At 38.4% G+C, this 209,148-nt stretch overlaps 2 protein-coding genes and 1 long non-coding RNA gene across 3 annotated transcripts; all 3 read left to right on the forward strand.

Annotated features, from left to right (window-relative positions):
* The first annotated feature begins 5,380 nt into the window (after positions 1-5,380).
* Positions 5,381-12,988, forward strand: LOC127569361 (transgelin-3-like). The gene is made up of 5 exons (XM_052013926.1): positions 5,381-5,632; positions 8,900-9,087; positions 11,100-11,274; positions 12,111-12,213; positions 12,399-12,988. The coding sequence occupies exons 2-5, from the start codon at positions 8,908-8,910 to the stop codon at positions 12,538-12,540; spliced, it is 600 nt and encodes a 199-aa protein (XP_051869886.1). The 5' UTR covers positions 5,381-5,632; positions 8,900-8,907; the 3' UTR covers positions 12,541-12,988.
* An 11,853-nt stretch (positions 12,989-24,841) lies between these two features.
* On the forward strand, positions 24,842-139,016 carry LOC127569668 (uncharacterized). Its single transcript, XM_052014469.1, has 35 exons — positions 24,842-24,929; positions 30,276-30,489; positions 32,093-32,223; positions 35,218-35,285; positions 36,542-36,735; positions 37,942-37,980; positions 40,948-41,176; positions 46,795-46,928; positions 47,961-48,073; positions 56,419-56,525; positions 61,520-61,656; positions 66,306-66,413; positions 74,327-74,437; positions 74,522-74,638; positions 75,192-75,363; positions 79,593-79,861; positions 83,397-83,533; positions 86,040-86,227; positions 88,163-88,265; positions 90,788-90,857; positions 92,628-92,758; positions 98,693-98,760; positions 101,755-101,954; positions 102,069-102,107; positions 107,047-107,266; positions 108,453-108,595; positions 109,000-109,097; positions 110,765-110,877; positions 115,213-115,346; positions 117,592-117,699; positions 119,784-119,903; positions 129,280-129,463; positions 133,715-133,986; positions 136,853-136,989; positions 138,740-139,016. The coding sequence occupies exons 2-35, from the start codon at positions 30,390-30,392 to the stop codon at positions 138,896-138,898; spliced, it is 4,653 nt and encodes a 1,550-aa protein (XP_051870429.1). The 5' UTR covers positions 24,842-24,929; positions 30,276-30,389; the 3' UTR covers positions 138,899-139,016.
* Positions 139,017-194,566: 55,550 nt separating this feature from the next.
* On the forward strand, positions 194,567-197,328 carry LOC127569362 (uncharacterized). The gene is made up of 3 exons (XR_007956188.1): positions 194,567-194,601; positions 195,926-196,042; positions 197,275-197,328. It is a non-coding gene; the product is annotated as an uncharacterized LOC127569362 (long non-coding RNA).
* The last annotated feature ends 11,820 nt before the right edge of the window (positions 197,329-209,148 follow it).

The following is a 209,148-nucleotide window of genomic DNA, read 5'->3' on the forward strand; positions in this document are numbered from 1 at the left end:
ATTCCATACTCTCTAATCCAGGCAGCATCCTGGTAAATCTCCTCTGCACCCTCTCCAATGCCTCCACATCCTTCCTATAATGAGGCAACCAGAACTGAACACAGTACTCTAAGTGTGGCCTAACTAGAGTTAGTAACTAGTGAAATGTACATGTATGCATTATGGCTTGTATGTTGCTGCACAAGAACACCATTCCCAACTCCTGTATCGGTTATCTAGTCTGTTTTGATGAGCTGGTGTCCAGCTGATAATCAAATGGACTTTTTCATTTTGGTCTGCTGTCTTTCATTCTGCATTCTTTAATTACAATTCCCGAAACCTAATTATAATACCAGCTATTTAAATATCCTGATATGATAACAGGATTGAAATCCTGTTGAGAAGACATTTAAATCTTCTAACTATAATTGTATTTTCTATGCCATTTGTATTCACTTGTTTTCTTATCTTCAGATTTCCTTATGACATGAAAGGGGGCCATTTGAGCACCAGGTCTATTCCAGCTCTCAGGGCAATCCCATCAATCCCATTCACCCATTGACTCATATGCTCATCAACTCCACCCTGATTTCCCACCACCCACCTATATTAACAGTAATTAACAGTAGTCATTTAACCTACAAACCAGCATGTCTTTGTGATGATGGAAGAAACCAAAGTCACATGGCCATAGGGAGAAACTCTGCATAGACAGCACTGGAGGTCAGGATTGAACCCAGGTTGTTGCAGTGGCATTACTTGCTCCCTTTTTTGGTTAAACTACTATTGATTATTAAGATAGAAGAAGATAAATATCCTTCTGTACAAAGCTTAAATCTGAATATCTGTGTTTTGACCAATAACAACTGAGTATTTACTCCATAGCAGTAAAACTACTAACATAATGAAGAATACCAGCTTGAAGAGATGGTGGATGCATCAGCCAGTTTTTAAAAACTGGGGTCTAAAGGGGTACACTAAAATGGACGGGGGAAGCAATACAACACCAGATTGAATTTTTATCCTTTAAAATACTTTTATAATTTGCTTTGAAGTGTGACATATTATTATCGTAGTGATAGGACTAATGGAAAACTTGTACAGACCCTCTCCGGGTTAAGAATACTTGACTTCTGGATACCCCCTACATATGAACAAGCTCCCATAATATTATTATATTCAGAAGTCCGACTACATACATATGTTCATTCTTACAAACAGCAGAACTAATTTCCTCTCTCTCTCCACTTTTCATAATTGTTCTTTCCTATCAGTCTTATGTGCTTTTGATGTCATTCATTACAATACCTATTGGTTACACAGAGATGGCTTGTACCGTTATTTATTTATTTAATTTATTACGCTTAATCTGTCTTGCTGAGCTTTCTCAGAATGGGGTTCTTCATTTACCCTCTGACCTTTTCCCTGGGCAAAATGGATGTGGTAAATAGGTTAGATTTTATATTTAGCCTGCCCTCATTATAACTTTCCATAGGGGAGAGCTGATGAAAATCCATTGTAATTGGAACTTAACCATCCAAATTCCCCATACTCCATCAAATTTATTAAAAGGTGGTATTTAAAAGTATGCAACACTTGTAATTTGTAAATAAAATTGTTGTAAACCAGAGGCATTTAGCTTAATCCATTTGAATTCTTTTTTTGTTGCTCAAGCATTTATATTTAGAACCTACGATATTACTAAACAATAATTATATGCAGCTTTTGAAAGTGCCACATTTTTTATTAGCTTGTGTGCATCCTCAAGTTGGTAAACACGGGAATTCTGTGCACTGTATATTATTTGCTCTCAATGAAGAGGAGCATACACTGTAATTGCACTTCAGTACAAGTTATATATAAAAAATATTTCATTCCAAGTAATTTAAATACTAAATGATGCTTTGGAGACAAGCAGCAGAGAGCTTTGGCATTATCTTTGTGCACAATCCATTTAGTAAATCTCGATAAAATTAGCAGAGTCATCCATGAACACTGGCACACACAAGGCACATGGAATGCCTAGTAATTACTGTTAACAATATAATTATTAAGCACAAAAAAAAGAAGAAAAATTGCAAATATCATTCCACAAATCAACAAAGCAAATTCATTCATTGAGACAATTGAATGCCTGGGATCCTGTCCTAAAGGGAAATTGAAATGGGTTTGTTCTAAAAATAGAATTGTGCATGCATAAATTCATCTATTTTATCTTAAATTATGCTATATCCATTTTGAAATATTTTGTAGAAATCTTCTCTGTAATCCTATAGAAAGAAAATAATTTAACAAAAATGTAATTCGGATTTCCAGTCCTGAAAGGAAAAGTTTTTTTCCCCTATTTCATAATTGGTCTAAAAATGAGGTACAACTGATTTTTACAGATTACTGCATGAACTGTTTCAGATTTAAGGAATTAAGAGCCTGCTCACACTCAGTGCTGGAATATTGGCCAAATCAATTATCTCCCAGGAGTTAAACACTGATGGAATCTTGATAATGGTTTATTTCTGTAAAAAAAATGTCCTGGGGTTTTTGGATGATAAATGTTAATAGCTTTCATATTCTAATTGCCTTCACCAGTAAAAATGTTTTTGATAATTTTCTAAGTTACTTATGGCATTAAAATATGGTTCTCCATTAAGATGAATTAGAGCTGATTGGATGCATACCTGAAACATTGCTGCTACCTTTGTCTGGTGACAAACCCTAATGCTAAAATTGGGGAAAAATAAATTCAATGTAAATAATGTATCTTTTACATTCATTTGTGGAATCTGTGTGTCAACAGTAAAACCATATTTATTGCCCATTCCTAATTGCCCTTAAGAAGGTGGTGGGGAGGCCACCTTCTAGAACCACTGCAGTCCTTCTATTCCAAAGAATATACCTCCAGCCTATCCAAACTTTCCTTGTAACTAAAGTTGTTTACTCCTGCCACTATCCTTGTGAATCTCCTCTCCAGTACAATTACATCTTTCTTGTAAAGGAGTGAGCAGAAATATAAGCAATATTCAATCTATGGACAAACAAGCACTGTGTATAATTCTAGCATTAACTCCCCACTCTTATATTTCACACCTTGGCTAATAAAGGAAAGTATCTTGTACAGCTTTTTTAATCACTTGTTCCTACCCGTACTGCTGTCTTTAAGGACTTGTGGATATGTATGTTGACTTCTCAATATCCTCTAATTTATTGTATGTTCCTGTGCTTGTCTGATGTACCCAGATGTATTACCTCACAATTCTCTGCATTAAATTCAATTTGCCATTCAAGGAAATGAGACAACCTAGATCCAGTTATTGAACAATTAATCATATATTTCCAAGTCAGGATAGTAAGTGAGATGTGGTGAGTAACTGCAGTGGGACAAGCTGTCGCCACTGTGGGTTGGCGATGGAAGGAATGAATGTTTAGGATGGTTGATGCTATGCTGCTTTGTCCTAGATAGTGTTGAACTTCTTGAGGGTTGTTGGTGCTGGATCCATCAGGCAGGTGGATAATATTCCATTACACTTCTGATTTGTGTCTTGTTGACAGCAGAAAGGCCTGAGTCCATTGAGTTTCTGATTAATGGTGACCCTCGGTTTATTGATGGTGAGGGACTCATTGATGCTAATGCCATCGAATGTCAAGGGTAGATAATTAGATTCTCACTTGTTGGAGATTATCATAGCCTGGCACTTACGTAATGTGAGAGTTACTTGACATTTATCATAATATGTCTGTTACAGGCTGTGTTCATGTATTTTGCTTAACAAATAATGGAGTCATAGAGTCAAAGAATCATATGGCACAGAAACAGGTCCTTCAGCTCACTGACTCCATGCACCCTTTATACTAATCCCATGTATCTACCCACATTTCTGACTTCCCCCAGATTCTACCACTCAGCTTTCTACCAGGGATAATTAACCTACCAACTTGCATGCCTTTGGGATGTGGGAAAAAAACAAATCTGCTGTCTCACCTACTCTTCACACTGGAAATCACAGAGAAAGCAAATAGTACTAACCACACACTTTCAGATAGGGTAACCAGAATAATGCACAATAAACACATGCATCTCAGTACCAGGGGAAATAACATATTTCTTTAGTGATCTATTTACTTGGAATGCTGCTGAATAAGCTGCAGTAGAGGAATAGATTAACATCTGTACTATTTGACAGAGTGAAAAGCAGTCCTGAGGTATATCTGCCAACTTAATAGGCTACATATTGACTTGGAATAGACACTTAAGTGGAGGTACCATCAATTAAGGTCTATCTGCAGAATATTCCTGTTGACTATACAGTGAACACAGGTGTATTGATGGTAATTTGAATGAGTTATTTAACAAAATAATAGAGAAGATTGACAAAGACAGCATGATTAACAAAGCATTAATGAAATAACTCAATCAAAATTGAAGATTGAAGGTCAGGTTTGCAATGCTGAGTTGAAATTGGCAAGGAACAGCAAGCAAAGTATCCATGAATGGTTATTTTTCAAATCAGAAGAAAACTATAGGGTGATATCACCTTAGGGCCAGTATTAAGAGCCTTGGTCTTTTTGATACATATTAACGATCTGAACTTAGGGAAGCTGTTTTTTTGGTACATTGGCAATTTATATTAATGAAGGTCAAATTGACACAGTTAATGGCTCCAGGCGTAGTTTTTGAAATATTAATGCAGTTCACTGTTAGCTGGAAACTAAGTGAAACACCGCCCCTCAATTTATGGTGTTTTGAATAAATAATTTATCTTTCTTTAATAAACAATGATATTTCCGACAAAATATGATCATTCAGTTTTGCACCATCAGACGGCCCATCGGCTGCTTTTATTGATTTCTACGCATTCTGATGAGGGAAAACGTGGGGATTTGTGATGGTGAAAATTATAGTCAGGATTTCAATTATAGAATCATAGAACAGTATAGCACAATACAGGCCCTTCAGCCCACAATGCTGTGCCAACCTTTAAACCTCGCCTATGACTATCTAACCCCTTCCCCCCACATATCCTTCAATTTTAAATTCCTCCATATGCTTATCTAGCAATCTCTTGAGTTTGACCAATGTACCTGCCTCCACCACTGCCCCAGGCAGTGCATTCCATGCCCCAACCACTCTCTGGGTAAAAACCTCCTTCTTCTCACCCATTACATGATGCCTCTGCATTAAATAAGACAAAGATAATATGAAATGTAGCAAACTAAAAATATATGTAGCACAATAAACAGGACATGTTAGCAAGTGCATCATTTATTACTAATAAATCTCCCTTGGGTCTGTTCAATGAGCTAGATCATACATTATTTTATTGATACTGCAAAATTTTACCAAGAGATATTCTGCTGTAAGGCACTGATGTATCTCTTAAGAATTATCTTGAAAGCAGACGGCAGGAAGACAGCGCCTTGGTCAGTCAGATAACCAGCTACATTCCGCATCTGGAACCGGCTATGTCACGTCGTTAGTATTAAAACGGCAAGCTATCAGTCGGCTAACCTCTGGGGTGTGGTTATTGGAGAGCATAACCGATCCTTGAAATTCTTCGCAGAGCTGGCCTTAGTAGTGCTTTCGCCATCCGACCTAATTCGCGGTGTCTAGTCTGCCCTAGTTTTCGCACTGCGTTTCCCGTGGACGCCTCAATTTCAGGTTGGTTTTGGACACTGTAAATTGAATATAGAAAAACGGAAAGTAACAATCCGCATTTCCTACTGAAAAACCATACGGTGATATTGCTTTTATGTAACAATTTTAGGGAAAGCAGTGATCTTTGTTTTAGCAAGATGAGTAATTAAACAGTTGAGATAGTGCGTAGTATTTATGGTATTACTGTGCTACAAGAACGTTCATCTTCAGCATCTTCATAATTATAATACGCATTTTGTGTTTTTAAAAAGTCAAATCACACGATGATATCCCACTTTTGTTTTTGCCTTCTAGCTTTTATATCCTGTGGACTAATGGTGTTCCCCTCCATTCACTTTAATAAAACTAGAATGTCAACATTTGCTCTAATTTATTTCCGCAGAACATGTTGGTCTTCAATTTTTGCTTAAGGTGGACTGCTACTACAGTGAACACGCTCTTAACTTTTGACCGGATTCGTGAAACTTTTGAAATAGCTTTTGATATTGTTTTCGTAAATAACACCGTATTATCGTCGCTTCTATTATTACTTCACTTTCCCCGTCCACTGATCATCCCTATTCAGTCAGTGGGTGGAAGCAGACTTTTGTAATGGGAGGACAGATGGTAGTGGAGTCATCCGTCGCCTTCAATAGGGAGGGGGAAGGGTAAATGGTTTCCTACCCATTCATCATTATTCTTTCACTAATTTATAGTAGTATCTTAAATGGCTAACAAACTGCATAGAAGGTAACACAAAATTAAAAAAAAACGTGTTGCTATAAGTTGCGTATTTATCGTGCAAACGGGCATTGATTTTTTTCGTTATGGTTAAAATCTAAATATTACCACACTTACAATATTCCATATTGGAGAAGGTTTATCATCAATTGAGCAATTCTCTGAATATTGGATTTCTTCAGATTGTCAGCAGTACTCGTTTTTAAGCACAGTTTGACACCAAATTCACTATATGGATTTCCCATAAAGTTTTAATGTTAACAATTAAAGGGGAACTTTATTAGTTTTTTAATGTGAAGAATGTAAATCCTCAATTGGAGAGAAAAAGATGTCTAACAAACCTGAAACCAAATAAACTCCTTGACTAGAATTTATTGGCTACAGCAAGTGATAGAACTTTCTTTAGATTAGTCTCAAATGATCAAGGGGTTAATCCAATTAAACATAACCAGGCTTGTGGCACTGAATGGCTTTTGCGGTATTACACATGGGTTAGTTGTCTACTGTAAATTACCCCTAGTGTAGGGAGATAGTTGGAAAGAAGGTTATAGGGAACTGTCTGGGGTAAAATGGGATCACTGGGAGCCAGCATTGGCTCCATAGACAAGATGGATGTCGCCTATGTCAAAATGAAAATAGTTTTAAGATTTTATTAAGCTATTGTGACAAACTATTGTCTTCAGTCTTCAAATATTCATTCACATTTTTACCTTGCAATATCAGTACTGCAGCCTCAACACTGAAGGTATTGCAGGAGTCAGTAAAGGGGGTGAGGTGGTTAAAAAAAACTAAATCTGAAATAGGCAGCATCTGTGGAGAGAGGAATGGAGTTAACAACATTTCTGCTGTTCTGACCTGAGTAGTTCCAGCATTTTGTTTTTCTGTCAGATCTTCTAATTCCTGCTCTGAAAATGAACAGTGCAAACTGTTAGTGACTCCAGTATATATTGAACACTTGACAGCATGTACTGAATGCCTAACTCTTAGAGCAAAAATATTGATCTGTCAAATCCCTCTGTTCAAGAGAAGTCTGATTAATTAGTAGGATTCCAATTCTCCAGTGAATCAATGACTCAGCTGTTTTTTAGTATTTGAATAATTGAAGATGGCAATGAGGGCAGCAGAGGTTTCAGCAGTCAGCAACTTGTGAACGCAACACCCAGGTGAAACACTTCAGAAGATAAATGGTTTCTTATGACTGTATTAGTTTCTAGAACACTTAATAATTGGAGCTGATGAGAACTTAGTTCTATGGGCACTTTAAAAATCTTATGCCACTGCTATGGTTAGCCTGCTCTTCTTCCAAAGTTCTATTTGACCCTTGAATTTGTTCTGCTATTAAGTTTAACTTCAATTGATTTGCACCACAGCTTCACTTATTTGCTCTTGATCTAAATCATTTGGGACTGATACTTAGCAAATCTTTGCTTTGATAATTTCCATTGATTGCTAGCCTTTTAGGGAGCAATTTCCAAACTTCCCCCAATTGTTCCTGATCTAAAATCCCAGGAATAATTTCTTATTTTTAAGCTTTTAAAAAGGCACAATAGATAATGTTGGGTAAATGTAACTGCTGTTGTCTTATTGCATACATAATCTGTTTTGACTGTATTTAGTTTGGGAGAAATGCTTAATACACCGCCTGTTTCAGGCAATACTGTTGTAGGAATTCTGAATTCTCCATGACACTGCTTAAAACTTTGCTTTATTTGTATTTATTGAGATTTGCCCAAGGTATGGATGAATACCTACAACATTTTCCTCCCAGTTTATGTGCAGTCTATTCTTAACTGTTGGGTACTGGTCCAAACCCAACAGTTCTTTTTCTACTGACCAGATCCATTCTGAACCTAGATTCTCTACTTGCTGGCTAACTGTGTTCTTACTCCTTCAGCAGCTCCACCTACTGGACTTGGTATTCTTGGCATATCACTGATCAGTTATTGCAGTGGTTTTGTGATAAGAACCAGGTGGAAGATGAGGTTGCAACTATTTTCCCTCTGTAGTTACAAATCCTGCTATTCAACTGACTGGGCAGTACCATGTACAATTTTATTACTTGTGCTATAATATCTTTAACATGAGGGCTAGTGTGAAATGTGTGCAGCTGATCAATTCTTAGTGGAAGATTTGAAATTGATCTATACATATTGCTATACCACTGTTCAAATGTGCCTGGATGAAATTTTTATGGAGATGAATCAATATTAAATCGTAAAAGCTTGTGATTGGATATGTTTTTAAAACTTCAAGGATCATTTGAATGTGGAAAGCATAAATGCCAAGTCATCAAATTAAGGGAAATTGATATTTGTTCAAAATAGGAGCACTTCTCCACTAAATGGAGACTTTTGCATTAACTAAAAACTAACTTGATTGTAAGATAGACTGCTCCTTTGGATTAATGTTGCCTAACTGCAATGATCTATAACACAAGGGAATTAAACCATCTTATTACTGTGCCTCTGTATCATGCAGTACATTATATAATGTATTGAGAATAAGTAGCTTTAACTTTTCTAGATATTAAATGAATAATTGCATTTCTAGCTTTCAAAATGGCTAATAGAGGACCCAGCTATGGTTTGACTAGAGAAGTTGAGCAAAAAATTGAGCAGAAGTATGATCCAGACTTGGAAGAACGATTAGTGGATTGGATCATTGCACAATGTGGTGGGAATATAAGTCGTCCAGATCCTGGAAAAGCCCACTTTCAGAAGTGGCTACTGAATGGTGTGGTAAGCATGTTTTAAACCTTGGTTCCTGATTAATCTTTGAATATTGTGGGAACTAATAGGCATGAAATTTGGGTAAAACTCAAGACCTCAATGATTTAACCAGATTTTGGGAAGCAATGCCAAACATTTACCATAGTTTGAAATGGTCATCTCATGTATAGTGATCTTTAAATGATGTATCTGAATGTATAACTATTGTGAAATGAGCACAATTTCTTCTCTACCTTATGACTTTAATATTAGATATATGTGAGAGATTCTAAAACATGAATACTTGGAACATTCCCCCTGGGAAGGGGGGTGGGCGAAGGAACTGAAGAGGTTGTAGAGAAGTACTTGTTACTGCACTTTTTCCCAAAAATGTTCTTGACTAACTTGACCAAATTGATTCCAAGCACACAGCAATGCGGTCTAAACCAGTGATTTTTGAACTTTTTGTAGGAAGTGTAGCACACAGTTCCTTCACTAAAGCCAAACTCTAAGTTAATATGCACCTCTTAACTGTGGAGTAAAGATGCCTTTTTTTAAATTGACCTGCAGATCTTGGCTAGGAGACGAGGATATATTTGGGCATCATATCCCTGTTAGAATGGAAGGAAGAATTCCACATCTAAAAGTGTTTAAGTGTAGAACTGGGCATAGTTATGAATTCCTTGTGATCACTGCATTAGTCCATTATTGGTAATGAATAATGTTTAATTTTCAATGAATCTTAAACACTAGTACTATCAGATTTGTGTAGATTATCCCATTAGAAATGGTACTTGAAGTGTTTAAACAGTGAAATTAAAGGTAGTGAGGGTGTGATAGTAAAGATTCATTTAAGAATTAAGGAAAAATCCAGCACAGCTTTTTGTTTCCCAGTTGTTGGGTAGTCAGCTTTGACCCCTTGACGATGGGGCAAAGTGCAGTACAGTATTCAGTTACCAGCAGGTGCTTGTCTGCTAGGTTTTCATCATCATTTAAGGGTTACTAGGTTTATTGATTGCTTGTTGCTGATTGAGCTCTCCTTGGATCCTAGTTTAAAACATTATCCAAGTTGATTTTGATGTAACTCCTATCCGAGTAGACAGATGGGCTTTTGCTCCAGGATAATTGAGGACAAATAGTAGCCAAGACTTTTTGCTGTCTTATTTGAGGCTGAGTGCAGTGAACTCTATATGATTGACAAACAGAGCATACAATTAAAAAAAAGTGCACTTGGCTACTGAGCTAACTAGAATATCAGACTCTTGGATTGATTCCATATTTTTTTTCCCCCTAAATGCAGCTTATAGAACAATGTTTCAGTTGCTGCATTGTGAAGCCATTTGAAGTAGCAGCAATATGCCTGCAAAATCATGTAAGGATTAATTTGAACCTGAATTGGGAAATCTTGGTTTTCTTGCCTTTGGTGCCACCAGAATAAAGTTGTGTACAGGTGGAAGCCATTTGGTCTATCTGGTGTTTTTTGTGATGCTCCTTCCCCAAAAAAGTAGTCCAGACCTATTACACCATACATAACTTTTTTTTTGCAGCTTGGGAAAATTGGATAGATAATAGTAATGGCCCTCTAAACAAGGGGATGACTATTCTAGGTTACAGTTTCATGAAGATCTTGTTCCTTTTCCACTTTGGAGCTTAGAATTGCAATAGCTTTTGAAAGTGCAACTGTTAAAAGCATAAATGGATTGTAGTAATGGTTCTGCAAAGATCCTGAGATTGAATTACTTGCAATGTAATGAATTTTGCAGTGCCCTGTTATCAAATGAAATTGGGGATATGATTCATGCTCTTAAATAGTGTCTTATCTATTTTGCCTGTTTTTAAAAGATTCTGTACAGAGGTGTGAATGCCTATCATTGGCTTCATTAGAAGAGTTAAACTTTTTCACACGTGCATACTTGGGAGCTCCTTTCAAATAATCAGTGGAAATTTAAGACTAGGAGAATTTTAATTTATGGGATACATTACTGAGTTCTTAAAGCATCTTAGAATACGTTTACATGAAATGTTAACTGTGTTCTCTTCAGTTATTGTGCAGGCTTATAAATGGACTTTATCCAAAAGGCCAGGAGCCAATTAAAAAAATCCAGGAATCCAAAATGGCCTTCAGACAGATGGAACTAATTTCTCAGTTTCTCAAGGCTGCTGACGATTATGGTGTTGCAGCAATGGATATCTTCCAGACTGTAGATCTGTGGGAAGGTAGTAGGCATTGATGCTTCCCTTTTTGCTTTAAAAAGCAGTTTTTAAAATAGCAGTGAATAACGTGGATTTGGTGGTAGGGAGAAGAAAGCTGAACTTGCCCTTTTTCTGAGAAGGTAAACAAGATGGCTTTCTGCCTAGTCCCTTGTAATCTCATCCCAAAATTTCTCCTGTACACTTGTATACCTAAAGGACAACAAACACTATTTTGGTGTTACACGATTACCCCTTCCAGTATTCTTTTCACTTCTGTTAAAACATTTAGCAGTTTAAACAGCATCTATGGGGCAAGAAATAGTTAATGGTTTGTGGTCAGTGGCTTGTTTGAATCATTGACCAGAAGCACAAACTTATCTCAGCAGATGCTACTTGATTTATTGTTTATTTCCATGTACTTTGCAGATACAATCTGGGAAACTAATATTTTGCTCTTATTGAATAGCTTTACTGACAATTTTACTGACTTTAATTCTGGAAGATCTCCTTTTCTGGGAAGTATCCAGAATTTTGGGAATGAGATTGCTATGATCATGAAACTACTTGAGATTCATACAAGAAGCTTCCATGGCAGTTTGTAATGTTGTAATTTGCTTCATTTTAATGTAAATTGATAATTTAGACCCCTTTAATCCTAAAATTAAATGAAAGAGAACTTGAGCCATTTATTTGTAATGGACAACAATCTTTGCATGGTTAACTGAAATTAAAATAACTTGCTGATCAGTTTGGTACATTCTTATACTAACTTTCATCTAGAGACTTTGACATTTTGCCACCTTGTTACAGTTTGAATTCTTTGGGTTTTCAATACATAAGCTTTTCCTTCCTCCTTGTAGGAAAGGATTTGGCTGCAGTTCAAAGAACCCTAATGGCTTTGGGTAGTGTAGCAGTAACCAAAGATGATGGATATTATCAAGGAGATCCCAACTGGTTCCATAGGTAAAATATTTGTATCACATTTTTAAAAAAAATGTACAAGTACTCTAAAATCAATTTATGCCTAATAAAATCAATTAATGCCTTGCAAAATTGTGGAAAATCTCAATTTAAAAACCTATTCTCATGTAATATTATTGGTAAATGCACTAAAAAATTTTCCCCATATGCATGCCCTACATTCACAGGAAAGCTCAGGGCAACAAGCGTGAATTTTCTGAAGAACAGCTTCGAGAAGGGCAAAGTGTCATTGGCCTACAGATGGGAAGTAATAAAGGAGCCTCTCAGTCTGGCATGACTGGCTACGGCATGCATCGACAGATCATGTAGCACCATCCTTTGGCAAGAAACAATAAACCAGTGGACTGGAGACTCTTATCTTAAACTACCATATTCTGAATTGCTGTTGAAGTAGGCTGCTTCCTTTAACTTGCAGTTTATGGATTTTTATTGCAACTAGTGGCTATGCTGCACCACCATATTAAGAAATATAAAGTTTTTACATTTGCAAAATGTCAGTTGCCATTATCTCTTCTTCCCCACCCCCTCCCAAAAAAACCTGATAATTGACGATTTAATTTCAGGTAACTTGTATTCCAGAAAAGTTGGAAATGAGGATTTTTGGAACTAGTTTATGCTTTGTGCCATGTCTTGCCTGCAAAAATTTCTTGAATTTGTAATACTTCTAAATGCCTTTGGTTTTGCATTAATGGAATGTGATTTAATCAGCCACAATATTAGATTACAAATAAACGTTACAGGTTTCGTGTAGATATAACCTTGGTCTTTGAATTCATCATGTATCCATTCAGTTGTCTTAGGAATTTGCATATTGACTATGGTGGGGAAACTGAATTAGCCAGGTTGAGGTTGCTAAACAGCTGATCAAATGGGATCATTTGCAGCTCCTGCTTACAAAGTTTTTTTTTATAATCCCAAAACTGGGTTTGGTGTTGAAATTCGGTTAATTCTGTTGCCACTGGTAATGTTGTACTGTGATAATGGAATCAAATGACCATCAGTTTGATTTCTGGAACTTGCTGATGTGCATGCTTAATTCCTTCTCATTTGAAATTGTGCAAATTGGCACACCCCCACACAGTTTTAGTCCTGCTCGTGATCTTCTGGTATTGATGTATTTCTCCTGTGCACAAGGATGCTTACTAAATATTCCCTAATTCTGAACTATGTTCTGCATTGTACACTTGAGGTGATCTAAAAGATTTAGAATCCCCCTTTTTGGAGGTAAGGTGGCTATGAATGATTAAATTGGAAGCTACTTGCAATTCAAAATACAGAAGCACTTGATTCTCCAGGAAGTTTGAAGTTTTTGATTTGATCCCTATCCTTTATAAGAAAGATTTTCCTTTGTGAAAAGGAATCTCTTGCAAGATGGAAAACAAAAACTTTGGATCTTATGGAATATCTAGAATGAACTTTGAATTTATTCCGATATGTCTGGTGCTGGCATATATCTGATTAGATCCACTAAAGGACTTTGAAGTGGTACTAATAAGAATTTGAATTTCAAATGCTGAATCATTAGCAATACAATTTGAAAATAAAATTACCAATGGTCTGGTTAGATGTATTAACCTAATTGTTCCATAATGTTTTCAATATTTTAAAATGGGAGACTTTTAAACACTACATGTAATGTTTGATATGCCCAAGAGTTGTTTTACAAATTGTCTCGAGCAAAGTTGTAATGATCACTATGTTGCACAGCACTCTTCTCCCACAAACTATTCCCTCCACTTCAAAAATGAGTCTACAAAGTCTGAACTGTTTACTAGATAATTCGGTGAAACATTACACTTTTGAACTTCTAATTTTCAGTTCTAATCCTCAGCTGTTCTAGAAAACCTCAGTTTATGGTTCACAAAGTCAATATTAAAGGTTTCAATTAAATCTAATGTCTTGACTGTATTGTTTTAACTTTTGGTTTGGGAAGAAAGAATGGTTCAATATAGTGATTTGGAACTAAGTTAAAAGATTTCTTCAATCTTGATTCTTCCCAATACTAATAGTTGACCATAATCTGGAACAAATGGCAGTCTGACAGCAGTGATGAGGAAAGGTGGCCTGTGGAGTAGATAATTTGAAATACTGATTATCAGACTTCAATTCAGGTGGTTTAGTGGGGTTTCTTGCCAGCAGACTGTGCTGGGCATTTTCCAACATCCTTTTTGGTTCTGGTTCTCTAGTGGCTCTAGCCTGCACTTAATATCTGCATATCCTCTTAAGTCAATTACCCTCATTAATCTAGCAACCAGATTGTTTTGCAAACAGCAACTTGCCAGAGCAGCATTGATCACTCATATTCCCTTTTTGTTTTATCCATCCTTCAGCTTAACTCTCTCCAACTTGCCAAAATCTAATGTGCTGAGGTTTTAGCATTTTGTCTTGCTTTACTAGTATTTGCAGTTTTGTTCATTTTATAACAATCCACTTCCTATCATCTCCATCACCAAACTCTAATACATGCTGCTTACTAAATACACTGCTTTTCCTTATTCTCTTGGTTCTTCATCAATTTTGTCCACTGGTTCTTATTACTTTTCCAATGGCCAATTCTCTATCTACTGTCTAGTCTCCACAATTTTGCTACCTCTCACATCCTCAACTACTGTTCTAAGGAGAACAGATCATCTTGTCTATCCCTTGAATTCGGAATCATTCTAGTGAACATGGAACAGTATAGCACAGGACCTTTGACATACCCTGTCTTTGCAGACAATGACTAATTCCATCTGCCAGGACATGCTCCATATCTCCCTGTTCATGTGCCTGTCTAAATGCTGCTTAAATGTTGCTGCAGTATCTGCTTCCACCACTTCCCCTTGCAGCATATTTCCAGGCACCTACCACTTGTTTTAAAAAGCCTCCTCTAAATTTCCCCCACTCACCTTAAAAGCTCTGCCTTCTAGCATTTGACATTTCCACCCTGGGGTGGGGGGAGAAAGAATCTATCAATACCTTAGAAGTATATCAGGTCACCCCTTAGCCTCTGCTCCAGAGAAAAGAATCCAAGTTTGTCCAACCTCTCATTTTAGCTAGTAATCTCTAATCTGGGAAACCTCTTCTGCACCCTCTCCAAAGCCTCCACCCCCTTTCTGCAGTGGGGTGACAAGAACGGCACACAATACTCCAAATGCAGCCTAATGGAAGTTTTATACAGCTGCACCATGCTTCCTGGCTTTTACTCTGCCCCAGCTGCTGAAGGTAAGTGTGCAGTAGGCTGCTTTTACCACCCTATCTGCCTATGTTGCCACTTCTGGGAAGCTATGGACATATCCTCTGAAGGATCCTGCCATTTACTGTTAACTTTGCTCATTTATTTGGCCTCCTAAAGTAAAATGCCTTGCACTTGTCTGGATTATGACAACTTTCCTCTATCGATTATAAGACCTTTCTTTTTCTTGTAACATGGTGCCTGAAACACAGTTGTGGCTGAATTTGGTGCTTTGGGGGTGGTTCCTGATTTCCTTGGTCTTATCCTGCCTTCTATTTATAAAGCTCAGGATCCCATGACCTTTAACTCCTTTTACAATCTGTTCTATCATTTTCAGAAAACATACCCCAGATTGGTTTCTCTACCCTTTTTTGGAATTGTCTTTTATCCTTCACTTAAAATTTAAGTAATTTATTTGTAAGGTAGGTGGATATAATCTATTTGCAATACTTTAATACTGGGGATGGGTATGAGGGTGGATGGAGCATAGAGCTTGATTCTGCAATGGAATGCACTGTAACTTTTGGTATCAATGCACTTGCAATCTAACCAAGGTGTATTCCTGGATGGCCTTGTCCTTCTGTATCCATGTTACTCAGTTTGCAGACATGTAGAGTGCTAGGGGATTATTTATCCATGTAAGAATTACAGTGGACTTGTATCCTAAAATTTAGTTTGAGTATTTGGTTTAAGTCCAAACAAGAAAATGGTTGCTGCTCTAGGTTTTCTACTCCATCTGCAACTTGTAGTGAATTATCTCCCAAATTTAGTCTGGAAGATGTGAGTATGTTTTTGGGTTTAAAGTTTTATTCTGGTAGAAATGAAATTGTTTCTTCAGAAGATTAGTAGAATCTGAGGTAATGACTAGAATATGTCAAACTTTTGGGGAACATTTCTATCTTTTTAAGACCTTTTAATTCCAAGTAATCATTGGTAACACAACAGGGGAAAAAGTCTGAAGGTAGAGCAACTGCTGTCCCTGCCTGCAAAAAAAAACATCCTCTGGCCCACCCCCTCCCCCACCCACAAAAACTTTTTCTATTTCTCTGCCTCCACTGCATCTGCTCCCATGATGAGGCTTTTCACTTCAGGACATAAGATATCCAACTCCTCTAACTCATTCACTCCTCTCCCTTCTCCTTCTCCACTCCACCACCCCCCCCTCCCCCCCCGGAAACTTTCCACTGCCCTTGCTGTAGGTGCAACACCTGCCCCTATACAACCTCCATCCAAGGACCAAAGTCCTTTCAGTGAGACAGATTCACCTGCACCTCCCTTAATATAATCTACTGCATTCAATGCTCCAAGTGTGGCCTCTTCTACCTTGGTAAGACTAGTTGACTGTTTTGCAGAACATCTGCACTCTGTCCATAACTGCGACCTGCATCTTTCCATTGCCAATCACTTCAACTCCCCTTTCCACGCTATCACTGATATGACAGCCCTCTGCCTCCTCCACTGCCAGGAGAATTCCAAGCACAAACTAAAGGAATGGCACCTCACTTTCCATTTTGGAAAGTGAGCCTAACCCTTGCAGCCTAACAGCATGAATATGAATTCTCCCACTTTAAGTAATCCCCATCTCTCCCCCCAACACACAAAAACCATGTGTCTTCTCTTCTTTCCCAGCCTTTTTTCCCCTCTTCTTACTTTTTACCCATCCCCTGGTGGATCTGTTCTGCTCTCCCCTCCCCTGCACCTATCACTATCTCTTACCTGCATCTACCTACCACCATCCTGTGCCTACCCCACCACCCCTCTTGTCCACCTATTACAGTTCTGTTTTTCACTCCTACATATTGGGTTTCCCCTTTTCCTATCTTCAATCCTGAAGAAGGGTCCTGACCTGAAATATTGACTGCCTGCTTTTCTCCACAGATGCTTCCTGGCCTGCTGAGTTCTTCCAGCATCATCGTATTTTTCAACTGCCAAATATATGAAAATGATTAAAAAAATACAAATGATTAAAAAAAATATGAAGATGGTAGGGTTGAAATTTCCAATCCAAAATGATTTAGTAACTTTGCCTTTCAAATCTATAATTTCATTATACCAATATGAAGTTGCTGCAAACATTTCCATGCAGAATACAACTGAACAATAAAGATGCAACATACTGCAAACTGTTCTATTTTAAATTTGAATGTGACAAGACTGCTTGATTGGTCAAGGTTAGTGGTATTATAAACAAAATGGAAACAACTTTGATATTTGAAGTCCAGAACAATGAATTGGTATGGATTTTTGATCCCTTTTCTACTTTCCCCTGCAGGGTTGAACCAAGGTAGATGAATAATGCAGTAAACAAATCTACATTTAATAATATAGTGCAAGGAGGTTTGTCACATCAATATTCAGTTTTGTTCCTGGAGGGAGCATTATGCTCTCAGATGGTCTCACACTCCCATTTTAGTATCAGATGGTCCTTGAGTTAAATTGAAATCCCAAATTGTATAATCAAATGAGGCAGATAATTTAATGGAACAAAAAAACAATCTGCTGGAGGAACTCAGCAGATCGAGCAGCATAGGGGGTGGTGGAGGAATTGCCAATGTTTCAGATCAAGCTGTGTCTCCAAAGAATATAATGAATTGTTCCTATTAAATTCCTGAAGATTTTGGAGAATTCTTTGCAAATGTTAGAAACCAGTTGTTGAATACTTCAATTTGTCCAAATGCTTTCATTTTTAGAAAGTACCAACACAACCGATTATACTTTATTTTCTGTTGATCTTCAATTGAAAGCCCAAGATAAATGGGAATATGTTGACAAACTAGGATGTCACTGATGAAGTTTGGATGCATATCATTTTATTACCCCTGCCTTCTGGTTCTTGGGGCAGTGTGGGAAGGGGAATATCACATTCACGTGATAATGAATTTCCCTCCATGAAACCAGTAAATCAGCTGCTGCTGACTGTAATGCTAAAAAGCCTTTTGCTGATTTGCATGCTCTGAAAACCATCACTTTGGGGTACAGTACATAGATTTCTAGAAGTGTCTCCGAGGCATTATGACATGTTTTATTTCAGAAGTAGCCAGTGTTGAGTGTCCTGATTAGATGGCATTCTGTGGATACGGCTTGGAGATCTAGAGTTCACATATCCTAAAATTCCAAGCATAGTATATTAGGTTAATCCACATTTTATCTAGGTTCCAATGTTATATAAATTAACATTTTTTTAAAGACTTTCACAAGTTATGTTCATCTAGGTCTGTACATTCTCTCATTTAGACATAAGTGGACAATGTAATAATGATTGTTACTGGATTCAAAATTATTTTCATGTGATCCTTATCATCTGCTGCATTCTCTTCAGTAGGTGGCAATGTTGCACCAGACAAACAATCTAAGTGTTTAATTATGAAACACCAAATTTATAGGAATATTAACTTCTCTGCTTAAAAAATGCAGTCATTGCTGAGAATTGTAGCCCTTGTGCTGAAGATCAATTTCTTGGACTATTTAAGAATATTTATAGGTGGTCAAAGCAAGAGTTTTCTAAAATGCAGACTGTTCAGATTTTTGGCAATATTAGTTCCTGTTCAGATTGGGGCCAGCTTGAATAAGTGAGTGCTTTTCACTTTAATGTATTTATGGAATTATGGCGTTGAAGATCAGCAACTGTTGTCATAGAATTTATTTCTCAAATAAATCTGTACAATAATGTACATTTTTAAATATTTAAAACTCATTGGCAGATAGTGATCCTTTAATCCAATTATTGATACAGAGGAAACGTAAACTGGGAACATAACAGGCACTTGGCAGGTGTTTTTATGAATATTAATTTCTAGAACATTTGTTTTGGTGTAAAATGATTTGGATATACGTATGCAAAGAAAATTTTATCTTTCCAGGCACTACTGGTAGATTGGGATCATTCTGGAAACTTTGTACCCCATTGTTTTGCTGAAAATATCCATGAGGAAATGAAAATTGTGTGATTTCAGATTATAAACTGTAACAAATACTTTGCCCTAAATTAGCTGCATCTTATTTCTCTGTCCGTTAGTATATAACCTTATTTCTTTCTAATATCTGATTAGTTTGTCTGTGGCACATTGACCTTTATTGGGCTTCCAATAATTGATTAGTTTCCACCTCATTTTTTTTGACTAATTATTGCTCCTAATTCAGTTTTGGTCAAGAGCTCTTATATGACATATTAGGCAATTAGTAATTAAATCCTGTTTAAGTAAACCCTGAAATGAGAATGCTTTGTTGATGTAGAGAAGCAGGTTTCCTTACATCAGGAATAAATTTTTAAATCAATTTGTTCTTCACAATGCAAATTTTCCATGTTCCAGACTGCAGAATATGAAATGATTCACGAGCAAAGACAGATGGACACTGTTTTCCCCCAGTCTGCTCTCTTAGTTGCTGCTTTCAAAGCTATCCACTTTAGTTATAATTGCCATCTGTGGCCAGGTTTTCTTTTCATTGAAGAATGGCTTCCACCCTGTAGCTGTGTCATTATCAGCCAAGCATTAGCAATGTTTATGCCCATCAGTAAAAACACAGCTGGAACAAATGTTACCAGTTTCTTTTATAATACTCAGTGATGCAGGCAAACTCTTTATACAACAATTATTTCCTTTAATGACTTCCTTATAGTTGCAAGAAAAAATAACTTAGAGCAGGTACTGTTGGTATCAGCCTCTTTATTTGCTCACCCTGGCAACTGGATCATGTTTCACTTCTATGGCTCCTAGTGTTACAGTTTCAGATCTGACATTCCCTACCGCTTCAGCAGTTTACACATGCATTTTCTCCTATGCATTCTACACATGCTAATATTTCTAAATAATTACCTTAGCTATTTACGAGTTGGGCTGAAGGGTCTATTTCTCTGCTGTGTAGCTCTATGATTCATTTCTATTCCTTTTAAAGCACTTTTTTGGTTATTTCTTTTGTACTGTTTCATTTTATTCTTTCTGATCCCTTCTTAAAAATATCCAATTCCCATTTCTTTCTGAATCTGAGAGTTGCTCATTTTCTCTCCAGATGTGTGTGCTACATATTACCAACATTTTCTGTTTTGATTTCAAATTTTAAACCACTGGAAATTCAGCTCTTAAGTTATGAAGGAAATATGATGGAGCAGGGAGAATGCAGTGATCTGTTGGACAACTCAAAATTTATTGACAAACATTGGTGAAAAGTTTAAAGGAGAAAACTTAAGTTTGCACATGGTGAGGATTTCTATTTAAATTGCAAGCGAGGAATTGTAAATCTGTGGTCAAGTTGAAATGTTAACTATCGTAAAAATGGTTGATCTAAATGAATACAAAATATTTTGGCAACCAAGCTTTCAGCCATCTAGGCAATGCATAGTAATTTCTTCCAATAGGACTGTCTGCTGTACCTGAACCCCAAGGCAAGATAACAATACATCTTATTACACATATTAATAAATTACAAAATCAAAAACAAAATCCAACAGGAACCATTGTCCACAGCTCCCTCAGCCTCTGACGTGCATGAGCTATCTCAAAATCTTTGTTTATAATTTTGTTTCATGTGTGGATACAGAATATAATATGCATGGATGCAGAATATAATCTTTCAAACTGATACTTTTATAATCTATAGGAAATGATCAACAATTTACTTAAATACGATACATTTTGTAATGTACTTTGGTAAGTGAGAGGCATTGGTGAGGCCAACATTTATTGCCCTTGAAAGTGATGAGCTGTCACCTTGAATCACCACAGCTTTTCCACTGAAGGTGGTTCAACACTGCTGTGGAGTAGGGGATTTTAGAATTCAGACCTAAGGATACTGAAATAACAGTGATACTTCCAAGGCAGTCTGATATGTGACCTGAATGGAAACCTGTGTGTAAGAGGTAGTGTTCTCCCCTTGGTCACAGAGGTTGCCAATTTGGGAGGTGCTATCAGAATTTCCTAGGTTGTAGAAGCTGGATTCTGTGCACTGGTGGTGGAGGGAATGAAAATTTTGAGTGGCGGATGGTGTCCCAACCTGCCTCCCCAGGAACCAGTCTGATGAACCTTAGTTGAATTCCCTCTGGCAATGTTACCTTGTTTAGTGTTGCAACACTCTAGCCAAGATCCAATATAATTGCCATAAGGCATCTTTACTCCTGTACTCAACTCTTCCCATAAAAAAGGCCAACATACCATTTGCTTTCCTAATTGATATATTTATCTAGATGAATTACACTTTTCAAATGAGTGTTTCTTGCCTAACAAGGGCGATGGTAAGATTTTAATGAAGGAGCACAGGAGAGGTAAAAATCCAACTTCCAGCTTGTGAATAATTCATAATTAATCATGAAATGAATAACTAACATCAGATCCATTTTTCATAATTATGCTTTCATAATATTGCATCAGAGTACTGTTGAGGTCAAATATTTGGCCATAATCAACCTCTCAAAGTACTTCATCACAGTAGATGTGAGTGCTACCAGGTGATAGTCATTGAGGCAGCTCACCTTGCTCTTCTTGGGCACCAGAATGATTGCTGCCCTTTTGAAGCAGGTGGGAATCTCAGACTGCAGCAGTGAGAGGTTCAAGATGTCCTTGAATAGTCCAGCCAGTTGGTCGGCACAGGTTTTCAGTACCCTGCCAGGTACACCATTGGGGCCTGATGCCCTGCGAGGGTTCGCCCTCTAGAAGGATGTTCAGACATTGGCCTCTGAGATGGAGATCACAGGGTTGTCAGATGCTGTGGGGATTCTTCCCCTCTGCCATCAGATTTCTTATTCCTTTTTTTACATTATTTTGTAATTTATAGATTATGTCTTTGCACTGTACTGCTGCTGCAAAACAACAAATTTCACGTCATATGTCAGTAATAATAAATCTGATTTTGATACTGAGATCATCAATCCATCTAACTTCTCTTTCAAACTGTAATTCCACTTAAACAACATTTAAGAGGCACCTAAAATATTAGCCTCTCCTACCCAGATACACTGCTTCCAGAGATTTCATGTTCCCTTGTGCTTCAGTGACAGGAGATGCAAACAATATTAAAGGTGAAGTTTGACAAATTTTGCATAATTTTAGTTTGACATTATGATTCTATTAGTACTTGTATTAATTATAAGAACCCTGAAAGTAGGTTTACTGACCTTAAACTTTTAGCTCAGATTCTGGCCTTTGTGCTAGGATGGTGGCTATGGTCGGTGTAGACTCAGTGGGCCAAGGGGCCTGTTTCCATGCCGTATCTCTCTATGACTCTAAGACTGCAGTTAGGCTATGATGCCCTACATAATATTGAGGTGGATGAGTATTGTAGCAGAAATATACATCTGGGAAAACTTTGACATTCACATTTTAGATGGTGAAAAAAAATAGTTATCAGGATAAGCATCACCCACGGCAGCAGAATAACCAACCACCGTTGTCCTCTTGAAAGCGATTGTTAGGTTCCAGGTCAGTGAGGGGAATTTAGAAATGCTGATGCCATGATAGGGTAGGGTAGCTAACAGGGTTTTTTAATATTTATGATGGTTATCATCTAATATTTATGCAAATGCCACTTACCCATGCATGTAGGTTAGTATGATGTTTCATTTTTAGAGGATTTCTGAATAAAGAAAAATGCAATGGAATGATTGACAAACTGCCCTATCTGACCATAATGGAGTGCAATTCATAAGTGAAGCAATTGTGGATTGTTGCTGCTTCCAAGAGGACATACCCTCCCCCAACCTATATTGACATCCCGAGGCTGTAATTATTGGCCACTGACAACTACAACTAACGTGTTTTATAGCAAGCGTAACTCCAGTCACAAGTCTTTTTAATTTGATTCCTATTGACCTCTGTTTTGTAAGGAGTCATTGGTACTAATTCCTATTATTTATTGAGGCTACTCTCACCTGTCCTGGAAAACAGCTTCTCCCTGCCTCAGAATAGGAAACAAAAAAAAGAGAATCCCATCTGTTTTATAAAATAATTTAGGCATATTTATAATCTAGGTTTTTAAAAAATGCTACTATGAATTATGAAAATTTTGATTTTAATTTTGTGTTTGTTCCATATATAGACACTAAAATTGGAATGCATTCGATAATGAAAGGTGTCATTCTAGCACCAGTATCCATGTTGCCGCAGTTGTTCCTGCTGCCACCATGTGGTACATTGTTGCTCACAAGGTAAAACAATATCTCTTCCAACAGTCAAGCATTACTCGTAGATCTCCATTTGGAAACTATTCATCAAATGATTTAGCAGAAATTAATTATGTGACAGAGTCAGTAGGAGTCAGTGAGCTATAACGTAACTTAAAAAACTGTGGATTCCTTTCTCTTACACCTGTCTCTTCAGGATAAGAAGTTAAGTTTGAAAATTTTATGATGGCAGAAAATAAAAACTGTGAGCAACCTAGTAAACCAGAGGACAATCCAGGTGTATGTGTAAGTGCACTAAATTCTTGTTAAGAACTCCATGTGTTTGGGTTGATATGAAATGCTGTTATTTGGCTAAATCTTTAATAAAGTAATTTTTATTTGTTTGAGTGGCTGATTTAGGAACAAAAACAGTATTAAATATATTACTTGATTCATGATGTTTTGTGCATTGGAATGTAATATTGTTTGAAACAGTGATATTGTTGGCCAGCCTTTTTCTGTGGAGGATAGGGCAGGTAATTAATGAAAGATCATTCAGAATTCTTGCATTATTTCACTGTTATTTTGTTTTGCTTATTTATATTACCAACATTTGGATGCTCTTTTTTAATTGCTATACTTTTTTTTAAAGTAAAAAGTACAAAAAATGGTTATGTTTAGTGGCTTGGAGTTCACAGATTATTTAAGGAGGTAATTGCAGTTATGATGTTTAGCATTATTGCCTTTTGAAGTCAGAGCTGAAGTGCAGCAGATGATAAAGAAGTAGAAACTGTTCAGAATAGTGAACAATCAAATGGGCTGCAAAGTAGAAAGGGCAAGAGGAGCAGGGAGTGGAGAATGGGGGACGGAACTGAACGTGGGGAGTATTGTATAGAGGACAACAAGTGATGAAAAGGTTGAGGCATTTCACTGGGAGGGATGGAGTAGAGTACAAAATTAAATTCTCATCTTCAGGTGTGTTTGACTTGCCTTTTAATAATATGGTGAGCAAGTTTAACTGTGGCAGCCATTGTGAAAGAATTGTTTCCCTAGATCTGAATTTTATCTAGAAAGAATGGAAAGAGAATGCCACTTGGTAGAAAGTTGATTTAAGCTAAAAGTCTTTAAAGTGATCACTACTGAGCTATGTTTTAACTGTAATTCACCAATGTGGAATCCAGAATGTCTCTGGTGAACTCTGGGTGCATGTTAACTGATTTGTTCATTCATCCAAAACCCAGATGCACAATGGAAGCCAGCAAACACAATAGAACACAAACCCTAGTCTCGGAAAGGGACAATAGAAAGGCAATAGTCTGCGGGGAGAACACATTGGATTTGTCTATTGGAAACATAAGAGGATGGCAATTGGTTATCATCTCTCTCTTTTACCAGGTAGAAAATGGGGGGGGGGGGGAGGGTCAATTTCCTAGGGGTATACCTTGCCTATAAAGAATATCTGAAAAATGTTTGAAACCATATGGTCCATGGACATAGTCATAGAACTCAGAAACAGGCACACATTAGGACTGTATCCTTCTATGCCTTATCTATTTAAGTGTCTGTCTAAATGCTTTGTAAGCACGTTTTTTGTATCTGATTCAACCACTTTCTCTGGCAATATGTTCCAGATATCAATCACTATCTGTGGGAAAAAATATCTTATTCCTCAAATCTACTTTAAAACTCCTTCCTCTCATCTTAAACGTATGCCCTTTTGTTTTGATAACCCACATGGGAAAAAGATTTTGACTATCTACCCTATCTATATCTCCCATAATCTTATGTATTTCTATCAGATCACCCCACAGCCGCCTTTGCTCTAGGGAAAACAAACCCAGCCTATCCAATCTCTCCCCATTACTAAAGTCCTCCAATCTAGGCAACATCCCGGTGAATCTCCTTTGCATTCTCTCCAGCACAATCATATCCTTCCTATAGTGCAGTGACCGGAACTGCACACACTATTCTGAGTGCAGCCTAATCAGTGTTTTGTAAAGTTGCAACATAATGTTCTAACTTTTATATTCTAAACCCCAATCTATGAAGGCAAGCATGCCTTCTTCACCACCCTATCAACCTGTGGTGCCACTTTCAGGGAACTATGGACTTGAACCCCTTGGTTTGTTTGCTCATCAACATTCCTTAGTGCTCTGGCATTTACTGTATAAGTCCTACCTCTATTTGACTTCCCAAAAAGCATCGCCTTGCACTTGTTGGGATTAAATTCCATCTGTCAAAGCTCTGCCCAACCTTCCAACTGATTCATATGCTGCTGTAGCCTTATACAACCCTTCTCACTATCCACAACACCACCGATTTTTGTCACCAACAAATTGACTAATCATACCTCCTATATTCATATCCAAGTGGGACAATTTTGGGATATCTGCTTTGGCCATCTAATATAGAACCCTTGCTAATATTTTAGAACCCTTCTGAGAAATTCAGCTGCTGTGAGTAGTAGGTTTGATCCACTCTGGCTTTGGTTGTGAGAATGCAGTCAAACAAGCAGCCAACTCAAAGTTATTAAAATGGAGCCCAGAAAAACATCTGTCTCCTCTCAGCTTTTAAACTCTCCTGCTAGTCATTCATAGGGCTGCTCCTGCCATCCTTTGTTCCCCACCCTAACATGGCCCTCTCCTGAGATTTGGTGAAGTCACTACCGGTAAACTGAGCAGTCCTCACCAAGTTTGAGCTCTCTGTGGAGGTAAAATGGTGCCAGTAGTGTACCATAATGAACTTGGAGATGCAAGAGATTGCAGATTCTGTAACCTGGAGCAAAATGTGAACTTCTGGAGGAACTCAGCAAGTCAGGAAGCATCTGTGGGATGGTTGACATTTTGGGTTGAGGCCCTGCATCAGAACTGAGAGTGTAGAAGGGAGATAGCCAGTATAAAGAAGTGAGAGGGAGGAGTGAGGCAAGGCTGGCAGGTGACAGGTGAAACCAGGTGAGGAGGGTATGATGGGCGGAAGGAGCCAGTTGGGGGAGGGGTAGGGGTGGGGTTATGACCAGCAGTTGGTGGGTGATAGGTAGAAACAGATAAGGGGAGAAAAAAGGGGCAGATGGAGACGGGTTGGCGGGAGGGCGGAGGATAGGGTGGAGGTAGAGACAGGCTGAAAGGTGATAAATGGAGACACAAGGGGCTGTAGATACTGGAATATGATGATAAGTAAGGTGACGTGGAATCAGATAAAGGAGTGATGATGGGCAGATGGAATCAGTTGGGGGGAGGGTTACTGGGGCTGGAAAAAGGTGGGTGAGAGAACCTGGGTGGAACAAAAGGAGAGTGAAATAAACATAGGGGGTGCGGGTTACCTGAAATTGGAAAATTAACTGTTCTACCACAATGATCTTGTTTGGTATTCTGATATTTTCAAGCCTCTGATATCACCAAATCACTGATAGCTAGTGATGAAACTATTACTTTTCAGATGCACTTGCTATACCACCTTAAGCAATTCTCACTCAGAATAGTCATAAATTCCATTAAGATTTTTATCCAAAAGTTTTGATAAATGTCATAAACACAATATAATCTTTGTGGTTCGCGTGTCCACACACTGAACCCACTTCCTGCTACTTATTTATCATATTCATGAATTATCTGACATTCTTCCCCATAAAATAAGTTGACTTCAATGAATGAATACAATATCCAGAAAGGTGCACATAATTCAGAAAATGCTGGAAATACTCAGCAGGTCAGTCCACATCTGTGGGAAGAGAAGCAGACTTTATGTTTCAGGTTGAAGACCATTCATCAGAACTGGGAAGGAGAGAAAAGAGAGGGTGACAGAGGGGGGTATTCTCTGATAGAGTAAATTCAGTGTGACTTTGGGGATAAGCTGTAAACAGGGTCATCTGGTCAAGCAGTGAGAACATAGACAAAAAAATGTAGGGGTTGCGGAATACAGAGCAGGAAGACGTGCCCGGAGGTCAGGGTGTGCATGATCTTCACACCTAGGGGAAAGAAAAAGAAAAAGGGAGGAAAAAACAAACAAGCTGAGCCAGTATCACAGAGTCTAGAAGGATGTAGTGGGCCTAGAAGGAAGATATGGTGCTGTTCCTCAAGCTTGCATTGGCCTTATTGTAACAGTGCAGGAGGCCACAGACCCATAGAGTGGGATGGAGAAGCTCAGGGTCACCCTGGGAACCGAGCATAGGTGCTCCGCAAAGCAGTCATGCAATCTGTGTTTTGTCTCTTCAATGTAGCAGGGACAACATTGTGAACACTGAATGCAATACACTAGATTAGAAAAAATGTAAATGTATCACTGCTTCACCTGGAAAGAGTGTTTGAGTCCCTGGAAGGTGGGAAGGGAAAAGATAAAAGGACAAGTGCTGCATTATCTGAGGTTGCAAGGGAAAATATTCTAAGAAGGGGATTGGTTTGTAAATTGTAATCCTGGGCCATGACAATGTGGGGCATTGTATTTCCTTAATGAATAATACCATCAAGAAAAAATGACATCCTATACTATGCAGAAGAGAGGACGGAGTCACAAAGGGAATGATCCCTGTGAAATGCTGAAAGGGAAAGATGTGGGAGTGGAAGACATGCTTGGCTTGACTTGCAGGGCATGTCTTCCTACTCTGCATTTCAGAATTCCTACATTCTTTTGTCTATGTTCTCACTCTGTAACTACTCCCATTTACTCATTGAGCAGGTGACCTTGTTTACAGCCTATCCCCATGGTCAGCCTGGCTTTACCCTATCAGAGACATCTCCCATGTTGCACCCTCCCTGCAGCTTAATGGGTTTCTTTTCTCTCATTCCCAGTCTTGATGAAGGGTTTTCGACTTGAAATGTTAACTCTATTTCTCTTCCCACAGATGTGACCAGACTTGCTGAGTATTTCCATCATTTTCTGTTTTTATTTTAGATTTCCAGCATTTGCAGTTTTTTTTTATTTTCACATATGATTCTCCTACACTTCAGTGAAGCATTTACACTACAAGACAATGTTGGGAAATCTACTTTTAATTTTCATCCATTTGACGGGACTGATGTGGTCATGCAAGCCAATGTCTACACCAAATCTAAAGTGTTTTGTAGATTTTTTAAAAATCATATTAATAGGTTCAAGTATATTCTGGATTATTGGGAAATATTAATTCTGCAGCTCCACTTTCATTGAAGAATTCAGAGATGTTTTAAAATGTAATCCTGTTCCACTACAATGTGGGGTGTTGTATTTCCTTAATAAATAATACCATCAGGAAAAAAGGTTATCCTATACCATGCATTTACCCGGATAATGTGCTATCCTGTTCTGTTTATTTTAAATGCCAGAATGACACCACATTTATTATTTACGGTATTTACAATGAAATACAAGACTGTCAGCTGTTCACAATGTAGTAAACATTTGAAGATGAGATTATATTAAGATTTATATTTTTCCATAGCTAAATTGCTTGGATTACAATTTAAGGATTTACATTGCTACAAAATGTAAAATATTATGTAAAACAAGAAAATAATCTGATCAGCCAGACTTGTTAAAGTTATAGATATTTATATTAAATCCAGAATGAAAACATTAACTGTGTTCCGAACATAAGATAAATCTTTATTAGTCATGTATACATCGAAATACAAAGTGAAACACATCTTTTGCATAGGGTGTTCTGGGGGCACCTAATACTAAGGTCTTATCATCTAAATTAATTGTACATGGATATTGACTGAGGAAGTCATAATTCTTTGCTTTTGCAGATTGGTGCTAATTCAATTAATATATAGAAATGTGAATAACCTGCTTATTGTTAAGAATATAATACTCTGTATCATTTACTTAAATGTAAATTTGCACCATGAGTGATTAATACTGCAACCTACAAGAACATTTTAACTCCTATTGCAGTTTCTAGTTTAAATGCAAATTGAAAATAGTTATTACAGCATCTGTACCTGAATCACATACTATAGTTTTCTGGTATTCCCCTGACTGATTTGGCTCTTTCACGAAACAAATTTGCTCATTTATCTGATGTATAGTAGACGACTAAAGAAATTGCAAATCATGTCAACCTTGGCTGGGTGGTTTTATTTTTGCTCCTGAATCAGAAAGTTGTAGTTTCAAGCTCCACTCAAGAAATTTGACCATATATTCTAAGTTGATAGTGCAGTACTGAGGGAGTTGGAAAAGTTGCCTTTCTTAGTTGACATAAATTTATATATGTCTCTCAAATGAATGTAAAATATTTAACTGTTTGGCAGAGAACAGGTGGCTTCTCCTGGCCTTCATTGGCATGATCTATTTTAAAATTTCTGGATGTATTGCAAATAAAACTTTATTAACTAACAGTACATTGCCCAAAAAAAAATCTCAAAAAAATCTTGCTATCTATATCCTTTTGGGCATTGCCTTGCTCAACTAACACTGTTCTCCTCTCTGACCTTCATTACATTCAAATTTATGAGCCACAAAACCCTCTCCTAAAGTTCTCTGCTTCTGGCCTCTCATGTATCCCTCCTCATCATCAAGGACCTGCACACTACAATTCCTCACTGAAGCCTCAGTGTTCTATCTTTCTCTTTTTACATAACATCTTCCGTAAAAGTTATCATTTTGATGAACCTCTCTAAATAATTCTTCCTTTGGTTTATTATCCATTTATGAATAATTAAATACCTGTGAAATACATTGTGACTTTTCCATGTTAGAAGTGCTAAATTAATGAACGTAGTGACTATGAATTGCAATTCCGATTTTCTTCTGTTTTACATGCAGGTATCTGAAATATCAGTCTACTTGACCAATGTAGATGGAATAGTTCCTGTGAAGAATAGCCCACAAAAAGCAAATGAGAAGTCCAAACTATCACAGAAATGTCGGTTTGGTGAAATGACTGAGTGTTTCTTTATAAACAAAAAAATTATCCTCCTCACTCTGATGGTTCTTGTTATTGTAATAATAACTTGGACCTTATTGTGGGTCTTTGTTTGTGAGTATTTCACTTATCTATATCCAAAGGACAATAAATTAAATCACTAAATGATAGTGAATTAGCAGGCTATTCAGGTCCAATTCTATATTGACAGCAAATACGCCCAATTAAACCAAGGTTGATCAAAATGTCCATGGTTGACTTTAAGACCCAAGCTAAATTACAAGCATATAATAAATTGAAAGCATTAATTTTGTTCGCAAGCCTAGCTGTTCAATTGAGAACTGGACGTTGGCACAAATATTATGTGGTATAAGTTTGTGATCTTCTGTATTTATCATCTCTGGTTCAGCAATATTATTTGCTCCTATAAATGAATGACTTACTGTTGTAGGAGTTGAATCACATTGTCCTGTTTCTGCTTGCATGGTAAAGTTCTTGAAGGTTCAAAGAGTTAGACCCTCTCGTGAACCAAACTGATCATGTGTCTTCCCTATCGCCGTCTCTTCAATGTTTCTTAGTGCAGATCAAGACAAAGATTACAATCAATTGATTTGTTTTATTCCATAATAAAATAAATATAGAATAATAAAATCATGGAATAGGACTATTAGGAGGGGGCCATTGAGTCTGTGCTGGGTCTTTCGAAGAACCATTGAATTAGTTCCAGTCCCCTGCTCTTTCCCCATATTTCACTTTTTTTTCCTTCAAGTATTTATCTAATTCTCCTATTGAACCTGGATACAATTGAATATGAAGCTCTGGTTATTTTGGAGTACTGCATTCGATTCTGGACACCAAAATTTGAGGGGATGGTAGGCCTTGCAGTGATTGCAGTATATCTTCCCTTGAATGACACCAGGCTAATAGGAATAAATTATGAGGAGAAGTTGCATAGACTAGTCGCATAGACAGTTTGTATTCTCTTAAATACAATAAATCGAGTACTTAAGGTGATTTAAACAAATTGATGGGATTGATGCACAGAAATCATTTCCCCTGGTAGGGCAGTCAGATTAAGGGAGGATGATCTCAGATTGAGCTAGGTCATTTAGGGAGGGACTCCCCCTCAAAAAGTTGTTGAGGATATGTCAATTGAATATTTTAAAATTTATATTATTGTTAGATAACATATGAGGTAAATGGGATTTGCATACAAATCAGCCAAGACCTTTTAACAGCTGAATAGGTTTGTGTGGCTTGATAGCTTGTTTCTGAACCCTCAAGTTTGAAGACAGTTAGATTGAAAGGGGTTGTTCATGGGAGAGGGGGCCTGCCATGGCAAAAACAAGGGTTACTTGTACAGTGTCCCAGGTGAGGAGACCTGCTGTTCCTGGCCTCACTTTTATTTGGCTGGATCACTAGTTGAAACTGGGCTGGGCATGCACAGTGAGCACTTCATCCAATTGAACTTGAGGTCCTGTTGGCCAAACAGGATCTCATTTAAATATTTAAACTAATGTCAGCTAACTTTGGTAACTGCCAGTCCATGTACTAGAAACTTCTCCAAACTCGTAAAACATCAATGGGAATTGAATACTTAATTTGCTAAAAAGGTTTGAATTGTATTTGTAATTGTTGCTTGTGCCAAAGGAGTAATTTTTTTCTTTTATGTTCATTAAAAATGTGTTTAAAATATAATCTTCTTTCCAATGAGCAGTGAGAACTCAAAACAACAATGCTTTATATTTTGCTGGATTATTCCGCATAGCTGATGTTGAATTTATTCCTGAGTATCGGAGAAAGGACTCCCCTGAATTTCTCTACATGGCAGATAAAGTTCAGCAAGTGGTAAGTAATCTTAATGCCACTATACTGACATGTGATCAAATTTAAAATATATTCATGAACATACAGGCTGCCAGTGTGTCAAAAGGCACAAGTTTTAGTTAAAACTAGAACTCCTTTAATATTTAATGATTACAAACTTGTTTACTTGAACACAATTTTACACAAAATACAACTGCTAGATCAAACCTCTGCCATTAAAGCATCTTTATGTTGGTGGATCCAGTGGGTACTCAGTGGTTCTCTGGACTTTCTATCTCTCCTGGCAAAATACTTAAAGAATAAAGATTTACTTTCCGTATTGTCCTAATCCAGAATCAGGATCCTACAGATTCTTATGAGCTGGATCTTAGAGGTACAAAACCCATAGAAGGATATCACACACGTTGGTTAAGGGAGAACCTAGCTCTACTTGTCATTCCTTATCCCTTTGCTTTTTATTTTCAAGTTTTATTGCTTTCTTCAACATGGAAGGATCCTTCATAAAGAAGTTGCCACCAGACTGTTTCCTTCATTGTTCCACCTTGTCAATTTTCAGTGTCAATCAAAATTTCTTCAGAGAAGGTTTGAGGGTGTCTGTGCAACATTCCTTTTGATCTCTAGGCTCTAAGAACTGGGCTCTGTATTAAAGACATTACAATATCTTGAAATAACTCATTACTTAAAATAAATTATGATTTTGAATACAGTAAAAGTCCAATAATCTGACACTCATGGCACTTTGCTAGTGCTGGACTAGCAGATTTTCTGGATGTAACTCCTATTAATATCCAAACACATTTTTATTTCACCTTATTTTACACTACTTTAGTACAACAAATTTTCCAATAAACCCAGTGAGTTTATACAGAGGGGGAAATATACAGGCAGGCACTGAGGACCCTGGCTCCAGCTGCAAACCTATCATGTTCTTGATCCCTATTGTTTCAGACCCCAATCCCGGCTCCAACTGCACATTTGGGACAGTCTGGAGCCTGGCTCCGGACCACTGGCTCTAGCTGCAAAGCCTGTTTACACTCTGGAACCTGGCTCACATTAAACATTGAACATGGAACAGTACAGCACAGGAACTGGGCCCTTTGGCCCACCATATCTGCGCTGACCATGATGCCAATCTAAACTAGTCCCATCTTTCTGCACGGGGTCCATATCCCTCTATTCCCCTGTCTGTCTAAATGCCTCTTAAATGTTGCTATTGTATGTGCTTCTACCATCTTTTCTGGCAGCAAGTACCTGCCACCCACCACTTTGTGTAAATAAACTTGCCTTGCACATCTCTTTTAAACTTTCCCCCTCTCACATTAAACCTCTACCTTCTAGTTTTTCTCACTTCCTTGGGAAAGAGACTCTGACTATCTGCCCTATTTATGACTCTCGTAATTTTATATACTTCTATCAGGTCGCCTCTCAGCCTCTGACACTCTAGAGAAAACAATCCATGTTTGTTCAACCTCTCCTTGTAGCTAATACACTCCAACCCAGACAACATTTGGTGTGTCTAAAAAAAAGTCTGGTGTTACATTTTGGGAGGTCAAGCCAGAATAGGACCTTCATAGTGAATGGTAAGGCCCTGGGAAGTGTTATAGAACAGAAGAACCGAGAAGTACATGTACATAATTCCCTGAAAGTGGTGTCACAGGTGGACAGGGTAGCGAAGAAAGCATTTGGCATACTGGCCTTCATCAATCAGGGAAGTGAGTATAGGATCTGGGACATTATATTGCAGTTGTACAAGACATTGGTGATGCCGCGCCTGGAGTATTGTGTATAGTTTTGATTACCCTGAGATAGGAAAGATGTCATTAAGCTGGAAAGAGTGTAAAGGAGATTTATGAGAATGTTGCTAGGACTCAAGGGCAAGGGTTATAGGGAGAGACTGGGCAGGCTAGGACTTTATTCCTTGGAAGATAGGAGACTGAGGGGTGACCTTATAGAGGTGTATTAAATCATGAGGGGATTAGATAGGATGAATGCAGATAGTCTTTTTCCAAGGGAAAGGGAAGCAAAAACTAGAGGGCAAAGCTTTAAGGTGAGAGGAGAAGGATTTAAAAGGGACCTGAGGGGCAACTTCTTCACGCAGAAGGTAGTGCATACATAGAATGAGCTGCCAGAGAAAGTGGTTGAGGCAGATACAACATTTAAAGGATGTTTATACAGGTATATGGATAGGAAAGGTTGAGAGGGATTTGGGCCAAATGTGGGCGAATGGGACTAGCTTAGATAGGTATCTTGGTTGGCATGGATGATCTGGACTGAAGGGTCTCTTTCCATGCTGTATTACTCTATGACTCTGTTGGCAAACATATGCACTCAGCAGGTTTGAAGAAAATAAGCTTCTTAAAGGATGAAACTTAGCCTCCACCTTTCAGGTATTTTAAAGATGCATACCTTATGAATTTTCTGGCAAGTCTATGTCATGAGTGCTAGGCAGTTAGCCCAAGTTCCGCATCCCTCACTGAACTCCATGAGTAGCACAGCACACTCTCCAGGCTCACCTGCAGCTCCAATCAGTTTTAATGCAATGAGAGTAACATTGTTACTGTGCAAAATCTGAACCTAAGTTATTTTGTGAGGCAAAGTTAATAGGATTAGTGTGCATTACTTGGCATCACTGAACTAGTTTACCAATTAAACCATTTTAATATTTTGAATGACAAAGTGGTACTGTTTTCACGCTTGTACTCATGGCAGTGATGGTAAAAATACAGCAAACTACTTTAAAGAGTACACAGTGACATGAGAGTATTTGAACTTCCAAAAAGTTAGTCTAATATATTCTTTCACAAGTTAATTGGCTTTCTGAAAATAAACCTTTATCCATTTAATATGAAAGTTTTGTGTTTTGGTTGACTTAGGGTCTGACTACACTGTCACAAATTGCTGTGCACAGAGCAACAGCTTCAGTTTAAGGCAATATTTCATCATAAATATCCAATTAACAAATACAACATTTGTTTCTATTTCACATTTAAGCATTGTATTTTCCTCTTCTTCCAGATGAATAATGTTTATCGAAAATCACTTTTCTCCAAGTTATACAAGCAATCGACCATTTCTGACTTGAGGTATTGTATTTCAAAGTGTGTTCTCAGTAAAGATCAAAGGCTGAGTTCCTGGAATTTGCATGTAGTTGCCTAAACATTGTTTTTCAAATAAAAATGGATGAAGCCTGCAGTAACGGTGGTATCTCTGGAAAATGGGAAGGTGATGAACGGAAAGGGAACAGGAAAATGACTTTTTAATGAAAAACAATTGTTGTATCTTGGTTCTCTTTGAGGCTGATTAGAGTTCGCATTGATAGAACATTTCTATCGACAAGGTGGTTTTCTAAAATCATGTTCCTGGTATTCAGAAGTTCAGAGACAGTTTACAATCACCTGTTAAACAATGGCAGAGTATTGGCTGGGCTTTGGGAAGGTTCCAGCTAGCTCCCTGGCACACTAGAACACATTTTTCAGGCCTTTGTTCTTTGTAGTCACTATATATGATAAATTTGTCCTTACAAGTTATTCTACATTTACTTTGTTTATGCTAATTTAAATAATGAATATGGATTTTATGTTTCAACTGTTGTCTGGAGTTAGTTTTATACTGTTGCTATTAATGCCTAATTAATAATAAGGATGGTATTTCAAAAATAATTCACTCAGAAACATTTCAGTGTAGTAAGTTTCCATATAAAAGGAGAAATTATTTAACATGTTGAAAATAAAAAAAATTGCAAATGCTGGGTATCTGAAATAAAAACAGAAAATGCTGAAAATTCTCAGCAAATCAAGTAGCATCTGTAGAAAGGGAAATAGCTTCAGATTTCAGAATAATTTCAGATCAATGACTCCATTAGAACTGGTACATTGCTTAAGTTATGGCTCTTTTGAACAAATGATAAGTTTATTTTGCAAGCAGGGATTGAATCCAACCTCTTCTTCTCCTTTTATCTCTATCAGATTTAAATGTAAGCAAAACCAGGCCTAATCAAATATTATTCCATGACCTCTGACGCAAATAAACAGTATATTTATTGATAACACTATATCAGCCAATGAGTTGGAGGTAGAATGAGGCATATGATTCAGCATACTGTTTACTGCATAGCTAGCATTGTCAGTTTCGTTAGAAAACAGAATCCATATAAATGGCAGAGGAAGCAAAAACTACAGCAACTTCCCCCAAATCACTTACAACACTCTGCTGAGCCATAACTTTATCACAATATGCAGCCATATATAAACAAATTGCCCGAAGGTGGAAATTCTATTACTCCAGTAAAAGGCAAATCCATGTATTTCAAATCATAATCCTACCTGTGTTTCTTCTACAGTGACAACAACAATGGTGGTGTTCTTGTTCATTTCTGGATTGTCTTTGTGGTCCCAAATGTGAAGGCTTTGTTTGTGTGTGAGGATTGTGTCAGTGCTATCTTAAAGGATTCTATCCAGACAAGCCTGGTAAACCGTACATCAGTTGGTTATCTCCTTGGACTTCCCGTGGACATGGACTCGATTGTTGTTAATGGTACTTTTTTGGCATTCTGTATATTGCAGTTATTGAAAACTATATTTTACACAATATATTAATGGCTCAGAATATGCAAAGGTAATAAGGCAAACCCAAGATTGCCAGCACCTGCCTTTATTAATGTGAAAAACTGATGGCAAATTCCTCCTTCAATACATGTGCAGATAACATAGAAATCCAGAAGTTGCTATTAAAGATGCCCACTTCATTAAGTCCCTCTTGTAGGCTTTGCATATGGAATCAAAATAGAAGTCACTTTGACTACTTACTCATTATTCCTGTTGTAATGACCAATGAATAAAAAATTTTCTTATATCATTTAAAGTATCTGATATTTTAAGGATCTGTGTCATACCCCGCAAAGCTCATTTTACATGTGGAGTCTCAGTTCCTCAGTTACAAACTGCAAATTTTTGGACATTATTAAGATTATATTTACAGTTTGAGATCTGATATTTAGGTTTCCCTGTAAATGTGACATATATATATCAATCATTATTTCACTTTATGTACAATGATTTAAAGAAGGACTATATTTCTTGCTGCTTACATGATAATTCAATCTGACTGATCAGTCAGCTTGTAGACTGTCCAGTGGTTGGACATCACGGATGCCTCCTATAACGTACTAAATTGAAGCTGACGTTAGACTAGGGAAAGTCTGTGCTTTACAACTTGCTGAAATTGTGAATAGTTTTTGTTGGTTAATGGAAAGTGCACTTGCTTTGCTAATGACTACAGAATCTAGGCCATCTCTTTCCTGCTGTGGTTAGAGTCAGGTATCTGATTGCCCAAATTAGAGGTCTGTAAAGTGCAAGTTCCAATTCATATGCACACAAATGTACATCAGTGGTCTGAATAAAAGATGCTGTAGGAAAATTGAAGCATTTTCTGAAACTACTTCATTCACTGTTTAGTAAAGCCATCGATCTGTTTAATTGAAACACCTCCATTAAAAGGGGAAAGAAAAAGCTTTAATCAACTTGTGAAACGTTTGTGATACTCAAGTCTTTTGGCATAATTTTGAAGCAATTGTTTTTAATAGGTCTTTAAGAAACCCAGTTTGCTAGGTGTTTTTTATTTGTATTTGTGTGCAAGTTGTATGGATGTTTAGCCAAAGTTTAAGTTCTCTGTCTATTATTTTAATGCACCATACTGCTTTCCCACAGACATGACATAACTTTTTAATTTTTTTGTTAATAGCTGGCCTGCGTTCAGATTATATCGCTACAGCTACAACAAGTAAGAATTTTTAATTAAATTTCACCTTAAGCAAGTGTTGTGCAAATGCACATAAGGATTAATTTTAAAGAAGAAAAACCTTATTTAATGTGCACTTTTCATATCCCCAAGCACCTGAAAGTTAAACATTAGCCAGAGAACTAGGAAAATTACGTATGTCTTTTAATAAAGTAATGAGATCTAGACCCCTGTGTACAATTTATGTGAATTCTCAAGATAAGATAGGATAGTTGTATACTAGTCACATGTACATCGAAACACACAGTGAAATGCGTCTTTTTGTGTTACTGAGAATGTGCTGGGGGGCAGCCTGCAAGTGTTGCCGCTCTTTCGGTGCCAACATAGCATGCCCACAACTCCTAACCTGTGTGTCTTTTTTGGAATGTGGGAAGAAACCGGAGCACCCGGAGGAAACTCATGCAGGCACATGGGGACAATGTACAAACTCCTTATAGACAGCAGTGGGAATTGAACCCAGGTCGCTGGTGCTGTAATAGCGTTACGCAAACCGCTACTCTATGAAGGCAAAATGCTTGTCTGTTATTCTTTGCTATGGCCACTATCAAAGAGCGAACATGATTCTTCAAACTCTGGTGTCATTTTAATCTTGATGAGTTTTGAACCAGACTTCCACATTATAGAAATAAACGTGCTTATAAATATGCTTAAATGTGTTTATAGAAATACATTTGCTTTTCATGCTATTGGTGGACTCCACTGTTGCCTTCACTTATCTGCTCCATCTTTCAAATATGCCTCTGCTACCTCTAGACCAACTATTGCAATCTGTTCCTTCCTGATTTCCCAAGTTCTACTTATCATAAACCTAAGATCATTCAAAAGTCTGCTGCCGATAACCTAACTTGCATCGTCTTATTTAAGTCAAGTTAAGTTTATTGTCATGTGCACAAGTATGGTGAGGTACAGGTACAATGAAAAACTTGCTTGCAGCAACATCACAGGCACATAGGTACAGACGACACACAGAATATAAATTATACATAAATCATACAAGGCAGTGAAGAAAGAGAGAAAAAGACACAATCAGAGTCAAGTCCATGGTAGTGCAAGAGGTGGTCCACAGTGTTCCATTGCTGAGGTAGGGTTGGGGTTGTGAAGGTTGGTTCAAGAACCTAATGGTTGTAGGAAAGTAGTTGTTCCTGAACCTGGTGGTATGGGACTTCAGATTTTGTACCTCCTACCTGACGGTAGCAGCGAGGGCATGACAAGGATGGTGGGGATCCTTGATGATAGATGCCACTTCTTGAGGCAGTGTCTCCTGTAGATATTGTCAATGGTGAGAAGGGCAGTGCCTGTGATGGACTGAGCTGTGTCCATTACTCTCTGCAGCCTCTTGCATTCCCATGCATTGGAATTGCCATACCAGGCCAAGATATGACCAAACAGGATACTTTCAACAGTGCATTCATAGAGGTTTGTTTGAGTATTTGCTGATATTCAAATTTCCTTAAGCTTCTAAGAAAGTAGAGGCAAAGGTGCGCCATCTTTGTGATTGCATCTATGTGCTGGGTCCAAGACAGGTCATCCAAGATGTTAACACCCAGGAATTTGAAGCTGTTTATTCTCTCCACCTCTGACCCCCCCAATGAGAACTGGCATACTTGTGTCTGCTGACCTATATTGGCTCCCAATTAAGCATTAAGTAACTTTTTCAATTTGCTCCAAAGCCTCGACTTTACCTACCTAATATTTTCAATTTTTCTTATGACATGGAAAGAGGTCAGTTTGGCCCATTCAGTCTATACTGGCTCTCAGGGCATTCACATCAGTCCAATAGCCCCATTTATTTCCCTGTAACCTCTTCCCTCTCACATGCCCATCAACTTCCACCAATTCTCCTGCTGTCGCCTACTCTGGGTTAGAGTGGCCAATTAATCCACCAACCAGCACATCTTTGGGATGTGGGAAGAAAGCAGATGCAAGGAAAACATGCAAACACCACAGAACGCACCAGAGATTAGGGTTGATTCTGGTTCATGGAAGCTGTGAGAGAGTTGGAGGAGGAAAAGAACTACATGTAATGCTGCTATGATGTCTGATCTAAAATTGGACTCACCTGGAATTTGAATCTGGAACCTCTTGCATAGCATGAATCATGACCCTAGACCAAAAACTCTTAGGAATATCTGCAGTTCCAAATTTTAACCACAACATCACTGGCAGCCTTGCCTTCATGCACAACCCTAACCCTAAACTCGCTATTTAAAACCAAGCTTTTAGTTATTTGTGCGAATAGCTCTTTTTGTGACATGGTACTCATTTTTAAAAATATTGCTCCTGTGAAGCTTGTGAGGATGATCACCGACAGTAATTTTTTGCAATTTTCTTCCAATGGGTCAGTAGTGCAGAGTAGTAAAAGATTGGTGGTGCCAAACCATTGGGCAAAGTTAATCTTTATTGCACTGGATGTGCAAGCTCAAAGTTGCAGGTATTGCCACAGCTCTGATACAGGTCCAGTTGGCAGAATTCCCAGATGTAGACTACATAGGGACTCCACTGGTGCAGCACTGCAGAAGATATTACTGTTGGTTGGCTTTAGCCCATGCCAGCTAGGCAGGGACCTCCATGGGGAAACATGGGCAAGTCTCAGTACAAGTCCTGACTCCCAAATGGAAGATCTGCTGGAATGCATTTAAAGAAAGCATAGGAAGGTTTCTTCTCTGCTTAAAATGAAATCACATTGAGCAATCTGAAATCAAGAAAGAAATGAGAAAGGAATTCTTGGATTACAAATTCTTATGCAGGTTTGGAGAGTGATGAAATAAGTGCCAGCTATAGAAACCTGTAAGTCATATCAGTTTATGATAGTATTGTGATATTGAAATGCCCCAAAGACAGTATTTCATAGTTGCATAAATTGCATGTTAAAGAAGATAGGGAAATATGAAGAAAAGACATACAATAAAAGATATATTAATGTATATTATCATTTATATCTTTTCCCAGATTCAAAATATGTTATTGATAAGCATGCAGAGCAGGCTGGTATTTCTATTCCTCTTAACTTCTCTGCTGCCTCTGGACGGGTGAACTGCCACTTCAAGTTCACTTCACTGCTAGGACATGTCATTCGCCTCTCTCTCATCACCCTGCAGATTGAACCTGATAACTGTGTTACAGATTCACTCCATATTTATGACTCGCTCATGCCTATCAGAAGTAGGAAATTATACCGGTATGTATCCAATCCCAGCGATTCAAGTCTTTAACAGTCTGTTAGCTAATCTATTTCATATTCCTGCTAATTTTTCATCAAACAAAAATTATAAAATAAGCATCTGAATAATCTTAAATTCTCATTAATATTTGTTACTTGGAGAAAGCAGCTTATATATTTGTATTATATCTGAACATTACTGTGCAAAACACAAATGTAGTGCTAAATGGTTGAATGTTTAATTTATTTGGAATGGGATTCTTTAGTTTTCTATTAACCTAGCTATTTTAAATAGATGAATACATCTGCTAAATTAGCAAAGTAACATGTTATAAAAGTATCAACATATTAATCATTAATATCAGCAGCAGTTATACCTAAACTGCAGACTATCATTAAGGCCATAGAAAGTTTGAGCACATTTGGCTGTTAACAAAAATCTATAAATTGTAAAGCAAAAATGAAATAAATTAAATGTGACAATTGGTTGTAGACATTTTGTAAGTAAAGTGATGGCAAAACCAATAATGAAATTGTAAGCAAATGAGCAAAATTTTGTGGATGATGGAAATCCATAAATAGCTTGATCCATAAATGCTCGTCTGGCCTCACAGAAACTAGACTTAGATTTTGCTGGGATTTGCTGTCAGTTCAGCACAGAATGGCAGACACCTGCCCATATAAATGCCTGTAAATTTTGGAGACTCCCCTGTGAATGCAAAATCTATTTGCATTAAGTGAACATGCATAAACGTAATAAATAGAAACAGGAGCAGGCCATACAGCCACTCAATCCTGCTCTGTTATTCAGTAAGGTTGTGGATGATCCTGGATATCAAGACCATTACATCACCTGATCCCATAAGATTCCCCTAAAATAACCAGGTTATATTTAAAAGATACATTTCAGGCTCCATAAGTTGTCAATTGTAAACTGAATGGATAGCTTTAAGAGTTGCAGAACCACACAATTATATGTGTTTCTTTTCTTAAGTAAAGTCTGAATTGGGACGATGCAGGTCAGGAACTCGACAAGCTAGCCCAGCAAGAATTAACAGAACAGCCAATATGCAATATTCATGGACACCAGGCCATCTGTGCAGTATTCAGACAGAAATGGCACTGACCCTGGAAATTTACCATTTTAAGTAGTCACCTGTTTGTAGGTTATAAGAATATTTAACAATGATATTAGTTCCAATTCATATTTCATACTCATCTGGGTAGCCCATTAATAATATCATAATATATTCAACTTCAAGGAAAAAAGATAAGTCAGAAAAGCTTACTCTTCATATAGTTCCTGTTGTTTACAGTATAGTATTTGAGGGAGCTAAATAACGTAATGAAACTCATTTATAAATTGTCTTCAAAATTAATCACAATTGGTAAATCTTCTCTGAACTGTTTCCATTGAATTTATGTCTCTCTTTAAATAAGGAAAGTAATTCCATACATAGTATCCCTGGTGTGGCCTCATAATGCCACAGATTTTTGAAGAAATGTTATAAGTTCCACATGGAACAGCTGATTATCTCCATAACTGTAAGGAATCTGGAGATTCCTTGACAGGTGTTTGAAAACACAAGTGTATGAAAGTCCCTAATGTTATGCTTCATGGCAATTTTCAAAGTGCATTATAACCTCGTGTCCAAATTGGAGAGCCAGTTACTCAGCAATTATGCTGGGTGATCTGCCTACTGAACATGTGTCAGGTTATACCAGATGTTAGTTCAACGACTCTGTTTGTTTCGCTGGGGGTGGGGTGGAACTGTTGCAAGGGATGGAGGTAAATTTCATGTAATTTATATTTCTTTGCATTAATTGAGTTTATTTTTATTTAATTGTTTGTAAGTTTTTTTCTGGTGATTGTGCCTTAATGCTTTAAATTAATTTTTAATGGTGATTAATCATGAATAGTTTTTTAAAAAGTTACAAATGTCAAAGACATCCATAATGAACATATGTGCAACTCTCTGATATTTATAAATATTCAATCATTTGACAGCTGATTAACCTGCACTGGCTGGCAAACATTTCTGTGGACAGGGCTTGTCAGGCCATGCATGACTGTAAGGCCTTGTGTGTAGTGGGCCACGTTAATCAGATCTGAGCTAGCTTCATGGACAAAGTTACAGTCTGAGGATCAATTGGAGTTTGATGGCACAAAGAAATATTGATAGGTTAAGCGAGTGGGCAAAAATTTGGCAAATGGATTATAAAGTAGAGAGATAAAATTTTAGCACAACAAATAAAAATAAGGATACTATCTAAATGGTGAGAGATTGCAGAGGTGTGAGGTGCATTGGGTTCTGGCTATCCTACTGCACAATTCACAAAGGACTAGAATGCAGGTTCAACAAACATTTAGGAAAGCAAACAGAATAGTATCATTTTTTTTGCTACGGAAACTGAACACAAGTGGGGAAACTATGCTTCAGTAATATAGGCACTGCTAAGGCCCATTACGTATAGTAGTACTCTCCTTATTTAAAGAGGGATGTAAATTCAATGGAAGCAGTTCAGGGAAGATTTACTAAACTGACACCAGGGATTGGCAGGTTGTTTTAGAGGAAAGGTTGGATGGCTAAGCTAGTATCCTGTGGAACTTTGAAGACCGAAAGCAACTTGGTTGAAACCTTTGCGATCCTGAGAGATCTTGACAGGGTGGATGTGGAGAAGATATTTCCTCTTGTGGGAGAATCTAGAACTATGGGTCACTGTTTAAAAATTTGGGGTCATCCATTAAAGACAGATGAGATGATTTCTTTTCTCTCTCAGCCGCGAATCTTCAGAACTCTCTTCTTCATCCTGTAACACCAAAAAGAGTAACTCTTCTGCCCACTTCTTGAGCAGTAACTTTATAGCTGTCCCTGTGAAGTAAATTTTGGGTGAGTAAAACAATAAGATCTTTAGGCTCTGTGTAATCTTGTTGCTTTACTGAAAGGACCCCCATTAAAATGCAGTGGTGGTTTTCCATGAGATTTAAAAAAAAATATTTTGTGGGTATGGATGTTGCTGGCAAAGCCAGTATTTCTTGTCCATTCCTAATTGCCCTTGATAAATTGTGGCTGAGGAGTATTCTTGAACTGCTACAGCCAATCTGGTGGAAGTACTTTCACAGTTCTATTATGTAAGGAAGAGTAGAATTTAAACCCATTGACAACAATGTTTCCCAAGTCAGGGTGGTATGGGGATTGGAGTGGAATCTGTAGGTGGTGATGCTCCCATGCTCCTGCTGACCTTGTCCATCATGGTGGTAGAGCACATATGAAATAGGAGTAGACCACTCAGCCCTTTAAGCCTGTACTGCCATTTAATAAGATATTGTAACCTCAACTTGGCATCTCTTCAACCGCAGTAAACGTTCACCCTCTTGCTTATCAGGTGTCTATCTACCTCTGCCTTAAGTATTTCAAGGCACTGCTTCTACTGTCTTTTGAGGAAGAGGGTTGGAAAGATATATGGCCTTCTGATATGACATGTTTTGCCTCATGTCTGTCTTAAGTAGGTGACTCCTTATTTTTAAACAGTGACCCCTACTTCTAGATTCTCTCACAAAAAGAAACATCCTTTTCATATCCACCATGTCAAGATCTCTCAGGATTTATGTTTTAATCAAGTCCTTGCCAGTCCAACCTTTCTTCATAAGACAATCAGCCTTTTCCAGATATTAGTCTGTAAATCATCTCTGAATGACTTCCAAAATATTAATATCTTCCTTAAGTCAGGAGACCAATACTTATATACAGGACACTAGATGTGATCTCAGTTATCCCCTATATAACTGAACTATAAACTTCTCACTTTTGTATTCAATTCTCCTTGCAATTGATGATAACATCCTCTCTGCTTTCCTAATTACTTGATGCATCTATATACCAGCCTTCTGCATAGCATGCACTCAGACATCAAGATCTCTACATCTCAGAGCTCTGCGATCTCTCACTGTTCAGATAACATGCTTCATTTTTATTTTTCTTGCCAAAATGGAAAATTTCAGTGGTTGTGTGTTGAGGATCTGTAGCTGCACCAGATATTGCACCTCACATTGAGCTAGCTCCCATTAAAAGTTCTAATCCAAAGATGGAGCTTGCCGATAATGCATAATCAATGGCAATTGAAAGAACTGATGGAATCAGCTCTGTTCTCTTTCATGGTATAATAACAACTGTTAGCTAGTTATATATAGTTCATAGTGTGGAACAATGTCCCAAGAAAATGTGCAAATAAGGAAATAGACAATAAACTATTGTGAGAAAACTGACTAATGGCTTGGTCAAGAGGATGGGATTAATGGAAGTTTTAAAGGTGGAGTGAGAGATCTATAGACTTAAGGAAATGAGTGAGGTCATTCCAATAAGTAAGTCAATGTCATGGTGATTGGAGAGAAAAATGCACTGACAAATTCAGGATACTGTTAATCACAGACAGATCATGAGCTTGAAGGTGGTTTCCAAGATTGTGTGGGGCAAATTTATGGCCAAATTTGAAAAGATGATGTGAATTAAAAATTAAGTTTGAAGCAGGAAAATGGTATGGGTCATAAACGTATGAGGTGATGAGTGAATGAAACTTGTATTAGTCAGTCTATGAGTGATGGAATTGAGGGCAACTTAGATTTTATGGATTGCGGAAATCAGAAGGCCAGAGGAGAGTAGTGAACCCGTTTGTGCAAAGTTGGGGTAAGATAGAGGAAGAGATGGGCTGAAGGTTGAGAAGGAAATAAGTAGTGATAAATGTGATGTGAAGTTTGAAGCCAACTGTTGGGTTGAATAGGCCTACCAATGGCTTTCAAAAAGCAAAGCATCAGAGAAAAGACATTCACAACTGATGAACTAGTTACCTAAAGTATGCCCAAAAATTTTGTTTTACTTTCATTACTGTTAAGATGCTAATTATACATTCACAGGAATGGAAAGAAAAATTATCCTTTTGGGATGTTGTCAGTCTCTTTCTTCACCATAGCATTAAATACTTGACCCATACTACAACACCTACACTGAAATTCAGATTCAGTTTTCTTTGTCCTTTGAAAGATCTACAATAATTTTTTTCACCAAAAATACACACAGTGGACTAATTAATTACAGCATGCCAGCTGGTAACACAGTTGCATCTCAGTTAAAGACTACTGACTTTGAATCAAGCTTAGGTACTAGAACACAAACATTTAGGCTCATCCTCCTGTGCTGTATTGCATGACTATTGCACTTCAGATGCAAGTCTAAATCTAGAGACAGGGGAGACTGCAGATGCTGGAACCTGGAGTAAAAATCAAGCTACTAGAAGAACTCAGCAGGTCAGGCAGCATCTGTAGAGGCATAGAGATAGCTGACGTTTTTGATCAAGAACTTGCATCAGTCCTGACCTGCTCAGCTCCTCCACCAGCTTGTTTTTTGCTCGTGAAACTCTGAATCCCATCTCTACACTCAGGTAAGTGCAAAAGATCTGTCATTTTCTTCAAGAAAGAAAGAGCATTACTTTGAGTGCTGAGGCAAATATTTGTCCCTCTATCAATACCTCCAAGATTATCTTTTTTTTAATCCTATTGCTGATTGTTGTGTTCAATCTTGTGTCTTATTAATGGATTAATGTCTAAATTTGTTTCTGTCAGTATTTTCTTTTCATTCCAGAGCCTGTGAACCCTTTGGTTCTTTCCCGGTTTCTTTTGTATCAACTGGCAATGGCATGTTTCTGTCATTCAAATCCCTCAGTGTGCATGGAAAGAAAGAAATAAAGGGATATTTTGAAGCAATTCCCAAGGAAAGTAAGTTGTATGACAGCTTTGCATTGTAACTTTCAACTTTCTTAAAGAACTGAAAGCTGTTAAAACCTCAAAACAGGAGCTCTCCTTTCCTTGTTTACAATGCAATGATCAACAGCATAAAAGTAGCTATAATTTAATACTAATATTCAAAGTGTATTTCTAATGAAACGTGTAATCACAGCAAGCATTTCAAAATTGGGACTGGTCACAGTTCCAAACTGAGTAGTTTTCCTCCTGCTCTGTCAATCATATATGCAGTATGCTTGTGTTAAATCTTTGAGATAAATAGAGTATTAATACACCAATTCCATTTACTGACACAAGCAAAATACTGTGGATGCTGGAAATCTGACATGAAAATACAAGCTGCTGGAAATACTCAGCACCTTGGGCAATGATACTGAAGCTTTATGAAAGTGTTGTGGACTGTAGATATGCAAAAAATACTTATAGGAGCTTTTCCCCCTTTTAAGCTGTTGGTTTGTTGTGCATTTATCATTAGGTTAATATTCACCACAATACCAAAATTGCACTGGATAGGAAATTCTGAATAATTCCTCATATAAATTAAGCTCACAAAGTGGTTTAGATAAGATATCTTTATTAGTCACATGTACATCGAAACAAACAGTGAAATGCATCTTTTTGCGTAGTGTTCTGGGGGCAGCCTGCAAGTGTCGCCACGCATCTGGCGCCAACATAGCATGCCCACGACTTCCCAACCCGTACGTCTTTGGAATGTGGGAGGAAACCGGAGCACCCGGAGGAAATCCACGCAGACACGGGGAGAACGTACAAACTCCTTACAGACAGCAGCCGGAATTGAACCCGGGTCACTGGCACTGTAAAGCGTTACGCTAACTGCTACACTACCGTGCCTGCCGTGCTTGATTTCAGCAAGCTTGGTCTGGAATCAAATTACCTCACTACCAATTTGAAACAAGCCACAAGAACACAAGTAATTGTGGGGAGCAGTCATGTTTCCAAAAGAGTTTAAGCAATAAAATTAATTATTTTATTTGTTTTGCTCAGAATTTGAAAACACTATACTTTCAACAGATGGAACAAAATTGGAGGGAAACATAACCAGTCCATATTATCCAAGTTATTACCCTCTAAAATGTAGCTCTACATGGAAATTTAAGGTAACATTTGATTTTGTTTTTGACATATTCACTATGTTTTTGTGAACTAACTTAAGATTCTTGCAAGTATTCTGCTTAATTTGGCACGCCATTGATTTATCTCTTCAAGCAGGTGAACAAATTGTAGAATTACAATGCTACATTAAAATCTTTTTTTAAACTACTATTTTGAAATGCTTTGAAACTAAAGGAACTGTTTTAAGGCAAGTGCAGAATTCTACCTTAGAACTCTGTTCAAACAGTAATCATACAAGTTCATTATCATGGTCATAAAGAGATCTATAAGTTGTGGTAACGTTCCTTGGCTTTGCTTGTGTCAAATGAGTTTCAGACATATCCTAAGACTGAAACAAGGCCTGTTGCAACAGTAACAAAGCTACTCAAAAGTTAGATTATCCTGTACCACTAAACAAACAAATGAACTGTTTTGTTTTAATTATTCAGGTCCTTTTGATTAAGTTTCATCTATTTCATTTTTATTACTTTTAAGTCTTTATAATGTCATAAGTCTTATCTATTTTTCTATTAATGTCTCTAAACTATATATATTTTCATTCACTTTCCCTTTTCTTTCTGACCACAGAAGAGATTCAGTAAGATATTATAAGATATTGGGAGGCTTTGTGAGGAAATGAGAGAAATTGGGGGTTGTTCCCCACTGGTATAGGAAAAACCAGCAAGAATCTCGATAAAATTTTAATAATGATGGGAAAATTTGATAAAAGGGGAAGACTTGCATTATAAAACAATTTTCATGAGCTCAGTTCCCCAAAGCATGTTTTTACCAGGAGAAACTTTGGAAGTGATGTAAATAAATAATGAAAGATAACATTTCCATTGATTGTTGGATTGCTAATTTGAGGGCATAAAATTCAGACTGTATCATCAGAAGACCTAAGGAAGAGATTTGAAGATTTGCTTTTATACTGTTAGGATATAAAGAGCACAATGTGGAAAAAGTGCTGGAAAGACAATATTTCTTTTCAAAACTGTTGAAAGGTAAATGCACATGCAAAAGAACAAAATTAAAAGGATATCAAGGAAATTGGATCTGAAAAAACAGCTCTTTCAGAAAGTTAACACTGTTCAGTTGTGACGAATGACATCCTTCCCATTGGGACACATATGAAAAGATAGGACTCTTAATAGCTGGAAGCCAGCTTCTGAGGAAAATAGATTTTTAAACTCTGAAAACTGACACAGTTGTAAGCTAATTGTGATCATGTTGTGCAGCAGAGAAAGTGGAAGGAGTGTAGCAGCTTGAAGATGCTTGTTCGAACAGTAACTGCTGAAGATGTTAGCTAGGCATTTTTTTTGTAGTTTGATCTTTCAACTCCCATGTAACTGACCAAAGTTTACTAACTGAGTGCATTGTTGTAGGAACCACTTGCACAGCATTATTTTTAGTCACAGCAAGCTTGGAGGATAAACTGAAGAATCAAAGTTGCTATAAGAGTCCATAAGGACAAGAAACGCTGAGGGATAAGTTTCTACCTTTTCTGGGACACTTACTGTACAAAACATCAAAGTATTTTTTTGTAGTGAAAGAAATGGCTGCACTCATTTTTCATTTTTAAGCAGCTGCCCCCTTGGCTTTATTTGTATTTGTTGAAGTGAGAGCCAACGGAGATGATGCTCTTAGTTTCCTGCAAACAGAATGCTGAACGTGTGGGGAAATGTATGTTCAATTCTTTGAAGTGTAATGGATAGCAGGTCAAAACTGAAATGTTACAGTGACTAACCTGTAATACATGAGGGGTACAATATACTATGTCTGGATCATTTGGTTGACTATTCACTTCACTTCAATGAATGAAGAAGATGAAATATTCCAGCGTGACTGTGATAACAAATGGTGGCTATGTCTTTAAGTAATTTGAAATCCACCATACCCTGAATTCATGGATGCAGAATTAAAATGAAAAGGAAGAATGAAGAAAATAATAAATGAAAAATAATGTGTCAGATCTGTCATTAACCAGCAACAAAAGAAACACACCGAGCATGATTCAGTGTTAAAAACTATTTTATTAATCACTACTTATGATAATACGTAAAATAAAAGTAAAAATGTTAGTATGTTAGAATTCAAGAATGTTAAACCTCGAACGTTAACCCCAAAACTAAACTCGTCGTGTGTGTGTGTGACAAAGTCCAAAACTCCCAGTTCCTGAATGGTTCTTAAAGTTCAGTTCCGCAAGCCATAAGGTGAAACATGAGCAAGGGCTTCTTCAACAACCACCGTTGTCTGAAGATAAGATGTAGATGTAGAAAAACATAGAGAGAGTACATACGAAATCCAAATGTTCCACGATGGAACCCAAACGACACTTCAGTGTTTACTCGGTAGTGACTTCCTCACCCCGAAAAGCATCCGAACCGTGGTCGTCCACACACAAATACCCGTTTCCTTCTACAGGTCAGCAACAAAGTGAACTCCACCGGATTACTTCCAACTTCCATACATGGATTTCAGTGGCAAACACAGTTATTGTTTCTCATCCATCGATAGAGAAAACAAGCAGGCTGGTGTCTCTCTCCCTTCTCTCTCTCTCTTTTTTTTTACTTCTTCAACCACGTCATTACGTCCTTTATCTTCTATTGACGTAAGCACGCCCCACACACACATACACACACACTCTCTATCTTAAAGGGACTTTCACTGAGTCCATAACACCTCCCACCTAAAAAAAAAATTTCCCAAGAAAATTTTAACCGCGCATAGAGTTAGTAATGTTAATAATTATCATGCTACACAACTACAGACTATCAGATTAGTACAGATACATGTTTCCCATTTAACATCGGGAAAGACAATCAGCAATCACATTATCTTTGCCTTTAATGTGAGTTATCATGAGATCAAACTCTTGCAAAATTAAACTCCAGTTTAACAGCCTTCTGTTTTTGTTTTTGACTCGGCTCAGAAACACCAATGGGTTATGATCTGTATACACAGTCAATGGTTTCTGAGCGGTGCAAACATATACACTGAAATGTTGCAAGGCTAAAACAAGCGACAGTAATTCTTTCTCTATGGTGGAATAATTCTTTTGATGCTCATTAAATTTCTTTGAAAAGTAAGCTACAGGATGGTCAATATCATCAAGGTCACCCTTCTGCAACAACACAGCTCCTGCAGCTTCATCACTGGCATCTACTGCTAATGAAAATGGCTTTTCAAAGTCAGGTGTTCTGAGCACAGGATCGTAGCATAAAATGGCTTTCAGCTTCTCAAATGCTTCTTGACAAGAATCTGTCCAAACAAACTTTACTCCCTTCTTCAGAAGATTAGTTAGGGGAAGAGCAATATCAGCAAAATTTTTACAAAATTTTCGATAATATCCAACCATTCCCAAAAATCTTCTAACAGTCCTCGTACCTGTGGGAATAGGGAACTCAGATATTGCTTGAACTTTTGCCTGAACAGGAGCTTGCTTGCCTTGACCTACAACATAACCAAGATACGTTACAGTGGCATGGCCAAATTCACTTTTAGCCAAGTTAACTGTAAGGTTAGCCTTGGAAAGTCTTTCAAACAACATTTCTAACGCAGAGATGTGATCTTCCCAAGTATCATTTCCAGTCACTAAGTCGTCAATGTAGGCATCTGTATGTTTTAACCCATGAATCACTGAATTAATCATTCTTTGAAATGTTGCTGGAGCATTTTTCATTCCAAATGGCAAAACATTGTATTCATACAATCCAGAAGGGGTTACAAAGGCTGAAATCTCCTTTCCTCTATCTGTTAATGGAACACACCAGTACCCTTTTAATAGGTCAATCTTTGTAAGAAATTTTGCCTTTCCCACTCTGTCTATGCAATCATCCACCCTAGGAATAGGGTAAGCATCTGACTTTGTAACAGCATTCACTTTCCTGTAATCTGTGCAAAATCTAACAGTTCCATCAGGTTTAGGTACACTAACACAGGGCGAACTCCAATTTGAAGTAGAATGTCTAATAATATCATTTTCCAACATGTACTTTAGTTCCTGATCAACAAGTTTACTTTTTTCCACATTCATTCGATATGGGTGTTGTTTGATTGGTTTTGCATCCCCAACATCAACATCATGGGTAATTATCGATGTTCTGTTTGGAACATCTGGGAACAGATTTTTAAATTTTAAAATTAATTCTCTCATCTGTTGTTTTTGTGAAACTTGTAAATGGTCCAACTTCGTTTCAAGGTTCTCCATGATATTTTGGTTTTTCAGTTTCGATGGAACAATATTCGGTCTAAATTGGCCTTCCTCAACATCAACATCAGGCATTCTAGAAACAACCTTTTCACCATCCACCAAGGCCACAACTGAATCCTTCTCATAATAAGGTTTTAGCATGTTTACATGACAGAGTTGTGTTTTCTTGCGTCTATCTGGTGTTTTGATTATATATGTTAGATCAGTCACTCGAGATTCAATAACATAGGGTCCAGAAAAACGAGCTTGTAAGGGATTATTTTGGCTAGGGAAAAATACCAACACCTTTTGCCCCACTGCGAATGTCCTAGGCCGAGCACGTCTATCAAAATATGTCTTCATTCTTATCTGGCTTGTTTTCAGATTCTCTCTCGCTAGCTGGCAGACTCTCTCCAACCGAGTTTTAAATTTTTGGACATAGTCCAACAGACTCAAGTGAACTTCCTCATTAACCCATTGCTCTCTCAACAACTCCAAAGGTCCTCTCACCCTATGTCCAAACACAAGCTCAAAAGGACTAAATCCGATTGACTCCTGGATCGATTCTCTAACGGCAAACAAAAGTAAATGGATACCTTCGTCCCAATCCTTGGTGTTTTCAAAGCAATAAGTCTTCAGCATATTTTTGAGAGTAGAATGAAATCTCTCCAGAGCTCCTTGAGATTCTGGGTGATATGCAGATGATACAATCTGCTTTGCTCCCAGCTCATAGACTATTTGTTGAAAAATTTTTGACATAAAATTACTACCTTGATCAGATTGGATTTCTTTTGGCAAACCAAACAAGGTAAAAAATTTTACAAGAGCCTTTGACACCGTCTTGGCCTTAATATTTCTAAGGGGTATTGCCTCTGGAAATCTAGAAGTGGCACACATGATGGTTAACAAATACTGATTTCCAGTCTTAGACTTTGGTAAGGGGCCAACACAGTCCACAATCACCTTCGAAAAGGGTTCACCAAAAGCAGGAATTGGCTTCAAAGGAGCCACAGGGGGTTTTTGATTTGGTTTACCTACCATCTGACATGTGTGGCAGGTTCGACAAAACATCACCACATCTTTTCTCAAACCAGGCCAATAGAATTGTTTCAAGATCTTCCCTACAGTTTTATTCACACCAAAATGACCACCCAAAGGCATACTATGGGCCAGGTTTAAAATCTCATCCCTATAAACTTTTGGAACAACAACCTGATGAATAACTTCCCATTCCTCAGTAACAGGAACATGAGGAGGTCTCCATTTCCTCATTAACACTCCATTTTTGACATAGTATCCAGTTGGCACCTTTTCAATCTCCTCACATGAGAGTGCTTTTTCTTTCAATTCTGTCAACTCAGGGTCCTTTGTCTGTTCCACCATAAAATCCTTCCTTGACAAAGACAAATCTTTAAATTCAGGCTCACTGTAAGGATGTTGATCCCCCAGTGAAGACAGAAAAGTCTCAGATAAGGCATCAAAATTTTCTTCCTGTTTAGGACTGTCACAAGGAACCACATCAGACTGCACCGGACTGTCTGTCTTGGCTAATTCTTTAGCTCTAGCTCGAGTCACCGCACATGATGGGTAAACATCTGAATCATCCTCAGACTCATCAATCCTTGGTTTGGTTGTTAACCGTACCACAGGATCACTTTCTCCATTTGCAAGGTCATTTCCCAATAACAAAGAAACTCCTTCCACTGGCAAACTAGGTCTTATCCCTATCTCGACTGGTCCTTCTACGAACTTTGACTTTAAAATCACCCTGTGAAAAGGGACAGACATGGTCTCACCTGTAACGCCTCGTACTAGATTTACCTCACCAGTGTCACTTTCTTCACCAAAATTTAAAACACTGTCCAGCAAGAGAGATTGACTAGCCCCAGTATCTCTAAGAATTTTCACTGGCACCTGGGGTGACTCATCATTCAGTGAAACAAAACCCTCTGATACATACGAACGGAATTCCTTTCTCACCTCCTCCAACTTTTCCGCTTTTCCCTCTTGCAAGGACTGATCTTTAACAGCATCTCCTAAACCTTTTTGATTTTTAATTGCCTGAAAGCAAGCATTGGGCCCAGCTTCCTTCTTTTTCTTCAAAAGGGCACAATTAGATATCACGTGGCCAGGTTTCCTACAGTAATAACAAGTACGCTCAACAGGTTTCTCCAGCCCTGGCTTCTTTTCATCCTTTCCTTTTTGATTACCTCCTAATTTAATCTCTGGTTTACCTGGATTGTCTTTGTAACTCTTTTGAAAGGTTTTAGGTTGTCCCCATTTGGATTTATGGGTTAAAGCATAATCATCTGCCAACCTAGCAGTTTCTTGTAAAGTTTCCACTGCCTTTTCATTTAAATATGTTGTTAATTCAGCTGGAACACATCTTTTAAAGTCTTCCACCAGTATCAATTCTGTCAATTTATCATAATCCCCATCTACATTTTTAGCCAGGCACCATCGTTCAAAACATATTCTCTTTCCATTGGCAAATTCCATATAAGTCTGATCTGCAGATTTCCTCAAGTCTCTGAATTTTTGTCTATAAGCCTCAGGGACCAATTCATAGGCCTTCAAAATAGCTTGTTTTACCTTGGTATAATCAGCTGCATCCTCAACAGACAAAGCAGAATAAGCTTTTTGAGCTTTACCTTTAATCACACTCTGTACCATAAGAGCCCATCCTTTCCTTGGCCAGTTTGAACTCACAGCAACCTTTTCAAAATGTTGGAAATACTGATCAACCTGATCTTCTTCAAACGGAGGGACTAATCGAACCTCCCTGCTGGCTGAAAAACCATCATCAGAATCAGATTCCGAACTCCTACGCTTCATTTGTAACTCATGCTGCCTCTTTTTCTCCTCGTTATCCAGCTCCATCTGCTTCATTGCTAGATCAGCCTCTATCTTCATCTGAGTTAGCTTTTGTTCGGCCTCTATCTTTAACTGGGTTTGCTCTCGTTCAGCCTCTAATCTCTTTTGCTCTCGTTCAGCTTCTATCTTTGCCAGCTGCACCTGTGCCTCAGAAATTGCTATTTCACTGCCAGGAAACTGTTTTAACACTTCCTTCTCAAACACCTTCTTTTCCACATAATGGCCAGCTATCAATCTCTGAATATCTGCCTTTCTCATAGACTGCTTTACTTCTGTAAGGTTTAGCCTGGTAGCAATCTTTATCAAATCATCCTTTTTCGCCACCTCCAATCCCTTTTGGGTTGGTGACTCCAAAAATGCCTTAATATCCATTGCTGCTGGTTTCCACACACACAAGCCAATTAAAAAGAATTTATCAGACCTCCCTCAAAAATCTTTGGATTGAATCTCGAACAAATCTCGTCAATCTGGGGTACAATCCCAGACGACACTCGTTAACCTTGGGAACTATCCCGGACGAGCCCCCAATTTTGTCATTAACCAGCAACAAAAGAAACACACCGAGCATGATTCAGTGTTAAAAACTATTTTATTAATCACTACTTATGATAATACGTAAAATAAAAGTAAAAATGTTAGTATGTTAGAATTCAAGAATGTTAAACCTCGAACGTTAACCCCAAAACTAAACTCGTCGTGTGTGTGTGTGACAAAGTCCAAAACTCCCAGTTCCTGAATGGTTCTTAAAGTTCAGTTCCGCAAGCCATAAGGTGAAACATGAGCAAGGGCTTCTTCAACAACCACCGTTGTCTGAAGATAAGATGTAGATGTAGAAAAACATAGAGAGAGTACATACGAAATCCAAATGTTCCACGATGGAACCCAAACGACACTTCAGTGTTTACTCGGTAGTGACTTCCTCACCCCGAAAAGCATCCGAACCGTGGTCGTCCACACACAAATACCCGTTTCCTTCTACAGGTCAGCAACAAAGTGAACTCCACCGGATTACTTCCAACTTCCATACATGGATTTCAGTGGCAAACACAGTTATTGTTTCTCATCCATCGATAGAGAAAACAAGCAGGCTGGTGTCTCTCTCCCTTCTCTCTCTCTCTTTTTTTTTACTTCTTCAACCACGTCATTACGTCCTTTATCTTCTATTGACGTAAGCACGCCCCACACACACATACACACACACTCTCTATCTTAAAGGGACTTTCACTGAGTCCATAACAGATCTTAAAAACTGTTTTCATGAATATTGTGTTGTGTGTTTATCAGACTTCTGCACCTTCTTTTGGATTAGCGTTGAAATTTCATAACTACACCTTGAAGGAAAAAGGACTTGAAGGATGTGATCATGGATGGTGGAAAATAAATGAAAAGATGTAAGTATTTTAAATTATTATTTCTATTGTGCTTATGTAAAAAGAGTAAGCAAGTGAACTTTTATTTGCCTTTTCTGTAGTTACTTCAGTGATGACACACTAACATAAAACATTAGAAGTTATAAGAAATATGTTATCATAGAACCATAGCAATTTACAGCATTGAAAGAGGCCACTTGGCCCTTCGTGCCAATATTGGCCAAGGAAGAGCTTTTCAAACTAATCACACATCACCTCTCTCATTTGTAGCCTTGTAGTTTACAGCTATTCAGGTACTTTGAATGAGGAATTCTGCTTGCACTACCCTTTCAGATATTGAGTACAGCATGCCTATTATCCTTTGGGTGAAAGCACTTCCCTTCTGATCCTTCTACCTTAATTCCATGCCCTCTGAGTTACTCATTTCTCTTCCAAGGGAAATAGATCCTTTCTATTCACTCCATCTCAGTCCTTCGTATTTCCTATACATCTGAAAAGAATCTCTCCTCAGACTCCCCTACTATAATGAAAATAATCCTGATCTCAGCCAATCCTCCTCCTTGATTAAAAATATCTAGCCATGACAACATCCCTGTAAACCACCTTCTTTATTTTTTTTATAGCACTATCACATTCTCCCTGCAATGTGGGTGACTAGAGCTGCATGCAGGACCCAGTTGTAGCTTGGTATGTTATACTGTTTTAACATGTTCTTCCTATTCTTGTATAGATTGGCAAAGCCAGTAATGTATTCTGCAAGCTACCTTGACTATCTTATCTAGCTGTCCTACAGCATTCAGGGATCTGTGGACATGTTTTGCAAGGTTACCGTGTTTCTCCACATTTCTGTATTCTACCACACATTGTGTATTCCCTTGCTTAGTTTACTCTCACTGATAAATTACCTTGCACTTCTCCAGACTGAACACAGAACATGGAACAGTACAGCACAGAAACAGGCCCACAATGCTGTGCCAAATTAATTAAGTTAATGACATCTAATTAAACTAATCACTTCTGCCTGCACATGGTCCATATCTCTCCATTCTCTGCATATTCATATGCCTATCTAAGAGTCTCTTAAATATCTCTATCACATTTGCCTCCACCACCACCCCTGGCAGCATATTCCAGGCACCCACCAATCTCTATGTAAAAAAAACTTGTCCCGAACATCTCCTTTGAACTTTCCCGCCTCATCTTAAATGCTTACGCTCTAGTATTAGACATTTTGATTAGAAAAAGATACCAGCTGTCTATCTATGCCTCTCATAATTTTATAAACTTCTATCAGGTCTCCTCTTAGCCTCTGCTGCACCAGAGAAAACAACCCTAGTTTGTCCAACTTCTTAGAGTGCATGGTCTCTAATCCAGGCAGCATCCTGGTAAACCGCTACTGCACCCTCTCCAAAGCCTCCACATCCTTCCTATAATGGAGTGTCCAGAAATGAATGCAGCACCCCAGATGCGACCTCACCAAAGTTTTATAAAGCTGCAACATAACTTCCTGATTCTTGAACTCAATGCCTCAACTAATAAAGGCAAGTATGCCATATGCCTTCTTTACCATCCTATCAACTTGTGTGGTCACTTTCAGGAAGCTACGGAATTGGACCCTAAGATCTCTCTGTACATCAATGCTGTTAAGGGTTCTGCCATCAACTCTGTACTTTTCCTTTACATTTGATCTCCCAAAGTGCAGTACCTCACACTTGCTCAAATTAAACTCCATCTTCCCATTTCTCTATCCATATCTACAACTGATCTATATCTGACTTTATTCTTCGGCAATCGTCTAAGCTAGCCACAATGCCATCATTCATTGTCATCTGCAAAATTACTAACCTATCCATCCACATTTTTATCCAAGTCATTTATATATTTCACAAACAGCAGAGGTCCCAGTATGGATCCCTGTGGAACACTACTAGTCACGGACCTCCAGCCAGAATAAGACCCATCGACCACTACCCTCATCTTCTATGGACAAGCCAATTCTGAATCCAAACAGCCAAGTCACGCTGGATCCCATGCATCTTAATCTTCTAAATGAGCCTACCATGAGGGACGTTGTCGAATGCCTTACTAAAATCTAAATGGGCAACATCCACTGCTCTACTTTCATCAATCACATTCATCACCACCTCGAAAAACTCAATCAAGTTGGTAAGACATGACCTGCCCCACACAGTCATGCTGATTGTCCCTAATCAGGCTATGTTTTTCCAAATGCCCATAAATCCTCTCTTAAAGAATCCTCTCCAACAGCTTACTCTATAATTTCCAGCATTATCCCTATTTCCCTTCTTGAACAAATGAACAACATTAACTACTTGACAGTCCTCCAGGACCTTGCCATTGGCTAGCGAGGACACAAAGGTTTTGGTAAAGGCCCCAGCAATCTTATCTCTTGCCTCTCTCAATAACCTGGGGTATATCCCATCAGGCCCTGGGGACTTATCCATCTTAATGTTCTTTAAGAGACCCAACACCATCTCTTCCTTTATCTCAAGATGCCCTGGCATATTAACATGCTCCACACTGACCTCACTATCCTCCATGCCTTTCTCCTTGGTGAATACCAATGCAAAATACTTGTTTAGGACCTCGCCCATTTCCTCTGCCTCCAAGCTCACATCTTCTCCTTTATCCTTGAGTGGTCCTACCCTTTTCCTAGTTATACTTTTGCTCTATGTATAGAATGCCTTGGGATTCTGTTTAATCCTACTTACCAAGGATTTTTCATGGTCCCTCCTGGTTCTCCTAATTCCCTTCTTGAGTTCTTTATTGCATTTGCTAATTTTCTGCCCATTTGATCAGACAATATAGTCTATGTGTGGTCAGTGAGGACTATAACTTTATTTCTCATTGTCAAACACAGCACATTTTTATCTTCTCCATACTTCTTGATTATGCTTCCTAGATTTGTCTAAATCATTAATCTCAGAATCATTACAACATGGAGAGAGACCATTCAGCTCTCTGCATGTGAATCAGTTTTTTTGTAAGCGAATGCCCCACTCCCCATACACTCCCATTAGCCTTGCAAATGCATTCCTTTCAAATATTTACCCAAATCTCTTTTGAATGTTACAACTTAATCTGCCTCCACTACTATTCCAATCCACTCCTAGCCCTAAGCACTCACTGCATAAACAACCTTTTCATCATGACATATTTGGCTTCTTTTTCCAATCACCCCTTGCCTCTCTGCCAATGGGAACAACTTCTTTCTACCTACTCTGTCTAAAGTCTTCATGACTTTAAATACCTCAAACCCTTCAGAAAACCTTCTACTTCCAGCAGAACAATCTCAGCTTCTTCAATCTATCCACTAAAGCTGAAGTCCCTCATCCCTGAAATCACTGTAGTAAATCTCTTCTGTACCCTCTATAAAGATAAGGTAAGATTTCTTTATTAGTCACATGTACATTGAAACACATAGTGAAATGCATCTTTTTTGCGTAGAGTGTTCTGGGGGCAGCCCGCAAGTGTCGCCACACTTCCGGCGCCAACATAGCATGCCCATAACTTCCTAACCCGTACGTCTTTGGAATGTGGGAGGAAACCGGAGCACCCAGAGGAAACCCACACAGACACGGGGAGAACGTACAAACTCCTTACAGACAGCGGCTGGAATTGAACCCGGGTTGCTGGCGCTGTAACACTGTTACGCTAACCGCTACACTACCGTGCCTGCCACTATACTGCCCAAATTAATTGCACTAGCCCTTCTTGTTCACAAACCTCTAAAAATGGTGCTGTGAAAAATGGAAGATATTCCATTTTCAGTGGAAAATATTGTTACCTTAGTTTTATTTGTTCAAGGGATGTGGGCTTTGCAGGCTGAGCCAGCATTTAATTGCCCATCTGAAATTGTCCTTGAGAAGGTGGTGGTCAGCTGCCTTCTTGAACCACTTCAGGTGTGGTGTACCCACAATGCTGTTAGGGAGGGAGTTCCAGGATTTTGATGCACAACGGTGGAGGAACAGCAATGTATTTCCAAGTCAGAATGATAGTTAGGCTGCACTTGGAGTATTGTGTGCAGCTCTAGTCACCCCATTACTGGAAGGATGTGGAGACTTTGGAGAGGATACTGCTTGGATTAGAGGGTATTAGCTTTAAGGTGATGTTGGACAAACTTGAACAGTTTTCTCCGGAGTTTTGGAGGCTAAGGGGAGACCTGAAAGAAGTATTTAAAATTATGAGAGGAATAGATAGGGTTTACAGTCAGAAAGGGTAGGAATGTCAAATACTAGAGGGCATAGCTTTAAGATGAGAGGGGGACTGTTTAAAGGAGATATGTGGGGCAAATATTTTACACAGAGAGTGGCAGGTGTCTGGAATGAGCTGCCAGAGGTGATGGTGGAAGCAGATACAATGGTGGTGTATAAGAGGCTTTTAGATAGGCACGTGAATATGCAGGGAATGGAGGGATATGGATCATGTACAGACAGAAGGGATTAGTTTAATTTGGCATCGTATTCAGTGCAGACATTGTGGACCGAAAGGCCTGTTTCCATGCTGTACTGTTCTATGTTCTATGTGTAGCTTGGAGGGCAACGTCCAGGTGGTGATGTTCCCATGCTGTTCTTGTTCTTCTTGCTGCTAGAGGTTATGGGTTTGGAAGGTGCTGTCCAAGGAGTCTTGGTGAGTTGCTGCAGTGCATCCTGTAGGTGGTACAAACTGCTGGCATTCTGTGCCGGTGGTGAAGCAAGTGAATTGTTGCAAGTGAAATGGGGTGCCTATTAAATGGGCTGCTATGTCCTATATGGTATCAAGCTTCTTAGTGTTATTGAAGCTGCACTCATCCAGGCAAGTGGATGGTATTCCATTACATTCCTGACTTTAGCATAATAAATGGTAGCTAGGCTTTGGGGAGTTAAGAGGTCCGTTACTCTACCAATTAAAACATCTTTTACTCTGTATAAGATCCAGCATCAAAGTTAAATAGAATATTGAAAATTTTGGTTTGTTCATTGTTGGTGTAATTGCAAAATATGTTTTACATACAGGTACTGTGGTTATCAAATAGACCACCAGACAGTATTCCACATAACTAATTTCCTGGTTAGTATCACATTCCAGTGCAGTGGAAAACAAGCAAGCAAGGCATTTCTGGCAGAGTTCAGCAGCTACAACATCAGCCAACGTAAGAATATTCTTATTCACTATCTTAAATATACTTGTACACTGTGGAATAGCTGCTTTCTTGCTGTCTCAAAATGGAAACAAAATGTCAGTAACTGCAAATGTAACTGCATGGTGGATCCAGAGTTAGGTGGAGACATATGAGACTGCAGATGCTGAAATATGGAGCAAAAAAACAAACTGATTGGAGGGACTTGATCGGGCAAGCAGCATCTGTGGAAGGAAAAGAATTGTTGATGTTTCAGGTTGAGATCCTGATGCAGGGTGTCGACCCAAAACGCCAACAATTCTCTTCCCCCCACAGATTCTGCTCCACCTGCTGATTTCCTCCAGCAGATTGTTTTTTTTGCTTAAGAATTAGGTGATGGGTTTAGTGGTTTGTGTTCTGTTCAAAGAGCAATGTGCCACTTGAACCTGGCTTTTTTTAATTTGGAACTTTATCAGTTTCCCTGGAATATTTCTTTATTTCACTGCAGAGAGCAAAGTAAAATTGAATATTTTTTAGGTTTGTATTCTGTTTACTAATCAATGAATGGAATTGTAATTCTTTGTATTGTTATCTCTTGCACCATCATGGATACAATGAAAAAAAGAAGCTAGAGGGGAAAAAAGAAATAGAAATAATATTTGTAGAGTGTCAACATTAGGTATTTATTTTAAATACCTGAGATCTGATCTGCCATGCAATGATGCATTCAAAAACTGACAACATGATATTAGATTAGCTCTGACTTCTGATGAAAGGTCATTGATTTAAACTATTAACTCTTGTTTCTCTCTCCATATATGCTGCCTGTATCCAGCACTTATTGTCTTATGGTGAATTTTCAAATTGTACCTCTCTTCCACCCACTTCCCCAGGGAGAGTTGCAGGTGGTGGCAGGGAAGATGTGGGAGGGGGTTAAGTTCTAAAGAATGTCAAACCTGGAGCAATACAGCCCTGAAGATGAATACTGGGTTGGGAGGGCAGGTGAGTACTCTGCCTTCAAGAAGCAGTTCCATATTTTCAGTAAGTGAATGTTCAGATTTTAGAAGTTAACTTACATTTGAAACCAGTGGACATGGATTCCCATCACTCAGGAAACCGAGGAGCTAAAATGAGGCAAAAACTATTGAATTCTGCAAATTAATGCTTTCTCTGCAATGTTTTTGGGGCAATAGGAGAAGGAATCTCTACACACCCACTGGCTTCCACCTCACCCCAACTTCCCCAAACTAAAATGAGCAATCTCTCCATGATCTGGCACACAGTTAAGTGTTTGGACAAAAAGATGGCAGATGGGCTATAATGTGGTTAATGTGAAATTATCCACTTTGCTAGGAATGGTAAAAATGCAGAACTTTTTTTTTGCAAGATAAGGCATCGCTCCCCTAATGGTTTCCATTGTCAGCTTCCTTACTTATCAGATTCTAGCACTGGTAGCCTTTGTGTTCTCGCTTATCATCTTCCAGCAGCTGTGTCCACCTTTACCCTTCCCTTCCCCTCATCTGCCTTTTTCTTTACTTGTCTGCTTCCACCTGCTCCTGTCTCCCAACTTCACCCCTACCTCTCCCCCACCTGCCTCCATCTGCACATCATCCTCCACCTCAGTCCACCTAACCCCTGTCTCATTCCTTCCCTTCTCCTCTTTAGACTGGCTATCTTCTCTCTCCACTCACAATCCTGATGCAGGGTGTCAACCCAAAACATCAACAATTCCTTTCTCCCTCACAGATGCTGCTTGACTTGCTGAGTTCCTCCAGCATTTTTTTTGCATGAGAAATTAGTAACTGCTGGGATTTAGAGGGGTTTAGGCATTCATGCAGGAGTAACAGAAGATTAAAATCAGATGCTACCTGACCTGCTAAGAGTTTCCAGCATTTTCTGTTTGTGTTTCAGATTTCCAGCATTTTCTGTTTGTGTTTCAGATTTCCAGCATTTTCTGTTTGTGTTTCAGATTTCCAGCATCTGCTATTTTCTGTTGCTTTGCAAGTCAAATGATATGTTAACTGTGAGAAGGTTAGAATATGTGTAAGGAAGCCTTCCTTTGTTTAGATCAGCCTTACCCAAGGATGCATTGGCTATGGGGATGCAACACAGGTTCACTAGATTTGATTCTTGGGTTGAGAGAACTGTTCTGTGAGGAGAGTTTGAGTAGATTAGACCTCTACATTCTCACATTTAGAAGATCAAGAAGTGATCTCATTGAAACGTAATGAAAGCTTTGTAGTGCACTTGGACGTTATCTGTGAACTAGTCCTGCAATATTGTTAAGTGCAATTTATAATATCTAGAGTTTCCAGAAGCATCAGAACATGAGTGTACACTTTATTGTATGTGCTAATGCCACACATTATTACTTGCAGTGTTTACATTTTTACATGTAAATATACAATAGGCTGGATGCTGTGAATGTGCCAAGTGTTTGTCACATCAGCTTTTGCAGCTTTGTTGGATGCACACATGACTGCCAATTTGATTAAGGGCTTCAACTTTTGTTCGATAATAAAGAGCATGATAACCAAATATAGAGGCATTCAAAGTGTCATCCACGCCTTCTAGTCTGTCCACCTCTAGATCACTGGCAGTTTTGATCCACAGCCCAATGGGAATGGCAAATGTTAACTGCTCTTTCAGTTGTCCCTCAGTGAGCAACCAGCATGATCCCAGGATGTTAGCCAAGCTCAAGATGGACAGCAACAGAATCAGTAGCTGCCTTTTCATAACAGCTACTGATACTACATTGTCAGTACTGCACATTATTCATGAGAGTTGGCTGAATGGCATCAATGATCTTTACTGCAGGATTACGGTAGTGGTGAAGGATATAAGGAGGATAGTTACTGCAGGTTGGATGCATAGCTTTTGAGGGGAATGATGATTAACTCCACCTCATCTGTGACATCTTTGGCTGAGGAGTATTGTGGAGGCCATACTTTGCCTGCCAATCTCACAGAAGTTTCAGGTAGAGGGTGGTAGGAGGGCATTCAGTTAAGGTCATTGTGGCTGCCAAAAGATATTAAAACCTTTGTAGATACAATAAGTAACCAAAGCCTGTTTTAAACTCGGGGAATCTGTGTTGCTCCAAATGGAGTAGGTGCAGGCCTCTAAACTAGTCTTCTAATCATGGAAAAGTAAATATTTATTTTGATTTCATATGGAATCAAAAGGATTATCTTTGCATTGCAGAGTAGGACTCTGGAATGTTTGAGATGAAGGAAAGAACGGTGGCAGTTCTCACTGCCACCGGCATGCATTGTCCATCTGGAAAATGCAGAGGCAATGTGCAGCCTCCTTGAGTGTTGTTCCTCAGCCAAATTTGGGAATGTCACTGGGCCTGGAAAGTCTGTGGAGAGGAGGAAAACTACTGTGAACAGCACTCCTCACTTCTCTAATTTTTGCTCCTGGTTTGATCTGCCATTTACTGCAATTGATCATCTTCTTGTACAGCTTCTGTCAAAATTGAATAGTTATTTTGTTTAGGGAAAGGAACTAAGTCAGAAATAAGCAACCTCCAAGAACAAAAAATCACATGTTGCCCAGACCTCTTCTGTGAGTGCATCTTTAATGCTTTCAAAAGCATTTTGAACAGTGGTGTTTGGAAACCAATTCTTCAGGCCTAATTGTCAGCTGTGGCTCAGTGGGTTCAAGTAAGAAAGTAGTGGTTTTAAGTCCTTCTCCATAGATCTAAGTGGAGAATCTGAGCTGGATACTCCCAGTGAGTACTGAGGTGCGCTACCAAATTGGAGGTGCATCTTTCAGAGGACTGGTTTTTAAAAAAGAGCCATCTCTGCCCTCTGAGACAGATGGCATTACTTTGAAGGGGAGTTATTTGTATTGTTGCATCAATGGATATTTTGGTCTTTATCGCATTGTTGTTGGTGGTGGGTATTGTGTGCAAATTGTCACATATCAGAAGTAAAATGTTGGCTGAGACTGTGAAAGGCACAATATAACTAAGAATCTTTTATTTTGTGCACAATTCGTTGGTGCTGGGTGGAACTGCTGCTATTACATAAAAGGACCCTATTTTACATTTATTCACAAGGTGCTCATTTGTTTCTGGTGCGATTAATACAGTAGTAGGCAGGAAACAAACAGGAATGCAGCAATAATTATTGCAAGACTCTTCTACCTGCTTCATGCCTGCATAGGAAGGGGTGGGGTTAAAATCTCCCCTTTAAAATGTCCATATTGAAAGCAATAGGTTGGCGTCTCTGTAATTGATAGCTTACTTGTGTTTTGGAGACTGAATGACACTATTATGCTTACTCCAGAGAAATGCCCAGAATTTGCCTTGCTTTTTAACAACTTTTTTGTTCATATATAATTACAGAATAAGAGTTTTTAAACTGAAAGAAATAGTTGCAACAGAACTTTGTTTTACTACTACAAAAGATAGCTAGGATCTATATTAAGTATAGTTCATAACTGGAAAGTTATGACCATTCGTTTCTGATCCAAATGCCATGGAGGATTACATGCATTTTCTGACATGAATAATTTTGCTTGGTTGGATACATACAAAATCTGACTTTGATGGCAAAGTTACTTTATACGTATGGTAGAGTTGTTCTTTTAATGACTTTGTTTCTTTCATTTATTTCCTCCAGGACAATGTTAACATTGTGCAGATTAAATGAGCTCAATTCTCATTTTTTTTTCTAAAGCTTGTCCTAATGGATATTATGTCTGCTCCACTGGTCTGTGCATCCGACAGTCTCAACGTTGTGATGGATCAGATGACTGCTTTGATGAAAGTGATGAAGTATTTTGTTGTAGGTACCTCCAAAGAATGTTTAGCCTTAAAGGTGCATGAACATTATGAAATGATAACTTTATGAGTTGAAAACTGAATAGATGGAAAATGCTGCAGATTACAAATTATATCTGCTGACTCTTGTAGACAGATTTCTGATGTGTGATGCTGTCACACAAAGTTCTCCATTGGGAGAGTTAAACTTTAAGATGTTCCAGTGTGCCATTATCGCACAATGAAATTAAATAGGTTTATTAGACCAGACATTATCAGTAAGCTACATGACCTTCATTATTTTTATGCCACTTGCACTTTAGGCAAGGACAAGATAAATGCTTAAATGATACCTAAAAGTTGCTGACTGATTTGCGCTGTTCCACAGTTAATGGGATCCTATTGTTTGTGACTATCATTGATTCATATTGAATGTCATGAAGCTACTGTCTTTGTACAGCAGGTATAACCTAAACTGAACACAGAAATGTAAGAACACTTTTAACCTTCTAATAAGTGCCAATTATTCCTGATCCTATGCTCTGACGTTAAAAATTAAATATTGCAGGAATGCAATCTCATTTCCTAAGGTATTCATTTCTGGAGCTGTAACAAAATTTTTTAACTTGATTTTCATTTCTGTCCCTTTTTTTCAATATCTTATCTGTTCTTTCTTTTCCCCCCATTTTTCTGTACCTGATTTTACTTTGGATTCATACACTCAAATTCCTTCTGTTTTTAATTTTACAATTATTCAGTCTAATTTGGCTGAAGAAAGACACAGTTGCTTTTGCCAGATATCTGATTTCCCTTTATGTGACATTATCAGTCAGTAATACAGGGACTTGCGAAGCACAAAATATTTGAAACTCAGATGTCCATCTGCAAGTCTAAATAATGGCAGACACCAATGGATTCCCTTCTCCAGCAAAACATGAGCCAACAGTAGCATCACATCTTGGTGATTATAAATAGATGCAGTTCAAGGGACAAATTGATCTGAATCTGCACCATGCAAAATTAGGCCAACTTTTTTATTTCTCCAAACAAATTTCTTTTGGTTATTTTTTGGCTATTCTCTTTATTACATACCCATTAATGGAAGCATTTTAATACAGATTAGGTACATTCTAATACAAAAGAAGAACTAAAATAAAAAGGTGAAGTTTATAGGATAGAAATCTCTCTGCCTGTTGAGATGCCCAAAATATCTAAAAGTAAATGAATGCCTTATTATTCTGTGTAGTAATCTGGAGTGCTGAGTGTCTTTTTTTTACTTGCTGGGCAGACTTGCTCCAATGTACAGTGATTCCCCACCTCAGTGACTTCCACTGCTAGAACTGCTGCCAAGCTGAAATGTTCATTGACTTCATGAAACCCAGAATGATTGAAAATTACCTCAAGAATAAATAATGATTATATTAAGGTCTTTTGCCCTCACATTGTTTTCAAAGCCTTTAAATCAAGATGTAATCAGTATGACAAATACTCTTTGTTGCAGTTTAGAGGAAGTAATTATTGTAGCAACACCAATGTCTAAATGTAAAAGATTTCAAAAAAGGAGATTAGTTTGAGAAAGTGACCAATTTCCCTGCCCTTCTTCATGTCCCAAACCAGTTTCCTGGATTAGGGTGTATTTGTAATGTGATTCTTACCAACAAGCAAGAGTTTCTTAGCAGTCCCAAGAAAAGAGAAATTGTTACTCAGTGAGACTGTCCACTGCAGGAGCAAGTAGAAGTGCTATTAACCAGATCATAGGACCCTGAAAAGTGTGGCAGCTCAGTAACCAAATCCTTGGCAGATATGGAAGGGAAAACTAAGCCCTACCTCATATCCCTTGTGCACATATGGATGGTTATGATCTAAACATAGGTAGAGAAATCAGACTAAACCAACAGACTTGCACAGGCCTCATTTTGATGCTAGATTGTGCTAACAACCCCACGCATTAGCAGTGAGACAGTGGAGGAAAATACTTCCTAGGTTAAACTAAATCAGTCTAATAACATTTCAAACAGATTGAACACTATCTTCTTTCATACAGTGCACCTCACACTAAATACATAGTTGACTTAATTGACTTTGGCTTGTCAAAAAGAAAGACAAAAGTCCTTTTTTTGGACTAAAGGAAGTGACTTAAACACACAGACATTATTATGGGCCTTATTGTAACAATGCAGGAGACCACATACAGATAAACCAAAGGGATAAAGAGGGATGAAGAATTAAAATGGCAGGTTACTTCTGTGGACTGAATGGTGGTTCTCCGTAAAAGCGATCATCCAATCTGTTTGATTCCCCTAGTATAGAGAAGACCACATTGTGAACACCAAATGCAGTACTCTATCCTGGAAGAAAGGCAAGTGAATTACTGCTTCACCTGGAAAGACTGTATGGGTCCCAGAATGGTAGGAAGGGAAAAGGTGAAAGGGCAGGTGTTGCATCTCCTGCAGTCAGGGCATGTTTGAGACCTGAAATATTAATTCTTATATTTCCACAAGTGCTGCCTGACTTGCTGACCTGTTTCCAGCATTTTCTGTTTTTATTTTAGATTTCCAACATCTGTATTTTTTTTGATTTGCCTTACTTTTTTTTTCAAATTGGTTCCAGTGATTTTGATTTCTGCCATATATATAACACTGATAATTCTGAATTTGATTTGAAAAGTGGTAAAGTGACCACAAGATCAACCATTATGCACAAGGGTCACCTCTGGTCCTTTCCATAGCTTGCTTTTGAAGTCTGGGCTTTAGGCTCTATGGCACTCCACAGATTTTATTTTATGTTTAGGTCTTACCCGAGTGAAGAAGATCACTGAGCAGTAGATTATTCAGCCTGATACAGAAGTGACGGTCATGGAATGGGACCAAGTGAAACAACTATATTCTGGAGCCTACTTGGAAGCATTAGTGCAGCAAAAAGAAATTTTGAGGCATAGCAGCAATAGTAACATTGTCTCAGGAGCAAACACTTCCCCCATTGTTTGTAAAAAATCTGTCTTCAGTAGAAGATGGTCTTAAATGTCAAGCATGAGAAGTGACCTCCGAAAACATAATGCTCACTCCTGTGCTGGAAATTTAGCAAATGCTTTTGAAGATTATGAGGCCAACAAGAGCAAAGCTTTCTTTCAGTAATAACTTGATAATATGTGAGTGATTTTCTGTTTTTTTTTGAGTTGGCTCTTTTTAAATAACCACACAGGTTCTGACAAATGAGCTTAGATACTGCCTTCCTTTGTCCCAATTTCATGGCTGGCAGTAAGACTAGTATGGCTGGCAAAAGAAATCAGTTATGATATAACAAGGGTCCTTATGAGCATTGACCTAGAAATGTTTGTTTTGAAGAATATTAGAGATGAAGTTATGATGTTTCAAGGAAATTACTACTTGTATAATGTTTACCTACAGCTGTAATGAGGCAAAGAAAAGGTTACTTGGAGATTGTTACCAGAGTCTTCACAAGGATAGCACCTCTGTTAGAATCTTAATTCTACAGTGAATTCTGCGATTTAGCAATAGGGTTAATGTATAATTGGAGGTTGGGGGAAAGCAGCAGGCTTCAAATACTCTGGGAAATTGACACAGAACAGTAGATGAGGCCTGGGGCAGATCAGCAATTATCATATTGAATGCAGGCAGGATTGACGAGCTGCGTGGTTTACCTCCATCTATTCTCTTGTGTTCTTATGACTGCTTGTTATAAAATTTGATGTGAACGTCAAGGATTGAAATTTTAGGTAAATAAAAATCAAATAAAAAGGCAGATGTTGGAAATCAAAAATAAAAACACAAAATGCTGGAAATACTCAGCAGGTCAGGTTACATCTGTTGAAAGAGAAACAGTTAATGCTTCAGGTCAAAGAACTTTTTCTGTATTTATGTTATTTGAAATTCCAGGTGTTTTCTTTGATGGACAATGAACAAAAGTTGAACTGTGGTTTTGAGTGGAGGGTCCTAGGTTGTTCATTGTGTTAGACTACATTACTTAAAGTTACTGAGAAAAGACTTAAAGTACAACAGGATGAAACCTCTCACTGCTTAATTATTGAAGTGTTTCATATGTGAGTGTTAGGTGATAGTAGGATTAGGTATACTTGCAATATGCTCCATGGCTAAGTGAGACAAATCCTTCAGGCCCTCAAGGGCCATCCAAAACCAGAGTGGACAAACTGAAAAGTAGGAAGCATAATTATGCCAAAATACATAAATATTGTGGCAAAGTGCCCGAATAGCAGAGTAAGGGTCCACCTTGTGGAAAGGAATGCCATAAATGCAAGGGGACGAATTAACTTTTCATCCCAGTGTACAGGGATAAAGACTAATATCATGTGGAGAGATACAAGTAAAAGGATAAAGCCAGTTCACAATGTCCCAGAGGCTGACTATAGTTCTTGGGAGGGAATGTGTGCCAAGACCAAAGTTGTGACCTTGTACTCAAGCAGAGAAGAAATAGTACAGGCCAGGAATCTGATTAGTGATTTTTGTCACTACGGAGGAGGCAGAAAGGGAGCTACTTTTTCAGACAGAGTGGTATAACATATAATACTTTTCCTGAGAAGCACAACTGAATGGAAAAAACAAGTGCTCAACAATATCCAGCTCCATTACTGGAGTACCACTGGGCAAATGGAATATGAAAATGAAAAAAAAATCGAAAGAATGAATCCAGACAAAAGCTCAATTTGTTAGATGTGGTAATCCAGGTGAAGGTTGTAAGAAGCAATGGCAACAATTTGATGCGGATGATCTTGCAAAGTGTTCTGCTACTTGGGAATTTACTCGTACAATATTGTTACCATGCTATCCATCAGATTGTGGAAAGGTGGAAAATGCTGTAAGAAGAGCCAAGCTCCTCCTGAGAAAGGCAAAAGAGTGCAGAGATGCATATCTCAATTTCTTGCCATATAGAAATATGCCAATAGCAGGATTCACTTGTAGCCCAAGCTAGGGACTGATAAACTGCCAAACCAGAACAATGTTCTTAATAGCTGTAAAATTGCTGAAGCCTAAAATTATGTATAGAGTATGCAAGCAGAAGAAAAGAGAAGGAAAAGTAAGTGTGCCACCACAACATGATTGCTTAGGAGGTGTCACCATTTAAGTGGTAAGAATTCAACCACGATGCTAACAAGAAAGCTACCATCATAAAAGTTGTCACAGCTGAGTTCTGATGAGGTAAAGATTGACAAAGGTGTGTCATACCACAGAAATAGGCAACATATGTGGAAGAGCTTTGGGAGACCAAAATTACAAGATAACAGTAAGTGCACTGTGACCCCTGTTGCAGATCAAGAATAGCAGAACTCACCTTGGCCATAATAAATAGTGAGCAGTAATGACCAGATCAGGGAGAATTGAATGTCAATCAAAACATGTCATGAATTTTGTGCTGTGGTTGATATGAAAGAAAACTTGTGTTGAGATTTTATGTTGACAACACAGCAGTTTATGTGAATAAATTTCATGGACACAAATGTCATGAAGTCATACAGCACGGAAACAAGCCCTTCATCCCTCAGAGTCCATGCTGACTATCAACCACCCATTTACATTAATCCCATGTTTTGTTCTCCACATGTTCTACCACTCACTCTCATACCAGGGGCGACTTACAGTGGCCAATTAACCTAATGATCCACACGTCTTTGGGATATGAGAGGAATCCAGAGCATCCAGGGTTCCACAAGCTGCACCACTGTAATTTTATCTGGATTTATGTGAACACCAGGGTTATGGATTCTCTGTTGTATTGACCATTGAAGCACCAAGCATTTCTAGCTCAGAGGATGTTACCATATTGGAGGACGAGCACATTGAGGCTTGTGAATAACTCAGAAATAATATTATACTATTACTCATTAAGAATCCACTGAATATGACAAGCAGTATTTTACTTAAATAAAAGATACTGAACAGAGAGTACAATTGGCAGCTGATACTCCAACAATCATTTAGTGCTAATTACCAATGACAAAGTTCTACCCCCTAATATGTTCTTTGACAAATTAAGATTTAAATAAGAATTACATTGCATACACAGAATGTTTCATCACATCTTCAGGACACTGAAAGTGCTTTGTATCCAATTAATAGTGAACTGTAGTCACATTGCTTCATTGGCTAATGTAGACACCAATTTTTGCAAGATGAGGCCCCATAAGCAGTAAAATAAATTGAATGACAAACTGAATTCTTTTCCTATGATTAAGGCAAGCGATTTGGCCACAACTCTAGAGCTAGATGCTTCTTCAGAACTGCTCCCTCTCCACCACTGTAACTTCAGTAGAATTCTGCAGACATTTCTTTTGCACAAGCAGGATTTCTGGGACATTTCCATCAAAGTTACAGTAGTAGAGTGGGAGCATCAACAAGGACAATTCTAATGTCAGGGCAACTGGTTGTTTCTTCTATCAAATTTTTCAGGTCTGTGGGCATTTGAGTATCGTGTTTGAAATGATTCCAACTCTAGCAACAGAGTGATCCCTCATTATTGCATTACTATTTTCAACCATTATTATACACTCAAATCCCTAAGCCAGGAGAGGCTGGTGGTCAGGCTTACGTTAAAAACCTAATGATTCTCAATAAGTGTGCTACTTTGGCAAAATAAATAATCGATTCCTTAGTGCAGTGGGAACCCATCCAACAGAACAAAGATAACTGGTTTATTTGTATCCAAGGTAGCTCAGATGTTTACTTTCTGTAGGTAGTGCCTATTTGATTCACAATTAATTTGAACCCGAGAATGGCATAATAGATTTTCATTACTGATTCATAGAACATAGACATTTTTATGTATCTATTCATACCATTTTCCAATACACTCTTGACTTCCTTTCATTTTTGACAGTAATCAATCATTCATTATGACTTATTCCTGTGACCAATTGTTTGGTGGTGTGCATTTAAACATAGTCTCTAGTGGTAATGTAAAATAAGGGAAAACAAATCAGCAGTCCACTTTACACCTGTCAAGCTTTCATTGGATGGAAAAATGGACAGAGTTTAAAAGAGACTACCAATCTGCCATCATCCCTTCTCAGCTACTGTTGAAGACTACTTTCATCCGTTGGATCACTTAATTGTTGGCACGCCTTTATTTTCAGGAACTGTACATGGCATCTAACTGCTTACATTCATCTTACTATATTTCCAATTTCCCTCATTATTCTTCAGCAAATTATATTCCTTGTAAGTTTGTTGTAGATATATTAGAATATCAAACAATCCCCTTTACATTAGCAAAGTTACTTCAATTTCAATGAAGCCATTACAACCTGTCCTTTATGGGCACGAATATTTCAAATACCTTTGGTAATTAACCTTTTCCAAACTATTTCAGTTTTAACAGAGGTGACAGAAAGCAAATTTGTTCAATAAAAATATAATAATTGAATAAAGTGGGACTGATGTCAAGGCAACCGCTTGTTTCTTCCATTGAATTTTTTAAGGCCTGTGAACTCCAGCGTAGCAGAACAAGGGGTGATATTACGGAGGTGTATAAAATCATGAGGGGCATAGATAGGGTGAATCCACACAGTCTTTTTCCCAGGGTTGGGGAATCAAGAACTCGAGGACATAGGTTAGGGGTGAGAGGGGAGAGATTTAAGAGGAACTAAGGGGCAACTTTTTCACCCAGAAGGTGGTTCCTAAATGGTATGAGCTGCCAGAGGAAGTGGTTGAGGCAGGTATATTAACAACATTTAGAAGGCACTTGGACAGGTACGTGGATAGGAAAGGTTTAGAGGAATATGGGCCAAACATGGGCAAATGGGACTAGCCTAGATAGAAGTCTTGGTCTGCATGGACCAGTTGGGTTGAAGGGCCTGTTACTCTGCTGTATGACTCACGTTCATTCTCATTAAAGTTTCGTGAATAAAGCTTTTATGTATGTTATGTAATATGCTATTAATTTTATTTGTGATTGATTTTAATTTAGCTCTACCACCAAAAATATGCAACACAAGTTCTCCAAGGCATTATCACTACTTCATCTGTAATGGAGTCAAAGATTGTGAGAATGGCACAGATGAACTTAATTGCACAGATTGTAAGTATTTAAATAACCTGAGTTTAGAAAAATACATTATAGAATTTTAAATAACTATGAATTGATGTCAATGATTATTTTTAGCTGTGCCCTGTACAAACATTACCTATAAATGCAAGAATAATCTGTGTATTCTGAAGAAGAATGCTAAATGTGATGGAACCATAGACTGCTTGGATGGAAGTGATGAAATGAGTTGTGGTGAGTACTAGTTCTATCAAATGGGGACCTCACTATTGAAAATTAACATTTGCCTAACTCCAAAGAAATTGAAAATCCCCTTTCCATTTCAAACTGGGGTTCTTAAATCTATTTTAATTTTGATGAATTATTTTCTTGGTTAGAAACTGATAAGCAGTTGGGGATTATTAATACAGTAGAAGACATTGGAAATATATAGCAGATCAGGCACCATTCTCTCTCTCCAGATGCTGCCTGATCTGCTAAGTATTTCAAGTATTTTCTGTTTTATTTTAGATTTCCAGCATTGGTGGTACCTTGATTTAGGAAAACATTTCGCAACCATAGATTGTTTTTTTTCCCCATCATTTAGAAATTCTGCATATTCTGGTATAAAATATCAGCTTCCTATTGATTGTCAGGTTAAATATTATTTGAATTTACTCCTGAATGAATAGGCAGAAGAGACATGATGGTGCAAATATGATTATATGCACATCAAATTATGTAGATCATTGGCAACAGTTTTCACTTCCATCAGTTATTATTGTTTGTTTTCACTTCCACTTTGCAGATTGTGGCAACAAAATACGGCACGGAAGTCGAATCGTAGGAGGATCCAGTGCTCAAGACGGAGCGTGGCCTTGGCAAGTCAGCCTTCACTTTTCTGGATCACCTTATTGTGGAGCATCAGTGATAACAAAGGAGTGGCTTATATCTGCAGCACACTGCTTTCAAGGGGAAAAGTATGCTATGAAATTATCAGCCTAAATTTCAAGTATTTTTAGTCCAAAAATGCAATAGATCTGGTACAGATGATTGGAATTAAGGAGAAAAATTAGATACATCATTACATAAGCAGATTCTAAATTCTATCCTGAATTTTAGGAAAATTAGTTGCCTGCTTATAGTGGCATTCAAGAGGCTTTTTGACAGGCACATGAACATGCAGGGAATGGAGGGATATGAATCACGTGCAGGCAGAAGGGTTTAGTTTAATTTGGCATCATGCTTGGCACAGACATTGTGGGCCGAAGGGCCTGTTCCTGGGCTGTACTGTTCTATGTTCTATGTACCAGCCTCCAGACTTCATAAATATGCAAATGAAGAGTCAAAGTTGTTGTCACAGAAATCCTGCCATTTACACCAGAAGTATACCAGCTTTCTCTTGTAAGTAAGAGGACCAAGTTATGTACATGAAATGTCAAACCAGGAAATGCTTTCCACACATTTTGAATTATCCACAAATAGCTTTACCCAGGTGTAGAACAAAGGTAGGATTCAGGTAAGGAAATCTTTTGTTACTTTTGCTTTTGATACAGAGCCTAACCATGGGGTCCACTGAGAATATTCCATGTAAAAATAAGCAATAGAAGAAAAGACTTTGGGAAACATCCTATTGCCTGTCCCTGATGGTCAATGGTTAAAACATTTATTACAAGACATGAACTGATCTTTCAGGAGAATGCACACTCATACTTGTGGTATCAGCATTTTTTCTACATTTTACCATATCATGTTGATTTATATTGAATTTGGGCATGATTCTAGCCATCTTTCTTAGACTCCTTGCAGTTGCCTCCATCTAAGTGCAAAAGCTCATGCAGCAATCTTTAGTATGGGATTCCATATACATGTTTCCACATAAAAGAACCTGAGTCTGATTAATGTAGAGCTTTCTCTCTCCACAGCCAAATCTCATATTTACTGTTGACTTCTCTGAACATTGAAGGCAATGGAGAATTGGAATTGGTTTATTAATGTCACATGCACTGAGATACAGTGAAAAGCTTTTGTTTGCATCCCATCCAGACAAATCAGTTCATACATAAGTACATCAAAGAAGTAAAAAGGAAAATAGAATGCAGAATATAGAGTTACAGTTACAGAGAAAGTGCAGTTCAGCTAGTCAAATAAAGTGCAAGGGCCATGATGTAGTACACCGAACTATCAAGAGTTCATCTTTATTGTATAAGAGGTCCATTCAAAAGCCTTGTAACAGCAGGATAAAAGCTATCATCGAACCAGATGGTATGTGTTCTCAAGCTTTTGTATCTTCTGCCTGATGGGAGAGGGGAGAAGATAGAATGACCTGGATGGGACGGTCCTTCATTATGTTGGCTGCTTTCCTGAAGCAACAGTAAGTGTAGACAGAGTCAATGGAGGGAAGGCTGGTTTTCGTGATAGACTGGGCTGTGTTCACAACCCTCTGCAATTTCTTGCAGTCTTGGGCAGAGCAGTTGCCATAACAAGCTATGATGCATCTGGATAGGATCCTTTCTATGGTGCATCTGTAAAAATTGGTGGGAGCCATCGGGGACATGCCAAATTTCCTTAGCCTTCTGAGGCACTGATGTGCTTTCTTGGCCATAGCATCCACATGGCTGGACCAGGACAAATTGTTGGTAGATATTTACACCTAGTAACTTGAAGCTCTCAACCGTCTCCCCCTCAGCACCCTTGAATACAGATAGGGGCATGTACTCCGCCCAATTCTTGAAGTCAATCACCAGCTCCTTTGTTTTGCTGACATTGAGGGAAAGGTTGTTGTCTTGACACCATGCCACTAAGCTCTCTACCTCCTTCCTGTACTGTGTCTCATCATTGTTTGAGATCTGGCCCACTATGGTGGTGACATCTGCAAACTTGTACATGGACTTAGAGCAGAATTTGGCCACATAGTCGTGTGTGTATAAGGAGTATAGTAAAGGGCTGAGGACACAGCCTTGCGGGTGCCTGGTGTTGAGAATAAACGTGGAGGAGGTATTGTTGCTTATCCTTACTGATTGTGGTCTGTTGGTCAGGAAGTCAAGGATCCAGTTGCAGAGGGAGGGGTAGAGTCCTAGATCTAGGGCTTTGGAGATGAGTTTGTTTAGAATTATGGTATTAGAGGCAGAGCTATAGTCAGTTAATAGGAGTATGGCATAGGTGCCTATCCAGATGTTCCAGAGATGAGTGTAGAGCCAGGGAACTGGCGCCCACTGTGGACCTGTTTTGGTAGTACGTCGAGATTGTCTGGGACGCTGGAGTTGATGCGTGCCATGACCAGATTCTTGAAGCACCTCATGATGATGGATGTCAGAGCCAATGGGTGGTAGTCATAAAGGCATGTTACCTTATTTTTCTTTGACACCAGGATGATTGTGGTCTTCTCAAAAGCAGGTGGGAACCTCAGATTGGAATAGGGTGAAGATGTCTGCAAATACTCCCGCCAGCTGATCTGCACAGGATCTGAGGACACAGCCGGGGACTGCATCTGGGCCAGTTGCTTTCCACAGGTTCACTCTCAGGAAAGCTGACCTGACATCTGCAATGGTAGCTGTGGGTACAGGTACACCAGAGGCTGTCAGGGCAGGTGGCATCATTTCACTGACCTTCTGTTTGAAACGTGCATGGAATGCATTGAGTTGATCGGGGAGGAATGCGTTGTTGCCAGTGATATTACCCAATTTCATTTTGTAGACCATTATAGCATGCAAGCCTTGCCACAATCGATGGCTGGTCTGGGGCTCTAGCTTGGTCTGGTATTGTTTCTTGGCATCTCTGATGGCTTTGCAAAGATTGTACCTAGATTTCCTATAAAAGGTCAGGGTCACCCGATTTGAACACCTCATACCAAGACTTCAATAGGGAGTGGATCTCTTGCTTCATGCATGGTTGTCGGTTGGGCAAAATGCAGACTGACTTCTTTGGCATGCAGTCCTCTGTACACTTACTGATGAAGTCTGTGATGGCAGTGGCATACTCATTTAGGTTGGCTGCTGAGTCTTTGAATATGGTATGATAGTGGTCCACTGACTCGAAGCAGTCGCATAGAAGCTCATCTATTTCCTCAGACCAGCACTGCACAACTTTCTGTACCAGATCCTCATATTTCGGTTTCTGCTTGTAAGCTGAAAGAAGGAACACAGCCTGGTGGTTTGATTTTCCAAAATGTGAATGAGGGATGGAGCGGTAGGTGAGTCTTCATAGGGAACTTATCCTAGCTACTTTGGTGATATTACTAAGCTAACTGCACTGTAAATAAACTAAAGGGTGTGGCCCTTACTATCACAGCCAACTTCCCTGCAAAGAAAAATTCTTGGTGAGTCTCTAGCCCATTTAATGACACCAGACAGACAATTCTTCATTTTGTACACATCTGTTTAAGACTAAGCTACAAATTCTCTAAGTGCTTCTGTGTTCTTAATAATTGGCAGGATCAATTTATGAGAATCAGTGCTATTAATAATTCTCCATGGCATATACTTAATTAATCAATCTCTAATTCATTTTAAGATGTGCTGAGTGTGAAATTGCTCTTTGGTGAAAGGTGTCAATTCTCTATTAGTCATTTCACATTTTTGCTGAAATGAATACTTCATTCCAGCCAAAATGAAGATTTTTACAGCTACATTTTTTGAGATCTCTGAGATGAATGTATAGCTGGCAACTTACACTGTACCACCACTACCCTATTGGTCCTTAGATAACGTTATTAATTTGTCTCTATTATGGAAATGAACATTCAGCATTATACCAGTAAATGCATTATCAAAAGAAATTTAACCTTTTAAGATGAAAAGTAGGGTAAAAGTTGAAATTATGTAGCGTTTTAATCCTATGGGCAAAAGTGACACAAGCAGCATTGCACTTGTGTAATAATGCCTACAGCCCAATAGTATTTTGGCTGAGATGCTTTTGGACATACTGTATTTAGAACATGAAAGATGCTTCACGAATACAAGTTCTTTCTTCCTTTACTCATACTCACTGGTGCAGAAGTTAAATGATGCCATGCATTTTGAACAGCTCTACTAAAATTGTGAAGTAATTCATATGTAATTATGAACATGTATTCATAGTCTCTGGAATATTTATGCAAGTAAGGATTGGCTTATAGTATAATGTAATGAACAGTTGTCTTATTACTTCACATACTGCAAAGAAATGAAATTGTATTGCTGAAAAAATGTTAATCTTTGCTTTTTGTCAGGATGTCCGATCCCAGACCATGGATAGCTCATTTAGGAATGCATACTCAAGGAAATGCAAGGTTTACAAGTGAGCTCAAAAGAATCCTCGTCCATGAATACTACAATGGCCGGAACTTTGACTATGATATTTCACTGCTAAAACTGAAAACACCTTGGCCAGACAGACCAGCATCAGCAATCCAACCAATTTGTGTTCCTTCACCGGCTCAAGTGGTACCAAATGGAGAGAGATGCTGGGTAACTGGCTGGGGACAAAAGCAAGAAATGGGTAAGAATATTTACATGATACTTTTAGCAAAGGATTTAAACAAAAGATTATGGAAATACATTATGCACTAGTTTTAAGAGTTAAAAGATTCATTCTGAAGTTAGATGGCTTGTACACTTTTTAAGAGATGGCAATCAGTTGTCCTTGAATTATATTTATTCTGGAAAATGAAGATGTGAGAAAATATTATGAGCTGAGAAGCGATTGCAATATTAAAAGATAAAACTATATATTCATTTCTAAGCATTCCAGTCTATTGCTTTAATGGACCATATAAGAGGTTTAAAAGAAAACTAGATAATGTTTCACAAATAATGGATGGAAAATTATCATTAATATTTCGTGTTCAGCAGAAATATGCTAATATTGCAAGTCCTATTGAAAATATAAAATTGTTAACTTGGACAGGCATTGAATGTAATTCCAAGTCTGTTGCAAAATAATGTCACATTTTAAAATGTTACATCTAGGTGCACTTGCTACACTGACAGTACACGAATGGGATTTATAATAATGGAACCAACCTCTGTCTCATTCTAATCATACTGTCTCTCCGTGGTGGTGCTGTAGAGTGTTTCAGTTTCACATCTCCCAGTTCACCAGCCTGAACTGCAGACATAATTATATACTATAATCAATTTTATTTGATAGTTTCCTATTCCAACTTTGAAAAAAATTCCTGACACAAATCCTGAAGGGAGACAATGATCCACCTCAGAGTCAAAAAGTACACAATCCTCTGGCAAAGTATGATTGGCAAGGGGAGTAGGAAAATCTAACTCCAACGGAGACCTCCTCCTGACTAAATGTTTGAAACGTGGTCTTGTCAAAATGAATACCCTGTTTTCCCAGGGAGGCAAGCAAAAGACCTCACTGGCACCCATCAAATTACATCATTGCTGGAGTGAGAGACCACAAGGATGTCCACATCATCCTTGCCAGGTACTGATGACTGTTGAACTGCTTAATCCACTCTGTTATCTCCATCGCCCATTGCCTTTGGCCTCCTCAGGAAAAGAGTTTGAAGATCAAGAGCTCAAACTGATACAAGTCTCACAGTCTACCAGGTAGCAGTGATTCCTGCCCTCTAATAAGCTTCTGAAATACAGACCACCTACAGCGGGCACCCCAAATCAATGGAGAGAAAGCATATTGCTATCTCTGCTAAATCCTCCAAATCTACTAGTAAACTAAGCAAACAACATCAGTATCCTCTGCCAGGGCCACGACCTTTGCAATGAATCCCTAATTACATCAATTGATTCCAATGGGGACACCGCGTTGTTTGTATACTTGACTTGCTATTTCAAGCTCCATTATAGCAAGAGATTACCAGATGCAGAAGGAAAAGATTCATGGATATTCTCAAACTCTCCTTGAAAAATTGTAACATCCTCACCAATTCATTGTACTCCCTGGCTCACATCTGTATAAAATGGAGGGAGAAGAATCATTCGGAATTTCATTGAGAACTTCAAGTTTATTTGTTGAGGACACACAGACCCCGGCCTAAATAGAAAACAGAACATACCACCTTCCAAACCATCTGCCCAAATCCCCTATCTAAGGCAGTTTTCAGGTTCCACTCTGACCTCATTTTTTTTTGAGTCACATCATAACTTAGAGAGCTAGCAAAGAATAAAATCACAAAATGCTGGAAACACTCAGCAGATCAGCCAGCATATCTGAAAATAGAAACAGTTCACATTCCAGGCTAAAAACACTTAGTCAGAACTGGAAAGAGAGAAAAAAAATTAGTTTTAAGCTGCAGGGAAGGTGAGGGAAGGGATGGGAGGACAAAGGGAATATCTGTGATAGGTTGAGGCTGAGGTTGCTGTGGAGATGACTTGTAATTGTGGGAGGTTTAGAGGATGAAGAAGAAGTGTGATATGTATATTAAATATATTAGCAGGTCAAGCTATGCTAATGGCGAGTGGAAAAATTGTAATGGATAGGTGACTTACAGCAAATATGGCCAGTTCTGATATAGGCAATAAAAGTGCGTTATGAGAAGTTGGAGAATTCAATATACAATCTGGAAAGCTACAATGTGCCCAGGCAGAAAATGAGATGCTGTTCTTCAAGCTTGTGTTGGGACTTGTTCTAACAGTGCTGGAAGCCACAGATAGATCAGAGACGGAGTGTAATGGAGGCAAGCAACAGGAACTTCTGGGTCAATTTCTTTGTCAATTTCTCTTTCCACAGATGTTGCCTGACATGCTGAGTGTTTCCAGCAATTTCAGTTTTTGTATCTGATTTCCAGCCTCAGCAATGTTTGATTTTCAAGCTGGCGTGGAAGCAAGTTATCCTTGATCCAAAAGGACCATCTAAGAAGAGAAAACTTTGTGTTGTAATCAACACAATTAGTAATCAACATAATTAATAAGAAAAATAATGAAAAGGATACCAGTAGAAGTTCCCTGCAGTTCTTCTCAGGGTGCATTGGATGTTTTAAGTCCACCTGATAAGACAAATCAGGCATTGGCTTCCCTCTCTCACAGCTGAGCTGAAGTGCCAGCCCAATTGTTGAGTCAGATCATGCTGTTCACTCACCAGCAGTTCCATATAGAACCAATGGTTAGGTGCAGGGCAGCTCATTATAGATTTCTGTGCCTGTGCATTGCAACACAGAAGTCAGGAGTGTGTTGGAGTTCAGTTGCCAGTGCATCCAACCTCGCACTCCACCGCTGGAGTCAGCACCAAATCCAAGGCTGAAGATAAGACCTACTGAGCTTAAGAGCTGGTTGTACTTCTTAACTGGCCCCTCAGCTTTATTCTAGCCATGAATGGCATTGACCTGTTCTCTTGAACAGGGTTATCAGTAAAAAGTTAAGTTCAGGTAAGTTGTTGTTATTTTCCTTTATTTTACCCTATTCTAATGCCTTTATTTGATCTCCATCATCTAACTGTGTCCATTTATTATTTTTCATTAATTTTATTAATTCTTTTAATGTCTTTCAACCAAACAGTGAGTTGTCAAAAAAAAACCATGAAGTTGACTGGGCTACAGTCCTAGGGATCTGTTGCCATTCGTCCAACGGTTGTTCATGGACCATTCCACTTGTCAGGGCAGCTGTGGTGATGCCTGAAGGATATTTGTACTCATGGGACCATCAAATCTAATGTGACCAAGGATAAGTGTATGGGTGGGGCATGAGGAACAGGTTTCATCAAACTTAACTGAGCCCAAAGTGTTCTATTCTTTGATAGGGCCTGATTCAGGCAAAAGTGCCACCGATAGTCCAAGGTTGTGACCAATACCATAGATCTCAGTCTTATCTAGTCCGTGGTACTTTAATTCTATTCAGTGAATATAATCCACATATATTTTTCATATTATCTTACTAATAAATGTATGGGAACAAGTAATTTATTCTCTACCATTTTTCACATTTTTAAATTATAGCTTCCTACTGATGGTGCAATGAATGTTCAACAGTCATAACCAATCTCTATCAAGCATTTACTCAGGGATAAAATACAAAATTAAAACTCTACTGCACATTTTTCCTGTAATTTTTTTTTCTTACTGAAGATAACAGTGATCCTACCGTTCTTCAAGAAGCAGAAGTTGAGATCATAAATCAGTCACTCTGTCGTTCCACCTATAGACTCATCACTCCACGTATGCTGTGTGCGGGATTGTTATCTGGCAAAAGAGATGCTTGTCGTGTAAGTTTAAAAGCAAATACTTTTCAAGTTAAAATTAACTTGACAAACAAGCAAGTAGAAAAGAATGGATAGAAACATTGTTTTGTATTGTATTGTGTACACATCCTAAGAAAATGTTTTTCTTTTACAGAAAGTTATTAATATCTAGTGACAATGCTTCTCTGTATATATTCTCTGTAACTAATATTCCAGAATTTCTTTGAGAAGTATTTTACCAAATCAATCATGCAGATTATATTGATCACACAGTTCTGGTGTTGTTGCTTCCTTGAGGACATATCATTGACGTGGTGGATTTATTCTGGGATATTTGCACCATTTATTATGAATACAGCTTGTAGATAATGTGCCAAGTGAAGAAGATAACATTGGTTTTCTGTGATCCAAAACCAAAAGTTGCCAGGAAAATCAGAAAGATTTGGCACAGAGCTGCAGAAGGTTATGTTGTTGCTCAATTGGAACCAAAAGAAGGTTGTTTAAATGTAATAACTGGAAGTTTGGTGAAAGAGGAAAGGTCTAAGGATCATCTTAAAGTAGGACAGAGATAAGTGAGGTAGATATCTTCAGGCAAATAATTCCAGAGTTTGAGGATTTGCATGTAGAAGGCATGGAAATTAATGCTATGAAAATGAAAATTAGGGATGCTCAAGAAGCTAGAACTGAAGAAGTGTAAATATTTTGCATGGTTGTAAGGCCAGAAGAAATTGTTGTTGCTTAACTGGAAGCCAAAGAAGGTTACTTAATTAAATTGATTGGTAATTGACATAGCGGTTAACATAATGCTATTACAGCGCCAGCGACCCGGATTCAATTCCGGTCACAGTCTGTAAGGAGTTTGTACGTTCTCCCTGTGTCTGCGTGGGTTTCCTCTGGGCGCTCCGGTTTCCTCCCACATTCCAAAGACGTACAGGTTAGGAAGTTGTGGGCATGCTATGTTGGTGCTGGAAGCGTGGCGACACTTGCGGGCTGCCCCCGGAAAACTCTACACAAAAGATGCATTTCATTGTGTGTTTCTATGTAATGTGACTAATAAGGATATCTTATCTCTCTTAAATTTGCATCTGATTTTCATAAAACTACACGCCTCTTCCCTTTCTCTCCTCATAGAGTACTGGCATCTTGTGTGTGAGTTGTTTAAACTTAATAATAACGTATGACCACCATAATAAAGGATTCAGAACGCAAGTTCAACGTAAATCACAGGTGAACCTCAAAAAAATTGGGGTTGAGTTTCAGAGAAAACAAAAATTGCCAAAAAAAGTGACCTTACATTTTTTGTGGTAATTTGTAGAGATCTGTGGCCATTCTTGTTTCGGGGGTGGGGGACTTTAACTTTCCTATTTGTACAGAATAGACTCATACAGTGATACAGCAGGGAAACAGGCCCTTCAGCCCATCTCATCCATGCCAACCAAGTTGTCTTCTTGAGCTGGTCCCATTTGCGTGCATTTGGCCCACCTCCCTCTAAACCTTTCCTATCCATGTACCAGTCTAAATGTATTTTAAATGTTGTAAATGTTTTTAACCTGCTAATAATGTTACAGTCTTGCGACTTCCGTTGAGAACCAGCTGCCGTCTTGCTCCGCTATCATGCTTCACTGATGGCCCAGTGTGAGTTGGAGGATGTGGCGCCTCGCCCTCTCACTCTCTCTCTCTCTCTCACACACACACAGGGCAGGTTCGGCCAGAACACTCAGCCCGATTCAGGATCGGGAGCGGGTCCCAGCTGCTCGCACCGAAAGCCCTGAGGGCAGTGCACCACCATGCCCGCCATGTTTCCTGCTGCCTGACGGTTGGGGAGCGGGGCCCGTGCACGCGGATCCCTTGGCGCGCTGCCTCCTCGCGCCGCCGCCATCTCCCCCTCCCCGGTGCAGGAAGCGGGAGCAGGTACAACCCATGGGAGGCAAGTGAGCAGGGGTCACACTGCATCGGTAGCCCAAGCTAAAACATTGCCGCAGAGGCCTAACACCACGGAACCTCAATTTCTGAAAAATCGCACGGCCTCATCAGATGTTTACAGCCTGACTTTGCAGTGTGGCGTGAATTGGGCAGGTTGGGTTGGCCGTTGCGACCATGAAATCTGGGCGATTTTAGTCATTTAATGGAGCCTGAGAGATACTGCTGAGGTGACTTGTGAGCAGATTGAGAGGAGTCGGTAGACAGAGCTGTGGTGAACACTGGTCCGGTCGGTCGCAGGTTCTCAAACAGCCTGCCTGAAGTAATACTGGAACGTAAGTCTATTAATGCGCAAATGTACAGCTTCATAAACCTTACTAACATTTATGCATCAAGGGCCATTTCAACAAAGTTGAGCAGCAAAAATCGGCCATCAACGTGGCGATATGCAGTTCGTGGAGTATCACTTCCTCGTCAGAAGTTAGGGACTGGTATACACATCATTAAGCACGTCCTGCATTGTTCAAACATTGTTATTTTCATCAATAGATGGCCCCTAATATTTTAATTTGTAACCATCAGTATTTAAAGATTTTTATTAATGTTGCAGGGCGACTCTGGAGGACCATTATCTTGTCAAGAAAAAGTTGGTGGAAGATGGTTTCTAACTGGTATTGTGAGCTGGGGTCATGGATGTGGAAGACCCAATTTTCCTGGAGTTTATACAAGAGTGTCAAAGTTTGCTACATGGATCCAGCAGCATGTCTCTGCCTTGCCAAAAACTGATGACCTCACATAGTTATGTAGATGTCATTGTTTACATTTCAAAAGATTACATATTTATCAATGTGATAATAAAATAAATCTAACTATTTTAAATTATACTATTGATACAAGAACACAATTTCCAGAATCACCACAGATTGTGAAAATTATATGTATATTTATGTAGCAAATGTGAAATATACTGCAATCAAGATTAAGTTGCTACTGTCCTTATAATATATTTTAATTGATAGAAATCTTTCTCACAATTTTCCTTTTCTCATGTGCAGATGTTCCCTTACAACTGAGTCCATGCTAGCTCTGAAAGCAAACCCATTTCCCTGTTTATTTCCATATAACCCATTATCTCTCAATTGCCCTTTAACTCCACCCTGATTCTCAATCATTTGTATTCCAAATTCATAGTTGCTAAGTAATTACTTTCTAAGCAATTGGATGCTTCCTCTTGGAGTCCTACTCCATTTTCACCTTTACCCTATTCTGTTTACACCCAGATTTACTGTAATTTCCACATCAAATGCCAGATTATAAAGATGATTGTGAAAAAGTGGAAATCAATGCAAGCTGCCAGGGCTCAATGAAAAACAGCAAATTACATTATGTATTCTTTAAATATGAAACTTTAAATTTCAAGGCAGCTAGCCACCATTTATGCATATAGGACATGGAGTGCTTAAAACAACTAATCATGCTAGGATTGCAATTTTAATGTGACTTACTGAATCCATTAGGATAAATCCAAGCAGAAAACAAATATAAAATGCAATGACTTGGTGATATTCAGCCAATTGGATTTGTCTTGTTTTCTGAACAGGAGATACCTGGGCCATTTTCAAATTGTCAGATGGATGTCAATGCTGTAATTATATTAGTACATTGTCTGTAAGGTATAATTCAATGTGTTTGTCTTTTAGTACAAATATATGGGAAATTCTATCCTTACATTTGTGTTTCTGGCAATATATTATTTTTAAAAATGCCACTGTGCATTCTCGGTTGCCTTTGCAGAACAGGACAGATAATCTGTCAGAGATGAACAAACAGAAATTGTTGCAGAAACATAAAGTGTAGTGGTAAAGTAGCTGGACTGAGTTCCAGAGGCCAGGACTAGTGATCTGGAAATGCCAGTCTAAGTCCCACCATGGCACTTGGAGTTGTACATTCAAGTAATCATCAACAGTAACGGTGGCCATTAAATCACCAGATTAAGTGGCCACCATTTAATCACACAAAATGTGATTGTGTGATCAGATTTAATCACACAAAATTCTTCTGTGTCACCAGTGTCCTTCATGAAGGAAATCTGCTGCCCTTGGTACTATATGTTATCCCATGTCCAGAGTAATATGGTTGTTTGACTCCTAAAAGCCTCTGAAAAGGACGAGCAAGCCGCTCAGTTTAGGGTAATAACTTTTAGACCTTATTTAAAAAAGGCCAGACAATATCTGCAAAGAGGGAAATCAGTTAATATTGAAGGTTGGTAACCATTCATTAGAACTGGACATGTGCAGAAGCACAACAGATAGGATGCCATTAGATGCATTTGTTCTTACATTTCTGAAGGCCCTATTTTGAAGACATGCGGAAGGAATGAGCACTTGTAGCACGAAACGCCAGATTCGCAATGGGGCTTGGGGCGGCGCAGTTCCCCCACAAGACGCACGCCCTCTGCCCAGAAGCTTCACCAGGGCAATCGCTGCGCGGTGTACTCATTACTGTTTTCGTACTGGTGTCGCGGTGTAGACCCGTTTACTATCTGTGTCACTCGACAGCAGCCGAGAGTGGAAGTGGGTGGCAATCGTGCCATTGTATAAATTTGATTACAAGCTCAATGAGAGGGACACCTTGGCAGTCACGTAGGGTCGTTGTTTCGTTCACGGTGCCTTCACAGGATTTACAGCGTTGTGGAATTGAGCTGATCCTGAGCAGATTCTGCTTTTAACGAAGCAGGGCGATGCGATTACTTTCAAAGCAGCGGATCAGTGAGGTCTTCGCTATTTCAGAAACAGCCGCTCACCAGCAGAAACAGGCAAGACCCACCTTTGGCCAGGTAAGGTCACATCTTGCAGAAAGGTGAATCAGCTTGATGTCAACCGACTCGAGTAGTGCAGTCGAAGTATTTTTCCTCACACGTGACCTTAAAAAAATAGTATTCGCATAAGCAACAGTTTATTTTAATTAAATTACGCGATCCATAGCATAGCATTGAAAAGAGACGTTTCCTCATTAGGTGTAACGATTATCCATTATTTATAAAGGATGAAAGACTTCGGGTATTTCCGTTATTCTAACGGTTATTAACGAGGTTCATAGACGACAGATATTTTAAGAAAAACTGCCCCCATAATGATTTTTTCCAAGTAACAAACTGTATTCTCTAATTGTGCAAAATATTTAATGCAAGTGCCAAAGTGAGCTTAGTTAAACTTTCTCTGTTGGTAAGAGACTTCAGTTTAGAACTAAAAATATTCGGAACTTGTAAAATTAGTACTTGATGTAAACATTTTCCATTGTACAGAGGTAAAAATGCACAAATGTTTCTTTGGCACCTTCTAATATATTGTCCAGGAACAACATTTTGATTTGATTCCGGAGGGCAACGTTGCAAAATAACTGAAACGTGTTTGAATCACTGCGTACCTTTCAGCGCTACACCTTCATCAAGAAACTTTGGTGTATTTTAGGTGATTGCATTCTTTTTCTGCTTGTTTTCTCTTCAGAAATATCCTATTGCAGAATATAACAAAGACAGCTTGCCTTCCGATCACTGTCTCAGTCTTTCATCGGCCCATTCTGTTGATCCATTAGCACTCAAAACCTACCTCTGCCCTCTGAAGTTCTCCCACAGGATGGCAAGAAGTGAACCCTACAGAAGATGGATCCTTGGCTCCCTGCCTGTAATTCCTCTTACAGCGGCAACAATTATTGCAGTCCTTTGTTACTGTTTGTGTAAGTTTAAATCTTGCATTTTGAAGGCTTACAAGTCAAGCAGCTATTGTCTTGGTTCGTTGACAATGCAGTAAACATTCAGCTTAATTGTTCTATTCAAGTTAACAGAAGTTCTGCTACCTGCAGAATGTAAATTGTGATGTTTTCTATTTCAGCACCTGCTATCTCCATTTTTTATCTGAGTGGAAGTCTAGAAATTTCTAACCTCACCTACACCAATGAATTGGGAGACCCACACTCAAAACAATTTATCTCACAAGCACAAGCTGTCCAAAATTATGTGAGTTGCAAGCTTTTTTTTGCATTACCATAGTGCTATTGACTGATTCTGTTGACTACTGCCACTTATCAAGGTGAGAAGACATTTCAAGATCTGATTATAGGCAATTCAAAATAAGTCCACCACCCTGTTTTAAAAGGAGAATGGTTACAGTTTTTTTTGCTATAAAGGGTAAAGTTTTAATGTAGTTTGGTCAGAATTTATTTTTTATATTTAACCACTATCACACAGTATTGCAGGTTTAGCACAGTCAGTAATTTGTGTCAGAGTGAATTGCTAGAATTTCTTTTCCATTTGTTTTTGCAAAATTAACCATGGAAGCTTGCGTCAGTTTGTGAGGGTGGGATTTGGGAAAGCAATTAATTATAATTCCTGAGGTCGACACAGTTCTGGCTGAAGAAAAAGAAACGCCTACTTAAGTTTTCAGTTGATTCTTCCACAAAAATATCTTTTAACAATAAATATAAAGTTCACGTAAATATTCAGCCACGTAAAGATATTTATCTTTTAAGCCCTGGGTATAAAATGCCATATAAACATTACAAGAATCGTCCATCCCAGATTCAGTAACTGTAAGGGAAATATAGTTGGACCTTCATAGAGATTTGATTCCAGTTTGAAATTACTTTAATTGTAACAAGTTTCATTTTGTCATGCAATTGCAACAAAGTGTAATTTTCCAGTAAATTCTAATCAGCAGCTCTGTTCAAATATGTGCAATCAGAAGAATGTATGTGATGATAATTGGGGGAAAAAAACAAATGAACACTGTAAAGTAGCCACTGATTTCTACAGTGTGTGTGCAATCTTTTTGCTGTCATGAACTTTGTGTTGAAACAGATTTGAACATTTGCAAAAGAGATTTTTGGGAACTGGACTCAGTGTGATTTAGCTTATGTGCAGCATCACAACACTTTGTTAGAGTTATTTTTTCATTCTAGAAACTAAGGTGAATGTTCAAAAAGTAGAGAAAAGTAATCAGCAAAGTAAATTAGGAAGTGTAGATTGGGTAAGTGAAACATGGCTTTCAGAAATATGTAAATTGTGGGAGATAGCGGCAAAAGACTGAGGAACTCTATGGTTTCAAGTATGGGGAAAAGAAAGAGTTAAGAGCAGGAAACGGTACCATGCATACAAATTGTATTGTAGTGGTTAAATTACTCACATCACAACATCTTAGACAACAAATCCAAGCCTATTGCTGTCTGACATTGAAAAACAAACCATGGAACTTTTGTTTGGTGACACAGTTTTCAGAGACTGAGTATCCCATCACAGAAAGATGTGCAAGCATGCCGATGTCATTGTATATCTTCACACTGAGAGCTTTGTTAAATTCTTAGATAAGACCAACTGGAAAAAAATTCAGCACCTCAGGTGAAATTGCTGAATACTGTGCTTTGGCCAATTTAGGTACTAGAGCTTTGGTTTGGAGATATCTTTAGAAAATTATAGAAATTTACAGTAGAGAAAGCCATTCAGCCTATTGTGTTCCAGCTAGCCAAAAGACCTATTCTGACTAATCCAATTTTCTTAGTCCATAGCCATGAAGTTTACATTATTTCAAATTGGCAGCAGGTTCCTAATCCCACCACTGTCCAGATTAAAAATTTCTAATTTCACTGCTAATTCTTTAACCAATTACATTAAAAATCAGCTCCCTAGATACTGACCTCTCCATTAAAGGGAAAAGGTTCTTATCACCAACACTGTCTCCACAAAAACCTCCATATTCACTGCAAGAATGAGTGAACCAATGTCAGTGTTCTCTTGTTCTCTTCCAGGCCTAATACTCTCATCTTTGAGGCCCCAGTTACACCCAGACCATTACATTCGGTTGACCATGTCAATTGCATTGCCGACACCAGATTTCTGAAGCAGGCATTCTATTTCAAGCTCTGCCATTGGAAGAGACAGGCAGGCAGAGAAAAAGATGATTAAAGTATGTACTTAGATGCCTTGATAAAGTCAACATCCCCATCTACTCCTGGGAATATCTGGCCCATGACCACTCATATTGGAGAAGGAGCATTAAGGATGGTTTTGAGAACCTTGAGTACATGCACCAGAAACACACAAAAGCACTGCAGGAACATAAGAACATAAGAAATAGGCGCAGGAGTAGGCCATCTGGCCTGTTGAGCCTGCTCCACCTTTAAATAAGATCATAGCTGATCTGGCCGCGGACTCAGATCCACCTACCTACCTTTTCGTCATAACCCTTAATTCCCCAACTCTGCAAAAATCTTTCTAACTGTGTCTTAAATATATTTAATGAGGTTGCCTTCCCTGGGCAGAGAATTCCAAAGATTCGCTACTCTTTGGGAAAAGTAGTTCCTCCTCATCTCCATTCTAAATCTACTCCCCCAAATCGAAAGGCTATGTCCCCTAGTTCTAGTCTCACCTACCTGTGGAAACAACTTTCCTGCCTCTATCTTATCTATCCCTTTTATAATTTTATATGTTTCTATATGATCCCCTCTCATCCCCTCTCATTCTTCTGAATTCCATGAGTATAGTCCCAGGTGACCCATTCTCTCCTGATAGGCTAACTCCTTCATCTCCAGAATCAACCCGATGAACCTCCTCTGCACCGCATCCATAGCCAGTATATCTTTTCTCATGCAGTACTCCAGGTGCAGCCTCACCCGTACCCTATACAGTTGCAACATAACTTCCCTGATCTTAAATTCAGTTGTTCTAGCAATGAAGGCCAACATTCCATTTGTCTTCTTTGGGGTACACCACATCACAAACTATGCACTCCGTTGCCCCATCAGGCACCTTATGTGAAAGAGACTGCAGTTCCCACATTGACTTCATTCTTTGAAGCACACAAAACTGGAAAGGAAACAAGTCTCCTCAATCTCCAGGGACAGGCTAAGATTTTAGACCTGTTAAATTTTGTACCTCTCAACTGAATCTCCCTTCAGCCTCTTTTGTAGCAGCACAATTGATTTTGCTGTAAAAATAACCCTCACGTCATCAGCACAGTAGATCAGAGTTAGATATGGCAATTACTGCTGGACTTGCTCTGCATGCCAAGTGATGTGGGATTGAAATAAATGGAACAGAGTTAAGTTCCAGTACTGGTTTGCCATATAACAACAAAACATGTTAGGATGATTTGGAAATTCCAGTGAATGTCCATTCCAGTGGATACTCCTCTGGTTTTTACCGTAGAGAAGGACGTGAAGACTTTGGAACTTGAAATAATTAATGAGGATGTCTTGGGGATGGTCCACATTACAGCAGAGGAAATACTGGATGGCTTAAAGCGAATGAAGGTAGATGAATCTCCAGGGCCTGATCAGGTATATCCAAGAACAATGTGGGAACCTAGAGAAGAAATTGTGGGAGCCCTGTCTGAGATATACTTCATTGTTAGCAACAGGTGAAGTGCCAGATGACTGGAGAGTGGCTAATATTGTGCTTTTATTTAAGAAGGGCTGCAGAGAAAAACCTGGGAACTATAGACCAGTAAGCCTAACATCTGCTGTACATAAGTTACTAGAGGGAATTCTGAGGGATAAGATATACAAGCATTTGGAAAGACAGGGATTGATTAGGGATAGTCAGCATGGCTTTGTGCTTGGGAGTTCATGTCTCACAATTTGATTGAGTTTTTTTGAAGAAATAACCACAAAGGTCAATGAGGGCAGGGCTGTAGACTATATGGACTTCAGTAAGGTCTTTGATAAGGTTCTGCATGGTAGGCTGCTATGCAAAGTTAGATTGCACGGGATTCAGAGAAAGCTAGCTAATTGGATACACAATTGGCTTGATGGTAGGAAGCAGAGGGTGATGGTGGAAGGTCGTTTTTTGGACTGGAGGCCTGTGACTAGTGGTGTTCCCCAGGGTTTGGTGCTAGGCCCATTATCATCTATTTCAATGACTTGGATGAGAATGTACAAGGCATGGTTAGCAAGTTTGCAGATGACACTAAAATAGGTGGTGTCATTGACAGTGAAGATCAGGATTTACAGAGGGATCTTGATCAGCTGAGTAAGTGAGCTGAGTAATGGCAAATGGAGTTCCATTCCGATAAGTGCAAGGTGTTGCATTTCAGGAAGACAAATCAGGGGGACATTCACAGTCAACGGTAGGGCCCCGAGGAGTGTTATAGAACAGAGGGACCTAGGAATACAAATACATGGTTCCCTGAAAGTGGTGGTTGCAATTAGGGTGGTGAAGAAGGCTTTTGGCATGCTGGCCTTCATCAATCATGTCACTGAGTATAGGAACTGGGATGTTATGTTGCAGTCATACAAGATGTTGGCAAGGCTGAGTTTGGAATATTGTGTTCAGTTTTGGTCACCCAGCAATAGGAAATATGTCATTAAGCTGGAAAGAGTGCAGAAGAGATTTGTGAGGATGTTGCCGGGACTTGAGGGACTGAGTTATGGAGGGAAGTTGAACAGGTTGGAACTTCTTTCATTGAAGTGCTGGAGAATGAGGGGTGATCTTACAGAGATGTATAAAGTCATGAAGGGCATGGATAGGGTCAATATGCACAGCCTTTTTCCCAGGGTTGGGGAATCAAGAACTAGAGGGCATAGGTTTAAGGTGAGAGGGAAGAAATTTAATAGGAAACTAAGGGGCAACTTTTTTCGCCTACAGGGTGGTCAGTATATGGAAAGAGATGCCAGATGAAGTGGTTGAGGCAGATACATTAACAACATTTAAAAGGTACTTGGACAGGTACATGGATAGGAAGGGTTTAGAGGGATATGGGACAAACAAGGGCAAGTGGGACTAGCTTAGAATGGAATCTTGGTTGGCATCGACCTGTTGGGCTAAAGGGCCTATTTCCGTGGTGTAAGACTCTATGACTCTGTGTATTTAAGTTTTAAAAGCTGTAATTACTACCAATATTGAGAATCAACCTTCATAATTGTAGAATCTTAACACATAAGTTCTTTAACAAATTAATAAATATGGAACGAGCTGCTAGAGGAAGTGGTAGAAGCGAGTACAATTACAATATTTAAAAGACATTTGGACGCGTACATGGAAATGAAAAGGATAGAGCTATATGGGCCAAATGCTGGCAAATGGGACCAGTTCAGTTAGGCAAGTTGGTTGGCATGGCCGAGTTGGCTAAAGGGCCTGTTTCTGTGCTGTATGATTCTATGACTCTAGTATCTTAACCTTCCAGATTTTAATTATTGTTAGTTTAAAGAAAATAAATTGTAAATAAAATGCATTTTAACTTTATCATTCCATCATTTATCTCTTCATCTAATCATTCTTTCCACATATTAGGCTTTATTTAGATGATTTTGCATTGAATTAAATAAACGATCAAACAAATTTTAGTTCTGACTAAATTACACTGCTTATTATCAATTCTTCAGTTGGATTGATTGTGGGCAGACAGAGTTGCTTGCCCTGTTTACAATAATTCCCAGATCTCCATCACTACATCAAAATGACTTTCTAATCATAGCATATTCCTTTACAAAATCCAATCAAAATTCTGTGGGCAATAGTTTGTGTAAGGCATAGCTCGTCCTGCTTGTTTATTGCTGAGAGCAAAGTCTAGCCCAATGGCATTTATTGTGACCAAATGACTCCTTGTGCACGCAAGTTCATATTTCTAGCCATATCTTTCAACATTATAATTTTAACTTGCATGCAAGCAGCTGTTAATTGATTGGAGTCAGCTTGTGAAAATAGTGGTTTTGCATTTTTTTTTAATTCATAAAGATTGTTAATTCTTGAGAGTGTATCTAATTATTGATAGTGTCAAAATATCCAATTGCAGTTTATACTGTTGAAGTAATTGAAGGGATGAGTGTCCAAAATGGATGCAAGATCATTCAAATATATCAGTGATGTGCTGGTCATTACAATCATTTTTTGGTGTGCCCATTGTTCTGATGACAGAGATTATGCCTACACACTGTTAAGCTTTCACGACACCAATCTTCAGTCTTTGATATGTTACAATCAATCTTAATTTGCTCTGCTCATTTTATTACATTCTATAAATGGAATTATTGCTAAGTGTTAACTCTAGATTCCTCACCAATCTATTTTACTGCAGTTGGATGTTCAGAAAGCATGGAAATAAAAAAGTGAAAAACTTGAAATTACTTTTGCTGTTTTTTTTACTTGAAAAGATGCATTTTCTGGTGCCGATTAGAACTGAGTAATGTTAACCTAGGTGGTCTCATGAATCAGAACATTCTTTGTATGGGAATTAAGAGAGAATGTGGTTTTGGTAGAGTCAGGATTTAGCTTGAAACTTACCAGTGAATTTGATCACTCTATTTGTAAAAAAACAAACCTCCAAGAACCATATGTTTACATTATTACATCAGAAACTGAAGCCACCCTTTGCAATAGCAGATAAGATGGTAGGATATTAGGAAAGGATGAGACTGGAAAAGACTGCAATCCTAACTGGTCAGTCCCAAAATTTCATACTTCTCAAATACCACTGTCTGAGCATCTACCTAATTCCTTCTGAAATACTGCCACATTGTCTGCTTCCAGGAACAATCGATTCCAAGTGTTCACCACCATCTGAGGAAAACAATAGAGCATGTTCTATCCTGCTTTTTCCAAGGTTAATCTTTGTACCTGATTGTAAAGTTTGAGAAAATCTCAAATATGATTCAAAAATGATGAACCGAGGCAGAACATTCAGCCCCCCCAGGCTACCTCTGGCATTCAGATCCAGTTCAATCATATCTGATTTGTACTTCAACTTACTTACTTTACCTGTGCATGCCCTGTTTTCCTTGATGTCCTTACAAAATGGAAAAATCAGTCTTGCAAATTTTGATTTATCGATATTGGCAAACTCTTCTAGTATCCGGATTACCATCACTTATTGTGTGAAGATACATTTTCGTTTATTGCCCATCACCTTTTTTGTTCCTAATAATGCTTTTTCATGAGTAAAATCTCAAAATCCTCCACCTTTTCCTGTGGTTCAGATGCCCTAAGGTAGGTATCAGTGCTGTGTTCTGCATTCCTATCAACCTTTAAAGTGGTACGGTGCCAATAGTAGCATATAGCACCTCAGGAGTGCCTCTCGTTTTCTCTTTGCCAACCTTGCATTTGCTTTTATTCACGTTAAATGTCAAGTCCGTTAAACTGCTTAATTAATGCAACTCAAAGCACAGATAATCATCAGACAGTCCTAAATTTTGTAGTTTGCTGTAATATTGTGCAATTTTCTGATGTGGAGTTAAGTTTAGCATTGTTAGGGGCATTTTAAGGATCTTCTAGCCTTTAAATCCTCTTTATATCCACATAATGAATGACAGCAGATACTGATTTGATTCCTGGTACATTTACAAAACAAAACTTTGGAACCTAGGACTGCCCTCAAAATATCACACACAAACTAGTTAAAATCCATCTCAGAACACAACTAAAATAAGTTACTCATTTAATAGCTCTCCTTCACTTGAATATACTCGTGAGGCCCAACACATCAACAAGAATATTGACCCTGGTAGGAAAGAAACATATATATCTATGGCATGAGACACAACTGTTTTATATTTATACAATGGAGTTCCTATATAAGCTATCTATTGTATATTAATATGCTAGGTGCCCATTGGTGAACTAGTTAAATCTTGGAGGTAAAATTGCCATGTAATGTAAAATACTTTAAACAGATTATTTGAGTCTCCAATGATTCCATGTCTGGCCACCTGGTGGCTCTGTGGTAATTCATTTACAAACATGATATAGAAACAGGAATTGGCCAATCTGCCTCTTAAATCTGCTTTGCCATTCTATGAGCTTACATGATTGACCATAGTCAATCCACTTTATTTGTCCAATCTTTTATCCTCTGTTTCCCTTAGGGTTCAAATATCTATCATTCTCAGTTTTGAGTATACTCAGTGATTAAGCATTCACAAATAACTAATTCCAAGCATTTGCTACACTCTGGATAAAATATATTCCGTTTGTCACCATCTCCAGTTCTTCCCTTTTCCTCGTAGACTTCTTTATCTTCATCTCAGGGAAAAGACTAGTGACTAGTATCAACAATAAAACCACAGCCACCTTGACTATACTGTCTTCTTTGCTTATTGTAAGGGCTCCATTCCATTCTCCAAGTTCATCCATTTTTACTGCATCTGTTTTGACAAATTAGTTCCATTTCAGTTTTTCCAATATGTACTTTCTGCCCATCTATGGTTTCCCTTCCATCACACATGCTGAGTATCTCCGGCATTTCTGTTTTTTATTAAGATAACACCTCCTCACCCTTCTCAGATAAAAGACTGACATTTGGCAGATTAAAGTTTTACTTGCATCACACTACACCTTTCTAGGAATGTGAAAATGGTGATGGATTTGGAGAAAAGTGAGCTTCATCTCTGTGTAACCTATAAGAGCTGCAAGAATGCAGTGTTCATGGGTTTGGGGAAAGATCTTCATGAATACTTGGATAGGGACATACACTGGGTGAAACTTCACAGAAGTTTTAATGCTCCTCCAAGTTTCACTATGGCAAGTCACCTCATTTTATGAAATGACACTGCATTGTTTTGTTGGAAGTATAATTCTTTGGTTGTAATGCTAACAAGAAACTCACCTTGGGTTGTATTTTAGGTCAAATGAGCTTCTTTTATTTGACAGAATGGCTCTATTTTCTGGAGTTTAGGAGAATGAGAGGAAATTTAAAAATTGTTGGAGGGCCTTACAGGAGAAATATTCTTTACTTGTAGATGAGTCGAGTAGAAAGCACTGTTTCAGGATATGAGGTTGGCCATGTAGAACTGAGAAGAGGAATCTTTTCACTTCAGTATCTACAAACATTAAGAAATTTCTATCCTGAGGACTGTAGATGCTTGATCATTGGTTGTACTGAGCAATGAGATAAACAGAATTTTGGACACAAGGAGAATTGAGAGAGAGGGAAATAAGGTGGTATTTGTGAATGAGATCAGTCATGATCTTGCTGAATGGCAGAGCACACTCAATGGCCCATGTGCCTTACAGTTCCTCATGTTTTATGTTCTTGTGTAAGTTTTTCTGTTTGAATGTGTTTTTCTTTTCAAATTTACTGAACATATTTAAGAGTCCCATTTCTTTTAATTAGAAAACTAAATAAGATTCAATATTTTTGGATTGTTACCTGGGGTGGTTTGTGGATTCTTGTAGAAATTGATTGCAGTGGGTGGATGTCTGATGAGAAAATTGAATAAGGCTCAGCAGGCTAAATGGCTCTTTTTAACTCTATTCTTTCTCTTACACTCTTTAAATGTTAGTTTTCAGAACTGTATGAGCCATCTATATTGGGGAAATATTACCTGAAATCAGTCATCACTGCATTTAGGTGAGTACAAGAGCCTGCGTAAACTCTTCGGTATTAGCCCATGTTAGGTGTGCTTTTATGAGTATTCAGATGTATGTTATGGAAAGTATTACATAATTGATTGCTGAAATACATATGGTTTGTGGTTAACTTCTTAGAAAAAACCTTTCAAAGGAATTTGATTACCTTGTTATTGTCTCCTGATCTGCCTTCTCCAATAAAGCAATTTTTTTTCCGCCAACAGAACATCAGTGCATTACAATCTTTTCAAAAAATTGAAGGCTATTTAACCAGTAAGCAGTTATTAATGAATTAAAATTTTATATGATAATGCATTATTAAAGCTAATGAAATGTTCTTTGACATCATAATATCTTAACAGAGCTGTTTTCAAGAGAAGTTTTTGGAGAGAAAAGACTGATAAAGGAATATCAAAATAGCTGTTGTTTACCGATTATATTAGAACTTGTAATAGAATAATTCTTCAACTGTCTGCAGAAATGATTTATATGAGAAACAAAAATACTAAACATCCTAAAGATTGGGGAAGATTGAGTCAGGGAAGGGAAAGATGGAAATAGCCGGAGAAGCATGTGTACCGGCGGGTAACTGCTATGTTAATGTACAGAACGCTAGTTCAAAATCTAAGTTTAAACACATTTTCTGGAAATCAGCACAGGGTCACAGTTCAGTTTTGAAATCTGACTTGCACTCATTTCAACCATGTGCAATAGTTAAACATGATAGGGAGGAATTTATGGCTCATACTTGGAGCAAACTAGAGGGATGCTCCCAGCAGGCTTCACTGTTGCCTTGTGCATCAACAGTAAATGACATATTGGTTTGACCTTAACAGCTTTGAGATTGATTTCTTATTTTGACAGAATATTTGAAATGTTGATAATTGTATTTGCTCCAACATCCTGGCATAGACCTATCTAAAAAGTGATCCTTCCACAGAATTGATCTCATTTCCATTACCCTGGATCTAATCCTGTTTCTGTCCCCACACAGATCATCTTGCCCATTGACTTTTGATGTTATTTACAATGTCCACTATCAGAGGAAATGATTTTTCCAATCAATATTACCCACACTTTTCCCCATCTGCAGGACATTTCTTTATCATTTGCTCATGTTGCTCTTGGCAATACTTGCAACATCCAAACATCCTTGACTGCACTCCCTGTTCTGCCTTTTGACTTATGCCTACTTCTGTTGGTTATCCAACATTGCTATCTTGGTTTTGGATACCTCTGCAGCTTTGTATTTCTGTGTGTACTTTATTAGTTTCATGTAGTATATATTCCCTGAACCTGGACTACAAAAATGCAAAAATAATCCAATTGTGACAACTGGCCCTTTCAAATTTCTAAATAGCAATTATCTGCTGACAATCTTAGCTCCATCAAGAAAGCATCGAGGCATTTGACTGCCCCAGGTTACATGTGTTAAAAAAAACTGGTAACAATCAACTGTCTTATCTCTAGGCAGGTTGTGATGGGGTTGGTATTGCATCTAACACATTCTCCAAGGTCATGGTATGGTACAATTGTCACCCTTGTGACCAGTGAGGTACAGTATGGTCTTTACGTTTGTCTGCTCTGATATATCTACCGCAGCGAGCTCAACGTACACTATAATCACTTCTCTCCACTATTTCCATTCTTTAGACAGATTACTTGCCTGAAAATCCAGTGGGTCAGGCTGTTTTATTTGTTTGTGAATTACACAGCTTCCTTTATGGAAGCAAAGGGATGTTCAGTGTTTTGGGTCCTGATGCAGGGTGTCAACCCAAAACCTCAGACATTCCTCTTCCTCCACAGATGCTGCTCGACCCACTGAGTTCATCCAGCAGTTCTTTTTTGCTCCAGATTCCAGCATCTGCAGTGTCTTGTGTCTCCACACATCTCCCTATCTCTTGGTGCATTTCCATATGTTTACTCAGTTGGTGGGGGGAATCATGCATAGTGTTCAATTTTCAATTTTGAGCATGGCATTTAAGTTTCAGATTAATCAACCATGTCTCAGTACTTCTCTGTAAGCCATTTGAAATTAGTCAGTAATTCTATCTAACAATAAGGGGGCTTTAATAAATAAAATCTTAGTGTCAAGATAGTAATTCTTTGGAACTTTCCACCCTAAGTTCTTTGCAAGTAAAGGGAAAATAGATTGTTAGATGTTAGAAGTTGTGTGTACATTGACATGAGTCCACAAAAGAAAAAGGAATATCTTGCATATGGGAAAGAGTGTGGGCAATGTGAATTAGAAAATAGTTTCACCTTGCCATGTGCAGTTAATTGTATGATACAATCCTTAAAGTAGTATAACTTTAAAACACAATTGATTGCCCGCAACAAATTTTACATTTGTCACCTGTTATGTTACAACCTCCACAAATACTTCTTGAATCTCTAATCTTATTTCTAATATGTCACGGGACGTGAAAGGAAGTGAAAATAAGTGAATAATACAGAAAGAAGGAAAGAGAAACAAAGGGAAAATGGATTTTCAGAAAGAAGTAGAATGAGAATGCAGAGGTTAATTGAGAGATAGAGGTGACAAACTGAAAAACCCATACATAGGGTGAAGAAAGGACAGCATGAAAGAGAAGGAAAATAAAGAGCAAATCAGAAGATAAAGAGAATAATGTTTTGTTTTTAGTGCTTCTGACTAAGAGCTTCATGTCCCAGGAGCAATGTAGGATGGAGACACAAGAGACTGCTGAAGCTGGAATGTGGTGCAAAAAACAATCTGCCAGAGGAACTCAACAGGTCAAGCAGAATCTGTGGAGGCAAAGGGATGGTTGACATTTTGGGTCGAGACTCTGCAATGTAGGATGTCTGAGTACATGGCTGAATTTCTATTATGTGATGCAGATGCACATTCTGAACTTTGTTCTGAGTGTGCTAAGGATGCAAATTTGAAGTTTTTGTTCACCATTTTGTGTGAAATTGACATATTTTCATTACATACATGTAAAAGCTCTGACCCCTTTTGTTTCTTTTGTTACAGTGAAGGAGAGGAAGGGCTTCGAGCCTATTACTGGAGTAAGTTCTCGGCTCCAGAGGATGTAGCACACTACATCAAGAATACAACTACATCTAATTTGCAACAAGTCAATGGAAAAAAGTTGAAAATACCCCTGCTGAACTCTTCTGAAGAGATTTCCTCTATTGAAGAAGATTTTGATGTTTACACAATTGAGCTATTTGGTAGTGCTTCATCTGCAAAAAATGAACATTTGTGGAGAACTAAAATTCAGTCTTGCATTTCCTTGTGTATTCTTTTTAGACTTCATTATGTTTTCTTTTTCTTTTTTTTTGCAGCTTCAGGTTCTGAAGAATATGACCTAACTGTCAAGTCGGGTAAGGATTTTTGTTTGAGTGTCATCTATAACATTGCATATTATCATAAACTTAGTGGCCCTGAGACTGTGGTTCCAAGAAGGCAGGCTTGGATGTTGGAAGGATTTTGAGTGGCTTGGGAGCTCTCTAATGATGTAAACCTGACTAGCTTTGTCAGTCAACTTTATAATGAGCCTCCCATGCGGGTGCAGGCAGCTTGCTCAGTTTGGGATTGGGGAGGGATATGTGTGTATGATTTCTGATCAATCCTAAAAATACTTTAAATTAATGCATTTGCTGAAAGAGGGGTTATTCACCCAGGGCAGATGTGGCTGGTGCAAGGAATTACTTACAGCAGTATTGGATGTCAAAGGCAAGAGCCCTGAACTCAGCAAACTGGAGTGCTTGTGGCCTTCTTTCCCTCAAATGGCAGCAGGTTTCCTTAGCAGATTCAAAAGCCTGGATGGAAGAGCTTGAAATGGAAAAGATGGCATCATCATCCCAGGACATTGATTCAAGGCCACGAGTGGCTCAGCAATCTTATCAGGACACCGTGGATGGGAGTAATGTCTTACTGCCTGCAACTTCCTCCAGCAGACTTTGCGATATTAGTTTTTGTTCTCCACCACAACTTTCCAAATTCCTCTTTTTTCCATTCCTTATGCTTCACTTTTAATCACAGCATCTCATCACATTAAAATTCCAATCACATACCTTCACTTTGCTAATACCTGCAATCAAAGCATGTACAGCAAACTCTGTTCACTAGGTCACAATCACAGGGACTTTTATTATGTTGCCTAACTGCTGGGACATTTCCAACTGCAGGCATTCTTATGTATTGCTTCTCCTTCTCATTATGTACATAAGATGAACCATGCACTAATGCACCAACTCTTATTGCAGGTTGCTTCCAGGCCATCACACATTTGGAAGCAGGAAGCTATGGGCAAAAGTAGCTCAAGTCTTGCATTGGTGGCAACTTCAGAAATGGAACAAGAATTCATCCCATTTGTCACCTTTGTTATTTTACCTTTCCTTTGGAATTGTTTATACAGGCATTCTGTGTCTGCTTAACATTGCTGATTATCTGCTACAACATAATTAATTCCCTGCCATACATGGCCTTGGACTCTTCCTGTTTCTCTAGTTTTCTTAGCATTGCTGAAAGCATGAAAGAGGACCTGAGGGAGTAGCCATTTTGAAGTTGCTCTCAGTCAGCAGTTTAGAAATGAACCCATTTGGCATAGATAGTGAGCCGAATGGAGTTGTGCAAGGTGATTCACAAAACCCAGTTAATAGGAGCAGGTTCTAGAAGAAAGTGCAACTCCAGGACAAGCCACAACCCCAGTTCTGCTAACGATTTTGGAAGCCTAACATACAGAAGGAGTCTGTTTGTACCACTGATTTTGGAAGTATTGAACAGCCTTCCTAAACAGAAAGGCTTGCATTTGTCTAGCACCTTCAATAACAAAAGATTCTAAAATGCTCTATAGCTAATAAAATGTTTCTGTACTCACTTTTGAAATGTTGGAAACAGCTGTTTGCAAACAGCAAGCCCCCAAAAAGAGCAATGTGATAACAATCAGATTACTTGTCCTGGTTTCAAAATAGCACCATAGACACTCTCACTTCTATCTGAGAGAGTAGATAGGAGTTCAATTTGACATCTCTTGTAATTACATCTGAGTCAGTGCCAACACTCATTATGAACTGCACTGGGAATCAACGTAGCTTTTTTTTGTGCTCAGATCCTCAGAGTACAGACTGAACCTACAACCTTCTGATTCAAGTCAAGAGCAGCACCATTGGAGCTACAGTGGCCTGACAGCTGCTGCTGTAGTTTGGGGAATGTAAAGGAGAATTGGTGAAAGGGAACAGCACTATGTAATCTACCATGGCGTAACTGTCACTTTGTCCACTTCAGTATTTCACTGGAGATTCATGATGTGTCCTAATAAATAGAGGAGCATTGCTGCTTTTATTCTCAGAAAGTTACAGGTATCTTTCTCCCTTCCTCTTTTAAGTCCCTCTCCTAGCTAAAAATGAGTTTCTCCCAGATCTTGCTTGTGTCATTCTTGAGTCAGGCAGAAGGAAATTCTTCAAAATGACCCAGGTGATGTGCTTACTGATTTTTCACACAAAGAAATGTGTCTGGCCTTTGCTTGGTATCTCACTGTAAAGACACAGTTGAAATAAGATCTCAATGCATGTGGAATTGCAGGTGTGAACTGTGCAGTACCATTGCAATCAACAGCACTTTGCAGAACCAACCCATAGTGAGCTACTGCTTTCCCCGGCTTCTTCATGGCTTCGGGAACTTGGTATGTGTGTCAAGTGTTCAAGCTCATAAATATCAGCGTAGTCATTTCCTTTTAATGAAACATATCCGTTGAATTCATTTTTCTTCAAATAATATGCATTTCTTCACATTTAATCTTTACTTTTCGTCAAAAACCAGAGAATTTATAAGCACAGTCCATATGCCCTTCTAGTTTTGTCCATGTAGAAACAGCTTTGTAATTGCTGCTTAGTTCACCTGACATGGGCAGCATACTGACATGAACAATAAAAGTTTTACCGAAAAAGTAATATATCTATAAATTGTGGTTAAGATGTAACCCCTGAGCTGGCAATAAAAGATAACATAGCAGCAAATATCATCACTTTAATCTTCATTAAAAAGTTGTAATTAGTTATCTCCAGAACTCTATTTCCATGCTTTCCTATAGGTTAATAAGCCATTTCTGTTTGTGGGATCATGATGTTTGCAATCTGACTCATATTTGTCCAACTAACAGTGAATGTCCTTTAAGAAATAAGCAATATGGAGCAGTTTGATGTATTTCTCAGGTAGGTGCTAAACAAATGAGTCCTTTTCTTTGAAATGCTAGGTTGGTGGCTGTTATGATCATGTACTTGTGTGGGTGTCAAAATGATAACTTCCAACTGCAACAGTAAGGTAATTAAAATGCATTCCATCTGCTATGTAATGTTGTTAAATTCAGAAAAACCCAAACCCAATAGTAGATAGACTGTGGTTTTGCCAGCTTTCTGAATAAAGCAAACTCTGAAAGGTTCATATGTGGTGAACAAACTAGCATTTGTAATAACACGCAAAATGCTGGAGGAACTCAGTGGGTCAGGCAGCATCTATGGAGGGAAATGGACAGTCGATGTTCGGGGTCGAGACCTTTCATTTGGACTGAAAGAAAAAGAAATAGCCAGTATAAAAAGATGGAGGAAAGGAGTGGAACAAGAGCTGGCAGGTGACAGGTGGATCCAGGTGAAGGGGGTGATAGGCAGAATAGGAAGGGGAGAGAGTGGGGATGATGTGAGAAGCTGGGAGATGATAAGTAGAAGTGACAAAGGGCTGAAGATGATGGAATCTGATAGGAGAGGAAGGTGGAGCCTGGAATAAAGGGAGGGAGGTGGGGAGGGGAACCAGTGGGAGGAGTGTGTGGGTGATGGGCAGATGGAGAGGGTGGGGGAGGGAAAAGAGAGAGGGTGATGGGAGCCAGGTGGATCAGGAGGAGAGAGAAAAGAGAGAGAGGGAGAGCAGTTACCAGAAGTTTGAGAATTCAATGGTCATGCCGCCAGGTTGGAGACCGCCCAGGTGGAATAAGAGGTGGCGTTCCTATAACTTGCATTTTAGCCTCGACCTGGCAGTGGAGGAAGCTGTGGACAGACATATTGGTGTGGGAATGGAAAATGGAATTAAAATGGCTGCTGGGAGATCTGGCTAAAACGGCAGACGGACTGAAGGTGCTCGACGAAGCAGTCACCCAATCTGTATCCTGTCTCACTGATGTAGAGGAGGTCGCAATGGGAGCACCAGATGCAATAAATCACACTGTAGGATTCACATGTGAAAGACTGCCTCACTTGGAAGGGTTGTTTAGGTTCCTGGATGGTGGTGAGGAAGGAGGTGTAGAGGCAGGTGTAATAATTTTTGCGGTTACAGGGGAGAGTGCCTGGGGAGGGAGGGGGATAGGTGGGGAAAGATGGGTGGACAAGGGCATCATGGAGAGAGTGATTCCTGTGGAAAGTGGAGAGGGGAGGGCAGGGGGAGATGTGCCTGGTGGTGGGATCCTGTTGTAGGCGGCAGAAGTTGTGATGATTGATATGTTGGATGCGTAGGCTGGTGGGATGGTAGGTGAGGACTAAGGGAACTCTATCCCTGTTCTGCCTGAGGGTGTGGAATGGGGTGAGGGCAGAAGTGCAGGAAATAGGGGAGATACGGGTAAGTGCTCCATCAATAGCAGTGGGGTGGGGGAACGTTTTCTGAAAAAAGCGGACCTCTCGTATGCCCTGGAGTCGAAGGCCTCATCACAAGAACAGGTGCGTCAGAAACGGAGGAACTGAGAAATGGGAATGGTGTACTTGCAAGTGACAGGGTGGGAGGAGATGTAGTCAAGGTAGCTGTAGGATTCAGTGGGTATGTAGTAGATGTCAGTAGATAACCTGTCTCCTGAGATGGAGACAGAGAGATCAAGAAAGGGGAGAGAGATGTCAGAGATGGACCAAGTGAATTTGAGGGTGGGGTGGAAGTTAATAGCAAAGTTGATAAAATTGATGAGCTCCGCACATAAATTCTAAATTGCCAAATGACAGCATTATTGACTTGGAATCTTGATCATTATTCAACTGTTAAAAAATAACATGGAATTTGAATAGTACACCATTTGTGTCATTGATAAATTCTGAAGTTTTTGCCAATTTACAGTTGCAAGGCAGCTTCTTAAGAATTCAGTAGTTACATTTTTTAATAAAGGTGAATCATATTTGACCAACATTGTTATTACTTGTATCTTCGGTTATCCTAATATTTTCTTCTACCTTTGCATTTTGGAAATTCTATTAAATCTTCTAACATTATAAATTATCTTTGCAAAGTCAGTCATATTATAGATCATTGCTATATTTCCTATTGTACTGTGAGATTTGTTTATCTTTGCAGCGATTTCTTTTGATCTCTATGCAAAACCAGGCAACAATCGGACACTGACGCTAACTCGGCCAAAAAGATCCTATTACCAATGGCGACTGCGAGTTCCAGCGGGCCATATTGTGCATTTAGTGATTCTGACACTACATGGGGCAATTCCAGGAAACTGTGCAATCCACAAACTATCAGCCTATGATTTTCTTCTCCCCATACAGAACAAAATAATTGCACGGTAAGACAGACAGTCTTTGAAATTTACATAGTCAAAACGTGTTCCTGCTAAGCAGTGTCTCATTTACTTCTGAGCATTGGGCTGCCTATTCCTTCATAGGAATAAATTTGAATTCACTCATTATCTATTGTCTGCTGGTGCTCCATTAGTATCTGGTGAAGTGCATTAGCTTTGGGAGCAAAACTTGGATCACTTGCTCTGGAATGATTTTTGTGGCTTATTGTGAAGCAGTACCCTTCCAACTTACTTTACTGAGTTGAGTCTTTCAACTTAGGATTTTGTGCTTGTACCTGAAGTTCTAACCAGAGTACTAAATATGAATAGAGACACAAGAGACTGCAGATGCTTGAATTTGGAACAAAAAACAAACTGCTGGTAGAATTCAGGTTGAGCAGCATCTGTGGAGCAAAGAGACAGTTGATTTTTGGGTCATGATCCTGTAGCAGTTGAAACGTTGACTATCCCCTTGCCTCCATAGATGCTGCTTGACCTGCTGAATTTCTTCAACAGTTTTTTTTGCACTAAAAATGAATATTGGTTGCCTTTTTGTGGGGTTCTAAGGAATTATCACTGGAAACTTCAGATGGCCAGGTATGGTTTCTGTTGATCTTCTGCAACTGATCATGAGCAGTTCCAAGAGCATTCCTGGTTATTTTGTCCTTTAAAGTTCATGCCTGGAGCCAACAGTCTACCTGCTTTGAAAAAATGTCATCATGAATTGGTCTACTGCACCAGACCTTGTAAATTTCCGATGTATTAAAGTGTTCTCGGTCCCAAAATAAATGTTTGGATCGAAATGCAAAGTTTCAGGCAGGAGACTGTCCACTAGATTCGGGCAATGTGGAGAATATATTTAATGCAATGGGAATTCAGAATTAGATGTAGTAATTTGGGTTCTAGGTTGAGTTGTTCATTATATTACTCTTAAGTGACCTTGACAAATGTACTTCAGATCAGTTCTTTTGTTTTTATATCTAAGAATATTGAAGGTGACACAATTTTTAAATCCAAAGCTGCTTTCTATAAAAATAATAAAATTGGGGGATTTTCAAAGCTGCTTTGAAATTCCAAAGCTGCTTTATATAAAAATAATAAAGTTGGGGACTATTGTCACATAAAATATGCTGTTTATGGACACTTTTATGATATGTTATGTCGAACAAGCAAATAACATGACTTTTTTCAGGTGGTGTGGATCACCTGTCAGTTGGAATCCTCCAGTTATCAGATTGACTTCATCTGGCAATGTGATGTTGGTGACATTTTCGTCAAAAATTCCAAGAGGTGGTGCAGTATTTAAAGCCTATTTTGAAGCTATTCGTAAAAGAGGTAGATATGTAGATATTGTTTTATGGATATTGTTTTATGGAAAGCATTTTGAACTATTTGACCAATAATAGATTTTCTGGTTTTATTGAAAACTAAACCTTAAAACTTGGATTTGTGGATGAACCAAAATATTTATGTGTGCGTGTGTTTAGATTGCTATTCACGGATAGGAAATAGATTCAGCCCAGCTGAATTGTAAGATCTAGGAAATATAGGTTTCCACTTTCTAGGACTTCCAGAGTAGAAAGACAAAACAAAACTAGAGGCAAAGAAGATTAAGCATTTCCATTCATTGTTGCAATTGCAGTTTCTGTTGATAATGACAGAAGAACCACACTTAGGGTTGACAATCTGATGACGTAGTTGTATCTTGTTTTAGATTTTAAAATATTTTTCCCTCCTAGGTTGTGGTGGCAACTTCATATCCTGGAATGGTTCCTTGAGCTCTCCTTTTTATCCTCGCTACTACCCACCCAAGATTGACTGTACCTGGACTATAACTGTGAGTGGTAATACATAGAACATAGAACATTACAGCACAGTACAATGCTGTGCTGAATACGATTTTATTCTTCAAAATGCCTCCTCTGCAATGAGGCTTTCAGCCATGGGCAAACTTGTTAAATGACTGGTTTCTGACTATGAGAGAGAAATCTAATCAATACTATGTAATTCTTAGTTCTTTTAAATACTATGTAGTTCTTAGTACTCCTTTGTTGGTAATTACTGTATATTAGGTGGTGTAAAGTTGATTTAAATCCAAAGTTTTAAGCGCAGTATTAACTCAGAATAGAGACACAAGAGATTGCAGATTGTTGAATCTGAAGTCCTAATGCAGGGTCTCAACCCAAAACATCAACAACCCTTTCCTCCACAGATGCTGCATGATCTGCTGAGTTCCTCCAGTAGTTTGGATTTTACTACAGAGTACTTCATCTTCTAACTTCTGTCACTCAAAGATTAAGGAAAGGAGACAAAACACAAAAGTAAAAGTACACCATCATTTCACCTGGAAGGAACATTTTGGGTACAGGATGGTGGGAAGGAGAAGGTAATTAGGAAGATATTGCAAGAACTGCAGTTGTAGGGGAAGTTGCTTTGTGATTGAGAATGGATGCAGGTGGCAATTGATGAAAGAATTAGGATATTGTGATGGGAACGTTGAAAGTATGTTTGGTGGTGCCATCATACTGGAGGTGCCATAAATGACAAAGAATGATCCATGAAGTGATGTCTGCTGGGGTGAAAAGTAAGAACAAGGGGTGTTCTATTATGGCACGGGGAAGGGAAGGATTGGGAGTAGAGGTACAGAAATTAGAACAGGTGTATTGAGGCAACATTGGATGGGAATTTTCACTTGAGGAATAGGGAACTCACACTAGCACAGAATTGACAAGATGGTTGTAATAGAGACAGTGAAACTGGGAACATGGAGTGGAGTCCTTTCGGAAGTTGGGTGGTAGGAAGTGGGCATCTGTGGGATTATAATGGATATTATTTGTTAGACCATTTTCAGAGTGGTGAAGGGGAGCAAATGAAGGGCAGAGGTAGACCATATGAAGGTGAGAAGAGTGGAAATTGTCAACACATTTTCTCAAGTTACATATATAGAATAAGGTGAAAACAAGAAATAGCAGTGATAGTCATCAATGCATTGGACCAATTACTGCTGTAGTAAATAGTGACTGCTTTGGCCTCTGCTAAAGGTGGGTCCACAGGGCATCCTGATGGGGAGTGGGAGTGTAAATTGGTAAAGTTAGCCACTGGTTGCCCAAACAACAGCACCACTCTTGTCAGTAGAGTTAAGGATAATACACTGGTTGGATGAAGCATTGCAAGTTCAACACTAACTGTACTAGTGGTAGAATAAGAAAGCAATGAAGATATTTTTATTTAAGAAAGGAAAGGATTGATGTTAATATGTGATGTATAGAATGAATCATTATTCTAGTATAATCCAAAATGCTTTACAGCTAATGGAGTGTCATCGTTGTTGTGTTTTCAAGCCTCCTGAAATTCTAATTCTAGGAAAATGTGGTTGAGAAATTGTTTGAATTCTGCGTTAGTGGTGGCAGCCCAGTTGGATATTTTAGTGTATTTTCTAATTCACACTTATAAAATCAAATGTACTTATTGACTTAATGTAATAGTTGTCATATTCCTTAACAGACACCTGCTGTAGGATATATTATAGCCCTTTCTGTTATCGTTTTGGAAATCCAAGAGAGATCCCAAGGTTCAAGATACTGTGATAGGGACTGGTTGGAGATTGATGGAATCAGGTAAGACTGCAGATTGTAGAGTTTATTACAACAGATGAGGCCATATATATGTGTATATATTAGAGAGAGACCATTTGATCCTATCAGGGTCTTTAAGATGACAATAGGGTAGACACAAAGAAACCATTCCTCTGAAAAGAAATTCCAGAACAATGGCTGGACTCCAAAAGTAGTTAAATGCCTTTAAAGTACTTGGAATATTCTGAAGTCATGAAGGATCCCAGAGGAATGAAATTCCACCTCTCCATGGATATTTCAGAGGAGACCATGCTCTTGCACCTCTAATTCAGTAGATAGATTAAGAGGTAGCAGTACTGTCTCCTAGGGTTTCCAGATATAAGTGCAGGTAAATCAATGGCAATGTATTAGATTTTAAAATGATTTGAAGTGCCAACAAGTTTGTTGAGAGAAACCTTTTTGAATCAGCATAATAAATACTTTAAACAGGATAGATTCACAATCTGCTGCAAGTACAATATTTCCAGACATGATGTGACAGCAGCTGGCAGTTGTATACCTGTGTCTTCCATGATTTCTCTTTCTTGACTGCCCTGACTTCCTCAATTGGATAAATATATAGGTGAAATAGTACATAAAATTCCATCACTAACTAATAGGTGTCTGTTCTGTAGCTTTGTGCGGTGTATTACAGTTGTGAAATGAGATGCATTCAACTTTTGCCTAAATTTCACCTGCAGTGACCACCTTCGGTCAGACTTTCACTGTCTGAGCAAACCTTTCCACCAAGCTGTTTGAAACTGGGTAGAATGAAACATTGTGCAAGTGCTTAACTCCATTTCTTCTGAGAAGATTAGCAAAATCAACACCAGGGTAGGTGCCTCCCTTGCCCACCACATAAACTCTGAAAGACCAAGTGTAGGAAAGATCATAATCCGTTTTGAAATTGTTACTTCAGAACTGTTTCTATTCACTTTGAAAGTACATCTACTACAAGCACAACTTTTACCATTGATGGACCTGCAAAATCCACAAATATCCTCAAAATTCATTGTTCAACTGAGGTCAGGGTATAAGAAGAAGGGTGGTGGATTCTTGCAGCGTCTCTTTGTTCGGTGTTTCCTACTGCTTGTTTTTTCCAGATGAAACTTCTGGCGACTTGCTTGATACGAGATGCACCCAGGTATCCATTATGCATGTGCTTCAGAAGCTGCTCTTTCTTGTGATGGCATAACAGCTCCAGATCTTCAAAGGACTGTATCATTCTGGTTGCTTTTCTTGTACATTATTCTGTAATATTGTAATAATGTCATCCTCACATTCTCCTTCCCATCCATAGCTAGTTATATTCTTGCAGTCATGAGGGGATAGGGTCATGTCTCACCACAGTGACAAGAAAGTGGCATGTGACGGGAGCATTACACATGTATTCCGGCTATGGCACATTCTCAACCGGTATTGATATCCTAAATGTGCGTGTATCAACTGGCAGTCAACTCAGTACATCTGTATTCTGATACTAATGTTGTTTTGCATTGGAACATAGTTGTGTTTAGACGTTGTTAATGCCCATCTCCACACTTTCATTGAGGCCTACAGAGGTATCTCATTAGATTCTTCAAAAATACCCTGCAGAGATTAGTGATCTGTAAAGTTCCACAAGGATTTTGGCCAAGTTCTTTGTAGTAGGAGCTAAACTTAAGATATACATAAGATATCTTTATTGGTCACACGTACATTGAAACACACAGTGACATGCATCTTTTGCGTAGAGTGTTCTGAGGGCAGCCCGCACGTGTCGCCACGCTTCCAGCACCAACATAGCATGCCCACAACTTCCTAACCCGTACACCTTTGGAATGTAGGAGGAAACCAGAGCACCCGGAGGAACCCCATGCAGACACGGGAAGAACGTACAAACTCCTTACAGACAGCGGTCAGAATTGAACCCAGGTCGCTGCCGCTGTCTACCGTGCCTGCCCTTCATTGGTTGTGAGTGAAGCTGTTCTATTTTGGAAAGAGACTTGATGCAAAACCAACTGGTCATTCTTCTCCATCCAGTGTGACAAAACTACACAAATGTAGTAAGTTGATGCATCACAGGCAACAACGCTGTCACCAGATCGTAATGAATAAGATCTGTGAACTCAGCAACAACCACTTTGGCTCTCAGAACGGCTTTTTGTTCACTTGTTCACTCCCATTTTGTTGTGATTCAGCAACTCCTGCAGAGTTCCCAAAATTTTCTTAAAGAAGGCAGCATATGTATACAGTAGTGAAAGAATCCTGACTAGGTCTTCAAATTCTGATGGCTGATCAGATTACATGGATCCAGCAGTGCTTGGACTTTATGCTCAACTAAGTGGAGTCCTTCAGCATTTATCCTATTGCAAAGATAATGACATATGAGACAGCAAAAATATATCTCTTTCTTCAACTTTATTTCTGTTTCTCAGAAACATCAAAGTATACATTCTAGATTCTCCTTGTGTTCCATTCTGTTTCCAGACACCAAGGTAACATCTAGGTGCCTAGAACACCTCGCAGATCTTAGATCAAATAAACTCTGGAAGACACCCGGACCCGATGCTGTCCCAAATGGAAGTCTGTTGTATGTTAACTATCCAAAATAAGTTCTCCATTGGACCTTTGTATCACTTGATCTGCTGGTAAGCATATGACAGGTCAAGGGTTGTGAAGATCTGCCCTCCCAAATGGCCAAATAAATCATCAATCTGAGGCAAGATATATCTTTGTTTCTCTGTTCCCTTCCACCTCAGATAATTTTTTGGATTTTTAAGGGAATCAAGGAAAATAGGATTTGTGTTAGAAAGTAACATTAAGATTAAAGGTCAGCCATAAAGTTATTGAATGGTGGAGTAGGCATATGGGACCACTTGCCTACTCCTGCTTCTATCCTTTGTTTCTCTTGTTCCTATGGATGCCATTATACAGATGTACATTATACACCACAGATCCTAATAGTGGAATATGTCTTTACAACAGGAATAACTGGAATAGCCCAATCAATAAACTTGACTAGTTCAATTAAACCTGCTTCCCCAAGCTTTTCCTTCAGACTGTAAGATGCAGACTGTACTTTGAAGAATTAAAGTGTAGTATCCTCCTTCTGCTGAATCTTCCAAAATCATCAGGGAACACCTTGAGGTACTTGATAGTACAGCTGATGCAGACAATTTCTTCACATTTGTGATCTCTCCCCATTTTTGGAAGCTTTGGTTCACTTCCACTGTTTCTCGCATTAACTTCACATATCCCTGTCACCTTTCCTCATTCCAGGCACAAAGGATAACAGATGACTCCTTGAACTTCACTATGCAATGTCACTTAAATTCTTGCTCTTACATCACCAATACTGCAGCACTAGTATCAATTCCCAGTGATACTCTCTTTCCTTCAATATATATTGACATACAGAAAGATTCAGTAGTCTTTTGACTTAGTGTGAACTGTTAATATGTTACCTTCTTTAACTAGACCATGTATATAATGCTTTTACTGTTCTTCTCAATAGACTTTGCACTGTTTGGTTGTTTGTGTGTATTATGGTATTGTTTTGCTTTCAAGCAAACCATTGACAGATCTACCTTGACCCCATAATTATGGCACACATTCGCTTGTTGGACTCCCCTTCAACCAGGTCTTCCCATTTCCCAAAGGGGCTACAGAGCAAGGCCCCAAATTGTCAGCACGCTGAGACTTAGTAAAGGGTAATGTGGTAAATCCTGTCCTTGCTTGATAACATCTAGGCAATAGCAAATGCTTGCTTGAAATTCAGTTTCTTCTCATTGTCCTTTGAGTACACATATCTTCGATACCTCAAACTATGTAAGCTTGCAAAACCCAAACATAAATGCACGTGCAGTTTTCAGCAATTTGCTGCAAATCTGTGGTAGAGTCTTCAACAGTTTTATCTGGATGCTCATTCCAGTTGCTAATCTTGTACCAGTGAAGAGTAGAGTAGGAGCAGTCATACTGTTCAACAAGTTTGGGAAGTGGGAATTGTTAGAATTATTTCCAGGTATACAAAAATCCCCAAACTAGTTAAAGTCTATCTTTTTTCTGACAATCAACATTAGTGCTCTTTATTACACTGTTAATAATTTTGCTGCTTTGGATTTCAAGCATATAACTGAGAAACAGAACTTGGAGCCAGCTTTACGATATCTCAAAACGAGATCCTGATTAACTTCTACTCCTCTTGGAAATATCAGCCGTTCACTGGATAGGTTTAGCAATAGTAAGATAATAGGATAGTGATAGTAATAGATTGAATATGTCTAGTATTTTGTGGGAATGTTAAATATTGTCCTGAAATTTGATTAATTTCACTTAATCAAACCTTTACTTCCATAGATACTGCAATCAAGTAACTGAGGGAGGTTTTCACAAGGTTTATGGAAGATCTGTCAAAATTAAGTTTTCTTCTGATCAGTCAGTTACCCACAAAGGATTTTATTTGGAATACAGAGCTTTTAGCTATGAGGATCGTAAGTAAACTTGCTCCTTTGAATGATTGTTTTGCAGGAATTATACTTTTAAAGTCAAAATAAGCATACTTAGTATTTTACAGATAAGGATATTTTAAGGATACAAGTTATATTGGCCTAGAATATCCATGCTGCTTCTGTCCTAATTTCAGTTTGCAGTTTTGGAAGAAACAACGTACTTTGCATTCTTGCAATTGAATCAGGTGACTGCTGAAGTCCCTCTCCAGAGACCCAGCACAAAGATCAACACTGACTTTTCAGTACTGAGAAAGTGTTGCATTGCAGAAAGTGCCAGCTTTCAGATGAGTTCTTAAACAGAGGCCCACTTTGCTCTCTCAAGTGAAAGTAAAAGATCTCAGGGTACAAAAATGAACATGACATTTGTCCCTGTTTTCCTGGCTAACATTTTATCCCTCAATCAACAACAGTTAAAAACAACTAATCATCAGGCCATTACCAAGTTGCTATTTCATGGAATCCTGCTAAAAAATAAATTGGTCTCTATATTTCATAACTTACAACAATGAGAACACTTCAAAAGTACTTCATTGGAAGTTCTTTGGGATGTTTTGAAGTTATAAAGAGCATCACATTTGAAGACAAGATTTTCCTTCGAAGACAAATTGTACATCTTACTCATTCTGGAACAAATACTTCCCTAAATCTTAAACAAAATATCCTCCTTATCACAGTCCATTGCTCGGGTACATATTGCATCTACAAGTTTTATTGTGGAGAAAGTTGACCATTTTACCAAATTGCAAAATTTATTATTTAACCAGCATGCCCGAACCAATTTAAGTGCAAGGATGGATCATGTATTTCCTTAAAGAGCCACTGTGATGGATGGACCGATTGTCTAGATGGCAGTGATGAAACGAAATGCAGTAAGTTCTCCCATTTTTTTAATAACAGCTCTTTATTAAGAGTAATCACATTGTAAAATATTCATCACATTTCAAAAATAATGTGAGATGCAAACTTCCTGCCTTACTTAGAACAATGATGTTTTCAGTTTGTGAGGTGCTGAGGGGAGCTGAGATCTTGTTAGATGGTATCCATTTCTTTAGATAGGAAATTGTCATAGAGGATTATAAACTTAAGCACTCTTCCCTCTTGATAAAATGGAATCAATTTTTCAGGGCAGAGTTGAGAACTTACTGTAGCATCATCTAAAAAGAGGTGAATCAATGTGAACTTGTCAGTAACTAGCCTTAACTTTCTAAGTCAAAGGATGTGCAGCATAGAGGATGTTCCAAGGGAAAAATAACTGTGGTTATGAAGTGGGTGGGTGGTGGGTAGTTCAATCTAAACAAGAGGCAGAAAAACTAGCACCCTTCCTGAATTTCCCTTTCCATTGATTCTGTTCTGGCATTGCCTGATTTTTGTTTCCATGTGTGAACTTCTAATACAATGTACATGTCTGTGTGGTGAGAAAAATAGTGTGAGAAAGTTTTACAATTAAGTTTTTGCATATCATAGAAACGGGCACAGAAGCATGCTTTTCATTCCATTGGTGCTAACTCTACACCCTCTTAATCTAATTTCATCATATGCATTCGTATTTTTCTTCTCAAGTTTATGTAATGAATACTGCCTCACATTACCTTATTTTGGTAAAGAATTCATGTGGTAACAATCTTTCGTGCTAAGACATTTTTCTATAAGTGTGTACTTGAACGGAAATGGATCTTTGCTTCTTTTGTTACCAAAATTGCCATCCAGTCAAAACAATTTAAGCAGTTTATCATCTTAAGGCTTATCATTGTTTGGTAAACTTCAATTGGATCTCATTTAAAATTCTCAATAAAAGTTAAAATATTTCAAATCTTCCTTTACACTTGCTCATTTTTTTCAGTAACAGGGCCATCTATGTTGATTCTATCTGTGGGCTCAGCAATACCCTGTGTAATTTCTGTACATAGTTGAAGCTACTGCATGTAAAATTCAAATCCTTGTTTGTGCTTTGGTGTTCTTTTCCATCTACATTCTCATTGATTTATCTGCACTTCAAGGGGTTAATTCTCATAGTGCAATAGTGTAAAAGAGATGATAAGGAATAGGCAGCCCGTTTTACTTTTCCAATATTTATACCCCATCGACAACAATCACAAGATTACTTAAAGTCAATCGTGAATGGACAAACAAACTGAGTAATCTAAATATATCTTGGCCTTATTGATTTACAACTTTTCATTGCTAGTACGAACATATCTACTATCTCATGTATTTGCTACAATTGCAGATTGCTATTTCACGTGCCCAAGTGGTACCTGCATTCTCCACAGATCTGTTTGTGATGGAATAAATGATTGTGCAGATGAAAGTGATGAACTAAACTGTACAAGAACACGTATGTGTTTATATACTTAACTTTCATTTTTTTGTTTTATTATAATTCTACTTAGGAATAAATTACCTGGTTGAATGCATGCATAAATTGGTCATTAATTCTTTGAGTTTACTTACTCTTTACAGGACAAAATGAAATGTTTTGAAACTTTTATCAAGTAAACTTTATAATTTACATTTCATGGATAAACTTTTCTCAGTATTAGTCACCAAAAGTGATACTGCAGAAGCAACTAACTCTGTGGAGACTGAGCATTACAATTCAAGAGCACTGCAATTCATAATTTTACAATCGAGATATAATAATCCTTCATACATGAAGATCAGCTTATGGTGTCCTTGAGGGCTGTGATGTCAGAATACCTTGGATTAAAAAGAGACAATAAGATCTTGCAGTTACAGTTTTGGGAATATATGTCATAATTACAGATATATTTCAAAGAGAAAGGAATTTGTTAACCCTTCAAACTGATAAAGGCCGCAAAATGTGAGCTAAAGCATAAATGTAAGAGCAATGTAAGGTAACCTTGCAAAAAATTATGGTATAGTTGTACATAAATATTACTCTGGTTGCTCCAAAGTTAACATGAGCATAAATGCATTCACAAGTTATTTGAGTTAATAGTCTCATTTAGTTCTAGTTCAGGAATCCAAGATGTTCTGTTACTCCCTGCGTGTGAAATGGTGTTCGAAATAAATTGATGCAATTGGATTAAAACAGAAATTGGTGGAAATATTTAGAGGTCAGACATCATATGTGGAGAGAAAAACAGAGTTAATGTTTCAGGTTGATGACTTTTTATCAAGTATTGTTAATGATTAAAAAAACATGCCTAAATATGTTAACTCTTATTCTCTTGCCATTGATAATTGCCTGAGCTGCTGAATGTTTCCAGCATTTTCTGTTTTATTTCTGATTTTCATTATCTGCAGTTTATATGCTTTTTGATCCAACTGGATGTCAGTTGGAGCAAAAAATACCTCTTGGAGGTTGTTTGGACAAGTGGCAGAGTTAGTTAAAGTCTTAAAAGTGAATCAGAGTGAATAAACTGACCATAATGCCAAATGGTCACTTCATTGCTTTAAGTGTGCTACCAAATTTTCATACTTTCTTATAGCATAGAAGGAGGCCATTGAGGCCATCAGGACAATGTCAGCTCCCATCAATTCATCCCCCCACTTATTTCCATGTAAGATATTCTCTGTCATGAGCCTAACAACTCCTCCCTGATTGTCCTACCAACTACCTATATGCAATTACAAGGAGAACGTTTAAGCTCCACACAGACAGCAATAGAGGTTCGGATCAAACCTGGATCATTGATGCTTTGTGGCAGCAGCATGACCTGCTGTACCACTGTAGTATTGATATTTCGATTTGCTTTATTCATGGATCACAGTTACTATCCTACATGAATTCTTCTAAATGTCAACAGAAAATGTACATAACTTCTCAAAGTTATAAAGGGAACAGTTCATTGAAGGTGTAAGTCACATGAATAGGTATTTTTGCAGTGGATTTCCTATTTAGTTCTGTACACAGTTAAGTAAGTTCTTACATGATTATGAAGGTTGTTGAAACTGCTCAGTTGAACTGCTGGTAATAAAAGGTGTGTTGTCGGTGAGTGTTATTGGCTCCGTGTAACCAATGTCACTATTTGATGTGGCAAATATTTGTGTAGTTAGGACTAACTGCATGGGTTTAATCACAAACAAGTTATTAATTTCTATATAAACAATGAATGAGAGAATTGTTCATTTTCTTGAATTATGGATGCATTCATGAAATGTTTGTGAGCATGAACCTTTCTGTAACACTAAAAAGCATGCAAACAATTTTTTTCTCTTTTCTTGATGTTTCGGAGGGCCCCAGTAAATGCCACTATTGAACTGGATTTTCATTTAATTTGTATCTTGTCAGCAATTTATAAGTGATCAGTAATATTCATGCAGTTGGTGAGTTTGTGAATAAAGTTGAAATATCTTTTAAGAAGCTCCACACTAAATGTGTTTACTTTATGAAAAGTAATTTCTGTTTCTTTATTCTTTGAATGTGCTACTTCTCACCAGTAATCTTTCCTTCAGTCCATAAAGGTTGCCCCTTGTCTTCATATAAATGCCATAATGGAAAATGTCTGAACAAGATCAATCCAGAGTGTGATGGGAAGAGGGACTGCCAGGATGGTTCTGATGAATCAGGCTGTGGTATGTTGAGGTAAAATGTGGAAGTGTGTACAGGAAATCATAAATGTCATTTTTGTTGGAAAGATTTTTATTACTCTCTCTCATGAATATAAAAAATCCGTTTACTCTACCCTAAATGTATTTTTATATACTTTGTGTGACAATGCATGTAATTAAATTGTATTAGTGCAATTTCAGTAGCATTTTAGCACTGAGGTTAATCTGTGTATATCAAATCTTAAAATAACATAGGGGGATTGTAAAGCAATGTTTCATTGTGGTTATTAGTTATGCAAAATAATCTCAATTTCTTTGAGAAGTTCTCTCAGAGTTGTTACGTCTAGTTAAAGGACAGAGCCACCTTCACAGTTTATGATATTTGCCTCCCTTAAAGGCAAAACACGAAAGATAGAACTGCTACAATAAAATCAGAGTTTCAGTAGTTCTTATTAAGCCATTTTGAATTGATGGCAAAGCTCTTTAAGATTATAGAGCAAATTTCTCTAAAGCTTAAGAGCTGTTTTTTGATTTCCGGAACCTAGAACAAATGGGGATGATATCACCTGGTTTGCTGCCATGCTGCTGTTAGGTAATATAATTAAAATACTATGAAAAAGCTAGTCATATAGTCACTTCTCAATTAAAACAATGCCATACAATGTTCCCTGAATTACTGACAACCTTAGTTTGAACAGATGAATCATCGTTGTGAGAACATAAGCACCGCATTCAGAGACTGCCATTATCTGTAAGGATTCGTTACTAGAGACTTAGTGAGTTTGAAATAAAAGTCTCTTATTTAACAAGATGGACAGTTGGTGTATCTGGTGCAACAGAAGAGTGGATTCATGTTACTGAGAAGTGGGGCTTTCATCTTCTATTGCAATTTTTCCAGAGAAAATATAATTAGGAAGGTGGTTTTTCCTTTGGACAAACTAGCGATTGTTAATATTTTGCCACTCATCACAAAATGGGTGTAGTCTGCTTTTATTACCACCTGTCCTTCAGAGGAAAGACAGCAAAGGAAAATTGTCTTTTACGTAACCACCCCTTGTTAAGTCACAGTATGCCTTTCCTTATGGGAGGAAAATCTGTATATTACGCTGCTGCAAATTCAGTGACTCAGCTTATAAAAGTTGGAAATAAAAATCAAAAAATGCTGGAAATCCTCGGCATGTTAGACAGTATCCATGGAAAGAGAAACAGACTTCATGTTTCAGGTCATGGACCTTTCCTCAGAAATGGGAAAAATTAGAAATCAAACACATTTTAAGTTGCAGAGAAGGAAGAGGATGCAGAGAACAGAAGGAATGTCTTTTATGGAGACCAAGGGACACAGATGGTGGTGATGCTAGCTGAAAGAAAGTGGTGAAGGCTTGTAAATTGCAAATGATCTGTCTAGAGGATATGTAAATAGAAAGAGATAAAAGAGGGATATAAGAGAGAGAGAAAGACCAGAGATGATATTGCCTTTTTCTTAACAGGTGGTGCCCAGAAGCTGCAGGGCACAATCCTTATTGGGCAACATAGAATAAAATGGCACAGGAACAGGCCCTTTGGCCCACTATGCCTACGCTGACAACGATGCCAATCTAAATTAATCCTATCTGCCTTCACATAGTCCATATCCCTCTATTCACTGTCTGTTCAAGTGTCTGTCTAAATGCCCCTTAAACGTTGCTATCATATTTGCTTCTACCACCCCTCCTGGCAGTGCATTCCAGACACCTACCACTCTCTATGTAAAAAAAACTTGTTTTGCACATCTCCTTTAAACTTTCCTCCTCTCACCTTAAATTTATGCCCTTTAGTATTTGACATTTCCACCCTAGGGAAAACACTCTGACTTTCTATATACTTCTATCAGGTCACCCTTCAGCCTCTGATGCTCCAGAGAAAACAATCCAAATTTGTCCAACCTCTCCTTATAGCTACCATTCTCTGATCCAGGCAACATCCTGGTGAACCTCTTCTCCACTCAACCAATGAAGGAAAGCTTGTTGTAAGCATTAGTTACCACTCTATCCACATGCGTTGCAACTTTTAGGGGGCTATAGGTTTGAACTTCTCTAAGGGTCTAAGGGTCCTGCCATTTACGGTATACTTCCATCTTGCACTTGACCTCCAAAATGCATCACCTTGCACTTCTCCAAATTAATCTGCCATTTCTTTGCCCAAATTTCCAACTGATCTATATCTGCTGCATCTTTTGACAAACTTCCTCACTATCCACAATTTTTGTAAACTTACTAATTGGACAACCTGTATTTTAATCCAAATTGTGTGTGTGTGTGTGTGTGTGTGTGTGTGTGTGTGTGTGTGTGTGTGTGTGTGTGTATACACACACACACACACACACACACATATATATATATAGACACACACACACACACACACACACACACACACACACACACACACACACACACACACACACACACGTGTAGGTCCCAACATTATTCTTGCGGAACACCAATAATTATGGACCTCCAGTCAGTAAAATACCCCTTCACCACTACCATCTGTCTTCTAGAACCAAACCAATTTTGTACCCAACTTACCAACTCAAATTTTATCCTATGTGACTTAATTTTCTGGTCCAGCCTATCATGAGGGACCCTGTCAAATGCTTTACTAAAGTCCATGTAGACAACATCCATTGCCCTATCCTCATAAATCAGCTTCATCACTTACTCAAAAAAAAACTCAAACAGCTTTGTGAGACAGGACCTCCCCTGCACACAGCCATGCTGACTATCCCTAATAAGTCTATTCTTTTCCAAATGTGAGCAATTCTTGTCCCTAAGAATTTTCTCCAATAATCTCCAACAGGAACCTTCTAACTCAGTTACATCTCTGAATATTGTGAGCAACAAACGTGTTGTACTTTTCATTGTCTTTATTTCAGAATAGGAGGTGACCTTGACAAAAGATTGATATTTGAGGTGATTCAGTGGTTGCATGAACCTTTATGAGATGCTTATACATCTTGGGTACAGTGCTTATGGGGCAAAGAACAACTTTATGGTAAATTGGATAATATTTTGCTGTTAATAGTTTTTAATGTACATGCTGCATAATGCCACCATTTTGAAAGGGTTATCTGCCCTTAAACATTAGTTGAAGGAGAATCAAAAGTGACTAGGCAGAAGATCAAGTGATGGTTTTCATTTGGAGGAGTGAGTCATCAAGCAATGCAACAGCATTGTGGATCAAGATGACAAAATAAGTAAATGTGGCCTCACCTACTGCAAAACCAGGTGGCAAGTGAAAACATTTGTTGCATTTTATGTTGCCAAACTAAGCCTGATAATTTATGGCTCTGTTTCATAATGATGCCTTTCACTCTATGTAAACAGTACAAAGCTGAACTTTATGTGCCTTCCCTTTGATAACTCTTCAAATATTTCATTAATACTTAATATTCACTTTGTCTATTTACAGAAGGCTGTACATTCCAGAAAGGGTAAGGTGACCCATGATTCATAATGAAAATTTATTGAGGATTTTGGGCCAGGAGACAATGGTCTTGCAAAAATTCAAGCTGTATTTCTTGTTTTTCACCCCATACCATTGGTCTTTCATTGATTACACACCCAATATAAAATGCTGTTTACAAAAGAGAGTTTGAAATTTGTAGCTTTCGAATGTTGAAATGTTTCCCAACCCTCACTCCTTCATGATCTGAATTTAATTCTTACACAATGACTATTAATCCTAGATTCCCCAATTAACCAAAATGTATCTCAGTATGAACGTGATGCACTATTGTACCAGACACAGCAGTTTAGTTGAGAGTAGTTGCCTTCATTAAAAGATGTTCTATTTATGCTGTACTAATGCTTGCAGGAACACAAAGAACCCTGTAAACATCACAATAAATGTTATCCATTCTCTGTCATGTCCTGAAAACTTCAACCAAATCACAACTTCACCGTTTATATTCTTATGATATTTCCAAACTTTGTGTAACCACTGTTGAGCAATTACCCTGCTGGTCACCTTGTTATAGGAAGGATGCAATTAAACTGGAAAGAGTGCAAAAAAGGTTTACAAGGATGTTGCCAGGACTCAAGGGACTGAGTTATAGGGAGAGGTAGACATGCTGAGCCTTTACACCTTGAAGCACAGGAGAATGAGGAGTGACCTGATAGAAGTATATAAAATAATGAGGGGCATAGATAGGGTGAGCCATCTTTTTTCCAGAGTTGGGGAATCAAAAACTAGAGGACATAGTTTTAAGGTTAGGGTAAAAAATTTACTAAGAACCTGAGGGCAAATTTTTATACAGTGGTTGGTAGATATATGGAACCAGCTGCCAGAGGAAGTGGTTGAGCCAAGTACATTAGATACACTTAAGAAGTATGTAGACAGGTATATGGATAACAAGAGTTTAGAACTGGAATTGGTTTATTATTGTCACATGTATCGAGGTACAGTAAAAAACTTGTCTGGCATACTGTTCATACAGATCAATTCATTACACAGTGTGTTGAGGTAATACAAGGTAAAACAGTAATATGATGCAGAATAAAGTGTAACAGCTACAGAGAAAGTGCAGGTAGACAATAAGGTACAAGGTCATAATGAGGTGGACTGTTGAGGTCAAGAATCCATATTATCGTATTAGAGTATGGGCCAAGTACTGTGAAATGGGCATGGACATCTTGGTTGGCATGGACAAGCATGGGCCAACGGGCCTTTTTCCGTGCTGTACAACTCAATGGCTCTATGTCTCTCCTTGTAAATTAAATATTGGAATTCAATTGTCATCATTACTGTACCTATGCAGCAATCCCACCTGGGCCAATATATCCTTTGTAAGGGGTAACTTTTTACAATATTCCAGGCATGGACAAACACTTATTTTATGTGACTGGTGGATAATTTTTTTTTACCTCATATATTCCAGATCTTGAGATAAAAAGCCCAGAATTCCATTAGCATTTTCATTCTTTACCTGTCCATGACATTTTAATGATTCATGTTCTCTTTGGGCCTGCATTGTTTCTGGTTTTCCACAATTTAGGAAGTATTGTGTCCTGGAGTGAATTGTGGCCTCAGAGCAGATCCACTGTTCACATCTTGACAATTTGAGTAATTTTCCATTTTTGCCACCATCCTCTGGCACTCTTTTTCTAACCTGGTGAACAACTCCACAAGATAATAGTCTCTTATAAAGGAAATTGATAAAAGCTACTGGAAACCCATATAAATACCTCCAGTAAGTATTGCCCTATCCACTACCTTAGTTGCCACTTCAGAAACTATGTTAGGCATGATCCTTTCCAAATTCATGCTGGCTTTCTGATCAATTGAACATTTTTAATGTGTTTAGTTACTCCCTTATTTAAAGTATTACATTTTGCAAGCATATGCTGTCTACAACAATTACTGCACAAGGTCACCCCTGCCTGCACTTAAGGAGCTGCATTCCAGACTCCAGTGGCATGGCTTTGAATGATGCACTGAAGAAACACCATCCCTAGTTTATCAGCTGGAAAAGTCATATTCCCAACTTCATCTATTAAAACTATAATGATTTTCAAATATCTCTGGTGGTCAGAAATATTTAAAAACTATTAAAATGAAATAATTACATTTTAACCATTATTTTAACAAAGATAATTAACTAAAATTATATATAATTTTATAAATATATAAATTATATATTCAAATAATTTTAAATATATAGTCTTAGGTGAGGTTATATAAATAGATAGTCTTAGGCGAGGTTTAAAGGTCGGCACAATATAGTGGGCCGAAGGGCCTGTATTGTGTTGTACTGTTCTATATTCTATGTTCTAAAAATATTAAAGTGAAGTCATTTTAAGAAAAGAACATTTCTTCCCTTCTGCTTTCTTTTCTGCAGCTCTGCAATCTCCATTGAAGTCAATGGAGTTGCAGCTCCTGTACTGGAATTACAAGTGTGTGAGAGCTAATTGTCTTCAGCGTTAATTCTCAGCTAGACTGACCTCCACTGCTGGACTTGGCAAATTTTCAGTATGTTTGGGACTTTTGTGTTTTATTACACATACATGAGGTCCTGGACTTACTTTCACTGAAACAAGTCATTACCATTATTCTGAAAAATCTGCAGGTAATTACTAGTGAAGTCTTGGCAATAGACTCCTGTAAATTGGTGACAGCAATTATTAGGCTAATTCATCTATATATCCCTGGCTTCCCCTCTCACTTTCCTTAAATAATAGGGTGATATACAGCATTTTCCAAATTAAAGAGATCTTTGGAGTAAGGAAATATAAAATGTTTTCAGCAACTTTAAAATCCTGGGGTTGAAATGTTGGTGGTTTGCCACCCTTCTTTGCTGTCCTTTCTTTTATTCCTGTTATTTTTGTTACATTAATTTGGTTGTCTCTGTTATTACTGGTTTGCATGGGTTGTCAGGGATGTCATCCTCCTCCCCTAATGTAAATACTGATGGAAAATAATCATTCAACCCTGGTAAGCATTTCCTAGTTTTCAATTACAATATCACTGTTACCTGTTTATTTTTCAGTGCCCAGGTTGCTTGTGACCACTCTCTTTTCCCAAATATAATAGTACGTTTCTCAGTGGGTTGATTTTGATATCCATTGCAAGTTTTTTTTTTCAAATTGTAGCTGTTACAGTCTCTTTTGCCATATTTTGTGCTTTTTGTACTTCCCTCATTCTGTGGGATCTGAGCTTTTTTTTGACTTTTGTATGTTGTTGTACCTTACCCCCTATACTCATGCATCAATTCTTTTTGGCAAATACCTTGTCACATTGCAATCAGACACCATGCCTTATCACAGTGCAATGCTATGCTACTAACATTGTAAAAGTTCTTCTCTGTTAGGATTCCAAGAACAAGTAATGTTATTCCCACTAACCAGATTCAACCGATTCCTTCTATGTAAGTTATCAGCACGTATATCAATTTATATCCAATTCAGGCTTAAAGGATAACTAAAGAGGAGAAATGTCAGAGATCCAATCTGCTTCATTAATCGCCATGCTGAAGCCCAGAGTTTCAGAACTCAGTTTGCCTGTGATTGTAGTTTGGTGGAACATAAGAACATAAAAATTCAAAGCAGGAGTAGTCCATCTGGATCGTTAAACCAGCCCCGCCTTTCGTCAAGATAATTGCTGATCTTTTACCTCATTATCACTTTCCAGCGCTATCCCTGTATCTCTTGATTCCTTTAATTCTAGAAATCTGTCAATCTCTATTTTAAACGAACATAACAACTGAGCTACCATAGCTCCCCCAGGGAAGAGAATTCCAAAACTTCACCTCATCTCAAGAGGAACAGTGTTAATGTCTGTCAAAGACCCTTTGTCAAAACCAGGAAATTTAGAAGATGTAGGAGGAATAGATAGGACAAGCAGAATATCTCTGATAGGATGAGGCAGGGTCTGCCATTGGATTAAGTTGCAGAGATCATCCAGTCAATGGGTTGAGACAGAGAAAGGGAGAAAAAATGGAACAAAGCTATGAGATGAGGACAATTACAGAGTGACAATTAGAACAAAGTTGTAAAATGCAGGGCTGGAGGGCATGTCCAGCAGGTCAGGCTGTGCTAAAGGAAAGTGAAAAACTGCATTCACTTATACTGCATTCACTCAAAGGAGGAAACTGCATTCGTATATTATGCATTCACTCCCTCTAGAATTAAGAATTCTTAAACAAATTAGGATTTAACTGGCCAGAATCCACATCTCGTCAGCAGACTGAATCAAAGATCATCACAGTACACATGCTTCAAGAAGATTATAAATTCAAGCACCCATCTGTCTCCTCAAACAGTTAGTGCAGGGCTTAGCCCCCTACTTTTGCTGGCCACAGGCCTGCTCGCAGGGAGATCTCTGTAATATTCAGCAGCAAGGAATTGGTACAATCCAGCACAAATAATGAAGATATCTTGGAGACTGGCATTGCATTCATAACATTTATGATGCCCTGATAGCCAACACATCAATATCTAAATACCTACAGTAGTATACTATCTCAGCATAATGGGTTACTGGGTTATATTTGCTCTAAGTTTATCTCCACCTATAGAACAAAGAGTGTGCTTGGTTAGTTAATAGAAGACACAAGCCATCATCTGCTACAGGATTAGAAAAACATGTACATACTGCTGTTTGGGATGAGGTAGGATAGAAGGGATGTTTAAACAGACACTGATAGGAAATGAATGGTCGGAAGAGATGCAAAGGAAACAAAATGGCAGCTTAAAGCTGGATATGAAGAGAGAATGCAAATTAATGTCCTTCTGGGTGTACTTTGGAAAGGAGCAGATTTCAACAAAAAAATGTGGCTGGTGGCATGATACCAGTACCAATTTAATAAATAACTGATATCAATCCACCTTAAAAAACAAAGTTTATACTTGGAAGATACGCTATACTTAGATATAGACAAGAAGACTTGTGATTCTTTGCAGTAAGATCCTGCAACAATAAGATATAAGGATACAAAAGAAGCAAGCCCCACCTAAGAAAGGTGATAGGAATTTTTAAAGCATGCCCTCTCTCTGCAAAAGGAGAAAAAAATTAACAGCTATCTAAATCACAGCCTCTGACATAGCCAGAAGTGTGGAAATTTTAATGTTTCTGAATGTTTTGGAGGTACTTACAAAACAATTAAGCACTTTAAACAATTATTAAAAACTGTAAAAATATTTTATATCCATAAACACTTTAAAACACTTAAAAGTCCTTAAAATACCTAAAGATCTCAATTAACAATTACTTCATTCTCTCGTGGCCATATTCCTATATTAAAATGGATGGAGAATGATACCCTGCATCGCCTCTGACTTGACACAAAACTTTCAGATGAATTCCATGTCATTGGTGGTGGGAAAATTGTGACAACTTTTCACTCCTACACTGAACTCAGTGAGAAGACCAGCTTAAGAACACAGGCTACTGCCTAGAGCTGAATTACAGACTCAGGCTTCCAGACCTCAGCGTTAATATGTGGAAGTTGCTGTCAGCTGCATGGGGTAATATAGTCAAATGCTGACGATTTCACTGCCAATTTCCCTCAAATTCTGAGCTATTAGTTTAACTGATGTTGGGTACCCATGACTCCAATTGATAACTTCTTGAATATTAAGTGGCATTCAAGAGACTTTTAGATAGGCAAATGAATATGCAGGGAATGGAAGGATATGGATCACGTGCAGGCAGAAGGGATTAGTTTAATTTGGCGTCACGCTCAGCACAGACATCATGGGCCTAAGAGCCTGTTCATGTGCTGTACTGTTCTTTGTTCTATTAACTGAAGGTATAAAGTAACACACTTTGCTGTTTTTCTTCGGGTTATGAAATCAAATCTGAAATAATTGCACCTTATATAAAAGAAAAAATTTTAGGAAATCATAAGTCTCCAAATTTGTTTCAGGTTGTGGAACTAGCCCAACTAAAAGAACAAAAATAGTCGGGGGTGAAGATGCCAAGAATGGAAAATGGCCTTGGCAAGTTAGTCTGCAGATGGGATTGTATGGACACATATGCGGTGCATCCATCATCTCAAATCGTTGGCTTGTTTCAGCTGGCCATTGCTTCCAAGACTCTGACTCTATACGGTACGTTGAAATAACATCATTGCCATCTTGAAGATGTAAGAACAGCAAAGCTTATTTTCAGAAGTATTTCTTTAATACAACAGTCCTTCCCAATTTAAGATTTGGAGCTTTCTGACCAGCAGTGCTTGTGGTTTAATTTTAATTAGGGAGTTAAATTAATAAAGCTTCAATGTCAGAAGTGCTCAAATTCAAACAAACTACTTACAAATTCTTATTTTAATGCAAGAATGTAAAAAGCTAGAACCTTTAAAATATTAATGCCAGTTAAAGCAAACAAATGTATTTCAGTGTACTGTCGAACCAGTGCAAGCATGATGGGCTGAATGGCTTTCTTCATACAGCGTTGTTATATAATTCTATAAGCTGAAGGAGAGAGATGTTTAAAGAATTCTGTGAACTGTCAAACATATTCCTAATTTAGCAAGGGTTTGCTGAAAGTTCAGTATTTAGATACAACTGTCCATAGTCCATTTTGGAAGTAAATATTTTACTGTATCTGCATCTGGGTCATGCCAAGTGTGTGTATGGAGGAAATGCACAATCCCAACTAATGATTTTTGTCCATTAGCCTTAATAAATGGAAAATTATAGATTTGGGAGTCCAGTTTCCTGATGTGTCAGAAATTGTAGCAATGGAGTATTTAGAAGAATGAAGAACGATAACTTCATCCCAAGAAAGTTATATTCCATAAATGGAAGATCATGGAGGTCCCAGCTACCCATTGCGCCAGAACTGGAAAACAGGAAATAACAAATCTGCTCCTTAGAGTCATAGATTCATAGAGTTGTACAGCACAGAAATGGGCCCTTCAGCCCACCATGCCCATGCTGACATCTTTGCCTATCTGCACTAGTCCCACTTGCCTATATTAAGTTCGTATCCTTCTATGCTGTGCCTGTCTAAATGTTTCTTAAATGTAGCGATTGTCTCTGACTACACCACCTCCTCTGGCAGAGAGTTCCAGATATCAATCACTCTCTGTGTAAAATAAAAGTTTCCCTTCAAATCACTTTAGAATTTCTTCACCTTAAATTGATGCCCTCTGTTTTTGATACCCTTACCATGAATAAAAGATTCTGAATATCTATCCTATCTATGTCTCTTTTATATACCTTTTCAGGTCACCTCCCAGCCTCCTTCACTCCAGAGAAAACAAGCCCAGCCTATCCAATCTCTCCCCATAACTAAACTCCTCCAATATGGTCAACATCCTGGTGATTCTCCTCTGCATTCTCTCCAGAGCAACTATATCCTTTCTTTGTTGTGACAACCAGAACTGCACACAATATTCCAGTCTAACCATTGTTAAGTTCCAATATAATGTCCCAGCTTTTATGTTCAGTGCCCGACATCTAAAGGCAAGCATCCACATGCATTCTTCACTATCCTATCTAACTGTATATCCACTTTCAGGGACCTCTGGACGTAAACCTAACGGTCTTCAGTGACCTACCATTTATAGCATACCTCCTACCCCAGTTAACTTCCCAAAATACATCACCTTGTATTTGTCAGGACTAAATTCCATCACCAATGCTCCATCCAACCTTATCTGATCTATATCCTGCTGTAGCCTTAGGGAACTTTCTGTACCATCTACAACATCACAAATTTTTGTGTCATCCATAAGTTTACTAATCATTCCTCCTACATTCACATCTATATTGTTGATATATATCACAAACAACAAGGGTCCTAGCACTGATCCCTGTGGTAAACCAATAATCACAGACTTCCAATTAGAAAAGCATTCTTCGCTACACACTCTGCCTCCTATTACCAAGCCAATTTTGGATCTAATTAGCTAGCTCACCTTGGATCCCATATGCCCTAACCTTCTGGACCAGCCTACCATACAGGTCCTTGTCAAGTGCCTTCCTAAATTCTATATAAACAATGTCTATAATGTGCCTTCATCAATATTCCTAGTTACCTCCTCAAAAAACCTCAAATTAGTGTGACAGGATTCCCCACTCACAAAACCATGCTGACTATCCCTGATCAGCTGCGGTCTTTCCAAATGTACATAAGTCCCGTCCCTTACAAGTTTAAATAATAATTTCCCTACCGCTGATGTAAGGCTCACTGGTTTATAGATACCTGCTTCCCTTCTTAAATAAAAGACCAACATTAACTATCTTCCAGTCTTTTGCTACCTAACCTGTAACTAGTAAAGATCCAAAAATCTTTGTCAGCTATCTCCTTCCTTGCTTCCTATAGCATCCTGGGATAGATTTCATCTGATCCTGGGGTATTTTCAACCCTTAGACGTTCCATGGCATCTAACACCTCCTCCTTCTTAATATCGACATGCTCCAGACTTTTAACGTCCTCCCATCTCTGAACTCACTATCTTCCATGTCTTTCCCTTTGGGTGAATACAGATGAGAAGTATTCATTTAGGACCTTGCCCACATCACCTGGCTCCACATATAGATTACCCCTTTGGTCCCCAGGGGACCCATTCTTTCCCTCTTGGCTCCCCTCTTGTTCCTGATAAGCTTATAGAATGTCTTGAGGTCCTCCTTAATTATACCTGTCAAGGCACCTTTTAGCCCTCCTAATTTCTTTCTTAAGTTCTCTCCTTTACGCTCTGTATTCCTCAAGAAATTCATTTGATTCTAGTTGCCTATACTTGTCATGTGCTTCCAATATTTTCCTGTTCCTTGACTTATAATGTCCCAGTTTTCATTACAACCAATCTGATTTGACAGAAGGAATTCTCCTCCCAATGTCTATACTCCTAGTATAACCTTCGGTTCTGATCTTGGATATCCAAACTGTACATTTCAATTTAATTGTACAAATGAAACTTTAAATATGGTTTTGTTTATTTTCCTTTTGTTTTCATTTCAATTTTCTACCCTTTGCTGCTCACTTTGCAACCACTATCTACTTGATAACTCAGTGCGATGATGAATCACACTCCAGTACTTGAGTTAAGTGTAATTATAAATCAATAAACTTTGATGATGAGTGTTAGAACAGTTGATTGTGAGATATCTCAAAGCTCCATTACTGCTTGCACCAGTGTCCTCTCCCACAGATTCCCAACAGCAATCAAGATAAGCAATTTAACCTTTTTTTCCCCTAACCTAGCAGTACTGATATTATTTTTAGCATTATTCGATTATCTTCGCTGAAACAGCATAAGTATGAATGAGGATGGTCCAACTGAAGAAAAAAATCTCTTTATTGCAGTATCTAATTGTATGTATATTAATGATTAAACTTGTTCAATACTGAGACAAGTAACACTGTGAAAATGGCTAGTAAGTTTACAGATGACACCAAAATAGATAGCATAGTGGACAGTGAAGAAGATTAACTAAGATTACAACAGGATCTAGATGATCTGGGGAAATGGGCCATAGAATGACAGATAGAATTTGACTTGGACAAGTGCAAGGAGTTGCATTTTGGACATTTAAATCAGGGCAGGACTTGCACAGTAAATGGTAGGGCCTTGGAGAATGTTGTAGAACAGAGAGACCTAGGGATACAGGTCCCTGAAAGTAGCAACACAGGTAGACAGGGTGGTGAGGAAGGTGTTTGGCATGGTCGCCTAGCTACAGGAAGGATGTCATTAAGCTGTAAAGGGTGCAGGAAAGATTCACAAGGATGTTACTGGGACTGGAGGGCTTGAGTTATAAAGAGAGGCTGGAAATGATGGGACTTTTTTTCCTGGAGTGTAGGAGGTTAAAGGGTGACCTTATAGATGTTTATAAAATCATGAGGTGTGTAGATAATGTGGATGGTCACCGTCTTTTTGCCAGGGTAGAGAAGAGGGCATAGGCTTAAGGTGAGAGGGGAAAGATTAAAAAGGGACCTGAGGGGCAACGTTTTTACGTAGAGGGTGGCTGGTATATGGAATTACAGTGTTTGAAGGACATTTGATCAAGAACTTAGATAGAAGAGGCCAAGAGGGATAAGAGTCAAATGCAAGCAAATGGGTCTAGCTCAGATAGACATCTTGATTGACATGGACAAGTTGGGCTGAAGCACCTGTTTTCATGATGCATGACCCTATGACCCTTCAAGGTCTCTTTAAAGTTCCCACTTTGATAACTTGACTTTTTTAGAGCAAACACATTATCCAATTTTCCTATACTCTGCTAAAATTTATTCAAGATAAAGTGGTATTCAAACCCAGGACCTGGTCTGGATGGCTCACTTACTTATTAGATAAATCAATGTGTCAGTGGATGAGCAAGTTTGTATTATTTAATGGAATTTCCTTATTTTTATAGATATTCCACATCATCAGCTTGGACTGCATATCTAGGCTTGCAGTTAATGAATAGAATGAACTCCAGGATAGTGACCAGATCAATTAACAGGATCGTTACCCATCCCAAATATGATGAATTCACATCAGATTATGATATTGCATTGTTAGAGTTGAAGACACCAGTCTTCTTCAGCGATTCCATCCAACCTGTCTGCTTACCAGCCACTACTCATATCTTCAGTACCACTGCAAACTGCTATGTCACTGGCTGGGGAGTCTTGGGAGAAGATGGTATGATACTTTATAAAAGGTTGTTGAGAGATATAAATGACCTGAGGGTTAATGCATTGAAATTCTATGTGCATTTGTATTAAAAATGCAGGTAATTCATCAAATCTTTAATCATGAACTTTCTAGTTCTTGTTTCTAGTTCCTTGTGACCAAAGGATTATTGAATTGACCCTACATTTTTTATTAAACTGACTGGATAAAATGTTCATTTGTACATTTAGGCATACTTAGGTGAATTGTATTATCATTTTTTTATATATTGTATGTTAATTATTAAAAGATTCATTGAAAAAGCAAAGATGTATGTAAAAAGTGACATCCTAATATTTTAGCAGGAGGATATCCTGTAAAAGAGCTTGCCTTCCTGTTGGTATATTGGTTTTATGTTACTGAAAGTCTAATGGAAGATCGGAATCTGTGTTAAGTGAGACCTGGTCCCTGGTTGTGTGGTAGTATTATGGTCATGTTACTGAATGAGACAATGTGAGAGAGAAAAATCAGCATAAAAAATATCTGGAAACAAAAGATAGGTTTTCAAGATCACTTTTTATTTATATCTCTTTGACCAATAAAATGCTCACGTGCCTCAGGATCTCCTCATCTGCTGCAGTATCAATTTTTTGTTTGTTGTAAATCTTGTTCATAATTGGGCAGTATCTTTGTTTCTAGATTTTCTTTACTTATTTTTAAGAAATGTGTGCTTCCCACTTCCCATTTTAACTTTTTCTCTGAATTTACAAATTTCTAGAGAGGAAACATTTCTTGTCACAAAATGGTAATTTTCTGATGGGGCTGAAGCATAACATTTGTTTCATTCCTTCTCAGGAGGTGAGGACCACCTGGATGTTTTAAAGTGCATTTTAAAAGAGGGTAGAGAGGCACAGTGATTTAGGTAGGGAATTTCAGAGCTTATCTTGGAAGTGGAAGGAATGGCTGTCAGTGATGGAGTCATTAAATTCAGGAACACCTAAAAGCCAGAATATGAGGAATATAGACAACTGGGAGCATTACCAGGCTGCAGGGGAATACAGGAAAGGAAACACATTATGGAGGGATGTGAAACAAAGGGTGTTGGAAGCAATGTTGGTCAGCCAGTCCGGGGTACTTGGTTTCATTAACCATCTGATTATATAGGAGCAATTTTGCAAAATGTGACCAAAATGTGATTCAGTTTGAGATTAAATTTGAATGTTCAAAGACTATAAATTTAAGTAAGACAGACTTAAAAGGATTAAGAATTAAATGATCACTGTCAACAAAGATTGAACTTATGATGGGTATTAGGTACACATGAACAGTGAAAAGTATTCAAAAATGTATTTGGTACAAATACAACGGAAAAACCAGTGCGCACCCCCTGAAAGCAAAGGGCCCATTTGTAGAGTTAAATAATTTTGATTATGAAAAGAATTAAGAGATGGTGACTAGAGTTTAATATTGTAAGAGGTGACAGAATCAAAGGACTTAAAATGATGAGTGGATTGGAAGGGACATGAACTATTTCCCTTGTTGTATCAATCCAGATCAAGAGGAAATAATCTTCGGGATAAGGCAATATATGAATGAAATCTTTCCATAAAATGTAGTGCAAAGGGTTGCTGGTGCATGGTTAATTAAAACTTTTAGGACTAAGATCAACAGATTTACTCAGTAATCAGGGAAAGACAGATAAATGGAATTCAGGTACAGATTAGCCAGGATTCAGTTGAACAAGCTGGATAAGATGGGCCTCTATTCTGTTAAAAAGGGAAGGTTAGGACCTGTCCTGATAAAGGACAGTAGGTACGGCTGCTCGGACAGGAATCCAAGTCTAAAGATCATAAACATAAAACACTCACAAATAATCTAAAAAGGAATTCAAGCAAAATTTTAATTTAGGATGGTAAGAATGTAGTATTCATTGTCACATGAAATGGTTGAGCAAATAGGATAAACATTTTTGAAGGTTAGTAGATATTTATGCAAATAGGAGGGCACATTTTCTAGATATCAAATTCAATATAACAAATGACTACAACATCTGGACCCTTAGTCTTATTTTGAAGCCACTATTTTAAAGAATTCTTATGGGCTGTAATGCAGGGAATGAAAGAGTCTAATTCTTTACTCTTTAAACATTTTGCAGTATGAAATAAGAATTGGGACTTACACACATGGTTAAGGTCAAAACTAAAATAACATTGAAATAATTTAGTTTTTAAATAAGAATTAGTTTTTCATTATCTTAAGGTCATGGAATTTTAATTTGTTACCTAGGGTAAAATAATATGCACAAAACTAGTTTCTCAGGATGAGAGCAATGTCAGCAGTAATTATTGCTTAGTGTTTTGTTTATATGAGAATCAGTTCTGCCTCATTTAACAAGACTTAACTTTCACAAGAGTTATTACAGCAAAAATAGTGCATAAAAAGTTGAACTTGTCAATTCGATGATTTCAAATATTTCGATGTGTGGGGACTTTTAAAACACCCCTGTAAATAAAAGCATCACTTTCAGAAACATCTTGATTTCCTACATTTAAATACACATGTGCAGCTTTAGAACTGCTGTATGTTTTGAAGTGTAATAATGATAAATGTAAACAATTTTACCATTATTATAGTAAACCTAGACTATCATATTTAGATGTCTTTTATTGCGGTAAAAGTGTTTCATGAGTCCTACCTTACCAGGGACTGAAATGATGCAAGTCAATATGAAATATTGGTCAAAAGTGATGTAATTAATGAAAGAAAATGGGGAGACCAATTGACAGTTTCTGCATTAACTGGAGAATGTAAGAAAATAACTTTTTTAGTTTGAGAACATCTGATACAATGGTTCTATGGATAATATTTGGTAAACAAAACCCTTTATGTTTGTTAGGTGAACTAGCAACAGTTCTTCAGGAGGCTAGTGTGAAAATTATTCCTCTTGGTATTTGTAATAAGCTGTATGAGAACTCTGTGACTTCCAGAATGCTTTGTGCAGGCTATCTTCATGGTGGAGTTGATGCATGCCAGGTAAGAGGCCACTGATTTCAGTACAGGTAATTAACTTTCAGTACAGTACTTCTACAATATGGAATTACTCATTCTATTTTTAGGTCCTACTTAAGCTTTTACTCTCTATTTTCTAAACAGAAGACCAATCTTAAGTCAGATCATGGCTTAAAAGAGGAACTTGATTTTGCATTCACTGCCAAATCATGTATATTTTTATGAATCATTTGTATATTCTACATAAGAAAACAATTTATACACCTATGCTTCCAATCAGCTATTTGCCAAAATTATTGCTATAAAGTAAAACATTTATATAGGGCTTTGTATGCATGGTCCATGGTCAGTCACTTAAATTCCCATGTTAATTAAACCATGTACATTTGACATAGAACAGTGCCACATTTGTAGTCTTACATAATTGGACCAATTGGGCCCTGCTATTCTCCAGGATCACCTTGAACGCAAAGATAACCCCAAACTTTTCTTCTCCACTAGAAACTGTTTCTTAACCAGCACCTCTTCCATGTTTGCATTAACCTATGCAAGGAGCACTGATTGTCACTAGGGTTGTGATCATCCGTTTGTCTGTGCCTGTCATTTTCCTTCCTTTTCTCGGGACACCAGACCAAACACCCCTTAACATTATCTCTGCTCTAGTGTTAATGTTGCATCTTTTTCTAGAGTCTCTTCCAACTCCTTTTGTGTTCTACCCGAGATCATCTAGTCTAGTTCTTGTTCCTTTGGTCTTATTCCCACCAAACTGCTGACTCTGTCAAGTTGATATTTTTGATAGTCCCCACTGTCTGGATACTGCCACAGCTTCCTATATGTTCCTGCCTAGACTACAATGACTGCACGTTTTCATTCATACAAAATGGAATTGTCATCAACAGTTAAAATACTGAAAATAGCTAAAATATCTAACAATTGATTATATTATTGTATAGTTAATGGTAATTAAGTAATTGTAACTTTGAAAGACAAATAATAGACATAATAGGTTACAAGAAACACGACTGAGAAACCCTGCCATGGTCAAACATAAGATGGTCTTCAGAAGCAGGGAGCCATTCTTTTAGGGCCTGATACTGGAAGGTGGTTCCTAAACTTGTCAGGTAACTGTGAAAGTAGTAAACTACCTCTAACTTTCCTTGTTGGCCTGGTCTGTAGCCTTTGATATAATTGATCTTTCAGCTCCTCACCACCTTTGTGCAGTGGTGGAACTATGCTTATCTGGCTCCATCTTTTATGTTGATGTAACCAGAGCTATCTGCAAATCCTGCTCATACTGGATGAGCACATATTGTAACACATAGACTAAAGACATGTTGTATTTCCACCATCCACTCCATTGCTCAACCAGTGATTTCATACTTAACTCTTCCTGCAATAGCCTTGAGCTGCTTATAACTTGTACAGTATGTCATGATTGATCCCAAGATGAATTTCCAATCACATGTCTAGCTAAATAACAAGGTGTGTACATTTCTTTCTCCATGATGAAGCTTGATTTTGCCCCATCTCAGTTCACCTGTGAATAAAATTGGATTTAAATCTTTGTAATCACTTGCAAGACCCCTATATTCCACCCTGTGGAAATTTGACTATGGCAGGGTTTCCCCTGTTTCTTATAACCTAATATGTCTCTTGGTTGTCTTTTAAAGTTACAATTACTCAAAATCTGTTGTCTCCATATAAATCAGTATATCGTCAGATATCATGAGTGCTGCTTGTTCTGTAATTGACCTTTGTTTAACTTTTATTCCAGGGAGATTCTGGAGGTCCATTGGTTTGTCTGGGCAAGAGAAGAAAATGGTTTCTCGCAGGAATAGTTAGCTGGGGAGAAGGATGTGCTCGACGTAATCGTCCTGGAGTTTATACTCGTGTTTCTAGATTTTCTGACTGGATCAAGCAACAAATCAATTGAAACTTCAGTTCATTCAATGAGGGTATTCATCCTGCTTCCTCAGCACTGTTTTTCCACTTGTGACTCTCAAGCGAGCCTGAAGCATGCTTATTGACTGCATAAGCTATCGCTTGGAAGATTCAACAACCAGTAACGGGCATTATCAGAACAATCAAAACCTTGGTAGGAAAAAAAATACACAGAACAATGGTTTATAGATTATGAATGTTTCCTACTGAGAAATTTTCATAAATGAATTGAGTTATGCTATAACTGGCATATTATAGTCATAAGAATAGTATCTTTATTATTAGTCAAATTAAAAGATTTTATTACAGTGCAATATCTATACAAGTTTTATTAAGATTTTCAAAATAATTATTTTAGAGGTTTCTGTATACAATTTCTTTAAGACACTGTGTAGCACTGTTACACTCAGTAGATCAATGAACTTTACTGTTTAATAGAGTTATGACAATGCTTTTATTTTGAACTGGTAATCACATTTTTGAAAAAAAAGTTTGACAATTATGTTTGTAAATGTGACCTGATATGTCATTCATAATTTATAAATAATTTCATGCCAAATCTTTGCATAAAGGTTACAAGTATTTTCAGAACCTTTTTCAGATTTCCTGTCTATTTTAACTTGCACAAAGCATTAACACAACAATAACCCCATTTTACATGCTTTGCTGCATGCTAGTAGAATTCATTGACAAAATTCAGTACTTGGACAAATTTTTGTTTTGGTGTTACACTGTGGCACATTTATATATCCCTAAAAGGTTTCCAAATGCCATTCTTTGTGCCTTTTCTTACCTTCCTAGCAGTTTTCAAGGTTCAGTGAATGCTTCATGAAAACGAATTCACGTTATTGATAGCTGGAGTATTATGTAGATAATCATGAAATTAAGTATTTTGAAAGGAAAAACAATATTATTTAGATATTATAAAATTAATGAATGCTGGTGTTCAGAGAAGTTAGGCAGTCCTCCTACAATAAACACAGAAAGATGGTATGCAGGTATAGCAGGTAATTAGGAAAGCAAATGAAATGTTATCATGTATTACAAGAGGAATGTAGTACAAAATTAGGAAGGACCTGTAACAACTTTACAAGATTTCATTGAGACTACACCTGGAGGACTCGTACAGTTTTGGTGGTCTTGTTAAATACTTGCCTTGAGAGCAGTCAGAGAAGATTCATGGGATTAATTCCTGGGAGAAAGGAGCCACTAATAAGGAAATATTTTGTAGATTGGCACAGCCATGAAGGTTAGAAGAGTGAGGGTTGACCTTATAAAACTTGTGCAATTCTAAGGAGATTTGAGCAGGTTGATGCTATGAGAATTATTCTCCTGGTGGGAGAACCTAAAACAAAGGGACATAGTCTCAGGATAAACAGATGCCCTTTTAAGGCAAGACTGAGATGAGGAGGAATTTCTGTTCTCAGGATATTGGGAATCTTTGGAATTCACTACCTCAGAGAGGTGTGGAAGCGATCATTAATTATATTCAATTGTGATGGAGTAAAAGGTTATGGGGACCAAGCAGGAAAATGGAGTTGAGAAAAATGATCAGATTTCATTAAATAATAGATCAGGCTCAAGGGGGTGTATGGCCTATCTTTTATTGTCTTTTGTGACCCCCCTTCTCACCTCTAAGTCTTGAAAACCCAATTTATATGCAAAGTAGACTTTTAAAAGCCAGAGCAACACATAAGATGCTGGAGTAACTCAGTGGATCAGGCAGCACCTATGGAGGAAAATGGACGGTTAATGCTTCAGGTCGAGACCCTTAATCTGGAGTCTGACCCAATGAGTTCCTCTGTGTCTGACCCAGTGTGTTGCTCTGGATTCCAGCATCTGCAGTTTCTTCTGTCTCCATTTTAAAAGACAGATTTGTTTAGCCTACGTGGGTACAGTTGTCCTTGAGGCAGAGCATGTGTTTTCCCTCCATGAGTATGCATTCTGAATAAAAGAAAATTATATTTTCATAATTTCTATTAAGTTCATGACACTTTATGCTGTGGTCAGAAATGCCCTATAAATGCCGTCTACCTGAAGTGCATGGCAGTGCATGTTTTCATTTATATTACTTTGTGCACAGTAGTAACAGTTGACCTTTTAACCTGATCCGCTTTAAAAAGTAACAAAGTTAAATCTCAGCATTATCACTGGCTATGTTTGTTTCCATACAAACTTAAGTGTAGGCAGTTAAAATTATTAGTCCACTTTCCACCAAGCTAATTTGTGTCCTGATTCAGAAAGAAATGAGTCATGCCATGAGTATATTGTTCATAACCTGTTGCTATCCTAGCAAATTTTGCTTACTGTATATGACAGGGTGTTAAAAATAACATTGCTTTCCTTTGTCCTTCTTCTGGTGTCCTACCTTACAAAGAGGTGGGAATTCATGTGTGAAGATCAATGGCCACAATGATGCTCAGTTTTAGACCATAAGATACAGGACCAGAATTTGGCCCATCAAGTCTGCTTCCCCCATTCAATCATGGCTGTTTTTTTTCTCCTGCCTTCTCCTTGTAACCATTAATTCTTTATCAACCAAGAACCTGTCAATCTCTGCCTTAAATGTGACTTGATCTCCACAGCCCCCTGTGGCAACGAATTCCAGATTCATCACCCGCTGGCTGAAGAATTATAATGGTACACAACATGCTTGGAAAATGGTTAGAGTTGAACTTGGGAGGGTTACCTTTCAAAATGACTGTCCTCCGAGGCATGTTTCATTTGTAAAAGTATGAGAATACCATCTTTACTGAAAGGGTAAAACTTCGAACTTAACAAGTAACCACAATAGTTTTGGAGCTCAGTTTACGATGGACAACGTTACTTTGTAGCTCATCTGCTAAGATCTGAGAGATGAAAGTTGGAAGTACTGTAAGCTGCTGTAGGTCAAAAAGGAAATGCTTTTAGGTCGTACCCTATCATGTATTGCAGGGTACCACACAGCACTCCCGTGCTCTAATGGGAGCTGAACCCCCAGTGTTGTAACAGGCCGCGAAGGAGTCGACCAGGCTATGCACCAGACCCGTAAATCTCACCTAGGTCAAGCCACAGAGGGGTAAGCATAGGCGTTGTATGGTTGGTCTGCTTTATACAAGCCCGGGGCTGTAATCCAGACCGAAAAATAACACCCTGAACCTAACCAAGACTGGCTCCCAATCAAAAAGAACCAAAGAGCAGGCGGTGTGCCGTTAGGTCCGCCCTGACCGTCCTTTGGGCGTCTCCTTCGGCATCGGCACAACTAGAAGAAAGTAACTCTCGATCATTGTGATCCGTTCTCCGTGTGGAGACTGCGAGGCTGAGGGGGAACGCGGCGCCGTGCATACGGCAGGTGAGGTGCTGAGCGAAAGTGTGAGCGCCCCAGTGAAACAAAGGCAGCCCGAGAGACGGCTCACTCCGCATCCCGGCTCGGAGCCGCCACCAACACTCACCCCAACGGCAAACCAGGACGCCCCGAAGGAAACCTTCCCCGCACAGACCCCCCCCCCCCCAACCCCCTATGATGTAATTTTTAAAACAAGAAGTGACTTTCGTTGTTTTCTTAATTTAGAAAGGTAATCCAGACACAAAAATTAGGAAAGAAGTTCCTGATCGCAGCGGCTACCAGAACCAGACCTCCGAGTCTGACTTCCCCACGACTGTGCAATAGCCAAGTGAGTACGGAATTTAATGGGGGAAATTGTTCCGTCTACCTGGCTGAACGTTTTTCTTATAGTTAAACATTAGTTTGCTGACTGACCAGAATTTTTTCCACAGTTAAATAATTCATTGGTTAAAACACATCTCTATACTTGAAATTTGCTTGGGCATAATTCTTCTAACTACCTTGAGTGTTAAGATTAAATGGAACAATATGACTTGACCAGTACTACCTGATGTCAAAGTGTCATGCTCACTTTTTTAAAGCACACCCCAGAGCTGTTTGGCTCCTTTAGTTTGGGAACATCTTATTTCCTTCACACATCAGTTGCTTTTTGCCCTATCTCAGGTTTGCAAAAAAAATCTCCCCACACTTATTCTTCAGTTTCCTCCACCCGCAGCAGCCCGTGACATTGCAATAGTTGCGTTAGTAAACTGCCTGAGAGTCCAGGCACCTGCTCTCTGTTGGCATGTGGTAAATTCCTTTACAGCAGCTATTCTCTGATATTTGAAGACCACATTTTATTGGGGCCTCCCAGCTTCACTCTGATATACAAGAAGCTGAGAAAAATTGCCAAAATGTGCTGACGTATTATTTTCCTACACTTTCCATGAGTGGGAAAATACCATGCATCACTTTAAGTACTCAAATGTTCAGTTAAATAATCTGCTGAAGGGCGAGTAGTACATTTCCTCTGAGAATTTCTTTTAAGAAATTAAATGAAAAGTCATACAGCATGGAAAGAGGCCCTTTAGCCCACTGGATTAATGCTTGCCATCAAGCACCCATTTACACTAACACAACATCAATTCCATTTCAGGTCTCAATATACTTGGAGGTCTCCCATTGAAATGTTAGTAGGGTCAACCCTATAATGTTATTCTACCTTAATGTGGGGGGAAAAATGCAGTGACATAAGAATTTCTATCCAAAGTGTTTCCTTTTTATGGTTTTTGTGGGTAATGTTAGGGTGATTATTCAATGAAATGAAAGAATTACAGCAAGTGTATGAAGTGCAAAATGATATGGGTTATTATAGAAAATGAATGTTTCTGACATGGAGAAATTGGCTTACAGACAGTTCCCAGGAACAGAGCCCTTATGTAACACAGGGACTGCCTGTATGTATATTAGTTCTCTCCATTACACTTCGATCCTTCTTTCTACATTTTGTTTTAAAATAGATTTTTATGACTTAGTAGCTGAGCACACTGCTGGAGTATTACCAGAAATAATCAGCTCGGTTCCTAGGACTTTTTTTGTTTTTAAAGAATCATAATTGGAACAAGAATAGTGGTTTGCTTCAGTGCTGCTGACAAAAAATGTCCTTCATGATTCTTGTTTCAGGTGAATACATAATAAGCACAAAGAAAGTGTATGTGTGAATTTGGGATAAAGTGAGCATTTCCTGTAATGTCTGCTGCTTGTAAATAGACTCCCACACAAAGAATGGCTGTTGGATGGAATATTGAAGACCTGAGGTTATTCATGCAACTATGTCCCAGGAAGAATCAGTCCCTTTAAGACAGGAAGGGAGGATATTGCCATCAACACAATTTCTCTTTTATGTATAGGATATCTACAAAAGAGATAAATTATGATTGCGGGGTGCCCATATATGATGACATAGCTCTGCTAAAGTTACAGTTCCACAAGTAGTTCTCTCACCAGTATTGAACTTTTAAGTTGACAGGAGCTAAAGCTACCTGCATTTTATAAAGAGCTTCCTTTCTTAAATGTATACATGCATCAGAGATCAGTGTCAATACTATGTAATACTTGCAGTGCTAACACACAGTGATCATGGAGCCAGTTCCTGGGGGCTAATTTGCTTTATTTCACCTCACAAAATGGGATAGACAAACTGCAAAGAGGAACATAAGAAAGGATAGTAGATGTAATCTACTGTAGAGAAATATGCAATAAATTTTGGGTAAAAGCTATATGCTAATGCATGAGATCCTTAGCAGAGATTTTATGGGCACAAATACATTTATACACAAATGTGGAGAAAAGTGTAATATGTAAAATTCTGCAGTTTTTGCTGGAGAAATGAATATAAGAGCAACAAAAAAAACAACTTTGTACAATGGCTAATGTGTACAGTAGGAACGTGTAGAATCTATTACAGAATCATAGAAACAATATAGCACTGAAGGAGATAGTTCAGCCCATCATGTCTGCACTAGCTCTCCACCAGAGCAACTTTCTAGTTCCATCCTCCAGCCCTTTCTTGCTAGCTTTACAATTTTTCTGCACCCTATATTTTTTTTCTTGAAGGCAACAATGAAACTTGCCTCCACCATATCTGTAAGCATTGCATTCCAGGTTCCAGCCACAAGCTGCATTAAAAAAAATCCTCACATCACTCTTAATTCTTTTATCCTTTATTTTACATGTATGACCTCTACTCCTCATCAACCAAAAGGAACAGCCTTCTACTATCCACTCTGTCCAGACTCCTGATCATTTTATGGATCTTTATCATATCTCCCCTCAGCATTCATTTCTCCAAAGAAAGCAGTTCCTGTGTCTCTAAACTAACCTTATAACTGTAGTCTCTTATCCCAGGAATTATTCTCATAAATCTTTTCAGCATCTTCTCTAATGCCTTCACATCTTTCCTAGAATGTGACAATCAGAATTTAACACAATACTGCAGTGTTTCTCAAGGTTCAGCAAAACTTTCCTACTCTTATACTCCACGCCTCTCTTAATAAAGCCCTGAATTGTTTGCACCTTATTGACCCAGTATCAATATTTTGTGCATGCATGTCCCTAGGTTCCTCTAGTCCGGCACCTTATTTAGAAATGTATCCTTTATTGCATCTCCTCAGTCTTCCTAGAAGATATCATCTCACAACTCTCCACGTTAAATTTTATCTACATCTGTCCTTTCCACCAATCTGTTTATAGTAGTTTATAATTGCTGTAATTTATCAATATTCTCTTTGCCATTCACAAGTTTAGCAGCATCTGCAAATATAGAATTTGTAGCTTCCACACATAAGACTAGGCCATTAATATAGAAAAAACAATATCCCTAACACCAGTCCTTGAGTAACACCATTATTCATCCTCCTCCAGTTCAAAAAAAACATTCATCACAAAGTTCTGTTGTCTTTTACTTGGCTAACTTTGTATCTGTGTCATCAATGGCCCTTTTTTACCATATGCTGATAAGCCTGTTATGTGGCACCTTACCAAAATGCACCATTATTAGGGTACATTACAAAAGAGAAAGTTACATCAAGGATTCAATAGAATGAAATGAAGAATCAAAATTGTGGTTATGAGTCCACAAAGAGTGATTTTTTTCAAATAAAAGTAAAATATTCATGGAAAAAAATCTGATCTATCTAAAGAATTAAATGAGAACCTGTTGAAGGCTTGCAAAATTATGAAAGATTTTGAAAAGTTAAGTAGTGAAAGGTTGTGGCAACTCATCGGCAGGTTGGTAGCAAGGAGGCTCAGGATCCACCGTGAAAGGAGAAGATGAAATTTTGCATTCATATAAAAATAATGCTTTAACACAGGTGATTATGAGGTAGTGCAGAAATAATTTTTGAAAAGAAAACAATGGAAATAAAACAGGTAAATAAGATTAGACTGGGTAGTTCCATTTGCAGACTTGACACCAGCATGGATGGAAATGCTGACCCTAATTGTATCCTTCTGGGTTATAATTTTTGATTCCCCTCTCTGTGGATGTCATATTACATAAAGGAATATATAAGGATTAAACAGAACCAAATGAATTAGAGAGAGCCATGACAAAGAGAGCAGACTAATAGAATTATGATAAAGGCACAATTTTCCATTCATCCGGAACAATACACGCAGAGGGAATCCCAACAACAATGATAAACAAATGTTAGAAATCTTATTAATTGATTCAGAAATGGTTTAATGAAGGAAGACATTATAATTCAGTTATTGAAATTAGCTGCAGAAGTAATATCAGTATTCATAAGAATAGCACAGTTTTGTTAAGATTTAGATTGAGGTTCTAATGAAGACTCGAGTGTAAAGATATGTACTGGGAAAGTGAGAAACAAATTTAAAGAATCCAGGTGAGAATTAGAGGAATGTAAAGCTTAATGTGGATGTTGATGAGTCTGAGAAATTATTGTGAAGTATGAAATGAGTTTTAGATGAGATGACAAACGCAGCATCTATTGTCTAACTCTGGTTGACCACACCAGTTGTTATTGGAGGTTTTGAACAACTTGGATTGATTTGATGCAACTTTTTGATCTGTCAGAACCTTGGCCAAGTTTTACCATTTTCCCCTATTTATAAAAAAAAATCCTCAAAATGACGTTTTATGATTTGAATTCACATTCTGCATTGTTAGTGCCACCACTGAATGACTAGACTAGTAATATAACCAATAAAAAACAAATCTATTTCACAAATTGGAATATTTGAAGATCTGGCCATGGTCTGCCATGTCGTAATTTTTCTGTGGATCCCCACACATAATTCAAAATTTAGATGTGGGAAAGAATATTCAGCAGCTTGGACAGAACAGAAATTTACTGAAGAAACATTGATATGAATAGTTGCCTTTGTGCAGAGGAGCTATCCCACAAGTTTTCTGATATGTGTAAACCTATAGGAAGAAAAGATTTCTCAAATCCCTTGTGTCTCTTTGTTGGTTGTCTATCACAATTTAGTTTAGGATTCAGCTACAGACTACTCCTTGCAAGGCAACTGCAAAAGAATTGCATTTAATGTGGCTAGTCTCAGTACAGCTATTAAAATGTTGTTACAATGTTTAAAAAAAGGAGAATTTGAAACAACTTGGCTGAGGAACCTAAGAACAGGGACATTTTCAGAATAAGGGGTCAGCTGTGTGTAGGACTGAGATGAAAAACCTCTTCATTCAGAGGGTGGTGAATGTTTGGAATTCTCTAGCCCTGAGGGCGATGGAGGCTCAGTCATTGTGTTCATTCAATACAGAGATTAAAAGATTTCTGGACATGAAGGGAAGTGGGAATAGTGCTGGAAAATGATACTGAGGTAGACAATCAGTCATGATCGCAATGAATGGCACCACAAGCTCGTAGAACTGGATGGCCGACTCCTGTTCCTATTTCTTATGTTCTTGTATCTTCTTCCAATCTTTCATAATTATAAAGGAAAGGTATATTTAGTGAAAACGTTACTTATATAGTGCCTTTCATATCCTTAAGTCACAAAATGTTAATGCTTTACTTTTGAAATGTAGTCATTTATTAACTATACTCACTCCTTATCTTAATCAGATCCATGGATCAGTCTTCTCTAGAAAACAGAGCCCCAACCTGTTGATTTTTTCTAATAGTTATATCCTCTGGATTCGCCCTTGTGAATATTTTCTTTGCCTCCCTTTATGCCTCTGTAACATTTTTATAATATGGAGACCAGAAAAGTATATGGTACATTGAAGTTTGTCAATTTCATGTCTTCCATTCCAACAGAGATTACACTTAAAAAGAATTTCATTGGCTTTAAAGTACTTTGGCACATCCTAGGTGCTATATAAATGCAAGTCCTTTATTTTATTTTGTCACTTTTTCCACTTTGTTAACCACACCTCCAATTTGGTGTTGTTGGCAAATGTTGAAAAGGTACTTCTGACCTTCAAATCATTAATGGACATTTTGAATGGGAATATAGCCCAGGAGACAGCAATTTTCTAGGGAGTGTATGGAACCTTTCATATCACCCTGAAATGTTAATCCAGGCTTTGACTAATTCACTCTATGAAAGTATGGGACATCTGACAGTGCACTGTCTTACTGAATCATAATTGTCATAGCTGGAAGAATAGCTCAGTGAAGTAGAAAGAAGATCTAAGAGCCTAAAATAAAGTGTTGATAGTCAAAAAGAGGGGAAGTGGAACAAATTAAGCAATATTTTACTTGACTAAATCTACATGGGTAGAATATATACATATAAAGTCTAATGTTACGGTTCAGTTTCAATGACCATTTGTCATCACATTGCAGGTTGTACCTGATATGAGCCATGTGATAAAATAAGGCACGTTGTGAAAATTCTATTCTAACAAGATGTTGAAGAGTGTGGGGTAGATACATGTTCAGGAAATCTGAAAGAGAATCAACCCATCAATCCCAGGAGCCACACTTTATCAATCCTGCTGAAAGTCATACGTGGAGAATGTAAAGGGAAGTAAATGTGAGGATAAATGAATAGCAGTTTGATTATAAAAGTGGAAATAGAAGAGCCAAAGGAATATTTGGTTTGAGAATGAGAAGTAAACAGACAGCAGAAATGTGATAATACTTGACAGAAGTACAGATATAAAAATAGTTGGAACCAATAGAACTCATTAGTGGAAACAAACTGCAGCATTAAGTGTAATGAATTAACAAAATGGTTGTAGATAAGAAGAGGGATATACACATCACTCAATATTTGCAACATACCTGTATATTCTGAACTGATTATCCTGTCCAGCATTGGATTAAGAATTCGGGACCTAGGTCAAGTGGCCCAGAACGAAAGCCACATCATTGATATATTACCATATAAAGACGCCTTAAACTTCGAAGGTAAGTCTCTCATATTTAGTATAAAATTTTAAATTTACCATAAAGGCAAGTTTCAATTGTAAGAACATAAGAAATAAAATAAAAATATAAGAGCAGAAGTTGGCCATTTGGTCCCTCGAACATACTCCACCAGTTAACAAGACCAAGGCTGATCTGGTATCTCAACATCTTTTCCTGCCCTATCCTCATATTCCTCGATTGCCTTAAAATCCAGAAATATATTGATCACTGTTTGGTTACAATCTCCATAGCACCAAGAAGAGAATTCCAAAGATTCACTATGCTCTGAGTGAAGGAATTTCTCTCCATCTCAGTCCTAAATGGCCTATCCCTTATTATGATACTATGACCCCTAATTCCAGACCCCTCAGCCAGAGGAACCATCCTCTCAGCAACTATACTGTCAATTAGTATAAAACCTTAGTACATTTCAATCAGGTCACCTCTCATTCTTCTGAACTTTGTTGAAATAGAGGCCTCATCTACTCAATCACTACTCATATTGAAGGACCTACCGTCTTAGGAATGAAGCAAAGTAAATGTAACAAAATGAGCCAAGACTATTCGCAAGGGGGAATGAGTTGGAAAGCATTGAGGAGAATTGACCAACGATATAGTCAACAATTGTTAATACAAAAAACGCTTAGGAAATCTTCCTTGGAGAGAGGAACAGAATTACTTTTGGTTTGAAGACCTTTCCCATGAACTGGAAAGAAGTTAAAGGGTGAAAGGCAGTACAGAATCATGGAAAGGAACTGGAGGGATTTGCTGTTTAGCCCACCAAATGTTTCCAGTGTTTTTTTGCTCAGATTTTTTTCTGGTCTGGTCAAAAAGGTAGATCCTGATGAAGTTGATTAGATGGGGAAAGAAATAGTGAAGTGTGGATATTTATGGAGATTGTATGAGAGGGCAGAACCAACACAACTGAAAATGATACCATCACTGGGGAACACCAGAGGAGAGAATGCAGCCATGTCCAAAGGTTAAAGATTGTAACACAACAGTGCCATGCAAAGATTTAGAGGTATGGTGGATAAGACTTTGGAGAGATTTGTGAATGAAAACAAAAATTTAGAACTTGCTATCGTAGAATTGAGAGGATCAGTGAAAGTCTATCAGAACTTTTTTTTTGTTTTAATGTGAAAGAAAAGGAAAGGTGTAATAAAAGCAAGGATGTAATGCTGAGGCTTTATAAGGCATTGGTCAGACCACATTTGGAGTATCGTGAGCAGTTTTGGCCCCCATATCTAAGGAAGGATGTGCTGGCATTGGAGAGGGTCCAGAGGTTTACAAGAATGATCCTGGGAATTAAGGGGTTAACATATGAGGAGAGTTTGATGGCTCTGGGCCTGTACTCGCTGGAGTTTTGAAGGATGAGGGGGAATCTCATTGAAACCTACTGAATTTTGAAAGGCCTGGATAGAGTGAACATGGAGAGGATGTTTCCAGTAGTGGGGGAGTCTAGGACCAGAAGGCACAGCCTCAGAATAGAAGGATGCCCCTTTAGAACAGAAATGAGGAGGAATTTCTGTAGCCAGAGTGTGGTGAATCTGTGGAATTCATTGCCACAGTTGGCTGTGGAGGCCAAGTCATCGGGTATACTTAAAGTATAGGTTGATAGGTTCTTGATTAGTAAGGGTGTCAAAGGTTACAGGGAGAAGGCAGGAGAATGGGGTTGAGAGGGAAAAATAAATCAGCCATGATCAAATGGCAGAGCAGACTCAAAGGGCTGAATGGCCTAATTCTGCTCCTATGTCTTATGGTCTAAAACAAGATGGGATATATAATAGACCAACTTTGCTTTCTCCCTACTGAACTTGAAATTCTCCCTCTTGATATATTTTTCTCCTTCTTTACAGAATATGACTTCTCTGTGAAAAGGCTTTGAGTTGTTAATTAAATGACTAATAAGAATTATTTTTATGGTTATTCACAGAGTACATCACTTTCTATTTGCATGCCCATCACAAATGAATTGTGAGTTGCATCTGATATTGATGCAATTGAGAACTATAGCCTGATACCTAACTTGGACATTTCATTTAGGGAAGACCTGGGTACTTAATATAAGCTTTAAGAATGGATCAGAACTTCAGTCCCAGCAATCAGAGAAAAGATAAGTTTGTATTGAGAGCTTTTATCAAGCTTTTACTGCAGGGTAACAAGTTTTATGGGAATATTTAGTGATTTCTTTTCCCTTTGGAGTTAGTCTTTGATCTATTTATCAATTCAGGGTTAAGAAAGTAATCTCGGGAATGAGGATCTTGGGTACGGGACTGACAGGTGATGTTGTCAATTTAAACTTCCACAGCAAATTGGAAAGATTGGATCATTGGCTTATGTTACGTGACAGTACAATTAACACCAAATAAATCATGCATTTTCAATCCAGCAAGAAATTGGCATTTCTGATACTGAAGTACATGTCAATATGCGTGTTTAATTCAACTAAACAATTGCTTTGCTTTAATTCTTTCAAAATAGTAGTGATCAGCAGCTTTGCCTAACAATCTGGAGATGTCAGTTCAGATTCCATGGCAACAGATAAGGAATTTAAATTCAATTACTTAATCATTCATAAATCTGAAATTGATAAATTAGCTTTATGGAATGATCTGTCAGTACATGTGACAATATTAAACCAGTTCCAATTCATTTAGCAATATTGACCATGAAACCACTGGACTATTGCTAAAACACATCTGATCCACTCATGTCCTTTCAAGGAAGGAATTCTATGCGTTTACCTGTCTGATTTATTTATGACTCCAGACTCAAGCAAATTGTTTGATTCCTAACTTCTCCCTCAGTTCAAGGGTAATAAGAGCCAGCCTTGTCTGTAATGGGAAGGCCACACCTTGTGGCTAAATGAAAAAGCTTAAAGGGAAAAAAGAAATTTGTTAAAAGTATCCTTGTTAATCACTGTAGGAATGCAGTCCATGGAAAGAAAAAAATAGTAGAACTGCCTCCTCAGCTCCAGTGACCCAGGTTCAATACTGACTTCTGGTTCTGTCCGTGTGGAGTTTACACATTATACCTGTAACCGCATGGGTTTCCTCTGGATGCTCGGGTTTCCTCCCACATCCAAAAGATGTGCAGGTCGGTAGTTAATTGGCCACTGTAAGTTGCCCCGGGTGTGTAGATGAGTGGTAGAATCTGGGGGGAGTTGAGGGGATTGTCAGGAGATAAAATGGTAAGTGTAACTGGGTGGTTGATGATCCAAGCTGACCCAGTGGGCTGAAGAGCCTGCTTCTGCTCTGCATCTCTGTAAATGATATAAGCAAAGGGGAAATAAAATGAACGAAGAGCCAATGTAGAAATGCAGAAGGCAACAAGCAGTAATTTCAAATAACAATTGTCAGTACAGTCCATAAACAATCATATTATCTTAAGCAAATTGAACTACTATGGCTGAACAAATAGGACCCAAATAACCCTACATTTACATGCAAATTCTGTTCCTTTTGTTTCAAAATGCTGTTTACAAGCAGTGAAATTCAAACTGACAATTTCAGAACAATGGGCTTTAACATTTCAAAATAATTTGCTGTTTACTGATTGAAATCATGACTATTGGGACTGTTGGTGGTGGGAAACTAGCTTTGCAGAGTGGTGGTGGTTGGGGGGGGGGGGGGGGTGCCTCCAGATCATAAGAAAAAGGACCGAGTATAGGTAATGTGACCCCATGTGCTTATGCTGCCATTAAAGAAGATCAAGGTTGATCTGACCTTGGTCTCAATTCCACTTTCCTGCTTGTTCTCCATACCACTCAAGTCCCCTATAGTCGAAAAAAAGACCTATATATTGAATGACCCACTGCTCTTTGGGGTAGAGAATGCCAAAGATTCATGACCCCCAGCAGAAGAAATTCCTCCTCCTCTTGGTGATCCCATAATCTGCAATCATGCCCCTGGTTCTAAATTTCCCCATGAGGGAAACATCTTCTGAGCATCTGCCCTGTCCATTCCTCTGGGATTGGTAAGTTTCAATAAGACTACCTCTCAATTTTCTAAGTTCCATTGAGTAAAGGGCCAACTTGCTCAACCTTTCATCACAATACAGGCCCTTCATCCCAGACAGAACCTTTATTGAAGTGCCTCCAATGCAAGTACATTCCTCCTTAAGGAAAGAGATTGATTCTGTACACAGTTGTCCATGTGTGGTCTTCCCAAAGCCCTGTACTTTTGCAGCAAGACTTTGCTACTTTTCTACTCCATTCCCTTCGCAATTAAGTCCAGTATTGCATTTGGCTTCCTAATTGCTTGCTGTACCTGAATGCTAACTTCCTTTGTTTCATATATGAGGTCACCCAGATCCCTGAGTAAAGCAACATCTCAGTAGTCACTCTCTCCATTTAAAGAATACTTTGCTTTTCTATTCTTCTAGTCAAGGTAGATAATCTCATACTTCTCCCATGTTATAGTCCATCTACCAAGTTTTCCCCACTCACTCAATCTATCAGTATCCCTTTGCACATCTTTTCTGTCTTCCTGGCAACTTGACCAAAAGTCTACTGGAGCAAGGCAAGAAGCCTGAAAAACACACACTGAAAAATTGTGTAGGTGATTTTAGCACAGGATGGGAGCCTGTAGGGCTGATATCTAAGGTTTTTTTTTGATATAAGGGCTAGGCCTTAATATTTAATGAGGGAAGCAGAGGATGAGGTTGGATTTGGCTGCTGGCTGTTAAGAGTGTGGGTAAGGAGTATAGAAAACTGGTGGTGGAGTCAGACAGGCACCAAAGCTTTAAATTTTAGTGATATTGGCTACTGATCTACAAGAGGGAGCCAAAAGGTTCTGTAGATGAGGACCTGTAAGACCCCAAAATTGTAAATTCCTTTTTGTTGAATGCAAAGCAGAGCATATTTAGTGGTGCCAAGGGACTAACATGGCACACTTAAACAGGGGGGCTATTGATCACATTAAATATTGAATGGAACCTTATGAAAGATGCTGCAGCATAAGAAGGGCAGCAGTGGGAACAGAGATTTCTGTATTGTGGGTAATGTGATGCCAAGATCCTTCAGCATCATCTGGTGGTGGGAGAAGTACGCTAAAGCCAGTGAGAGTTAACAATATTAACTCATGAAATGGAAAAATGGATTGCGATTTAACATGATAAATATTGGAATAAATGCATTTTTTAAAATTTATGGTAACAAAAGTAAAATTCACAGAAAATGCACTGTCTTAATATTTTGTATGCAAATGTATAATATCAAAATATCAATTCTGAAGGTACTCAGCAGATTAGCAGCAACCATAGAGTGAGAAACATTGATGTTTCAGATTGAAGACCTTTCATTAGAACTGGAAAAGTGAGAAAACAAGCGTTTTAAGTTGGAGAGAAAGGGAAGTGTGTGGAGAACAAAGGGAATATCTGTGATAGGATAGAGACTGAGACTAATATTGGTGCCATCTAAACTAAAGTGATGAATGCTTGTTAAACATAGCTGACCTGTTGGGAGGAGTGTAAGCAGAGGAAGACGAATACTTAGCAGATCAAGTGACCTCTGTAGAGAGAGAAAAAATGAGTTAAATTTATAGGTGTTAACAGTTTTTTTTCTCTCCAGCATTTCCAGCAGTCTTTTTTTATATCAAATTTCCAGCACCTGCTGTGTTCTGCATCTCATAGTTCAAGCAATTATTTTTCTATGTTTTGTCTTTATTTACTTCTCCTGACAGATGCTGCCTGGCCTGCTGAGTATCTCCAGCATTCAAGGTTTTCCAGAATTCCAGTTTTTAACTATACACATTATAAATGTATTTATGTTTTTCCTTTTCATTACAACATAAGGAACAGAAACAGGAGTAGGTCATTCAGCGCCATTCAGTAAGATCGTGGCTGATCTTCTACCTCAGAACTAACTCATATCCCTTGATTCTGTTAATATCTTAAAATCTGTCCATTTCTGTCTTAAATGTACTAAGCAACCAGATCTCCACAGCCCCCTTGGGTAGAGAATTCCAAAGGTTCCCTTCCCTCTGGATGAAGATCTTGAATGGCTGAGCCCTTATTTTAAGACTAACACCTGATTTAGATAACCCAGGCAGGGAAAACATGAATTATGCATGAACCCTCTCATATCCCGCAAGAATTCTGTATATTTCATTTTCCTAAACTCAAGAGAGTAAAGGTATAGCCTGCTTCATCCCTCCTCATTTTTCAAACCCACCATCCCAGGAATCAATCTGGTGAATCTTCACTGCACTCTCTCTAATGCAAATATATCCATTGTAAGTACACCCTTCTTGAGTCGGAAGACCAGAGGTACGTGATATTCCGGATGTTGGCTCGCCAGGGCTCTATATAATTGGAGTATGAAATCTCGTACTCAAATCTTTTTGCAGTAAAGACCAACGTACCATTTGCCTGTCTAATTATTTACTGTACCTGCATGTTAGCTTTTAGTGATGGGTGTATAGGATACCTATGATCCTCTAAAGCACCAAAACTTTTAATTTCTCACTCTTAATACTGTACACTTCTAATTTTTCCGCTATTGTTGATGACCTCACATTTTTCCACATTATATTCCATCTACCATACCCAATTAACTTCATTTGTCTATATCCTACGAAGCATCTCTACATTTTTGTCGCAATCCACACTGTACATTTGGTCCAATTCACTGATATAGAATGTGAACAGTTGGAGACCAGCACTGATCCCCAATCACCAAGATCAATCCTTACAAACTTTGTGTGTATTGCATTGCAGATTAGATCCTTGGGCTGAGGATGAAACATGTCCCAGAATGAAAAAAGAAACAAGTGTGCAGCTGTACTCAATGTGTAATTTCATCAAGAACATTTGCTGAAATATGGAATGGCATAAAGCCTTGTTGTTTTTGGAAGCTTAGACTATCTACCAGTCACAATCTGAACTATTAATTTAAAGGTGGTTTCAAATAATCTCTGATTGAATTCCATATAAGCCTGTACATTCAACCCAAATGTTGAGCTTTGCAGTTAAATTCCTTGCATCATATTCCATATTGGTACAGTACCATTTCACAGGCTTCAATGGCCTGGGCTTCACCTTCTTTGCCTGCCTGGAACTTTATTTCCAATCCACTTCTTCTTCCTATTTTATCAATTTACAGTGCAGCCCTGTTGCACAGGCATGGCCTGAGCCTGTTGCCCACAAGTTGTATGGTGTTTCCAGACTTATTTCTTTGTCCAGCTTTACTGGTTCTCCTGCTCAGACTCCTTATCTCCTGATTCTCTACCAAACCACATTAATGAATATACACCTCCCAACTGCACAAAGATCTGATCTTCTCCTTGATCAAAACAGTAACACTTAGGAAGAAAAAGAGCAACAAAGCAGAAAAACTAGGGGAAAGAAACATTTCATAAGGGGCAGAAAGAGAGTATACAACAGCTAATTTAATGACCCAGAAGAAAAAAGGACCCTCTGCCCCTTTTTTTCTTCTCCTTATCTGTCTCTACCTATTACCCACCAGCTGCTATCTCCCAACTCCAACACTGCCCCTCCCCTACTGGCTCCATTTGCCTCATTCCCCCCTTTCACCTCTTTATCCAGGCTATCTCCCCTCTGCACTCTCAGTCTTGATGCAGGGTCTCAACCTGAAACATCGATAATCTTGTTGCCTCCACAGATGCTGCTCAACCCGCTGAGTTCCCCCAGCAGTTTGTTTTTTGATCCAAGTATTCTTGTTACTCCAAATATTTGGAAGTGTACACAGAAATAAGCTCTAAGCTCCATGAATTTCTGCTACATACACCCTACAGAACAAGATTTATAGACTAGTGCCAATAAAATCCAATCACATAATTCAGAACTATTACCTGCCATCAGGTTAACCTTTTTCATGCCAGTAGCTCTTAGATCAACTCTTGCTATAAATGTTGCCCTTGAATCCAAAAGGCCTAAGGTGACTCTTGGTGAAGCGGCTGACCCTCTAAATTGGGTAAAATATATAGCTATGTTTTACCTCTGTCACTGTGACATTTTCTATTCAAGAACATAAGACAACATTTTGAATAAGGACAAAGAGCTGATGAGTTTCACCAATCTTTACCAATTTCTTTGCCAAATCCCATGATGTTTCTGACTGCTGGATATTCTCTGCAGAGAATTCAGCTTTTATCTCCTTCTCTGTGGTACTTTTCTGGGTCTGATAAATAAATAATCCTGTGTTCACAGAAGGAGAGCACAATGTTGAAGCAATGCGTGGGAAGAGCATTTTCCATTGCAATGCAGGTAATATACAGAAAGAGCTGAAAAGTGGAGTGAAACTTCTTTCAATTTTACAGGATTTGTATTAGAGTGGGTACCTTAAGTTACAATTGGTCTTCCTTGTGAGGTCATTCAATCTCTTCCCATAGAGTACAGAGGTTCCAGAGACAATAGAGATATGGTCTGAAACATTACCTAGTGGACTTCTTGCCCTTGGTCCCTAACAGATTAGCATTTACTTTGATGAGTAAAACGGTCGTGAACTTATTTAAAGATTCTGGGAGCCCATCTGGTTCATACTTCTCCTAACAACCTCATTGTTAAGGCCACTTTATTTTTAGATATTGTGCTTCTTGCTCTGCGGATATATGCTGTATTAACAAAATGTTTTAAACACACTGCTTCCTTTGATGTTAACCTTCGAGAAGAGTTATTTTTTAATTTTTGTTGTATACATTATTAAAGATTCTGAAAGAAGTTACTGCTGTTAACATGCTACTGCAAAGGATCAGCCCAATTGTGTAATTTTGCTTATTGATCTTTCCAGGATTTACATAATACAATATACATAAACATTTAAAAGATTTATGACTTATCTAATATTGTATTAATCATCTAGGGTTAGTTGCTGTGACATTTGAATGATATAATTTGTACAATCAGTTTCAGACAAATCCTGCATTTTTAACCACACAAGACTGTACAATGAGACAACATTTTCCAGTGCAGTACCCAACATTGTGCCACGGAGCTTTGAATCCAGAAGTCCCAACACACACTATGAAGCTTTACAGAGATCCAACAACCAACCCTCAGGAAGTATATGTGAAGAGGTGCAGTCTATCAAAAATTGTTCTGATAGTGCTTTTAATATTGGTCATATCTGGAGGAGCTGCAGCCATTTTGTGGTACTTTGTTTGTAAGTAGAACAAAAATGTTAAAGTTACCATTGAAATCTTAATCATGGGATTATGGTTTAATAAACCTTTATGTAGTTTGGGAGGGGTTTTACAGGCAACATGTGAATAGGTACTTTAACCAGTGTTAAACAATGTTGTTGGAATCCCCAGTGCAGACTAGACCTTGGTCAAATGGTTCCATACGCATACTGGATAAACTCACTGAACAATCAGCGAAGTGTCTGGCAATAGATTACACATTTGCTTGTCTGTTTCTGATAATTGCCAATTAGATTGGTTTGATCTGTGAGCTTAATATTTACCCAAGCTGTCATTCTTTTTGTTATTTAAAAATGATTGCTGGAGTTACACATTGCATTTAAATGTATGATGGATTTGCAAAGCCTGTCACAATTTACAATTCTTTTATTTTTCTGAAATAACCTTCATCTAACAGGACAATGAAAGCCCTAAAATGGGAGTGCATATTCTGCATTGCACTTCCCAGTCACTGAAGAAGTTCATTTGAAGGATCATCATAGTTTGATCAGTTCTTTGCTGGCAACTACTTAATAAATATATTTGTGCCCTTGTGCCCTCTGTTTGGGGTGCCTTTCCTACTCTCCCCCTACTTTCTTCTCAATTTTGAAGAACTTAGAATGGGTTTTCTAGCTGGAATATTCAGGGCAGAAGTCTTCCTCTGCTCAATGAATTGTGCCTTGCTTCATATAGAGTAGGAGGACAGGATCTTTATATCACATCAGAAAGCAGTGTAGTCCTCAGAGGAGCTGAGACGGCTAATCTTGAGCCTTGCCCCATTTATATTGGTACACTTGCTCCATGTACTCCATTTCGCTTCTTGTCTAACATTTCTCAGTTGGAAGTCTGGAGAGGGAATGAGTTGCTGGCCACAAGTGCTAGATATTTCATAGTTTTTCTAATTGACTCCTTCAAGAAATTGATTGGAGATGGTACAGCTAAAATCATGCATTAACAATGCATGGAAATCCTAGTGTTCAGCAGCAGGAAGAACCCTGCCCATACCAAACCCCAAACCCTACCTCTGCCCCGACCCCTTCTTGTCACAGACTTGCAGGTTGCTTGTCAAGTGGTTGGTCAGTAGAGTTGCTTTGAGAGAACTTTGGTGAGCAGGATTTTTTGGAGGAAGATATCTTTATTGTCTGACAAGGCTATTGCGGGGGACCAAAGGATTTCTTTATACTGGGAAAAATGGTATTGTGATAATGGTCCTGTTGGGTCCTCATTTGGAATATCCTTGTCTCTTGTTTTGTAGAAGGGCAGTGGGAGAATGGTTCACTTTCTAACTGAATTGTGCTTTATTTCATAGGAGAGCAGTTGATGTCCAGGCTAGGCTGCCAGGAGACACAGAGAGGAGGGGAAGAAGCAGTTTAGCAAGAAAGGCTGGTACAGCTGGTGTATCTAGGGGAGGAGATATCCCATCTCAGATTTCCAAGGAGTACTGCCTATGTAGACAGAGGAGACAAAACTCTTTATTGAAAATGAATAATCAATACTTTGTCATTTACAAAATTTGTAAACTTGTCTTGGGCACTTCTGTGCATGGGATGCACTAAGCAGGAGATGTGCAGTGACATCCATTAATGTGCAATGCACGTTTGAATGCTATTTCACGGAAATCAAGTTGAATTTACGTGGCTATGGACGCACAGATCACTCATGTAGAAGCAGGTTTTCAGGATGAATGTGAGGCCAGTTCTGGGAAAATCTTAAACAGGACCTGCTGGAATAGGTCTAAAACTGTGGAGTCCTGTACTTGTTGCTGTGTTCCCTTGGGGCCTGCCCTTGATTGTATCACCCTGGTCCAATCACAACCAGAACAGTGTCTTCCTCCCTAACCACCAACCAGTTTTCACCTCCCAACCACCTTCATGCCCCAACATGACTCACCCATTCTTCACTGATGCCCAAAACCCCATCCACCTCTGGTGCTCTCTGGTTTCACCACCTCTTGACCCACAACCTAACTGACTGGTGGGAAGAGCAGGAGAAAGTCCTTTGTGTTATTTAGGATGTTCAAGCACTGTTGTATTGCACATGAAGCCTTGGGCCTAGTGTGCAACAGATTTTGCAGCAGGAGGCTCTTGTAAAAACCTATGTCGGTCCACCACTTGTCAATGTATTAAGGTCACTTTGGAATGTCCCCACTGGTTCGAAGCAGTACATGCCTTTAAGCAGTTTCAAACAGAGTTATCTACCCACAACTAGTGCTAGATATTCATGGCATCATGAATAAGCACTAAAGTGATATGCGGTGCACTTAGCAATGACTTGAGACTAGATCATGGTAATGAGGTGGGAGTATGACTTTTATAACTAATAAAACTGCATAATAATTCCAGTGCTATTGAATTCCTCTCCCCTCAAAGTTTGAAGCATGTAAACAACCTGTCTAAGGAAGGAAAAAAATTAAATAAAGTCAAGCTGTAGTCTAATGGTGCCCAATCAGTGAACCTCCTTAAGTGTAACATTTAAGACAGGAACCAGTTAGGCAGAAAGCACCTCTACCTTCATAGCTCCAATGCAAAATCCCTTGCATCTTAAGTAAACAACAACTAATCTCTCCCAGCAAACCTTCATCTTTTTTCATTGTCTTGTTTTAAAAGTGCTGAAGCCTGTGCCCAACACTTCAGCTATAACCTAATTAAAATTCAGCTGCCATTATTTCTCCATTATTCAGCCAATTATTAGCTTATTTAGTAAATCTATGAGGAATTTTCACTCCACTCATAAGTCTACAATGGAGCACCTAATCAAATAGCTTTCAAAAGCTGTCATACAGAGTTAACTGAGTTGTCATCAACAAATTTTGTCAAATCCTCTATGTATTATACTAAATAAGTTTGGCATAAATTCTCTCAAAAGCACCTTGTTGGCTTAATTTTATATTATAGTTTGTGAAATGAATAATTCCTCCTTCATAAATTCCATTTTCTTTTTTCAGCTATTGACATTGGATTAGTGGTTATAGTTTGGAGGATAGTACTTTATTTTTATATATTTACCTCTATATTGATAATATCCTATATTGATTGAACTATGAAAACGCCTCTCTTATCCATCTGATTTTTTTCTTGCATCCATTCATCTAGTGCTGTTGCTAAAGAATATGCAATTCAATCTACCTGTTAATAACATCCTGCATCAAACTCGTGCGATGATGCTTTATCCCAGAACCTTACTTAAAAAGGCAATTTTGTAACACATTAACTAAATAGATTGGCTTTCTAATCTGGTTTTAGCATAATTAATTTCTTTTTTTAAGTATAGATATCCATGATTATTGAGTGCGTACCTTTTCTTCAATTCAAGAAAATTGGTTATGATTTTATTCTGTTTAATTAAGAGAAATAGTGGTAACATTATGTTTTAAGTTAATTTGTCCCTCAAATATGCCACAGATTTTCTTAAAAACTTCTGTACCTGCAGAATAATTTACCTAAAATGTAAATTTCTGTTAAATTCAGGTAAAACAAAAACTGGCAACCTTCATGCTCTACCAAATAATTTAAACAAAAATATTGCGTATGTGTTTTAACTGCAAAAAAAGTAGTTTCAGTAAATTTATATTCCTCCAAACTGTTGTTTCTTAGATAAAGACTCTTTGGTTTACAATAGTATTAACTGTGTGAACATCAGTCTTATGAGATTCTGATTGCTTTTGGAAGAACCTTTAACATAGTTCTGTACCTGGTGTTTTGGTCCTTTTGTGGGAGCATTACTTTAATTAATAATAATATTTCTAAAAGAAAATTCGTCATTTACTGTGATTGTATTTCTCATCCCTACCATCAAGAACTAATAAGCTTTTACCATATGTAGCTTCTGAATTTTGCAATGTTTTAATTGATTTTCTGCATTCTATCAAATCCAACAGATGAGATTCCAAATGATAGGGTTTACTTCAGTGGTTCCGTACATCTGCCAAATGTCTTCTTCAGTTCCACACTAACAGACAGCAAGTCCAATGAGTTCTCGCTCTTAGCCAAACAGGTTGAGGAACCAGTAAGTAACACTCTGTCATGAAAGGTTTGTATAGTTTTTTTTCATTCTTAGGTGCTGTCCATTTTAAAGAGGAGGATGAAGTATGGCTACAAATGAGATTAACATTTTAAAGTTCTAAAAATTTAATAGGATAGACAGCTTTGGCTGCAGATTAATCTGGGAACAAATTGCATTTGATATTTTGCTGATATCTGAAGTTGTTATGGATTAAAGTTTCCTCCTAAACTTAATTACATCATCATGTATATAAAATCTTTCATCAACCTGCATAATAGAATGGCAACACAGAACTTTGTTTATTTTGTCCCTGTTATATTAAAAAGTATTCTTTGATGTATTTAGGGGTAGTATCCTTCTGCAGTCTTATTAATTCAGCTGAACATGGGCTTACCACCAAAACTGAGCATTTTTACCGATATCCAATCCACCACTTGTGAGTAATATGAATGAAATGGCTTAAAAAGGTAAATGGAACTATTTACCAGTTTCATTGGTATACAGTAGTTACCATAAAATTTTATGATGTTTAAGAATTTTAGAGCATATCTACCAGTGCCTTTGCACATAAAACAGAAACTGGCTTAATTTAAAGAGCCTCCTTGAATGATATCACTCCAAAAAAAAAAGTTGCAATCAGTGGAAACTCAATGTGCTCATTAGTCTGATCTGCAGGTATGGTCAGTTTCGTGAGTAGAACCATGTTTAAGTCAGCATTTGATTTACACTCAATGTAACTAATGCTCAAAATCCCCTGAAATTCCATACTGGTTTGGATAATATAAGCATAATTTTGTGCAAACTATAAACCAAAAGGGGGTCCCAAAATATTCTAATTAGCTCCTCCTGTCAGTAATAAGTTTTATGGTGGTGAAAAGGAAATATCAGTTGGAACATTCATTCTATTACATTCTTTGTTTAAATCTCAGAAAGCATATAGGAGAGTAAGGATAACTGTTGTCCAGTAAACCATGACCTTTTTAGGTTTGGAATTGAACCAAATTATCCTTGATGAAGGAAAGGAAGATTTTTTTTGGTGTTGTTGATTTTGAAATTGATGCATGTGCTAGTATCTGTTGTGTGAGTTATGCAATTTACCGTATTCTAAGGATGCCAGATTGTGCATCAGAGGCAAAAGGAATAATTATGATATACCAACCATTAGTATATATTGTCAATTTTTCACCAACCCTGCCAAGTTAAGTCTCAACACTGCAGTGAATATCAAGTATGGAGAATCTAGCATTTAGCGTTGCCATTAAACAGCATTTAGAACCTCTCACCCAGGTTATTTAAAGGGAATTTTAATTTTTTTTCTGATCTATCTATGCAACTCTGGTTAGAATAAAGTGTTGGCAGACACAGTTGTTTTGATTACCACTCTGGAGAACCATGGGGGAGAATAATGAGATAGCACACATGGTAGGGCAGCTTATGGGGATGAGGAGAATGTTCCTCAGCTGGGTGACCTATCTGGAAAAAAATACCATGTGCAGCTCAGAGAGGAGGAATGGTACAGGAACCCCTGTTTCAGTAAAGAGATTTTAACAGGAACATGGCACAAGTTGCAGCTACAACGACAGGAGAGTAAGTATAGAACCTTGTCACACCTCTTTTAAGTTCTGAGCCCTCTTCAGTAATCTGTGTGACCGTACTTTCTGTGAGCAACTGCCATTTGGCTTGTTACTTTTGCCCTGAGATTGGACCAATCATGCTCAGTGTCCCAAAATCTCTAGTGCCTGCCTCTTTGCCATCCAGCATAGCACACAAATTATCTACATCTGAATTGGCAGTTGCTAGTATCAGTTTCAACAATGGTGTGCCTTCATTCTTGTTCTTCTGAAATACTCTCAGACCAGCCTGGCCATCTTGGCTTTCTGAAAGGAAAAAAGCTCCAGGGCAGGGTGATGGTGAAGGGAGGTGGAATTAAGAGTTACAGTTTGCACCACCTTTATGTAGTAAATCAGAAAATATTTTGGGATAAGGGAGAAGTTGGATGTGAGAAAGAAGACTTGGTGTGAGTATACCATCATTTTCAATGCTTTCATTTCTGCTGGTGGCCACTCTAATTGTGGACATCACTCTTTTCTTCAGGAGTCTGTAATACAATGACTTCATGAGGTTACAGTTGCGGGGACTAGTTACCTGCCTTGGAGAGGTAGTTTTTTATTTGTGAATGTTGTGCTGTTGGTTTGGATGATCCACCTTTCATAGTTCAATATTTGGCAGTGTGTGAAATGTGGTTTTAAAATTGTACATGTGTATGAAGATGTGGTGATGAACGATTTGAAGGATCGGCCACAGCCCTGAGAGTATTGGTGAGGGTAGGTGAAATACACTGTATTGTGTAATACCACTCACATAGTTGGTGGGATAAGTATTTGAAGATGCTTTCACTGGTCTTAACCATGCAGTTGAGGACATTAAGCCTTTTGCTGCATCAAATCTATAAATTAAGGACTGAGCTCCTTTCAGTGACATTAACAAATTGTTTCTCCCTCTGTGCTGTATGTCTGAAGAATTTCCTGGTTATCTGTGAGTGGAGAACCACTTTGCTCCTGTCCATCTCATTTACTGAACACTGTGCTGCATCAGAAAATCTGGGTGTCATTCTTGCTTTGTTCTGCTTTCTGCTACAGGGCACTAATTCCAGTTTATCACCTCTAAAAGGTACAGGCTAAAGTTACACAGTGCTTGCTAGTTCTGTTAGTGAGGATTGTGTTTGACCCTTTGTATAGCTCATCACCATATCTTACATAAGTACAACCTCAAAACCACACTTCACATACTGCCAACCATACATCATTCAAACCATAGTGATGCTCTAAGGCAATAAACACCGTGGTTAGAAATAAAAAATGAAAGTGCTGAAAATAATCACATGGTATTTGTAACATTAACTCTGTTTCTCTCCCACAGATATTGCCTGACATGCTGAGTATTTCCAGTGCTTTCTGTTTTCATTTCAAATTTCTAGATTGTAAAGGTTTTTGCTTTTCAAACAATGAGGGTTAGTACTGGTTAATCACTGAAATCATGGTAACAGGAAGGCAGCACAAATTGCACCAAGATCAAACGCACGTGTTAATTGCACATTGTCAATCCAGTGCACATTTTCCATCACCTACCAATTTAGTCCTCACTGAATTGCCATTAAATATAGTTATCAATATGGTTGTCATTAGCCTAAGAAAATAGTAACATTCACAGTTTGGCTATAAAATGGTTACTTAGAAATAACTATGCAATATAACAAAACATGATCAAAAATATTCTCTTTACAACTATATTTTATTGTATGTGTTTGGCAGTTGGCTGAGATATTTAGAAGATCACAATTGGCACAGAACTTTATCAGTGTCAACGTTATCTCCTTTAGGTAGGAATCAATTTCTTAACATTTTCCCATCACAGCAGAACATTCTTAGACTTTTTAAATGTTAATTTGTTAAAAATGTTTGAATAGATGATATAAACTGTCTGTGAATTACTTATTCTCTTACAGTGAATCCAAGAGCTGCAATGTATTAAATATGTACAAATATATAATTAATGCCTTTACAGTTCATTGATTGCTATTATCAATAATAATTATTGTCCTTTCAGTTTTGGATAACAAAAGATTATTTTCGACAAAGAGTGATAGAAATCTGAAAAGCTGCACAAATTGACAGATCTTCCAAAGTAAATAATAGCCAGCAGGCAATCTTAACGTTAATAAAAGTTGCATTTATTTAGCACATTTTAGTTGGAAAAAAATGCAAAGGCATTTCACAAATGAAATAAGAAAATGGACTGTGAATCAAATAAAAATGGAAATAAGAAGAGGTAACTATGAATTTGACCAAATAATTAATTTTCCGGAGGAAAGAGAGGCAACAAGGTACTGGGGTTGATAAGGGGAATATTGAGGATTGAGATCTCTGTGAGTAAAGGCATGGCCACTTATACTGGGGGAAGAGTGGGGTACACAAAAGTAATGCTGAATGTGAAGGGACTTGAGTAAAGTATTAAAGTGAAACAAAGGGGTAATGCTTTGGAGCCATATAAATGCAAGTAGGAATTGGGGTAGGAATTTACCTTAGGACTTTACACTAGATTGTCACCATATTGGTCTCTCATTGCACTATTTCTAATATTCATTTCCATTGACTTTACTGAAATTAAGTGCCAGGAGGGGAATATAGTGGGTGCCTGATACTATAACTCCTGTTCGGTCATAACAACTAAAAACAAATGCCTTCCCCACAAAGTTTGAGATATTGGAGGACCAACAGGTCTATGAGGAAAGGGATGGTGGCCAAATGGGTCTTGGTACAAAATGAAAAGCAATATCACTGTATTAGATAAGTTGAGGTTCATGGACATTCACTAACATCAAGTCATTAAAGGTCATTTTGAACCTAATCAACAAAGACAGATGGCTAAGCATCTCTTCTGAATTGTTTTTTATTGTGAAATCTGTGAATCCTGTCCTAAAAAGTTCTCCTGTTATAAGGTCCATTATAGTAAAAACATGCAGATCTTTAATGCTTTTTATTAAACATATATTAAAAAATAATTAATTGAGACAACCTGAGAAGTGATTTAAGTTTGGGCAACATTTATGTTATTTCCCACAAGTAAACAAACCTCGCTATAAGTGGACTTCCAGAATCTGTGGATTATAGATGGTAATGTATAGATTTTTGTAATGAGCATTTTCTAATTAAATTTACTGTATTTCTTTTTCACAGTGAAGGAAGTGTTGTAGCTTACTTTATGATTGCATTCAATGTGGGTAAAACCAGACTTCTAGAAGACAGCCAGGTCCTACATGCAGACGATGTGATTAAGGTATTGAGGAAAACAGCTGAATCTAGCACTGCTGCAGAATTCCTGGGAAACTTGCTTATAGATGTTAATTCCATTGACATTTATGGTATGAATTTTTATTAGAAATATAATACAAATTATTTATGATTAAATTTATGTATTTGGCTATGTGGGAACAATCAGCGTATCTATATTTGTGATCAGCATAGGGCAAAGATTAAACACAGAAGAACATGCTAATTAATGTCATGTGCATATTAAATTAGGTTCTCTTCGGTGAAGGAAGTTGTAAGAAGGTAGAGATATTAAATTTGCCACATATTGCAAACATTCTTTTGGAATGTATTACTTGAAGGGTATTTTCTTCCATTTTAGATCAGAATACTGACACTGAAATGACTTTGTCTTAAAAATCATGATGTCTGCAAACTAAATGTTAATTTTATATGAAAATAAGAAATCAATTCCAGCTTTTCAGAGATGAACGTTGAACTGTGTTTTCAGAACTGAATGGCTGTTGCTATTTAAAGGTTTTGAGTTGCTACAAAACCCCAGCATAATTATGAAATGTTAGTGATCTTACTAATCATCCTTCTGTTTTGAAGTGTTTATTTTGGTGCTGAGAATTTTTGGAGATTATTAATGCTTTTACTTTCAACATTTCTGTTGCAGAGTTAGAACACAACATGTATACTCTCTCATTAGAAGAAGGTACATAATCTTTTAAAGGATTAAATTGCTTGAAATTGTTTTATGCTTTACTTGAAGTTCCTGTGTCATTGTGCCCATGAAGGAACAATAAAATGTTTGCAGAGCAGAGAATATAACACAAGCAAATGCAAATTGGTGATAGAATTACAAATGTAAGCAAGGTTTATCTTTCACAAAGATACCTTTTTTTAAAAAAGTAATTATTTTTTTAAATTTTAATGCACAAAGATTTTTAATGCGCAATGTGCATTTCTGCTAGAATCTCTCATACAACAAAACAAATGTCGGTAAGGGAGCAGTAGCTTTTATTCCCTCCACAGACACAGCAATTTTTTTTTGTTTCACTTTGTTTCCTTTTTTTTTTCTGTCTCCAACTACTAATTTTTAAAGTTATTGTTACCCAAATTTGGTCTGCAACCTATCACAGACTTTCCCCATCTCCAACACACTTGTTTTCTCACTTTTCCAGTTCTGATGAGGTGTCCTAGACCTGTTTCTTTCCACACTGATGCTACTTGACCCGCTGAACACTTTCAGCATTTTCTGCTTTTGTTTTGGATTTTCAAGCTCTGATACATATTGTTTTGTTTCATATAAAGCAATGCCTGAATTGTATTTCCTACCCCTTGGAGATTTTATTTTGGTTAGTCGTCAGGAGCTAGTCCACCTAATCTAGTGCTTCCTTGTGCACATAAAAATACCTAATCAGCAGTTACAACATTTCTATTTCTGTATGTTTTGTTTACAATGTTGATTGTGAGGATACTTTTGTTCAAAATACCTCCAATTAATTGTAATGAATGTTGTCAATAAATTCTCTATAAATTGTGATACTTACTTATATCTTAAGTATAATAGTTATGCTATTGGATGCATAATCAAGGGGTTATGAAATACAGAGTTGAGTTCCAATTCCAACATGTTTCAGCCTGTTAAACAAACTGAAACTTATGACCTGAAACTGACCAGAGTTTGTTTCTTGTGACCCCTTTAAATTCACTGCGTTCACTAGAAAATGAATTATACTACTGTACATGTTTTTTTAAATGAACTAAAATTATATTGGGATAATAAGAGTAATCCAGTAGTTCAGAAAATTTGCTTGTCCATCACTATCAAAGTCCTGAGGGTGCCAGATTATCAGATTTTTACTGTAATAAGAAAATAGAGGCCTTTGGGCTTATTTATGACAGCCCTTTTGGTGCAACTTACAAAAATCAAATCATTGTAACTAAATGCCAATCCCTGTGAGTGACAAGTTTAAAGATGACGTGATACTGGCAGGGCAAAACGTGTACTGCTCTGTTCTTTTGCCATTTGTTCTCAATATAAGGTAAGTGGACGAAGATCAAAGAAAATGCAGATGCTGGTTAAAAAAAACAGAAAATGCTGGAAATACTCAGCAGCTCTGGAAGCATCTGTGAGAAGGGTAACAGAATTAACGTTTCAGATCGAAGACTCTTCATCAGAACAGGGCTGGTTAGAAAAAAAAATTTGTTATGCTGCAGAGGGGATGGGGAAGGGGATACCTCTGCTAGGGTAAAACTGGGGTGACCATGAAGATCAGCTGTAAACGAGGTTGGCTAGTCAATGAGCAAATGGGGGCAGTTAGAAAGTAAGAACATAGTTAAAAGATAGCATAGACAAAAAAAAACATAGACAAATTGGAGTGCCAGAAGACACGCCTGGCAGGTCAGGCTGGGCAAGTCCTCCACTCCCAGATTTCCAAAGCCTTCCTGCTCTGCATTTCACAGCTCCTACGTTCCTTTCTCTATGTTTTGTCCATGTTCCCACTCACTAACTCATCCTCATTCACTCATTGATCAGTTAACCTTATTTACAACATATCCCCATGGTCATCCTAGTTTTATCCCATCAGAGATATCTCCCTCCCCCCCTACCCACCCTGCAGATTAACAAGCTTCTTTCACGTCCTTCCCAGTTCTGGCAAAAGGTCTTTGACCTGAAATATTAACTCTGTTTCTCTTCTGTTTTTATTATAAAGTTGAGTAAACTGAATTCCTGCAACATCCCAATGCTACAATAGTACAGGGAAAAGTTTTTTGTGCTTCTGAATAAAAGAATTGCATGAGACTACAAAGTTAGTGTTTTGTTCAATCAACTATCTTTAATGATGTAAATACTAAATCTATGAACAAAATCTGTCATAAGCCTAAAATAGCAAAGTTTAGATAAATTTCACATGGTACGCAATAAAGGAAGTTCATTCAAAACACAAAACAAAGTTCATAATGAAATAAACAGAAGCTAAAATTTGACAGATGACAATCACAAAAGAGCAGTTTGTGTTGAGCGGAACATGCAGTGTGCTCACGTGCTAATTTCAGAAGATCAATTTTGCATGATGATGGATCAAATCAGCAAACAAAATGCCACAGCCAAGTGTCAAATAAGTGGCATGGGAATTATAGTCTGACATCTTGGATGCAATATAGGCAGCAAGCAGTTGCATTTGTTAAGTTTAACTTAGCTGCTGTTAGTCATTCTAATGACAGAGATGAGGTCAAGTTTATGACAGGTGATAATCTGACTTTAAATCTATCAATCTAATTGGCCACAAATTCCAGATTGTGACTATGATGCAAGAGGTGTTGATTTTACATTTGCACCAATTTAGATACAAGCAGAGCTGCCTGGCAAGAATCCCAAGTCGGCCAGTTTTACTCACTATACACAGTATATAACTGGCAACATTCAGTTTGTTTACTGTTTCAATTTTTTTTTAAAGTTCAAAGTAGTTTATTTCTTGGGATGTACAAAGGATATTTAACATCCAGGAAGCTTAGAAATTTCCATCTTAATAGATTCATTTTATTAATCCCTCCTTCCAACTGGTGTACAAGAATACTTCATGTTCCAATTACTACTGAACAGTATTTACCAATGATTTTGGAGTTGTAACAAAGAACAATGAGTCTTTCAATTTTGTTCCTACATTAAGTTCTTTTGATCTTATCTCACACTTCAGCATGTCCTATGACTGATACAAGAATCCAGTGGAACAAATCTTTGCCATGCCGTTGGGAGATGAGAGGGCCTGCAAACCACCCAGTGCAAATTGCTATTAAGAAATATTTTATGAATGGTGATTGCAGCATGAATTACATTGCACTTTATGACTCTCTGGTGCCTGCAAAAAGGAAGCTAATCACAAGGTAAGGAGCAGTAAGTCATTGGATAACAAATCTTCATCACAAAAATCTATGCATTGGTAGTAGGTGGGTAACTGGGGATTAGAATTCATAGAGTCAAATGTGTAAATGACTTGATTTTTCCTTTCTTCCTGAAAAAGTTTCTCCAATGGCATTCTCACATATAAAGTGAGTATAAAAGTCAGCCTAGATATCAGCTGCCAGAAGAAAATTCTTCAAGACTTTCTGTCATTTTGTTAAATCCATGTTATTTCAACCTGCCTTTATCTCATAATTGTATGCAAGAGGATTATAAATTAAGAGAAGGTGTGCAAGGAGACCTTGCATCATCAGAGCTGGAATGGAAACTTCAGAAATTGGTATATATTATAGGGAGATCTCTGATTACAGACTAGAGCATTTCCTCTTTTACTAGTTCTGTCTCTTTCCAGACTGGTGCAAAGATTATCTGCAGAAGAAACGAATCTTCTATTTAACATATTACTTTAACATTATTCAACTGCCTGATTTTCCAAAATGTGGGGGTGGTGGGGGGCGTGGGAGCAGATTAATGATATTGAAGTCATTATTTGGACAGCAGATCACTGGATATACTTACACACTGGAACCTGAATTCTTTGATCCTGATTGTAGGTCTGCTCATGAGGTTGTGAAGTTGCAGTTACATAGTTTTTTTCACAATCTCAGGGAGTCACATTGTGCTCCACAACCGGTGAAATAATTTTGAAACATAGCCACTATTGTAATTCACAAACTGTCCTATTCTATCCAGAGTAGTTTCTGAAAACATGGCAGTAAGACATCAGTACTTCTGCAATAAAACAAATATTTAATTGCCTTGCCTTCAATTTGTATTAAATGGAAATTATTGACCTGAATTTCAAGTTAGCTTTTTACTTATACAGGCACTGTCCTTTTTTGGTATTCCCAATGTACCAGTCGTATCTTAGGAAAGAACAAAAATATTAGAATTAATTGTAAAGAGGCAGATCATCAGGAATCAAAGCAACATTTGCCAACCAGTCGTGGAAGGAATTGAGCAAATCATCAGTTTCTGCATATCTTGGGATGAACTCTTGACTCAAAAGATAAACAAGCAGTTTAAGGATATCTGCCCACTGATCTCTGCATTTTACACTTGGAGATTGCTCTTACATTCTGAGATTACTATTGGGCTTTTGTTTGGGTAAAATTTTTGATCAAACGAAGTAAATAGTAAATTTCTGTTTTCAGTCCATCAGGCACTCCTGGTCCAGTTGTCACATAGTTGTAGAGTAATGTTTCCTCTATAATTCTTCCCAAACATTCAGACAGAGTACTCTTCACTGCATTAGTGTGGATTTCTTCACTTCCAACATCAGTAATTTTATGGTTTGAATAAGATTGTCATATTAGTGACAATTAGAGATAATTTCATCTCTGGACCTTAGGAATTGGTTTGGATTCCATACGAACATATTATTGGTTCCTTACATTGGATACAGAGGAGACTGTTGTCCACCAGCCTGAGCTGTCTTAAGGTCCTAACTGTTCCATAGTTAGCTTGTGAAAGACAAGAGCAGAGGAAAGATTGGTTGGACTGGTGATACACTGATCACACTGAAAGCAAAGACTGCATTCTTCAGCACTACTTTTCCTCATTTAATGTAAATTTGTTTATTGTTCTCACATATAGCGAGGTACAGTGAGAAACTTGTCCTGCATATCATTCGTACAGATCATTTCATTGCAACAGTGCATTGAGGTAGTACAAAATAAAACAATAACAGAATGCAGAATAAAGTGTTACAGAGAAAGTGCAATGCAGGTAGGCAATAAGATGCAAGGCCATAACAGGGTAGATTGTGAGGTCAAGAGTCCATATGCTAGTCTTATAAGCTGTCCTTGACCCGGGTGGTATGTGCTTTTAGGCTTTCCTGTCTTCTGCCCGATGGGAGAGGGGGAGAAGAGAGAATGTCCAGGGTGGGTGGGATCTTTGATTATGTTGGCTGCTTTACTGAGGCAGCAAGAAGTGTCGACAGAGTCCATGGAGGGGAGGTTCATTTCCGTGATGTGCTGAGCTGTGTCCACAACCTTCTGTGGTTTGTTGAAGTCATGGGCAAAGCAGTTGCCATACCAACCCGTGTTGCATCCGGATAGGATGCTCGCTATGGTGCATTGATTAAAAAATGTGCACTAAAAGATAATGGGCCAACACTTGCCGTCAGTGGTGAGCCAGATATGTTCATCACTGTTCTATGTGGTGAGCACATATTTACCCTTTTGCGAATGCCCAGTTGTCAACTTCCAATCCTACAATGGTACAACCCTCAGAGATGAAGCTCTGCACAGTGGCAGGGCATTGTATGTTATTGCATTCATATGGGTCTGCGGTTAGCAGTCAGTGGCAGTTTTAGGGGCAGTGTAAGCTGTACCCATGAAACAGATAAACAAAACATTGCCTGATGGCTCCGCCATGTAAAACACTCCTCTCCACTGGTTGAGCTAGCTGTTATGCACCACAAAGTATGAAAGATTCTGACTGAACCTGGTCCAGAAACATTCAAAACAACTAAAAATCAATGATTAAGCATTTAATTCTAAAAATTTACAAATTGTTTAAAACATTTCAGAAATTTTAAACAATTAAAAGATTTACCTTAAGCTTAATGGAATCTGTTCACTGGTCAGATTCCCCAGTCTGTGAAATTTTTGCAAGTTTTCACACGATTGTTGAATTGTCAAAGTTCAGTTTGGAAATCACTGGCAAAGATTGGCGTGCAAGTTCAAGACTTAAGCATTCATTTGGGAAAGTTGAGCTTCGTGGGACTTACATGGAGAAATGTCTATAGCTCCACAAAATTTGTCAAATTTAATTGAAATTAGAAGGAGAGAGTAATGGAAGAACTACCATAAAGTTTATTGGAATGTGGAAGATTGTAAAAATTGCTAAGCATGTCACCACTGTCACAGACTTTATCAGCAAATGTGTTGCGGACTGTGTACCAAAAAGGTCAATCTGGGTGTTCCCAAACCGGAAACCATGGATGAACCAGGAGATCCACTGACCTTGACCTATACAAGAAATTGAGATATGACCTCTGTAAAGCAATCAGGGATGCCAAGCGACAATACCAGTCCAAAATCGAGTCCCAGGCCAGTCATCAGTTGTGGCAGGGCTTACATGCTATAACGGGCTACAAAACAGTCGGGCAGCATTGCCAACAACAGCGCATCCCTCTCCAATGAGCTTAACGCATTCTATGCATGTTTTGAACAGAAGAGGATTGGAATGTCACGACCCACCCTGACAGCCTCCGATGCACCTGAATTCACAGTCCCCATTGCAGACGTAAGGTCAGTCTTCCGGAGAGTGAATTCACAGAAAGTATCTGGCCAGATGGTGTCCCTGGCCATGTCCTTAGATCCTGCACATATCAGCTGGCAGGGATATTTGCAGACATTTTTAACCTCTCCCTGCTTCAATCTGAGGTTACCACCTGCTTTAAGACCACCATCATCTCGGTACCCAAGAAAACTAAGGTAATGTGCCTTAATGACTACCGCCCGGTGGGTCTGACATCCACCATCATGAAGTGCTCTGAGAGGCTGGTCGTGGCACATGTCAACTCCAGCCTTCCAGACAACCTCGACCCACTGCAAATTGCCTACTACCAAAACAGGTCTACATCAGACGCCATCTCCCTGACCCTACACTCATCTCTGGAGTATCCGGAGAGTAAGGACACCTACATTAGACTATTGTTTATTGACTACAGCTCCACATTCAATACTATAATTACAGGCAAACTCATCTTGAAACTTCAAGACCTGGGACTCAATAAGGATAGACAGCAACTCCTCCACCATGATTATTCTCAACACTGGTGCCCCACAAGGCTGCATCCTCAGCCCCCTACTCTACTCCCTATACATTCACGACCATGTGGCCAGATTCTATTCTATCTACAAATTTGCAGATGATACCACTATAGTGGGTCGAATCTCAAATAATAATAAGGTCAAAAGGGTTGAGAGCTTCAAGTTCCTTGGAGTGACCATCACCAATAGCCTGTCCTGGCCCAGCTATGTAGACTCCACAGCCAAGAAAGCACACCAGCACCTCTACTTCCTCAGGACGCTAAAGAAATGTGGCATGTCCCCATCGACCCTCACTAATTTTTATTGATGCACCATAGAAAGCATCCCATCCAGATGTATCATGGCTTTGTATGGCAACTGCTCTGTCCATGACCGTAAGAAATTGCAGAGAGTTGTGGACACAGCTCAGCACATCACAGAAACCAGTCTCCCCTCCGTGGACTCGGTCTACACTTCTCGCTGCCTTGATAAAGCAGCCAGCATAATCAAAGACCCCACCCACCTGGACATTTTCTCTTCTTTCTCCTTCCATCAGGTATAAGATACAAAAGCCTGAAAGTACATACCACCAGGTTCAAGGACAGCTTCTATCCCGCTGTGACAAGACTATTGGATGGTCTCCCAGTACGATAAGATGGACTCTTGACCTCACAATTTACCTTGTAATGGCCTTGCACCTTATTGTCTACCTGCACTGCACTTTCTCTGTAACACTTTATTCTGCATTGTTATTGTTTTACTTTGTACTATCTCAATGCACTACGTAATGAAATGATCTGTCTGGATGGCATATGAAACAAGTTTTTTATTGTACATCGGTACATATGAGAATAATAAATCAATTTACAATTTGCATTTTTTCATGCAAAGTATAGGTTGGCACAATGTTTACATATACAGTATGCATTCAGATAATATATATGTAGATTGCAAAGGCAAGGTGTTTTTAGAAAATTTTGAAAGATTGTATTTTGCTGATGGCTAATACTTTTTGCAGTGATGTAAGTATGTGATAAGAATTGTTCTGGAACAGTTTGTCTATAACCCAAAGCAATTCCATTTTTATTAAACAAATGGAATCCACAAAGTTTTTAAAACTCCCTGAGTAATGTGGCTGTTTACTTCAGGATTTCATTTTAACCCATTGCTATTTTCCTTGCTTGAGCTAAATTTTCTGTTAATTACAAAGCATCTTAATATAGCCTTAAGTTAGAAAATCTTATGTCACACAACATTAATTTTTGAGATTTTCAACATATATTGTTTAATAAAGTTCCCACATTGATATATTATTCCTCACAGTTTTGGTTTTAAAAGCTGTGACATTACTGTAACTCACTGTAATATTGAGAAGAACCTGTCTAACCTGTAAACCCATAGCAATCTAGTGGTTAATGAGGCAAAGCTTGTTGAGATCCTCATCATGTCATATGAGAGGAGCATTAGCAACAAAAATGACATGTGACATTTGGAATTTTTCCAGCCCCCTTCATGTAAATATATGCAGTCATACTTTCCATGAATTTATACCTGTAAAAGATTCTCTTTAAATTTTATAGGACATAACCCAAGAACACCCAATGGCAGTATGTAGACTGTGTTCACAGACCATGCAAGCATTAGCCTGTGGGCTTATTTAGCTGTAGATTATTCAGAAACTAGATTCAACTAGTTCTCCATTCTCTTTCTGTGGAAGTTAAAGTAAATATTAAAGTTTACTTTATCAACGTCACCTAACCTTTTGTATGGCTCTCATTAACCTCTCCAGATTCAAACTCTGTTACCAATTAAGTTTTTTTTCATCACTATTGCACAATAACTGCTGGACAATTAGCAATCACAGCTGTGGAAGTGGCACATTCTGAGACTACACACTGCACCTAAAAAATTTCAGATGGTGAGTGGTGTGTTCCTCGTGTGTGCAAGGTGTGTTTGAAGTGGAGTTTGAGCAGATAGGGATACTGGCCAAGGTACTCTTCTGTTGGGATTCTGCCATGTTTAGTCCAGTGCTCTCAATTTTCGTCATGGAGGCTGCAGTCAAATGTTTTGCTGTCCTAGCCCTCCCTATAGACAAGGCTCTGAAGAAGGAAGGTTAGTGGAGGAAAGGCATTTCTTGGCTCTCAGTTTTCTGCAGGACAGCCACTTCATGAATGCCTTCATTGGAGCATAAAGCTTACCTCCCATTTATGTCTCCTGAAGGCCCGAAATATTTCTTGTTGCTTTGCAGATGGCTCAAAAATTACAACCTGATTTCTGACAAAACATGTAAACTTCCTTGCTTTCACAGAGGTGTAAGACCACATTTGTAACTTGCAACTTTTTCATGTTCTTATGACTTTCTGACTGATGTTTTAAATGAATTTGCAACATGTGTTCAAAATTTTAAGTATGGTTGAGAGAAAAGTTAGTATCTTTGTTATTCAGTTAATAAGATCTAGGAATAGTTCTGACAGGTATGAATTATTTTAAAAGAATTTATTTTATTTCTGTTTAAAGTAGAAAATTATCTTTATGTGTCATTACTGCATGTCCTGTTGCAGAGTCACAACTGACACGAAGATCTTTCAAAGTGGCCTTATCATTTGACACCTTAAAGTTGTTTAATATCTACACTGGCTGTCATTTTAAACTGCATGAACATACAAATAGGTAAGAGGAGATATGGGAAGTGATCAAGGCATTTAGAATGGAAAATCCCCTTTCTGTGAGAGGTTGGATTATCAGGGAGCAGTGTTGTGTTGTAGGGGCCAGTTGGTTTTTAGTGCAAGATCTATCCCCTCATATGATTCAGCAAAGGAATCAATGAAGGTTTGAAGCTCAGTCTCTGGGCGTGCACATACGTAAGGTTCATCAGCATACCACAGTTCAACAACTAAAATTCAAGTATTTTGAATCTGGAACAGAGTTAATGAAGGTTGAAGGATTTCTTGCTCATCCTGTAGGTTAACTGCTCTGCATCTGGAAGCTTTTGGCGATACCGTATAGTGTAACAGTGAGGAAGGTTCAGGAGATTATTGCAACGGGTAGACAACCATGATAAAATCAACCACTGTCTTTGGCTTCCTGAGGAATAGAGTGTTCAAAGACCAAGACCTTAAACCTGCCTCCAGGCTCATAGTCTACCGTGCAGCACCCACTCTCCCATTTAATGACAGAAGATTAGATAATCCAAAGCCCTGGAGGCGTACCATCAACTGTGCCTGCCTTGACAAAATCCTACAAACCCTTTGGCAGGATATGCAAACCAATGTCAACATCTCTCCTGGTCCAACATCTTCAGCATCCAGGCTCTGTAACTGGGTTGTAATTTTTAAGCCATCAGCAAATCAATAAGAAATATTTGGAGCCTTCAGAAGACATAAATGGGATTTAAGCTTTATGCTCTGATGGAGGCATTCATGACACAGACCTCAATCACTGCAAGCCCGGCACCGTCATCCTGAAGCAAGCACTCGGTTCTGAGCAAATGATTTCCAGGAGGATAGAAAATGGTTTCATGGATGTTCTTGAGGCCTCTTTGAAAAAATGCAACCAAATTGTGGAAATTCCTGACCCAAGACTATTCAAACCAATGAAGAAGCACCTAGGAAGATGCTAAGTAACTCTCCAATGAGAGCACACAGAAGCAATGGCAAATGGTGGAAGGAATGTACTGCACTAGAGCACCTGAGGAAACCGACATAATCACAGGCAGAATGTGTAAATTCCACACAAATAACACCAGAGGTCAGGAAAGAACCCAGGTCGCTGGAGCTACAAAACTGTAGCTCTACAAGCTATGCCACTGTGCACTGCGTTATGGTTTTGAAGCAATTCAATAACTATTTTCTAAGAAGTTCATAGTTCCAATAAATTGAGGGTTCAATGTCTGCCTCCTTTACTTTAAACTTGCCAAATGAGTAAATTGTAATTATTTTGACAACCAGTTCTTTAACCATATATATTGAACAATGTGTGAAGCTGCTTCCAACAGTGTATCTTTACTTGACAGAATATGCTCCAGCGGTGAACATTTGTCTTTAAAATCCTTTGCTGTAACATCATCAGGGAACGTAATGTTGGCAGTATTATTTTCTGAACCCAAACATATAAATCTGCTTGATGCAATGGTTAACTACCTCGAGAAAACAAGTGAGTCTACCTTTACTTTGTTTCTAGCTATTTAACTTTATAAGACCATTACATCCAAGTACAAGACTAAAGGTAAGTAACCCTCTTTAAATATATTTGCACTTAAAAACTATGTATGAGAACACCAATTAAGGCAATTAAAATCTTGCCAGTATCCACAAATAACATCAGCAGATTGGTATGAAACTAGAATAACCAACGAAAGGGAATAATAAAGGGAATGTATGCTGTACATAAATTGCATAGTTTTACTGTAAACAAGCTATTAAAGGGACTGATAAACTAAGTAGCCAGAACACAGTTAGCCTATTGTCAGTTCTATGCAAACCCTTGCAACCCATAACTCTAGGTTAAATCAATAAGAATTTTGGAATGTATGCTGTACATAAGTTGCACAGTTTTACTGTAAACAAGCTATGTTGGATAAATTCAGTAGATTTTTGTTTGAGTAAATGATAGATGAAGGACTTAACTTGTGTGATTTTAAAAGTGTGCTCAATAAATTATCTCATGGGAGTCCTGATATAAAAATTTGGATATCTTCTATAAAAAGAAATGCAGCATGTATAGAAAATCTTTTTAAGAATGTTATCAAATTAGAGAGTTATATACTTTATCAGTATATGATGCAAATTTGTTTTTGAGATATATGTACATATTAACAACTATCATATTAAAATATCTGTGTTTATGTATAAAAACTGCATAAGAAATAGGAGCAGGACTAGGCCATTTGGTCCTTTGATCCTTCTTTGCCATTTATCAACATCATGGCTGAACCTCTGCCTCAGCACCATTTCCTTTCACCATATTGCCAATTGTGCCAAAGGTGGATTTTAGCATATCCAGGACATGGAAGAATTTGTGCCCTAACTTCCCTTTAGGTTCTGTAGATTTGGGAAACAATGATATTTTTATAGAGAACCTTTTAATATAAATTTTAATTTAAAAAGTCCTCTAAAGTGCTTAATCAAAGAGAATTTGACACCAAGCCTATGGCATGTGACCAATAAGTTAGTCAAGGAGACAAATCCTCAAGTATGTCTTAAAGGAGTAAAGGGAGATTGAGTGTTTTGTGAGAGAATTCCAGAGCATTAATGATGAAGTGATTACATTTGGGAATGATCAAGAGGTTGAACTCAGAAGAGCACAAATACTTTGGAAGTTTGTAGGGCTGGAGGACTTTCAAAGCTAGGTTTCTATTTTTAGTCTGGTTAGAAGTATGGATATACCTTGTAAGAATTATTTATAACTCTCCTTTGTCAGTGAGATTGAAGTGCATTTATTCAATCCTGTTCTTTTTCTATTTTCAGCCTGTGGTGGAAATATAACTGCTTACAATGGGTCCCTGATCTCTCCAAATTTTCCCCATTACTACCCTCCAAATATCAACTGTGTCTGGAGAATTATGGTAAGATAAATCCTACAGATTTTTATGATGAATGATTTTCAGTGTGTGGCCGTTTGCTTTGCACTATGTTGTGCTTCATCACTAATCTGAATTAGAGTTTCTGTTAGCTAAATGTAGATTGTATTTATTCTTTTAATTTTATTCCTGATTACAATTGAATTAAAAATATTTTTAACATGAATTAATTTGCTCCATAACAAAAGCATGTTGTTGATTTTCATTTTAAAAATTGCTTCTCATTTAACTTTGCTCCTTTCAGTGTTGACATGCCATAAATAGTATGATCACACAGCCAGCAGATACAATTAAGCTCTGCAGTTTTGCCACATCCAATCATAAACAGTGGTGATAATTAAAAGGAGGAGGAAATACCATAAATGTTCCCATTGTCATTGATGGCGGACCCCAACGCTGTATGCAAAGACAAGGCTGAGGCATTTGCAAATAATGTGTCAGAAGTGCTGAATGGATGAACTTAAGTCATAAGTAGTTGGGCCTTGGGCAGTGTATCTTGAGACATTCAAAAAATATTCATGGATTTAAATAGTTAACACATTAAACAGCAACAAATAATTTAAAACATTAAAATAAAATAAAGTAAAATAATTAAAACACCTAGGAAAAGTTACCATTTTACAGAGGTTTGCAAAGTGCATCAGATCCTCTCTTCAAGAAGTGACGATTGTGTGAGCAGTTGGATATGATAACACCTGACCATCAGGATGTCTTGGACTTCTATGCTAGAACACATGCACAAATGCCCAAGAAAGCCATAGTTGGGATTCAGCATAATATTTTTTAATTTAACATTAAAATGCAGTTTGACTGTAAATACGTGTACTGAGAAAATGATACCTCTGCTTTTATCAGTCATTAGTAATTAAGCTATTTACGAGTTTAATCCTGATGTGCGGACTAATGCATTTGGGGAAGTCAAATAAAGGTAGGACAAACACAAAGAATGGTAGAGCCCTAAGGAGTATTGAGGAACAGTGGGACTTTGTTGTACGAGTCCAAAGAAGGTCACAGCAGAGGTAGGTAGGGTTGTAAAGAAGGCATAAAGGATGGTAGTCTTCAAATTCAAGTATATTGTCATAGGCATAGATACTCAGGTTTAAATGCCATGAAAAATAGCTTTTTGCAGTAGTAGCACAGTACATTTCAAACATGACCAACATAAGTTAACATAAACCTAAAGTAACATAAATTATACATTATACATAACTTAGATTACTTCATAACTTCATTAGCTGGGACATAGAATATAAGAGCATGAAAATTATGATACAGCTGTGTAAAACATTGGTGACCCTACTTTTGGAATATTGTATGCAATTTTGGTCACCACAGTATAGAAAAGATTTGATTGCTCTGTACGGGGCACAGAGGCAATTCACCAGGATATTGGCTGGGATGGAGTGTCTCAGTTATGAGGAGAGACTGGATAGACTGTTTTTTCCCTTGGACTGGAGAAGTCTGAGGGGAGGCCTAATGGAGGAGTACAAGATTATGAGGGGCATAAACAAGGTAGATGGTAATAAACTTTATTCCCATAGCAGATGTAACCAGAGGTTTAAGGTAAGGAGTAAGGTTTAGTCGGGATGCAGGGAAGAATTGTTTTCCACCAGGAGTGATTGGTGTTTGGAGTGCACTGTCTGAGAAGATGATAGAGGCAGAGACTCTTACAACATTTTAAAAATACCTAGATGAGCATTCGAAGCACCAAGGCACAGAAGGCTATGGACCAAGTGCTGGTAAGTGAGATTAGTATGGATGGGTACATGTTGGCATGGACGGGGTGAAATGAAAGACTTTTTTCCTGTGGTTGATGACTCTATGACTCAAAGTTGGGGGCAGCTTATATTTTTTTTAGTACTCTAGATGCTACTTTAAAAATAACAAAACATTTCTTCAGAAAATTAAAATCCATTTTTTTGTTAGTGTTGGGGGAAATTATGCCTGCCCATTGACAGAGTTTTTCAATATTCATTGTTTAATCTTGTATGTTAAGACTGATCACCCAGACAAGGTACCAGTGAGCAGGCAAGGAAAAGGGATGAGGGAGCTGGATAGGAGAAATAAAGGGAAACTTTGAAAGGGAGGTTACATCTTGTGTCTGTACTTTTCCATATCTGTATACAAACAATACAAACCATTGCTGTAAATGTGTCATGAAGCACTTTGGATGGATACAATAAACAGTGTGGTTGTGCAAATACTGGCCTGTAACCCAAAGAACAATAAATTCAAATCTTTACCAGGCTAATTGTCAGTAATAAAAACAAAAAATTCTGGAAACTGTCAGTAGTTCAGGCAGCATCAATGAGAAGGGAAACAGAGTTAATGTTCAGGTTGAAGAGCCTTCTTCAGAACTGGGGGAGTGTTGTAAGACAAGTTCGAAAGGTCTCGAAGGGCAAGGGCTCTGGACACAGTCTTTGGAGTTAGAATGATTTATTTATAAAAGACAAATGCGGGATAGGATAAACGGGAACGAATGCACACGGGTGATCGCGAACATGGGGGGGAGGATCGCAACAAGGGTGAGATGCGTATACATACACACACACACACACACACACACACACACACACACACACACACCCACAAAACAAACTGGGTACAAACGAATCAAGGAAGAAACAATACGATGCCTGCCATCCCTTGATCTCAGTGCAAGCATGGCTCTATGCTAGAGGGATATTCTAACTAATTACTCTTAAGCAGTGCACAGTTTACCTCGGCATCCCTCGGAGACAACAAAGAGGCAGAACCAAGCGTGTGGCACTCTTTATACTGCTGGAGGGCTGGGGGTGGTCCAGCCCGGGTAGTTCAAAAGGGCCAATGGTCAAGTGTGGCAGGTACAAAGGTGTTTAAAGTGACCAATTGTCAGGTGTGCCCTGAGGGGCAGGGGTGGAGCCAAACCTTGATCGACAGTGATGTCTTCCGACCAGATGAGCAGTGCTGTCATCCGACCAGATGGGGTCAGTGTTGTAACGTGACAGCCACGACCCTCCACAATACAGGGAGAAAGAAAACAAATTAGTTTTAACTTGCAGAGAAGGTAGGAGAGGGACGTATACGACAAAGGGAATATTTCTGATAAGGTGGGGCCAAGGTTGCCATGGTGATAAACTGTTATAGAGCTGTACAGTACAGGAATGGGTCCACCATGTCCATGCTGATCTTTTTGCCCACCTGCACTAACCCCATTTACCTGCATTAGGTCCATAACCTTCTATGCCTTGCCTATTCAAGTGTCTGTCTAAATGTCTCTAAAACATAGGAGTTGTATCTGATTCCACCATCCCCTGGGGGCAAGTTTCAGATATCAACCACACTCTGCGTAAAATCAAAACTTTCTCCTCATGTCACCTTTAAAACTCCTTCCTCTCACCTTAAACCTATACCCTCTTGTTTTGATAGCCCTATCATGGAAAAAGATTCTGACTATCTACCCTATAATTGCTCCTTATAATTTTATACATCTCGGAGACACAAGGGACTGCAGATGCTGGAGCAAAGAATGAGCTGCTGGAGGAACACAGCAGGTCAGGTAGCATCTGTGGAGGGAAATGGACAGTCGACGTTTCATCTGGACTGAAAGAGTAGAGAGGAAATGGCCAGTATAAAGAGGTGAGGGGGAAGGGGTGGAGCAAGAGCCGGCAAGTGATTGGTGGATCCAGTTGAGGAACAGCACCTTATGTTCCCCTGGGAAGTCTACAATCCAATAACGTGAACGTTAATTCTCCAATTTCAGGTAACCTGGTCTTCCTCTGTTCCTTTCTCTCTCCATCAGGACAGGAGGGTGCTGTTAAATTACATTTTCAATTCCATTTACTCTTTTAAAGCATAATAACTTTAGTTGCTGAAGTGGAGGCTCTGAAGGTGCATTATGTACTTACTTTCCGTGCTTTCTGTCTTGTGTTAAGGTACCAGATCCAATCCTTCAATTCCGTATCCAGTTTCCAACTCTAAAGCTAGAAGGTGTGCAGCCAGACTGTAGAAAGGACTGGATTTCTGTAAATGGTATACGGTATGTGGGAGAAGGGTCATAATGCACTTTCTGTGGTTAATAATCTAGAAAAATCTTTCAGAGCAGATCATTCCTAAGTGGGACTAACTTAGTCTAATTCTTTTCCTGACACTAGTAGGTGTTTGTTTGATGCTGTTAGAATTCCAAATTTTTAGTCAATGTAATGCGTGGGGTGAATTTATATTTGATTTTGTTAGAAGTTCAATTTTGATGTGAAATAGTGGATGCAACATTCATTCAGAATTTTAGGAGGGAAGTCTAGAAGTGATTATTTTTATTAATATGTACTTTCAAAGTAATTTCAAGATATCAGATGTAAGATTGTTGTTTATTTACATCCAAATATTAAATGACCTTAAACATTATAGTTATAATATTTTAAGTATATTCTCCATATTCTTAATCTTCCATGTGTTTTGAAAATTGGGTTATTCTAAAGATCTACAGAAGTTTGAATAGACCATTCTTGGAGTACCGTGAACAATTTTAGTTTTCGTGGTACAAAAATATTGACTCACAGATGCAAAGAGGATTTCCTCCAGTCATGTCAGAACTTTGAGGTTTTACCTATCAGGATGAATTGAACAGGCTGGGCTCTTGCCTCCAGAAAAGAGCGGACCAAGAAGTATCCTGACAGAGAAATTATAGAAAGATTTGATAGAGTAGTTATAGAGAAAAGGTTTCCACTTTTGGGGGCACATGTTCCAGAGATCATGTGTGTATATTTGATAGTAATAAATCCAGTTAGTAATTCAAAAGAAACCTTTTTACCTGTGCAGTGATCAGAACATGGAAATTGCTACCACGAGGAGCTGTTGAAGAAGCTGGGGGGAATCAGGTGAACACAAGGCAGAAAGGAATTGAATAATAAAATTGTTGTATTAGTTGAAGTAGACTGGGAGGAGGCTTTTGTGGAGCATAAATACAAGGGCTGCATGACCTGTCTGTGTGCTTCAAATACTACTTACCCCATCGAGATGTCGTTCACACATTGATCACTATCTGATGACAATTTCTAGACATCGGTCATAGATATTCCAATTAATAATTTGAACCTGTATTCTGATGCTCTGCTTTGAATAGCTCACATAGAATTGGTGTACATTCTCCATCTTTTCCATATTTTCTTTTTCTGTGCTGCAAATCTTTATCAAAGTACTTCTTCTTCAACAGTATTCAAAGCACAGAAGCCCAGTTTTCTCATGTTTCCTCATAGCTCAGTTTATTGATGCAAAGAATCAGACAAAGGGAAGAAACATAGGATGAAATAGCCCAAAGGATGGTTATAGCCATGTATTGGCCTGATAGGTTTTTCTTGCAGCACCTCTCTGCTTTGGCACAGGCTTTGAATGTCTGCCATGCATTCAGTTCTCAGCTATTTTTATTTTGTGCAGTTTTATGGATGCCTATCTGTAGAACACTAATGTCAGCCATAACATGTTACACACATACAGTTAAGAAAGAAGTGGCATTCTAAGCAAAACTTACCAGAGAGGATCCTGTTATCCAAGTAAGTTTATAGCCCAGATACTTTAAATCCATTCAAGAGCCTGGTTATTTCATAAGTCATAGGTGCAAATTTAAGTATTGCTTGGAGCTGTTCTCTTTTGAATTTATTCTCGTACAACTGAAGAAAGTGCCTGTTTCTCTATTCACCAATACTGCCTGCCCTTCTGAGGTTTGCCAAAGTTTTCTGTTTTATTTCAGTCCCTTTTCAAGTGACTACAGTGGGTGCTGTTAGTCTCTGCTGTTTTAGCCATCATCAGAGAAGCTGTACTGATGAAGAGTGGTTGCAGAAGTGTTTAAAATGCCTGCACCAATTGCATTTTGATGGTGAATAGCAATTAACAAATTATACACAACTTTAATTTTCAGATTATTTCCTCAGCCATTTCCATTTGGACTGCATAATTAATTGCAAAATATCCACTGCAAGTGACCAGTTTTATTTCTTCCAGCCAGTCAACAGAATGGTAACATAATGAATAAAAAGGGTGACAATATAAGTCATGTGATCATGCAATCAGAAGATAAAATGTGATAGCAAATCTGCATCAATGACTTTAGTGTGTTATGGAATAATATGTAGTCTAAATATACCCTAATCTGTAACAGATTTATAAAAATTCTGTTATTTTGAAATTTATGATGCATTGTCTTTGATTCTTTGTCTAGTTACTGTGGTGAACACTTTAAGACCTTAGCGGTTCCCAGTGCATCCAACACCCTTACAGTGCAGTTTCATTCAGATGTCTCTACCAGTAATCTTGGATTTCGTGCTGAATATAGCAGCTTCAATCCTGCAGAAGGCAAGTACCTTCAAAGATTCTGTAACACATAAAATAGATCTTAATGCATTGTACTTTGTTTGGATTTCTCAATCTCTGGCTAATTATGAAAGTTTTATAAAATGGATTTCATTTCATCAGCAAGTCCATTAATTTCTTTATTTTAAAATAAAAGTTTGAAAGATTGTATATCATAACTTAAGATGGGCAGATCAAGTTTGTGACTGATTAAAGGCAAAAACTGGAATTACACGCCAGGCATTACCATTTACCCCTGCCGTTATCCTGTCTGTAAGGAGTTTGTATGTTGTCCCTGTGTCTGCGTGGGTTTCCTCCGGGTGCTCGGTTTCCTCCCACATTCCAAAGGTGGACAGGCTAGGAAGTTGTGGGCGTGTTACGTTGGTGCTGGAAGCGTGGCAACACTTGCGGGCTGCCCCCAGAACACTCTATGCAAAAGATGCATTTCACTGTGTGTTTCGATGTCCATGTGACTAATAAAGATATCTAATCATTAAACAATACAAATGTCACTCAAAACTTATATTTGAGGAATCCAAATCAGAGGCTGAACTTGCAATTATTGGGTGAAACAGCTAATACCCCTGCAATAAGGAGGTATTCCTTTCCCAGACTTCTCAACATGCCCTCTTGTAGAGTGAATTTTATTTTTGTAATCAACACGCTGTATTATGTACATTGAAACATCCTGGGAGAAGAAGCCACTCATTTTTCTTTAGAAATTTCTGCAGATAGTGTATCTCGGGTCTTTGGGGCCACAGCTCACAAAGGTAAATAAAAAAGGTAGAGCTGCTAACAAAACATCCTTTATTAAGGCAGTCAACTCATAACTAACAGTGCTGGCTGGTAAGAATGTATCAAAAGTCAAATCACATCATATGCACTATACTGCATTTATTTGGCATTTTGTTTTGAGTATCTATCTTTCATTCATACTCATTCACACAAGCGTTAATCAAAGCCACTAGTTTTGTCATAATGAACTTAACACACTAGCTTGAGTGTCAAACAAGCAGACTATTTCTTAAAGATGAGTGTTTCATTTTTGCACAATTGTATATATGCTCATTGATCATAAAAATCTGCATTTAACTGACTTTCCATAAGATATAAGACCATAAGACGAAGGAGCAGAATTAGGCCATTTGGCCCATTGAGTCTGCTCTGCCATTCGATCATGGCTGATTTATTTTTCCTTCTAACCCTATTCTCCTGCCTTCTCCCTGTAACCTTTGATGCCCTTACTAATCAAGAACCTATCAGCCTCTGCTTTAAATATACCCAATGACTTGGCCACCACAGCCATCTGTGGCAATGAATTCCACAGATTCACCACCCTCTGACTGAAGATATTCCTTGTCATCTCTGTTCTAAAGGGACGTCCTTCTATTCTGAGGCTGTGCCCTCTGGTCCTAGACTCTCCCACTACTGGAAACATCCTCTCCATGTCCACTCTGTCCAGGCCTTTCAATATTCGGTAGGTTTCAAAAAGGTCCCCCCCCCCCCCCCCCCATCCCTCATCCTTCTAAACTTCCGTGAGTACAGGCCCAGAGCCATCAAACACTCCTCATACATTAACCCTTTCATCCCTGAGATCATTCTTGTAAACCTCATCTGGACCCTCTCCAATACCAGCACATCCTTCCCCCAAACTGTTCACAATACTCCAAATGTGGTCTGACCAATGCCTTATAAAGCCTCAGCATTATATCCTTGCTTTTATATTCTGGTCCTCTCGAAATAAATACTAACATTGCATTTGCCTTCCTTACTACTCATTCAACCTGCAAGTTAACCTTTAGGGAATCCTGCACGAGGACTCCCAAATCCCTTTGCACCTCTGATTTCTGAATTCTCTCCCCATTTAGAAAATAGTCTATGCCTTTATTCCTTTTACCAAAGTGCATGAATGTACACTTGCCTTCGCTGTATTTCATCTGCCACTTCTTTGCCAATTCGCCCAACCTGTCCAAGTCCTTCCGCAGGCTCCTTGCTTCCTCAACACTACCTGCCCCTCCACCTGTCTTTGTATCATCCACAAACTTGGCCATAAAGCCATCAATTCTGTCATCCAGATCATTAACATATAATATGAAAAATAGTGGACCCAAGTCAGACCCCTTGGGAACACCATTCGTCACCAGCAGCCAGCCAGCAAATGCCCCCTTTATTCACACTCTTTGCCTTCTGCCAGTCAGCCAATCTTCTATCCATGCTGGTACCTTTCCTGTAATACCATGGGCTCCTATCTTGTTTAGCAGCCTCACGTGTGGCACCTTGTCACTGACTCTCCTTTGTCTATCCTGCCTGTTACTTCCTCAAAGAATTCCAACAGATTTGTCAGGCAAGATCTCCCCTTAAGGAAACCATGCTGACTGTGGCCTATTTTATCATGTGCTTCCAAGTACCCCACAACCTCATCCTTAATAATGGACTCTAAAATCTTATCAACCACTGAAGTCAGGCCAACCGGCCTATAATTTCTTGCCTTTTGCCTCCCTCCTTTCATAAAGAGTGGAGTGACATTTGTGACTTCCCAGTCCTCTGGAACCATTCCTGAGTCTAGTGATTCTTGAAAGATCACTACTAATGCCTCCACAATCTTTCAGAATCCTGGGGTGTAGTCCATCTGGTCCAGGTGACTTATCCGCCTTCAGACCTTTCAGCTTCCCAAGCACCTTCTCCTTAGTAATAATGACTACACTCACTTCTGCCCCCAACTCTCTTGAATTTCTGGCATGTTTCTTGTGTCGTCCACAGTGAAGACTGATGCCAAATACTTATTCAGTTCGACTGCCATTTCTTTATTCCCTATTAAACCATTTGAGTCACAATGAGGCATAGTATACTAATGAGCCAGTTTAATGTGCTGATTCATCTACTGAAGTGTTGGCAGTGTACCATATCTTGGCATGTTATTATCAAAGGCAGTGTGCTGAAAACTAGCTTTGGCTTGAAGTAATGCTGGTAGATTATTCTATTGATTTATGTTCATTAAAAGGAATTTTTAACAAGTCTACATTTGTATAGTACTGATTGAGCTACAGTCTTAACCAGTAGGAATTATGTATATCCTGAAATTTGTCCAGTATACAGCTGATTTTGTCAAGATAACTGATATGAACAACTGTTTCATGTAGTGGCATTATAATAGGGTGGCAGAGCATAGCTACAGCCGTTTCAATTAACAGCTTGCCACCTCTGTGTCTCCAGGACCCAGTGGGAGCTTATTTTATACATTCATCACCCTTTAACATCTCACTGTTTTTACCTTAGTGATTTGACAGCTGTTGGCCTCCTGAAATCCTGTAAGTTTGGCAAAGCACATCGATAAAATTTGTACTTTTGGAAATCTGAACTTTGAAATGTGATTCCATCTTTGAAGGCTGTATAATATCTTTAAGAGAGGGAGCTTTTATTGCCCTGCTGCAGCTTTTTTTTTAAATTACAGAGAAATCAAATCTCCAAATAGAGTTGGGTCTAGCTCTGGTAGACAATTTGGTTGGCATGGACGAGTTGGGCTGATGGGCCTGTTTCTGTGCTGTATAACTCCGATTCTAGAGCAATTACTACTTCTCCAGTGTCATTTTCCAGCAGTCCAATGTCCACTCTTGCCTCTCTTTTACTCTTTGCATATCTGATAAAACTTTGGTATCCTCTTTTATATTATTAGCTAGCTTACTTTCATATTTCATCTTTTCTCCCCTTATAGCTTTTTTAGTTGCTTTCTGTTGGTTTTTAAATGCTTCCCAATCCTCTAGCTTCCTGCTAGTTTTTGCAATATTGTATGCCCTCTCTTTTGCTTTTATGCTGTCTTTGACTTCCCTTGTCAGCCACGGCTGCCTCTTCCTTCCTTCGGAATGCTTTATCTTCCTCTTTGGGATGAAATGATCCTGTGTCTTCCGAATTACTCCCAGAAACTCCTGCCATTGCTGCTCTACCGTCATCCCTGCTAGGGTCCCCTTCCAATCAACTTTGGCCAGCTCCTCTCTCATGCCTCTGTAGTTACCTTTACTCAACTATAATACCGGTACATCCAATTTTAGCTTCTCCCTCTCAAACTGGGTGGATTCTATCATATTATGGTCACTGCCTCCTAAGGGTTCCTTTACCTTAAGCTCCCTAAGCAAATCTGGTTCATTGCACAACACCAAATCTAGAATTGCCTTTTCCATAATGGGTTTGACCTCAAGCTGCTCTAAAAAGCCATCTCATAGGCCTTCGACAAATTCTTTCTCTTGGGATCCAGTGGCAACCTGATTTTCCCAATCTATCTGCATATTGAAATCCCCCATAAGATCAGATATCTTTATTAGTCACATGAACATCGAAACACACAGCGAAATGCATTTTTTGCATTGAGTGTTCTGCGGGCAGCCTGCAAGTGTCACCATGCTTCCGGCGCCAACATAGCATGCCCACAACTTCCTAACCCGTACATCTTTGGAACATGGGAGGAAACCGGAGCACCCAGAGGAAACTCACGCAGTCACGGGGAGAACATACAAACTCCTTACAGACAGTGGCCGGAATTGAACCCGGGTCGCTGGCGCTGTAATAGCATTACGCTAACCACTACACTACCATGCCTGTACCTTAACATTGCCTCTCTTAGATGCCTTTTCTATCTCCTGTTGTAATTTGTACCCCACAACCTGGCTACTATTCAGAGGCCTGTATATAATTCCCATCAGGGTCTTTTTACCCTCGCAATTCCTTAACTCTACCCACAAGGATTCTACATCATCTGATCCAATGTCACTTCTTTCTAAGGATTTGATTTCATTTTTTTTTACCAACAGAGTCACCCCACCCTCTCTTCCCAACTGCCTGCCTTTCAAATAGGATATGTATCCTTGGATGTTTAGCACCCAGCTGTGATCTTCTTTCAGCTGCGACTTCTTATCCTTTTCTAAATGTTCTGTCTCATTTTTTATTCTGGAGACTTCAGTAACCTCTCCTGCACTCTCCTTCCCTTTTGTTTCATCCATTTTTCCAATCTGTTGAACCCACCCCCTACTATTTAGTTTAAAGCCCTTTCCACTGGTAAGGTAAAGTATGTGAATCAGGTTACGTTCTATTTTAAGATTATCTTTTTTCAATTTTAAGTATTGCTTTTGGTATTGCCCTGGATTTCCTTCAGTGTACATTAGCACTGCTTTTAACCAGTTTATCCGTCAAGAATGAGAAGTTAAAGTAACTGCTGGGAGTTGGCTACTGCATTCCTGCTGGAAGTGCAGGCTGAAAACTCCATTTGGACACCTAACAGAAATTTAACTTTGAGACAAGTGAATCAGTGAAGCCTCCAGTGCTCACAATTTTCTAAGAAGACTAGCAGAGGCTTACAGCATGCACTGTTGAGCTGGAGGACACTGGACATTTTAAAAATATCTATTTGAAAGAGTCATTGTAACCCAAGAGGAATAAAATGCTGACTAAGGGGAAATCTCACCCCACACTATTGTGGGGCATCCTTCTTTATCCATTGATCTGCCTGTCCTCAACTCCTAACAGCTGTGGTGCTATTCCAACTGGATTTGGATGATGGACTGAGTTGAAATATTTTTTTAACAAGTCCAAATACATAGGAAGATTTCCCTCACATTTATCTGAGTCTTCTGTCAAAAAATCTCAGATTTGTTCGTTGTACTGTGACGTGATAGATGCAACTTCATTTTTAAAATTCTCAACTGACCTGTAGTTTGTTAAATGGCTAAAACCTAATCTGCTCTGTGACAGCTGTGTATCTGCCTTTTGGTTAATATATGGGCAACACCTTAGGGCCAGTGAGGGAAAAGAAGTATGAACATTAAATATATTCTCCCCTTCCTTCAATTAGTATGTTCTCTAAATAAATTATTCTGCAGAATGCCAAGGAATGCACATCTGTGGAGATGGAAGATGTGAACTCATGAGCAACAAGTGCGATGGTTGGGTTCATTGTAAAGATAGAAGTGACGAGTTGAACTGTGGTAAGTTAAAGAGGACTATTTATCATAGAAGTAGTTTCAGTTCAAATATATATAAGAATAAATCTTTTTGTAATAAAGGAATGCACCAATTGATTTATTTGTACAGCTTAGTCATTTAGATCTCAGTGATTATGTATCATTTTGGTCAGATAATCTCCCCCCAGTTGTTGCTGAAATGTTTGCATTCATTGTTAATCAGTTCAACAATGCTAAGTCACTTTTTTTTAGGACTTTCTGCTTTCCGAGTATAGCCACGTGACCAATTATTCAAAATTCTGTTAAACAATTTTTCTGCAAAGGGAAATAAGATTGATTCTCTACATTTAGAGAAACATAAATAGATGTATTGATGCAAGCACATCTTTAAAGAGATGATTGAACAGATAAAATAGTATTTTAGCTTGAACTTTGGCAAAATTCCCTCGGTAAAACTTGGGTGAAGCTGCAGGAAAATGGTGGAAAACAGTTCACAGCAGGGAAGAATGATTATATTGGCACACAGTTTTAAGCTCTGGCTCCCTTCGCCAATGACGATCACTGGGTGATTTAAACCTCTTGCATGGTGCCATGCTAAGCCGTAATTTAGCCAGACCAAGCTCTCCTAACCACATGACCTCCCAAATGGTCACATGCAGCTTCATTCTTTTCAACAGTTGATGGACAGTGTTACAGCAGAGGTCATTCTGGGACCCTGATTTAGTCATTATAATGCACTTTGATTTGGGAATTCCTTTTAAATGATAAACAACATTTGGTTTTAGCTTGCATACATTTAGATTGCAATCAGTAGGAAATATATCAAAACAATAAGCTCATTCCTTCGCCTCTTATTGTGAAAGCAGGAGGTGCATTTTATGAAAGAGAAACTTGGAAAAAGTGAATGGGAATTGGACAGAAACTGCAAAATAATGAGGCTTCAGGGCTGGAATAGTTAGCAGAGCAGACTAGAATAGGTTAATGGAAGAGCGAAAAGAGGAAAATATGTACTTGATTTTAATAATGTCAGATTTTTTTTTGTTGGGTGTCAACTTTTCCAAATTTTTTACGTTGCCACATTATATTATTTCCAAATATCAAATCTGAATAGATATACTTCTCTCTGTATCCGTCCATGCCCCCAATACCCACCTCCTAAAGCATAGATTTGAGTCAGCTGAGATGTAAAGGTTTTAGAAGTCTCAAACAAGACTTCCATCTGATTTTTGGAGACACAAGAGACTGCAGTTGCTGTAATCTGGAACAAAAAACAAACTGCTGGAGGAACTTAGAAGGTCAGGCAGCATCTTTGGAGGCAGAGGGATTGTCGATGCTTTGGGTTGAGACCCTGTATCAGGACTGAAGGATGGTCGATCTGAAACGTGAACCATCCCTCTAAGATGGGTTAACCATTTGAAATAATTTAGTGCAACTACTGCTTCAGATTTAGCCCGGTTTATATATTAGAAGTAAGATCGGATTCCTTAAGTCTCCACTGCCTCCCACTAACCTCCCACTACACCCACTCCACAAAGCAGTTGCAGAAATGCACATTTTTCCAATCTTTCAATCAGTCTTCCATCCATAGAGCCAAATTTTCTCATTGATTAGTGTTACTTTTCTATGAAATCTTTGTGGAGCTGCCTCTTCCAATGCCTTCTGAATTTTGGTTTAAAATCAAGAACCCAAATGTACATACATGTTTGGTCTGTTGAACCATGGTCAGACAGAAGTTGTAATCAGGGGTCTTCATTTCGTCATAAAAACAGAACAGAGTTCTAACACTGGGTGAGGCACTCGAGCAAATCTTCAACTCTTTTTCACATGCTCTTTATCTGGCCTATTTCTAGTGTGCACATCAGACCAGTTTAGATGTCAGAATAATATGTGCAAGCCCTTAATATGGGTCTGTGATGGAGTTGATGACTGTGAAGATATGAGTGATGAAGCCAATTGTGGTAAGAAACTTTCTTTCTCATTGTGAAAAGCTGATAGTTTTAAATCAATTTTGATTAGACTGTTTTTCAAACAAAATAAGTTGACTATCTCTTAAACATTTTCTTCTGGAGTTATTGGGCTGAATAGCATTAAACCAATGGCATGTGTCAGGCTTGTCTTGCCTCGACCCCCAAGTCCCATGACCCCCAAGGCTCATATTCACAGCCCTTGAACGTCCTTCTGGCATTACTGCCATGGCCCTTCCTCAAAGCGCAGTTATCTATCAGCTCGATTCGGCTGATCAAAGATGATTGAAAAGATGTAAATAATAAATAGATTAAACCACTTTAGACACGTACATTAACCAATAAATGAACATTATTTAAAATATTTTTTAAATAAACCGTTTGAGTGCAGAAATGTACCTGGCTTCTCAGCTCAGGACATCTGTGGTGAGTCTAGAGGCAGAGCAAGAACTCAGGTGCAGTCACATCTGACCTCCAACGTGATTTGTGCCACCACGCCAGGGTGAGCTGGCGAGAAAGTTTGGAAGGTGCACTTTAAATCCATCAGCACAATCCTGTCCATTGACACAAGTGTAGAAGAGAGGAGCTTCGCACCCACCTGATGTATGGATCGCAAAACACACACATACAAAATTTTATAGTGGGAGTAATAAAAAGCCAATCAGAATTCCAGCAATGATTATGTATATTTTAAGCTTCCAAACTTGCAGATAGAATCAGACCATTCCCATTGCAGCCATAAGTGCAATCTGTTTCTTCTACAGCTGGGTCAGTATCGCAGAAGAAGGTTCCTCTTCTGTGTAGTTCAATATCTTGTTTGCCCTCTGACCCCACCATCTCACTATGGTGCATTCATCCACTGTGACACAAAGGTAGTTAGTGTGGGGAAGTGAGACATGTTTGGAGAGAACTTACTCAGTGATCTTTATCATTTTACTTCAGATGTTTTTGAAGTTGTTATTCAATTAGTTTTGTAATTATGTACATCAGTAAAAGGCATTACTTCACTATGTATTTTGTTACCAAAATTTTTAAAAATGAAAAGGCATCTCTTGAAAAGGTACTTATGGGTGAAGACAGTTGTTTTTTTATACATAACAGGGAACCATCAAAAGCAGAGTTCAATTTCATTAGGTTTATTTTGCAATGCAAAAATATCCATTGTAAAACAAAATCAGACCAAGATGCCAAGAACAACATCATGGCACTCTGCCACAAACTCTCGAATATAAGTTCAAGCAAAGCACATCAGATGCAATTTCTCCAAATGGCGTCTGGTACCTTGTAAATTAATGTTTTGTTTCTGGTCCATTTTCAGATTGTGCTGCTGGATTCTTTGCATGCCATAAAAATAGTTGTTTGCCCATTAGTACCTTATGTGATGGAAATATCGACTGTCCTAATGGCATTGATGAGGCCAATTGTGAAAAAACAGGTACATGGCATATCCTTGGCCTTACCAAGAACATAAGAAGGAAGAGCAGAAGGAGGCCATTGTGCCCCTTGAATCCCCCTCCCTCCTGCACCTAAGAAGAACATGGCTGATATTCTATCTAAACACCATTATCTTGCCCAATCTCCATATCTCCTGATTCCTCTACTGGCCCAAAATTTATTAATGTTAGAACATAGAACATTACAGCACAGTACAGACCCTTCAGCCCACGATGTTGTGCTGACACTTTATCCTGCTCTAAAATCTATCTAACCCTTCCCTGCCACATGGCCTTCCATTCTTCTATCATTCATGTGGCTATCTAAGAGTCTCTTTAATGTCCCCAATGTATCTGCCTCCACCACCTCTGCCAGCAGTGCGTTCCATGCACCTACCACTCTCTGTGTAAAAAAAACTTACCTCTGACATCTCCCCTATACCTTCCTCCAATCACCTTAAAATTATGCCCCCACGTGTTAGCCATTTTCGTCCTTGGAAAAAAGTCTCTGACTGTCCACTTGATCTATGCTTCTTATCATCTTAGTTAGTTTTGAATGAAATCAGTGACTGAGCATCCACAGCCCCTTGAGGTAGAGATTTCAAAAGGTTCACCACTCTGAGTGAAGAAATTTCTCATTTCAGTCCTAAATTGGCCAACCCCTTACTTTAGACTAAAATTACTTTCAGTATGTATTCTGGTATCAAAATTTTTTTTAAAAAGTGTCTTTAAAAGGTACTTATAGGTGAAGACATTTGTTATTTATACATAACAGGGAATCATAAAAAGCAGAGTTCAATTTCACTAAATTTAACCATAATTTAGTATCTGCAGTATTGAACGCAATGAATTGCTAGGCATTGTTGCTTGCTTCTATTTTGCTTATGGAAATGCTTTTATTTATGAACCAACAAAAATGGAATTTGCAGAATTGTCAATCCTATTTATAGCTCAAAAATACAATATTATAGTGGAGCCCCTGATATACTCTCAGACATTAATTTTTCCATTATTTTACTAGGCAACTTAACCAACATAAATAGATTTACTCAGCTACCAATGAAACAAGCAAAGAAATCTGAACCTATCAAACATTTTCAATTTATATTGTCCTCATTTATAACCAATAAGATTTTATTTATTGGGATAAATGTGTTAGTTTGAGCTCTGCTATTACCATTCCATATCTCCAGACCTCAATAATACTAATTCTGCTTCCTCTGCCCTTTGTTAGATGTGAATTGTGCGACCAACACATACAAATGTGCTGATGGAAAATGTATTATCAAACCCAATGCAGAATGCGATGGTGTGCAGGATTGTTTAGATCTAAGTGATGAATTTTATTGTGGTAAGTGATGCAACTTTCAAACATTTCTTAATAATGTGGTATAGGCAGTTGAAGCAGAAGGGAGTTTTTACATTTCAGCACTGATAAGTAATTTGAAACATTTAAACATGGAAGTTGCCAGTTATTGCAGTTTATCAGTGATATTTAAAAGGTGATTTGGTTTCTGTTGGCTTGGATCCAAGTTATAATGCTGTACTTGTTAAGTATGTTGGAAATTCCAGCTCCCTTTATTTCTGTGGAAGACAGAGGACAGAGCAGGGGCAAAGCCTCCACTCAGTGCAGCATTTACAATCTTAAGGATAGCAGTTAAGGAGCAACCATGATTTCAGGGATCATCAGTAGCCATAGTTGTATTGGGACAACTTCCAGTGATAACAAGGAACATTTTATTTTAACATATGCGCACCAATGTGTTCTATCCAGGGATTTCTTGTAATCCGTGCATTCTGTTCAATGCACATGGTACCAAGTGTTGCCAAAGGACAAATAGTTGATGGTTGGCTGCCAGGCAGATGATGTGTTTTATGATTCTCAATTCCATGCTTGAATTCCCATACCAGGGTTGAAATAGAAAACAGAGAAACGAATAGCGGGAGCAGGGCATTAGATGAGCAAGTTTTTGTTGAGCTTAAACAATCTCGCGGGCGGCTTGAGCTTTATCAAGGCTTGTACAAGCCCTGTGAAAATGGGCAACATGGTGATTGGGTGTTGTTTGACATGCATCAGCACCCAGTAAAGCCATTCCCCAATTTATGAAAGGGACACCCTCATGGTAAAAGTTTCATTAAACAAAATTTAGTAAATCAAAAAGGGTCGGTGAAATACATTATGTGCCTTTTACTATAACTTACTCCCATGCGTGAAGAGTGGTGTGCTTTCCATTATTGCAGAAAACAAATTTGTAAATTGAAAACACCAGCTCCAAACAGTCATTGACATTATAGAAAACAAATTTAAATGGGGGTAAAACCTGTATTGGCTTATTAATATAACAATACGCTTATGCACTTTACGCCTGGAAATTGGATGTAGTGAACTGCTGGTGTTAACATTTTGCAGGGAATGATCCTTGGGAAGAAGAGGATAGCCATGAAAAGATGAGCAACTGAGAATAGGAGTTGGGGACGATTGCTGTTGGGGGGAATGTAGTTACTGGGAAGTTGGTTCATGTGCCAGTTGGGAGAGGGATGGGTGAGCAACAGGTTGTGGTTTTAATGTGAAGCCAGGAGGAGAAATCCACAGCTACCAGATTCCACGTTCAAAAAAATATTTGTAAATGCGTCTTTCTGGTAACAGCCTGTATGTAGATCTGTTTTTTCCCAAATACATCCAGGTTTAGGGCATATCAGTTTATTAAAAGAGGTATCAATGCACATTGATACCTGCATACACTTCTGGTCACCTTGCTATTAGGAAGGATGTCATTAAACTGGAGAGGGTACAAAAAAGATTTACGAGGATGTTACTGGGACTGGAGGGCTTGGGTTATAAGGAAAGGCTGAATAGTGTAGGAAGGCAACTTTTTCACACAGAGGGTAGTGGGTTTCTGGAACGAGCTGCCAAAAGGAATGGTAGTGGCAAGTACAATTATGACATTTGAAAGCCATTTGGACAGTTACACAGATAGGAAAGGTTTAGAGGGATATGAGCCAAATGTAGGCAAATGGAACTTGCTCATTTGGGTAACTTGGTTGGCATGGACGATTTGGGTTGAAGGGCCTGTTTCCATGCTGTATAGCTCTATGACTCTATGCAAAGCATGTGCCTTGGACACATCAATCTTGTAATACACAATGTGCTTGTTTACGACACCTGGTATGTTGGTGCCTATCTTAAATTCTCAGGTAGAGCTAAATTAAAGTTTAGAGAATGAATTGGATCCATACAGTTCTCTGCAGATGTGACAGAGAGATAGCCACGTGATAAAAGATTAGCTCCTTTTACTTACTGATATTGAAAAACCAGATGATTATCTCTCTCAGTGCTCAAGTTCAGTTGGCATTCCAGCCTTTGTCATTTCAAAATTATTTAATTAACCCTCCAAATGTGTCATTGTTTTATTATAATATTGCACTATAAACCATAGTTTTCATTGTGAAAAATCTCCTTAAAAACTGTGGGTATATTTATGTTATCTACCAAAGCAAATTGGTTGAGAAAGGAAGGAAACAATTGTGTTCTTTTGCTGTTATATTATTTTCTTTTTTTTTAATTTGCAGAAAGTGACAAATTAATGTAAGAAATGCAGGCATACAATAAAATGCATGCTACCTTTTAATTCACAATAAAGTAAAAGTTGGTGGAGGATCGTTGCTTATTTTTCCCTGGGAACCAATTAATTCCTTGAGATAATTGATTTTCTTATTGGGCTTATCATTTGCGATCAGTATCCAGTTTGTTTGTTACTGTATGACTCAGCTGCTGAAAGTACTGAGATACAGTTGTCTTTCATTACTCAGCTGTACTTGAAAGGAATGCCTTAGCTGACAAGCCCAGTCACCATGCACTGTGTTACAGAATACACAATGATCATTTTGTTTGCTGCTTGTATGTAGGTCACCCTTCCATTTGAACAAAACCAAGCATTTGCTCTATATCTAAAATGTGCATAAAGTTTGACATTGACCTCAATTTATTCTTATTCAGGAAGTTTTCAGAAACTTATATGGTGCAGGTATCTTGCAGGACATGGCAGTCTTTGGATAAAGACAACTAGCAACTTTTACTTATATAGCCACTGGGAGATGCACAAGAGCAGCAAAGTTCAGACACATGATTTTTAATTATTCAGCAGGGAAATATTCTGCTTTCCTGCTACGATTCTTTCTTGACAGAGAGGCAGAATGCATATTCGCTGCACATTATAGCACTACACAATGTTACACCCTATTCCTAATACTATTATGTTTACATGGAACTTCTTTAGAAGTGGAAATGTTATAAATTAGCACTTGTAATGTGGAGCATTGCATGGATCAAAATGAACCAAAAAATTGAGACACGAGAGACTATAATCTGGGGCCAAAAAAAACAAACTGCTGGAAGAATTCAGTGGGTCAAGCAGCATTTATGGAGGCAGAGGGTTGAGATGCTTATTAGATGCTTATGTCGATATTTCAGGTTGAGATGCTGCATTAGAACCAAAAGATAGTTAGAGGCACACTTAGGGATAAATAGTTCGTAATGGTGTTACCCTTTTTTGTGAAACTTCACAACAGTAGTATTAACAAAATAACATACAATTCTCTGGAAAATCAGCTACCCTGGCACCACCTGGGAGTACTAGATTGATGGAGTTGTACTGTATTGAATATTCCTACACACTGGGTGATGCTATTCAAAATGCAACAGACCTATGTTTGGCTTATCAAGAAGAAAATATTATCAAAATATAATTGGCTTATCAAGAGGAAAATTTGTGCTTTTTAGTGTAATTTATCAATTCATTCAATCTATTTGTAATTAAGGGTGTCTGCAAAAAAAAACGTTTGTACAATTGGAGCACAAAAATGTTTTCCTCAGATCAGGCTTGAAGATTTGGAACATTCAGTGTAAGCTTTCATAACAAGAGCTTTCTTCCTTCTTATATACAGACTGTGGAAACCAACTAGCCATTAGAAGTCGGATTGTCAATGGTAATGATGCAGTGATTGGTGAATGGCCCTGGCAAGTCAGCCTCCACTTTGCAACCTTAGGGCATACTTGTGGAGCAACACTGATAAATAATTGGTGGCTTCTGTCTGCCTCACATTGTTTCCAGGATGCAGAATCATACAGGTAAGTGAGGGGGCAGATATTTTTCAGAAAAAAGAAAAATCTGCACCAGTCTTTGGCAAAATATTGTCATTTGTTCAAATAATGAATTTGTCTGCATAGAAATAGGATGGTGTATAACCACCCTTTATGTGCTGCACAATCCAATATTTAGGAAAAATGAAAGTTAATGAAAATCAGGGACAACCTATGGATGGTGAAGTCCAGGGTCCACTCTGTGTCTGATATGTGGAGTGGCATTGAATGATGTGCAATGCATGTCTAGATGCCACTTCATGGGCTATCAGTGGCATATGAATAGTCCACAGAGGCCACACATACAGAAGCAGACTTCCAGCGTACCTGTGAAATCAGCTTCTGTGCAATTGATAGAGGATCTCTTTGAGCAGGTCCAAGCTGAGTCTCAGCAGGGTCCCTGCTATAGTGACCTCAAATACTTTCCCTCCAAGCTCATAATCATTGTCCAACCTGCCCACCATAACCCCAACATCCACTGATCCGACTCCCAAACTGACTCAGCATCCACCCTCTCCAATACATGACATTGGAACTGCGACATGATGTTGGGGCTGGAGATGCCCCATTATTTATCTTTATTTTGGGGATTGTTCAATGTTTTACCACAGGCCATATTCAGCAAAACAAAATAGAAATAGATAAAGTGTTTTGATGTACCCTGAGATTGTGAAAGGTCTTGGATGTAAAACGTAAGTTCTGTTTACTGTTACACAGTAACTAGTGACTGTAGACACCTAATTAGTAAACATCATTGTCTAACCAATGTTAACTTTCAACAGCTGAGCAAACCCTTTTCTGAAGTTTCAAATTGCAGACAAGTAATAGGCTAATCATTTTGCACACAAATCTTTGCTGATCATTCAGTGGTCTACTGGATACAAGCAAAAAACTCGTGTTCTGGGCCTTAGTCCCATAAGTCAAGGAATAAACCTTTAAAATAAGCTTTGGCCCTGATAAACATGGTTTAAACTTTGTAGTCTTAGGAAACTGGGTTGTGATAATCTAGGACAGAATTAACAGTATACTTGCAAAAAGTCCATGTGAATTTCTCATAAGCAAATGCAACATTGGGCTTTTCCCTGCTAACTCGCTAATAAGAACCATTATTCGATGACCATCATCAAGGTGTTAAGAGGAATTCAGTGTGGGAAGATTGGTATAAAGCAGTTCTAGCAATAGAGAAGTTATAGTGGAGGAAGCAGTTTGTGTTAAGAAGTTGCAGTAATCCTTATTCAGCTAGATCTGGTTGTCAGTGAAGGTTGGAAGACCAGTGATAATAAAGGGATCCAAGAAGATGACCTTATTTCGGAGTGTTCAGAGGGATGAAAATTTGGTACCCTGCACAAAAGAAAGGAGTGCCTTTTGTACAAATATTGAAATCATAAAATACTATTATTTCCTCGATATTTCATTCAATTTAGTCTGCACAATAAAGGCAACTAATGATTAAACTATTACTGATGTTTATTTATACATGTATTTTTGCAAAAGGTAGGATGGGAAGTTAATAAGATGTGTCCATTTATCCTTTTTAAAATACAGTACTACATTGAGCTATGACAGTCTCAGATTAATGCACTTAAGGTTTCAATGTTACATGTAGGTTACATCAACTTGCTCCATGTTATAATTTCATTCAGTCTGTGTTGGTATTCATGTTCTGCATAACAGTGCCCTCCCCACTCTTCCTGTGTACTTAATATACTGTATGTCCTTTGGTACAGGTCCCTTAACCATGAAAAACAGTCTACAGTTAATTGTTGTTTTTCTGTTTATAATTTTTAAACATATCATTTCACCCTATTAAAAGTAGCCTATATTTTAAGTCTTGGTTTATATTTGTATTTCCTCATAATAAGCAGAATCCTAATGAATCTGTGCTGTACCTGCTGTTGCCTCGATATCTTTCTTATACAGTGGAACCCCAAACTGCAAATATAATCTTAATTTGATTTCATGTAGATTCACCATACATCCGATTTTTAAAAAATATTTTGTACCTCATTATTCCTTTAGCAATTTATTCATTGGCCTTTTCCACTTCCAGTGTAGCTTTAATGAATTCTCAACTTATCCACCTTTTGCTAAACAGCCAGTCTTCCAATTCAAAGCTTGTTACTTTAGTTTGAACCAAAAATGTGGTACATTTGGGTTCAAAACTAAAGTAGCAATTAAGCTTTGAATGAGATGTCCAGCTATAATGTAAACAAAGGACAATTTGACACTAAGCTTTATCTGCCTATTTTTTTAAACCCCATTTCTGAATCTTCTTAGATTTACTTTTCCATCATTTCTTCAATGCTGTTACCACAATACCCGCATTGTACTCTGTTCCATCTATTGTCTTCTACTGTTATGTATGGTCAATATTTGCTAATTAGGGGATTTCCCAGACACAGCTGAAGTGAAAGTAAAAGCCAAGTTCTGAAGTGAAACCAAAAATGTAATATTTTTAGACCCCTTCATCAGACTTGGGCAGGTTTGAAGAGTATTTGTGGCTAACATGGTAACATTTGTCAGTGATAGTAAATTTGGTTCTGATTCTGACAGCTTTAACTTTTACATTTCTATTAACTTATTATAAAATGTCAGTATTTTCTGGTTTTCCCCCTCCATCTCAACTTCCAACCCCATTAAGAATTCTAAAGTGCAGCTGTTGAGAAATCTGGCTGTTCTGAGTTAAGCCTAACTCTGGCTGTTCTGAGTTAAGCCTAACTCTGGCTGAACTGATAGCAGTGCTGGCAAATTGCCTCTTCAAACGTTTGCCACATTTTCAACACCACCTAGTGGTCAATAAATGAGGCAAGTAAGTATTTATGTCCAATCAACGGGTGAGAACTTTGGTTCATTAGTGCTTGCCCTTTGCTCGCCACAAGCCTCCTTCAATCAACAAAGTGGTATGCAGATCTGTGGGGCAAACTGCATCAATGCTGTTTTGATCTAGGTATTTGCACACAGACCTGGGAGATCATGATGTTAATCAGTGGTGTTTTGGAGCTCATAGCTCCTGCCAATGCTTTTTAATTTCCCAGGCTGAACATACATCCAGTAGCAGGAAGGGCCCATTGCTTATGCTATTCAAGGGATCATTCACTACTTACAGATTAGTTTCTAGTGGAATTCTGCTGGTTTTTGTTAGAATTCTGAAAGAATTTGGTAAATCCTACGGTTGTTTCAGATTTGAAGTGTGACTATTGAACGTTTTTCTCATGACTTAAAAGCTTCTGTACAAACCCATTGCTACCAGATATGGGTAAATTGATAGCATTCCCCTTAAAATGCAACACAGCTGAGAGAATGAACAAAATATGCAGAGAGGATGATTAAGTACTGGGAGGAGGAGAAAGGTAATTAGTTTATTATTGTCGCATGTACCAAGATACAGTGAAAAGCTTTCTTTGCATGCCTTCCAGACAGATCATTCCAAACACAAGTACATCGAGGTAGGACAAGAGACCTAGAATAAATTTCACAGTATAATTCAGCTGTGGACTTTCAAATCTGTCACCTTTACATTAGAATCACTTCTAAAAAATATGGATTTTAAACCTCGTATCTCCAAAACTCAATTACTTTTACATTAAGTAACTACTCTCTCAAGAAGAAAATAACCCAATGCAAAGTCCCAACGTGCTTTAACTGGGTCTCTATGCCCTTTGGGTAAAGAAACTTCAATGTCCTGAACGGCCAACTGTTTATCTTGGCACTATGACCCCTGATTCTGGGAACGTCAGCTAGGGAAAGTATCATCCCTGTATCCACCCTGTCAAATACTCTAAGAATTTTGTATTTTCATTCTGGAGCAGTACTGTAGTGCTCCACAGGTAAGGGTATTAGATTCTGAACATCCTGGTGAATATAGTCCATTCCCAACACTGGTGCCCCGCAATACTGTGTCATCAGCCCCCTACTTTACTCCCCATTCACTCATGACTGCGTGGCCAGATTCTGCTCTAACTCCAGCTACAGGTTTGCAGATGACCCCACCAAGGTGGGCCAGATCTCAAACAAGATGAGATGGAGTACAGGGAGGAGATAGAGAGTCTAGTGGCATGGTGTCAAGACAACAACCTTTCCCTCAGTGTCAGCAAAACAAAAGAGCTGGTCATTGACCTCTGGAACCGGGGTGAGTACATGCCTCTGTCTGTATCAATGGTGCTGTGGTGGAGGTGGTTGAGAACTTTAAGTTCCAAGGTGTAAATATCACCAATAACTTGTCCTGGTCCAGCCATTTGGACACTATGGCCAAGAAAGTACACTAGCACCTCAGCTTCCTCAGAAAGCTAAGGAAACTTGGCAGGTCCACTATGAGTCTCACCAATTTTTACAAATGCACCATAGAAAGCATCCTATCTGGATGGCAACTATTTTGCCCAAGACTGCAAGAAATTGCGGAAAGTTGTGCATGCAGCCCGGTCTATCATGAAAATCAGCCTTCCCTCCATGGACTCTGTCTACACATCCTTCTGCCCCAGGAAAGCAGCCAACATAATCAAGGACCCCTCCCACCCCAGTCATTCTCTCTTCTCCCCCTTTCGTCAGGCAGAAGATACAAAAGCTTGAGAAAACATACCACCAAGGTCAAGGGCAACTTCTATTCCCACTGTTATAAGATGACCAATAGCGACCTCGTATTGCAGTAAAGGTGGTCAGAGATGCATTGTTGGCAAGATTGCTTGGAATATACCTTCCCTTTAAAGACAATGAAGCAAAAATTGCTTGATTTTCTCGGGTGTGGGGTCATCCTTTGCATCCACTTGACACTGGGTGAACCTGTACTCAAGGAAATGTACAATGGAAATGTGGAGGTTGTTTAGAGATCACTTGCAGGGGGTTCTGGATAGGTTTGTCCCATTGAGGCGGGTAAAGGATGGTAGGGTGAAGGAACTATGGTTGACAAGAGATGTGGAATCTGTAATGAGGAGGAAGAAAGAAGCTTACTTAAGGTTCAGGAAGCAAGGATCAGACAGGGTTCTAGAGAATTACAAGGGAGCCAGGATGGAGCTTAAGAATGGACTTGGGAGAGCTAGAAGGGAGCATGAGAAGGCCTTGGCGAGTAGGATTAAGGAAAACTGCAAGGTGTTCTACTTGTATGTGAAGAACAGGAGGATGACTAGAGTGAAGGTAGACCGATTAGGTATAGAGGAGGGAACGTGCCTGGAGTCGGAGGAGATAGGGGATGTCCTTAATGAATACTTTGCTTCAGTATTCACCTGTGAAAGAGACCTTGACATTTGTGAGGACAGCGTAAAACAGGCTGATAAGCTAGAACATGTCGATGTTAAGAAGGAGAATGTGCTGAAACTTTTGAAAAACACCAGGATAGATAAGTCACTGGGGCCAGACAGGATATATCCCAGGAATCTACGGAAAGCAAGGGAAGAAATCTCTGAGCCCTTGGCAATGATCTTTGCATCCTCACTGGCCATAGGACAGTACCAGATGATTGGAGGGTGGCAAATATTATTCCTTTGTTCAAGAAAGGGAGGAGGGATAAGCTTGGGAATTATAGACCAGTGAGTCTTACTTCAGCAGTGGGCAAATTATTGGAAAAGATTCTTAGGGACAGGATTTCTGAGCATTTGGAGAAGCATAGTCTGATCAGGGATAGTCAGCATGGCTTTGTGAGGGGCAGGTCATGCCTCACAAGCCTGACTGAATTCTTTGAGGATGTGACAAAACACGTTGATGAGGGTAGAGCAGTGGATGTGGTGTATATGGACTTTAGTAAGGCGTTTGATAAGGTTCCCCATGATAGGCTCATTCAGAAGGTTGGGAGGCATGGGATCCAGGGAAACTTGGCTGTGTGGATTCAGAATTGGCTTGCCCATAGAAGGCAGATGGTGATTGTAGATGGAGTGTATTCTGCCTGGAGGTCGATGACCAGTGGTGATCTGCAGGGATCTGTTCTGTGACCCCTGCTCGTTTTGATTTTTATAAATGACTTGGATGAGGATATGGAAGGGTGGGTTAGTAAGTTTGCAGAGGATACAAAGGTTGATGGTGTTGTGGATAGTGTAGAAGGTTGTCGAGGGTTACAACGGGACATTGATAGGATGCAAAGCTGGGCTGAGAAGTGGCAGATGGAGTTCAACCTAGAAAAGTGTGAAGTGATTCACTTTGGAAGGTCAAATTTGAAGGCAGAATACAGGGTTAATGGCAGGATTCTTAGCAGTGTGGAGGAACAGAGGGATCTTAGGTTCAAGTCCATAGATCCCTCAAAGTTGCTGCGCAAGTTGATAGGGTTGTTAAGAAGGCGTATGGTGTGTTGGCCTTCATTAGTCGGGGGATTGAGTTCAAGAGCCATGACATAATGTTGCAGCTCTACAAAACCCTGGTTAGACCACACTTAGAATATTGTGCTCAGTTCTGGTTGCCTCACGATAGGAGGGATGTGGAAGCTTTAGAAAGGGTGCAGAGAAGATTTACCAGGACGCTACCTGGATTGCAGAGCATGTCTTATGAGGATGGGTTGAGCAAGCTAGGGCTTTTTTCTTTGGAGCAAAGGAGGATGAGAGGTGACCTGAAAGAGGTGTACAAGATGATAAGAGGAATAGATTGAGCGGACAGACAGAGACATTTTCTTGGGGCAGAAATGGCTAACACAAGAGGGCATAATTTTAAGGTGATTAGATGAAAGTACAGGCAGAATATCAGAGGTAAGTTTTTTACACAGAGAGTGGTGGGTGCGTGGAAAGCACTACCAGTGGTTCTGGTAGAGGCAGATACATTAGGGATATTTAAAAGATCCTTAGGCACATGGATGATAGAGAAATGGAGGGGTACGTCGGAGGGAATAGTATGATTGACCTTAGAGTAGGCTAAAAGGTCGGCACATCGTGGACCGAAGGGCCTGTACTGTGCTATAATGTCCTATGTTCTTTGTATAAACTGTATTCTGTTCCCCAAATTGTGTAGTATGTCTGCAACTGTAGGCATTGATTAATATCTGTACGACCTAGCAAAATCCTATTACATTCCTCTGTTTCATTGTTTAAAATACACATAGTTTTTGGATTACAACCATTGAATAATGCAAGTGTCTGCTGGAATTTCGGCACTCGTCATGCTATGCCAGACCAAAGTAAGTCCTTTCTAACTCGACATCGAGGTGGCTGCTTGGAATCAAAGATTATCCCCTGAATATCTGGTAGATGACCACCTGGACATTAAGCATGTATACAATGAGTGCAATGCTGGAATCAGACCTGTGATGGAGAAGGCCAGAGCTGCATCTGGGAAACACTCTCTTCTGACTGTCTTTTCTGTGACTGAATGAATTTGAATGCTGCCAAACAACAAATCCAGTGACTCAGCAGATCTAGTGCTGTGCTTCAAGATAATCTGCAATGTGTCAAGAATTGTCATTGTGTGTCCACAACTCTATCCGAGGGTAAGTAGAGCAGTGAAAGGAGGAAAAATCTGAGGAGAAATAGGAAGAAGGGAATCTAGCAGCTGGTGACCCAGTATTACTGGCAAAGGCCTCAAGCAATTAACTGAAAGATTCAATGACTGTTCCCTTTACTCCCCAATGCACCAAAAGTTCTTTCATCCATTCACCAATCACCACCTGAATGCCTTCAAATGCTTCTGCACCAAGAACTTTCAAAATTCTTTTTTCTGACAGTTGCTCATAACATCTGATCTGCTTGGTTAATATTTAAGTACTCTTATGAATCCCCTGAGACCTCAACAAGAGGGGTAGAAAGCTGCTGAATATCTATTCCTGGAGGGGCCTTGGGGGGATGACCCGAAGAGGTTTGATTGCACCAATATCTCAGCAGAAGCCCAAGCAGTTGGACTCAGTTGATCATCTGGAGTTACTATTGAAGACAACATCTCTTTATGTGGATGATGAGAAGACATGAGGCAGGAAATAAGATGAAATGAAATAGCTAAAACCCCATAAGGGCATCTCCTCCATGTTCTCCAAAGCCACAATCTTAATGTGTCCCATTCTCATGG

Source organism: Pristis pectinata, chromosome 4 (assembly GCF_009764475.1).
Source record: "Pristis pectinata isolate sPriPec2 chromosome 4, sPriPec2.1.pri, whole genome shotgun sequence".
Taxonomy (NCBI): Eukaryota; Metazoa; Chordata; class Chondrichthyes; order Rhinopristiformes; family Pristidae; genus Pristis; species Pristis pectinata.

What these genes read in the sequence shown, in the direction of transcription:
- LOC127569361 (XM_052013926.1), top strand. Translation starts at nt 8,908, where the DNA reads ATGGCTAATAGAGGACCCAGCTATGGTTTGACTAGAGAAGTTGAGCAA. An exon ending in AGTGGCTACTGAATGGTGTG is followed by an intron (nt 9,088 to 11,099) that starts GTAAGCATGTTT and finishes TGTTCTCTTCAG; the next exon opens with TTATTGTGCAGGCTTATAAA. An exon ending in GATCCCAACTGGTTCCATAG is followed by an intron (nt 12,214 to 12,398) that starts GTAAAATATTTG and finishes CTACATTCACAG; the next exon opens with GAAAGCTCAGGGCAACAAGC.
- LOC127569668 (XM_052014469.1), top strand. Translation starts at nt 30,390, where the DNA reads ATGACTGAGTGTTTCTTTATAAACAAAAAAATTATCCTCCTCACTCTG. An exon ending in GCAAAAGAGATGCTTGTCGT is followed by an intron (nt 83,534 to 86,039) that starts GTAAGTTTAAAA and finishes TTAATGTTGCAG; the next exon opens with GGCGACTCTGGAGGACCATT. An exon ending in AATCTCCAGGGCCTGATCAG is followed by an intron (nt 92,759 to 98,692) that starts GTATATCCAAGA and finishes TTTAAATGTTAG; the next exon opens with TTTTCAGAACTGTATGAGCC.